The sequence below is a fragment of the Nyctereutes procyonoides genome, unplaced genomic scaffold, assembly GCF_905146905.1.
Source record: "Nyctereutes procyonoides isolate TBG_1078 unplaced genomic scaffold, NYPRO_anot_genome, whole genome shotgun sequence".
Lineage (NCBI taxonomy): Eukaryota > Metazoa > Chordata > Mammalia > Carnivora > Canidae > Nyctereutes > Nyctereutes procyonoides.
In genome coordinates this window covers 15519055-15798171 of record NW_026575052.1, presented here as the reverse complement: position 1 = coordinate 15798171, position 279117 = coordinate 15519055, and the positions used below count along the sequence as shown (strand labels likewise).

Genomic DNA, 279117 nt, shown 5'->3' with positions numbered 1-279117 from the left:
CAATCCCCTGGAGAGCTTTCTACCTATTTTTCTGATTAAGTGGATCATAAGTTTATGCTTCCAAATACCCTTTGCATCTCAACTCTGCCCTCTTCCTGACAGTTCAGTTCCTGACTTAGAATGAGCTGGCAGACAGTGCTTTAGATGCAGATTCCTGGGACATCCTGGATCTTTTCTGGCAATAACAGCCAGAATCAGTATTTTGGATATTCAAAATTTTGTTTACTTTTGTGACTGGGTCATATATATATATATATATATATGGTATGGGTCTGTATATGGTACAGAATTCAGAAAGTCCCAGGGGTTTATGTCTTATTACCTATTTTACCTATTTTTCATGTCTTTCCAAACATAGAGAATTCTCTGTTAGCTTACATAAATATTTTTCCCCTTTTCACACGAATGGCAACATGCTCTACTCAATCTTCAACTTCCTCCTTCTTCTTCTACCTAACTCTGAATCTTGGAAACCGTCCCCCAATAATAACCTGTGGAGCTACTTCCCATTCTTCCCTGGTGATTTGGTAGTATTAGGACTTGTGTTAAGATTTCCAGGTAATCCCAATGTGGCTAGCAGCTAAGAAGCAGAGGGTCTACGCAAGATGCCTCAGGTTCATTCCACAAACCTCTGTGGAGCCCTCCTGGTCATGGAGTTCAGAGGAAAGTAATCACAGACATCGCCTTCAGGGAGTTTATGGTTTAGTGGGGAGCCCATGGGTTGGGCCCACAGAAGGGTGAATGCTGCTGGCAGGTGGTCAGTGCTGAGGACAGGGTGGAGTGAAAGGCAGTTTTTAAAAAATATTTTATTTATTCATGAGAGAGAGGGGGGTGGGGGAGCAGAGACACAGGCAGAGGGAGGAGAAGCAGGCTCCATGCAGGGAGCCCAATGCAGGACTCGATCCAGGGACTCCAGGATCACGCCCTGGGCCAAAGGCAGGCGCCAAACTGCTAAGCCACCCAGGTGTCCCTGAAAGACAGTTGTCAATAAGAGCTCAGGTGAGAGGCCATCTGGACAGGGATGATAGCATGAGCAGAGATGTGGAGGGAGGAGAACACGTGGTGTTGGGGGGAGGAATAGCCAGGGACAAACTGGTTGGAGGAAGCTTTGATCTTTGATGGGAAATGTATTAGTTTCCTATTGCTGTCATAGATTACCACAACATTAGTGTCTTCAAACAATACAAATGTATTACCTTATGGTTCTGTAGAGGTTGGACATGAGTCTCACTGGGGTAAAATTAAGACGTTTGGGGGATCGCATTTCTTTCTGGAGGGTCTAGGGGAGAATCCACGTCCTCACCTTTTCTAGCTTCTTGAAGCTACCTGCATTTCTTGGCTCATGGCCCCTTCCTCCATCTTCAAAGCCAGCAATGTCATATCTCTCTGACTCTCCTTCTATCTCTACCCACCCCACATCTCCACCCACAACCATGAAAGGGTCTCCACTTTTATGGGCTCATGTCATTAGACTGGGCCCAACCAGATAATCTGGGATAACCTCCCCATCTGAAAGTCCCTTTAGCCATGTAACACATTCACGCATGCCAAGGGTTAGAATGTAGACACCTTTGGGAGCCATTATTCTACCTTCCAGACTAGGAGTTGTATCCAGGTCATAGCAGCCCTGATGTCAAATCAGAACGCATCGGCCTGAGTGATGTCAGTGGGAGCTACAGAAGGATTTTGAGCAGAAGCCATTCTGTTAGAGCTGTCTTTAGGGGAGAAGATATTTGCAAATGACATATCTGATAAAGGATTAGTATCCAAGGGGATCCCTGGGTGGCGCAGCGGTTTGGCGCCTGCCTTTGGCCCAGGGCGCGATCCTGGAGACCCGGGATCGAATCCCACGTCGGGCTCCCGGTGCATGGAGCCTGCTTCTCCCTCTGCCTATGTCTCTGCCTCTCTCTCTCTCTCTGACTATCATAAAAAAAAAAAAAAAGGATTAGTATCCAAGATACATAAAGAACTTACAGTTCTCAACACCCAAAAAAATAATTAATCTATTAAAAAATGGGCCGAAGACATGGGTAGACATTTTTCCAAAAAAGACATACAGACACATGAAACGATGCTCAACACCACTCATCATCAGGAAAATGCAAATCAAAACTACAATGAGCTATCACTTCACACCAATCAGAATGACTAAAATTAATAACACAGGAAGCACCTGTCGGTGAGGATGTGGAGAAGGGGAACTCTTTTTACATTGTTGGTGGGAATGCAAACTGGTGCAGCCACTCTGGAAAAGAGTATGGAGGTTCTTCAAAAAATTAAAAATAGAGCTATCCTACGACCTAGCAATTGCACTACTAGGTATTTATCCAAAGGATACAAAAATACTAATTTGAAGTTTTTAGCAGCATTATCAACATTAGGCAAATTATGGAAAGGGCCCAAATGTCCGTCAACTGATGAATGGATAAAGATGTGATATATATATGGTGAAATACTACTCAGCCATAAAAAAGAATGAAATCTTGCCACTTGCAATAACGTGGATAGATGTAGAGAGTATAATGCTGAGTGAAATGAGTCAGAAAAAGACAAATGCCATATGATTTCACTCATGTGGAATTTAAGAAACATTAGAGCTGTGCTTTAGCAAGAGCTGGCCAGGGCTGGAAGCATGGGGTAGAGGAGGAAAGCTGGAAGCAGTGTTTTGCTTGGAAGAGACCTCAGATTTCTCACAACCCTGTGTAGATGTGTGTTCTTGAGGATGCATGTGTGACCATGAACTCTGTGCAAACTTGGGTGAGCTAGAACAGTAGGGTAATGGTCAGCATGAACCGTGGGAGGCAGGCATACCTAGGACTCTGGAACCAGTTAATTCATGACTCTGGAACCAGTCATCAAGCTGGTCTGCCTACAAAGTCTGGTGAAGATCCCCCCAGCTCCTGTCATTCTGGGGCCACCTCCCAGAAATCTCCACACACTAGAATACTCCAGGTAGGACAGGCCATCTTCCAGTAACTGCTAAGAATGCTTCCAAAGCATTCTTTTTTTTTTTTTAAGATTTTATTTATTTATTCATGAGAGACACACACACACAGAAGCAGAGACACAGGCAGAGGGAGAAGCAGGCTCCATGCAAGAAGCCCAATGTGGGACTCGATCCCTGGTCCCCAGGATCACACCCTGGGCTGCAGGCGGCGCTAAACCGCTGCGCCACCGGGGCTGCACCCAAAGCATTCTTTAAAATGAAAATATGAAAAAAAAAAAAGAAAAAGAAAAAATGAATTTCCCCAGGCATAAGAGCCTACTGGGACTATAGACACACTAGTGTTCTCTTTATTTTTTTTATTTTTACTTTATTTTATTTTTTTAGTGTTCTCTTTAATATATTGGAATTGGATCTTGTGATTTCTCAACAGATGGTGGGGGGCAGGGGCTGACACCAAGGCCCCATTGCCTGACAGTATTCACTACTTCACAGGCTGCCAGCCCAGGACAGTGTTTCTCAAGTTTCCAGAGCATAAGAATCCCTTAACATCCAAATTCTTGATCCTGGGCCAAAATGTACTGAACCCAACATCTCCTAGGCAGTGACAGGAAAACTGCATTTTTTTTTTTTTCCCTTCAAGAGCCCCTGTGACCCTGTTTTGGGAAATCCTAGACCTGGGTAAAGGCATCCAGACATTTTTAGAAGTCCCCCTGTTCCAATGTCATGGAGGTCCCACCAAATTATACCTGCCAGCTTCCTCATACTAGAGCTAGACTTTAAATCTTTCTCCCACTGAGCTGGATTTTGTTACAATCTTACAGTGTGTGTGTGTGTGTGTGTGTGTGTGTGTGTGCACGCACATGGTTTAATGGGTCAGTCACTTTAAAGGCTGTGATCTACTCCTAAATTTAAATACCGACATAATTTCACCACTAGGTTAATTTGGACAAAGGCAGGCCCAAGCCCTTACCTTTCCCTCCCTCAGTTTCAGTCACCTGGAAGAGGCAAGGGCCCCTCCAAGTTGTCCCACTGCCATCTGAGCTGGGGGCCACACCCTGCCCTGAGTCTCCATTCCAGTGACTCAGCAGTTCTCTTCAGAGTCTGCCCTGGAATCAGACTGGGCAGGCCCAGGCAGGCTGGAGCTGCAGAAAGAACCCTGTGCTGGGCTTCCAGGACCTACATTCTAGTTCTTCCTGTCCTGCACCCACCCAGGGCCCCGGGGCAGCTTCTCTACCTCTGGCCTTCGTGACTTCATGGGTGAAATGAGAGAGCTGGACTTTGCACAATATTCCTGGGATGCTTCAAACTGCTGACATTCTGGAACAGGGCTTTTCAACCGTAACTGTACTCAGGATGCCTTTTTAAAATACAGATTTCTGGATTCCACTTGCATACCAGGTTCTAATTCCCTGGGACCCAAACATCTAAATTCATCCTTCAAATATTTATTGAGCACCTACTATGTACCAGGAATTGGGGCTATAGCAGTGAACAAAGCAAGAAGCAATCCCTGCTCTGGGGAGGAGGGGAACGACATAAATAAACCAGTAAACACATGGTATATCAGAGAAGTGTCACAGAGCAAAATGGTAGGGAAGAGAAATAAAAGACCCGAAGAAGGTTAGGTAGAAAGCAAAGGAACAGCAAATGCAAAGGCCTTGAGGTGGGAGCGTGCCTGAATATTGGAGGGAAGCAAGAAAGCCAGGGAGGTTCATAGCATGGAAAGGAGAAAATGATAGAAGATGAAGTCACAGGAGGGGGTAAGAGGTAGCTATCTCTGATACTATTGACCTTGAAGGATATCATAAGGGCTTCAGTATTTAATCTGAGTGAGATGGAAACCACTGGAGAACAGAGCACAGAGCTGAGAGGATCCCTTTGGATACTATGTGATAAAGAGACCGGGATGTCAGGAGCTAGAACAGGGAGACCGGGTCAGATGCCATCAGGTCATCCAGGTGAGAGATGCTGGGGGTTCAGTGAGGGTGGCAGCAGTAAAGAGGGTGAGAATCAACTGCATTTCAATACATTTTGGGGGTAGGACCAACAGGATTTGCTGATGGAGTGGATGGGGGAGGTGAGTGAAAGAGAGGGTTCAAACAGGACCACATGGTTAGCCTGCTGCTCTGAGCCTCAATATTTCTCTCTGTAAAACCACCCTAATAATGTGTGTCTTCAGGCCCTGGTGGGTAAGAGCAACTGTAAAAGCTGTCCACAGGGGAAGAACTCATTATATTTGGAGTGGCTGAGGCCTTTTTTTTTTTAATTTTTATTTTATTATTTATGATAGTCACACACACACACACACAGAGAGAGAGAGAGAGAGAGAGAGAGAGAGAGAGAGGCAGAGACACAGGCAGAGGGAGAAGCAGGCTCCATGCAGGGAGCCCGACGTGGGATTCGATCCCGGGTCTCCAGGATCGTGCCCTGGGCCAAAGGCAGGCGCCAAACCGCTGCGCCACCCAGGGATCCCTGGCTGAGGCCTTCTTGCCAGATCACCCCTGGAGCAGTCTTGAGGGACAGGACTCTCAGCTCCGCCTCCCAAGGGGGCTTACAGAGGCCTCCCTGGCCCAGGGCAGCTCTCAGAGCTGCTTAGACTTTCTCACCAGCCCCAGCCTTTCCCTCTCTTCCTCTGCAGTGATAGCAATGAGCAAAGGGCCTGTCTCACTGTCACAGAACTTGGCCCTGAGAACCAGCCACCACCTCCTTTTGCCTCTCTCCAGCCTGTGATCTGCTCACCTCCCTGCAGCCTTGCCCAGAAGCCCTGTGGCCCTGTGAAGTCTCTCCAAACCTCCACTGTAATAAGCAGTCCCACTGCCTAGAGGTGAAAACAGAGCCAGTGGAAGGGAGCAAATTGTTCCAGGCCCAGGATGATCATCTCCCCATCTCCTGTTGCCTGCAAGGACTGGCCATGCTGGACCTCCTGGGCATGCTACTGCTGGGGTCACACCTTAGGTATGGTCCTCGGCCTGGTCCTGTCAGCACTCAGTAGGTATTTGTCGAGTAAGTGAGGGAAGGAAGGAAAGAAGGGAGGAAGGGAGGGAGGAAGGAATAGCAGGGTAGATGCTGTGGTTATTCCCTTTTTTGCAAATAAGGAAATTGAGGCACGGTGAGGCAGAAGGCCATCTACCTCGCCAGGTCATTCTCCAACTTGAAAGTCCTTCTTCCCCCTGCGGAGATGTTTCTCTGCCTGCATCACGTGGCGTTCCATGCTCTCTATGGCATGGTAAGAACAGTTGGGCTGATTCCCTGGGTTTTAAGAGCCCTGGGCTCCCCACACCACCCAAACTCCTCTTTCTGGGCCAGGTATCCCGGCAGGGGGCGCCACAGCCCCTCCTCCAGGGTTAGTGCATGGGTGCTGGGTACCAGCACTCAGCAACCCCCCCCCAGGGGGGCTGTGGTCACCATCACCGTGATGTCTTCGAGGCCCCCTAACTCGAAGTTTTAGAGCTAGAGCCCAGACTCCAATCCCAGCACTGTTTCCCTCTCCAAAGCTGTTTTACATACTTGAAATGCAAAGCCAGCATTTGTGTGTGTGTGTGTGTCTCCCTCTCTTTTTCTCCTTCTCTGTCTCTGTCTCTCTCTGTCTCTCACTGTCTCTGGATTATGCTGGGTCTGTAAAAGCAACAACAACAACAACAACAACAGAACTATGCATCACTGTGCCTGGCACATATTAGGAACTCCATATAAGGATGCCCCTTCTGTCCTATGTCATCAGTGTGAGGTAAATCAACACCTCCATTGTGAGGCCGATGCCATGGACCACGAAGGACTCCCTCAGTGTGGGCCAGGGAGCGATGATGTGGCCAGTGACAGTCTAGACACAGCCTTGCCAGGGTGCACATGAAGCTCTCGGCGCTTTCCTTTTCCCACCAGAATCTCACTCACCTGCCCTCCTTAGTCCTGGTGGCTGCCTCGCCAGCATCCTTGGCCTGGCTCTGCAAGGGTCTTGTAATCTCTGTTCCAATTATCTATTGCTGCATAAAAAACCAGCCCCAAGCATGGTGGCTTAAAACATATCAATATATCTCACAGTTTTGTGGGGCAGGAATTTAGGCAGGGCTCAACTGGGTTATTCTGCTCCAGGTGGCATCAACTGGGGTCACTTGGCAATATTTAGTGGGTGGGTGGTTTGATCTGAGGGTCCAAGACACCCATGAGGCTTCACTTCCATGCCTGGTGCCTTGATGGCATCAGCAATAAAACAGAAGCCAGCTGGACATGCTTTGTGTAGCCTGAATCTTCCCTCATAGCCTCTCCAGCAGGATGGTTACAGTTTTGCATGGTGACTAAGAGCTCCAGGAGGACCAAAGAGGTCCTATTAAAAGCTAGGCACCTGGCTGGCTCAGTTGGCAGAGCATGCAACTCTTGATCTCGGGGTCATGAGTGGGAGCCCCATGTTGGGGCATAGAGATTATCTAAAAAAAAAAAAAAAAGACTAGGTTTGCAACTGACACAGTGTCACTTCTGCCACCATCCAATCCGTTAGTCAAAGCAGCCACCAGCCAGCTCAGATTCAAGAGAAAGAATCACTGGCCCTACCTTTTTTTTTCTCTCTTTAAGATTTTTTTATTCATGAGACACAGAGAGAGAGAGACAGAGACACAGGCAGAGAGAGAAGCAGGCTCCATCCAGGAAGCCCGATGTGGGACTCAATCCCAGGTTTCCAGGATCACGCCCTGGGCTGAAGGCGGCGCTAAACCACTGAGCCATTTGGGCTGCCCTGGCCTTACCTTTTGATAGGAAGCTTGGCAAAGAGTTTGTGACCACTTTCTTTGGCCCCACCACCTGAAGTCTCTCTCGAGGCAAGGCCCTCCATTTCCCTGAGTTTAATACAACACAGGCAGCCTCAGCTCCTCCTGTTCCAAGCCCTGTAGAGGGCACTAGTGATAAAATTGTCTTGGTGGAGGAAAGGGGACATTTACACCCAGAACTGCGTCCTAAGGAGTGGAGATTCCCTCCCATTAAAGGCCTCTGGTTTCTTCTGAACTCCTGTTAGAGTGCAGACAGGTTTGGAAGTAGGGGTTGGAGAGAATGGAATGTGTTCTGCATGACTGGGTGAGAATTTTGGAGGCCTTAGAAGGACAAACTGGTTCCAAATAAAAAAAAGTGAGAAAGAGGACAGGGAGAAGGCCCGAGAAACTTTGAGGGGCTTTCCCAGGGGAGGATGAACATTCAAGCCAGATGTCTGATTTCACAATGATTCCTTCCTTCCTTCCTTCCTTCCTTCCTTCCTTCCTTCCTTCCTCCCTCCCTCCCTCCCTCCCTCCCTCCCTCCCTTCCTTCCTTCCTTCCTTCCAACAGTTGCCGACCTTGCACCTACCAGCGCTAAGCTCTGCAAACATGAAGGCAGGCAAGATCAGCTCCTACTTTGTAACTAGTGGAGGGAGCAAATAAACCAAGAAAAAGTTAAAAGACATACTAATAAAATAATTGCAAATTCTGATAAGTTCTGTGGAGGAAACTCAAAAGTTGCTGAGAAAGAGAATAAAATAGGGATCAACTTTATGTGTTAAAACCCTCCCCCCACCTCCACCAAATCGTCCGTTAAGTCCGCTACCTATGGTAAGGCCTGTGTGAGGGGGATTTGTGGAAATCAGAGAAAGAGGTTGAATTCTAAATCTCGTTGGACAAAATCTTCTCCAGACACAGGAGAATAGGATGGGGATGCTTCCATGAACTGAACTCACTAAGAATAAACATTGGCTTAAGTTGTCAGCTGACCTCAAGAACCCAAAATCCACCCCCACCCTGGTATGTCCATCCAATGGTTTTGCAGACAAAGTGCAAGCACTATGGGCCTCCACAGAGTGTGAATGGAAGAATCAAATGATCCATTACAACCTGGGCTCAGAGTCCCTGGAGGGGGGTCCCAATCCAATGGGGGAGGCACTCAATACATCACCTGAGCACTTTGGAATCCGATGGGGCTGTTAACAGAAGCCTGTAAGAAGGATTTAGGAGTATAACCTTGAGACACAGGTTAAAAAAAATTCAGGGGCACCTGGCTGGCTCAGTCAGAAGAGCAGGAGACTCTTGATCTCTGGGGTCATAAGTTCAAGCCCCACTTTGGGTGTAAAGATTACTTAAATAAATAAATAAACTGAAAAAATTCAATCAAGTACATTTGAAGATCTAATCGGCTTTATTAAATGATTAATGAATCCGGCAACATTCCATCTCGCGAGTGGAAAGCAGCTCCAAGGTGTACAAAATGGAAGGTTTTTACAGGAAGGAGGGAGGGACAAGAAAGTTATGATCCAAAGAGAAGAAGGAATTGTTCACAAACCCTAAAAGACTCTTAACTCTGGGAAACAATGAGGGTGGCTGACGGTGAGGTGGGCGGGGCCCTGGGGTAACTGGGTGCTGGGTATTAAGAAGGGCATGCAATGTGATAATCACTGGGTGTTATACTATATGTTGGCAAATTGAATTTAAATTAAAAAAAAAAAAAAGAGGAACACCTGGGTGGCTCAGTGGTTGGGTGTCTGCCTTTGGCTCAGGTTGTGATCCCAGGATTCTGGGATGGAGTCCTGCATCAGGCTTCCCACAGAGCCTGCTTCTCTCTCTGTCTATGTGTCTGCCTCTCTCTGTGTGTCTCTCATGAATAGATAAAATCTTTTAAAAAAAAAAAAAAAGGAAAAAAGAAAGAAGGGATTGTTCTAGGCATGGTCACTTTCCCTTAGGGGGAAGGGCAAGGGGTCCTATCATGCAGATGATCTCATCCTGCCCTGGGGATGTGTGACAGATGACCTCGCTGGTGCTCATCAGTAAGTTCCTGATTGGCCAGTTAAGCCTTACATTTCTGGGGGAGGTTGAAACTGCAATTAGATTAGGTATTAAGTACTGGTTTGGTGACATCGTTTTGGGCCTGTGATTTTTTTTTTTAAGATTTTATTTATTTGGGATCCCTGGGTGGCGCAGCGGTTTGGCGCCCGCCTTTGGCCCAGAGCGCGATCCTGGAGACCGGGGATCGAATCCCACGTCAGGCTCCCGGTGCATGGAGCCTGCTTCTCCCTCTGCCTGTGTCTCTGCCTCTCTCTCTCTCTGTGTGACTATCATAAATAAATAAAAAAAATTAAAAGAAAAAGAACTGTTTAAAAAAAAAAGATTTTATTTATTTATTCATGAGAGATGTAGACAGAGAGGCAGAGACACAGGAAGAGAGAAAAGCAGCCTTATGAGGGACTCAATCCCAGACCCCAGCATCATGACCCCAACCGAAGGCAGACGCTCACCTGCTGAGCCACCCAGGCGTCCCTGTGATTTTCTTTTTAATGCACACGGCAAGGATAGTTCTTGTGGGTGAGTTCAGAGAGGACTTCACTGTGAGGGCACATTTGAGCTGAGCCTCAAAGGTGGTGGAGCTCCCGAGGCCTCAGGGAGACTGAATTAATTGGTGTAAGGCCAGATTGCTCCTACAGAGACCCCCAACAATGCAAGGGCTTAAAGAACAGGGAAGCTTCTGTCTTTCTCACAGAGTAGCCCTCATAAGAATAGTCCCTATGGGCAGGCGGCTCTACTCCTTGTAGTCATGCAGGGACCTGGGCCATTCTTGGTAAAATCATCATCATGAAAGGTCCCTGTAGTTGTAGGGACCCTCACACCTTGGCTGCTTGTTCCTCTCCTGTGTGCCCATGTCTCCCCCTCCATATGCCTGTCTTGTTAGGCTGGCTCTCAAGAGATGTCACCAGGGATCAGTGTCTATCTTCATCCCTCAGTGATAAGGCCTCTGGATTGGCTCAGTTCTCTGGTCCTCATGTGAATGGATGCTACGGCCTCCATCCTCCCTGGGCTGTCCTAATGTGTTTATTTGTTTCTTTATTAACTAATCTTTACACTCAACAGTGGGGCTCAAACTCAAAACCCCAAGATCAAGAGTTGCATATTCCAGAGACTGAGCCAGCCAGGCATGAGGAGGCTGGCTTCTTCTTCTTCTTTTTTTTTTTTTTAATTTTGTTTTATTTACTCATGAGAGATACAGAGCGAGTGAGAGAGAGAGGCAGAGACACAGGCAGAGGGAGAAGCAGGCTCCATGGAGGGAGCCTGATGCAGGACTCGATCCCAGGTCTCCAGGATCACGCCGTGGCCTGCAGGCAGTGATAAACCGCTGAGCCACCCGGGCTGCCCTAAAACACATTCTGATTGAACTGGTGTATGTCATGTGACCACGCATGCGCCAATCATCACAGCCAAGAGAATATGCTATAAAGATTGGCCAAGGGGCACCTGGGTGGCTCCCTTAAGTGTCTGCCTCAGGTGCAGGCCATGGTCTTGGGGTCCTGGGATACAGTCCATGTGTTGGGGTCCTGCTCAGTGGGTCTGCTTCTCCTTTACCCTGCTCATGCTCTCTCTCTCAAATAAATAAAGTCTTTAAAAATAAATAAATAAAAATGTTAGGTTTTTAAAAAAAATAATTTAAATAAATAACTATTGATACTTTAGATTGCACATCAAACATTCCTCTGAGGAGGTCTTCCCTTACCTTCCAAACCAGGCTGGGGCACCCGCTTGGAATCTTTTAGAGCACATTACCATTCTTTATAGCGCTACTCACAAGTACTATTATCTGCTCATTTGTGTTTAGCAGTCTCTCCACCAGACAGTAAACTCCCATGAGGGCAAGACTGGGGTCTGTTCTGCTTACCAGATGGTTTTATCTAGCACATCAAAATCTCAGCAAATGTTGGTTGAATGAATAAATTGGATATCCATGTACCTATTCCTCAATCCATGATGGAGAGGAGCCGTGTCAATACCTGTTAGTGTCACCATAACGCAGAATGTGACAAAGCAATGCTTAATTTGGAGCCAAATGGTACAGACACTAAGTTCAATGGCTGTAATAAAAGAAAAATAATGCTGTATCCTTAGACAGGAGACAGTGAGGCGTTCAGACAGACCTGGCTTTAGGATTCAGCTTTTGCAAGGTTTAGGACAACTTTAAGGAATTTAGGAAAAACAGTACCAAGATGGCTTTTCTTATGCTGAAGCCACTGGAAAGTATGCTTTCTCTTTTGGGACTGAGAGCTGTAAAGTCAATGAAAGCATAGAACTGTTTTGTAGGCGTCTTGCTTGGCTGCATGTAAAGAATGGGGGGATGCTGAAAAAGGGGGAGCCCCGAAAACTTCTCCTGAGCCTTCAGGATCCAGCCATACCCCAAACTTCTAGTTTGTCAGTAATTCTCTTCCCCCGACCCCCCTCTTTGCTTTAGTTTGTGGTAGGTTTCTGTCATTTGCCACTGCTAGAACTCTGCTTAACACAATGTTGAAATGAGTCTGATCGAGATCTTAAGTGGGCAGGAAACCCAAGTCAGATCATAAAGAGTTTAGGATAGAACCCGGCACATGATAGACACTCATCATTCAGGAAACACCGTCCTTGTAGATCCCTATACTTTTCCACTAAAGTAATATTGCAATTTTAAGTGAGTAATTATTGTCATCAATTATTCACTGTCTTCCAACTACGTTGTAAGCTTCATTTGTGTCGGGACTGTATCTTGTTCCCTATATTCCTTACACCCAACCGATGACCTAGCATAGGGGTGATCAGTAAATATCTTTGAATGAATGAATGAATGCTAGCTATGAGCATGCGCCTTAGGGTGGTAAAACTCCCAACATGCCAAGAGAGACCCAAGGTTTAAGTTCTGCTTCTTGCCACTTACTTGTCTTTTTTTCTTTTTTTAAGGTTTTATTTATTTATTCGTGAGAGACAAAGAGTCAGAGGGAGGCAGAGACACAGGCAGAGGGAGAAGCAGGCTCCCTGCAGGAAGGATCCAGGTCTCTAGGGTGATGCCCTTGGCTGAAGGCGGTGCTAAACCGCTGTGCCACCCAGGCTGCCCTCTTTTCTTTTTTAAAGAGTTTATTTGAGAGAGACAGCATGAGAGGGAGGGCAGATGGAGAAGAAGCCTCTCCGTTGAGCAAGGAGCCCCACAAGGGGCTCTATCCCAGGACTTGATCCCAGGACCTGAGATCATGCTCCCAGTGGAAGGCAGATGCTCAACCAACTGAGCCCCCAGGCGCCCCGCAATGCCCGCCACTTGTCTTATTTTTTATTTTATTTTTTGGCCACTTGTCTTAATGTGGGCATGCCACATAAGCTCTACTGAGCTTCAGTTTTCTCAGCTGTAAAACAGGGATGATAACATTACCTATCTCGTGGATTGTTTTGTACAATAAATGGAAATGTGTGAGTGAAGTGTTAGTACAGCTATTAAGACAGTTCTTCCTAGCAAGTGCAAACTAGACGTCTGCTAAGGAGATGTCTGTTAGGGAGACTCCCCCTGGCTTCCGTTCTCTCAACCCACTCTCCAACACCGGCAAAACAAGCCCCGTCACGTCAATTCACTGAAGAGGAAACAGGACCGTGCAGAAGGAGGCCTCGGTCCAGGAGCCAGCCGGCGCCGCAGAGCCTGGGGAATGCGGAAGCGCGCAATCGGGGCAGACGCGGCCGCGGAGTGAGCGGGGCGCGGAGGTCCGGAGCCCACCCGGGGGCCCCCTCGCGCTTTTCCCACCACTCTGCCCTCTCCAGCGGCGGGCTCCAGGGGGAGTCCCCGCCCCCCAGCCCGGGCCCCGCCCCCACGCTCTCCGGCTCAGGCCCCGCCCCACCCGCGCCGGCCCCGCCCCCGCTCAGGCCCCGCCCCCCTCCGCACGGGCCCCGCCCCCCTCCGGGAGCTAGGGCTCCGTCCCCCCGCCCCCCGCTCTCCGGCTGAGGCCCCGCCCCGCCCCCGGCCGCGCCCCCCCCGCCCGCAGCCCCAAGCGGACTCTCTTTGTTCCAGAGCCGCCCGCCCGGGCCCCGCAGCCGCTGACTCAGCGGAGTGCCGCCAGCCCTCGGCGCCCCGCCCCTCCCCTCCCCCTCTCCCCGGAGACCCGGAGGCCGGCGCCCGGGGAGGTGGGAGGGGCGGGCGCGCCGGCCCGGCCCCTCTTTTGTTCCCGAGGACATTCCCGTGCTCCGGCCGTCCCGACCCGGAGGGCTGCGGTGCGGTGTCAGGTTCTGTTTCGGGAAGCCGACACCGAGTAAGCGGCCCCGAAACCTGGCTCCCGCCACGTCCTCGTGGTTGGTCTTCGGTGGGTCCTTCGACCTCCGCGAACCTCCGTGTCCTCGCCGGTACAGCGGAGCCGGAGCGCCGACCCGAGGGTCCCCGTGGGGTGAAATGCGAAAGCACGAAGATAAGACCGGAGGCCCAAGGGGACGTCAGACACTTGGTCTTACAGGGTCTCCACCGACGCGAAGCCCACATTTCTCTGTTGAGGTCGCCCCTCCCTCATCCTGCTCCACCGGGACCGTTTGTCATCCCCCTGGAGGCTTTGAAACCTCGCTTGCTTAGCGAGGGCCTTCCCTGACCCCCCGGGTCCGCCCACACCCCATGGAGTGACCCTGCCCCACATTTCCTGGTCTACGGTAACTTCCCCTACTCAAACACTTTTTTTTTTTTAAAGAAGTTATAATTTACGTTTGATGAAGTGCACAGACAGGACTTACACATGCAGTTCCACTTTTGAGAAATGAAAACACCCCCTGTAACCCACATCCGTATCAAGACAGAACCTTTCCAGCCCCACAGAAAGTTCTCTGGAGTTCCTTCCCAATGAATCCCACACTCCACACCCCAGGCAACCACTGTACCCACGTCTCTGACCTTAGGTAAGTTTTTCCTGAACAATATAAATCGAAGCATACAATATGTTGCTTTCTTCTTCTTTTTTTAAGTGGACTCCCTGCGCAGCCTGGAGCCCCAAATGCAGTGCTTGAACTCACAACCCTGAGATCAAGATCTGAGATCCAGAGTCAGTGCTCACCTACCTGAGCCACCCAGGCGCCTCTATAGGATGTTGTTTTCAGTCTGGCTTCTTTCGTTCCGCATAATCTTCTTGAGATTCACCCATATTCTTTCTCCTCCTCCTTCTTTTTTTTTTAATTAATTAATTTATTTATTTATGATAGTCACACAGAGAGAGAGAGAGGCGCAGAGACATAGGCAGAGGGAGAAGCAGGCTCCATGCACCGGGAGCCCGACGTGGGACTCGATCCTGGGTCTCCAGGATCGCACCCTGGGCCAAAGGCAGGCGCCAAACCGCCGCGCCACCCAGGGATCTCTCTCCTCCTCCTTCTTTGAGAGTCATCCGTATGGGTGTGTGCATCAGTAATTTTTAAAAGTTGATTGAAATCGATGAGTAGTATTTCATTATATAACTATAGCATAATTTGTTTATCCATTTTTCTGTTGATGGACAGATGCATTGTTTTCAGTTTGTGGTTGTTAGGTTGTTATCAGCCCCAAATTTGCATGATACTCTTATACAAATCTTTTTGTGGACCTGAGTTTTTATTTATCTTGGATAAAGGAGTGGCATTGCTGGATCATAGATTTAATCTTGTAAGAAACTGCAAAATTGTCCTCTGAAGTGGTTGTAGCATTTTACATTCTCACCATCAGTACATGAGAAGTTCTGTTGTTCCATATTCTCCTGAGCATTTGGCATTGTCAATCTTTTTACTTTAACAATTTAAGGGATGTAGTGTATCTCTTTATGGTGTTACTTTTTTTTTTTAAGATTTTATTTATTTAATCATGAGAATCACAGAGAGAGTCAGAGACATAGGCAGAGGGAGGATAAGCAGGCTCCATGCGGGAGCCCGATGTGGGACTTGATCCCAGAAGTCCCGGATCGTTACTTTTAAAAAATAATAAATCAATGTTTTGGGGCACCTGGGTGGCTCAGTGGTTGAACATCTGTCTTTGATTCAGGTCATGATCCCAGGGTCCTGGGATCAGTCCCTCTTGGAGCTCCCAGCAGGGAGCCTGCTTCTGCCTATGCCTATGTCTCTGCCTCTCTGTATCTCTCATGAATAAATAAATAAAATCTTAAAATAATAATAATAATCAATGTTTTAAAAATGAGTAATTCATGGCAGCCCGGGTGGCTCAGCAGTTTAGCGCCGCCTTCAGCCCAGGGCGCGATCCTGTGTCTCTATGTCTATCATAAATAATCTTTAAAATTAAAAAAAATGACTTTGAATGTCTTTTGTCTCCATTCAAATTGTTCTTTTTGACTATCTTTTTTTCTGCTAGAATATACAAGCCCCAGGAAGAGAGGGATCATCTATGGTGTTCACAGCTGTGATCTGAGCTCCTCTCCAATGTTAATAAAAGCCCAATAAATATTGTTGAGTGAATGCTAGGCACTGGTCTAGACAAGATATATAACCTATTACATTATCCTATTTTGATTCAAGAGGGTAGCAGAGTTCCTGTGGAGGAAGCGTGGAGGGACGCCTGGGTGGCTCAGCGGTTGAGCATTTGCCTTTAGCCCAGGGCGTGATCCCGGAGTCTCAGGATCCAGTCCCAAATCAGGCCCCCTGCATGGAGCCTGCTTCTCCCTCTGCCTGTGTCTCTGCCTCATTCTCTGTCCATGTCTCCCATGAATAAACAAATTCTTAAAAAAAAATAAAAAATTAAAAAAATGGAGGAAGCGTGGAATTAAGTGATAGCAAAAAAATTGTGTTAAATGAATGAATGTTGATGAAGAAGACCCCTGGGGGTTCTTGAAGGCAGTGCAAGCTAGATCTTTCTTTTTCCTTTCTTTTGTTTTTTTCCCACTTTTTTTTTTTTTTAAGATTTTATTTATTTGAGAGAGAGAGTGAGTGAGAAAGAGAACATAAGCCGGAGGAACACCAGAAGTAGAGGGAGAAGCAGGCCCCACACTGAGCAGGGAGGCCAACATGGGGCTTGATCCCGGGATCCTGGGATCATGACCTGAGCCGAAGGCAGATGCTTAACCAACTGAGCCACCCAGGTGCCACTACAGGACTGTTTCTTTCTTTCTTTAAAGATTTTACTTATTCATGAGAGACAGAGAGAGAGAGAGAGGCAGAGACACAGGCAGAGGGAGAAGCAGGGTCCATGCAGGGAGCCCGATGCGGGACTTGATCCTGGGTCTCCAGGGTCACGCCCTGGGCGGAAGGCGGCGCTAAACCACTGAGCCACCCGAGCTGCCCTACATGGTTGTTTCTGATGACAATATTTGAGCCTCTAGATCCAGCTAAGCCTGAAGCGAGCTGTTCCTTCTGGACTTCTCAGTTATATGAGGCAATAAATTCTTTTTTTTACAATTAAAGATAGATTGATTTGGGATTCTATCATTTGGAAGTAAAATGAGTCATGGCTATGGGTATTATTTTATTAATTCTCAAAACAAATCTTTAGGACTGCCATAATTAGCCCAATTTTGCAGTTGAGAAAACTGGAGCTTAGAGAGGGAAAGTGAATTGCCCAGGACCATATACAGATTAAGTGATAGAGATGGGATTCAGACCAAGTCACTACCCCCAAAGCCTGTGCAATTAATTGGGCCACAGATGATAAACTGCACCCGCCTACTCCTGCCTAATGCCATCTTTCTGACTGGCACTCAGCTCCTTTTGCCCTACCCTAAAGGAGAACCCGAGGCCTTTTAGTTCCGTGGTGTGGCGTGAGACCTTGTGCTCCACAGGAGCCTTCAAAGGATCAGAATCCCACTCACCTCTTTACATGGTACTTATGTAAAATGAGCAGGATCTTAAAGTTCTCAAGCAAGTTCTTAGTATTGACCCTGAGCTATACATAGGGCATCTTCATGTATGTGAGAGAACTCAGAGCACATGTGTCAGTATTGGAGACTATGATATATGATAGGACTGATTCTCTTAAAACAGGCAGAAACTGAGATCAAATAAACTGAAGAAAAATGATACCAGGAAACGTAAAATATCACACTGCTGATTTCAGGTATGGCTGGGGATCCAGGAGCTCAAATGACATCTTCCATTCCTCTTGCTTCCCAGGTTCTCTGTGTGGGAAGTGTGATGTCCTCCAGCAGTCTAAGAGTTAGCTTAGCAACTTCAGGAGAAAAAGACAATTTTCTCCAAAAGCTATGAGAGAAAATATCTCAGAAGGACTCTAATAGCCTCAATTAGTGAAAGTACCCATTCTTTGATCTAATCCCTGAGATTAGGCAGGTAGGACACCCTACTGGGCAGGACATGATCATGCCCACCCCAACACCAGGAATAGGTACGCTACAATCAGTATCAGTCAGATCACGTAGAATGGTAACTTATTTAAAAAAAAAAAAAAAAAAGGAGGCTTTTCCCCACAAAAGGATAAAGAAGGAGTGCTGGACAGGCCAGAACAACAAATGTACTTCACAAAACGCGGGCCATTCTGTTATGATTTTATGCTCTTGAATCTGGGAATGTGTGCCTATGGTTTGTGCTGAAAAGAGGCCAAATTTTGGAGGCAAATAGGCCTGAGTTCAAGCCCACGGCCTGATGCTGAGCTCTTTGAATCTCCATATTAGCTTACAGCATTTTTTAAAAATATTTTATTTATTCATCAGACACACAGAGAAAGGCAGAGACATAGGCAGAGGGAGAAGCAGGCTCCCTGCAGGAGCCTATGTGGGACTCGATCCCATGACCCTGGGATCACACCCTGAGTCAAAGGCAGGCGCTCAACCATGGAGCCACCCAGGCGTCCCAATTCACAGCATTGTTATGTGGCAGTGATTCATTGTTGAACTTTTTGATAGCAACCTTGACAGGATTAAAAGAAGTAATTGTAGTGCAAGATGACCACACAACTTGGACATTGCATGATGTGTGCACAGTGCTCACAAGTATCCTGCTGGGCCAGGGCCTTTCGTACCATTTTACTGTTTGAGGACAGTTTCCTGCCTTCACCGTATTCTTTCATACTCAGAAGGCCACGGTCTTGCATATCACAGTCAGACACAGTCTCTTCCGGCCTCAGCTGAGGTTGCTGTATCTCTCAGCCATCAGTCTGCCAGACATCCTCATAACAGTATGTGTGCTCAGGTAAAGCACGATGAGTGCATTGCACGCATGATCCAGATTCAGCACCATACCCGTGAAGACCGCAGTGAGGGACAGTTGATGATGCCGGCATGAATCCCCTCCAACGTTTTCTGTAGCCCAGAATGGGAATCCCAGCTGAAACTGGTTTAAGCAATAAGGATGCTTATTATTTCACATCAAAGAAGGTCCAGGGATGCCTGAGTGGCTCAGGAGTTAGGTATCTGCCTTCGGCCCAGGGCGTGATCCTGGAGTCCTGGGATTGAGTCCCATGTCGGGCTCCCTGCATGGAGCCTGCTTCTCCCTCTGCCTGTGTCTCTGCCTCTCATTCTGTGTCTCTCATGAATAATAAATAAAATCTTAAAAAAAAAAAGAGAGATCCAGAGGTAGGGAGAGTTTCTGGGCTGGGCGATAATAATAACTCCATAGTGCTACCCAGGATGCAGGTTCTGGGCATTTCTCTGCCCTGCCCATCTCCATGTTGGCTTCATCCTCAGGCCAGGGAAGATAGAGCTGCAGTTCCTAGGGCACCACAGCATTTGGGGAAAGAGGAGAGTCCATGCCACTCTGTGGCTCTCTCTTAGGAGAAAACGTTTCCCAGAAGCTCTCGGGCAGAGCTTCTCAGGTCCCATCGGACAGAATTGGGTCCCACAACCAATCTTGAGCCACCACGGTCTAAGGGATGTGATTGCCACGATTAGCTGGGACACGTCATCTGGGTGTGGAATGGATGTGGGAGGAGGGGGGCTGAGTACACCACCAGGGAACAATTTAGATAACAGATGTCAAGGCCTGGTAGGCGCTCAGCTACAAGCAGCTCCCTTCTCTTTCTGTCTTGCAATGATACTGTGATCAGGTGATGTGTCTGAAGAAGGCCAATGTCAGATGGTCATCCCATTGAGGGACAGCAAGTCTTTGGTAGGGACCCGGTCATTGGAGGCTATTTGTTTATGAGAAACTGAGCTCCATTCAGCCTAGATCAAATAAAGGGTTTGCAAAAAGATTTAGAAGAACTGCAAGACCTCTCCAGCCATCTCCCAACTCAGCTCCAGCCCTGGTGGCTCTCTCAAGCCAATTACCACATTGCATTGGTCTTATTTTTTTGAAAAAATATGTTACTTCCTGTGAATCTTTTTTTTAAAAAGATTTTATTTATTTATTCATGAGAGACACAGAGAGAGGCAGAGACATAGGCAGACATAGGCATGTGGGGAGCCTGATGCAGGACTCCATCCCAGGACCCCAGGATAACGCCCTGAGCCGAAGGCAGATGCTCAACCACTGAGTCACCCAGGTCCCCCTCCTGTGAATCATCTTAGACCTAAAATTCTTTCTTTTCCTTTTCATAAGCTATAATCTGCTTTTGGATTCAATGCTTGGGAAGATAGAAGTACCAATCAAAGAGAGGTAAAAGACTTCTGCAGAAGATACTCTTACCTGAATTAAATAAGCTGCCAGGATTTTCATAATTTTTAGTTGGAGTATAACTCAGGTCTATGGAAGGCTATTGGCTAATAACTATTTAAAAATTTGGGGGTGGTGGTGGTGCCTAGCTGGCTTGGTCAGTAGAGTGTACAACTCTTGATGTCGTGGTTGTGAGTTCAAGCCCCACCTTGGGTGGAGAGATTACTTAAACATTTTTTTTTAAATCTTTAGAAAAAATGGATTGCCTGGGTGGCTCAGATGGCAAAAGTGTCTGCCTTTGGCTCAGGTCACAATCCCGGGGTCCTGGGATCAAGCCCCACATCGGGCTCCCTGCCTAGCAGGGAGTCTGCTTCCCCCTCTCTCTCTGCTTCTGTCCCCTCCTTCTGCTGCTCCCCTTGCTTGCGTGCTCTCTGTCTCTCTCTCTCAAATAAATAAAGTCTTTAAAAAAAATAAAATCTTTAGAAAAAAATTTATTTAACTGTGTATAACCTTGGATCAAACACTTCTATTATTTTTAAATAAGTGCTTTATTTATTTATTTTACAGATTTTACTTATTTTTTCATGAGAGACACAGAGAGAGAGGCAGAGACATAGGCAGAGGGAGAAGCAGGCTCCTTGGAGAGAGCCTGACGTGGGACTCGATCCCAGGACTCCAGGACTCCTGAGCCAAAGGCAGATGCTCAGCCACTGAGCCACTGAGGCATCCCAGTTTGTTTTGTTTTTTTTTATAAAGAGGGTTGGAAATTTATAAATATATTTGTATATATAAAATAATATATAAACACACACATATATATAAACACACATGATTGTACATGCACAGAATATCTCTGGTAACTCAGTTCTTCTGAAGCAAAGCAAAAATGGCTAGGGACAAGGTACATGCTTTTGCACCAAGTGAATTTTTTATTCATCCATGCACACATATTGGCCGTTGAAAACTTTTTATTTTTTATTTTATTTTTTTTCATTGAAAACTTTTAAAAATTAATGTTGTACTGGCCACTGTTATACTTAATCCAGAGTCCCTCGGATTCCAGCCGGGGTGGTGGGGTTGAGGGGGCCAAGGGAGCTGTCTGCAGCCTGGTCTCAGCTACTAGAGTCACTGTGTCCTCAGAAGAGCTGGAGGTACCAGGGAGTTTTAGTTCCTACCCTGGCCCCGTGCCCAGCCCACGCCCCGCAACAGCAGGCATGCTCTAGCCAGCTACAGATCAGAGTAGAAAGGAAGGCCCAGCTTCATGGCTTCGGGGCAAGACGTCACAGAGGTTGTATTTCCACGCCAGAACTCCCAGTTCCCACTGGATCAAGCAGAGGCTTCCCCACCCCCTTTGGGATTTTGTCTGAAACCACATCTTTGTTTACTCTCTTCCTCATTCCTGTCCTGCGTCCCACACTCCCTTATCAGTTTCTCCTGGGGGTCCTTTCTTAATATATCACCTGTACTAGAATCTTCATCTAAGGCTCTGCTACTGGAAAAAACAACCTCTTTGTTCCTTGGCTTCTTTTAGAATGACATTTATTTATTTATTTGGTCTTTAATTTAATTAAGTAATACAGACATTTACTATCCCTGTAAAGTTCAAATAAAACTGAGCCTAAAGCAATGTTTAATTTCCCAAGTCCCAAGTCCACGGCTCCCTGAGAAGGCAACTTATGCTATTGATTATATGTGTGTCCTTTCAGACCTTCGACTGCGTTTTCACTCAGACTTGTATTTTGTCTGCTTGTTTTCTCATAACTGGGATAGCTCTGTGTGTTGCATTTGGCAACCTGCCTTTTTTCTTTAAGAATCTGTCTCAAAAAAAAAAAAAAAAAAAAAAAAACGAATCTGTCTCAAATGTTTTTCCATGTCAGCACATCTAGTCCAGCTTCCAGGGTGACCTTCCCAAACTGCCCGTGACATGAAGTTGCTCCCCTGCTTCGAGCCCTTGAAGTAATGCTTCCCACAGCTCTTGGAATAAAATCCAAGTCCCTTAACAGCACAGCAGGCAGGCCTGACCTGGCCCTGCCCACCACCTTTGCCTCTTCTCCACGCTGGATTCCCCTGGTTTGCTTGAATGTGCCATATACTCTTTATTGCCTCAGGGCCTTTGCACAGCCCATTTCTTCTTTCTAGAATATTCTTCTCCCTTCGTCTCTGCCCAGCTAATTCCTACTTATCTTTGAGGTCCCAGCAAGAAAGCCTTCCCTGAGGCTCCAGGCAGGGGGACCTCTTACGCCATATGTCTTAATAATACACTGTATTTTACCTTTCGAGCCCTTGTAAATAATTAATTCATCTTGAATTATTAATTAAATTCACGTTGGTAATTATGCTGGTGATGAATGAATGAATGATCCCCATGACTCTGTTTCATGTTTTTCTCCCTGATGGAATGCAAGCTCCATAAGGGAAGACTCCCTTCTGTCTTGCTTGCCCACATCGCTAGTGACCGGCACAGCTCCAAACGAGGAAGGAAGGCTCAGGGGTGGCTGAGCGAGTGGAAGGAAAAGTGAAAGCTTCTTCCTGTCTCCCTCTCTCTGAGGCAGTTCTGTCTCTTGTCCTGTTGTGCTTTGGGGCCTCCTGGCTTCTCCTCTCCGTAGACCAAAGGCTACCACGCACAGCTACTCACTGTTCTTCCTCACATTAGCCTCTCCACAGCTTGCCCCTTGGCCAACGACAGTCCCACACTACACCAGGACCTTTCTACCCTGGAGTCCACACCAGCTGGCCATGGCCCTTGGGTCTCTGCTCAAGTTCTTGGAAAAAGAGTCTCCCTTAGCTCTACCCTAAGATCGGTTTCCCTCAGGCCAGGGATCCGTCCTTGCCATTCCTGGCTGGTCGGGACAGCTGGAGGGAGGACCATGGGAGCCAGGCCAGGTTAAGTCAGAAGGGAGAGTTGAATGTGGCAGGAAACTCAACTGGCATTTTTGCCACAAATGTAAAAGGGAACCAAAAATACAAAGCACTTTTTTGTTTTGTTTCTGGTTTAAGAAAGTGTAGATGTCAGCTACCACTTGTCTAGGTGAATTTTACGTTGCTTCTTCACATTCACAGAGCCATTTGGGACCATCTGGCCAGCTCTGATTCTCTGGGAACTGACCCTACCATGGAGAAGTGTGTGTGTGTGTGTGTGTGTGTGTGTGTGTGTGTGTGTGTGGACTCTATCCCAGGGGCCAGAGCTGATAGGTCCCAGGCTGAAAGCTTGGCTCAAACTAGGTCAGTCAGAGTCCTTGGGCTGAGATTTGGGAATTTATCACAAAGCTCTGGAAATGACCCAGCAATTTACCAGAAGATGCTGAGGAAAGCAAAGAGGAGGACGAAGACAAGAAGAAAGAGAAGGAGGAAGAAAAGAAGGAGGATAAAGAGGAGGAGGAGGAAGAGAAAGCAGACTACAGTGGGAAAAGAGAGACCAGACTTTCCTTCACTCGATGAATATTCACTGGATGGGTCACTTCCTGGCTCAGTCAGAAGAGCATGTGACTCTGGATCTTAGGGTCATGAGTTCGAGCCCTACATTGGGTGCAGAGAGTACTTAAAAATAAATAATTTAAATAAATACATAAATATTCACTCAGCAACAATCAGTGTGTCAGGCACTATTTTATACGCTCAGGATACATCTATGACACACGAAAGCGAAAATCGCTGCCCTCCTAGAGGGTACATTTCAGTAGGGAGGAGACCGTAAATGATACAAATAAGAAAAATAGTAAATGGTGGTAGGAGTTAAGGAGGAAAAAGAAAGAAAACTAGGCAGTGGGGTAGGAAGTGTAGGGGCAGGAGAGGGCAGGTAGTGACATGTTTGTTAAGGTGTCCGGGGAAGTCTTCACCCAGTCAGGGATGTTTGGGTAAAGGTCTGTAGGAAGATGGGGCTCCTGGGTGGCTCAGTTGGTTAAACATCCAACTCTGGATCTCAGCTCAGGTTTTGATCTCTGGGTTGTGAGTTCAAGCCCTGCCTTGGGCTCCAGGCTGGGTGTGGAGCCTACTTAAGACAAAAACAAAAACAAAAACAAAAACAACACATCTGAAGAGGAGGTGAGGAGGTTGCCATATGGCTCCGGGAGGAAGAACAATCTAGAGAGAGGGAATGGTAAGAGCCGAGGCCCCTCATGAGGGGCAGCGTGCTGGCTGAGTTCTGTGGCAGCCCCGACGTGGGGAAGGGGACATGAGTGGGAGGTGAAGGCGGAGAGACCACAGGGGCTGGGTTCGTAGGGCCTTGTGAAGGAGAAAAGCCACTGGGGAGTTTTGAGCAGGAGTGACATGGTCTGAATTGCAGAATCTGGGGGTCCACTTAGAAGGCCATAGCCAGGTTCCAGGCTGGAGGTGACAGTGGCTTGGATCTAAGGGGTAGCAGTGGAGCTGGTGGGAAGGGTCCGATTCTGGACTTATTTTGTGGGTAAAGCCAGTAGCACTTGCCAAGATTGCAGAGAGGTGTAGGAAACTAGGGCTAGGGCTGACTCCCAGGGGGGACAAGCACAGCCCACAGGTGACAGCGCAGGTGACTGGCCAAGGGCTGCTGCAAACAGGCCGCTTTGCTGGCTTCTGCGTCCAGGGCCTCCGGCCCGCAAATCTCGCTCTGGGAACCCATAACCTGCTCAAGTCATTTTATAAAACCCCCACTCCCTGCGATGCCCAGGTTGCTCAGAGTTTGAGCCTCTGCCTTTGGCCTAGGGTGTGACCCAGGGTCCTGGGATCGAGTCCACTTCAGGTTCCCTGCATGGAGCCTGCATCTCTCCCTCTCCCTCTGCCTGTGTCTCTGCCTCTCTCTCTGTGTTTCTCAGGAATAAATAAAATCTTAAAAAAAAAAAAAAGTAATCTCCAACGAGGGGCTCGAACTCACGATCCTGAGATTAAGAGTTGCGTGCTTCTTGGCTTGAGCCACCTGGGCTGCCCCCCAGTGGATTCTTGATACCTCTATACCATCAGGATAGATAGTCTATCCTGTCTATACCATTGGTACCCAGACTTACACAGTGTTTCCAAAATATCTCATGAGTTTCAAAGTATCCATTACCACTTTGAATGTTTCATCCCAGCAGATTGTCTTGGATGGTTGGAAGTTCTTCCAGATGTTTCCCTTTCCGGCTCCTAATTGGTACCACATAAATACAGCAGTTAGTAAGCTCTAGTCATCAGTCTATACAGCAAGCTTTACGGTCACTGTATCTACTGAAGTAACACCTTGCTTATTTCCAGTGCTTCCTTTTTTTTTTTTTTTTTAAGATTTTATTTATTCATGAGAGACACACAGAGAGAGAGAGAGAGAGAGTCAGAGAGATAGGCAGAGGGAGAGACAGGCTCCCTGCGGGGAGCCCGATATGGGACTCGATCCCAGGACCTTGGGATCAGGCCCTGAGCTGAAGGCAGATGCTCAACCACTGAGCCACCCAGACGTCCCTCATTTCCAGTGCTTCCAAATGTGATGTTTCCTTTGGTCCAGTGTTCCACGCAGCATTGTCATTGACTAGTTCCACGCGAGCCAGTAAAATCAGCACTTTGGCAATTGTACAGTCTTGGTTTTAGTTGCTAATTGTGTGGAGTTGAAACTACTTTCTTGAGTTGGACCTGATACTGTGAAAACCAGTCTCACAGAAGGAACTTGGTTCTGTGTTTTGCACGTGGAGATGCTTTTGGAAAAAAAAGCCCAAGCCTTTCTTCTGTGTCAAACGATATTTTATGCACAAATAACACAGCTCTTGGAGTTACAACTCTGATAGCACCCAGGAAGATGAGAACAGAAGATCTGTAAAGGCGGGTATGGGAGTGTCGCAGAAAGTAGAGCAAAACCACCAACATGGAAAATAACAGAGAGAAATTATCAGAAAATTAGAAGGCCAGTCTAGGAGGTCTATTATCTCAGTTTCAGGAGTTCCAGAAAGAACAGAGGAAACAGAGAGGAGGAAATACTCCAAGAAAACAATTCAAGAACTCCAAAGAACATTCGTTACCATAGTGAGGCCCACTAAGTTCCCAGAAAAGTAGATGAAAATTGGTCTATGCCAAGTTACACTGGCAGGAAATTTCAGAACAATAGGGACAAAGAGAAGATGATACGAGATTCCAGAGAGAAAAACAAGTTTTCCACAGGCATGCACACATGGAGAGTCTAGTGATGGTGTTAAAACTCGCTAAACAAAGGACATTGATTCTGTTACTATGCAAAAAGCCATATGTGCAAGGGTGTACTGTTTCTGGAAGTGAATGAAGAGAGAGCAAACTCAGTCATTTTGTCTGTCCAGAAGCACACGTCACTCTTTTGGGAAATGGTTCTGTCCCTCCCTCCTCCACATATACCATGTGTCTCGAGTGGGTGCTCCCCGGTCTTATCAGCCCCCTCCTCCGTGGCCGTGTTATATCAGGATCACCTCCAAAACTCTGAAAACCTGGAGCTAGAAAGTCATTACTGCTTTCCTGCTGGTAAAGCTGGTAGATTCCATAGCTGCTGGCCTGGCCACCGTGAGCCCAGGAGATGTTTGAGAGACTAGAGTCTGGGCAGAGAGAAGCAGAGGTGAGATTTAGCAGTGTCACAGCCTTCGGATGTAGCTGGTGTAAGCTAGACGCTTACACTTCCTGTGGCAGTGTGAGGTCCTCCAAAACAAAATAAAATACATTTGTCTGACCTGAGTTTCCATCACTTGAAACAAATTCTTGTGCCTAATAACAGAAACATAAAGGGCAACTATACTCACCTGTGTAATAATTAATAATTAGCACTGACATGTCTTGGGACTTAGGAGAGGTAGGTCCTTTTATCATCTCCATAAAACAGAGAAAGAAACAGAGGGACACTGGGTGGCTCAGTGGTTGCGTGTCTGCCTTCAGTTCAGGGCGTGATCCGGGGGCCCTGTGTCTTCTCTCTCTGCCTGTGTCTCTGCCTCTCTCTCTGTGTCTCTCATGAATAAATAAAATCTTAAAAAAAAAAAAGAAAAGAAAAGAAAAGAAAAAAGAAAAGGAGGACACAGCAGGCATGTTACTTCTTCACACTCTGAGATTAAAGCTCAGGAACCTAAGAGACCCTTGGAGACTCTTCCCTCTATGGGACTCCTCCTCCTCCTCCTCCTCCTCCTCCTCCTCCTCCTCCTCCTTCTTCTTCTTCTTCTTCTTCTTCTTCTTTTTTAAGGTTTTATTTATTTATTCATGAAAGACACACACAGAGAGAGGCAGAGACACAGGCAGAGGGAGAAGCAGGCTCCATGCAGGGAGCCTGATGTGGGACTCGATCTGGAGACTCCATGATCACGCCCTGGGCCGAAGGCTCAACCGCGGAGCCACCCAGGTGTCTTGGGACACCTCCTTCTTGCCCACACTGCCACTCCTCACACCGCCCGCTGCTCTTGCTTTGTCTTCTTCCAGGATGCCCTCCCTCCCAGCTCTCTCTAGCAAAATCCTAGTCACCTTTCAAGACCCACTCAAAAGTGCCCCTGTGGGACCTGGCGGGCTCAGTCGGTGAAGCATGCAACTCTTGATCTCAGGGTCATGAGTTCAAGCCCCACGTTGGGCATGGAGCTTACTTAAAAAAAACACACACTCACACACTAAGTGTCCTGCCCTGCTTCATCCTCAAATACAGATTACTTCCTAGCCTCTTCTCTCTCCTCACCCCATAGACAAAATATTATGAAATTAAGGGGATAAGCTCTGTTCAGATCAGCTCCTGCTGTGAGCACCTGACATTACCGTCAGCACACCGTGAACGGGAGCTGCTGCTGCCAGAAGCCGATGTCTCCATCTATTTCGTGTGCACAGTGTGCTTTTCCGTGGCTCTGTCTCCACCCTAGCACTGGCATCTCCAGGGCAGATACCCTCTGTGGTGATGCAAGTGGCTGCTCACCAAAGACCTCTCCCCGCCTTCCAACTGGTTGGCTTCCCAGTTAGAAACTCAACAGTTAAGTCTGGTTAGGTTCTTTCAAAAATAGTTCCTGACTGCATACAAAACACACAAATTCAATCTCCTTATTAAAAAATGTATGCATAGCCTTGGTGATAACTAAGGCTAAATTCCCAGTCATTTCACAGGTTCCCGCTGCTCTCAGTTTGAGGGCTGATTTTTATTGAAGCTGCTCAGTACTTGGGTACTTTCAACCTGAAGATCAATGTCTTTTTTCTATTCTGGAAATATCCTCACCTCTTACGTCTTTGAGTGCTGCCTCTTTGCCACTTGCCTCATTCTCCACTCCTGGAATGCTGGTTAGATGCTCTTAGTCTGGCCTCCAAATGTCTTAATTTCTCTGTCTTTTCCCTCCTCTCTTTTTCTTTTGGGTCACTTACTTCTCACTATTACCTTCATTCCCCCAGAAATTTGTGTTATAATAGGCAATAAAGAAAGCTTTAGACTCCAGTGAGGGTTCATATAAGTCTAACACTTCACAACAATTTTGAAAAGCACATAATACTAATATTAAAATGTAGCAATATAAAATAAAAACGTTTTCAAAAACTAATGTTAAAAGTAAAATGTAATTGTGCTTCTTTTTAAAGTCTTTTGCATTTTGAAAAGATGGATATTGAATTAAAAAATTTTAAATGTTGGGCAGCCCGAGTGGCTCAGCGGTTTAGCGCCGCCTTCAGCCCAGGGCCTGATCCTGGAGACCCAGGACAGAGTCCCATGTCAGGCTCCCTGCATGGAGCCTGCTTCTCCCCCTGTCTGTTTCTCTGCCTCTCTCTATGTCTCTCATAAATAAATAAAATCTTAAAAAAAAAAAGAATGCTTAAAAAAAAATTTTTTTTAATGTGGAGGAGCACCTGGATGGCTCAGTTAAGTGTCTGACTCTTGCTTTTGGCTCAAGTCATGATCTCAGGGTCATGAGATCGAACCTGGTGTCAGGCTCTGTGCTCAGTGTGGCATCTGCTTGAGATTCTCTCTCTCTCCCTTTCCCTCTACCCCTACCCTCAGCCCCTGCACTCTTTCTCTAAATAATAAATAATCTTTAAAAAATTGAAGTACAGAAATAATATTTTTCACCAAAAAACTTCAGGAGCCATTGGCTAACATTTGTGTTTTAAGTGTCTTGAGTAAAATGTGAGGAGATGGAACAATTTTTCAAAGGCCAGTAATGACATTCAGTTTGTGAATGTTAACTGGATTTAGCCCAAAGTGAAGTAAAGGTGAAATGTGCCATTTAGAAACAGCCAAGTTGGGGCACCTGGGTGGCTCAGTGGGTTAGGCTTCTGCCTTCGGCTCAGGTCATGATCTCAGGGTCCTGGGATCGAGCCCCACATCGGGCTCCCTGCTCAGCAGGAAGCCTGCTTCTCCCTCTCCACCCCTGCTTGTGCCCTCTCTCACTATCTCTCCCTCTCTCTCTGTGTCTCAAGTGAATAAATAAAATATTAAAAAAAAAAAAAAAAAGAAACAGCCAAGTCACCCCTTGGTCTCTGATACGCCGCCCAGCACCCAGCCCTGGGGCCTGGCCCAAGCACCCCCTTTGCCTCACTTGGGAATCCAGCACTGTAATGATTACAGAATGGCTGCTCAGATTACACCCGGTAGCCCCAAGGCTGGAGGGCCCTGAAAACTAGCCAGTGCCACCTGCTTCCAGCAGGAACGAAGATCCCCCTGCAGCTTTCCAAGACCTCCTTAACCTGTGACCCTAACCGTGTAAAGTCTTTTTATGCTGTTCCTGTTGACTAATTATGACTGCAATTTGTGTCAAGAGATTTCTTTTCCAGATATGCTTGCACGTATTTCTGCTTCCTGATGACAGAGAACACTGGCGGTACACGGGGCCATGAGCTATCTTCTTTCTCTCTTCTTAACCTTTGGTTTGGTCCCCTCATCAAGGCATTTTTGGGCAGAAAGAAAAACGGGGAATTCCATCACAACACACACATTTCTCAAGCTGAGTAGCCTCCGATAGCCCAAGATCTAATTTAGCTTGCCCCTGGAGAAAATTCAAGCAACTTTGGTACTTATTCAGGCATTGAGATCATGGTGTCAATTTCTAGCATAAATCACAGCTCTTGACACACATGTACTTTCAAAAGAAAAATAAAAGCAACCCACTTAAAAATAAAGTTTTCCTAAATGTCACTTGATGGATTTTTATAGCAGATTGAGCATCTAGAACTCAGTCCTGAGTTATTTTTGAAACAGATAAACTGAAATGTGTTCACCAATGAAATAAATTCAGTACACGTAGCCAACTTGTTTACAAGTTTCTTATTTAAAGGCAGTAGGGAATTTATATTCTGCGATATCCAATCTGCAAATCAGGTTATTTTTATTCAGAATTGCATTTTATAGATAACAGAGCATCACAGACTGTCCTAGAATAAGAAATGTGGTTTTTTGACATGAGTCCACACAAAAACTCTTGTTGAGATACTTTCCCAAATTAGTAGTATGTAATTTTTTTTTGTTACTTTCCCAGGAAAATACTATAAACACATTATTCTTACAGATAAAAAAGAGGTAACAACTGATTGCTCTATTACTCTTTACTGCAAACATTTTTTTATAAGTTTGGTATAATTAGATGTTTAGACGTTTCTATGTTAATTGTTCATTCCCAGGAGATAACTAAGTAAACCATATTAGACTCTTTTAAAAGTTAAATCTTAAAAAAAAATTTTATTGTTTTTTTTTTCATTTTAATTCCAGTAGAGTTAACATAGTGTTGTATTAGTTTCAGGTGTACAATATAGTAATTCACCAATTCTGTACATTACCCAGTGCTCATCATACTGAGTGTGCTCTTTAAAAGCTAAATCTTAAAAAAAATAAAAAATAAAATAAATAAAAATAAAATAAAAGCTAAATCTTAATATTGAACTCTTTTGCCTGTCTTGGTATCCAGATTAAAATCAGTGGAAATGAAATGGGAACACAATCGGAAAGAATTTATATCTGCTAGGGTCTTAGGCCAAGTGTCTCCTGAATGGCAGGAAGGGGAAGTTCTACTCATTTTACTAATTACTCATTTTTCATCTTGAAGTAACTGCTGCTTTCTACCCTACTCATGGCCCTTTTGTTTGCTTTTTTGTATGAAAGGATATGAATAAGGCCACATCTTATTGGTTTCTTATCAGGAGAGTGTTTTTCACATTTTTTTTTTCTGTTAATATTGCAGGACAGGTTTCCTTTGGGCTTTGTTAGCCTTTGGTTTCTTGGCAACGGTCTCTGGTCAGATCACAGATGCCAATGGGTTGGGGAGGGTTGGGATCAGCATGGGACTCAGGGCACTGGCTGGAGGAGCCCAGGAAGTAGGAAGGCATTGCTTCCTGGTCTTTCAAAGGCAATCTCAGGTTGATTACTATGTCTGTTGGATAAACTGGATCCAATAGCCAGCTCTATGGGGTGAGATTTTCAGCTGAGTCACACTGCCTGGGTTGAGCATCCCATGCACAATGAAAGTCTTGACTAAACGTTGACTTCTGGTTCCCTCAGTGTGTGGTCTCAGAGCAGTGACCTGATGGAGAGAGTGAGCTGGTGTTGTGGTGATGCTCTGCAACATAGCACCCCTGCCTAAACCCAGGGCCCTCCTGGACTCTGTGATCAACAGCTGTCTGACACCTCCACGCAGGAGAGAGAGATAAGGGTCACTTCTAGGCTGGGGAATGAGAGGAGGGTTTTGGCCTGGCCCAGTGAGGTTGCTCACCCAGCTCTTCCTCATGTCCATTTGTTTTGTTTTAATGATTTCATTTTTTATTCATGAGAGACACACAGAGAGAGGCAGAGATATAATCAGAGGAAGAAGTTCCCCATGGGGAGCCTGATGCAGGACTCTATCCCAGGACCCCAGGATCATGCCCTGAGCCAAAGGCAGACGCTCAGCCGCTGAGCCACCCAGGTGCCCCTCCACTTGTTAATTTGTATTATTTTGCAAGTCAGTTGTAGTCATAATCATGCCTCTGTCTCCACTTTTTTCCTTTTTTTTTTAATTTTAAGATTTTATTTATTTATTTGAAAGAGAGAGCAGGGGGAGGAGCAGAGGGAGAGGGACAAGCCAACTCCACGCTGAGCATAGAGCCAGACACAGGGCTCGATCTCACAGCCCCGAGATCATGACCTGAGCCGAAATTGAGAGTTGGACACTCAAGTGACCGAGCCACCCAGGCTCCCCTTCATTTCTTAATAGAGTTAAATTTCCATAGAATGAAATCCTCAGGTCTTAAGTATGCAGTTAGATGGGTTCTGACAAAGGCATACACCCCCAACCCACAGCCTTCTCAAGATAAAGAATATTTTCACCACCCTACAAAGGTCCCTCAGCTCTTCTCTGTTTACCACCCCCTACCCCCTTCATCCCAGGCATCCAGCGTATTCCTGATAATAAGGCACAGGAGGAGTTTGGTGTTCTGATTTTTGCAAATTGTGTTATAGCATAAGCAACTATTTGTGCTAATATATAAAAGGAAGTCAGATTGACTCATTGTCAAGTACTTCATGAATGTTATCTCATTTTGGTCTCACAACCACCTTGTCAAGTATCAATATCCCAATTTCACAGGTGAGGCAACTGTGCCCCAGATCAGTGAAGCTGCTTAATTAGCAGCACGGGTCACAAGTGGTGGGTGGGACCACTGTCCGGAAGTTAGGCTATGAGACTCCCAAGTTTCTGTCCCATTCTGCTCGTGCTGCCTCAATATAAAGCCTTACAAGTAACATTTTTTTTTTTTTAATAATAGGACCCTGTGGAGGTGGAACAGAGGCAAGACTTGACTTAGAAGACGCCAGGAGCCTGGGTTTGCAGGCCCTCAGGAAGGTACGCTGAAGTCTGCTCACCTGAGAGGAGACTGTTCAATAAAGCTGGTGCAGAGTTGGAAACCAGCTTGAAATGAGCCACAGTGAGAGGGTTCACACCGAGGAAGTCGGCAAACAATATAGACCTGAGCTGTCTTACCACTCCTGGGCCGGGTGGTGGACGCGAATGGCACACTGCTGGTGACACCTGTCATGTCAAATGCCCTTGCCTGTGCAGACTCATCCACTGTCAGATCAGCCCTCCTAAACAGCCGGGTGGAAAAGGCCCCAGGCAGCCAGTCTCTGAGCTGAGTTTGGCCAGCCATTAGGTGAGTGACCTTGAGCTCCTTGCTCACGCTTGTGTTTCAGACTGATCCTCTGAAAATACAGGGAGGAGCAAGCCAAGGCATATCGGGTTAGGGTCCTGATAGCGTATCAACCTGGGACTTTCTGAATCTTCCAGGCCAAAGGCCCAGGCAGAGATGGGCAGGACTGGGCAGGTTTTAATGGTCTCTTAGCCATGAATAATGTAGAAGGCTGCCTGGTGAGACAGGCTTTAATTTTTGGTTTGGCAAGAGAAGCTGCTATTTTAAAATGACTGCCTGCTTCTCACCCTGGGAGGACACGGAAAGTCACCTAGGGACTGAGCTGTCTAGGCAAGGATTCCTGGAGTGATGACCTCTATTAGGTAGGTAAATGTCAGGCTGGTTTGTTCCCTCTTTGTCTGTCATCTTTGTGCACACGTGTGACCCTTTATGGCCTGACAGGGGCTGCCTCTCCAACTGCAGTCTCCATGGAGACAGAGGAAGGACGGTGGCTCAGTTGGTTGAGTGTTTGCCTTTGGCTCAGCTCGTGATCCCAGGGTCCTGGGATCGAGTCCTGCATCAGGCTCCCTGCACAATGGGGAGCCTGCCTCTCCCTCTGCCTCCCTCTCTCTCCATCTGTCATGGGTAAATAAAATCTTTTAAAAAAAGGAAAAAAGGAGATTTGCATTCTGGAATGACCAGCTTGAGACCCCAAGAGACCCCTTCCATTTGAGGATCAGTATTTTTAGACTGTTTCTGAAGGACTAACATGTTTTCTCTCTTTCTATTTTGTTTTTGGAATTCCTTATAGTTAGGCACCGTTCTTCCAAACTCACTTCGCCTTATACCCCTCACATTTGAAGTTAATTTAGAAAAATTAGAAAATGCATATAAATGGAATTAAGGCCAGCTTGGGGAAAGGGGATGGTTGCCCCAGATCCCACACGTGCAGATACTGCCTGGAACTTTCTTGCCCATTTAGGCTTTGGTTTACATTCAAATACACACCTAGAACATATCTCACTATGGACGTGTAGCCTCTGTTTTCATTGGACATATTTGGCATAGAAACGTACAGGTGCAGCACTGCTGTCCAATGGTCCTCATATATTCTTCTAGAGGTATTTCTATCCCATTGTTAGTTTGACCAAACCCTTAAAGCAAATGAGATTTTTCCCTCTAATTTTTGCCACTAATGAATTTCTCATACTTCTTTAAGAATAACCATATTATTGTCCTTGTTTTACTGACTTAAAACTTTTTTTAATGTCTTCTCCTCCTATCCTCCCATAACCCCCGCCAAGTAATCAGTTTGAATCTTCTGAACATAATAATGTATATCCTTCCACATCTTTCCATGGGCTCATAGTTATTATATATACGCACACTTCATCATGGTTTTGTTTTTTTGTTTTCTTTTTTTAGATTTTTAAATTTATTTATTCATGAGAGACGCACAGAGAGAGAGGCAGAGGCAGAGGCAGAGGGAGAAGCAGGCTCCTTGCAGGGAGCCCGATGTGGGACTCAATCCCAGGTCTCCAGGATCACGCCCGGGCCGAAGGCGGCACTAAACCGCTGAACCACCTGGGCTGCCCATATGGTAGACATGTTTTTTGTCTACAATAGGATCATGTTATGCACGATTGTACTTCCATGCAATTTCTTTTCCTTTTTCCTTTTTAAGATTTTATTCATTTATTTGAGAGAAAGTGAGAGAGAGCATAGGGGGAAGGGGCAGAGGCAGAGGCAGAGGGAGAAGCAGACTCCCTACAGCATGGAGCCAAGGTGGGGCTTGATCCCAGGACCCTGAGATCATGGCCTGAGCTGAAGATGGACAACCGACTGACTGAGCCACCCAGGTGCCCTGCAATTTTTTTCCCACCTGACAATTCCACATGGTAGGGGAGGGTGGTCTTACCAGTCAATGAATGGAATTACCTCATTTTTTTCTTTTAATAACTGCAAGATATTCCATAGTGGTGATATGCCACCCTTACTCAACTGTTCTAACCATGGGCATTCAGGGTTGTTTGCAGATTGTGTTTTGTTTTTCTCTCCAGTCTTGTGATTAACATTCTTATATATCTGTCCTTTTACAATCCCTTCGATTCTATTGTACACCTTTCCAAATGGACAAATTTAAATTGTAAATTTAAATTTAAAATTCACATTCTCAGAGTCTCCTAGGAGCCAAGGTTATCACTCTCCTTAATTTTCACCAGTGAAAGGCAAAATATAATATTTTATTGTTATTTAGATTTTCATTTATTTGATTACTAAGGAAGATGAACATCTTTTTATGTACTTATTGGCCATTTAGAGTCCTTCTCTTGTAAATTGCTTATTCACATTCTCTGCCAACTTGTTTTAGAGAGTTTGCCTTTTTCTTATCAATTTATGAGAGCTCTTTATGTAATCAAACTATGGGAGCTCTTTTATCTGTCATCTGTGTTGCAGGTAATTTTATTGGTCAGACATTTGTCCTCTGGCTTTGCTTTCGCTTTCTTTTAAAAATTTTATGGGACAAATTTATCTCTCTTTTATTTAAAGCCTCTCTATTTCCTATCTTGCATAAAAGAATCTCCCTGAACTTGGAGTCATTCACATGTTCTTCTAAAAATTTTGTTTTATTTTCATATTTAAATCTCTAACCCATCTGGAATTCACTTTTTTAAAAATATTTTTTTTAATAGAGACACAGAGAGTGAGTGAGCAGGGTGAGAGAGGGGCAGAGGGAGAGAGAAAGGGAGAGAAAAATTTTTTTAATTTTTCAATTTTTTTTTTTAAAGATTTTATTTTTTATTCACGAGAGACACACAGAGAGAGAGGCAGAGGGAGAAGCAGACTCCCTGAAAGGAGCCTGATACAGGACTCGATTTCAGACCCCGGGATCATGCCCTGAGTCAAAGGCAGACACTCAACTGCTCAGCCACTCAGGGATCTCTGCATCCCTGAGATTTGTTTTTAAAGATTTTATTTTTGAGTAATCTCTATACCCAGCCTGGGGCTTGAATTTACAATCCTGAGATCAAGAATTACATGCTCTACTGACTGAGCCAGCCAGGCACCCTTGAATTCCATTTATTTCTTTTAATTTTATCATATTTAATATATTTATTGTTATTATAATATTTGCTCACTTCTTTAACTCCTATTAGCTGGTATGGCAAGAACCTATCTTTATTTTTCTCCTTTACAATTTTCTTGGCTGATCTCAAACATTATTCCTCACATGAAGTCTGAAATAATTGCATATTTCCCCCTGTGTTTAGCTTTTGTTTTATATCATTCTATAAGATTTTATACTTTTCTATAATTAGGTGCAGTAAATGTTTTTTTAATTGTGTGGCTCTCCTAAAATATTTTCTCTAATTATTTTTTTAAAAGATTTTATTTATTTATTCATGAGAGACACGGAGAGAGGCAGAGACAGAGGCAGAGGGAGAAGCAGGCTCCATGCGGGGAGGCTGATGTGGGACTCCATCCTGGGACTCCAGGATCAGGCCCTGGGCTGAAGGCGTTGCTAAGGTACTGAGCCACCCGGGCTGACCCCCTAATTGCTTATTGAGAGCACAAAGGAAAACTCATGAGTTACTCATATTTATCTTGTAGTCATCCTCCTTGCCAAATTAGTTTCCTAAAGCTGACAACAAATTATGGTAAACTTGAGGACTTAGAGCAACAGCAATTTTCTCACTCACAGTTCCAGAGGCCAGAAGTCCAAAATCAAGGTGGAAGGGTCATGCTCTGTAGGGAAGTGTCCCACCTTGTCTCTTCCAGCTTCTGATGGTTCCAGGTGTTCCTCGGTTTGTGGCTAAGTCTAGTCTCTGCCTCTGTATTCATATGGCCTTCTCTTCTGTGTCCATCTCTGTATCTCTGTTGTGTGTTTCTTTTATCAGGACATTTGGCATTGGATTTAGAGCCTATGTAGAAAATCCAGAATGATCTGGTCTGGTCTCTACATCTTTTTTTTTTTTTTTTTTTTTTTTTTTAAGTAATCTGTACACCCAACGTGGGGCTTGACCTCAAGATCAAGAGTCAACCCAAGATCAAGAGTCACATGCTTTATAGGCTGAGCCACCCAGGTGCCCCATCAACATCTGCAAAGACTCTTTCCAAATAAGGTCACATTCATGGGTCCCAGGAGGTAGACATATCTTCTTAAGGAGCCACCATTCAATATACTGCAGGTAGTTTGGTGTTTCTTTTTGTTTGTTTTTTTTTTAGTGTGTGTGTGTGTGTGTGTGTGTGTTTGTACCTGGAGTTTACTGGGTTTTCCCTAAGTGAATAAATGTATTATTCAGCATTCATTAATTCAACAAATATTTATTGAACAGCTACAGTGGGCCAAGGATTATAGGCACTGGGGCACCATTAGTCCTGCGGTACCTGGCTGCTCTGTTGGTGGAGCATATGACTCTTGATCTTGGGGTCGTGAGTTCAAGCCCTATATTGGGTGTAGTAGAGCTTACTAAAAAAAAAGTCCTTGTCTTACAGAGCTAACATTCTAGTGGAGAGAGGTACATAATCACACACAAATAAATATAAAATGTATCAGAGGATGATAACTCTTACAAGAAATGTCAAGCAGGCTTCGAGATAGAGAGTGACTAGAAGGGCTATTTATTTTCTTTTATTCTTAAAGATTTTATTTATTGACTTTAAATATTTTATTTTAATTATTTTTTTTATTTTAATTATTTAAAAAAGATTTTATCTGTTTATTTCAGAGAGAGAGCACGCATGAACAGGGTGAGGGGCAGAGGGAGAGGCAGACTTCTCGCTGAGCAGGGAGCCTGATGTGGACTTGATCCCAGGACTCCAGGATCATGACCTGAGCCGAAGGTAGATAGTTAACTGATTGAGCCACCCAGGAGCCCCAAATATTGTATTTTTTAAGTAATCTGTACATCCAACATGGGGCTTAAACTTACAACTTCAAGACTAACCGTGAGATCAAGAATTGCAGGCTCCATCAACTGAGCCAGCCAGGTGCCCCTAGAAGGGCTATTTTAGATACATTGATTATGGAAGACCACTCTGATTAGGTGACCTTTGAGCAGTGACTGGAATCAGGCAAATTACTGGAAGACTATTCTTGGCAGAGGTAAAGGTCCTGAGGTGAACATGTGCTTGGTGTATTTTGGGGATAATAGCTAAGTAGAGAAGTGACAAGTTTTAAAAGTATCACTCTGGCTGCTGAGTGGTGAGTAGACTACAGGGGGCAAGGGCTCATATTCAGTTAGGAGCCAAACTGAACAATCCAGGAGAGAGATGATGGTGGTTTGGATCAGTTTGGTGACTGTGGGATATAAGAAATGTCCAAATTAGAGATATATTTTGAAGACAGAGCTGACATCATTGCTGATGGATTGGAGAGGTGACTGACACATGAGAGGAGAAGAATCCAGAATAATATTTTTGGCCTGAACAACTAGATGAATGGAAGCTTTCCAGGGAAAATCAAGATTTTGATTAGGTTGCATTTGAGATGCCTATTTGAACCACCAAGTGAAAGATGTTAGCAGGCAGTGGATTTCCTTGTCTGGGATCAGGTGAAAAGTCAGAGCTGGTGATCCAAATCTGGGGTGGTCAGGATAGAAACAATTTAAAGCCATGGAATTGGATGAACTCACTGAGGAGGAGAACATAAATGAGAGAGGTCCAAGGACTCTGTCCTGGGGGACTCTAACATTTGGAGGTGGAAAAGTGAGAAGGATTCTGCAAAGAATACAGAGGAGGAGAAACCAGAGAGGTAGGAGGACCAAGAGACTGATGTTATAGAATTCAATTGAAGAAAAGGTTTCTGGGAGGAGGAGGTGGTCATCTGGATCAGGGGCTGCTATTCAGACAAGTAAAAGGGAGCTAAGATTGGTCATGGGACTTGGCTGCAGGAAGGTCCTCAAATGATCTTGATTCAGTGGAAGGGTGGGAACAAAAGCCTGACTAGAACAAATTTTTTTTTAAGATTTTATTTATCTATTCATGAGAAACAGAGAGAGAGAGACCTTCTGTCTATGCCTCTGTCTCTCTCTGTCTCTCATGAATAAATAAATAAAATCTTTTAAATTAAATGAATGAATGAATGAATACATTTTTAAAAAGAAAAAGTTAAAGAAGAAAATGTGGAGATGATAAGGCTGAATAATTATTTTGAGATATTTTGCTGCAACTGGACCAGAGAAGTGGGGTGAAAACCTTGTGGGATCTGGAGATAATAATTTTATCCTTTCTTTTTCAAGATTTATACTGGTTACTTCATTTTCTTGTCCAACTGAATGATAAAACCTCTGAAAACAATATTGAATAATAACATGCTAGCGGAAATCCATATCTTTTGTCAATTTTGATGGAAAGAATTTTAGAGTTCAACCACTTAGAATGATACTTGCTGTTGAACTTTGGTAAGGAAGTTGTGGGCTTTTAAAACATGATATTTAAGGAGTTTTAAAATCCATATTTAAAGGAATTAATGAGGGGGCACCTGGATAGCTCCGTCGGTTAAGCGTCTGACTCTTGATTTTGACTCAGATCATAATTTTAGGGTCCTGGGACTGAGCCCTGAGTGGGGCTTCATGTACTCAGTAGAGAGTCTGCTTCTCTCTTTCTCTCTCTCCTTCTGCCCTTTCCCTCCCATTCATGTGCACACTCTCTCTTTCTCAAATAATCTCTTAAAAACAAATAAAATAACATTAGATATAGTTGATTTTTAATGATTAGAGAAAATTCAACTATGAAAAGCATCTGATCTGGTATTCTTTAAATAATTTTTTACTTATTTTAATATAATCTTAGGCTTCCAGAAAAGTCATAAGAACTGTACAAGGATTTCAGATTCAATAAATATTTATATTTTGCCCTACATAATTCTCTCATCCTTCTCTTCCTCTCTCCCTTTCTCCCTTTCCTTCTGTGTATACAAAACAAGAACATTCTCTTATATAACCACAGTACAATTATAAAAAATCAGAACATTTAAAATTAGTGCCAATTATCACTTAATATGCAATCCATATTCAAACTTTATCAATTGTTGCAATAACGCCCCTTAGAGCTATCTTTGTCAGGTCCCGGATCTAATCCAAGATCACAAATTGCATTTAATTGTCCTGTCTTCAATTGCTTTTAATCTAGAGAATAGTTCCTCTGACTTGGCATTTTGAAAGTGTCCAGGTCAATTATCTCGTAGAACGCCCGTCAGATGGGTTTGTCTGATGTTTCCTCATGATTAGATCCAAGTCGTACATTTAGCAGAAATATTACAGAAGTGAGTGTGCCCTTCTCAGTGCATAGGACCCTGATCAACTGTCAGCTTGTCCCAGTCATGGAGATGCTAATTTTGACTATTTGGCTAGGTTGGTGTATCCTCAACCGTCTTCACAGCAAAGTCATCATTTTTCTCCTTGTAATTAATAAATATTTATGAGACATAACTTTGAGTCCACTTAAATATCCTGTTCCTCATCAAACATCTGGCCTCATACTTTTTAGAAAAATAATAGAGCTTTCATCACTTTTCTGATCTCTTCTTGATGATCAGTGTTCCAACTTTTCTATTTATTCTTGGGTTAGCTCTTAAATTTTCTGCCCATCTTCTCAGCTCTATATTCTGCAGAATTTCATCACCTTTTGTTTAAAATCTTTTAACTGCATTAAAAAAAGCTTAAGCAATCATATAATTAATTCTAAGTAGTCTTTTTTATCCTCTGTTCATTTTTTTAAAGTGTGCTGTTGTTTAAGGGATTACAATAACTTGAAATTTCTCTAAGGATACTTAACTAGGGTCCCCTAACATACCTTTGCTATCTATGAGAGCTTTTTTCCTCCTTATCTTGGTTTTCCTCTTTCACTCATTCCCATAGAGGCTTTCTTCAAATGCCTGGCAAGTCTTGTTTGGTGTGCATTTCTAAGAAAGAGGTAATGTGAAGGCTCTTGGAGGCCTTGTGTGAACTTGCTAGAAGCTTTCTAACTGATGGCTTCATTTTTGGAGGCGTGGGAGGGACCCATACAATGCTGGAGGACCTCAAGTTGAGATTTATTCAGACAGGAGCTCCCACTCCAGTTGTCTTCCTCATCCCCAGAGAGTTTAATTGTGCAGAGAAGAGCCTTCCCAACACTTCCTGCCATTCTGTGTGATGGAAGGGCATCTGGATGAGATGTGCAATCAGTACCTACAGTTACAGCCCTTTTCTGACTCCACCACTTTATCCTAATTCTCATTTCCCAGTTAGGAATCTCTCTAGAACTCTGTGGAAAAATAGATGCCCTCTTTTCTGGCAGCCCCCTCTCTGCATTCTCTAATTTCCTGTTTTCTCTGATATGTGCTGCCATTTTCCATCATCCTGAAACAGGTTGAAACCTCTAGTTTGCTGGTGGATCCATCCCCTTTTTAAGGTACAGATATACACAATTTAAAAATACTGTACTACCATTTCAGTTAGATCTCCAGACAGAGCATGATGGAAGGGTCAGGTTGCCATCTTGAACCACAGCCTCCCTAGTGACCTTGTAATAAAATCTCTTTTACTGAACTAGCTGAAATTTGCATCTGTTACTTCAAACATTCTGAAGATAGAAGGGCATGCTCATTTTTTATCTCTCTGCTCCAGGCTTAGGATCCCCCACTCACTCCTTTAGCCTTTCTGCAAATATCCTACAATGTGGCTAGGGACTTCCCTCCCAGGTCTCCTTGGTTCAGAGTTTTGGTTGCTCCCTAAATCCTCCATCACATTTAATTTACACTCTGATTCTCAAACCAAAATACCTGGAGGAGCCAGACAGATGTCACCAATGATTGAAGTGGGCTAGGGTAGGGACTGGGGCAAACCAAGGGTTTGTGCACCCTAGAGGGACAGCTGCCACCAGACAACTCAAGACCTCTGACATATGGACATGTGACCAAAGTTGCCAGGTCTTCTGATTTTTTTAGAGAAACTGGGAATCTAAAATTTATGTAAAAATTCCAGATTTTTAAATGTTGGTAACTAATTTTTAAAAGGATTTATTTATTTATTTATTTATTTATTTATTTATTTATTTAAGATAGAGCATGTGAGGCAGGGGCAGACAGAGAGGGAGAGAGAGAATCTCAAGGAGATGACATGGGGCTTGATCCTAGGACCCTGAGATCATAACCTGAGCCAAAATCAAGAATCAGATATTTAATGGACCCGAGATGCCAAGGGCATCAGCCAGGAGCAGATGAATGAATTTTGGGCCTCCTTCAACCACTTTGACCAGAAGAAGACAGGCATGATGGACACGGATGATTTCCACTCCTGCCTTATCTTCATTGGTTACAACATGGGAGAGGCAGAATTTGCCCGCATCATGAGCATCGTGGATCCCAACCACCTGGGGGTAGTGACGTTCCAGGCCTTCATCGACTTTATGTCTCGGGAGATGGCCAAGTGCCCACCTAAGTGCCCAGGCAACCAATTCTTAAAAATTTAAAACATTGTTTTAGCCAAAGAAAACCTACTTTAAGGCCACATTTGTTACTTCTGATTTAATCCCTTACGTGTTTAATCACATCTGATTTATGGGACACTTTCAATGCTTCTGCTGGTGACAGTTTTACTGTATATTTACTATTAGGCATTGTGCTAAGTAATTTATGAACACAATTATATTTCATTGATACTACTTTTCCATTTTATAGATGAGGGTGTCTGTGCAGCAAGAGTGATTCTTTTGAAATATAGCTCTGAAATCCTTAAATCTGTTCAAGGCCTCCTGTTACCCTTAGAATAAAAATTAGACTCAAGATCCCTTAGATTGGGGAGCCTGGCTGGCTCAGTTAGTGCAGTATGGGACTCTTGATCTCAGGGTTGTATGTCCCAGCCCCACACTGGGTGTAGAGATTACTTAAAAATAAATAAATCTTTTTAAAAAAGATTTTAGGGGATCCCTGGGTGGCGCAGTGGTTTGGCGCCTGCCTTTGGCCCAGGGCGCGATCCTGGAGACCCGGGATCGAGTCCCACGTCGGGCTCCCGGTGCATGGAGCCTGCTTCTCCCTCTGCCTGTGTCTCTGCCTCTCTCTCTCTCTGTGACTATCATAAATAAATAAAAATTAAAAAAAATAAAAAAATAAAAAAGATTTTATCTGAGAGAAAGAGAGAGAGAGAGAGCAGACTCCTCACTGAATGTGGAGGCAAACATGGGTGCTCAATCCTGGGACCCTGTGATCTTGACTTGAGCTGAAATCAAAAGTCAGCTGCTTAACCAACTGAGCCACCCAGCCATCTGAAAAACAAAATCTTAAAAAAAAAAAAATAGAGAAATGGAAAGTAAGGCTGCCCTTGAGAGTTAGCCTGGTCAATGGAGTAGAGTTTTAGGGGCACAGATTCTTGAGGCAGATAGACCTGGACTCAAATTGCCTCCTACCAACTTATAACTGCTTTGGCCCTCAATTTCCTCATTTATTCATTCATCTGACTATTGAACACTAACTCTGTGCTGGGCACTGCGCTAAATGTTCATAATACAAAGATGAACAGGGCAGTCAGAGCTGATGGGTACTTGCCTTCACAGAGCTTAAAGTCCACTGGGGGAGATAGACTATAAAACAAGCTATATTATTAGGATTGGGTTAGCTGCAAATGCATTTAAGCCCCAACCAACTGTGTCTGGATGGTGGCCCAGGGTTTTGATGTCATTCTATTATCAGGAAATAGGTTTTCTTTATTTTTGTGGCTCTACTATGCTCAGTCTTAACTTCATGTTGCAAAAAACCAGATCTATGCTCCAGAAAGGAATGAAGAAGTAAAAGGGGCATTAGTGATCACACACAGTCTCTCTCTCTTTTTAAAAAAATTTCTTTTAGAAACGCCTGTGTGGCTCAGTGGTTCAGTGTCTGTCTGGCTCAGGGAGTGATCCCAGAGTCCCGGGATTGAGTCCCACATCAGGCTCCCTGCATGGAACCTGCTTCTCCCTCTGTCTCTGCCTCTTTCTCTCTGTGTCTCTCATGAATAAATGAATAAAATCTTAAAAGAAAAAAAGGTTTTTTTTTTAGTAATTCCTACACCCAGTACAGGGCTCAAACTTACAACTCCAAGATCAAGAGTCTCAAGCTCTGCTGACTGAGCCAGCCAGGCAACCCCATGCACAGCCTCTTAAAGAGTTTGTATTTAAATACAAGAGACTTAAGACTCTTAAGATTCTCTGAAGGATAGAATACTTTTACCTCCATTTCATTGGCCAGAGCATTGCCATAAGGCCACACTGGGTGCAAGGAAATCTGGAAAATGAAGTCTTTATTCCAGGTGGCTTTGTGCCCAGTTGAATATTGGGAATTCTATAATAAGAGAAAGGCCACTGGTAGGCTTTGCCAAGCAAATGTACTAAGAAATTGTGCAGAATTTTTTCTGTCGTACCAGATATGGCGATTTGTCCTTAAAGTGGGACAAAGAGGTGGTAAGTGCCTCAAATTCTAAAAAGAACCACAGTAATTAGAGAACCTCCAGAATGGGCCAACTCCAGCTGTGTGAACTCTGCAGTGTCATGGGGCCCCAGACTTGGTTTAGTGCTCTGTTGTCACCATCTTGAAATTCTTAGGAACTTCATTTTTTTATTTTTTTAATATTTTATTTATTTATTCATGAGAGACACACACAGAGAAAGGCAGAGACATAGAGGGAGAAGCAGGCTCCCTGCATGGAGCCTGATGTGGGACTCGATCCCCGGTCCCAAGGATCATGCCCTGGGCTGAAAGTGGCGCTAAACTTTGGGCCACCAGGGCTGCCCGAAACTTCATCTTTCAACTTGCGTTTTGTATGAGAAATTTGAGGGGAGAGTGGAGCACCACAAGAGCAGAGCAGATAAACACAATATGTGTGTCTGCCATTCCTTGCCACCCCCATTTCTGTGTTCAGACCCACAAGCGCAGGATTCCAGTGGACTCATGATGGGTGGGAGTTCAGTGAGAGTCACAGCAAGTGCAAAATAAATGAGTCAGACCAACTTTTTTTTTTTTTAATTTATTTATTCATGAGAGACACAGAAAGAGACAGAGACACAGGCAGAGGGAGAAGCAGGCTCCATGCAGGGAGCCCGACATGGGACTCGATCCCAGGTCTCCAGGATCACACCCTGGGCTGCAGGCAGCACTAAACCGTTGCGCCACTGGGGCTGCCCATCAGACCAACTTTTGAGTAAGCAAGAGCCCTTTTAGTCCCAAGAGGCCATGGTTCCTATTCAGCCCAGAATGTGGTTGGGATGAAGAAGGAAGGCAATGACATTCAAAGAAAGTCAAATGACCAGGGGACTCTATCGTATCCTTTCTTATTCATGTTTCTCCCCTATATTAGCCAACCACTCACTCTGAAAATGATAACATAGAGAGGAAGAGAAAGATAGGGTAACCTCTTTGATTCTTTATTCCTCAGTAATTATTTCAAACGATTAATTATTATTAAGATTAATATTAGTGGGACACCTGGCTTGCCTGGCTCAGTTAGTAGAGTGTGCAATTTTTTTTTTTAAGATTTTATTTTTAGGGGATCCCTGGGTGGCGCAGCGGTTTGGCGCCTGCCTTTGGCCCAGGGCGCGATCCTGGAGACCTGGGATCGAATCCCACGTCGGGCTCCCAGTGCATGGAGCCTGCTTCTCCCTCTGCCTATGTCTCTGCCTCTCTCTCTCTCTCTCTCTCTGTGTGACTATCATAAATAAATAAAAAAAATTTAAAAAAAAAAGATTTTATTTTTAGGTAGTCTCTACACCCAATGTGAGGCTTGGAAATTACAACGCCGAGATCAAGAATCACATGCTCTACTGACTGAGCCATGCTGGTTCCTCGAACATGTGATCTTGATCTTGAGGTCATGAGTTTGAGCCCCACATTGTGGGTAGAGATTACTTAAAAATTTTTTTTGCAGGGGACACCTGGGTGGCTCAGCAGTTAAGCGCCTGCCTTTGGCTCAGGGCGTGATCCTGGGGTCCTGGGATTAAGTCCCACATTGGGCTCCCTGCATGGAGCCCGCTTCTCCCTCTGCCTCTGTCTCTGCCTCTCTCTGTGTGTGTCTCTCATGAATAAATAAATAAAATCTTTAAAAAAAATTTAAGATTAATATTGGGGTGCCTGGGTGGCTCAGTTAGTTAAGCAGCTACCTTCAGGTCACAATCTCAGGGTCCTGAATCAAGCCATGAGTTGGGCTTCCTGCTCCCTCTGCCTCTCCTCATTGCTCATATTCTCTCTCTCTCTCTCTCAAATAAATAAATAAATAAATAAATAAATAAATAAATAAATAAAATTTAAAAGATTAATATTATTATTAATAGTAGTAATTATTATTCTATTTCCTTCTTTACTTATTTTTCATGCTTTGAGATAAAACTACTGATCTGTTACCAATGTAATAAATAGTTAACATTCATTGATGTTAACATTCATAAGGGTGAGGAATTGTACTAAACCAGGAGTTGGCAAACTTTTTCTGTAAAGGGCCAGATAGTAAGTATTTTAAGATTTGTAGGCTCAGAGCTAAAATTGAGGTTATCATGTATATAAAATCTATTCCATGCCTCTCCCCTAGCTTTTGGTGGTTTGCAGGCAATCTTTGGTGGTACTTAGCTTGTAGAATCATCACCCCAAACTCTTCTTCATCTTCATATGTTCTTCTCCCTGTATCTGTCTCCAGATTTCCCCAGCTAGTCATATCAGATTAGAGCCCACACTAATGATATAATTTTAACTTGATTATTTTTGTAAAGATGCCATGTCCAAATAAAGACACATTTTGAGGCGCTGGGAGTTGGGCTTCCACATGAATTTTAGGGAGACACACCTTAGCCTGCAACAGTTTCTCAACTGCAAAACGAAAGCTTCAGCCTGGATAGTTGTTAAGCTTCTCCATAGCCAGGGACAGGAAGTGGCTGGCCCAAGGCCACAGAGATAGTGGCTGTAATTGGGATTAAAATCCAGGTTGGCCTGACTCCAAACCCTGAACTTTCAAACCAGTACAGATTTACAATGCCCAGTTCATAGGGAGAGAGCCTTCAATTTCATGGACACACAGACCTCTGTTCCAGGGTCAACATGCTGGCCATGTCTCTTGTCTCTGCAGCTCTGCTCAGCCTGCACCCTCACATCCTCCGGCAGAGCTTTCTGTCCCGTCCTGAGCTGCAGCAGTGAGGCCATGGGCAGGAGCTCACCAGCTATCTGGCTTTCCCACCCTCAGCCCCAGCAGGGAAATGGTGAAGCCCAGAGCTTCTCTATAAATATTTATTTTATGAATGTATGATGGGCAGATGGTGCTGGGGTTGCTAGACTGGTTGAAGAGAAATCCACAGTGAAGGGAATTTGTATCTAACCTCCTGAGCTGAGGCCAGAAAGCCCCTAGGTTTTTCCCCAACATGGTACCCAAGGAGCATGTGGTGTGGGTGAAGTGAAGAGACACCTGTATGGGTGGTCTCCCACACAGGGCGCCACTACAAAGTCTCAGACATCCCAGAACAATACTAAAGAATCACAAGAATGGCCAGTGTCACTTCTTTGCTTTGCTTTTCTGTCTCTCTGTCTCTCTCTCTTTCTTTCTTTTAGATTTTCTTTTTAAGTTATCTCCACACCCAAGATGGGGCTTGAACTCACTGGAGATCAAGAGTCACATGTTCCACTGACTGAGCCAGCCAGGCACCCCCCACTTCTCATTTCTGACTTTCACCATCTGTAAACATAGAGATAAAACTACTGATCTCTTACCATAGTAATACATAGTTAACGTTCATTGATGTTAACATTCATAAGGGTGAGGAATTGTACTAAACCAGGGGTTGGCAAACTTTTTCTGTAAAGGGTCAGATAGTAAGTATTTTAAGATTTGTAGGCTCAGAGCTAAAATTGAGGCTATCATGTATGTATGTGATGACAGAAAAAGAAATTCCCACTAATTTTTTTGGTGATTTAAAAATGTAAAACCCACTTTCAGCTCGCAAGTTGTATAAAAATAGGCAGCAGGCCACATTTGGCCCACGGGCCATGGTTTGCTAACCTCTATTCTCTGCATTAGGTGTAATGGCTCAATCTTTACATTAAGAAGATGAGGGATATGCTGTCCTTATCCTTGTTATATAGACAAAGAAACTAAGAGAATCCCAGAAAATTTAAATAACTTGCCCCCCCAAAATAAATAAATAAATAAATAAATAAATAAATAAATAAATAAATAAATAACTTGCCCAAAACCACATAATTTTTTTTAAAGATTCTATTTTTTTTTTTTAGGTAATCTCTACACCCGGTGTGGGACTCGAACTCACAAACCCGCAATCAAGAGTCACACACTCTAGCCAACCAGACCTGCCCCAGATTCACATAATTCTTAAGTGGTAGAGCTGGAATTTGAACTAAGGCAGTTCACTTCTGGAGTTTGTAAGTTTGACCACCTTGTTGTACAACAAACCCAGGGCACACATAGGACTTGCTCCTTATATACATTTATTTGTATATGATTGCTTCCCTTTTTCCTCTCAAGGGTACCAGATTGGGAAAAAGATATCTCCAATGCATAATGATAAGTAGAAAGAAAGAAGGAAGTGCAACGGGCTTTAGGAGCAAAAGATCCCCCCACCAACACTTCCAATTTCATGCCCATCACCCCTGATAACCCTGTGACTCAGTGAGGGCAGATTTAATTATCTCTATTTTAGGGCCACCTGGATGGCCCAGTGTTTGAGCATCTGCCTTTGGCTCAGGTCGTGATCCAGGGATCCGTGGGTCCTGGGATTGAGTCTCGCATCAGGCTTCTCTCGCAGGGAGCCTGCTTCTCCCTCTTTCTATGTCTATGTCTCTGTCTCTCTGTCTCTGTCCTTGTCTCTCTCTGTCTCCCATGAATAAATAAAATATTTTTAAAAATTATTTCTATTTTACAAACACAAAGGAGAAACTCAGAGAGGTCAAGTGACTTGCCCAAGTTCACACAGCAAGTATGTGGCAGAGACAGGATTAGGGCTCCAGGCTCCTGGAGCTTGTCTAGGTGCATCCCTACCATCACATTTTCTCTCAGACCCTGTCCACATCTGCAACCTCCTCTGTTGGTGAATGCGTTATCCAGGATCTGGTTCTTCCAGAGAGTACATGTGTGATCCTGGGTTATGCACCAAATCCCAGAATGTTAGAACCCCTGGAAGAGCAGAAGTGGCAAGTCCATGAAAGACTACCTGGGACTCTCCTACTTTTAGTAGTTGCCTGTGTACCAGGCATCACAAGCTGCTTCGCACCCATTATTCCATTCAGTCCCACAAGAGTCCCCGGGATCTTTCATTTGGCAATCTGTGGCTGCAACAGTAGGTCTCCGTGAAGGGACCGAAGGACCTGGGGCCCCTGCGGATCCTGTTCAACCATTTACCAGGTCTGCAACACCAGTTAGGCTGCTTTACCTCTCTGGGCCTCAGGTTCCTTGATTGGAAAATTGGGATAATAAAACCTATCTTGCACAGCTATTGTAAGAATTCAAATTAATATTTTGGGTTCTTTTAAAGATTTATTTTTAAATAGTCTCTACACCCAACATGGATTTTGAACTCAGAACCCTGAGATCAAAGGTCACACGCTCCACCAACTGAGCCAGCTGGGTGCCCCCAAATTAATATCTGTATGTTGGGACACCTGGGTGGCTCAGTGGTTAAGCATCTACCTTTGGCTCAGGTCATGATCCCAGAGTCCTGGGATTGAGTACTGCACTGGGCTCCCTGCAGGAAGCCTGCTTTTCCCTCTACCTCCCTCTCTGTGTCTCTCATGAATACATAAATAAAATCTTTTTGGGGATCCCTGGGTGGCGCAGCGGTTTGGCGCCTGCCTTTGGCCCAGGGCCCAATCCTGGAAACCCGGGATCGAATCCCACATCAGGCTCCTGGTGCATGGAGCCTGCTTCTCCCTCTGCCTGTGTCTCTGCCTCTCTCTCTCTCTCTTTGTGTGTGACTATCATAAATAAATAAAAAAAATTAAAAAAAAATTAAAAAAAAAAAAAAAAGCTATCCCTTCCATTTAAAAAAAAAAAAAAAATCTTTTTAAAATAATAAATTAAAATAAATAATTAAAAAATAATAATACTGGTATGTCAAATTGTTCTCAGTAGTTATCACTAAGGGGCAGGATTATGGGAGACATTTTGTAGGCTTCTATAATTATAAATATTTTATAATAATGTGTTATTTTGTAAGTGGAAAAGTATGTGTAGACAAATACGTCAGACATATATATATACAAGCTAAGTGTGTATAGTAAGCACTCAGTTCACTTGTTTGTGTGTGTATTTATTCAGCAAACATTTAGAGAGCGTCTACTATCTACCAGGTTCTGGCTATAGGAACTTGTATGTGGGATTTGAGACCTGAAGAAGTTCCCAGTGTGATTCACACTGGGTGAGGGTGGGAGGCATCTGCTGTGGTGGGAACAGAGTGCTGCGTGTAGGTGACAAGGCCAAGCGGGGAGTGTGAGCCTCTAATTGCCAGTTAGGGGTGATGGAGACACTGGGGGAGGCAGGCACACAGAACAAAGAGTAGGTTTTATAGATTAGTAGAGCTTGCCGGAGGGCAGACTGGGAAGGTACTTTCCCACAGCAGCAGTGATTTTTTTTTTTTTTTTTTTTGTGGGATTATAAGGAAAAGAGTTCTTTGTTTGAGGATGGCTCAGTATGTGTCAACTTCTGCAGCAGGGAAGACAGGGCCCTAAGATTTAAGGACCTACCAGGTCGCTCATGGTTGGGGAGGGAGAGTTCTGTGAGAGAGGCTGGATTGTCATTCAGGTGGAGCCCAGCTCCCTTGCAGATTTAAATGTTAAACCGACAACCATCAAAGTACAGTAAGAGGGGATGCCTGGGTAGCTCAGTGGTTTAGCGCTGCCTTCAGCCCAGGGCGTGATCCTGGAGACCCGGGATCGAGTCCCACGTCGGGCTCCCTGCATGGAGCCTGCTTCTCCCTCTGCCTGTGTCTCTGCCTCTCTCTCTCTCTCTCTGTGTGTCTCTTATGAATAAGTGTAAAAATCTTAAAAAAAAAAAGTACAGTAAAAAAACATGTGAATGAGTTTACAGTGTAGGGTTGGGAAAGGTGTTCCTCCTAAACACAGAACCAGAAGCCATGATGTAAATGATGGGGAAAAAATACATAAATGTAAGTACTGCAGAGATCCAAAACTAAATTAAAAGACAAATTACAGATCGGGGGTAAGTATAACAGATATAACATATGCATAGTATAAGCACAGAGCAACAGAAAGACAGTATGAACAGACAATTCACAAAAGAAATGGTTGAGGAACATAAGATTTTTTTTTGTTTTGTTTTTAAAGATTTTATTTATTTATTCATGAGAGGCACAGACACAGGCAGAGGGAGAAGCAGGCCCCATGCTGGCAGTCTGACGTGGGATTCGATCCCGGGTCCCCAGGATCACACCCTGGGCTGAAGGTGGCACTAAACCACTGAACCACTGGGGCTGCGCAAGGAACATAAGATGTTTAGAATTCCTACTATTAATGAAAAATCCAACAATGGAATAGTTTTTTATCTATCAGATTGACAAACTTAATGAAGGTTAATGATAGCCTGTGTTGGAAGTGGCGTGTCTGTGTGTATTTGTGTACCTTTTTTTTTTTTTAATGTAAACTCTGGGGGCACCTGGGTGGCTCGGTGGTTGAGCATCTGCCTTCAGCTCAGGTAGTGATCCCGGGGTCCTGGGATCGAGTCCCACGTTGGGCTCCCTGAGGGAAGCCTGCTTCTCCCTCTGCCTATGTCTCTGCCTTTCTCTGTGTCTCTCATGAATAAATAAATAAAATCATAAAAAAATAATGTAAACTCTACCCTTAATATGGGGCTTGAACTCATAACCCTAAGATCAAGAGTCACATGCTCCACCGAGCCAGCCAGGTGCCCCTGTGTACCCGTTTTATTAATGGATTTGAAATTGGGCAACTACTTCGGAGAGCAGTTTGACTGTATGTATTAACACTTAAAATGATTTGCTCTCTCCCTCTCCCCTCGCCCCCCACCCCCAAGAACAGAAGATCCACGAAGGGCCCAAGTACTTTACCTACCATCCCCACTGTTGTATTTCCAGCACCTGGAAAAATAGAGGCATGGCGCAATATTTGGTAAATATTTGACTTACTCAATGGAGGCATGAAATTTACACTCATGTTTCTCTAGGTGTGGAAATTCTATTCCAGAGAATCTATTGTTGAAAAATACTTTTACTCCAGAAGTCCCAATATTGCACTATATGTTAACTAACTAAAATTTTTTAAATAAGGGAAAAAGAAATACTTTCATGAAGGGATGAAGATATTCCTATAAAAATATTTGTTGAAGGAGCTCAGTCAGTAGAGCCTGTGACTCTTGATCTTGGGTTTGTGAGTTTGAGCCCCATGTTGGGAGCTTAAAATTAAGCCCTTAAAATTAAAATAAAGATTACTTAAAAATAGAATCTTCTAAAAAAATTTCATCGAAGTATTGTATGAAATGGTGAAAAGATGACAAAATAAATGTTCCTCAATAAGGAGGCTACATGAAAACAATTTTTCAGCACAGGATACTATGCAATGAGTGTGGATATCTCTTCGAAATCCTGATTTAATTTCCTTTGGATGTATACCCAGAAGTGGGATTGCTGGATCATAACAGCAGGTCTATTTTTAATTTTTTGAGGAATCTCCATACTGTTTTCCATAATGGCTGTGGGACTTTTTTGTTTTGTTTGAAATGTTTATCGTGAGCACATATTAGAATGATAACTTAAGAATAAAAGTTAATGGAACACAAATATTATTTTAGAACAAAAGCGCTAGGGAGAAAAATTCAGCAGTCTGCTGAAATCACCAGAGTCTGGATTTTTGGCTTTTGGTTTTTTTCCTCTTCTCCTTTCCCTCCTCCTTTACTGGTTCTTCTCCTCCTTCTTTTCTTACTCCTCTTTTATTATCTTTATTATTATTGTTGTTGTTGTTGCTGTTTAAGGATTTTATTTAATTATTCATGAGAGAGACAGAGGGAGAGAGAGAGACACACAGGCAGAGGCAGAAGCAGGCTCCCTGCAGGGAGCCTGATGTGGGATTCCATCCCAATTCCCCAAGATCACGCCCTGGGCCAAAGGCAGATGCTCCACTGCTGATCCATCCAGGTGTCCCACTTTTATTATTATTATTATTATTTTTAAAGATTTATTTATTTATTCATTCATGATAGAGAGAGAGAGAGAGAGGCAGAGACACAGGCAGAGGGAGAAGCAGGCTCCATGCAGAGAGCCTGATGTGGGACTCGATCCCGGGACCCCAGGATCACGCCCTAGGCCAAAGGCAGGCGCCAAACCGCTGAGCCACCCAGGGATCCCCCACTTTTATTATTTTTTAAAAAGATTTTTAAAAAGATTTTATTTATGTATTTGAGAGAGAGAGAACAAACTGGGAGACGGGGAGAGGGAGAAGCAGATTCCCCAGTGAGCAGGGAGCCCACCTCGGGATCGGGGTCCTGGGGATCATGACCTGAGCCGAAAGCAGCCGCCTAGCCGACTGAGCCACCCAGGTGCCCCAAAGGTGTTTATTTTTAAGTAATCTCTACACTCAATGTGGGGCTTGAACTCAAGGTCCTGAGATCAAGAGTCACTCACTTGCTCTTCCTCCTGAGCCAACGAGACACCCCTTCCTTCTCCTCTTAGATTCAGTATCTTGGTTTTTTGGGTGTTGTGTTGTGTTTGTTTGTTTGTTTGTTTGTTTGTTTGTTTTAAGCACAGAAAAGCTCTCATGTTTGTGCAGTCAGGGCCAAGGTTGGGCTGCTTCAGAATGCCACCCCACGTGATGGCTGGCGGTGGGCTGGTGGTTACTGGGGGGGGGGTGCTCATCAGGAGTGCTCCACATTGCCTGTCCTCTTTACCTCTAACACAGAGTCTCTGAGGCAGGTACTGGTGGGGGTGCCTCCTGCATATGGACAGGAGAGCTCAGGGGTGTCCCTTGGCCTTCTAGGCTCCCCTGTGCCTCCCACTAGTTGTGAGGCCTCAGTTACTTCCTTAACCTTGGGTTTCTCAGTAAAACGAAGACACTAATAGCACTTCCCTCATTAGCACTGTGGTCAGGATGAAGTGAGTTGATACGTATGAGACTTCTAGAGCGGTGCCTGGCACTATTTGACAGATCAGGACGTTGAGGTAAGCCAGCGGGGATTCGTGCCCACATCCCTTGGCCCGGCTCCAGAGCCTGAGCGCTCAGCGCCTGCTGGGCCCTTCCAGTCAGCCCTATTTTGGGAGCCAACCTTTCACTTGGACTCTGAGGCAGAACCGGGAGGTGGAGTTGGGAGAAGTTCCCTTCCTGCTCCTTCCTGTGTTTCTTCAGCTGCAGAGCACAGCAGTGATTTCCTTAATTAAGCAGGAGGCGGCCTTAGGAAAACCAGAAGCAGAAGTCCCCCGCACTCCAAAATCCTCAGAATTTTCATGCTGGTTGTAAAGTGAATTTGTGCAAGGCCCTGGGAGGATTTGGGGTCGTGCGTTTTGTGGAGGGGATGGGTTCCTTGTTGGCCTGTGGGAATTGCTCGCTGCTCCGTCCTGCCAGCATCACAGCCTGTGGAGGTAGGCCTGGCGGGATGGCCTTGCTTGCTGCCCCAACCCCAGTGACCTTGGGCGATGGCCGCACAGTGACATAAGCCAGAGAGAGCTCCATGCAAAAGGTTGCTTTGAAAACTATCTTTCGAAGCTATTTTGTTTTGCATCGGAAATTTTTAGATGTTTAGAGAGAAAGAACAGATGTGAAATAGTTTCTTTTTAAGAAAAGTGAGGTCACAGGGGGAATGTGGCAAAATCCAAGGCTTCCCCTGGGCTGCCTCCATGCATGCCCCCCCCCCCCCCCCCCGCCACTCCTGCGCCCCTCCCCATCTCCCCCTGCTAGGTGTGTGCATGAGGAGGGTAGACCCTGCAGTGGAGTAGCAGCCTGGCACCTGTTGAGTGGGTCTCTTCTTACCCAGCAGCCTTCCCACACTCTGACCCCTCCAGGACCTGGACTCCTCCCCCAGCCCCTTCTTCCTACTTATAATTTTGTATAATAATTTAATTCCTGGGGTTTGTATGTGTGCTAAGTCTGTGTGTGCCTTGTGGAAAGGAGTCTGGCTTCTATTCAACTGAAAAGAAAGAATAATAAACCACAAAATCAAAACACATACACAAAATGGCAACCTAGAAAGCAATATTTATCCTGGTTTTGCTCTTGCTTTGAAAGGTAATACATGTTCTCAGACAGTGCAAAATGGAAAACACAGAATGAAAACACAGCTACTCCCAACACCAAGAGCAAGCCAACCTTTTTGTTAACAGTTGTTTCTTCTCTTTGGGTTACAGGACACCTGTGATGTTTATTTACACCCCCCCCCCTGGGCTGGGGAAGACACAGCCACCTGTCACTGCTCCCCCATTCCCTGCATGGAGAGAGCAGAGTCAATGGCACAGCTTTGGGAAGTGGGTGGCTGGAGCTGAGGACTGGGCAGGAACCTGAGTCCATTTGTGCCTTTGCTGTTGTGGAAATGGGTTTGGGAAACAGTAAGCTGACCAGAGATTCCATCTGGGCCTCTTAACTCAGCAGAAGGGCTTCCAGAGGGTAGAGCGTAGACTCTTCTCTTCTCTCCTCCATCTTCCTTTATATTTTTTTAAAGATTTTAAAATTTATTTGACAGAGAGAGAGAGCAAGCACAAACAGAGCTGCAGAGGAAGAGGGAGAAGCAGGCTCCCCTCTGAGCAGGGAGCCCAACGGAATTTGACCCCAGGACCCTGGGATCAGGACCTAAGCTGAAGGCAGCTGCTCAACTGACTGAGCCACCCAGGCGCCCCCTCCATCTTCCTTGAAAAGTTAGGCATTCACTGACTCATTAAACATTAACTGACCCCCACCCTGCCAGGCTGTGAGGCCTCTGAGGTGAGAGGTGACCTTCCTGGCCTTCCAAGAGCTCTCCGCTTGCTGGGGACAGGGTGGGGTGGGGGAGTAAGAGACAATAAAGGTGACAAAGGGCACCCCAGGAATGTAGGGGGAGGGAGGGGGAGAGTGGAAAGAGGAGAAGGAAGGGCCTGTAGCAGAACCTGAGATGTGTGTGGACCATTTTAAAAAGAATATTATTATGCATTATAACTGCATTTTTATTTGGAAAATACAAAACAAAACTTTTTTTCTTAATGCAGACTAAGGAAAGTAAAGCAGGAGGAAATCTGGTCAAGAAATCTGGTCTTGGGGTTATTACAAGTCTTAGACAGTGATTCTCAAACCTAGTGGGAGTGGAGGAGGTACAGGGCCTTGCCCTCTTCCAGAAGCCTATGGGTAGGTGTGACCTGTTTTTATTTACCAGAATGAGGAGGACTTAAAAAGGTAGATTTCAGAAGGATGGGGGAGGACAGTCCTGACTGGGAAGCAGGGATCTGAGCCCTGGAGGTCAAAGGGAGAGTTTGGCAAATTCTGGGACACACCAGGAGCTGGAGGGGGAGGTGCTCAGAGGGGCAGTAGCAGGAGGTGACACTTAGGACAGAGTTTGTGCCCTGTGTCCCAGGGCAATAGGAAGCTACAAGGGGTGTTGACTAGAGTTCTTTGGTTAACAGGGACAAAATTCCACTGGAACTATGTTAAGAAAGAGGAACCTCTTTTTTTTTTTTTTTAATTATTATTTTTAAGTAGGCTCCATGCTGCAGGGCTTGAACTCAAGACCCTGAGATCAGGGCCCGAGCTGAGATCAAGAGTCAGATGTGGGACGCCTGGGTGGCTCAGCGGGTTAGCACCTGCCTTGAGCCCAGGGCGTGATCCGGGAGTCCCCTGATGGAGTCTTGCATCAGTCTCCCTGCATGGAGCCTGCTTCTCCCTCTGCCTGTGTCTCTGCCTCTCTTCTCTCTCTCTGTGTCTCTCATGAATAAATAAATAAATAAATAAATAAATAAATAAATCTTTAAAAAAAAAAAAGAGAGATGCTTAACCAACTGAGCCACTCAGATACCCTGATCCAACAAAAGGATCTCTGAAAGACAGCTGAAGAGCTAATAGTGACGTGGAGGGAAAAGAAAAGGATTGTCCCAGCCTCAGGAATCTGTGCACTCTCTAGGTAGTAGGGATAGCTCCTTTTACCAGGTTCCCACTGTATGCTAAGCATCCTTTCAGTCCTTTTCCTGTATGAACCTCATTAATCCTCAAGTGGTAAGGCACCAGTAAGTATGGCCTGTTGTTCTGATCCCCATAGCACAGGTGAAGACAGTAACATGACTTGCCCAAAGTCACAGTTTAGCGAGCAGTGGAGCTGCAATTCAAATCTAAGCAGTATGGATCCGAGTCCATACCCAAACCCCTACCCTATAAAGCTGCCTCTCATGTTGATTAATTCAGCATATCTAGGCATCTTCACTCAAGATGAAAATTCCTAGGAAAAGAGAACATGACTGGCCCAGGGTGGGACACACAGCCAGTCAGGGGGTGGCCCTTGGGGCCAGAGGCCAGGATTGTCAATCTCATCATGCCCACAGGGAAAGAGGTCCAAGGAAAGATGGAGCCATGACAGAAGAAATCATGAATGGACACGTGGTCTAGCTTTCCACCATGGATGGGCTGATGAGGTCAGATTTACAATAGGACCACTCTGGGTACCTGGTGGAGAATGGGTTTGAGGGTTCAAGAGTGGGGGCCAGGAGCCCCACCAAGGACACCAATCCAGCCATCCTTCAGAAAATGCTGATAACTTCAGCCATGGTGGTGGCAGGAGGTGCATGGAGAAGGGATGAATTTAGAAGATGCAAGAGATGATTAATAGAATAGAGGAGCAAGGAAGATCAAGTGGAGAATTAAGAATAATTCCAAATCTCTGGTTGAGCAACTGGGTTAATGAGGATGACAGAAGGAGCAAGTATGGGGCCACCCAAGTGAGATGCTCAGGTCGTGGCTACATGTTTGAGAGATCCAGAGGAACCTTTGCTTGGATTCAAGTTTCTGTGGGGTTGCACTAAGCCCATAGGGTGGATTTTTTAAATTTTTTAAAAAATTTATTCATGAGAGACACACAGAGAGAAGCAGAGACACAGGCAGAGGGAGAAGCAGGCTCCATGCCGGGAACCCGATGCGAGACTCGATCCCAAGACCCTGGGATCACGCCCTGAGCTGAGGGGAGACACTCAACTGCTGAGCCACCCAGGCATCCCCATAGGGTGGCTTTTATTGTTTTTTATTTTTAAAAAGATTTTATTTATTTATTCATGAGAGACACACACAGAGAGAGAGGGCCAGATGGTACATATTTTAGGCTTTGTAGGTCATATGGTCTCTCTCGAAACTACTCAGCTCTCCTGTTGGAGCATGAAAGCAGCCACAGACAATATTTAAACAAATGGACATGACTGTATTCCAACAAAATTCTATTTAGGGACACTGAAATGTGAATTTTGTGTCATCTTTACATGTCAAGAAATAGTATTCTTCTTTGGATTTTTTCCCCAACCATTTAAAAATATTAAAACCATTCTTAACTTAGGAGTATTGTATAAAAACAGGGAATGGGAGAATTTGACTCTCAGGCTGTACTTTACTGAACCCTGTGTGGAGAATTAGAAAAGTAGCCCCATCTTCCAATAAGACATTGTATGATTTAGTTAATTATTTCTCAATAATAACAATTATGACAAATATTAAATAATTCTGTATAAATTATGCAAATCAAATATTGCTGTAAAATAATAGGAAACTATCATTGTTGCAAATATACTGCAGTCTTTCAACAGTAATTATACTAGATTTTAGAGAAGAACAAGATTTTTCGTTCTTATACATTAATGTCCCATCAAAAACACTTCCTTCCTTCCTTCCTGGGTCACCTAGCTGGCTCAGTTGGTGGAGCATGCGACTCTTGATCTCGGGGTGTGAGTTTGAGCCCCACATTGGGTGCAGAGGTTACTTTAAAAAAATGAAATATTAAAAAAAATCACAGGCTGCCTGGATGGCTCAGTCGGTTAAGCATCTGCCTTCGGCTCCGGTCATGATCTCAGGGTCCTGGGATCGAGTCTCACATTGGGCTCACTGCTCAGTGTGGAGCCTGCTTCTCCTTCTTCTGCTTCCCCTGCTTGTGCTCTCTCTCTCTCTGTCAAATAATGAATAAAATCTTTAAAAAAATCACTTCCTTCTATGCATACAGTTTATTTCAATTGTAAACTTTTATAGACTGGCAATGGTCCATATTTATCATAATCCTTTCAATTGCATATGTTGTCTGGATTAGAATATGTTTAAAAGGCCATGATGTTCTTTTAGAATCACTGATTTCTCTTTTACGGATGTTACTAGTGGATCCCCTATAGCCAAATAAAATGAAAGAATTTTGAAATTTAATTTTGGATCTTGGAAATTGCAATAAAATGAGTCTTCGTCCCTTTTCTTAGCATTTTCTGCATGAGTAAGGGCACCATGATTGAAATTCTGTAATTTGGCATCAGTAACCTGTCTTGCTTCCTTGTGGGTTTTTTTTTTTTTTTTTGCTTTTTAAAACAAAGAACATCTTTTTATTTTCTTTTGAAGATCTAATTGGCTTTATGAAGTGATTCATGAATTGGGCAGCATCTCATCTAGCAAGCAGAGAGAAGCTCCTAAAGAGCATTTTAGTTCTTTTAATGCTTTCAAGGGCAGTGTGTGTGTTAAATTTTGGCTCCTGTATGATTGATTGATTTATAAGATTTCACTCTACTGCCATTTCATATTAGCTAATACATTTAAAAGTTGAAATTTGCTAGATTGCACTTTGCATTCTAGAATCTACCTCTTTATTATTATTGTTTTTTTAAAGATTTTATTTATTTATTCATAAGAGACACAGAGAGAGGGAGAGGCAGAGACACAGGCAGAGGGAGAAGCAGGCTCCATGCAGGGAGCCTGATGTGGGACCCAATCCCGGGACTCCAGGATCAGGCCCTGGGCTGAAGGCAGCGCTAAACCGCTGAGCCACCCAGGGATTCCCCTCTACCTCTTTATTAATAAAAATTAACCATTCCTGAAAGGTAGTTTACCTTTTAAGTTTTTAGTGACACAGTGGCATCCACTTGGCTTTCTCATTGTGGATTCAACATTGACATTCAACATTTGGAAATGTCTGTTTGAAAATACTTGTTCAAGGGGCACCTGGTGGCTCAGTCAGTTAAGCATCCACTCTTGATTTTGGCTCAGGCCATGATCTCCGGGTCCTAAGATCAAGCCCTGCATCGCACCCCGTTCTGAGCTCAGTGGGGGATCTGAGATTTTTTTCTCCCTCCCTAGCTCTCCCCCCTCTACCCTTCCCTCTCTGTCCCTCCCTCTCACTCTCTCTTGTGTGTGTGTACTCTCTCTCAAATAAATAAATAAATGAAATCTTAAAAAAAAAATGCTTGTTCAAAACACTCCAACATTTCATCAGAACTGAAATTCTGCTGTGGAGTTCCTAGGCACTCTTTAAAAATTCAGTGATGTCAAAGGAATTTTTCAACACATCATTTACTATCAAGTTTAAAGAATACCCAAGACACCACAAAATAGATTTCCCTCGAATTATTTTTCAAGTCTCTTCTGTTACAATCCATCATAGTTTTCCATGCGTTTTTGTTGCATTGTCATATTCCTGGTGCTTTAGGTTATTTTTGTCTTCCTCTCGATTCAGTTTTTCTAAGTCGTCTACTGAGAATATAAAACCTTTCCCTAGTCGAGTCATCTGCTAAACAAAATCCCCCAAGATGTTCACACATAGATATATTTGCATTTTGGAAATCAACAAATCTAAAATAATTGTTATGTATTCTACATGGCTTATTCCTGGAGTTGTACTTAAAATAATTGAGTAATGTCTAACATTTCTTTATTCAACATGATCTTATTCATTGCATCTCTCATTTTAATTATTTAGTTTTGTCTTTTATTCCCTAAACAATGTGTAATATTATTTTGTGTCAATGTTTACATTTTGCATAAATGTTCTGACATAATTGTATCAAATTTTGCTGTGATTCCTGCCAAATAAAGAACATTTCTCATTATCACACTCATTAACTTTCTTGGCTGAGCTTAGATATTCCCTCACCAAAGAGTGAATCATAAGTATCATATGCTCAAAAAACAGCACCCATTTTTTTTTCTCATTTGTCACATGGATATCATATATTTTTGGACTCTGATTTCAATTTGGTTAGTGTGCATTTCACTCTTCATGTTTATTAGGAATATGCAGTCAACGCTGCCAATCTTTGCTTTCATTCCCGTTCTCATGTTGATTTGATTTTTTCCATCCCCAAGGATTTTAAAATGTAGACAAAATATAGAATCCTTTGGTTTAGAATAAAGTACCGGGATTTAGTGATTTTTTTTTTCTAGAAGAACTGCAAGTATTTTTTTTCCAAAAATTTATTTTTAAGTAATCTCTACACCCAAAGTGGGGCTTGAACTTACAAACCCAAGATCAAGAGTCCCATGTTGCACCGAATGAGCCAGCCAGGTGCCCCAGAACTATGCATCAAGTTTCCCAAACTGGAATGCCTGGGTGGCTCAGGGGTTGAGCATCTGCCTTTGGCTCAGGGCGTGATCCCTGGTCCGGGATCGAGTCCCACATTGGGCTCCCTGTGAGGAGCCTGCTTCTCCCTCTGCCTGTGTCTCTGCCTCTCTCTGTGTATCTCTCATGAATAAATAAAATCTTAAAAATAAAGTTTCCAAAACTTTCTACCTGTGATATTGTCTAGAAACTTAACATTTATTACCTGAGAAGGATCATTTCAACCAGAGTTGCCTGGTTAATATGCGAAGTTATGTGGTCAGGTACCTGACCGGCAGAAAGTATATTTAGTTTAATGGATTCTTTGGGGGTTTTGTTTTGTTTGTTTTTGTTTGTCCTCTCTAACAGCGTTTCTCAAATTCCGTCTGTTACAGAGTGTTGAAGTCCAAGGTAAACTCACAACCTGTGAGTTGTGTTAGTGCTGTTTTGCTAAAACTGGTACCCTCTGAAGTGTTTCCTTCTCTTCTAGCAATCTTTCTAATTTTTCCAGAAATCTAGTCATCTAGAGGAGTCATTAAGTTTGGCCACTGGAACCTAAATGCATGAGAGTACCTAGGTCATTGTAAGGAAATATCTATATACCTATACCTAAATCTGTATATCTTTTTTAATTAAAAAAAATTTATGGTGCACTTGGCTGGCTCAGCTGATCTATCAGACTCAGGCTCGAGACTGTTGATCTCAGGATTGTAAATTCCAGCCCCACATTGGGTGTAGAGATTACTTCTAAAAAATTTTTGTTTTAAGTACAGTTGACACACAATATATTTTATTTATTTTATTTTTTCCAGGAAAAACAGCTTTATTTTATTTTTTAAAAATATTCTATTTGGGCAGCCCAGGTGGCTCAACAGTTTAGTGCTGCCTTCAGCCCAGGGCCTGATCCTGGGGACCCGGGATTGAGTCCCATGTCGGGCTCCCTGCGTGGAGCCTGCTTCTCCCTCTGCCTGTGTCTAAGCCTGTCTCTCATGAATAAATAAATAAAATCTTAAAAAAAAAAACTTTGCTTAAAAATAAAAAAGATTCTATTTATTTATGAGAGAGAGAGAGAGAGAGAGAGAGAGAGAGAGGCAGAGAGAGGCAGAGGGAGAAGCAGGCTCCATGCAGGGAGCCTGACGTGGGACTCGATCCTGGGACTCCAGGATTACACCCTGGGCCGAAGGCAGCGCTAAACCACTGAGCCACCCAGACGTCCCAAACAGCTTCATTTGGACTGATAGTTCAAGAAGGAGAGGAGAAAGACCGGAGCCAGCCTACTGAACCAAGGAGTGAGATTAGGTCCAAAGCGGTAGGCAGAGCTCATCAACCAAATGGACTCCACCTCCCAGCAGCCTTCCAGTTAGTACAATCAATAAAGGCTGCTGGGAAATGTATTTGGCACTAAATCACCAAAGAGTGTCAGGCACCACTACAAAAAAAAGATATAGTTTCTTTTGTCCATAATTAATTTTTCACATCTCCCAACCACAAGTATTACAAAAGAAAGTTTTTAAAAAATCACATTTTAGGAACTCCTTTAGTGTCTGCCTTCAGCTCAGGTCATAATCCCTAGGTCCTGGGATCGAGTCCCCCATCAGGCTCCTTAAGAGGAGCCTGCTTCTCCCTCTGCCTGTGTCTCTGCCTCTCTCTCTGTATCTCTCATGAATAAATAAATAAAATCTTAAAAAAAAAATGGAGAAGAAAGAAGGGGAAGATGGGGGCAGGGATACCCAGGCCTGACCTGGGGCAGGTCCACTCCATGGGCCTATAACCGAGATCTTGACCTGAGCCAAAACCAAGAGTCAGAGGCTTTAACCAACTGAACCACTGGGGTGCCCCTACTTTGTAGATTTTTAATGGTAGACTCATACTAGTTATTACATAAGTTTGTCACAATAGAAGTTCTAGGAAATTTAATTGGAAACTCAATAATAACCTCCCGGAATAGATACCCAATAGCAGATTGTGTGGACTGTAAGATAAAACACAGTTGGCCCTTGAATAACATGGGTTTGAACTGTATGGGTCCACTACTATGTGGATTTTAAAAAATAAATAGGGTGCTTAGCTGGCTTAGTTAGTGGGGCATGTGACTCTTGATCCTAGGGTCATGAGTTCGAGCCCCATGTTGGTGTAGAAATGACTTAAAAATAAAATCTTTAAAAAAATAACATTTTCATTTTTTTCTTTCCTTCAGCTTTTCATAGAAAACAGTCTATGAGGGGCACCTGGGTGGCTCTGTTGGTTAAGCAGCTGCCTTGAGCTGGGGCCATGATCCCAGAGTCCTAAGATTGAGCCCCAGTCTCCCCGCTGAGCAGAGAGCCTGCTTCTCCCACTCCCTCTGCCGTTCCCCCTGCTTGTGCTTGCTCTCTCAAATAAATAAATCTTAAAAACAAACAAACAGTATGTGATATATACAACATATAATGCTCCTTATGTTTTCAGTAAGTCTTTTGGTCAATATTAGGGCATTAGTGGTTATGTTTTGGGGGAGTCAAAAGTTACACATGGATTTTCAATTGTGCAGAGGAGTCGAGGACCTCTTGTTTATATTAGATGATATTAGATGGGACGCCTGGGTGGCTCAGTGGTTGAGCATCTGCCTTCGGCCCAGGGCGTGATCCTGGAGTCTTGGGATCGAGTCCCGCATTGGGCTCTCTGCATGGAGCCTGCTTCTCCCTCTGCCTATGTCTCTGTGTCTCTCATGAATAAATAAATAAAATCTTTTAAAAAAATGATATTAGAGCAACAAAGTTTTTGTGATTTTGTTCTTTTTGAGCAACAAGGTTTTTTTTATTACTGTCAAAATGGAATGATATATGGTGACTTTGTTACAAAAAATACATTTTAGTATATGTTTGAATATTGTCGCATTAAATTATGGTGAGGGTTTTGTTTTTTTTTTTAAGATTTTAAGTAATCTCTACACTTATCATGGGGCTCGAACTTACAACCCTGAGATCAAGAGTCACATGCTCTACTGACTGAGCCAGCCAGGCGCCCTTATAATGAATATTTTTTAAAATTCTAAATAGCAAAGCTATCTACCACTTGAATGACACGCTCTTAGAGATGGTGGTGTTGTGCAGTGTACAATCTTAACGATACCCAGAGGCTCTGCTATGGGAGTGATAAGATGAGAATGGTGATTAATGGGTAGGGAAGGGACACTAATCTCAGATGAGGGGCACTATTTTATCCTAACCTCATGACCACAACCACCAGGAGAGGGTGGAAGGGAGGAGATAAGGGGAAGGCTATAGATAGAACTTGAAATGACTCACTCTCTGTAAAGTTTACCCCCAATTATCCTACAGAGTGGCCTCTCTCCTCTTCTGTCTCTGACATGAAGAACTGGGCCCTATTAGCAACCTAGTCCTTACTCAAGCCTGCACTCACACTTGGCTTTCTGTGATGCAGTGCCATCTTGGTTCATGTATTTCCTCTCAAAGCTTTTGAATGGTTCCTCTTCCTGCCTTCCTTAAGATCAAGTGCTATTGGGATGCTTTGGTGGCTCAGCGGTTGAGCGTCTGCCTTTGGCTCAGGGTGTGATCCCAGAGTCGCAGGATTGAGTCCCACATCGGGCTTCCTGCATGAAGCCTGCTTCTCCCTCTGCCTGTGTCTCTCCCTCTCTCTCTCTCTCTCTCTCTCTCTCTCTCTCTGTGTGTGTGTCTCTCATGAATAAATAAAATCTTAAAAAAAAATCAAGTGGTATTCCCTTTGACTGTTTCTGTAGTCTTTATCCCTATACCATCTTGTCAATCATTCATTCATTCATTCGCTCATTCATTCATTCAATAAGCATATCAGGCCTCATATGAGACCCTGGAGGTTTGAAGATGGACCAGCCATAGTCCTTGGCCTCTGGGCCTAAAGGAAGACACAAACAGGTAGACTTTCTATGTTTCAGACCCTGCTGTCAATACTTTATGTATGTTGACTTTAATCCTTGCCACACTCTCAGTGGTGGATTGGAGCAAAGAATGTAGAGAAAAGCAGATGCAGTGACCTGAGGCCTCTGTACTGATTGGATAAAACAGAAGTCTAGTATAATTTTGGGGAGCAATTGAGTGAATAGTGATGTCACTTAGAGACATGGAGATAAATAGTAGGTTTGAAAAGGAGGAGTGAGATGATGTGTAACAGTCCAGACAAACTAGGTTTTCAATATCTGTGGGCTGTCCATGCAGGAGAATCTAATAAACAATTGGTGGCTATGAGAAAAGTCTGTACTAAACTCTTCAGATTGAGCACATTTAGTATATAAATTGTATCTGCATGGATAGAATCACTCAAGACTGATAAAGGAACAAGAATTCAGAGTCAGGGTGCTGATCTGGCTTAGTTGGTAGAGCGCCTGACTCTGGACCTCAGGGTTGCAGGTTTGAGCCCTATGTTGGGTGTAGAGATTACTTAAAATCTTTCAAAAAGAAAGGTCTAGTGGGATCCCGGGTGACTCAGCAGTTTAACGCCTGCCTTTGGCCTAGAGCGTGATCATGGAGTCCTAGGATCAAGTCCCACATCGGGCTCCCTGCATGGAGCCTACTTCTCCCTCTGCCTGTGTCTCTGCCTCTCTCTCTCTCTCTCTCTCTCTCTGTCTCTCATGAATAAATAAATTAAAATCTTACAAAAAAAAGAAAAGTCTAGCAAACAATAGAAATTTCTGAATCTGCACCCATACACATGCATATACATACCTTCCCACGGGCCTCAGTAGATGAGCTTTCTTTGTTCCTGTGTGATGTGGATCTCTCCTCAGAACCACCGGACAATGATAGCCATCTTCCTCTCTCCCCCACATCATCAATTTAACTTCTCTGCTGGCTCATTGCCACCAGCTTATAAACATTCCACCTGTTTCTCCCATCTTGGAAGAAACTCCTCTTCACTCTACCTCCCAACCAGTCCAAGCTTCTTTGAAACCAGCCTCCCACAAAGAGTTGGCCTACCCACTGTCTCTGACCTCCTTTCTCCCGTCTGGTTTTTGCCTCCAGCATTCCACTGACGCTGCTCTGGCCAAGGTCACCAGTCACCTCCCACTTCATGAAGTTGAGTGGTTAATTCTTCTTTCTTTGTCTGCTCACTCCTCCTTTATACACTTTTCTTGGTTCTAGGACCCTATGTCATTGACCTCCATCCCTTGTCTCTCAGTCGATTCCTGCCCTTCTCCCAGACCTCAATATAGGAGTGCCCCAGGGTCCCGGGCTTGACCTTTTTCTTTTCCACCTACTGTCACTACCCCCCACACTCCCCACCCCCCCGCCAGCCTCATCCATCCTCTTGGTTTGAATACTAGTTGTGTGCCAGCAACTTCCAAATGTGTTTTTCTAGCCCAGACCCCTTTCCTGAACTCCAGACTTCCTTATCTGTCTAGACAACAAACAATACTGATTGAATCTGCTTGAATGTTGAATAGCTATCGCAAATGTAAAATGTTCAAAACTGAACTCCTAATCTCTCCTCCACCCACTTCCTCATTCCGCAGCCTTCCCCAACAAAATTGAGGAGCCCTGTCTAGGACTTCAGCCTCCAATCCTTAAGTCATCTAAGTGACATGGCAAAGTTCGGGTCAGTGGTGAGACAGGCAGTGGCAGTGGCCTGCCAGTGGGAAGGGAGTATTTTATAACTTTTAATTTTTATTAGTTTTATTTATTTATTTTTATTTTTTTTTATAACTTTTTAGACAATGCTTAAAATTGGTGATGCATGGGGGCTGGCTCAGTCAGTGGGGCGAGGCACTCTTGATCTCGGGGTTCTGAGTTTGAGCCCCACGTGGGACGTAGAGATAAAAATAAAATCTTAAAAAGAATTAAAAAAACATAAAATAAAATCATTGATGCATGACGATAATGAACAGCAGAACAACATGTCCCATTTTATCATTATTTTAAACTTCTCTAGGGACAAAATACCCATTTAATCCTTCTTGACTAAACCCAGACGTTCTAGAACTATCTTATATCACCATGCATCCCACCCCTCCCTTGGTGGGCTACTGTCTTGATTCCTGCCTTTTCTTTCACCTTCTTCATTCTTCCATTTAGGAAATTTTATCAACTGTACCTTTAAAAATAATCCAGCATCCAGCTTCTTCTTTCACCTCCACTGAGGCCACTTAGTCTAAGCCACCATCATCCCTTGTTCACATCTATTATAAATAGCCTCCACCAAGGTCTGTGCCTCCACCCTTGCCCCTCTCAGTCATTCCTGACAAAACAGCCAGAGTGATTTTTTTTAGAAGCATGAGTCATGTTGTGTGGAGGCCCTGCTCAGTATCCTGCAGCGGCTCCTCATCTCAGTCTTTGCAATGGCCTTTGAGTCCCCACAGTCAGCCTGGCCCCTTAGGTCTCCTGTCCTTTTCTACTCTTTTGTCTCCCTCCTTTGCTCTTGCTGCTCCCACCCCAGTGCCTTTGCACAAGCTATCCTGGTTGCCTGGACTGCTCTTCCTCCAGATGTCAGCTTGACCAACTCCCTTACTTCCCTCAAATGTTTGTTCAGATGTCACCTTCTCCATGAGGCCCACCTACACTGATCACCCTCTTGCAAACCTGCCGTCCATGTTGCCTCAGCCACCCAGAACATGTGTGAATTCTCTTATCTTTTTTTTTAAAGATTTATTTATTTTTATTTATGATAGACACACACACACACACACAGAGAGAGAGAGAGAGAGAGAGAGAGAGAGAGAGGCAGAGACACAGGAGGAGAAGCAGGCTCCATGCCGGGAGCCCGATGTGGGACTCGATCCAGGGACTCCAGGATCGCGCCCTTGGCCAAAGGCAGGCGCCAAAACGCTGAGCCACCCAGGGATCCCCTCTTATCTTTTTTTTATTTGAAAATGATTCATGAATTAGGCAGCATTCTATCTAGCAAGTAGAGGGATGCTTCAAAGAGGAGGTGCACAAAAGAGAAGGTGTTTTGTTTTGTAAGTAGGCTCCACACCCAACTGGGGCTGGAACTCAAGACCCTGAGATCAAGAGCCACATGCTCTACTGACTGAGCCTGCTGGGAGCCCTTAAAATATAAGGTATTTATAGAAAGGAAGCTGGGGGGTTACTTGGGTGGCACATAAAGGTTAAAAATAAAAGGGTAGAGGGACTCCTGGGTGGCTCAGTGGTTGAGCATCTGTCTTTGATTGTGGTTGTGATCCCGGGGTCCTGGGATTGAATCCCTTGTGGGGCTCCTGGCAAGTAGCCTGCTTCTCCCTCTGCCTGTGTCTCTGCCTCTCTCTGTGTGTCTCTCATGGATAAATAAATAAAAATCTTAAAAAAAAAAGGGAAAGAAAAAGAAAAAAAGGTGGGACAAGAAGGGTATATGAAAAAAAAAAAAGAAAAAAGAAAGGATTGGGGTGCCTGGAGCCCCTGGCTCTTGATCTCAAGTCATGGGTTCAAGCCCCATGTTGGGCTTATAGCTGACTTTAAGAAAAGTTAGATTAGGGGCACCTGGGGCTCAGTCAGTTAAGCATCTTCCTTCCACTCGGGTCTTGATCCCAAGGTCCTGGGATCGAGTCCAGAATCCCTGCCAAGCAGGGAGCCTACTTCTCTCTCTCCCTCTGCCTGCTGCTCCCTCTGCTTGTGCTCTCTCTCTCTTCCTGTCAAATAAATAAATAAAATCTTAAAAAATATTAGAAAGAAAAAAAATAAAAGATTATTCCAGGCAAGATCATTTTTCCTATTTCCTTCAGGGGGAAGGGCAGGGGGTCTTATCATGCAGATGACCTCACCTTTGGGGGAATGAAGATGGCTGTGACAGACTCACTGGTGCTCAGTGGAAAATTTTTGATGGACTAGTTAAAGCCACATTTCTGTGTGTGTGTGTGTGGGGGGGGTGAGGTGGGGAGGTGGTGGAAGGCCCCTTACCTTAATCTCTGGTTTGTTTTTGCTTCAGCACTTTCCCTGTCTAATGCACTACATAATTTACTGTTTCTTGTCTTTCTTTCCAGACTAGAATATAAACTCCCTGAGGCCAAGATCTTTGTTTATTCACTGATGTTTCCAAAAGTATGATAACTATGACATTTGTCATTTTAACCTGGAGTGAAAGAAGGGACTTTTTCTGTGATTTCTTGGGTGTAGAGACTTTTCCCCCAGAAAACTGGCATATAGGGTCATCCTCCCCAAAGGCACAGAGACAGTCAACTTTTTCACCTACTTCTCTGAAAAACTTTGAAGTTGCTGTAGGCAGGCTGGTGGAGGACCCAGAGGAGGGTCCTTACCTTCCTGTAGGATAGAAATAAAATGAGAGCTGGAGAAAGTGAAAGCAGAATTTATTGAATCGTGTTGACAGGTAGAGAACAGCAGACGGACTGTCTGGGAGGCTCAGAAAGGAAAGTAAAATGAGTCTCTATGTCACTTCGCGTTAGGGCTTTATGTTGGAAAGGGGTCTAGGGTACGTGTTCCTTCAGGAATCCAGGGAGGGTCCAATCAAAGGAGAATGTTAATTGAAAACTAGGTGTTATTTTATAAATCATCGAAGGTAGGGGGTATTGATGCCAGCGTCAGTCGAGGTTTGTTTGAAGCTAATGCCCTGGAACATGTTTGGGATCTGGCTCCTCTTAGATACTATCAGGTGTTTGGGGCCCAGGACAAAACTCAGAGAATGATTAACTTTCTTGTCTCCCACTTGGAATGGGAACAGTTTCCTTGGCTTATTCAGAGGCAAATATGAACTGTGAGTAAATGGGGCCCAACAGAAAAACAGCAGAGATGGGGTCTTTCTAAAATGGAGCCCAGGGCATCTGTCTGGCTCAGTCTGTAGACCATGTGACTCTGATCTTGGGGTTGTAAGTTTGAACCCCACATTAGGCGTAGAGATTACTTTAAAAAATAAAAATAAATAAAAATAAGATGGGGCGCCTAGGTGGCTCAGTTGGTTAAGCATCCGACTCTTGGTTTTGGCTCAGGTCTTTTTTTTTTTTTTTTTTAAAGATTTATTTATTTATGATAGACACAGAGAGAGAGAGAGGGGCAGGGAGAAGCAGGCTCCACGCCGGGAGCCCGACGTGGGACTTGATCCCGGGACTCCAGGATTGTGCCCTGGGCCAAAGGCAGGCGCTAAACCGCTGAGCCACCCAGGCATCCCCTTGGCTCAGGTCTTGATCTCAGGGTCGTGAGTTTGAGACCCGCCTCGGGGTCCACACTCAGGGGTGAGTCTGCCTGAGATCTTTCCCTCTTCCCCCCCTGCTCACACGTTCTTTCTCTTTAAAATAAATAAATCTTTTTAAAAAATTAATTAAATAATAAAAAAGATAAAATGGAATTCTTTCATCTTCCCCACCTTGAAGGGATCCAGATACATAGTTGACACCAGAGCTTTCCTCATCTAGAATTTTCTATCACCTTCTCACCTCTTTGCTTTCATTCTGAATCCCTTATGATATAGTCTCTTCAATGCTGCCAGGATACATCTCTCTTTCCCTATTTCCATTCTCTTAACGCTCCTCTCCCCTCAAGGACAATCGTTTAATGTATATACTTAAATTTATAATGAAGTAATATTGTAAATTATATTTTAATACAAGTATTTTTGTGGGCTTCAATTTAATTTATGAGAATGGGACCGTGTTTCTTTAAAAATTTCCTTTTCTGTAACAATACAGTGTTGTTATTTTTCAAGTAAACTGTGCCCTCAATATGGGGCTCAAAGTCATGACTTGGAGATCAAGAGTCACATGCTCTACTGACTGAGGCAGCCAGGTGCCCCTGTAACAATATGCTTTAAAGATCCGTTCATGGGGGTGACTGGATGGCTTAGTTGGTTAAGCATCTGCCTTTGGCTCAGGTCATAACCTCAGGGTCCTGGGAGTCTGCTTCTCTCTCTCCTTCTGCCTTTGCTCATGCATGTGCTCCCTCTTTCTCTTCAAATAAATACATAAAATCTTGAAGATAAAAAAGATCCATTCATGGTGATATATGTACCAAAGCATAACACTGCACTGCAGTGAGTGCATCTACCTTATTCATTCTTCTAAGGCCCCAATGACGACTAGTAGGTACCTCATGGCACAAACAAGGTCTGGATGGACATCCTTATACAAGTTGCTGGTAGGACCCTTACAAACATTTCTTTTGAATGGAAGTTAGGAGGTGAATTGCTATGTCACAGGAGGTGTTCATCAATCTGATCAAGTTCAGATATATTAATCCCTAAATGGCTGCCAGGCCCAAGGGATCTTACATGTCTGTTTCTTTGACAAAATTCAGATTATCTAGCTTTTTACTTTTTGCTACTCTAATAGTATAAAGTAGTATCTCACCATGGTTGTAATTTGCATTTTTCTGATGACTAATAAGCCTGGGCATCTCTTCATATGCTTGTTAGTCTTTTGCTTTTCCTTTTCTGCAAATTATCTGCTCATATATCCTTTGCCAATATTGATTTGCAAGAATTCCTTGTTTTTTTTTTTATCATTGTTGGTTTTATTTTCTTAATTTTTAAAAAAGATTTTATTTATTTGAGAGAGAGTATGTAAGAGAGAATACATGTAAGAGCAGGGGGGAAAGGCAGAGAGAGAGGGAGAAGCAGACTCCCCACTGAGCAAGTAGCCTGATGTGGGACTCGATCCCAGGACCCTGGGATTATGACTTGAGCTGAAGGCAGACATTTAACAAGCTGAGCCACCCAGGCACCCTCATTGTTGGCTTTAATGATTGCAGATATCTTCTTCCACTCTGTCTTCTTTCTGGAACTTTGTCCATTGTATCATGCTTTGAATAGAAATCCTTAATGTTAAAGATTTGTTTACCTGGGGAGCCTGGGTGGTTCAATGGTTGAGTGTCTGCCTTCAGCTCAGGTCATGATCCCGGGGCCTGCCCACATCAGGCTCTCTGTGGTGAGCTTGCTTCTCCCTCTGCCTGTGTCTCTCCCACTCTCTGTGTCTCTCATGAATAGATGAATGAAATCTTTAAAAAAAAAAAGTGTATTTATTTTAGAAAGGGGGGAGGGGCAGAGGGAGATAAAGAATCTCACTCAGGCAGACTCCACACTGAGTGGGGAGCCTGATGCAGGGATCAATCTTAGGATGATGAGATCATGCCGGAATCAAGAGTGGGATGCTCAATTGACTGAGCCACTCAGGCTCCCCAAAAATTCTTAGTTGTAATGTGGTCAAAATGGTTTGTGCTTCAGATTTAAGGTTTTTTTTTTCCTTATTTTTTTAAAGATTTTATTTTTAAGTAATCTCTATATTCAACATGGGTCTTGAACTTATAGCCCTGAGATCAAGAGTCACATGCTCCATCGACTGAGCCAGCCAGGAGCCCCTTAGTTTTTTTTTATTTTTCTTTAAGTAAGCTCTATACCCAATATGGGGCTTGAACTCACAACCCTCAGGGCAAGAGTCACACGTTCTATTGACTAGCCAGATAGGAGCCCCCTGGATTAAGTTTACTTGAAGAATACTTACCACTCCTGGGTCACGAATATGATCTCCTATTAACTTGAGACTTTTGCTTTTCATGGTTAGGTCTTTATTTTATCTGGAGTCTATCTTTGTATATAGTGGTAAGGAGTCATTATGTTTATTATGAGCCAGTTTTCCCAATTGCACTTAGTAAATGAACTAGCCCTTCCATTGATTGTGGTGCTACCTTTCTTATATATTAAGTACTCATATCTACATGGGTTTGTCTCCAAGCTTTCTATTTTATTCCATTGGTCTATTTTGTTCATCAACAAAAATGTGTCCTTGAGCAATGCTGCAATATATTTTATTATGATGGTTTTGTAGTGTGTCTTAATATCTGGTAAAGCTGCTCCCCCTTCTTTACTCAGCATCTTTTTTAAAAGATTTCATTTATTTATTCATGAGAGACACACAGAGAGAGACACACACACACACACACACACACAGAGAAGCAGGCTTCATGCAGGGAGCTCGACGTGGGACTCGATCCCAGGACTCCAGGATCACACCCTGGGCCGAAGGCAGGCGCTAAACCACTGAGCCACCTGGGGATCCCCATTTACTCAGCATTTTCAAGGTAAATCTTAAATCTGGAATTAATGAGATTGCTATCAATTTACAGAATATTAGGGAGATTGACATCTATCTAATTAGGAGTTATTTCATCTAAGATATGTCTCTTCATTTATTTGTATTATCATCAATGTTCATTACTATAGTCTTAAAGTTTTCTTTTTCTTTTTTTAAGATTTTATTTATTTATTCACGAGAGACACACAGAGAAAGGCAGAGACATAGGCAAAGGGAGAAGCGGGCTCCCTGCAGGGAGCCCGATATGGAACTCTTCCCAGGACCCCGAGTTCATGACCCGAGCCAAAGGCAGATGCTCAATCACTGAGCCACCCAGGCATCCCTAGTCTCTCAAATAAATAAATAAAATCTTTAAATTTTATTTCTGTTATGTCCCCTTTTTAATTTGTAATATTGTGTTTCTTTTTTTGTTGTTGTTCTCATTAAATCTTACCAGAGATATGTCTATTCTGTTATCTTTTTTTTAAAATTTATTTATTTATGATAGTCACACACAGAGAGAGAGAGAGGCAGAGACACAGGCAGAGGGAGAAGCAGGTTCCATGCACCGGGAGCCCGATATGGGATTCGATCCCGGGTCTCCAGGATCGCGCCCTGAGCCAAAGGCAGGCGCCAAACCGCTGCGCCACCCAGGGATCCCTATTCTGTTATCTTTAAAAAAAAATTGTGGGGCACCTGGGTGACTCAGTTGGTTAAATGTCTGCCTTCAGCTCCAGGTGAGGTCCTGGGATCGAGCCCCGTGTCAGACTCCCTGCTCAGTGGGAGTCTGCTTCTTCCTGTTCCTCTGCCTCTGCCCCCCCACTCATGCTCTCTCTCTCTCTCTCTAAAATAAATAAAATCTTTTTTAAAAAAGTTTTTTTCCAAAAAAAAAAAAGTTTTTTTCCTTTTTATCAGCTAGAACCACAGAGGGTAAAGAATAAGAGAAAAAGAAGGTTCTTGCCATACCAGAAACCCTTAAGAAGGAGGGAAGGAATTTCGTCAAGCTTAAAATTAAGCATTTGAGAAAGAAATTTGACCAAAGAATGCTTTGAAAGACAAGGAGAAAGTTTCTCTCTACTCGATACAGCCTATTGGAAAATATAATTTATTTATGTATTTATTTTAAAAAAGATTTTATTTATTTATTCATGAGAGACACACACAGAGAGAGAAAGAGAGAGGCAGAGACACAGGCAGAGGGAGAAGCAGGCTCCATGCAGGGCGCCTGACGTGGGACTCGATCCCGGGTCTCCAGGATCATGCCCTGGACCGAAGGTGGTGCTAAACTGCTGAGCCACTGGGGCCACCCGGAAAATATAATCTAACGATTTTATTTTAGGGGCTCCTAAGTGGCTCAAGAGCTGGTTAAGCATTTGCCTTTGGCCCAGGTCATGATCCCAGGGTCCTGGGGAGTCTGTTTCTCCCTCTCTCTCTGCCTCTGCCCCCCAGGTCTTTTTTTTTTTGGCTCAGGTCTTTTTTTTTTTTAAAGATTTATTTATTTATGATAGACACTCAGAGAGAGAGAGAGGCAGGGAGAAGCAGGCTCCTGTGTCTGCTCTCACTCTCTCTCTTTCAAATAAATAAATAAAATCTTTTAAAAAATAAAGATTTTCTTTTCTTTCTTTCTTTTTTTTTTTTGAGAGAGAGATAGAGAGTGCATGCACATACATGTGTGCACTCAAGAGGGGAGGGAAGGGGAGAAGGAGAGGGAGAGAGACAATCAAGCAGACTCCCTACTGAATGTGGAACTGACTTGGAGCTTGGTCTCACAACCCTGAAATCATAACCTGAATTGAAATCAAGAGTCCAATGCTTAACCAACTGAGCCAACCCTGTGCCCCTATTTTATTTATTTATTTATTTAAAGATTTTATTTATTTATTCATGAGAGACACAGAGAGAGGCAGAGACATAGGCAGAGGGAGAAGCAGGCTCCATGCAAGGAGCTCGACATGGGACTTAATCCTGGGACTCCAGGATCACATTCTGGGCCAAAGGCAGGCACCAAATCACTGAGCCACCCAGGTGCTCCCAGTGCCCCTATTTAAAAAAAAAAAAAAAGAATTATATCATAGTGGCAACAAAACCCTAATGTATTTAAGAATTTAGAAAGAACACGCAGATATCTACAAAGAAAACTTTTTTTTTTTTTTTTTAAACTTCAATGCTATAGGAATGTCTGGGTGGCTCAGCAGTTGAGCATCTGCCTTCAGCTTAGGATGTGATCCTGGAGTCTGGGATCTAGTCCCATGTCGGGCTCACTGCGAGGAGCCTGCTTCTCTCTCTGCTCAAATCCATAATGCCGAGATCAAGAGTCCCTTGCTTCATCAATTGAGCCAGACAGGCACCCCTATAACATTCTTGAAATAGAAAGATTATAGCGATGAAGAGCAGATTTGTGGTTGATAAGAATTAGCAATGGGGGAAGGGATGGTTACAACTACAAAGGGGTAGTACGAGGGGTCCTTGTGATGATAGAACAATTCTATATCTTGATATGGTGGTGGTTACACAAATATACATGTGCAATAAAACTGCATAGAAGTGTGCACACACACATCCACATGCAAAACTGTTGAATGCTGCATAAGTTGTATGGGCTGTACCAAGGCCAATTTCTGGTTTTGATATTGTACTTTAGTTATGCAGGATAGTACCTTTGGGGAAAATTGGGTGAACCCTACAGTGGACATTCCAATATAATTCGGAACTTCTTATGAGACTATAATTACTTCATAATAAAAAGTTTTTAAACATTGAGGCAGTAAACAACTTTATTTTTTTATTTTTTTTTTAATTTTTATTTTTTTATTTATGATAGTCACACAGAGAGAGTGAGAGGCAGAGACACAGGCAGAGGGAGAAGCAGGCTCCATGCACCGGGAGCCCGACGTGGGATTCGATCCCGGGTTTCCAGGATCGCGCCCTGGGCCAAAGGCAGGCGCCAAACCGGTGCGCCACCCAGGGATCCCAGTAAACAACTTTAACAAAGAAAACACAAGGCCCTGATGGTTTTATAGGCAAATTCTGTCAGTTTTCAAGGCACAGATCATTCTAAACTTATACAAACAGTTCCATAGCATGGAAAAAGAGCATATCCCTCTCCTGCCAATTCCATGAAACTCATATAACTTCGATGCCAAATCCAGCTAAAGGAAGAACAGGGAAATGATATTATAGACTCTTTCATTTGTGAATATAGGTGCAAAGATCCTAAACAAAATATTAGTGATAATGAAATAAAGAAAAACAATATACCATGGCCAGTTTGGGATTATCCCAGGAATAATATGTCTCTAAATTAGAATATTTCTAGCTGTTACTCACTATAATAGGATATTAAGGAGAAAAAAAATCATATAAACATTGCAATGAATAAAAGAAATTATTTGACAAAATCCAATAGATAGAATGGTAACCCAAAGAGACCTACAAAAAAACTTACAATAATTGTTAGAGTTTGGAAACTTTAAAAGTATTCCCCTTGGGCCGCCTCGGTGGCTCAGTCAGTTAAGTATCTGCCTCCAGCTCAGGTCATGATCCTGAGGTCCTGGGAATTGAGCCTTGCGTCAGGCTCCCTGATTAGCAGGGAGTCTGGAATCTGTTTCTTCCTCTGTCTGCTGCCCCCTCTGCTTGTGCTCTCTCTCTGTCAAATAAATAAATAAAATCTGTACAGCCACTTTGGAAAACAGTTAACAAGTTAAATATACATATACTATGTGATCCAGTAATTCCTCACCTAGGTATCCACCTAAGAGAAAATATATATTCACACAAGGACTTGTATATGAATATTCATTGCAGCATTATTTGTTAAGGCCCCAAACTGGAAACAATCCAGATGTCCATCAACTGGCAAATGGATATACAAAATGTGATCTGTGCATATAATGGAATGCTACTCAGCCATAAAAAGGAACAAACTATTGCCACATGTTATAACACAGATGAACATCAAAAACATTATGCTAAGGGATGCCTGGGTAGCTCATAGGTTAAGTGTCTGCCTTCAGCCCAGGGCACGATCCTGGAGACCCGGGATCAAGTGCCACATCAGGCTCCCTACATGGAGCCTGCTTCTCCCTCTGCCTCTGCCTGTGTCTCTGCTTCTCTCTCTGTGTCTCTCATGAGTAAATAAATAAAATCTTTAAAAAAAAAAGAAAGTTATAAAACTGTATTAAAAGAAAATGAAAACAGGGGCTCCTGAGTGGCTCAGTCAGTTAAATGTCTGCCTTTGGCTCAGGTCATGATCCCAGGGCCCTAGGGACCAGCCCTCATGGGCTCCCTGCTCAAGAGGGAGTCTGCTTTTCCCTCTCTTTGCCTGCTGCTCTGCCAGCTTGTGCTCTCTCTCTGTCAAATAAATAAATACAATCTTTTAAAAAAAAGTCTTAAAAAAATAAAATGAAAACCTAAGAAAGTGAGAACTATTCCCTATTAACAGGAGGAAGAAGGAATCCCTGAGTGGCTCAGCGGTTGGGCTCTTTGGCCCAGGCCGTGATCCCTGGGTCCCGGGATCGGTTCCCACATCGGGCTTCCTGCATGGGGCTTGCTTCTCTCTCTGCCTCTCTCTCTGTGTTTCTCATTAATGAACAAATAAAATCTTAAAAAAAAAAAAACAGTAGGAAGACTTTATGGCAGGAAAAGACCATTCTCTGCAGGTTGATGTACAGATTTAATAGATTTAAAAAAAAGATTTTATTTATTTATTGACTGAAAGAGAGAGTATGAGCAGTGAGGAGGAGCAAGAGGAAAGGGAGAAGCAGGCTCCCCACTGAGGCAGGGGCACAATACAGGACTCCATCCCAGGACCCTGGGATTATGACCTGAGCCGAAGGCAGATGTTCAACCGACTGAGCCACCCACACACCCGATTCAATAGATTTTTATTCAAAATCAGTATTGGATTGATAAGCTGATTCTGAAATGTATATGTAAGAATAGACCAAGAATGGCCAAGACTAAATTTTATTTTTATTTTATTTTTTAAAGATTTTATTTATTTATTTGAAAGAGAGAGAGAGAGAGAGCATAAGCAGGGGGAGCAGCAGGAAGAGAGAGAGGAGAGAGAGAGAGAGAGAGAGAGAGAGAGAGAGAGAGAGAGAGAAATAGGCTCCCCACTGAACAGGGAGCAAGATACAGGGCTGGATCCCAGGTCCCTGAGATCATGGCCTGAGCTGAAGGCAGACGCTTAACCAACTGAGCCACCTGGGTACCCCTAGATTTTATTTTTAAACTTATTATATAAAAACAACTTATTCTAGATTTTTTTTTGGTGTAAGATTTTTATTTATTTATTCATGAGAGACACAGAGAGAGAGAAAGGCAGAGACCCAGGCAGAGGGAGAAGCCAGCTCCATGCAGGAAGCCTGACATGGGACTCGATCCTGGGACCCCAGGATCACGCCCTGGACTGAAGGCAGGTGCTAAACCCCTGAGCCACCCAGGCCACCCTTATTATAGATTTAAAGATTATATTATAGATTAAAAAAATCTTATCTGTCCTTGATCTTTTATTCTTCTTATACTGAAACTCTCATAAACTCATTGTTCAGTTTCAACAATTATTAGTTCCGGTATCATCTTGTTTCATTTATACTCTTTTATTTCCCCCACTCCAGATTATTTTGAAACAGATCCCAGACATTACATCATTTCATCCTAAATAGGGAAATCTCTTTAAATGTTTTGACAACATAGCTGCAAGAGGAATCTTTTCACTCTCCGCTTAAGTTATTTAAACATTCCAATAAAATAAAAGTGGAAGTTAGATTGTATTTCATTTAAATATATTTTCAAACATCTCTTTAATCTTGCCAGTTAAATAATACAACTAAAATTTACAAATAAATGCAAAAAAATACAGTTATTTACCTTTTCTTTTCAAACAATCCAGAAGTAAAGTGTTAATTGAAATACATCAGACAAATGGACTGTGGAATTGATTTATCTCAGCCATGACGGATTGAATTTTAGCCTCAAATTTGGCTAATCATGTATCATAATTATGGAAAGTTTTGGTCCATGACAAATTTTTATTTATTATTTTTTTAAGATTTATTTATTTATTTATTCATGAGAGACACAGAGAGAGTGAGAGAGAGGCAGAGACACAGGCAGAGGGAGAAACAGCTCCATGCAGGGAGCCCGACGTGGGACTCGATCCTGGGTCCCCGGGATCAGGCCCTGGGCCGAAGGCGGCACTAAACTGCTGAGCCACACAGGCTGCCCCATGATGAATTTTTAACTTCCAGACATGTTCAATTTTTTTTTTAATTTAAAAAAATTTTTTTTTCAATTTATTTATTTATGATAGTCACAGAGAGAGAGAGAGAGAGAGGCAGAGACACAGGCAGAGGGAGAAGCAGGCTCCATGCACCAGGAGCCCGATATGGGATTCGATCCCGGGTCTCCAGGATCGCGCCCTGGGCCAAAGGCAGGCGCCAAACCGCTGCGCCACCCAGGGATCCCAGACATGTTCAATTTTATTACGGTACATGTAGATTATTTTATTCCTTAAAAAAGTGATACATATACTCACATTCCAGATATAGTTTGGTATGCAAAGTGAGGTTTTCCCAAGAGCTATCTATAGGATATAGTCAGGAATGTGCCAGGTAAAATGATGCTGCGTGCTAGGTCAAATTAAAGATTTGAAAGTTCCGTTTACTTCCATAGTAGCAACTTTATTCCTGCCATGACCGCAATGAATACTAATCAGATACTGGGAGAATGGTAGCCACATGTTGGTGGTGATACCAGTTATATCCTTCCAAATTGACCACAAGAAAGCAGTGTGAGAGTGTTGACAAAGTTAAATGTTTCAGAAATGTGTCATCACATGTGTGATCAGGGGCGCCTGGCTGGCTCAGTCCCTAGAGCATATGACTTTTAATTTGAGGGCTGTGAGTTCTAGCTCCACATGGGGAGTGGAGAGTACTTAAAAAAAAAAAAGAGAGAGAGAGAAGAAGAAGAGGTGTGATCACATGGAGAAGTAACCCACTTTTTTTTTTTTATCATCTGAACAGATCTTAAAAGCCTACATAGGGCAGCCCGGGTGGCTCAGTGGTTTAACGCTGCCTTCAGCCCAGGGCCTGATCCTGGAGACCCAGGATCGAGTCCCACGTCAGCCTCTCTGCATGGAGCCTGCTTCTCCCTCTGCCTAGTGTCTCTGCCTCTCTCTCTCTCTCTCTCATAAATAAAAATAAATAAAATCTTTAAAAAAAGATATTGATTTTAAAAATAATAAAAAATAAAAGCCTACGTATTAGCAAATAAATGCCCAAAGCACTTCTTTCTTTTTTTTTTTATTTAAGATTTTATTTATTTATTCATGAGAGACACAAAGGGAGAGAGAGGCAGAGACACAGGCAGAGGGAAAGGCAGGCTCCATGTAGGAGCCCGATGTGGGACTCGATCCTGGGACTCCAGGATCAGCCCTGGGCCAAAGGCAGGTGCTAAACCACTGAGCCACCCAGGGATCCCCGCACTTATTTCTTTTTAAATTTTATTTTATTTTATTTTATTTTTTTAATTTTTATTTATTTATGATAGTCACACACATACAGAGAGAGAGAGAGAGAGAGAGAGTGGCAGAGACATAGGCAGAGGGAGAGGCAGGCTCCATGCACAGGGAGCCCAACGTGGGATTCGATCCCGGGTCTCCAGGATCGCACCCTGGGCCAAAGGCAGGCGCCAAACTGCTGTGCCACCCAGGGATCCCCAAATTTTATTTATTTTTTTAAGTAATCTTTACACCCAATGTGGGTTTCTAACTCATGACTACAAGGTCAAGAGCCGCACACACTTTACCTACTCAGCCAGCCGGGTACTCCATGATCAAAGCATTTCTAAACATTGGTATTCCCATACATTATTACATTCATTTAAAAAGTCAAGTAAGGGATCCCTGGGTGGCGCAGCGGTTTGGCGCCTGCCTTTGGCCCAGGGCGCGATCCTGGAGACCCAGGATCAAGTCCCACATCGGGCTCCCGGTGCATGGAGCCTGCTTCTCCCTCTGCCTGTGTCTCTGTCTCTCTCTCTCGCTCTCTCTCTGTGACTATCATAAATAAAAAAATAAAAAAAATAAAAAAAAATAAAAAAAATAAATAAATAAAAAATCAAGTAATGGGGTGCCTGGGTGGCCCAGTTGGTTGAGCATCCAACTCTTGGTTTTGTCTCAGGTTGCGATCTTGAGGTTGTGGGATCTAGCCTGGCGGCAGGTTCCACGCTGGGCACAGAGTCTGCTCAGGATTCTCTCCTCTCCTCTCCCTCTGCTCCTCCTGCTTATATGCTCTCTCTCTCTCTCCAATAAATAAATCTTAAAAAAATAAAAGTCAAGTACTTGGGTAATTTTTCAGTTTTTATTTCCTCACAATATTGTAATGCATTTTAGACACTATACCTTCAATGTCACAAGCAGAGTCACTGCTTGTGTCCATTGGCTAATTGTATTTATCTACATATTTGCCCATGAATAAAAAGTTTTGTCTAGTTATCTTCCATTAAGTTTTTAAAAGTCCTGAAAAATCATACAATTGACCATGGGCATCTCCACAGAGTATAAGAGCCAACAATTCTTTTGCAGTTGGATTTTTGTGTTAGTATATCCTTAGTTTTCTCTCATAGGACTGACATAGCTCTCCCTTCTTTTTCCTGTGGGTTTGTCCTATAACTTTTTCTGACTTCTTAAATCGGAGTGGTTGGCCTGTTTGTTTAGAGCAATTCTATCTCCAAAAAATACAGAATATCCTTGTATTCTTGTAAATAAAGTTTATTTAAAAGTATATACTTCCGGGGATCCCTGGGTGGTGCAGCGGTTTGGCGCCTGCCTTTGGCCCAGGGCGCGATCCTGGAGACCCGGGATCGAGTCCCACATCGGGCTCCCGGTGCATGGAGCCTGCTTCTCCCTCTGCCTATGTCTCTGCCTCTCTCTCTCTGTGACTATCATAAGTAAAAAAAAAATAAATAAATAAATATAAAAAAAGTATATACTTCCTCCAAATACTGTTTTTTTGCTCAGTTTCACAAATTTTGATGTGCAGTGTTTTCCTTATGATTCATTTCTAAGTGATTTCCTTTATGCATTGGGAGTGCAATGGTTACTTAACCATGTAGTTTAGTTTCCAAGTATACAGGATGTGTAATTTTCAATAATAAAAAAAAAAGGTTTCCAAATTTACAACTTATAGCTAGAGAACATGGTCTGTATGATATTGATTTTTTTGGAATTTGTTGCAACTTCCTTTATAGTATTATGCATGTTCTATTTTTGAACATGTACTATGAATGCTTAAAATGTCTATGATTTTCTGTTGGCTGGGAATAGAATTTTACACATAAACAGTAAGTTGAGCTTATTAATTGTGTTGTTCAGGTTTTTTTATATTTTTACTTACTTTTTGTTTGTGTTTTGAAAGATGTTATGTTAAAATCTCTCATTTTATTTATTTATTTATTTATTTATTATTTTAAAGATTTCATTTATTTATTAATGAGAGACATGGAGAGGAGAGAGAGCGGCAGAGACACAGGCTGAGGGAAAAGCAGGCTCCATGCAGGAAGCCTGACATGGCACTCTGTCCTGGGTCTCCAGGATCAGGCCCTGGGCCAAAGGTGGCACTAAACCACCAAGCCACCCGGGCTGCCCCAAGTCTCTCATTTTAATGATTGATTTATCTATTCTTCCTGTTGTTCTATCAGTTCTACCACTGTATTTGGAGGCTATGATGTTGATTTACAAAGGTCTGTGATATTTATAATTCATGATCTATTGATGTTTTTACCAATATGTAACATACTTCTTTACCATTTTGGTTCGTATTTAGCTGGCATTTATATTTAAGTTTGTCTCTTATAATTTCACCCATATCATAGAATTCTTGTCTTTTATTGGCAAGTTTAACCTTTTTAAATTTGTTGGAATTACTTTTTTTTTTTTTTAAAGTAATCCCTGCACCCAGTGTGGGGCTCCAACTCACTAACCTGAGATAAAGAGTTGTGTGCTCAATAAACTGCATCAGTCAGGTGCCCCTTTTCTTTTCTCTTCTTTTCTTTTTCTTTTTCTTTTCCCCTCACTTTTCAAGGCGAAGTTTTCTTCTGTTGGTTTTAGTGTTGTAAATGTTATTTTTATTTTTTGGTAATTGCCTTTATCCTAAAACCCATATTCATGTTTACTTAGTTCCTATCAATTCCTAAAATCTATCCATACCTGTATCTTCCCCTAACAAGTCCACACTTTTTTTTTTAAGATTATATTTATTTATTTGACAGAGAGAGAGAAAGCAAGAGAGTGAGCACAAGCAGGGGGAACAGCAGCAAGAGGGAAAGGAATAAGTAGACAGAGGGAGAGGGGACTCTGGGCTCATGACCTGAGCTGAAAGCAGATGCTTAACCGACTGAGCCACCCAGGTGCCCCAAGTTTGTATGTACTTGTATCCTTTTCATGTGCCATTGGATTCCTCTGTGAGATTATTTGTGGTCATATTGTCTAAAATTTTAGTTCTGGAATTAATAAACTTTATAATTCTGGGGCACTGGCTAGCTTAGTCAGTACAGTGTGCAACTCTTGATCTCAGGGTTGTGAGTTTGAGCCCCTCATTGGGTATAGAGATTACCTAAAATATTTTTAAAAAATCTTTTTTTTTCTTTAAAAAAAAAGATTTTACTTATTTATTCATGAGAGACACAGAATGAGAGAGAGAGAGAGGCAGAGACACAGGCAGAGGGAGAAGCAGGCTCCATGCAAGGAGTCCGATGCGGGACTAGATCCCAGGACTCCAGGATCACCCCCTGGGCTGAAGGTGGCACTAAACTGCTGAGCCACCCTGGGATCCCCGATTTTTAAAACATCTTTAAAAAAACCCAACTTTGTAATAATATTTTCCTTTGTTGCTATCTTTTTTCTTTCCTCTTTCTTCCTTCCCTTCTTTCTTTTGCCAAGACTATACTTCCTCCATTTCTAGCATGTTGATTTTGCTTCAGTTTTGTTTTCACTGAGGTTTTGGCATTGCCCTGATTCGACCTCATGTCTCTTGAAGGTGGGTGAAAGGACAGTCACCACCCCCTCAACTATCACCTCCACATCAGCCTTAATTTTCCTCAGGTTTCTTGTTTACAATTCATAGTGTTTCTTGAATCTGCACCTTTAGTTTTTCATAAATTTTGGTAAATTTTCTTTTCATGTCAAGTATTTCTTCTGCCCCTCTTTGCTTCCTGTTCTTCTGCTTTTCCAATTATCTGTACATGAGAGTCTCACTATTAACTCTGTAATTTTTTTTCTAAAGATTTTATTTATTTATTTTAGAGAGCAGCACAAACAGGGGGAGGGGTAGAGGGTGAGGGACTCTCAAGCAGTGGGAGCCTGACAAAGGGCTTGATCTCATGGCCCTGAAATCATGAACTGAGTGGAAATCAGGAGTTGGATCCTTAAACAACTGAACTACCCAAGTGTCTCTTACCTCTGTAACTCTTCTACTTTTTCTCTTTTCTGCTTTTTTTTGCCTCTTTATGTCTCATCTGTATATTGCTTCCCACCTCTAAACTGACTGCTTCTTTCTTTAGCAGTGTGTAATTTGCTGTTGGGTTATTAATTTCTCTATTATATTTTTTAGTTACAAAATTTCCACTTGGATGTTCATATATTTTCTGCTTTTTTAAAAAAACATTTTATTTATTTATTCATGAGAGAGAGAAAGAGAGAGAGAGGGAGAGAGAGGCAGAGACACAGGCAGAGCGAGAAGCAGGCTCCATGTGGGGAGCCCGATGCGGGACTCGATCCCAGGACTCCAGGATCAAGCTCTGGGCTGAAGGTGGCGCTAAACTGCTGAGCCACCCAGGCTGCCCTATTTTCTGCTAAAATGACCAATCTATTTGTTTCTGGAACATACTAAATAATTTGATGACCACAATAACTGGAGTTCTTTTGGGTCCATTGTTACTGGTGGTTTTTGTTTATGCTATCTTGTCTTCCAGTATGTGTGACAATTTTTGTTTGTGGATTGAATAGAATACATGTGTAATTTTTTATAGAAAGCACCTGAGGCTGAGTTTTGATCTCTGTGAGAGCTTGTCTGTTCTATCTGCTTTTGCCTTGATTTTTTTCTAAAGATTTATTTATTTATTTTAGAGGTTGCAAGGGGAAGGAAGAGAGAGTTCCAAGCAGCTCCATGTTGAGTGCGGAGCCTGACTTGGGGCTCAGTCTCATGACTGTGAGATCATGACCTGATTTAAAACCAAGAGGCAAAGCTTCACTGACTGAGCCATTCAGGAACCCCTAAAGTGGATTCCACTTTATTTTTTATTTTTTTTTAAAGATTTTATTTATTTATTCAAGAAAAACACAGAGAGAGGCAGAGGGAGAAGCAGGCTCCATGCAGGGAGCCCAATATGGGACTCAATCCTGGGTCTCCAGGATTAGGCCCTGGGCTGAAGGTGGCGCTAAACCGCTGAGCCACCTGGGCTGCCCTGAATTCCACTTTAAAAGAAAAGTGAGGGGTGCCTGGGTGGCATAGTTGGTTAAGTGTCTGCCTTCAGTCCAGGTCATGACCTTAGGGTTCTGAGATTGAACCCCATGTTGGGCTCCCTGTTCATCAGGGAGTCTGACTTTTCTCTTTTGCTCTACCCTTCCCCCTGGCTTGTACACACACACTCTTTCTTTCAAATAAACAAAATATTAATTTTTATTTTTTTTAATATTTTATTTGAGTGGAAGAGTGAGCGAGTGAGCAAGAGAAGGAGCGGGGAGAGGGGCAGAGGGAAAGGAGAAAGAGTAGGGACCATGATTTCAGGACCCCAAGATCATGACCTGAGCCAAAGGCAGACACTTAACTGAATGAGCCACGGGGAGACCGATGTGGGACGATCCCAGGACCGCAGGATCACACCCTGAGCAGAAGGCAGATGCTTAACCACTGAACCACCCAGGCATCCCCCCAATAAATAAATCTTAAAAAAAAAACCAGGGTGCCTGGGTGGCTCAGTTGGTTGAGTGGTGGGCTCTTGATTTTTGGCCCAGGTCATGATCTCAGGGCTGTGAGATGGAGCCCCCCCAAGGGGGCTCTGTGCTCAGTGGGGAATCTGCTTGAAATTCTCTCTCTCCCTCTCCTCCCAACATGCACGTCCTCTCTTTCAAATAAATAAATAAATAAATCTTTAGAGTCTGTTGGGATCCCAATCCAAAGAGAATTATTCACTAGACTCTCTCTCTCTCTCTCTCTCTCTCTCTCTCTCGTGTGTGTGTGTGTGTGTGTGTGTGTGTGTCTCTGTCTCGGTGGGTTCTGGACCCCAGTCTCTGCCCCTCTAACTCCCCAAGGCTGCTGAAAGCACCACTCAGTCTCTTAGCTACCGCTCAGGAAATGCCCCACATGGAAAAGTAGTCCTAAATATGGGGCTACATTCCTTAATTTCCCCTTTCCTAGTTCCTGGCTCAGTAATTCTTCAGTAACTTGTTTTAACTTTCCAATGATTTCAAGAAGAGATTTTTCAAGTTATCCAATTTTGCTAGTTGTCCTCCATAGGAGAGTTGGTCAGAATTACCTAGTCACTGATGCTGGAAGCCCAAACCAACCCTTCCTCTTACCTTCTTATGGAAAAAGTGCTGCAATAACCAAGATTTGCTAAGAAACAAAACGACAATGGAAATGTTAACATTGTAACAATCACCCAAGCCCCAGAACAATGAGAGGAAGTGCCACCTAAGGGAGATTCCACAAATATACAAAAACACAAGTGTAACACCGTTTAAAAAAGCAACTCAAGCCATCACTGCTAACAAATTTTGTTATCAGAAATTAGCGAGTATCCCAACCCTACTGGAGAATGTTTTCTGTTCAGTTTACAAAAACTATATTATAGCAACTTTTACTAGCCAATAGCACTTGGCCCTAAGACAGAATAAAGGTCTGTGGAACTGAAAAACATTTGTGCATTCTGGAATTTGTTCTCAGCTGTCAGCAAGGCCAGGTTGGCTGACTCACCAGTGAGCCTCAGCCCATACTTTGAGAACCACTACCACATATATGAAGGAAGAGGCAACTGTTTGAAATCCTTGAACCAAGGCTTTCTTTGTGTGTGTGTGTGTGTGTGTGTGTGTGTGTACTTGACTAATTTTTTTTTTTTTTAAATTTAAATTCAATTTGCCAAGAACCAAGGCTTTCTTGAATGGCCTTCACTAAATGTTTCTGTCTTGAGATCTCGGTCTTTCTCTGATTAGGTTACAATGGAATGGATTAGGTATCTTCTGATTAGACCAAAGTACCCTTCTCAAATCCACCCTAATCTTTAGCCTAGGCCAGCTTGATTAGACTTGGTGTTTGAAAACTTTCATAGATTGGTTAAATTACCTATTATATATGGTTTTAATCTGATGAGTTTTTGAGAGTCCCGAGTTTTGGGGATGATTGCAGCATCCTGCTGACCAGACAACACTCAGCAAATAGCCCTAGGTAACTTGTTTGGATAAATGCTAATCTGGTTTCTTAACCTCCTGGAGTCTCAATTTTCTCATTTTTAAAATGGGAATACTTTTTTTTTTTAAAGATTTTATTTATTCATGAGAGACACAGAGAAAGAGGCGGAGACATAGGCAGAGGGAGAAGGAGGCTCCCTGTGGTAAGCCTGATGCGGGACTCCATCCCAAGACCCTGGACCACGACCCAAGCCAAAGGCAGAAGCCCAACCACTGAGCCACCCAGGCATCCCTAAAATGGGAATAATTATGTTGTCCATGTCATAGGTATTTGGGGAGGTTTAAATGAAATAATGAATAAAAAGTCTTAGCACAGTACATGGCACACAGGTAAGCATTATCTCATGAGTTTGTTGGGAGGTGATGCTCTGCTAGGGCTGTTTTGGGGCTGGACAGGGGCCTCAGGTCCTCTGAGGGCGATTAAGGGAAACCAGGGATGGGTAGCTAGTGTTCTGTTGAGATTGCAACATTTGACTGAGCAGGGGCTGGGTGTGGCATGGTACCACATGGCAGTGGCTACACTGATACTAGAATCTTTACACCTGAGTAATAAAAGCTAAAGCTTAAAACTAAGGAATTAATCCTGGATCTTAGAATGAAATCATGGAGCGCAGAGCCTGGTAAGATTCTGGAAACTTTGTAGTTTTGTCATGTCTACTATGTTTCCTCCTTTAACATACTTTTCTATTATAGCTTCTCAGCACACAGGTGTCTTGGCCTCATAGGACTAAATGCTTTATCTGCTTTATTTCATTTAGTGCTGTTATATTAACCTCATGTTTCATGGGAGAAAATGGAGACTGAGAGAGGTTAAGTAATTTCTTGTCTGGCTTAAGAACTGGATCTCTGAACACAACATATTCCTTTTAGGGTTGTTTAATTTGAGAGTTGACACTACAAATGGCTGTTGAATTCATTCATTTAACAAATATTTTGTGAGCAATGACCATATGCCCTGCACTATGTTGGTCCCTGGGGATTCAGAAATGAATACAAGGCTACAACTGCAATAAAACAGCTACAATAAAAGAGTGTTGATTCTGTGTCAGGCACTTTGTATATGTCAGTTCATTAAACTGTTGTAACCACCCTGTGAGATGAGTATTGACAATCTTATTTTGTTGATGAGAGGGCTGAGACTCAGGGACTTGCCCAAGACCACACAGCCGGGAGGTGTCATAGCTCAGGACCTCTAACTTTAAAGTCTTGCCTTCTTTTTCAGAAACGAAAATCTCACTTTTTTTACTTTTAAAATAAAAATAACGTTCTTTAAAAAAATAAAAGTAATATATACTCAAAATAATATGAGTGCTGATTTTCTCACAAAACTTGCCACATCAGGGTGTTAATAATCATTTTAATTTTTGCCAATGTATTAATAGATGCAAATACTACAAAGTTGTGTGTATTATTTTCCCATTTTTTTTACAGCTTCATTGAGTTATGTTTCACATACCATAAACTTCGCCCATTGAAAGTACATAGTTCAGTGGTTTTTAGTACACAGTATTCTCAGAATTGCACAACCATCATTATAATCTAACTTTAAAACTTTAACACCCAGGAAAGAAACCGGTACCTATTAGCTATCTCTCCCCATTCCCTTACACCTATACCCCTCAGCCCCTGGCTAGTTATCTTTATGTGTTTATAGGCTAGTGATTTTATGTGTTTATTTTGGATTACTTTTTTTTTAAAAGATTTTATTTATTTATTCATGAGACACACACACACACACACACACACACACACACACAGAGGCAGAGACAGAGGCAGAGAGGAAGCAGGCTCCATGCAGGTAGCCCAATGTGGGATTTGATCCCAGGTCTCCAGGATCACGCCCTGGGCCTAAGGCAGGCGCTAAACCGCTGCACCACCCAGGGATCCCTGGATTACTTTTTTTAAAAAAATTGAGGGGATCCCTGGGTGGTGCAGCGGTTTGGCGCCTGCCTTTGGCCCAGGGCGTGATCCTGGAGACCCGGGATCGAATCCCACGTTGGGCTCCTGGTGCATGGAGCCTGCTTCTCCCTCTGCCTGTGTCTCTGCCTCTCTCTCTCTCTCTCTCTCTCTCTCTCTGTGTGACTATCATAAATAAATAACAATTAAAAAAAAATTGATCATGAAGATCAACCCTCTGTCTACCATGCATATTGCAACATTTTATTTTATTTTTGCAACATTTTAAAACTTACTTTCTCTGTTGTATTTGTTGGTGGCAGCTCTTCCTGACAGATGTTTAAATATATTTCAATTTTAAAAATAACTAATTGATTTTCATTCATTATAAACGTTTTTCCCTCCTCCAATTATTATAAAGATATCCCCATATCCGGTCTTTTGTAGTGTCGTGGCTTGCCTAAGTTTTCAACCCATCTTGGGCTTAGTTTGAGATAGAATAACAGTATCTTGCCAAATTACTACTGATTTGAAAAGTCACTTGCATCAAATGGCCAAATTTCTTTTCTTTCTTTTTAAATTATGATAGCTACAGAGAGAGAGAGAGAGAGAGAGAGAGAGAGAGAGAGAGAGAGAGGCAGAGACACAGGCAGAGGGAGAAGCAGGCTCCATGCAGGGAGCCCGACGTGGGATTCGATCCCGGGTCTCCAGGATCGCGCCCTGGGCCAAAGGCAGGCGCCAAACCGCTGCGCCATCCAGGGATCCCCTTTCTTTCTTCTTTCTTTCTTTCTTTTTCTTTTTTTTTTTTTTTAATCTTTTTTTTTTTAATTTTTATTTATTTATGATAGTCACAGAGAGAGAGAGAGAGAGAGAGGCAGAGACACAGGCAGAGGGAGAAGCAGGTTCCATGCACTGGGAGTCCGACGTGGGATTTGATCCTGGGTCTCCAGGATCGCGCCCTGGGCCAAAGGCAGGCGCTAAACCGCTGCGCCACCCAGGGATCCCAATATTTTATTATTATTTTTTTTAATTTATTTTTTTGATTTTTATTTATTTTATGATAGTCACACACAGAGAGAGAGAAAGAGGCAGAGACATAGGCAGAGGGAGAAGCAGGCTCCATGCACCGGGAGCCTGACGTGGGATTTGATCCCGGGTCTCCAGGATCGCGCCCTGGGCCAAAGGCAGGCGCCAAACCGCTGCGCCACCCAGGGATCCCTCTTTCTTTCTTTCTTTCTTTCTTTCTTTCTTTCTTTCTTTCTTTCTTTCTTTCTTTCTTTCTTTCTTTCTCTTTCTTTCTTTCTTCTTCTTTCTCTTTTTTAGAAATGTAACACTATTTTTTTAAAAAGATTTTATTTATTTATTCATTTATTCATGAGAGACACAGAGAGAGAGGCAGAGACCCAGGCAGAGGGATAAGCAGGCTGCATGCAGGGAGCTCAACATGGGACTCGATCCGGGTCTCCAGGATCACGCCCTGGGCCGAAGGCAGATAGATGCCCAACCGCTGAGCCACCCAGGCATCCCCCAAATGGCCAAATTTCTATTCCTCTTTTTTTAAAAAAATATTTTATTTATTTATGATAGACATAGAGAGAGAGAGAGAGAGAGGCAGAGACACAGGCAGAGGGAGAAGCAGGCTCCATGCCGGGAGCCCGATGCGGGATTCGATCCCGGACCTCCAGGATCACGCCCTGGGCTGACGGCAGCGCTAAACTGCTGAGCCACCCAGGGATCCCCTCCTTAACAACTTTGAACAAGGGGCCCCGCACTTTCATGTTGCTCGGGCCCCTGCAAATGATGCATTGGTCCCGTTTGCAGGTCCCAGACGCTGTATTTAGCACTGGGCATCTTCATTCAAAAATTTTTTTATTATTATTATTTTTTAGCACTGGGCATCTTTAAAAGGAATAGATAAGCCACATCGTTCCGCTTAATCCCCACGGCAGTTCCGCTGAGCAGCCCTTCCCATTTTCCTCTTCGTTCTCCAAACGGGGCGACGAGGGCAGGGAGATTCAATAGGCCCCGGAGCCAGAAAGTTGCAGCAGAGGGGCCGGGAGCCAGCACCTGTGCCGCCGGGGCGGCGAGTAAGCGAGCGCGTCTCCCCGCAGGCCGGCCTGGTGGAGCGCGGCGGGGAGGCGGGGAGCGCGCGGGGGCGGGCGGGGCGCCCCGGGCCGACCCCTCCCCCCAGCCCCCCCCCAACCCCCCCGGAGCCCGGCTCCCAGCCGCGCGTGGCCCGGCGCCCAGAGAGCCCCGCGGGCGCGCCGGGGCCGGCGCGGAGCCCGCCCCCTGCCCGCGACGGCGCGCGCGCTCGCCTGGCGGGCGGGCCCTCGCGCGCGCAGCGGTTGTGTTGCCTGCGAGTCTCCCAAGTTCACACAGGCCCCGGGTTGGCATGGCAACCAGGCAACCTGTTCCAGAGCCGCCTGCCTGCTCCGCACATGCCGCTGCCACCGCCGGAGCCGGGGCCAGCGCCTATCCCAGGATGCACCGCGCCAGCCCCGTCCCCAGTGGGCCGCCATGTTGTCGGAGTGAAAGGTAAGGGGGAGCGAGAGCGCCGGAGAGAGAAGATCGGGGGGCTGAAATCCATCTTCATCCTACCGCTCCGCCCGTGAGTATCCGCACCTCGCCGGCCCCAAACGCTGCTCCGGACCCCCAGCGAGCAGATTGTCCCTTTGTATTGGCGTTTGAGGGCGATTGTGGCGGTGAGAAGGGCTCCGGAAAAGCCGCCCGGGGCCCTGGCTGAGGCTCCTCACTCGCCGTTCCTCGTACATGTTTTGGAGTCAGCAGCAAGGCCCCTATTGTTATCAAAGGAGGGAGGGGGCGGGGAGCAGGGTCGAAGCGAGGGAAATGCCGGGGCTTTAGGCCCGGGCCCGGGGCACAGACGCGCCTGTACCTTTCTGCTCAGCCCCGTTTGGAGCCCACGAAGATCGACGTTGCCGTTCGGGTTGCTTTCTTTCTTTCTTTCTTTCTTTTCTTTCTTTTTCTTTTTGGACGGGTTTGCGAAGCCGCGAGTCTCCCGTGTGGCCACCAAGTGTGGTTCTGGGCCACCCCGGGCTCCCTGGACCCCGTGGGCTTCCGCGGCGGCGCCGGAGCGGGAGGAACAATGCCTCGCTCGGCGGAGCAGCCCTGGCCCTCGGTCTACGGCGAGACCCGCCGTGGGGGGGAACTTGGCGAGCCGCGGACGTGGAGAAGTGGCCTTCAGGAAGTTTCAGACCGCTTGGCAGCCTCCCGGGCGCTTGTGGCCTTGTGTTTTCGGGGGGCTCTCCCTCCCTGAGGCTCCCCGTGCGGGCTCGGGCTCGCCCTCGCCTCGCCCTCGCCCTCGGGGTCGGGGGGACGAGGGACGCGAGTGTGGGAGAGTTTGAGCCCTCGACTCGGCGGTCGTGGTAAACAGGCGCCGGGCGTGATGCTTGTCAGTACCACTCCCACGTCAAGTGAGGAAGAGGCTCCCGTAACTTTTTGCACCCCCTCCCCGGGGGCCCCCACCCCCCCACGGGCGCGTTTACACACACACACACACACACACAGACACCCCGGCTTCGGGGAGGGTTTCATCCCCCCCACCCCCACCCCCACCCCCCCAACCTGAAGAGTTGTTACTCTTCATTGTCTCATTGGGAAAACACTCTTCTTAGTTGTCGATGACCCAAACCATTCGCGTCCTCCTCTTCCTTGGGACAGAGAATGAGAGTTTACGGAAGGGCTTTTGTTTTTGTTTTGTTTTGTTTTGTTTTGGGATGGGGGGGGGGAGGTTTTCTGTTTTAAAACTCCGTGACTTCTGAAACAATGGGCTCGTGGCTTTAGCGTTTTTTTGTTGTTTGTTTGTTTTTTGGAAAAAAAAAAAAACCACACCACGCAAACTCAACCCAAACAAGCCAAGATAATGTGGCTCCCCAAAGCACTTTTTTTTTTTTTTTTTTTTTGGGTAAACAAACGTTTTGACTCCTTGCTAATTTTAACTTTGTAGAAACGCTCTTTTGGGGCTGTTGATTGTTTATCCGGGTCTTTGGGAAATACCCAGTGGATTTTGAACTTTGAATTAGTATTTCGCCTTAGCCGTAATTGAATTCATTCCGTCCAAGGCCGCAGCTTTTTGAAGTTGGGTTTGAAGTTTAGTTTGGGTTTGAGATGAACTGCTTTAAAGTCCATTTATGACCACAGAACTTTTTTTTTTTTTCCCCGAGTGGCAAAAAAATAAACACCTTTTAAACTAAGCGTTTTCGTTGAAAAGAAAAAAAAGAGTGGTGGGGAAATTAAATGTGTTCCTTTGCTTGGAATAAAATCTATTAGTGATATTACAAGAAAAAAAAAACTTTAATGTGAACAGTTTGAAAACTTTGTAAGAGTAACTAGAATCCGCCCTTGAGTTCTAGTTGCTTAAAGTATTTTTTATTATGTGCTATTTGAAAAAAAAAAGAATCACATTTCAGATGCTGCACATAACTTTTTAGTGTGCTTTGAGAGTTCTATAAAATGCATCAACAATTTAAATGTTTTCTGATATTTAAGTGACTGATTTCTTGATTTTTGTGCTGTAGTTGCCAAGATATTACACAACTACCCAAGACACATGTTAATTGCTTAGGTATTTGCTCACTTTCAAACTGTCCTTTCTGCCAGGTTTTCTCTTGTTTGAGAAACTGCCTTGCCTCATTAGGTAAAGCAGGAAGTCTTAGGGCATACAGATAGCTTTACAAAAGCCAATTGTTTTGTTTGAAGTTTTTTATGGAACTCCTCCCCCCTCCCCAACCTCTTGTTAGAAAGTAGTAGTGTTCTGCGCCTTTCAGAGGTAAACTTTTTTTTCGTACGGAAGATCTTTGTTAGATAAGTATTGTGGCAAGTCTTTTATTTCAGTAAAAATTGCATTTGCTATTTTAGGAATCCTCTTAAGGGGTTGGAGCTTCATTGCCTTAACTGGTGTAACTGAATTCCTGGGGTCTCAGCATGGTGACTTTACAGTTACCAAAAAGTTTTCATATCATTTGATTTTGATTTTGATTAAAAGAACTTGTGAGTCCTAGAGAAAGGATTTCTTCTGTTTTCTGGATGGGGAAACAGGCTCAGAGAGGTTGCTAGGTTAGAGGTAAAACTTAGGTTTTGGGATTCCTGACTTTGTAACAGACTGTTACATTGATACTCCCTTGTGGAAGAAAATGGGACTGGCTACTGTTGATAAAAGGGCAATGATTTTGTATGGTGATGGATGGTAACTAGATTTATTGTGATCATTTAAAGTGTATACAAATATCCATTTATTATGTTGTGCACAGGAAAACTAATACAATGTTATGTTAGTTATACTTGCATAAAAAAAGGGCAATTCTTTTGAAAATCAAATGAGAGGGTGTTAGGCTGGTTGGCGCTTTGCAAAGACCTGTGGTAAATACTGCTATGACTTTCTGGTTTTGGTACTTAAGCTTGAACATGATTGTATTCATAAAAGCAGAAACTGTAGTCTAGAAAGCTAGACTACCCACTACTCTAGTAAGATTCCGATGGATTGGAATTGTTAACTGAAACTAGGCATTTCCAAATTAGGCTTTGAATGAATTACAGATTCCATGGTGTCTTTTTCTGGCTTCAAAACATGGATTGTGAGAAGCAAATGCTTCTTTACCAGGAGGTTTAATTCTATAAAGAAATAATAGATTTCTCATAAATCTTGTGAATCTGTTTTTGAAATGTTTCAGTAGGCCTTGGTAGAGAAGGCATTTGTAGTAGTGGACTATTAAACTGATAGCCTTGAAATTAGACTCCAGTGACTATTGACAGGTATTGTCTAACAGATAACTGATTAATTTCTTTGTAGCAATTTTTAAAGCACCCACAGCCTGACAAATGTTCTATCTTATGTACAAATGTAGTTTTTGATTTTAAGAAATTTAAAGAGTCATGTTTCATAGTAACATTTTGGAGATTCTTTGTTCCAAAGAATAAGAGAAATATTATCTGTGTTGATTTACTGGGTAGTAGCAAGGGGTTGATAGAACTAAGCTTGGGTGCAAAAGATTGGTTATTTTTTAAAGTTTTTATTTCTAAGTAATCCTCACACCCATTGTGGGGCTCCAGCCCTCAATCCCAAGATCCCAAGATCAAGAGTTACAAGCTCCATAGACTGAGCCAGTCAGGCGCTCCTGAAACAGATTTAGGTTTTGCAACTCACTAGCTGGATGGCTGTGGGCACATCATATAACCTTAGTGTTTTTTTTTTTTTTTTAAGATTTTTAAAAAAATATTCATGAGAAACACACACACACACACACACACACACAGAGAGACAGAGAGAGAGAGAGAGAGAGAGAGACAGGCAGGCAGAGACACAGGCAGAGGGAGAACCAGGCTCCATGCAAGGAGCCTGATGTGGGACTTGATCCCGGGACTCCAGGACCACGCCCTGGGTGGAGGGGAGGTGCTAAACCGCTAAGCCACCCAGGGATCCCAACCTTAGTGTTTTCATTTGTAAAGTAAGTCTGATAAAATTGTCCTGCAGTATATTTGCCACACAATTGTTATTATTGAGGTATCTTTTTTAATAGTGAGATTTCTACATTAGTAAAATGTTTGAGTTTGATTTGATTTCATCCTGTTTATAGTGGAATAATGATTTGATTGCAATTGTAAATTATTGGTAAAAATTTTGACCCACCTCCACTCCCCCATCAACAGCATCCAGAAGGGTTCAGGCTAAGAACATTCTGTTGCTGTTCTTGGTCGGGGTGGGGTGGGGCCGCCTTTACTGTTTCTTCAAGGAGCATCCTATGAATATGTTGGACATTTTAAAGGATCTTTTCAAGTTTTAGATAGTCTGAGTCATTGCTAATTATATATGGGGTTTGGATTTTTGTTTGGTTTATTGGCTTAATGTCTGTTCCGACAGACATTAAAGTCATATTTTATAGAACTTTTGTTCATTTAAGAAGTATCTGCCAAAAAAAAAAAAGTATCTGCCAAAACTGGCTTAAAGTATAAAAAAGTCCAGTAGAGGAGCCACTGATTAAAGTCCAATTCTGTATCTATTGTTAGGTTTGGTAGCAATAAGCTTTCCTGAAGCTACTGTATTGAATTCTGATCTCAGTGTCTTTCATATTGTCTGCCACGAACCAGCTATACTTATTCCACACCTGCACGTATTCAGCAACTTTAAAATAGAGGTTTCAGTTTGGAAAGTCACGTATATATTATAAAACATTTAGCTGCTTCGTAGAAAATGGTTGTAGATGTGGTATTGCAAAGGACATGGGACTCATATTTTTGTCTTGGTATATAGCAAGTTATGTTTTAAAAAATGAGAATTTTAAACATTTGTAACTTCTTTGTCCTTAGGTGTTGGTGGAATGAGCGTTGCATGTGTCTTGAAGAGAAAAGCAGTGCTTTGGCAGGACTCTTTCAGCCCCCACCTGAAACATCACCCTCAAGAACCAGCTAATCCCAACATGCCTGTTGTTTTGACATCTGGAACAGGGTCGCAAGCGCAGCCACAACCAGCTGCAAATCAGGCTCTTGCAGCTGGGACACACTCCAGCCCTGTCCCAGGATCCATAGGAGTCGCAGGACGATCCCAAGACGACGCTATGGTGGACTACTTCTTTCAGAGGCAGCATGGTGAGCAGCTTGGGGGAGGAGGCAGTGGTGGAGGCGGCTATAATAATAGCAAACATCGATGGCCTACTGGGGATAACATTCATGCAGAACATCAGGTAAAAAAAAGTTCACTATTTCAGCTTTGAAACTCTTTTATAATCTCTGTTCACTTAGGATATCTGCTTGCAGTGAATGTCTTTAAAAGCTTAAATTGTTAATTTCATTTGGTCCAAATTTAAGAGTCATTTGTTTTAAAGGATGAATGTTGTAATATTGTTACTGGGTCATTTATCATTCTGGTGCTAAATAGTAAACAATTCATTTAAGACAAGATTGTTTTGATGTGCATGTGTTATGTTTTCGCACATACTTTTTTTTTGTTTAAAGACTTTATTCATGAGAGACAGAGAGAGAGAGAGAGAGAGAGACGAGAGACAGACAGACATAGGCTGAGGGAGAAGCAGGCTCCCTGCAAGGAGCCTGATGTGGGACTCCATCCTGGATCCTGGGATCACGCCCTGGGCGCAGCCCAGATCACAACCGTGGAGCCACCCAGGCGTCCCCGCATATACTTTTTAAACCAAGAATACATTTTTTCCTTTTACATATATTCTTTTAAGAACTGTTTGAGCTGTTTATAGTTTGCATCCATATTTTCAGAGCCTTTCCTGTTGGGCGTGGGCGACTTTTGTTTTTAAGATGTTATAGTTAAAAGTAGTAGGAAGTTGATAACAAATTAGCTGCTCATGTGAAGTTTATTTGAAATGGAACTGGTATATTTGATGTTTTGTGTCAGAGAGGAGCGGTTGTGGCTTTTAGGTTTCAACCATCTTTGTCCTCTTGTTCTAAGCACTTGTTTCATTTGGTTAGTTTTAACATGCTTACTTTACTAATCCCACACCATAGCTGGAATCACAAATATATTTTACTGAGAAGAGAGTGTTGTCTGAACTGTGTTTCCTAGCTTCCTGATAGTGATAAAAGGACTGGAATATTTTAATCAGGCTATTCTTTGAAATAGGGTATAGGTTGAATTTGCAGAGGGCTCATTTTATATTGTCAATGAGTACTGACTAGCAAAAAGAACGGACATCTTTCACCAAGTCTCTGGTGCTTCTGTTCTGCTTCAGAAATAAATCAGGTACGAGCACACTTTGCAAACCTGAATTCTCAGTTGTGCTTTTTCTGACCCTTCCAAAAAAGGCAGTGTGTGTGCGCCGTGGTTCTTTATTATAGTAGAGATAAAGAGATGGAATTTATCTTTTATATTCATGAGATTTATTGAGCACATTGGTTATATGTCTTTGGTTTATTGGAATAATCCTCAGTATCAGTGCTGCTTCATAAGCATTTACTATGTGTAGGTATGTGATTGGGCACTAAGAAGTTAAGACATACAGGGGGCTTTTATTATTTTTTAATTAATTTATTTTAGAGAGCAAGAGAGTGAGCTGGGGTGGGGAGTAGAGGCTGATGTGGGTGGCTTGATCTCAGGATCCCAAGATCATGACCTGAGCCAAACCAAGAGTTGGACACTCAACCAACTGCACCAAACAGGTACTCCTAAGGGAGTACCTGCACTCAGGGCACCTTTAATCTTTGTTGTTGTTGTTGTTTGTTTAAAGATGTTTGTTTATTATAGCACAGGCAGGGGGAGGGGCAGAGGGAGAGGGAAATAAAGAATCTCAAGCAGACTCCCTGCTGAGCACAGCGCTGGACATAGGCCTTGTTCTGAACCCTGAGATCATGATCTGAGCTGAAATCTGGAATCTGATTAACTGACAGAGCCACCTCCTGGGTGCTCTAGGGTGCTTTTTATCTTTAAGGCATTATATTTCTTTGCTATTTGCCTGGAGTCTTGGGGCTAGGAATCAGATTTTATTCACCTCAATATCCCATTCCCTACAATTTGGCGTATAATAGAACTTCAGAGGAAATCTGTTGAATGCATGGCTGCCTAATCATTTGGCTTTAAAATAAAATTGGAGAAAAAGGACATTGTCAAAAAAAGAAGGGCCTTGAATGCCAAGGCCAAAATTTATTCAGTAAGCCGCAGGATCTTTGAATGTATATGTATGGAATGGCTTTTATCCATTGGTGTTTGGGACGATTGAGTTGGCAGTGAGAGATTGGAGTGGGTGGTAAGGGTTGGTGTGAGCAATGGAAAAGAAGTTATGGTATTAAGAAATACAGAGTTTAATGGTTGAATTAGAAATCTTAGGTCCCTGGGATAATGAATAGAGGAAAAGGAATAGAAAGGGGTATCTGGTTTGGGGACAAGATAATTAAATTTGGTAGTATGTATGTTGAGTTTGAGATGTAGGCAGCTGTGCAGGTAGAGAGAGGGCCAAGTAGGAGGTGTTTGGTTTGGATGATATCTGTGTAGGGGCAAAAGTGGAATCTTTGCCTTATTTGGTAAACATTGTTTAGAAGTCATAAATATTGGTTTGAAAAATCTCTATCATAGATCTTGTGTTGGCTTTCCTAATGATAGGCTGTTAGGTAAAGCTTAAAGGAGAATCAGGGTGCTTGCCTGTCCTGTGTGAGGTGGGAAGATCAAATTCTGGGTCAGTTTTTGGCAGCGCTCTAAGATCTAAAATCTGGTTGTGCTGTGTAAGTCAACAAGTGTTTATAGAAGGCTTATTAGTCTGGGCTGTGTCTTATGCTGGGCCTTATCATAAGGAACCACATCTGACTTGTTGAGCAGTTTTATCTGGGTCAGTTAGCAAACTGAAGTTACTGTTAAATGGCAAAACCTGTTCCATACCCAGGGGGCCTAAACCAGTGAACCAACTTGGAATTGGCACTCATCACAACACAGTTCTGTTGGACCAGACACATGATATAATGAACAGTGTTAGAGAAACTTAGGGTAGTTGCTGTTTGCAGATGTGAGCCAAAAACAGATTACCTCTACTACAGTCATTATAATGTATTATAATTTACTGGTTTTGGTGTTTATCTGTTCCAGGGCAGAAACTTGTGTTTTTAAAGACTGTTTGTCAGGTGATGGCTGTAATTTTTGTGTTGATTGTTTTAGGGAGTTCTTCAGATTGGTACTCGGATAAAGCAGATCTTAGAGCTTAGCTGTCCTGCAGAGAAACACAAGGGCAAACAGGTGAGGCAGTGGTGAGTGTAGTAGAATTGAAGAGTGGAGGGGCTTATCTTTAGGTGGAGAATCACTGCCCTCCTCAGTCATTGTTACTGATTGGAGGAGTAAAAAAAAAAAAATTTGTCAGGTGGGAACCACTGATGGGGATAGAAACGTTTATATTTCAGGCACCGGACTGTATTTCCTGTCTTTTAAGTCTCAGAAAAGTGCCACGGGGGAGGTAGTATCCTTTTTGAGAGATGAGAAACTGAAGCTTAGTTACCAGATAGAATCTGGTTTTGAAATCAGGTCTTTGTGATTCCAGTTCCCATGCTCTCTTAAGTTTCTGCCTCTCCCCCCCCCAATGGTTCCTGCTTTAAAAACTAAACCAAAGCAAACAAAATGTTTGCAACAAAGTAGCGCATTCTGAGGTCAGAGAATTAGTTGCCATAATTTCTGCTTGAATTTTAGAGATGATAAACTTGATAATGAGAGGAATACAAATAATGTTGACTTTTCTTCTAGAATTACGAGTGCCTTTTTTCCACAGAAACAGTAATGCTAAAAGTCCATTTTTTTTTCTGATTTGTTTTTATTACATGTGTATTCTAAGTAGTAATTGTGGGAAACTTATCTATATCAAGACAGAATGACTCAATATATAGTGATCTATTTGCCAGCACAATCTGCCGTAACCCCTGGACTATTATTCCTGTTTGGTGGACCTATTTCATTAGCTTTTTTTTTTTTTTTAATGCCTTTTGGCATAATGGAACAAGATTTAAATCAAATTGGCAGAGTGGTTTTTAGCAGTGAGCTGGTGAAGTAGAGTATCACAGGCTGTGATGCCAGCCACTACTATTGGAGGGAAGGAAACTATTTATTGTGCCAGGTACTTTATAGGCATTTCTCTCATTGTTCGTTTGTGAACAGTTTTTTACACTTAAAAAACCTTTTTTTTTAACCCTTTGAAGTTAGGATTTTCCTTTTTTTTAAAAATATTTTATTTATTCATGAGAGACATGGGGGGGGCAGAGACACAGGCAGAGGGAGAAGCAGGCTCCATGCAGGGAGCCCAATGTGGGACTCGATCCCGGGTCTCCAGGATCACATCCTGGGCCAAAGGCAGGCGCTAAACCTCTGAGCCACCCAGGCATCCCAGTTAGGATTTTCCTGCGTGATGTAGAAATTCTCTTAGTATCTGGGTTTTCTCCTCTTTTAATAGTGAGCTCTTTAAGCTGTGCCTAAATATATGTATGTGACTTTTTAAAAATATTTTCTATATTTGAAATGTAAACTTTAACATAATCAGCGTGAGGCTCTCTAAAGGTTTAAACAACAGCTTGAGAACATGTCTTGTAATAGGCACTACTTAAAAAATCTTGCAAACTATTTTAAATAATTTAAAATTTATTGAAAACAAAAAATTTAAGTTTAAAAATTAAACTGTTTAAATATTTGAATAAATGTTTAAAACTAGATGAAACTTAAAGACGATAAAATAATTTTGAGGTGAGGAAGGTGTTCAAATTTGTGTTTTATTAAGATTTTTTTTAATTTTTTAAAATTTATTTATGATAGTCACGGGGGGGGGGGTGGTGCAGAGACCTAGGCAGAGGGAGAAGCAGGCTCCATGCACCGGGAGCCCGATGTGGGATTTGATCCCGGGTCTCCAGGATCGCGCCCTGGGCCAAAGGCAGGCGCCAAACTGCTGCTCCACCCAGGGATCCCAAGATTTTATTTATTAGAGAGAGAGAGAAAGAGGGCAAGCCCTTGAAAAAACATAAGCAGGAGGAAGGGCAGAGGAAGAGGGAGAAGTAGAGCCCCTGCTGAGTAGGGAGCTCTAAGCAGGGCTCCATGCAGCCCTCCTCCCCCCAGGCGCTTAACTGACTGAACCATGTGCAAACTCTTTTTGATTGGGCTCTTTCTGTATTGGTCTTTTTTTATACCTTAAGAATATAAATATATTGTCACTTCTTTTAAGACTTAAAATTATTGTATTTGGCATAGTTAGAAACTTCAGAGCCCCATTTTTGAGCCAAATTGAAGTCTTTGGAGGGGAATGATGGAAAGAAGTCTCATGGACTTTGTTTTTTTGGCTTGTAAAACTTACAGTAAACAAGACAATGGATGTGGGTCAGGATGTTATAAAATACTAGAAAACACATCTTCCTAAGTAAATAATATTATTTAAAAATCTTGCCTACAAAAAATTTGTGTATTTATTTCAACAGTAATTTTTATAACCTGAGAACTTCTATTTTCAATAGTATTGAAAGTTTCATCATGCAAAGCCAAGGTCAAGTCTTTGACTTGTGATTGTTTTATTCTCTTATTGTGAAATCTGTTTTCTCTGTAAACTGCTGTGAGATAAAGTGGGTGATGAAATAGGGGAAGATTTTTAGGGTCGACCAGTTGAACTGTGTGGCCTCTGTACTGGATTTTAAGGGGCAGAGGTAGGTAGCTCTACTTGAGTGAAAGGAAATTTTAGAGGACAACTAAACAGATCTTTACTTTTGCTAGTAGTCTGTTGGCACTAGGATAGATCAGTATCCTCCATAGGGTTGACAGCTGGTGGAGGATAATTCTGCATAGCCAGGCAGAAGTCAGTGGATTAACCTTCTTTTTGACTTTGTTTGTACCTCTGTTTTCTTTCACTTGGTCGTGTCACCTTCTAGTGGTATCTTGATTTCCACCCTCGGTATGAGTGTCCTTAACTCTTCAATGGCTGGGAGTTAATCCTTATATTTTTAATTAATAAATACTCCGTTAAACTAGGAGGGAGCTCAAGTATTTCCCATACTGAAAATCTTGTCATTCCCTGGAGATCCTTCCCCTCCCCTCCCCTCCCCTCCCCTCCCCTCCCCTCCCCTCCCCTCCCCTCCCCTCCCCTCCCCTCCCCTCCCCTCCCCTCCCCTCCTCTCCCCTTCCCTCCCCACCCTACCCCACCCCTTTTATTTATTTATTCATGAGAGAGACAGGCAAGGGCATAGGTAGTGGGAGAAGCAGGCTTCCTGTGGGGAGCCTGATGCGGGACTCGTTCCCAGGAGGACTCATTCCCTGGACGGTGGGATCACGACCTGAGCCAAAGGCAGACCTGAGCCAAAGGATCAGAGGGTCAACCACTGAGCAAGCCAGGTGCCCCTGGAGATCCTTTTCTGTTGTTCCTGCTGAATGATCATTTTAGACTATGGACTTCTTACTTTTCTGGGTAGATTGCTTAGATGTTTCAGCATTTGGGTCTTGCCATTTGGTTAACATCATACTTTAAAACTGAGTAGTCCATGCTTTCATATTTTGTTTTACATCTGTACTCCTTGAGCCTTTTTCATTGTATTTGGAGTTCACAAGGACTTAACGTTATGTACTTTGATCAAAAGGATCGTCAGTAGGTTTTCTTTGTAACTTTTAGAACTATTTTCCATTTTTAAGAATTAGTTCTGGTGAAAAAAAATAGCAATCAGTTGCTTTTCTCTGATATTGTGTGTGGTACTTGATTGTGCTCCTTAGATGGCAACTTGCAGAGGTTTATGATATATCTTTGTTTCAGAAGGTGTTTGTTGTGAAATTAGGAAAAAGAAATAGGATGGGTGGTAATGAGATGTAACAATGGGAAAATAAGGGTATGTCAGGGAAATGAAGGAAGTTAATTTAGAATTTATAAATATTTGCCAGAGGAGTGGGTTATAGAATTTGCTCTGGGGTGGTCCCTGTGGCCAAAGAAGAGAGGGAAATGTGATGAATTATAACATAGAATCTTTTTTTAAAAATTATTATGAGATTCTCAGTAAGAAAAATAGCAGTTATTTAGGAAGAGCTATGTTTTAGATTTCAGTTATGGATGTGTTTGAAATGCTTTTTGAATAAAGTAAATGATGCTGTTTCTTAGCACACTTCTCTGTACTTGCAGAAGAGACCTCTATTGTGTATGTGTCTGTTTTCTCTCAGGCAACAGCATTCGCTGAACACTTTGTACAGGCTGAGCCTGATTACAGAATTATGCTTCTGTGTATTGTGGAAAAGATAATTAAAAAAAAAGTTCTAGCACTGGCTTAGAATCTATCCACTCTTGGATAATGACATAACTTTCATAGAGAAACATAGGACTGACCACACACTGCCAAGAAGAGTAGTTAGTGCTGAAGATAGGGTGTAATAGTTTTTGTGTTTTTGTTGTTGTTGGTTGAAGGATTTGTGGCCCTCTTCCTCTCTTTTTTATATTCAGTTTCTTCATTTTCTGGATATAGTAAGGAGATGTAATGAGAGAGTGGCTTCTACTCAGTGGACTGCTCTAGTAGTTTGTGCCTTGCCTGTGACTATAATGAGGTGTGATGGGTTGTGGAGTTTATTTTATTTTTTTTAAATTTTTATTTATTTATGATAGTCACACACACAGAGAGAGAGAGAGAGAGGCAGAGACATAGGCAGAGGGAGAAGCAGGCTCCATGCACCGGGAGCCCGACGTGGGATTCGATCCCAGGTCTCCAGGATCGCGCCCTGGGCCAAAGGCAGGCGCCAAACCGCTGCGCCACCCAGGGATCCCGGTTGTGGAGTTTAATATTTGGAAACTTGACTAAAGAACTTGGGCCTGACGGGTGTACATAGATATCATTGGTGATAGAACCTGCAGTTGAAGAGTAATTGGACCTTTTTCAGAGGAATGCTCTTGTGTGTTTTTTTCATGTAATATTGTTGGAGAACTGTTGATTTTAAAGTGCCTTATTAATGGTTTCAGAAGATTTAGCAGATATGGATAGGTCTATTGCCTTTAGTAAGTGCTCTTTTATGGTTAAAGTACCCTTAGTGTTTTTATGAACCTCCTCAGGAAAATTCTTGGGTTTGTACAAATCGAGGGCCCTGAAGATTTTTTTTAACTGCTTTATTGATATATAATTGATCTATTTAAAGTGTACAATTCAGTGGTTTTTAGTGTCCACAGAGTTGTCCAGCCATCACCACAGTTTTAGAATATTTTCATCACCCCGTCCAAATATACCCGGTAGCATTCACATTTTTTAAAAAGGTTATTTATTTATTTTTGAGAGAGCGTATGTGAGAATGAGGAGAGGAGCAGAGGGAGAGGGAGAGAATCCCAAGCTGACTCCACACTCAGTGTGCTCTGACATGGGGATTGATCTCACAATCCTGAGATCTTGACCTGAGCCAAAATCAAGAGTTGGATGCTTAACAGACTGATGCACCCAGGCTCCCCAATAGCATTCACTTTCTAATCCTTGGCAACCACCTGTCAACTCTGTGGATTTGTCTATTCTGGACATTTCATAGAAATAGAGTCCTACAATATGTAGTATTTGTGATTAACTTCTTTCACTTAGCATCATGTTTTTTAAAAAATATTTTATTTATTTATTTATTCATGAGAGACACAGAAAGAGAGGCAGAGACACAGGCAGAGGGAGGAGAAGCAGGCTTCATGCAAGGAGCCTGATGCGGGACTTGATCCTGGGAATCGGGATCAGGCCTGAGCCAAAGGCAGATGCTCAACCGCTCAACCACAGGCATCCCAAGCATCAGGTTTTAAAGGTCCTTCCATGTTATAGCATGTACCAGTACCTCATTTTTTATTGTTATTAATAGTCCATTATATAGGTATATACCACATTTTGTTTATCCGTTTATCAATTGATGGACCTTTGGGTTGTTTATACTTTTGGTTCTTTTTTTTTTTTTTTTTTTTACTTTTGGTTCTTATGAACAATACTGCTATGTAGATTCATGTACAAGTTTTTGTTTTTTTAAAGATTGTATTTATTCATTCAGTGAGAGAGCACGAATATAGGGGAGAGGCAGAGAGGGTGAGGTAGAAGCAGATTCCTTGCTGATCAGGGAATCTGACACAGGGCTCCATCCCAGGACCCAGAGGTTATGACCTAACCATCTGAGTCACCCAGGTGCCTAACATGTACAAGTTTTCGTCTGGAGATACGCTTTCATCTCTTTTAGATACCTAAAGATTTTTGAAGGTTCAGAAGTCTCTAATGTAGAGATATAAACATAAAGAAAATAATTTCACTAGTGGCAGTGCTTTGTATTTTTTATTTTATCTTTACTTTTTTAAAATAAGATTTTATTTATTAATTCATGAGACAGAGAGAGAGGCAGAGACATAGGCAGAGGGAGAAGCAGGCTCCCTATAGGGAGTCTGATACAGGTCTCCATCCCAGGACCCCAGGATCATGACCTAAGCCAAGGCAAATGCTCAACCACTGAGCCACCCAGGCATCCCTATTTTTCACTTGTGTTTAAGGTGGTCTTACCTTTTTAATGATTGATTGAAACCCAGGATCTGAAGCACATATTCCAGATGTCTGGTGGCACTTTTCTGCAGGCTTAATTTTTTATTCTTTATGTAAGCTCTAAGCCTAACGTGGGGCTTGAATTGACAACCTTGAGATCAGGAGTCAAAGAGTTGCATGCTCTACCGACTGAGCCAGCCAGACTCTGGGTATTTTTTATTTTTTAATTTTTATTTTTTTATTATTTTTAAAGATTTTATTTATTTATTCATGATAGACACACACACACACACACACACACAGAGAGAGAGAGAGAGAGAGAGAGAGAGAGAGAGGCAGAGACACAGGCAGAGGGAGAAGCAGGCTCCATACAGGGAGCCCGACTTGGGACTTGATCTTGGGACTCCAGGATCACGCCCTGGGCCAAAGGCAGGCAGGCACCAAACCGCTGAGCCACCTAGGGATCCCCCATTTTTTAGTTTTTAAATTTTAGTTTTTTTAATTGAAGTATAGTTGACATATATTAGTTTCAGGTGTACAACAGAATGAGTTGACACATAGGTTATGAAATGATCACCATGATAAGTCTAGTTACCATTTGTTATCATACAAATTTATTACACTATTACTGGCTGTATTCTTTTTTTAAGATTTTATTTATTTATGCATGAGAGACGGGGGTGGGGGGTGGGCAGAGAGAGGTAGAGGCACAGGCAGAGGGAGAAGCAGGCCCCATGCAGGGAGCCCGATGTTGGGACTTGATCCAGGGACTCCAGGATCACATCCTGGGCCAAAGGCAGGCACTAAACCACTGAGCCACTCAGGGATCCCCCGTGGCTGTATTTTTTATATTGTAGTTTTTTATATCTCCATGACTTAATTATATTATAATTGGACATTTGTACTTTATTCCTTTTGTCTTTTTGCTCATTCCCCTGAGGCCCCCCCACTACCATTTTGTTCTATTTGAATCTGTTTTGTTTTGTTTGTTCAGTTTGTTTTGTTTTTTAGATTTCATATGCAAGTGAAGACATACTGTATATTTTTTTCTCTATGATTTCATTTAGCATACTATCCTATAGGATCATGTTGTCACACATGGAAAGATTTCATATTTTTTGTGGCTGAGTAATATTCCAGAGTGTGTGTGTGTGTGTGTGTGTGTGTGTGTGTATACCACATCCTTATTTGTTCATCTATCAGTGGACACTTAGACTGTTTCCATATCTTGGCTATTGTACATAATGCCATAGTGAACAATGGGGTGCATTATTTTTCTGAATTAGTGGTTTCATTTTATTTGGATAAATACCACAAGTGGAATTGCTGGATTGTATAGTATTTCTAGTTTTTTTTTTTTTTTTAAGTTCCTTTATTTAAGATTACTTAAGTAATCTCTATGCCCAACACACGGCTTGAACTCATGACCCTGAGATCAAGAATTCCATGCTTGGGCAGCCCCGGTGGCGCAGCGGTTTAGTGCCGCCTGCAGCCCAGGGCATGATCCTGGAGTCCTGGGATCGAGTCCCATGTCAGGCTCTCTGCATGGAGCCTGCTTCTCCCTCTGCCTCTCTCTCTCTCCCTCTCTCTGCATCTCTATGAATAAATAAATAAAATCTTAAAAAAAAAAAAAGAATTGCATGCTTTTCTTCCAACTGAGCCAGCCAGGCACTGCTCTAGTTTTGATTTTTTGAGGAACTTCCATACTGTTTTCCATTGTGGCTATACCAATTTACATTTCCAAGTGTGCACAAGGATTCCCTTTTCTCCACATCCTTGACAACACTTGTTATTCCATGTCTTTTTTTTTAATGGATTTTATTTATCTTTATTTTATGATTTTTAAAGATTTTATTTATTAGAGAGATTGAGAAGAGAAAGAGCATAAGGAGGGGCAGGGGCAGAGGGAGAAGCATGTAATCCACTGAGCAGGGATCCTGATGTGGGGCTTGATCCCAGGACCCGGGGATCATGACCTGAGCTGAAAGCAGATACTTAACTGACTCAGCCACCTAAGAACTTCTCTTTCTTGTCTTTCCGATACTGGTCATTCTGACAGGTGTGAGGGGGTATGTCGTTGTGGTTTTGATTTGCATTTGTGTGATGATTAGTTATGTTGAATATCTTTTCATGAGTCTTTTGGTCATCTGTCTTCTTTGGAAAATCTCTATCCAAGTCCTCTGTGCATTTTTAAATAGATTATTTGGTGTTTTGGTGTTGAGTTGTATATTATCTGCAGATATTTTGGGTATTAACCCCTTATTAGATATATAATTTGCCAATATCTCCTTCCATTCGGTTGGTTGCCTTTCCATTTTGTTATGGTTTCCTTCACTGTGAAAAAGTTTTTTAGTTTGATGTAGTCGTATTTATTTATATGGTCCTTGCCTGAGGAGACAGATCCAAAAATATATTGCTGAGACTCATGTCCAAGAGTTTACTGCTTCTGTTTTCCTTTGGGAGTTTTATGGTGTCAGGTTTTACACTTAGGTTTTTAATACATTTGAGTTTTTTTTAATGTATGGTGTAAGAAAGCATTCGAAGTTTCATGGTTTTGCATGTAGTTGTCCAGTTTTTTCAACACAGTTTATTAAAGAGAGTATTTTTCCCCATTGTATATTCTTTTCTCTATTGTATATTCTTGCCTCCTTTGTTGTAGATTAATTGACCAGTTTCTGGGCTTTGTATTCTCCATTGATCTGTGTGTCTTTTATGTGCCAGTGCCATGCTGTTCTGATTATTTTAGCTTTGTAGTATAGTTTGAAATCTGGGAGTATATCTCCAACTTCGTTTTCTTTCTCAAGATTGCTTGGGCAATTTGTTTTTTGTCTTTGTTTATTTGGTTCTATACAAACTTTAGGATCATTCTAGCTCTGAAAAATACTTTTTGATATTTTTGGGAATGCATTGACCATATAGATGCTTTGGGTAGTATGGACATTTTTAACAGTATTAATTCTTCCATTTTGTGAGCATGGTGTATACCTTTTTTTTTTATTTGTGTCATCGTCAATTTCTTTTATCATCTTACAAGTTTTCAGAGTATAGGTCTTTTACCTCCTTGGTTTAATTTATTTATGGATGTTTTATTCTTTTTGGTGCAATTATAAAACATTGTTATTTTTACATTTCTCATAGTTTTTTTCTTTTTTTTAAGATTTTATTTATTCATAAGAGGCAGAGACCTAGGCAGAGGGAGAAGCAGATTCCTCAGGGAGCCTGATGTGGGACTCAATCCCAGGACCCCAGGATCACTCCCTGAGCCAAAGGCAGACACTCAACCGCTGAGCCACGCAGGTGTCCCTCTCATAGTTCTTTATCAGTGAATAGAAATGTACCAAATTGCTGTATATTAATTTTATATTCTGCAATTTTACTAAATTCATTTTTTAAAAAGATTTTATCTATTTATTCATGAGAGATGAGAGAGAGAGAGGCAGAGACAGAGACATAGGCAGAGGGAGAAGCAGGCTCCCTGTGGGGAGCCTGATATGGGACTTGATCTCAGAACCCCAGGGTCATGACCTGAGCCAAAGGCAGACACTTGACCACTGAGCCACCCAGGCGTCCTTGAATTCATTTATTCTAATAGTTTTTTTTTGGTGGAGTGTTTACGGTCATTTTTGTAAGTATGTCATCTGCAAGTAGTGGTGATTTACTTCTTCCTTACCAATTTGGATGCCTTTTATTTCTTCTTTGCTGTGGCTAGAACTTCTAGTTCTGCATTGAATAAAAGTGAGAATGGGAGTCCTTTCAACTTTTCACTCTTGAATATAATGTTTGCTGTGGGTTTGTCATATATGGCCTTTATCATGTTGAGGTATATTTCTTCTATACCTATTTTGTTGAGAGTTTTTGTCATACATGTGCCAGGGCTTCTTAGAAATAAACTTGGGAGGGTAAGTTTATTTATAACTTCACACCATAGATTTGGAATTTTTCCAAGCAACAAGTTTTACTAGAACTAATGGTAACTTTTTTCTCTTATCTATGAAGTAAGTGTTTTCACATTAACAGCATAAATAAACTTGTTTACAACTCTGGGAACAGGAATGCTTAAATTCTAGAGAACAGGTGTTTTCAAGGAACTTTTCTCTTTAGATATCATATATATATATAGTCAGTTGATCCAGTAATGACAAATAATTTTTCTCTGCTAAAGGAAGTTCCCAAAGGATTTTAGCAAGGGAACAATTCATTAACCTAATTCTAGTTATTGTATGTATTTAAAAGCACCATACCTGCTGTTAATTAAAAAATGTTCTTTAATTTGCTAAGAGTTTGTTGGTTTAAATTGTTTTCTTTTTTTTCCCCAATTGGCCAAATTAAGGAGATATTACAAATAGTGATCAGAAGCCTGGTAAAATGCAAACCAATGGAATTAATGTATTTTTTCTACGAAGAAACTTAATTTCATGAAGTGAGGAGAGAATTATAAAGAATATTTTTTTTCCAGACAAGAATTTCAGTGAGTGTCTACATTGAAATGAGTGTAAGATGAAGCTGTGGTGTGTTTGAGTGACACAAATCAGATGATACTAATTTTATATTAAATACAGTTCCTTTGTTAATTTATTATCTAGAAAATGGGCTTTAAGTTCTATGTATTCATTAAGAGTCATGTACATGGGGAAAGGATTGGCAGGAAATATGACAAAATACTGCTTTTATTTGGGTGGGTGGGGAGATTATGGGTAATTTGGTTTTGTCTGTGTTTTTATTTCCCAAATTTCAAACCCTGAAATTTTTATAATTTTAAAAAGGAAAAAAAAGATAAACCTTTTTTGGTTAAAGATTTAATTTATTTGAGAGAGAGCAAGAGAGAAAGAGAGAGCACGAGTATGTGTACACAAGCTGGGAGGGGCAGAGGGAGAGGGAGAAACAGACTCCTGATCATGACCTGAACTGAAGGCAGATGCTTAACCGACTGAGCCACCCAGGCATTCCAACCTTATGTCTTTCTATTAAGAACTTATTGGTGTATGTGCTGCTGAACTGAGCACTATTAAGAACTTATTGGGGTACCTGCCTTGCTCATTCGGTGGAACATGTAGCTTTTTTTTTTTTAAAGATTTTATTTATTTATTCATGAGAGACATAGAGAGAGGCAGAGACACAGGCAGAGGAAGAAGCGGGCTCAGGGAGCCCGATATGGGACTTGATCCCAGGACTCTGGGATCACGACCTGAGCCAAAGGCCTATGCTCAACTGCTGAGCCAGCCACCTAGGTGTCCCAGAGCATGTGACTCTTTTCTTTTTTTTTAGCATGTGACTCTTGATCCATCCCTGGGTCTTGAGGGTACACCCTACACCACATTGGGTGTAGCGCTTACTTAAAAATAAATAAATAAAATCGTTAAAAAAATGATATATAAAAAAAAGAGCTTGATTTACTGTATCGAATGAGAGAGGTTATACATTTGTAGTGGAATTTTGGCATTGGAAAAGATCTTGGAAATTATTTAACTTCTTTTCCAATGTAGTGATCTCCTTTACATCAATTTTCTCTGTTTTAATAAAAAGTAGGTTAGTGTTTTGAGCAGAGGTTGCTAGGATAGGTTGAGTGTATCCAGTGAGATCTAGAGGTGATTTTTAGTATTGAGTACTGCCTTTCTGTATCTAGAAGTAATAACGGCACATACTTTATAAGCTATGTGCTGGAGACATTCTTGTCTGTCTTAAGTATGATTTGGATCCCCAGTAACTGTTGGTTTTTATCATTTCCATTTTATGAGTGAGGAAATACAGGGCCAGAAAAATGAGATGCCATATTTTATGGTTTCTGATGATACATGTTGAAGGTGATTACCTCATGGCCTTGTCACTGGACCAGTCTGGAGACCTACCATTCTTCATTATGGCATATTTGACTTTTCTCTAAAACACACACAACAGGCCTCCTATTTATTTATTTATTTGTTTGTTTATTTATTTATTTATTTATTTATTTATTTATTTATGACACAGAGAGAGAAGCAGAGACACAGGCAGAGGGAGAAGCAGGCTCCATGTAGGGAGCCAGATGCGGGACTCGATCCTGGGACTCCAGGATCACACCCTGGGTCGAAGGCCAGCTCTAAACCGTTGAGCCACCCAGGCGTCCCAACAGGTGTTTATGCATTACACGTTTTAAGCCCTACCTGCTGCGCATATATTAAAGTTTAGGGACAGCAATAAGAGTTTAGTTTGTGTGTCTAATTATAGTAGCCCAGTATGGATACATAATAGGTGCTCAGGGAGTGCTATAATTCTGTTCAAAACTGAACTCTAAATTAGTGCCCATCATTCACTCCATCATGTTTCCGTGGATGCCATCCCCATTAGGGGCAACCTTGAAATCTTAGATTCCTGCTTCCAGCCTCCAACAGGTCACAGGTTATATTCATATTGCTTTATTCAGTAGGCTCATATTTCTTGCTAGGACATTTACAGTAGTCTTCTAATTGGTTTTCTGTGGTGACACCCCCCCCCACCTTCCGCCCCCCCAGCCCCTGCTATTTTTTGTGTTGCTGTCAAATCAATATATCTGAAGAGAGGAATTTTCTTATGTCTCATACTTGGCTAATTTTTTTTTTCCTTTTCAGTTGGTTTTATTTTTTTATTTTTATTTTTTTTAAGATTTTATTTATTTATTCATGAGAGGCAGGTAGAGAGAGAGAGAGAGAGAGAGAGAGAGAGAGGCAGAGACACAGGCAGAGGGAGAAGCAGGCTCCATACAGGGAGCCTGATGTGGGACTTGATCCGGGATCTCCAGGATTACACCCTGGGCTGAAGGCAGGCACTAAACCGCTGAGCCACCAGGGCTGCCCTTTTCAGTTGCTTTTAGAATGACTTCCAAGCTCCTCAGTGTAGCATAATTTTGGCCCTTCATGTTTTGAACCAGCTTACCAGTTTTTATGGGTGCCTCACCTCAGCTATACTGAAGTATTTGTAATTTTTGGAACATAACAGGCTAATTTTATAGCATGTAATTCCTCATCGTGGTCGGGCAGTTTTTATTTACTTATTTTTCTCTGTTTGGAACACACTTCCCTTCTCTTCCACCTAGCCACTTTCTCATCTTTCAAGTTTCAACTAAAGTATCTTCATCTCTAGTAAACTTTCCTCTTTTTTTTAAGATTTATTTATTTTAGAGACAGCAAGTGAGCATAGGAAGGGGGAGAGGAAGAGGGAGAGAGAAACTTGAGCAGATTCCCTACTGAGCACAGAGCTATATCTCATGATACTGAGATCATGACTTGAGCCGAAACCAAGAGTCAGATGCTTAACCAACTGCACCACCCAGGGGCTCCCCCTCTTTTCTTGAAGGTTGGGTGTTCTTTTGGTGCTGCTGTCATACTTGATATTCAGCTCCCTGTAGTGGAGTTGAATATTTACTTTTCTTCCACCATTGAGTGGCTAGGAAGCTGTTTCAGTAAACACATTCTTGGGCTTAAGTCCAGACCTCCTGAATCAAAATCTCCAGTGATGAGATGTAGTTCATACTTTTTGTAAAAAGCACTCCCTGGTGATCTCATGTGCACTTTGGTTCAGAGCTACTGTGATGGTTCCTCATGAAGAATCTTTCAGGCCTTGTATCTCCAGCACCTGGCACATAGTGTATACCTCATAAATGATGAATGAATACATTATGTTATCAGGACATATTGAAGAGCTTTATTGAGTGGAGTGTTTTATTTTGAAAGGTATTAAGATGTCATTTCTCATTGATAAGGTGTAACAGAATGTGGAATCTTGAATACTGGGAGGCTTTGGGACCTGAAGATGAGGAGCCAGTTAGCATTTATTGAAGGGTTGCCTTAAAGAACTTTTAAATTAATTCTTTTTTAAAAAAGATTTTGTTTATTTGAGAGAGAGGGGGAGAGAATGAGCAGGGGAGAGAGGGAATGAGCAGGAGAAGAGCAGAGGGAGAAGGACAAACTGACTGCACTGAGCATGGAGACCAACTAGGGGCTTGATCCCACAACCTGAGCCCAGCTTAAGAGTCTGACACTTAACCAACTGAGCCACCCAGGCGCTACAAGAACTTTTATTTTTTATTATTTTTTAAAGATTTTATTTATATTCATGAGAGACACAGAAAGAGAGAGAGGCCGAGACATAGGTAGAGAGAGAAGCAGGGAGCCTGATGTGGGACTCCATCCTGGGACTCCAGGATCATGCCCTGGGCTGAAGGCAGGTGCTAAACTGCTGAGCCATCCAGGGATTCCTGCCACAAGAACCTTTAAATTAATTCTTATCTCTGCTTTTGTGGTTTTTGTTTTTTGTTTTGTTTTTGCTTTTTTCCTTGAGATTTCTTGAAACCATAAGGGTCTGGAGGAGCAAGGTTTGTAAAACATTGAAACTTTGTTTCCTAAATTTGTTAATCATTGAAACTTTGTTTCTGTTCACAATTATAACACATCTTGGAAAACAGTGCCAGTACTTTTTCAGTTTAATACATTTACAAGGTTCATTCCTGTTCTCTGGAGTGAATAGTATGTGCCAGCATAGTGTAAGAAGATAGTATCCTTATGAATATAGGATCAAGGTTGTAATTTAACCCTATGTTGTCAGTGGTTAACTGCTTTTTTTTTTAATTTTAATTTATTTATGATTGTCACACAGAGAGAGAGAGAGAGAGAGGCAGATACACAGGCAGAGGGAGACTCCATGCACCGGGAGCCCGACGTGGGATTCGATCCCGGGTCTCCAGGATCGCGCCCTGGGCCAAAGGCAGGCGCCAAACCACTGTGCCACCCAGGGATCCCTGGTTAACTGCTTTTAAGACTAGTGACTCATTTTTCCTATTTGAAGCTTTTTAAAGAAGTGCTGTTTGGGTTTGAGTTTTCTGTTGCAGCATGGTGTAAGGTACAAACTGTGAATTAAATTTTTATTTTATTTACTGTTTAAATCTTTTTTTTTTTTTTAAGATTTTATTTATTTGACAGAGACAGCACGCACACACAAGCACGGGGAACAGCAGGTAGAGGGAGAAGCAGACTCCCCACTGAGCAGGGAGCCCAGTGTGGAGTTCGATCCCAGAACCCTGGGATCATGACCCAAGCCAAAGGTGCATACTTAACTGACTGAGCCACCCAGGCACTCCTATTGTTTAAATATTTATTTATTTATTTTTAAAGTGCTCTCTACACCCATTGTGGGGTTCGAACTCATGACCCCCGAGATCAGGAGTTGCATGCTCTACTGACTGAGCCAGTCAGGTGCCTCCAGACTTGAATTTTAAAGTGCACAATTTTTATTCTGTATTATGGTTCTCTATTATGGATTTTGTTTTAAAGTGGAATCTTAAAAAAATTTGAGATATAAATCACATAACATACAATGCATCTATTTAAAAGATACTATTCAGTTTTAAGTGTATTCAGAGTTGTGCAACTGTCACCACGGTCAAATTTTAGAACATTTTCATTATGCCAAAAAGAAACTATGTACTCAATACTAGTCACTGCCTACTTGTGTATTCAGAGTTGTGCAACTGTCACCACAGTCAAATTTTAGAACATTTTCATTATGCTGAAAAGAAACTATGTACTCAATATACTAGTCACTGTCTACTTCCTCCAACTCCTTAGCCCTAAGCAGCCACTAATCTACTTTCTATCTAATATGGAAATTTTTTTTATGATCTAAAAATTTTCAGTAACCTTTTCAGGGTTAAATACTTAAGAGCACAGTTAATTTCCACTAGATATTTTCTAGTGTAATGTAAACACAGATTCATGAATTTGTTTTAGTTTTAAGCCAAGAGGGAACATTGTAAATATGTTACATTCTTACATATGTGCAAACACACTGTATGATAGTCTTTTTGCCCTTAATACATTGTGGCTATCCCTTCAGGTCAGTAAATAGCTTTGTGTCTTTAAGGGCCATCATGCTTGGAACTACAATAGTTTAATTTGACTGACTTATCCCAGATCAGTGAACTTTTGGGTTGTTTTTGGCTTTTGACTTTTTTTTTTTTTTTTTATTTATGATAGTCACAGAGAGAGAGAGGCAGAGACACAGGCAGAGGGAGAAGCAGGCTCCATGCACCGGGAGCCCGATGTGGGATTTGATCCCGGGTCTCCAGGATCCGCCCTGGGCCAAAGGCAGGCGCCAAACCGCTGCGCCACCCAGGGATCCCAGCTTTTGACTTTCTAAACAATGCTGTAGTAAACATATGGTAGTTTTATTTTTGTATTTTGCAATCATTTCTTTAGAATATATTTACAGAGGTAAAATTGATAGATCAAACAAAAGTGCATTTAAAAATTTGATACATATTAAAAAATTTGATACATATTTACACATTGTCTCCAGATTGCTACATTGTTCTACCAATTTAAAGTTCCACCCAGTCATAAGTATTGTTTATTTTTTCTGTTGGTATATATATTATTTTCCTAGATTTATAAGACTGCTTTTGTAAGTTTTTTAACTTTTTTGTATCTTTTGCAATGCAGAGCTTGAAAAGTATGTAATCAAAAGTGTTGGTCTTTTGCTTTTGACTTCTTTCACTCTATATGCTTAGGTCATCCCTCACCCAGTCTCCTTTGTTTCTTATAATATTTTTATTGTTCTCTTTTTATGTTTTACTTTGTAATTCACTTGGAGTTTATTTCTGTATATTGTATCGGGAGGAAGTAGTGATGTAATTTTATTTTTCTCACGCTGCTAACTAGTGATCCTGACACCATTTATGATTTGAAAGACCTTTGTAATAAGTTAGGTCTTTTTCTATATGTGGATCTGTTGTGACTCATTTGTTTTATTGATACATTTATTCTTACTCTAGGGCTAGAATTTTCTTTTTTATTTTTATTATTTTTAAAGATCCTGTTTATTTATTTGACAGAGAGAAAGAGAGCGTGCGTGCACACATGCACAAGCAGGGGGGTGACAGGCAAAGAGAGAAGGGGAAGCAGGTTCGATTCCGGGACCCTGGGACCATGACCTGAGCTGGAGGCAGATGCCTAAATGACTGAGCCACCCAGGTGCCCCTAGAATTTTGTTTTTTAAAAACAATTCTCTTTATTGAGGTACAATTGACTGTATAAATAAGGTACATTTATACACATAAAATGTATAATGTGAATTTTTCTGACATATCAGTATTCAGCTGTGAAATGATCACTGTAATCATAATGATAATTCCCATCTTTGGCAAATGTTTTGTGGGCCTCTTTTAATTCCCCCAGGAGCAACTGCTGATTTGCTTTCTGCCTAGGCCTAGACTTTAATTACTGTATTTTAATGGCGTTTGGAATGACATTAAAACAGCTCTTGGGGCAGCCCCGGTGGCTCAGCGGTTCGGCGCTGCTTTTGCCCGGGGTGTGATCCTGGAGACAGGGAAACGAGTCCCACGTCGGGCTCCTTGTATGGAACCTGCTTCTCCCTCTGCCTGTGTCTCTGCCTCTCTCTGTCTCTCATGAATAAATAAAATAAAATCTTAAAGCAAAAAACCCCCCAATTCTTGTTATTTTAGAATCACAGATATACCCTATCCCTGAAGGGATGAATGCTCCTCCACAGATATCTTAAAAGTTGCTCTCTCACCTCCTTCAAGTCCTTCGCTTAAATGTTACCTTCTCATTGAGGCCTTTATGAACATTATTGAATTGTACCTCTGCTTTAATTTTCTCAGTAGCCTTTAAACCATTTTATAGTTTTCTGTACTTTCCAGAATGTTTGCAGTGAGGGTTTATTATTTTTAGAATTCAAAATTACCTAAAAGAGATTAATTTTAAAGAGAGGAAAAAAAAATCTGTGTTTCTATTTTTAAATCCGATTTCAAACATAATTTCGTGGCACCCATGGCATGCATAGTCTTTAATTCTAAAACCTAATACATTGGCTATACCTTAAGTTTCTCTGAACCCCAGGAGGGAAAACTTCATGCATCAATGACCTCACAGTAATACAAACTGTTGAGTAAGGAACCAAAGATAGTAACTGCTCAAAAAAAGGAGCAAATGAAAGTTTATTATTTGCATCACATCAGGTGGAGTTCTCTCCCCCCCAACCCCCAGGTAGAATTCCATAAAGAGTTAAACCATATAAATTGATACATGCCAGTGCTTAGAAGATTGTTTTGATTAGTCCATCTCTCTCTTTTTTTTAATCAGAGGTGACAGGAAGTCTATTAAAATATATTCTCTCGGGATCTCTGGGTGGCGCAGCGGTTTGGCACCTGCCTTTGGCCCAGGGCGCGATCCTGGAGGCCCAGGATCGAATCCCACGTCGGGCTCCCGGTGCATGGAGCCTGCTTCTCCCTCTGCCTATGTCTCTGCCTCTCTCTGTGACTATCATAAATAAATAAAAAAATACCTTTAAAAATATATATTCTCTCATAGATATAATTTTGGATTTATGCATTATGTACTCTTTTTTAGGATCATAAAGTCCAGAATGAGCTATTTGATGTGGTTGGTAGCTGCCTTCGTAATTATGTTGTGGTGATTTATCTGGATAGATTTACTCAATGAGAAGGTGTAGTGAGGGTTTGTGTCAAGGCTGCTGAATGGAGGAAGACATTTTGTAGGTCTTTCTGCTGAAGACTTGATAGATACAGAAAGCTCCTCTTTCTTGTGCCAGCTGTTTGTACTGTAATAATAATAATGAAGTGTTCAACTCCAGAAACCTTCTGTTACCTCACCAGAGTTTATTATTCCCTTTACATCTAAAAATAAATGCAGAGGGGCACCTGGCTGGCTGTCTTTGGAACTTGTGACTCTTGATCATGAGTTGTGAGTTAAAGCTCCACGTTGGATGTAGAGATTATTTAAAAATAAATAAATAAGCAAATACAATAAATAAGTGTGTGTATATACACACACATACATATATATACACAGATTTTTTTAAAAAAATATTTATTTATTCGTGAGAGACACAGAGGGGCAGCAGAGACCTAGGCAGAGGGAGAAGCAGGCTCCCTGTGGGGAACCTAATGTGGAATTCAATTCCAGGACCCCAGGATCAGTACCTGAGCCAAAGGGAGATTCTCAAGCACTGAGCCACCCAGGTGCCCGTACAGATATGTCAAAACACAGATCATTTTATTGGCAATGAATGTAATTGTTTCTCAATATTCTAGATGAAGTAAGGACTTTTTCCATGGCCCAGTTTCATGCTCTGTATCTTTATGAACAGTGATTTAAAAATCAAATAAAATATATTCCCTTCCCATTTAAAATAATAACTTGTAGTTACTTTTGATTTCTAAAGTCCATAAATGCTTATTGTAAATATTTTGGAAAGTATATACAATTCAAATTTATAAAAACACCCAAGAAACAAACCCCAAACCCGGCCAGCCAACCACTAACTAATTGTAATCCAATTTTCTCTAAGGATCTTACTGTTAGTTTATCTTTTGTGATAGGTCCATCTGGTTTTTTATTCAAAACTTTAGATAGGAACATTTCTTTGGTGCTAATAACAAGAATGATTGCTTCTTGAACTTTTCCTTTTTTAAAAATCTGGTGAGCAGTGTGAATTTTTACTGATTATTTCTGTTTTGGTTAACCATTGGGGAGATTAGAGCTAAGTTTATGGCTCATTTCTAGCAAGTACATAAGACCCAGTTACATATATTTTATAAACTAGGTTCTTCTCATTTTTCCTTTGCTTTAATTTTCTCATCAGTTGAGTTTATTTGATTTTGTAAGTCACTCTGAATCCTTTTTGGAACAAGTTGAGATAAAAACATTTCTGTGATTTTGGTTTTCTATCTTTTTTTGGCCTAACATCAAAATATTTTATGACTGAGTATTTCCATAGATAAGTTTAAGGTTATGTAATATTCCTAAGGGTCTCATTCTTTTTTATAATATTTTATAATACTAATCATTTAGGCTTCTAAATTTTTACCATTGTAGGTGGTACTACAATCAATATTTTATCCTTACTGTTTGAATTATTTTCTTCGTTTAAGTCTTAGAATGGGAAAAATACTTTTAATCCTTTATAATGCTATTCTATCTCTTGTGTAATTATTTTTCTCATTTTTAAGATATACATATAGTAAATATTTTAGTATACGCTTTTGTAGGTTCTGACAAATGCACATATTCTTGTAACCACCACAATCAAGATATAAAACAGTTTCAACAGTTCTCCAAATTCCCTGGAGCCCCCTTCGTAGTTAGCTTTTAACTCCCATTTTCAGCCTCTGGTAACCATGAATCTATTTTTTTTCCCCCTCTAGTTTTGCCTTTTCCAAATGTCCTATACTGTAAATGTATTTAACTTTTGTTTTTTATTTTTTTTAAATATTTTGTTTATTTATTCATGAGAAACAGAGAGAGGGAGAGAGGCAGAGACACAGGCAGAGGGAGAACCAGGCTCCATGCAGGGAGCCTGACATGGGACTTGATCCTGGGCCTCCAGGATCAGGCCCCGGGCTGAAGGCGGCGCGGAACTGCTGAGCCACCTGGGCTGCCCTGTATTTAACTTTTGAATTTGTTTTTTTTTTTTTTTTTCCCACTTAGAATAATGCATTTGAGAATATTATATATAAAAATACGTTGGTCATCGTTATTGCTCACTATTTTTTCATTAAGTGGCTGTGTGACTGTTTATTTTGTGAGCTTAATTTTAATTCTCTCAGCTGGAATGCTTCATATATTAATTACTTGAAAGATGGCATGTGGGTGGCATTTTATTACTTTTCTATATTATATTTCTGTAGCCTTTATACATGAAAGGCAGTTGTGTCAGGACAAAATCTTTGGGCTATATATAGCATATTTCATTTTACTGTCTTTGGCATGTAGTATTTTAGAGAACCAAGGGTAAACTATTTTTTTCCCCCTGCTGGGATACTTAAGGAATACTCCAGCTTTAGGACAGTTTGTTAAGGATGCAATTTTTATGTGTTACATGAGTGAGAACTTTTGATCTGCATAGTTTTGTAGCTGGAGAAGTATCCTTTGGTTATATATTTGGTTATATTTGGTTGTTTTAGTTTTTTTTTTGCTCAGGAACCAGGAACTATCTTCTTTTTCTTTTTTGGAACTACCAAGTTGTGTCTGTCTTGTCTTTTCTTTTCTTTCCTTTCCTTTCTTCTTCTTTTTTTTAAAAGATTTTATTTATTTATTCATAGCGATGCAGAGAGAGAGAGAGAGAGGCAGAGACACAGGCAGAGGGAGAAGCAGGCTCCATGCAGAGAGCCTGACGTGGGACTGGATCCAGGGTCTCCAGGATCACGCCCTGGGCTGCAGGCGGCGCTAAACTGCTGCGCCACCGGGGGCTGCCCTTCTTTCTTTATAGCAATTGCTTTTTAAAAATTTCTTTCTTTTTCTTCTTTCTTTGTTTCTTTCTTTGTTTTCTTTCTCATTCATTCATTCATTCATTCATTCATTCATTTATAAAGATTTTATTTATTTATTCATGAAAGACACACACACACAGAGGCAGAGACACAGGCAGAGGGAGAAGTAGGCTCCATGCAGGAAGCCAATGTGGGACTCAATCCCAGGACCCCAGGATCATGCCCTGAGCCAAAGGCAGATGCTCAGCTGCTGAGCCACCCAGGCGTCCCTTATTTTTATTTTTTTAGAGATTTATTTATCTGTTCACAAGAGACACAGAGAAAGAGGCAGATACTCGGGCAGAGGGAGGAGAAGCAGGCTCTATGCAGGGAGCCTGATGCAAGACTCGATCCCGGGACTTCTGGGATCATGCCCTGAGCCGAAGGCAGATGTTTAACCACTGAGCCACCCAGGCGTCCTTTCTTTTTTTATTTAAATTTTTGATTTAGTTAATTGTTGATTCACATACTATTGTAAGAAATAATTCAGAGAAATCCGTTAAACACTTTGCCCAGTTCCCTTCCCCCTGCTTCCCCCCCCCCCCCCGATCTGGTAACATTTTACAGTATAACATTTGCCAGTAATATTTTGCAGGTACAATTGTGTAGTGTGACATCACAGCTAAGATATTGACCCAGTCTTAGATTTTTCCAGTTTTGGACTCATTTGTGTGTGTATTAAGTACCGTATAATGTTATCACCTGTGTAGGTTCGAATATTTACCACCATAAAAATACCAAATATTTCCAAAACCACAGAGACCTTTGAATAGCCCTTTTTATAGCCACAACACCTTCCCTTTCTTTGTGAGGTGGGGGGGGGGTAGGGGAGTTCCCCACAATCACTAATTTTATCATTGCAAAACTGTTACATGAATGGAATAATCTAGTATATTGGTTTTGGGGATCAGCCTTTTTAGCTCTGCAGAAGGTCCTGGAGACTTACCAAGTTTTTGGACGTAGTAGTTCATTCCTTCTGATTGCTGCCTACTGTGTCCTGGTATGGATTATGGATGTATCACCGTTTGTTTAAACAGTCGAAGGACATCTGGGCAGATTCTGGTTTTTAGTTGCTACAGATAAAGCTGCTATGAACATCCATGTTCAGGTGTTTCTGTGATTCTGTTTTCATTTTGCTGGGATAAAGGTCCAGGAGTGCAGTTGCTGGGTCATGTGATAGTTGCTTGTGTAGTTTTTTAAAGTGCTAAATTAAAAAAAAAACTGCTAAATTGTTTCTCAGAGTGGCTGTACCATTTTGCATTCTTACCAGCATGTATGAACAGTGCAGTTTTTCTGTACCCTTACTGGCATTTGGTGCTGTTAACTGTTTTTCTTAGTCATTCTGGTACATATGTAATGATACCTCACTGTGATTTGAATCTATTTCCCTGATGGCTCATGATGTTTAGCATCTTTTTATGTGAGCAGTTGTCTTTATTTTTTTATTTTTTCATTTTTATTTTTATTTATTCTTATTTTTTTAAAAAATATTTATTTATTCACAAGAGACACACAGAGAGAGAGAGAGAGGCAGAGACACAGGCAGAGGGAGAAGCAGGCTCCATGCAAGGATCCCGACTTGGGACTTGATCCCGGGACTCCAGGATCATGCCCTGGGCCAAAGGCAGGCACTAAACCGCTGAGCGGTTTATTAATTGGGATCCCCAATTTTTATTTTTTAAAAGATTTTATTTATTCACGAGAGACACAGAGAGAGGTAGAGATATAGGCAGAGGGAGAAGCAGGCTCCTCGCAGGGAGCCGGATCTGGGACTCAATCCCAGGACCTGGGATCACGTACTGGGCTGAAGGCAGGTGCTGAACCACTGAGCCACCCAGGTGTCCCTATCTTTATTATTTAATGTGAGTTTATTCTTGTTTTACTTTTATATGATCTTAATGATTAATAAAAATATTAAATTCTGTTTGATAAATTTTTCCTGTTTGTTTTTTCCTACTAACATTTGCAGAACTCCATTTATAAGTTTGATAAGAGATCTTTACTTAATTTATGGATCAATATTAATTTAGTATGCATTCACTTGGAAAATTTTTCAGTTTTTAAAAATGATTTTATTTATTTGACAGAGAGAACAGGCACATGCAAAGGGGGAATGGCAGGCAGAGGCAGAGGGAGAAGCAGACTCTCTGCTGAGCAGAGAGCCTGTCTGATGCAGGCTCATCCCGGGAGAAATAGGCTCCCTGCAGGGAGCCCGATATGGGACTTGATCCCAGGACTCTGGGATCACTACCTGAGTCAAAGACAGATGCTTAACCACCGAGCCACCCAGGTGCCTTGGTTCTTACATTTTTAAATAGTTGAAAGTTAAAAAAAAAACAAACAGAAAAATACATGATAAAGACTCTGTGTAGCCCACGAAGTCTATATTATTTGGCCTGTTACAGAAAAGTTTGCCAACTCCAATTTTTTTTTAGATGACAGCTTTTTTTTTTTTTAAGATTTATTTATTTATTCATTCAGAGAGAGCGAGAGAGAGGCAGAGACACAGGCAGAGGGAGAAGCAGGCCCCATGCAGGAAGCCTGATGCGGGACTCGATCCCGGGTCTCCAGGATCACACCCCAGGCTGGGTAACTTTGGGCAAATTTTTCACCTTTCTCTGCCTCAGTTTTCCCCTCCATTAAAAAAATGGGGAATGGAGGATAATTAGAAACTATTTCATTGTTGGAGAATTAAACAGTGTATATTGCTACCTAGAATATCGCCAGCAAGTGCTAGCTATTTTAACAGTTCTAAAAGGCCCTCTTGTTTCTTTTGTTTTTCACAGTGCTGTTCCTGTGGAAATCGCTTCTGGATATACCATAACTAACCTTTTTCTTTACTTTTGGCTATTCCTACCCCTAACTTTTTGTTGAAAGTATTTATTGTTTTTTATTATTTTATTTTATTTTATTTTATTTTATTTTATTTTATTTTATTTTATTTTATTTATTTTATTTTATTTTATTTTATTTTATTTTATTTTATTTTATTTTATTTTATTTTATTTTATTTTATTTTATTTTATTTATTTAGAAAAGTAACTGCACAATGAGTACCTTGGCTTATCAAGCTTATCCTCTTATTTTGGTTATTTAAGATGGTTTTAGAAGAGGATTATTGGTTTGAAAGGTGTTCATATTTTAAAGACATCGTAAATATTGTCAGATTTATTTTTAGAAGGTTCTTTCTAGTTTTTTTCCAGAGGTGTTATACAACATACAGAAACTACCAAAGAAATTCTAAGTTAACATTTGGGTTTATATCTTCTAGTCTTGTTTATATCTCTATATGGAAATACATATGTATCCTTTTATATATGCAGATTTGTAGAATCCTTACACATATACACATTTTCTTCTGTTCAGCAATTTAAAAAATGTTTTAAATAGCTGTACAAAAATTCTGTAAATGAATATATGCTATACTTAATGATTCCTGGTATATTTAAACTTTTTACCATTTTTAGAAAAAGATTTATCTATTTGAGAGGGAGAGAGTGTGCATGCATGTGTGTGGGAGAGGAGCAGAGAGAGAGAGTGAGAATCTTAAGCAGACTCCTGCTGAGTGCAAGCCCAATGTGGGACTCTGTCTCACGACTCTGAAATTATATCTGAGCCAAAAACAAGAGTTGGTCACTCTGCCTACTAAGCCACCCAGGCGCCCCATAAACTTTTTAGCACTTTTGCTGTCACAGTGCCAGGGTGAATATCTTTGTTAACAATTTTTTAATCATATTTCTGATTATTTGCTTTGGCTAAATTCCTAGAAGTGGAATTACTGAATCAGAGGGCATGAACATTTATAAAGCTTGGTGCGTATTGTCAAATTTCTTTCTTGAGAAGCTCTGAAAAGCATAACAAAGTATTATTTTAAGGAGGATAAGAACCATTTTAAAGAAGCTGGCACTAGAAGTCCTCTTTCTGCTATTTTTTTCTGCTATTTTTTTTTTTAAATATTCATGAGAGACACAGAGAGAGAGGCAGAAACATAGGCAGAAGATTCCATGAAGGAATCCCAGTGTGGGACTCCATCCCGGGACTCTGGGATCACACCCTGAGCCAAAGGCAGACGCTCAACCACTGAGCCACCCAGGCATCCCCCTTTCTGCTATTTTTATCACTCCTAAGACCAAGCATAATTTGTCATATTACAAATAATTGTGTGTCATGTTTTTCCTTTCATTTTTTAAAAGATTTTATTTATTCATGAAAGACATACAGAGAAAGGCAGAGACTTAGGGGAGAAGCAGGCTCCCTGTGGGGAGCCTGATGTGGGACTCGATCCCAGGACTGCAGGATCATGCCAAGTGGAAGGCAGCCACTCAACCACTGAGCCACCCAGGTGCCCCCAACCTGTCATGCTTTTAATACCATGAGAGTTATTTTTAGGGAGATTAGATGGACTACCATGGCACTATTGATAGAGTGCAGTTTTGCTACTTAGTGGTTGTTACTTCAGCAGTTACAAGAGCAGTAAGACACGTGTCCATGGTCTTTGAACTTTTGTCTACATCCAATTTCTAGTCTGTCGACAGGGAGAGCAGATTAACTAGAGAGGTAAGCTTTGTGTAAGTATCCCTCCAACTTCGAGACTGACACTGTAGGTGTATCCGGTAGCAGATAGCTTCTCCTCTGAATTTATTTTCCAAAATTGGTAGTTTTCACTGATGGTCTAAGTTGTACATGTGTTAAAAAGTAGTCACCATTTTATAATTTGTAGAGAATTTTTATTAAAAATTGTTTTTCTTTGACAAACTCTTCTTATGGTAGAAATTCTTCTAAACCTTTAATCCTACTGTTACATGTCCATTAGTAAGCACCAGGAATGACAAAGTGAATCTCAGAAAATTTGATGTTAGCAAAATTTTGGAAAAGCCAGTGTGTGCCTTTTATTGTGGACAAATATTTGGTGCTTTCACATTACACATTACTTTACACAGATTCCAGTACTATGCCAGTAAAATTGTTCCTGATTCCAGTGATGGCAAATACGTTAAACTTTCAAAAAATTTTTTATTTTTATTTTTATTTATTTATTTATTTTTTTAAATTTATTTATTTATGATAGTCACACACACACAGAGAGAGAGGCAGAGACACAGGCAGAGGGAGAAGCAGGCTCCATGCACCGGGAGCCCGACATGGGACTCGATCCCGGGTCTCCAGGATCGCGCCCTGAGCCAAAGGCAGGCGCCAAACCGCTGCGCCACCCAGGGAGCCCTCAAAAAAAATTTTTTAAATAAGAGTTTACTTATTTATTTGACAGCACAAGCAGGTGGAACAGCTGGCAGAGGGAGAGGGAGAAGCAGGTTTCCTGCTGAGCAGAGAGCTCTGATGTGGGGCTTGATTCCTGGGCCCTGGGATCATGACCTGAGCTGAAGGCAGACACTTAACTGACTGAGCTACCCAGAAGCCCCAAATTTTCATTTTTTGGAAAGCTCCTGATTCTTTCATATTTGCCACAACCCAATTTAAGAACTTTTGGACAGGTATTCTTCATGTATCTCTTTATTTTTTCCATACTTCCTCTTGAGATTGGTATTTTAGAAGGAAGCCTTTTACTACTAATGAACAATTTTTGGTGTGTTTTCCATTGCAAATACATTTTTTTTTTTAAGATTCTATTCATTTATTTGACAGAGCGAGCAATGGAGCACAGGCAAGGGGAGCACAGGCAAGGGGAGCAGGAGAAGGAGGCTCCTTGCTGTGCAGGGAACCCTATGCAGCAGTTGAACCCAGGATCATGAGCTGAACTGAAGTCAGGCACTTAACTGACTGAGCCATCCACGCACCCCACATATGAGCATTTTTTGATGTAATGTAATCTGTATAGTGGTATGGGAGTCTCTTTTATGTTTTTGAAATTTGTTCTTTTGATGGTCAGGATTATGCAATTCAAATATGTGGCTGTAGATAGTAGTTTATAGACAAGTAGAGATAAGATTGTTCATCATCTTAAGTTTTTAAGATTTTCTATTTTTTTTAAAAAGATTTTTATCTATTTGAGAGCAAGTGAGAGAATGTGGGCATGGTGGGGGGTTGAGGGAGAGGAAGAAGCAGACTCCCCCCACCCCCCAGTAGGGACCCTGCTGTGGGTCTCCATCATAGGATCCTGAGACTATGACCTGAGGGAAGGCAGATGCTTAACTGACCTAGCCACCAGGTGCCTCAAGATTTTCTTTTTTTTTTAAATTTTTATTTATTTATGATAGTCACACAGAGAGCGAGAGAGAGAGAGGCAGAGACACAGGCAGAGGGAGAAGCAGGCTCCATGCACCGGGAGCCCGACGTGGGACTCGATCCCGGGTCTCCAGGATCACGCCCTGGGCCAAAGGCAGGCGCCAAACCGCTGCGCCACCCAGGGATCCCCAAGATTTTCTATTTTTAAGTAATCTCTGCCCTGAAGTCAAGAGTTGCATGCTCTGACTGGGCTAGTTAGGCGCCCCTGATCATTATCTCAAGTTTTACACTTTATTAGGTTCTTCCATAACAATTTTTTTTCTTCATAACAATTTAACAGTTTCTTTCTGTAAAGTGGCCTAGTCCTCATATTGATTGCAGCCTGAACATGATTGGTGAAATTAAGACTGACAACCAGCACTTGTGAGGTTTTTGTGTTTAAAAGTCACTAGTATCCTGAAATGATTTTGAAAATATATGTTCATCTTTTCACTTTCTAAATTATTTTCTTTTATGTCTGGGAGGTGCTGACATTTACATGAGGTGTATATATTCTGGTAGTCTGGTAGCAAAACAGTTTTGGTAACTTAATTATAGTAGTTTATTATGTGGGTCTGTTAATCGTCTTAGCAGAAAGCCAATGGCACATTAGGTAATCTGTAACTGTAATATATTTACTTTAATTGCTAAAGTAGTAGCAATCTTTAATGATAGTGAAGAAATAGACGTTCAGTCTAACCCTGGCTGCTGTGGCGACTTCATTTTCCCCTTGTGTATCATGGAAGGCAGTATTAGAATAGTGTAGTAATTGGTTGCTGGAATAATAGCTGTTCAACCCACATGTGCTTTTGTGTTTGCCTCTGATAAGAACAGAGAAACAGAGAAGTTGTAAAGGGTAGAGAGACCAGAATTTGTTTTCTGTTTTTTTTTTTTTTTTTTTTTTTTTAAAGATTCCACTTATCCATTCATGAGAGACATAGAGAGAGGCAGAGGCAGAGGGAGAAGCAGGCTCCATGCAAGGAGCCCGATGCGGGACTCAATCCCAGGACTCCAGGATCACGCCCTGATCTGGAGGTAGACATTCAACCACTGAGCCACCCAGGTGTCCCTGGAATTTGAATTCCACTTCTGATCTTTTCTGCTGTAGGACTTTGCACGAGTTACTTCACCAAACCTTGGTTTTCTCATATAGAAAATGAAAGAATAGTGTCTGTTTTGCAGTACAGTGCCTTAAAAATCAGCAAATGCTAGTATTTAGTGTTGTTATTGACAGTGGAAAAATAAGAATGGAAACATTTATAAATAAGGTCATGTAGTAGGGTTTGCATCTACTTAGGTTGAAAGAGTAGGTTCCCCCTCCCCCAGTAATCAAGAAGAATGAGGATTTATTTATATTTTATTTGAGAAATCTAATTGCTTTTTGCTTTTTAAAAATTTATTTTTTACAAAGGCACGGTACCTTTGTTAGAGTACCTGCATTTCCTCCCTTCCTTCCTTCTTTGAGAAGGGTGGGGGAGGAGAGGGAGAGAGGAGAGAGAATCTTAAACAGGCTATACACCCAGCTTGGAGCCTGACACTATGCGTGGTCTTAGGACTTTGAGAACATGTCTTGAGCCAAAACCTATAGTCAGATGCTTAATTGACAGAAGCCACACAGGCGCCCCTTTCTCTTAATGGTTAAATTCAAATTAGGTTAATTCTTACATTCCATTAACATAGTCTATCACTCAAGTTTTTTCTGCCTTTTTGTTTTAAGATTTTATTTATTCATTTTTTAAAAGTAATCTCTACACCTAGCATGGGGCTCAAACATAAAACCCCAAGATCGAGAGTTGCATGCTCTACTGACTGAGCCAGCCAGGTGCTCCTCAGGTTTCTCCTGCTTTTGCTTGTTTTTTTTTTTTCTCACTGGTATCTTCTTCCAGTAATAGTTCTTGGCACCAGCTCTTCTGCATATATGTTTCTGGATTTGTGTTAGTGAAACAAAGCCATCACGATCTAGACTTACTTACCTGTGTAAAAAATCCTACAGGAAAACAAAGATAATTGTGGAGGAGAAAACACCCTGACAGCTTAGAGTCACTAGTTGAGGAAACAAATATTTGAGTAAAGGCAGTTTTAGTCTCAAGCTAGCTAAAATTCAGGGCATTAAATGAAAGAACACCAAGGATTCTCTCTGATGCCTTGAATAGGGAATATAAATGTGGGCCTCCTTATCACTGGGTGGCTTTCTGTTTCTATAGGGGTTCCATAGTCTCTTGTCTCTGCATTTTTCAACATTCTTTGTTTTCTCTTTCTCTTCTGCTTATTCACCAAGTTATACTTGAATCAAAATGACAGCCCCAACTGCCAGATCTTTAGGGAATTTCATTTTATCTCTCCATAGTTATCTGGCCCAAATGCTGAGAGAGGAACCTGAGTAGGTCAGTTTATCATTTCTCACTAGGTACTTGGGATTTGGCCATTTAGGGGAATGGTTTTAGGGTAATTGTTGGTGGCTGGAGGTGGTGGGATGGGAATCATGAACTTGTTCTTTGTAGGCAGGTGTCTTGAAACATGTCCATTACAGAGAATATTCAGAAAGTATTGATTTATTGAATTTTACTTTCTAAGTGCTCTATATGGTTCTCAGTTACTCTTTATTAAAATATAAACTTCCAGTGTGATTATATAAATATCAACTCAGTAATACTGTTGTGTCTGAGTTTGGTTCTTCTCTGCAGGCAACAGAGAACTGGTCAAGCTGGTTCAAGTAAAGGGCATTCATTGTAAAGACACTGAGCAGTTAAGGGACAAGAATGCTAGCTAGCTAAGTAAGGTCAAGAACCTAACCACAATGCTATCAAAATTGCTTCTTTTTTAGGTCTTTTATTCTGGATTGCATGGTCTACTATGGTATTTGCTTCATTCTGTTCTTTGATTTTTTTTAATGTTCAATAATATCTGCTTGAAAAACTGATAAATTGTAATTTATGAAGTATTTGGATCATGAACTCCTAATATTTGGATTTCTTTGTGCCTAAGTTTCTTTCTTCTTTTTCCCCCTTTGAATGCAATGTTGGCTGTCAAAAAAAGAGATAAGCATCTAAATGGTGAGGCAGGAGGATAATCAGGAGACTGTAGTGGCATGGGAAGTTCAGGAATGAAGGAATTGTAGAAGGGAATTTACTGAATTTTTTTTTTTTTTAAATGAGAGCGAAAAGAATGTGGACTTGAGCCAGTGGGTTTTTTTTTTTTTTTTGAAGTTTCTGAATGGATGAAAATGGAGAGTGGAAGTTCCTTGAATTGGTGCTTTAGCTGGGAATTGAGAAGAGAGAGAAATGGATGCACTTTGAAATGCTAAATTGCTGAGTTTAGAAAGTAATTTAGATGTTTGCATGATCTAGGTACTTTTTTTTTTAAAGGGGGAGTGAGGAGAGGGATGAGGGAGAGAATCTTCAAGTAGACTTCCTGCTGAGCCCGGAGCCTGATTTTGGATGGGTGGCCCTCAGACTCACCACCCTGAGATCTCAATATGAGCTAAAACCAAGAGTTGAATGCTCAACCCACTGCGCCACCCTGTTGTCCCAGATCTAGGTACTTCTAATACATTGATTATGGAAATGCTGAACTGGAGAGACAACTAGCTCTCCCATTCCCCAATAAGCAATGACTAAAATTTACCCTCTGGAGGTGGGAAAGAAAGGATGAATGTGTGGAAATGTTTCAGTAACTTAAAACAGAATAAGTGTGAGGTGGATAAGGTTGATTAAATGCCTACTAAGTATTGGACACTTTTGTCTCATTTAACCAGGAAAACAAACTGGTAAAATAGTTGATGTTATCTCAGTTTTATAGATGAGGAAACAGTGATGTGTGTATCATTCACTGATGATTCTGATAAGTGTAGAGGATTTTGGGTATGGTAAGTAGGGCTTCTCGGGGTGATGGAAGGGCAGGCATTTTACAATGAGATTATTTTATTTTTATTTTTATTTTTTTAATTCATTTATTTATGATAGTCACAGAGAGAGAGAGAGGCAGAGACATAGGCAGAGGGAGAAGCAGGCTCCATGCACCGGGAACCCGATATGGGATTCGATCCCGGGTCTCCAGGATCGCGCCCTGAGCCAAAGGCAGGCGCCAAACCGCTGCGCCACCCAGGGATCCCCAATGAGATTATTTTAAAATAAAGATTTGGGGCAGCTCTGGTGGCACAGTGGTTTGGCGCCGCCTGCAGCCGAGGGTGTGATCCTGGAGACCCGGGATCGAGTCCTGCATCGGGCTCCCTGCATGGAGCCTGCTTCTCCCTCTGCCTCTCTCTCTGTCTATGAATAAATAAATAAAATCTTAAAAAAATTCTTTAAAATAAAGATTCGTAAGGTGCTTAATTTTTAATTTTCCAAGTGTGATGTATAGTTCTGGGTTTATCTCTTTTGATCCTATAACTTATTGTGTGCTAAAACATGCAACTTAATTTGCTAAATTATAGCTCTAGTTAGGACAGGGTCCTTGTGAGGAGGAGGCAGGTGTTGAGGCTTTACAGAAGAAAGTTCTGGGATCTGGGGAATGTGTATGGATGATAGTCTGTGGTGGGTTGAAAGTAGGAATATAGAGGTAGATCAGGCACTAAAGTGCTTATCTCGCTTTGCCTCTTTAATAAAGGGAGCAGAAGATGCCTTTGTGGGGAGGGGCAGCAGTAGAGAAAGTCTTGGAAGGTTATGAGAAAGTTCCATGTTACTGGCAAATAGCCCAAAGAAGAAAAGTAGGAAATAGATTGGTGAAACCAGAGGAGATAGGGAAGATCAGTTAGTGGAATGAAGGGCATCTTACAGACATTTAGCAAAAGTGGAAAAGGAATTAAGTAAGTAGTGCTAGAAATTTTTTAAAATTTATTTTATTTTTATTTTTTAAAAAAGATTTGATTTATTCATGAGAGATAGAGAGAGAGGCAGGCTCCATGCAGGGAGCCCGACGTGGGACCCGATAGAGAGAGGCAGGCTCCATGCAGGGAGCCGACGTGGGACCGATCGGGGTCCCCAGGATCACGCCCTGGGCCGAAGGCGGGCGCCAAACTGCTGAGCTACCCAGGTGTCACAGTAGTGCTAGAAATTAACATTAACCTGGCACTCAAATTAAATTGTAGAGAATGGGCATGTAGAGCATGAGAACTGAAAAGATTATTCTGTTGTGATGGGAGCATTTACTGTGATGATAATTTATAGCCACCTTTTCTCTTTTATGATAGAAAGGGTTTCTTTATTACCTGCCTAAAATATTTCTTCATTCTTTGATTTCTCTGGATTCCTGAGCATCTTCTTCTGGTCATTAGTTTTGTTTCTTAGGAAGAATTTGTGTGGAGAGGCGGTCTGGTGTCGATGACCCCTCCTGTTATAAACAGTAAGTTCTTGACTAGTTAAAATGTTTTTGTGAGAATGATTTGGCTTATCTGGTCTAGTCATCTGGGGGCAATTGGTTTATAATGGAGTTTCTGGACTAGCACAACAAACTTTGGAAAGTGAGGCTCCTTCTCCAGTGTCTGTAGGAGTTAGAGTAGTACACAGGGAAGAGGAAGAGTGGTTCATCCTGTAGGGAAGGTAGAATGGGGAGACCCCCAGAAAGAGGGAGGGCTGGAGGAAGAGAAGAGAGGGTTTCAGAGAGGGAGAGAGAAGACTTGAGCAAGCTAGGAAATTAGGAAATGGGGGGGGGGGAGACAGAGAGAGAGAAATGATGGATGGACACACTTTGAAGTTGAGGAGAGGAGAGTGTGGAAAGTGAAGGCAAAAAGACCAAGAGAGCACACTCCTCAAAGCCCAGACAGAAACAAAAGGCAGTTTTATCTACTGATGGAAACTTCTTTGGCTGTCTTGGAGGCAGATTGGTGAAATAGGAAGGACGTTGCATTTTGAATTGGAAGACCTGGGTTTAGATTCTGGCAGTGCCTTTTTCTTTTTCTTTCCTTTTTTTTTTTTATTAAGATTTTACTTATTTGTTTAACAGAGAGAGAGAGAGCGAGAGAGCGCCAGAGAGCACGAGCAGGAGGCAGAGGGAGGAGAAGCAGGCTCCCCACTCAACAGGGAGCCCAATGCGGGGCTGGATCCCAGCATCCTGGGATTATGACTTGAGCTAAAGGCAGATAGATGCTTAACTGCTTGAGCCACCCAGGTGCCCCTGGCAGTGCCATGTAAATGCTCTTCCTCTTAAGAACAATAGTTGGGAAGGGCATTCCTTGGAGGCTTAAGTTTTCTCATTTTTTTTTTTTTTAAGATTTTATATCTTTTTAGAGGGAGAAAGAGAGTAAAGGGAGGGACAGAAGGAGAGGGAGAGAGAGAAAAAATCTTGAGCAGATTCCCCACTGAGCACGGAGCCTGATGCAGGGCTTGATCTCACAACCCTGAGATCATGACCTGAGCCAAAATCAAGAGTTGGCTGCATAACCAACTTTGCCACCCAGGCGCCCCTCTCATCTTTTAAATGGGGATAATCACAGTGACATGTTTATAATGATGACCTAAATATGCATATTGCGTGTTCTGTAACTTCCCTTATTACTACTCTTACTTTTTCCTTGGAAAATATGAATAGAATTTCCAACATTTGGTTAAAACTCTTTGTAGATTTTTGGATTTTCAAGAAATGCCTAGCTCTAGCTAAACATATGATTAGATTCCACAGAAAGAGCTAGATATAGAACTTTGTGCATTTGATTTACATGCTTTGTAAATGTTAACTCTGGCCTGAAGGTTCAAAATACTTCATCTGACATTTGTAGTTTTCCAGCTAACATCCTGTGCCTCATCCTCTCCTCCTTTTACCTTTACTACATGTAGTTTAGGAACTCACAGTGTGTTTACCTAAATAATGGAAACACCTTGTAATGTGTTCATAGCTTCTATTTCAAAGCCCTTTGAGGGACGCCTTGGTGGCTCAGCGGATAAGTGCCTGCCTTCAGCCCAGGGCATGATCCTGGAGACCTTGGATGAGTCTCAGATCAGGCTCCCTGCATGGAGCCTACTTCTCCCTCTGACTATGTCTCTCTCTCTTTTTCTCTCTATGTCTCTCATGAATAAATAAATAAAATCTTAAAACACTTTGAAACAGTTTTACCACAATAAAAAAGCTTTGTCTCTATGTCTCTTTGTTCCTATAGGGCTGAATTTTAGCTTCGTTTTGAATTTTATAAATTTACATTTTTAGCAGGCATTTTAAAGCTGTTTTGTCTTAGGGGGATCCCTGGGTGGCTCAGTGGTTTAGTGCCTGCCTTTGGCCCAGGGTGTGATCCTTGAGTCCTGGGATGGAGTCTCGCATCAGGCTCCCTGAATGGAGCCTGCTTCTTTCTCCCTCTGCCTGTGTCTGCCTCTCTCTTTCAGTCTGTGTCTCTCATGAATAAATAAATAAAATCTTAAAAAAAAAAAAAGCTGTTTTGTTTTAGTGACACAGTGTGTCATTTTGTGCATATATCAGCTCTGGGTTTGGAAACAGATGTGTTTTAAAACAACAGTGCAACTGTATTTTTATGTGGTGTCAGTTCAGTCAAATTAAAATTTTTGGGTGATAAACAGGTAACCTGTTCATGAAATTGAATTCGTTCTCCCACCCGTATTATGACTCATGCTGTCTGTACTTCTCCCTGTCCTTGCCTGGCTGTAGCCTCACCTGCTCTGTATGTACTCACAGCCTGCAGTTGTACACCAACTGTGGGGGGTAATGATGGTCAGATGAAGGGGTTTGGGAGATTCTTGCTTCAGGCACTTGGCCTCCTTCTTTCTCTGGTAAGCAGAGGTGCCTTCCTCTTGAATAAACAGGGACTGTCCTGTAGCCTTCAGGCAGCAGAAATGGCTCGCCTCTCATAACTGAGGGAACTAATAGAATATTGGACAACACAAGGCTTTCGAATTATGATTATTTATTTATTTATAAAAGATTTTATTTATTCATGAAAGACACACAGAAAGGCAGAGACGTAGGCAGAGGGAGAAGCAGGCTTCAGGCAGGAAGCCCGACGTTGGACTCCATCCTGAGACCACGGATCACGCCCTGAGCCAGGGGCAGGTTCTCAACCGCTGAGCCACCCAGGCATCCCAATTGTGATTTTTTAGAAAAAGATTTTATTTATTTGAGAGAGAGATAACAACAGAAATAGCAAGAGAGAACACGAGCGAGGAGGGGAGGGAAAAGCAGGCCCAATCCATGACGAGCTGAAGGCCGACGCTTAACTGACTGAGCCACCCACATACCAACTGAGCCACCCAGATGCCCTGAATTATGATTGTTTTGAATTAACTATTTATTTATTTATTTATTTATTTATTTATTTATTTTTTATTTATGATAGAGAGAGAGGGGGCAGAGACATAGAGGGAGAAGCAGGCTCCATGTACCGGGAGCCCGACGTGGGATTCGATCCCGGGTCTCCAGGATCGTGCCCTGGGCCAAAGGCAGGCGCTAAACCACTGTGCCACCCAGGGATCCCTTAACTATTTTTTTAAAGATTTTATTTATTTCTTCATAGAGACAGAGAGAGAGAGAGGGGCAGAGACACAGGCAGAAGGAGAAACAGGCACCATGCAGAGAGCCTTAGTGGGACTCGATCCAGGGTCTCCAGGATTACACCCTGGGCTGCAAGCGGCGCTAAACCTTGTGCCACCGGGGCTGCCCTGAATTAACTATTTCATACTACGTCCTTGATCTAACCTTACCTTGTGGAAATGACCTTAGAGATGAGTTAATATATAAGTTAATTGAAGGCTGGAAAGATTGTGATGATTTGGGTAGTACATTTAATGATGGGTGAAGTTTGAAGGGATTCTTGTAATATTTGCTGTTTTTTTTCTCCTGGAATTGAGATCCAGGGGCCCATAGACCTTCCAACATGGAGAAACGTTGGGGCACTCCATTGTATAGTTTGTAGCACCTTTCCCTGAGGTTTATCAAAGAAATACTGGGTTGGATCAAATAAATTCCTGATTTTTACTTGCTATATGCAGTTGGGGGCAAGTACTGTGGTCTTTTGAGTCTGTAGCCGTGTTCATGATATGTTATTACCCTTTAGCATTTGGTTTTTACTTATTAAAGTGTATGAGAAAGTTAATATAATTCTCTTGTGATGGAATATGCCTTTTCTTTTGGATTATGTGTTTTTCACATTTTGAAAAAAAGGAATGGGAGGGGAGAAAACAGGGGTCATTGGCTCTGAACTCTGATAATTAAAGGTAAGTGAACCATTTAATGATTATTGTTACCGTCTTTGTGAATATCTGAAAGCAAACATAGAAAAGCCTTTCAGTTGTGTTTACTGTGGATGTGAAATTCAAGATGCTAACTTGAAACTTTTCCCTTCTCTATTTTGAATGATAGGTACGTTCTATGGATGAGCTGAATCATGATTTTCAAGCACTTGCTCTGGAGGGAAGAGCGATGGGAGAGGTAAGTGAACCTGTGTGTCAGGAAAGTGGGACTGTTTTTAAGGGAAGTTTGGAGCTGTCTTTCATCAAATGTGTCTGAATCTAGTCTCCAGAAGTATGTGCTTGCTTTTCCTTGTTGCCATCCTCATGATAGGAATGGGTTATTGCAGAATTTTGCCAAATGATCTCATTAGCTTTACCCTAATGTCTTAAAGACAAAACAAAGCAACCAAACATGAACATAAATTGTTAATGATTATATTAACTAGTCACTTGTAATTTGAAGCTTTAAAATTCTACAAAATAATTTTATTTGCATAAGATGTCCTTACTTTTGCCTCATTATCCTATTGCTAGGTTCTTTTTACAGTGGAAGGGAGTCTTAGATTGGCCGCTAATCAGAACATGTTGATAACGTATTTTTAGAGTAGTGCCATTTTCTGAGGATGTTGTTTAGAGCTCCATTATGAAAAGGAAGTTAGATTTCTGGTGAAATAATTCCAGAAGGTGGAGGGCTCAGTCAATCCTTCCTTACCTACATAGAATTAAGGAACAAGAATTTTGGTTTGTTCATAATGTCTAACGTTTGCAAGAACAAAATTTATTGCTATCCAAACATGGATAAGGAATATTGCCATAATTCTAAAAGAAATGGGAGTATAAGTACAGATGACTTTTGGTGATTCTAGTTGTTGACCATAAGAATGTATTGGTGATATAGTTTGAATGAGTAGTCAGAGGTGTTCTAGGTTCTCAAGCTGGGGGCACTTGCTTGTGGTTCTCTTGTTTTGGAGATTAACTGTGGGTTTTCATCTGTTTTATTTTATGCATATCCAGTATTTAAAAGCTCCCACATCCATTTTAAAGTTTTTTAAAGGAGGGGAGAATAGCTGTATACTGGATTCTCTTTTATACCAATCATTAAATACATTTGTTCTTTGATTTAGCAAATATTCTTTGATCCAGGCACTGTGCTAGGTTCTGAGGATTCAAAGTTAAGATAATTCTTCTCCTGATTTGTAGCAAATATTCATTGACTACCTTTGTGGTCAGGCATTAGTTAAACTCTTTTGGTGTTTTGGTTATGAGATTCTTGTTTCCTGTGTTAGAATATTTTGTTTCCAACTTTCTGAATCATCTTGTAGTCAGGGTCCCAGTGTCCTGTCATCTTGAGTTCCTGGGTTTTGGGCCTGTTCTTATTTTTCCCCTAGAGCTTTAAGAGAAGATAGGTGGCTTTATGTCTCCTGTACCTGCCTAATATCATTGAAACAGTGCAAAACAATAAACCTTATGTGGTTATTGGGGAAGAGATTTTTCTCAATTAACTTTTGGAGCAAAAGTTTCTTTGGAACAGAAAGTTAATAGTTGAATCAGATATTAAGTATAGAGGGGAAACCATGTTTATCTTGTGGTTTTAGCCTGTTCCACTCTCCCAAGAACCTAATCCCAGATTTTTTTTAAAAAATATTTTATTTCATAAATAAATTAAAAAAATTAAAAAACCCATTCAATTATTAAAAAATAAATAAAAAAGATTTTATTTATTTATTCATGAGAGGCACACACACACACACAGAGGCAGAGGGAGAAGCAGGCTCCATGCAGGGAGCCCGACGTGGGACTCGATCCCGGGTCTCCAGGATCAGGCCCTGGGCTGAAGGTGGCGCTAAATCGCTGAGCCACCCGGGCTGCCCCCCTAATCCCAGATTTTAAAAATTAATTATACAAGGTATAGGAATGCCTTTTGCTGTTTTGTACACAATACTTTACAATCTCTAAAGGCTTAAGTCTAATTGAAAAATAGTGAAAAGAATTGAATAGAAAGTAAATTTTATTTAATTGAAGACAGTATTTTTTAATCATTTTTTCCTTCCAAAAATGCTTTTTCCTCCCACGGTTTCCAAACCTCACTTTTATTTTTGTTAGAAATACTATTTTTTTTTGGTATCCGAATATAATTCCTCAGACCTGGATGTAGACATATGTAGATGACCAAAGTATATTCCAGCAGTAATACAGTGTTATTGCTTCTTCATTCCTTATTATTTATTCATAGAGTAATGATAACCGCCATTTGCTGCCATTTGCTGACCATATATTCCCCAGTGCTGAGGGGTTTGCATGCATTGTCTCATCAATAACTATGAGGATGGGTCTGTTATCCAGATAAAGAGGCTGAGATTTATGAATTAATTTGCCCAAGATCACATATGATGGAGCTTGGGATTCTGACCTGGCTTCCTTTCCAAAGCATGTTCCCTTAGAGTAAGTGAAGCTACTACTTATAAAATAATTGATGGTAAAAATCCCATTTTGGTAAGCTGTATAAAAATTGATAGTCTGGAGGAGGATTTAAAAAAGATGTTTAATATGTGTCCCTCCCAAAATATACTAAAGTTGTTTTTTGTTGTTTTTTTAAAATATATTTTATTTATTTATTCATGAGAGACACAGAGAGAGAGGAGGACAGAGACACAGGCAGGGGGAGAAGCAGGCTCCATGCAGGGAGCCTGACATGGGACTCGATCCCGGGTCTCCAGGATCACGCCCTGGGCTGAAGGCGGTGCTAAACCGCTGAACCACCTAGGCTGCCCAATAGTAAAGTTATTATTTATTCTTTTAAAGCAAACTCTACCCCCGTTGTGGGGCTTGAGTACATGACTCCCAAGATCAAGAGTCACAAACTCTACTATCTGAGCCAGCCAGGTGCTCCTATTTTTGAATGTTATTTATTTTTAAAGATTTTATGCATGAGACACAGAGAAGCAGAGATGTATGCAGAGGGAGAAGCAGGCTCCTCGCAGGGAGTTCGATGCAGGACTCGATCCCAGAACCGGGATCATGCCCTGAGCTGAAGGCAGAGGCTCAACCGCTGAGCCACCCAGGCATCGCTTACTTACTTACTTGCTTATTTATTTATGTTTTAAAAAAGATTTTATTTATTTATTTATCAGAGAGATTGGGAGAGAGAGAGAGAGAGAGAGAGAGAGAGAGAGAGAGAGAGAGAGAGGCAGAGACACAGGCAGAGGGAGAAGCAGGCTCCATACAGCAAGCCTGATGTGGGACTCGATCCTGGGACTCCAGGAGCACGCTCTGGGCTGAAGACAGCGCTAAACCGCTGAGCCACTTGGGCTGCCCTATTTTGTTTTTTAGAAGATTTTATTCATTTATTTATTTTAGAGAGAGAGAGAGAGAGAGAGCGAGCGGGTATGCGAGCTAGGGGAATAGCAGGGAGGGAGGGACAGGCGGGCTCAGTGCTGAGCATGGATCCTGTCACAGGATCCTTGAGATCATGACCTGAAATCAATCAATAAATGATTGAGCCACCCAGGCACCCCATTGGTGCCCCTATTTTTTTTTTTTAAGCATAATCTACTGTTTAGGCACAAAGGAGAAAAACTTTGAGGCTTCTGTACTCAAGGAGCTCTGTAGGTAGTTAAGGAAGCAGTAAATACACATAGCAACAGAAAGAATGCAAGTGTTTTCTATGTATGGTTCATGTTTAGAGAAGGGAGTGATCAGTATTAACTGGACTAGTTTGTGATTACTTGAGTGGAAGAATGTAAGATTTGGGGAACATTTTCTGGTTTAGTTAGGGTCTGCAGGGGTCCAGGATGGGAGAAGTTTTTAAAGATTTATTTATTTGAGAAAGAGAAAGCAGGAGCTGGGGAAGGGGCAGAGGAGATGTTCTCTCCTTAAGTGGACTGCCCACTGAGCCTGGAGCAGGTTGCAGGTCTCTATCCCAGGACCCTGACACGATGACCTCAGCTGAAACCAGGAGTCAGATGTTTGAGAGCCACTCAGTGGTTTCCTGAGGTTTTTTTGTTTTTTTTTTTTTTTTTTTTTTGCAGTATTATAAGGGAGAATGTCAAAAGAGAAATGAAGAAATAAGATTTTATAATAAAGCACAGCTTCTTATTAGTTTAACTTCATTAAATTTCTTTCCCTCTCTGGGAGAGGGGTGGTGTATGAATATAGTCTACCCATATAAACACTAAAATTTGAAGTAAATTGTATTGACTTTTCAGCCAGGCATAGATTATTTTTGCTGCACTTACTACATGTGTATTGGTGTGGGTATGTATGTGTGCTCAAGCTTGTGTGAGTCCTCATGGTAAGTAATACCTGTGTCAAGAATGTGTGAATCTTTAGAATTGAAAGAGAATTGGCTCTATTCAGAGTAATTGATTTTTAGTGAAGTTAGTGCTAGTTGGCTTTTGTTAAACATTTTTTCATCAAAGCCAATACTAGACTCTTGGTGTCGCTTTGCAAAATTTAGAGCATTTCTTAGTTGAAATCTTGCTAAGAAATGGCTACTTAAGACATCACCTCCAACCTTGCTGGTTGTCTGAAGTACCATTGTTCTTAGCTGAGGGTTCACAACACAAGTGCTTTACTTGCCTTTTGTTCTAGAAAGTCAACATAAGAAGGAAGGTATTAAAATGTTTTAAGAGTAAGGCCAGAAATTATTTTCAAATATTTCAGCTACTATCTTGGCTGGCCACTCATTCAGCTTAAAGTTGTAGGACTGAAAAGTTTAAAGGCACATCTTGGAGCAGCTTTAAAAATTTACATATGAAAAGATGAGTCTGTTAGTTGAGTATTCAAGGGTGAATCTTTGTAGTACTGGGGAAGGCTCACTAACCTGGGGTTACTGGACTTGGTTTCTACATTGATTTGGTGTTTAGGATCTTGTTGGATTTATTTGCTGTTACCTATAGGAGGGCAGCAGTGTTATTACTTTCTGTGTCCTAAAAAAGGATGGATTTGCCAAGGGGAGAGCTGTTGACAGAAAAGGCACCTTACTCTGCATAATTGTTTTTTTTAAACTTAAAAGCTGAGGACTTTTTCTGTTTAAGATTCCTTAATGTTTTACATGTAGAAAATTTGATGACTTTCAGGGATATTAAGATAGTAGTGATTATTTCAGAAATAAATGGAATGTATTTAGATATGTGGCCTTCATCTTTGTTTTAGAAAACTGAAGCATAGAAAAACTTACAATAGACAAGTTTGTAAACCTGAGGAAGGAGATCTGGCAAATGCTCTTGTATGTGGTGGAGACATAATCCTATCACATTCCCTGGAAGTAGAATAAGGTGAGATATGTTTAAAATATAGCTGTAGATTCTCGTTAGACATTACATAGGATTCTATCGTAAGTTAAAATAGCAGAATGGCTAGTAGAGGGAGGGATTTGGTAGTGATTTGGAGAACTGGAGAGCTGTTCACCCAAAGAAGGATGTAACTTGGCCGGATAAAGCTGTCTCTGGACCAGATCCCTGAAGCCACAGTCCAGCCTTGGCTCAGATGTTCATCCTATTTGGATTTTGCTTTTTTCCATCTTTTTTCCATCTGTAAGACAGAGACTAGTTTCCCAGGACCCTTTCAAGTCTAAGATTTTGGAGTTAGCCCTTATTTCTATATCTTTAGAAAGATGGAAAAGGGGAATAGTTCCACTTTCTCTAGGATATGCTAGAGGGCATCTAAAAGGTGTCTTTTTAGAGTGACTTCGCCCTTGTGATATAGAGGTTCTGAAACTTTTCACTCGGTTTTCTAAGTGTCTCATTCACCAGTCTACAGCTATCTACGGCACTTCTGAAATGTCTGTCCCTAAGGGTTCACGGGTGTTAATTCTGAAATTAGGGCAAGTGGAAACCCGATGTGGATACCAAGTCTGTTAAAATCTTTTCCACATCTTACCATCATGGTAAACAGAATGGCTCATAAAATTGAAGGCTTTTTGGGTAACTAAAAGTACTTCTAGGATTTTAGCCCAGGAAGAGCTACCTTACAATGGCAGTTTTTTAGAACTAGAGTCCCATAAGAGTAACACATTCGACTCCAAAATGTATTGAATTTTGGAAAGGAGATATATTGTCTGCCAGCAAAATCTTGCACACATTCTTCCAGAAGAGAAGAAAAACTAATAAAGCATTTGATGTGTTAATATGCGAATTCCTGACCAAACAGTGTAATGAGTCCTTTCTGTCCCAAAATGTAGCTTTGAGTATGAATAGGAATGGTAAATCTGCCTAGTTCCTTTAACCGTGTATTAGTACCTTTTGGTTGTTGGGCATTTTGGGTATCTTGCTGTTGAAATGTTTACTTCAGAGAAAACATAGCTAGCCAGACCAAGTGACCTGGAGTAACGAGATCTTAGTGCATAACTTTCCTGTGCTAGATTAATGACATATGTGTTTGAGATGAAGTGACCTTTTTAAGAATATTGTTTGGGGGAAGTTTCTGGGATCCAGAATAATTTGGGGATTGGGCATTTTGAAGAACAAGAAAGAAGAAAGTATCTTCTAACCTTGAGAATGTAGATGCATCTGACATTTGGAACCTGGTTTTCAGTTGTCTCATGACTTTGAGACCTGTTTGGAACCCCACTCACTCTAATATCTGCCTTCTATCCTGTACTGCAGTGACTGGACAGACTTAGCATTGTTCTGTCTTGCAGTGTTTGAATGCAGTAAAACATGCTCCTTTGCAGCAGGACATAGTTTATTCCACATACTGCTTAGTCCATCTTCATTTTCCCCCCATTTATCCTCCTCTGGCTAAAATGTGCCTACTCTTTTCATCAACATCACTATGCTTAATTCGAAGGTAAGCCAACTAAAGAACTACATACAGTAATGCATTAGCACTTTTCAAGATACTTTGGCATTGATTTTATTGCCTATATGAATCTCCCAACAGATTTTTTGGAGATATTTCTACCTTTTTTTACATGAGAAAAATGAGTCCTAAGGTCAAGTGACTAAGTCATGAGTATCAAGATGTGGATTTGACTCCCAAGTGCTATTTTGTTAGGCTTGGGAATGATAGCTGCAATATATTGCACATTTATTTTCCAGGTACTATGCTAACCACTTCATATATATTACAATCTTCATGGTGGTCCTGCAATGTTTATGATGCCTTTTTATAGCCCAGGCAAAAAGGGATTAGAGAGGTTAACATGATCATGAACCATCTATTTTAATTCATATCTCTGTCACTTCAAATCTTGGGTTTTCTGTTATTTCTGCATGTCCACAGTCTGCCCATTATTTAAAATCTTAACTTCAGTGATCAGGTCTTCTATAAAATCTTTTTTTGCTCTAACCAGCCAGAAGTTATGGAGAGGAATTTAAGCAGCAAGTTTTTTTGTGTCAGTCTTATGGCTCTAGTTTATTTTATATGTAGTGATTAGTGTAAATGTGTTCTATTTCCTTGCACGTAAGTTTGTTTAGAGCAGGGGCTTCAGCCAGTTACTACTTTGTAAATATTGGGTGCTTAATATATTGTGTTGAATGAATCTTACAAATAAATACTTTTTTTTCTAAGCATGGATTCCTCCTTATTTTCTCATTTACTCCAGAAGTTGATATTGCCCTCCCTGCAAGGGACCTTACTTAGTTCAATTCAGTAAATATTTATTGCTTGTATTCTTTATTCAGATTACTTTTCCATCCTGAGGGATGTGGGGTTATGAAGGGGAGGATGAGGACCTGACAAAACTGAAAAGCCTCTATTCATTCACCCTTTTTTGCATATTTTTATATTTTCAAAACTATTTGATTATTTTGCAAAGAGTAGTACGTAAGATGAATAGTAAATCAGCAGTGCTGTTACCATCCAAGTTGAATCCGAGTTGATTTATTATAAAGGATCTTTTGTTTAATATAGTTGTAACTAGATCAATGGGATACTTTCTCTGGGCCATCTGCTGGGGCATGGAAATACCCTCATTATATGTACACAACCAGAGAGAATAGTGTTTAGCAAAGAGGAATTACTTTTGTGATTTTTCTTGGTCAAGTGTGTATTAAACAGTATTCTGTGTAATTCTCTCTTCTTTACTGTTATTTCGCTGATGAGGAACCAGAATTAACGAAAGTTAATCTGTTGTCTCTTAATTAATTAATTAATGCAATCTGTGATTCTCTTTAAAGCCAAGCATGTAGAGGAAGTAGTCTATTTTTTGTATTGGTCTTCATGGTATACATAGTAGCCATATCTATGAAGTTTTCATCTCCTGAAGTGCATGAAAAAGGGAACTTGTCCATATCTGGCACACTGAGATCTTTGTCTCGTCAATTTAATAATTAAAAATGCCCTGAAGCTGAATGGGTGTGTGGGTGGGTTTAATTATTTGCTCCCATCTTGAGGCAAAAGACTCTTTCTCCTCTCTTAGTTGAGCTGTTTCCTGCTTTGCGGATATGAGGTGGGTAGGTCATAAAGCAATGTTGAGGTTTTCATGGTTCATGAACTTTACAGGTTTCCTAAGTGCCGTAGAGGCTTACCTTTTGTACATTGGGCTCTTGGATATTCTTGCAGGAATCACTTACATAATTTAGACCTAGTATAACATGAATGTGGTTATGTTATAGGTCAAACCATATAGTTATATGTAGAAAAACAAATGACTTTTTTTTTTAACTTTATTATTTATTTATGAGAGACACACAGAGAGGCAGAGACATAGGCAGAAGGAGAAGCAGGCTCCCTCCAGGGAGCCTGTTGTGGAACTCGATCTCAGGACCCTGGGATCACGACCTGAGCCAAAGGCAAATGCTCAACTTCTGAGCCACCCAGGCGTCCCAAAAAAAAATGACCTTATTTGTAGGTAACCTGTAGGTAGCCAAGATAACATAGTCCTCTGCTCCTTTAGCATGCTCTTCCTTTTTCCTGCAGAAAAGCCTAGTTCACTCTGGCACTTCTTCATTTTCTGAACATAGTTTGTTGTCAGTTTATCAAGTTTTATAAGATGGCAGAGAAAAGAGGTCTCTTTTGGCCCTGTTCCAGTAACTTAAAGGGGAAAAGTATAAAGAATTTGACTTCAGTGGATTGGGAAAGGGATATGTGATGAGAAAGGACTGGTGTGGAGCTTACCCCAGGGTATCTGATCACAAAAGAACATAGAGATTGAGGTGCTAACAGTATCTCTGAATTTTTTTATGTAGCTGTTACCACTGTCTTGTGTGTCTCATGTCCTAGATGAAGTTGTTCACAGTGATTGTGTTTTCTATGTGGTCAAGAACCACTGAGCTCCTTTGAAGAGGGTACACTGTGGAGTTAGCAGTTGTCGGTGAACTGACTGCAAATCTGTCTAACCTGTAGTTGTCCTAAAATTTCAGATCTACCAAATTCTTCTTATGGCTACTTAATTGGTCTTTTTGTTCATACGGTTCCCCAGCAACCCACCATGGATCTTCAGGACAACCTTAAAATTAGTGCAAAATCTAGACTTTGTACTCAGTTGACTCTACAGAATAGATTACTGATTAAAAGAATTGCAGTGATAGACTTGCTTATGCATACTTAATGACTTCATTCTTGATTGTTAAAATGGGCTATGAATCCTCATTTTTGAAATTAGGTTTTTTTTTTTTTTATGCTTTGAAAGCTGAGAGAGACATCTAAGCAGACATTTGTACCTTCCTTGCCCATTTCCACAGGTCCCCTCTCTTAATGTTTCATGCCTAATTACTGCAGTAATTGCTTAGCCTTCCCATGTCCGTTTAACTTTCCCACACCCCATTTTACGGAGGAATGTCATATTAATTTTATTAACTAAATTTTTACAATGTTACTTCCTGTTGCTGCCTATTGGATTAAGAGTCCAACGTTTTGGTGCTCCAGGAATCCTCACTGGTCACTAGACTAGTTGCCTTTTCCACCTCTCCTTACTGCTTCCCTGTGTTATTGGCTAGACTCCTTTCTTCTTGGTGGGCACTGCCCCACTTGCTTTTCTTTCCTTCTTTCTGTCTAAGCTCTTTGTGGAGAGTCCTCAAGTACACTATCAGTGTGCTTATCTTAAAACGAATGCCTTCTAGCTATATCAGTTTCATTCCTGATAGGTTTTTCTTTTTAAGAAGTTTTTTTCTTTGGGCAGAGAGTGTCTTTTACTACTTTTATTTCTAATTTCTGGTAGTGCCTCTAAAGACTGTACATTTTCGGGGCCTGTTCAAGTAATACTTTACATTTTGATACCAGTACTTCACATGCTGAAACTCTTGAAATTTTTCAGTAGCCAGAAAAGCAGTAGCGATTTTCCAGATGTGGGAGAGAATGTCAAATTTTCCCTCATTGGCCAGGCTTAAGTGGTTTGTATCATTCCATCCTTAGCGGTGGAAGTGTTGCTAAAGACGTTAGATATAACTATTGACAGTGTTTATGAAAAGTGTTTAATAGCTGAAAAATATTTTTAAAAAAACCTGTTAATTTTATATACTGCATAATTATAATTATGCAAAGTATTAAACTTTTCTTTTTTAAAAGGAGTACATTAGATTTCAACTGAGGGAGATATTTACTTATGAGACCATTAATGTGGAAATTTGTTTTCAGTACTGAGCATCTTGACACCTAGATGAACAGCTTAAGCAATAATTACTAGGTGCCAGGTTCTGAATCTGCCAGTAGAAAAATGTGAAAAAATTGTAGCAAATATTGGTTCTTTGGGTTTATTTTATTTTAATTTATTTTAATTTAATTTAATTTAATTTTAATGAAATGAAGCAGAGTAAAGGTGTTTTAACATTTAAAAATAATCTTTATAAGTATTGCCTAGCTGTTTAAAAAAATGCAGGGCACGTCCTTAATTAATAGATATATAAACGGGAAGTGTGAATTGAGAAGATCCTATTCCTTAAACTTTGAAGAGAAAATAAAAATTCAAACACCACCTTCTTTATACTTACTTTTAATTAAGAAAGTAACTGGCTTATGATTAAGTCTTTGAACATGTTCAACATTCCTTACGTAGACTACAGTTTTCAGAGTGGATTAGATGTTATTATCTGCTTGCTTAGAAATATTTGAAACATATGGTCTGAGCTCTCTCCTTAAAATTGCCACTGATTTTGTTAATGTGAAATTAGGTTGAAGTGCAAGTGTGTCTGCTTAAGAGAAGGTGTCTTATTTGTAAGGAATTCCATACTACTATAATCTCAGTTTTATTTATTAGAAAATAAATTCTAAATCATAGAAGTATATTATGTTTTGTAACAAGTCATTCATAATGCCACCACACCAATAAGCATCTGTTTCAGTTTTTAGTTTTCTTTACAATTTTGATTCAAAAGGGAAGGGTGCACAAGGAGAAGCAGTCTTTTACACATGCAATTTTGTATTTTTCCTTTAAAAGTTAGTGTTCTTTTGTAAACATTCTGTATAGTCATTGTGGCTGTTTGGGTGAGCTTGCATTGTAGTACCACAGCTACCTAGGTGGACATTTACCTTCTCCCAATGTTTTTGCCCGTAGACTTTGAATGTGGAGTTTTTTTCCTTTTGAATTGTCTTTTTACTGTTGTGTTGAGATAAATTATCAGGAACGAATGTGACTCTTGATGTATGTGTTTTCTAAACTTTTTCCTAAAAGTGAATGGGTGTATACCTTAAAAAAAAAAAAGTCCTTAAAAAAAAAAGTCCTATAAAGTATATTGATGTATGCTTTTATATTTAAGCTGTTTCTTGTTAAAGCTTTTTAAATGACTTGTGAGTTCATAGTATTTATGAAAGCATTTTGTGTATTTGATATCACAGTAATCCTTTATGGTATGAGGGGGCTAAGTAGAACCCCTAGGGCATTAAGATTTTGAGAAGGGATTTCTGAAAATTACACAGTTGTCATATATCAGAACTTTGCCTAGAAGGTGTGATTGTCAGTGGTTACCAGCTATATATTTTATTTCAGGCAGTTCTGAGTTTCTTTCTTTGAGTTCATGTCAAATTTTTCTAATGCAGTAAGAATGTAATCAGAATATGTACTAAGAGATTCAGAAATTTGGGTGGGTGGGGGTGCTGTATCTTATCACCTGGGTAAAATAATACCAGGTATTTGCTGCATTGGTTACATTCCAGTGATGAAACTAAGCTTGCGTTGGAAGATTGCATTGCCAGGTAACATGATCAAACCTGATCATGCCTGCAGGGCTGTAGCATGCATCCCTGTGAATAGTACTCTTTAGGAAGCCTATATCTGCTCTGAGAGATAGCTCTATGCAGCCTATGTTGAGTGTGTGAGCAGTTACCTGCTATTTTATTCCTCTTGAATACAGTACTTGCTGTAGTGTGCATTTAGGATTGAGATCAGAAAACATCACTGGTACTTTCCTGTGCAAATATTAGTAGTGATGGTGTGGTCAGACAAGTCCAGGCCTTAATAATCCTCTTGCCTCTTTATTTCTGCAAAACTGTAATCATGGCTCTTCTTTTGTTATGGCTCTTAATTTTACAGGATTTATGCTAAAGTGGCCTGGGTGATGGTGTGCTCACATCTGCTAGCTGAGTATCTAGGAGCATTTCATTGGCTAGCCATTAGTAGTGCTCTTAAGTCATAGTAGCAGCTGGTTTTCTGAGTGATTGCTCAGAGCTCAGCATTCTACTGTTTTTTAACAGAGATTTCATTTAATGTTCACTATAGTTCATTTTATGGTAAGAAAACTGAGGCCGAGCGGGGTTAAATTCTGAGTTGGGATTTAAAATCAGTTTGGTTTTAAAAATGATTTCAGAGCACTGGCATATGTTTTACTGCTACTTTATTTCTTAAAATAAGAATCCCTTTATTGTCTCCACATCTGTTTAAAGGGCTCTTAGTGGGTGTTAATGTTGTGATTGATAGTGCAAGTGTGGCTTTGGGTATTGTCTCTTTTGTTAGATAATAAAAGAGAAAAGGTGTTTCCAAGCAAAATTTAGAGGTTTTCTCAGTGGCTAACATTGCTTGTAAACCAGTGCTTGGTTTCTCTCTTGTCCTCCAGAAGCCTCATGAATAAGCTTACTGATTACTTTACTTTCTATACCTCTTTTCAAGCTGAGATAAATAGTGTTGTGTCTTTTTCCCAGAGATTTGAGAACTGACACTATTGAGGGGTTGGGGCAATTAGGAATACCATTTAATGGAATAATACAGGGAGGAGTACAAGGTCTGTTGTATAGCTGGGGAGGATGCTGGGATTCCCCAAGTTCTGGTTCTCAGTTTGTTGGTCTTGCAAGGGATTTTGATCACTAATTAAGAGGTGGTTAGATTATGGGATTGATCTACACTAAACAGAACCACAAGAGACTTCTGTATGAAAACCAAAATGTAGTTTATTAATTTATGATGGGAAATAATAACTCAAGTGGACAGGGTAATTGTGTTCAGTGATCGGCATGCTTGGTAACAGGAGGAAGCCAAGTTCTCCTAAGAAGTTTGCTTGCTAAGCAGAATCTGAGCCAAGGAAGTTACTTGGATGTTTTTAGTGGTTAGTGTAATCAGGCTGCTATCTAGCTTGTGCATTAATTGCTTTCATAAGGATAGACTTGTTTGTGCATCATATGCCCTCTCCGTAAATATGCCAACTGGGTCATACTACCTCCATCTGACTCCCTGGGTCTCTTTTGCTTTTGTTGGACCCATTCCTAATTTCATTTATCTTCCTTTAGAATCTCATCAGTCGTTTAATCCTTTTATTGTCTAATCTTTCTTTAAAGTAAATTTTGTAAACTGCTGTGATCTGTTCTTTTTGGTCCTGTCAAAGAACAATTTTTTTTTCCAAGTTCTTGATGGGGTAAGCAGGAATTGTCTTTTCATACAATAGTTGGATTTACACTTTTGGTGATTGGATTTAGGTGTGGCTTGAGTGAAGATTTGGCAACTCCAGGTGTTGACTGATGCCAGTGGGTTGGAGAACCAGTATGTTTTAGCCAGTACTGTATAGAGATTTTACTTCCAGAGAGGTTGCTATTGAATTTGAAATAACAATTGGATACTCATCACCACTTTGCTTTATTTTGTAATTCAGTAGATTATAGCTTCTTTTACTATGATCAGATTTGAACAGTTAATGTCTTTATTTTAGTTGACTTGAATATGTGACTGCTACTAGTTTTTAGTAAGCTTATACTAGTTTTTGGTAAGCTTAACATGTCTAAGCTGGTCTGATTTTGCAGAAGTTAGCACATTTTTTAATACAGAAAAGGGTATAAGACAAAGGGGAGAACACGAAATGGAAAGCATATAATTTTTCCCAAATTCAAAAGCACTTGGATTTTAGATATAAGAAATAGAACAAGAAAAACAAACTCTTAAAGAACTGTGTAGACTATCAAAACAACCATATTCAAATGTATTCACAACTGTATTAGTTCCTATTGCTACCTAGCAGATTACATAAAAATTTAGTGCCTTAAAAAAAGAGTTGTTTGTGCCTCACAGTTCTGTAGGTCGTAACCCAGTCATGGCTTCAGAAGATCTCTGTTTCAGGGATAAGCTGCACTCAGGATTCCAGGTGGGGCTGCAGTCTTTCAAGAGTTCAGGTAGGGAAGGGTCAGCTTCCTGGCTCACTCAGGAAATTGATGTCAGGAGTAAGTTCCTCACAGGTTGTTGGATGGAGGATGGGGGTGGGGAAGGGGGCTCAGCTTGCTTATTTATTTATTTATTTATTTATCCTTACTTCCTTCCTATTTCATTCCTTCATTCTATCTATCCTTCCTTCCTTCCCTCCCTCCCTCCCTCCCTCCCTCCCTCCCTCCCTCCCTCCCTCCCTCCCTCCCATAGAGAGAGAGAGAGAGAGAGAGAGAGAGAGAGAGAGAGAGGCAGAGACAAAGGAGGAGGGAGAAGAAGGCTCCATGCTGGAAGCCCGATGCGGGACTTGATCCCGGGACTCCAGGATCGCGCCCTGGGTCGAAGGCAGGCGCCAAACCGCTGAGCCACCCATGGGTCCCTGGTGTTGGGGGGGGGGCGGCGGCTCAGTTCCTAATGAATTGATGACCCACGATCTCTCCTTATTTATTTATTTATTTATTTATTTATTTATTTATTTATTTATCTATCTATTATATTTATTTATTTATTTCTATGTAAACTTCTCTGTATGGCAGGTCACAACATAGCAGTGAGCTTTGTCAAAGTGAGCAAGGAAGAGGGCAAGTGAGATGAGAGCAAGAGGGCAAGGGAAAGAAACAAGATGGGTAGTCAATTTTTTGTATATCTTGAAAGTGGCATGCTATCACTCTTACCATGTGTTATTTCTTAGAGAATAAGGGATATAAAGGGATGGGGATTATATAAGGGCATGAGTACCAGGAGGCAGAGGTCATTAGGAGTCCCTTCTGATGCTGTTTACCACACAGATGAGGGGTGGAGATGGTTATGTTTTGGAGGAAAATGAGAAATACTAGGTTCTGTGAAAGATCCAGAGATTTGGAAGAGCTATGTTTGCTTCTATCTTTGCCCACATCCCTTGGGTCGGTATTAAATTTTCTTCCATTCGCAGAGCACTCTTGGCAGCCCATGGGTTCCACCTTTCCCCTTCCCAGAATTGGCATGCTAGCACCTTCCTCCCACCTCCTTTTCTTTATCTCGTACACACTTTGCCCTTTCAGTCCAAGCTGTTTTCATTGATAATAGCTAATTGACCGCCCAACATGTGGAGTTCTAGCACCTTTGGGGCTGCTCCTATAAATCTCTGTGTGGGGTTTATATTTATAGCAGTGGTTAATAATGGGAGACAAGGTTGCCTTTTTGTATCCTACTAGGGTCTTGGGGGTTTTGGTGTGTCTTTCTTTGAGACTTGTTACATCTGTTACTACTTTGAAGTAGAGTCTTCACTTTTTAGCACCTTTTACATGTTTGTTGTGTTGTTGTTTCCTTTTGAGATAATTTGGCCTGGAACCAGCCTTGTTTACATGTTTACCTGCTTTTGCTGGCTTTGCGTGTTAGACAGCCTGGCAAACTACAGTGAAAGATGACAGGATTCCAGAAGACATTTTTGAAGCCTTGAGTTAGTTAAAGGGCTGCTGCTTTCAGTCAGTAAGCCTGTATTTGCATCTGGAGGCTGTTCCCTGAAGCAGCCTTTCCTTGAACTTTCAGTGAAGATTTCCAAATCGGTGTGAAGAGGGATGAGCACCATACTGCATATATTTTGATCTCTTCTGCTCTCTTTCCATTATTATATGGAGAACATCCACTATTATATGAAAATTAACCAAGTGAGGTGTCTTTCTGCCGGCATTCTTTCTTGTACACACTCCCTACAAAATACAGGAGAAAAACTACAATTTTAATTGGAAAAGATAACAACCAATAGGGAGATATTCGTAATCGTGTGAGATGGCATTTTTGAGACCAAAAGAATAAAAAAAGTTTAAAAACAAGAATTCTTGAATTGTCTTTGAGTAATTCACATTAATTTTCAGTGTCCCTTCTCTGATTTACAGCAATTTTGCCTTGGTGTGATGCCACTGGATACATTTATTGAGAACCTTCTATATGGTGGGCATCATACTAGGTATTTATCAGCAATATTTCTAATCACCAGAACATGAAAATTATTTCTTTCATTAGTATGGAGAGGATGAGACCCAGGGCAGTTCGGCACTTCGTCCTAGGACACATCAAAGCTGTCTAGTCCTTCCTTCTTGACCCCACTGCTTAACTCTCCCTCTCTGCCACCTTTTCCCCTATCCTTGACTCTCTCATTCCCTCAAGTTAACAGACCAGCTCTGTTAACTGAGAATGAACCCAAGAGAGGCTTGGGTTGCTAGGAATTGATTGCTTATAACTTCATACTCATCTTCAAGTAGACCTATGTTTGCTAAAAGTCAGACCAGAATGTCAGACCAGGACATTTTAGTGAGTAAAGCTGATGATCAGAATGAAAAATGATGGAAGTCTAGTGGAATTTCGCTTTATAACCCTGGTCATTAATGCTTTGGTCTTGTGCAAGCTGTACTGGGTTTTACTTGACGATTACTTTGCATTTCTTTGGTCATAGCTTGTTTAAAGTTCACATATTGGTTTAGGGCTTGTTGTGTGTACATTTCTGTGAAGCATGGAATGTTTTGTGAAGTCACTTTAATGGTATTACTAAGTTTTGGTAAAATTAACTGAGGTTAGGAGATTTTATTTCCCTTCCAGTAATGGGGAAATAGCTCTTCTGTCTTTCCAAAATCTTGGAATAGGTTAGTGTTGTGGTTGAGAAGCTTTGTTTGTTTTTTCTTTCTGGTAATGAAAGTGGTTTTGGTGAACACAATCTCTGTGTGTAAAGGAGGTGAGTTTTGCCTCTAGTGTTCCATAGCTGGGGTCTGAATTCATGCCCCAGCTTGAGTAACTTTGTATGGCCAGTTAGTACACATGTAGGCAGAAGTAATGTTTTAGTAGTTGTAGGTACTTTCTTTTCAAAAGGAGTCTTCTTAGCAAGCATTTAGCTAATAACACTCCCCTTCCGCCCTACTCCCCCTTAAAAATCTTGGCATAGGTTAAGAGAATAATTCTAGATATTTAAGCCGAGTCTCTATTGTGGTGGGGTGATCTGTGGCCCCTCCTTGCCTTAGGCCTCTCTGTGACTTTTGCGAAATAAACAGTAGTGTTCTGACCACAGTCTGTGTAGTCAGAACACCGTGATTAAAGACCTTCAGGGCACATGAGCATCTGCAGTACCCTTGTCTAAAAGAAAGTGTTGACTGCTGTACTTTCATCCTTTATGAATTCTTTAAAAGCGTCTATTATTTTTAATTTGCAGCAGCTCTTGCCAGGTAAAAAGTTTTGGGAAACAGATGAATCCAGCAAAGATGGACCAAAAGGAATATTCCTGGGTGATCAATGGCGAGACAGTGCCTGGGGAACATCAGGTAATCTAGATCTAGCATCTGTACTGTGATTTATGCCTGTCTTAGAGCTCCTTTCCTCAGCAATTGGCAAGTCATGAATTTCACATCAGTGACATAAGCATGTCAAGCAGTGTCCTGTTCTGTAGTATAATTGCCGTGAAGGAGCTTATAATGATGTAATTTATTAAAACATAATTAACACAAAATCAAATCTTCAATATTTTATTGAAGTGTTAGCCACAGGGGAGTGGTCTTATTTGAAACGACCATAATTTCAGCTATAACTTCTTGTTCTGTACTGCTGTCAGCATACTTGGAATCAGAAAATCCATGCCTGCCATTTGAAGTCCATGTTTCTTTTTCCTCCCCTTGCCCCCCTGTGTACTGTGTATGGGATGATCTATTTGTAAATATGGTTGGGGCCAAATCAAGTCACCGGGCACGGATGCTTTTCTGACAGACTACCCCTGAAGAGGGATGGGGAGAACCTGAAAGGCACACACTGACAGCAGAAAGAAAGAATGGAGGCTAGGGAGGAAGGAGACAGAAAATCCAAAAGCTGATGTGCTGTGTTATGGCGCAATGTAAAAATGGAACCTCATATGACAGTGAGTCATCCAAAAATATCAAATTATGTTGTTGGTTTTAAAAAGGGCAGTAAAATCACATTTTGTTTTAGTAATAATACCAATAAAATATATTAAAAAGAAATTCTGCTACTTGAAAGGGTATCCACCGTAGCTAGATAAACCAGTTATGTGAACTGCTGTATTGCTCTGCTGTCCTGGATATATGAGGAGTGTGTTCCGTTTTCCTTAGTTTATGTAGAATTTTATACTTAGGGAAAAACACAACAGGAGGTTTTGGCACACCTGACCATGGCAGACTTCCTGATTCCCAGTCATTGGTTTATCCATGAGACATCACTCATAATTTGTTTGAGCCTCTGGCTGCACTGTATCATGCTTGTGTATCTTTTTTGTAGATCATTCAGTTTCCCAGCCAATCATGGTGCAGAGAAGACCTGGTCAGAGTTTCCATGTGAACAGTGAGGTCAATTCTGTACTGTCCCCACGATCGGAGAGTGGGGGACTAGGCGTTAGCATGGTGGAGTATGTGTTGAGCTCATCCCCGGGCGATTCCTGTCTAAGAAAAGGAGGATTTGTAAGTTGGCTTGAGGAACTTGTTCCTATATCTCTCTCTTTTTTTTACCTCCCCTAAAGCAAAACATGCCTGTTTAGTTTCCTTAGATATTCACAGCACTATTTACAGCGTATTTTAAAACACTTTTATTGCAGTTAGATGCCAGCAAACACAATAGGAAATACAAATTGAACTTTTAAAAACCAGAGACATGGTGTTTTGGGGGGGATACATCGATAATAATGTGAGGTAGAATTGAAATCTAGTTCTCAGTTCATCGGTCTATCAGAAGACATTTTTAGTTTAAAACAAAAAAAAAAAGAATTAAAATAAGAAAGCTGAAGTTGGGGTGTCAGTAGGCAATAGATCTTAAGAGTGGTGATTTGCCAATTCCCAAGAATCCTTAAAGTGGATCGGGTATGTAGGATCATTCTTACTTTGCTTTGTTTTATTGTGGGATGATCTGGCCCTCTTTGAACAGCTTTGCCTCGCATATACCTGGCTTGTCAGGAAACTCAAAGTTCTTTTAATTCTAGATCTGCAATTTTTTTTATTCATCTCCATTTTACCTCTCTGATGCTCGATTGTTGCCAAAGCAGTTTCTCTGTCCATAACTTCTTCCCTTTTAAGTCTTAAATCGTCTTCCTCAAGCATCTTCGATGGCCTTTCTTTCTCAAAACTACTTCTTTCTTCCCATCAACTCTCTAGACCTAGATGTCTTGTGATGCGTTTCCATGAGGCACCCTCATTCTGTGTTCTGTGCCTGATTTTATATTCCAGGTGATAGCCAGGAGGGCACGAGAGGCAGCCTGAATCTGTCTTCCCTCCTTTCCCCCTGACTTGGCTTGCTCTGTACCTTTTCACAGTCCTTTCTGTGAAATCTTTTTCAGCCAATACTGTTTGTTGGCAGTTATAAAAAGGCCTTCTTTCCCCCAAATCATATTAATCATTTTGCCTCCATAACTATCTTATCTTACCTTACAGCTTTTGTTGTCAGTATTTTTATCATCCTGTATCTGTTGCTAGGTATCAGAGGCATGGTCTTGTTTTCCTCATTCTACCTGAAACTTCTTTAGAGTAGCAAGAGTTCATTCTTGGTGCAGCTTCCTCAGGTGTCAAGTACAATTCCTTCATATGTTAGTGGACATTAAATGAATCTTGATTTGGTTTGCATGAGGGTAACAGGTGACATTTAAGGTAACCAGAATTCACATGGACTTAGCTTTTTTCTAGGCCTGCCAGAGATGATGCTTCAGCTGCCATTGACATTTTCCATGTGGCTGGAGCTTTTAATTGCACAAGAAAACAAAAAAAAAATATTAACTCTCTAATAACATGTTTTAGATTACTCCCAGCTTCATACCTAGAAATTTGGCGTGAGGAATTTAGCCAGAAGAGGATATTTTATTTTTATCATGACCCTTAGGATGATCAAGGGACTGAACTGGGGTTTTTTGTATTGAGTCTTGAGTACTAGTCATTCCAAAGCTGACCTGATTGCTTCTGAGTCTTTTGATCTGCAGATATATAGGTTAGGTTTAATGGCTTGGGATCAGGTAGGAAATGCCTTCTTTATTTGAACCTTCTCAAGAGACTTCTTGGGAAGAATAAGATCTACCTGTTGGAGGTGAGGAATGGATTCGGCAAAATTAGCATTTCCTTGTCCCAAGGGAAAGATAGTGTTACTTCTCTTTTTTTACCTTAACTCTGGTTCACCTTTTTTTCTGTCCTCACACTTTCCCCATCTCATGAGTTCAGATTTCTCAGAGGAACTGCTGCCTGCTAATTTCTGTGTATAACTTTTAGTTATTTACTGTGGGAGAAAAGTTGGTATTGTGGGTAGGTAAGTTGTCAGTGTGGTGAGCTGAAACCTATATGACTCTTGCCTTGAATTCTCTCTCATGCTTGTGACCAGTTTCTAATTCTTGGGTATTAGCCAGGAGGCACACGGGTTACTTACTGTAAAGTTTGTAAGCAAGCAGAAAAATAATTGGAATTAGGAGAAAGAGAAAATGCTGGGATGGAATTATTATTTTTACCTGCTTCCCTCTTTTAAGCAATTACTTCATCAGTTAATCTTATGACAGAACATTATCTTTTGCATTCATTGTCTTGTATTCAATTTTGTAAAGATGGCATTCATTCCCAGTTGTCCTGAGAGACTGGTAATTTTTAGCTTTTGTACAGTATTGTCACCAGAGGAATTTAAGATCTCAAAGTTAAGAGGTCAGAAAATTGAGCTCTCACAATCAGATAATTTATTGAGCTTCTGAGGTTTGCATAAAGATAAATGAAACTTCTCCAAATCTGTGTTCCAAATTCTCAGAAGGCAGATTGTGGGTAATGAAATACTATTGCATATTTTGACTTGAATTGTGTCTAATGGGTGATCCAGGAAGACTGGTGACATCAGGCTACCACATTGCATATGTAGTCTTTTGGTGGTTGGAGGCCTAAGGATTGGTGAACTACTTTTATCGGCTATTTTATCAGCCTGGCTTTGCTCTGCCTGTTGGTTTCGATGAATTTGACCGAAGCTCTGGTCATTGTAACCTGAGTCAACTTGTTGTTGGTTGTCATGGTATACATTCATTTTCTTGGAAAGGTGAACTGCCCCTCCCTCCTTTTTTTTTTTTTTTAAATCTAGTCTGTTACTGAAAGAGTTCAGAAGTCAGGGAAGAGAGAATATCTACTGCTTTTTAGATAATTGTTCTAAGAGTGGCATTTGGTGGTTTATGGGTCAGAGCACTCACATATTTTCACTTTGGGTAGTTCTACCCCCAGTAAACTGTGGAGAGGCTCCATTTTAATTCCAAGAGCTGAAAATATCATCTCTGATGGTATAATGAATGTAGACCTCAAAGCAAGCACTTAAGCGGCCATTCATTCTTGGATACTGATGACAGATAATTCAAACTCTAATAACCTTTCAGTTAAAGATATTTTAGAACTAAAGTAATGTACTCATTCTACAGTGATTTTCCACTTTCAGTAGGGTTGTGTCTTGGTTACAGCTTGAATGAAAGTATTTGTCTAGCTTTCCTGAGCTTTCTTAAGTTCATTTTGATTGTACAAATGGACTTGGTTGAGTACTTTTGGCTTCTGTGATGAGAGTACTTTCAAGCTGACAATAAGAATCTCAGAGTATTTTGTTCTTAGCACCCACTGTAAAATTTGGTACTTTTCTACATATGAATCAAAAACTTCAGAGTAGCAGTTTCAGAATAATGGGAAAACTCAGAATACCAGTTCAGTCAGAGTCAAGTCTTTAAAATTTTCTTTTCATATCCTTTATTTATTCCTGGAATAAATAAAATCCCCCCTCAACAAAGCATGGTTCAGAATGGTTACAAAACCACCTGTGACTACTGTATTGTGAGGCCACTGAGTGAAATATCCTGTCGAAGAACCCTACTGTTTATATTTTGGAATACCAACCAATCTTCAAATAGATGGAAGCCTACCCAGTCAGAAGAGTGGATTGTAATGTCTACTTTCCAGGTTTATGATGCCTAGGGAAATAAGAAGACCACTTAAACTTCATAGTTAGGTGAAGATCACCTTAACCTTGCAGAGGAGAGATTTTTACCTTTTTTTTTTTTTTTTTATATTAAGATTTTTACCTTTGACAGGCCTTTCTACTTGTGTGTAGAGACTGGCTGCTTTCTGACCTAGAGGAGGCTTGCATACTTCTAGCAATTTGTTTGGGTCACAAAATTTGATAACTGGGTTTTCTAATCTTCACTGTATTTGTTTTAGGTAACCAGTGCTACTTAATTAATTTTGTTTAAAAACTTTGTGCAGGAAACAAAAAACATAAAACAACTTTGTGCAGTGTAATGCAGTTAGAAGTCAGGGGTTTGAATTTCAACTGAACCTTAATGTTCTCCTCTGTGAAATGGAATAATTAAAAACCCACAAAGTCTAACTCATATGGATGTGTAATATATATGAAAATGCTTTGTAAACCTCACAGAATCTTGCTCCACAAAGTCTCTGGGACAATAGCATTATCACTACCTGGGAGCTTATTATATATTATCAGTTCAGAATTTCAGACTCTACCCCAGATCTATTTAATCAAAACCTGCATATTCCCAAGACCCTCAGGTGATTTGCATACACACTGAAGTTTGATAAATACATAATTTTCTTGGGAAGATTAAATTGCCAGGAGGCCATGGATCACATTCAGAAACTTCATCTATAGGATAGAGCCCCTTCAGATTTGAGCTTCCTTTGAACAAGAATTCTACATGCTCTACTTTGTAGTATCAAGCTTTTAACTATTGATTAAATAAAAAGTTAAAGCAACAACGAACTTTCAGAAAGCTTGTTTTGTTTTCATCTCTGTAATAACAGATGCCATTCTGCATGGTCAAGATAGTTTTTTGTGGGACACCCCCCCTCCCCCCAGTCTGGTGGTTATCACAGCAGAGGGGACACTCTTCTTTTCTCTATACCAGGAATTAGTTTATCCATGTACTCAGTACCTGGTATATTCTGTGTTCCACTGTTTCTAAAGTGTACACCTACCTCCCCACTTTGTTCATTGGGATTCATCTTTCAAATGGTAATATATAATAGTTTAATTGCCAGTATTTCCATTTTAGCAGTATATAAAATGATATGTTTTATAAATTGATTTGATGAAATGTAGTAATTGATGGTGGCTCAATTCTGCACATCTCAGGAAAATCACTGGTACAAGTGGCCTAATGATCAGAGCCAGAAGGATTTTTTGCAGGGGGAGAGATATAAGAAATCTAGCAATTTTGAGGCTTTGGGAGAGTGAAGGGTGAATATGTCTGAAAAAGGCAGTGGGGGAAAAATGTGAAATGGAATAAAGTACTTTTAAAAATTTTTTAAGAAAAATTTTCACTTTATGAATTGCCTTATTGAATCCTTGAAACAACCCTTTGTGGTAGATACTGTTGTCCCTATGAGTTTATAGATGCAAAAAATTAGACTTAGAAGGGAAATGGTAGGTCCCAATTCAAACCTTGTTCTCATTTCAAATATGCAAAATACTCCTTTTTAGAAAGAAGGGAGGAAAATTACTAATCTCATTGAATATGACTTGTTCCATGGAGCTTTGTGGTAAGATCACTGCAGTAAGAGGAGAAATTCTCATTTCTCTAACTCATTCAGAATTTTAATTTTTTTTTTTTTTAAATTTATGATAGTCACAGAGAGAGAGAGAGGCAGAGACACAGGCAGAGGGAGAAGCAGGCTCCATGCACCGGGAGCCCGATGTGGGATTCGATCCAGGGTCTCCAGGATCGCGCCCCGGGCCAAAGGCAGGCGCCAAACCACTGCGCCACCCAGGGATCCCTCATTCAGAATTTTAATAGATATTCTCTGAAATATTCCTCCTGTTGTGTGAGGCTTTTGAGGAAGCTGAGCCAGAAATGGATGGACTCTGATTTCCACAATATAATGTTCTTGTCTCTGTCTGCTCTCTAATTCTTTGGTATCTCGCAGTGGAGCATAGTTTTGCATGTCTGTGTAGACAGGATATCTCAGAATCCTTCTTGGCCCCTATCGAGATTTTGCTTGGGCTGGGCTACGTGCATTTTGAGTACTCATTGGAGCTTATATTTGACTGCAGGTTTGGGTTAACATTCATTTAAAGGAAGCCCACAATAAAAAGATGCTGCTATTAATCCTTCTTTGTTTTTTCTTTTATTTAGATAATAGACTTTTCAGTACTATTATGTATTAGGTAATGTGTGACAAAAAAGCCAAACAAAAACCCTGTCTTTATGATGCTTATGTTGGACTTAATTACAGTGGTTCTCATTTTGAGTGCTTATTAGAGTTGCTGGAGGAGAAGCTTTTTATAACACTTGGGGGAGCTTCTACAGACCAATTAAATCAGAATCTCTGGGTGTGAGCCCAGACACTTGTAAATTTTAAAGATAGTGATGTTCAACACTAATCATACAGCCACTGCACTGTGAAAATGAGTGTCCCTGGGAGGGCCAGATTGGCTGTATACTTATATTAGAGTTAAACCACTTAATTGGGGGCATGTAAGAGTTTTAATCTTGATATCTTGGATAATATTATACAAGAAATACCATCCCAGTGCCTAGCTTTTGCTAATTATCATATTACTTTTGTATAAAGTGATTTATACTTCATAAATCCTTTGCATATGCATCATTTCATAACTATTCTGCTTTAAATAAAATTATGCCTGTGCTATAGATGAGAAAACTAAGACTCAGGTTTATTGACCTGTCCAAAGTCCTCTGACCAGTTAGTGTTAGCAGTTGAGATAGAATTTAGGTTCTGTGCAATCTGGATTAGTTCTTTCTGAAAGACCACATAGCTATGAATACCTACCCTTATCTTAAATATTAAAAGCATCTGTAAAAATCCCATAAAATGTACCCCTGTTCTTTTCTTTCTAGGTGTTCACATTTCTAAGAGACCAGTTTTATAATCCTGAACCCTGCATTCTCTCTCTCTCTCTCTCTCTCTCTCTCTCTCTCTCTCTTTTGTAAAGATTTTATTTATTCATGAGAGGCACACAGAAAGAGGCAGAGACATAAGAGGGAGGAGAAACAGGCTCCATGCAGAGAGCCCCATGCGGCACTCCATCCTGGGATTCCAGGATCATGCCCTGAACCAAAGACAGATGCTCAACCGTTGAGCCACCCAGGTGCCCCTGCATTCTCTTTTATTTTTTTTTTTTTTTTTTTTTTTTTTTTAAATCTTTTTTTTTTTTTTTATTTTATGATAGTCACACACAGAGAGAGAGAGAAAGAGGCAGAGACATAGGCAGAGGGAGAAGCAGGCTCCATGCACTGGGAGCCCGACGTGGGATTCGATCCGGGGTCTCCAGAATCGCGCCCTGGGCCAAAGGCAGGCGCCAAACCGCTGCGCCACCCAGGGATCCCTGCATTCTCTTTTAATAGCAGACTTTTGAGAAGAAGTCTTCCCACTTGTACTCTGGGTATAGCTAAAAAATCAGACGTGTCAACCGGTTTTATTTTGGGCTGCTGTTAACTTACTGAACTTTTTCCTCTTAAGTAAACTTATTATTGAAATGTGACCTGTTTGCTGAAAAGTGTTTAAGTCATAAATGTTCATCTGCATGTATTTCTACAAAATGAATACACAGTGACCATCCAAATCAAGGAATGGAAGCTTCTCGTGGGCCCCCCCGCCTTCAAATCAAAGGAGCCTATGGTTCTGAGGAATTTATAGCCTACTCAGAGCAGAAAGCTCAGGGAGCTATATTTTATATGAGTAGACTGTACAATATGGGTGAAAAACAGCCCATCCTAGGGATTCCTTTGAAAATCTTCCACTGGCAGTATAACTAAGAAAGTTAAGTATTAGTGACTGTTTTCAGGCCATGGTAGTCAGCTTAGAGACAGGCCCAGCAGCTTCTCAGGAAGCCTTCTAAAGGGTCACCAAGGAGAGATACTACTGTGTTGATTTGGTGAGTAAATCTCCCCTGTCACCAGCTTTCTTGCTTGTTGGTGACATTTCCTACTGCTTCTTTGTCCCATTTCCTTCCTATTTTTGCCTGCAAACCTTTGGTACTGCTTATGAGAAATTGGAGCTGGACTGTTCCTTCTGAGCCAGTGACTTGATTTATAGATTGATGGAAGGTTACTTCGGTGTGTTAGTGGGATGAGCTTTCTAATACTCTTGTTACTGACATTAATAGTGGCCCATTCAGGCTGAGTTGTTTGTTATCTAGACTGTATCACTATTTCCTAGAGTCCTGTGATAAAGACAATGGGAGGATCCTTCTTATTTTAGTAGTTCGGTTTTACAGGATTTTTTGGTCATATCAGTTTACTTTCTCATATTTTTTTTTGAACTTCTGCCAAGCACTGTATTCAGTGCTGGGGATATGAAAATGAATACATGGTTTCTGTCAATTTTACCTTTGCAGTAGGAGGGAGTTATTGTTTCTGGATGTTTTGAAAGATCTTTCTGTCTTTAGAATCTTATTATATTCCCATCTGTGCTTTGGGATCTCACTGTGGTGCTTAATTGGCTGTTATTCACTCCTTTTGAACCAATATTAGTCTTACACTTTGAAGATTCTACTGTGAAGGTCATATCTCAGTGGCTGCCCGAACTGTAGTTTACCATCTTGGATGTCACATGAAATGAAGTTGTATGTCCTTTCTGTGTTCCTTCTTGTACGTATTCTTTGGTTCATATTAGCCATGAAATCTTTTTTCTGTGTCTTGAACAGAGAATGATTTAGAAAGGAAAATGGACTCTCAGCTGGCAGGTGAAAGAAAGCTCTAAGAGCTCTTTCTGTCAAGATTCATGAGTTACCTGTTCTGGGCCAGAGATCACCAGGAATTACTCTGAAAACATCCATTTATTTTGCATTCATGGGCCTGCCTGATCAAAATGAGCATCACTGCCCCAGCCTCCATTACTGGTCCTCCCCTATCCCAGTGAAATTTGGTTATAGTGACTGGAAATGCTGGGACATAGCTCTCATCCTTTTCTCTCATTGGTTCTTTTTTGACAGGAGCTTTAATTTAGTCCAGGTCTATTTGTTTCTTCCTTTGCCTAGAAGTCAGTGGTGAGGACAAGCAAGGTTGCTTCTCTCCCGTTTTATAAAAGCAAAGATTACTTACCATTTGGTAGGATTCTGCAAAGTTCTGTGAACTGTGTCAAGTCACTCTACCAAATCTTCTTTTCCTTTTGGAGATCAAGGCACATTTGCTTTATATGTACAGGTCTTAACTTAGGACCATATATATATTGTTTAACCATATATGTTGGTTATGAGGGGATAGACTTCATTTCCTTAGAAGAAAAGGCATCAGTGTGCTTAGCACTAAAACCGTTCTTTTAGGTCTAGTCTTTCAGTCTTTGTAGTTTGAAACACTTGAGAGAGAAAGTCTGCTGCAGCAACGATCCCGCTGAAGGGGCTTCCTCGTAATCTCAAAATGATCTGGTATGGGAACTGGCAGAGAGTGAAAGATAAGCACATCTTAGAGTATCTTGGTGAAAGAAGTTCACAGTTAGATTTAACATGTTTTGAGGCTTAAAAAAAAAGCCTGATGATGGGTGAATTATTGATGCAGTAAGCCTGAGATAGAGAGCGGAGCTGGGGTGGTGCAAATTGGCAGGGCATGTGTTCCAGGGCCAAGTGGAAGATAACTGAACTGGAATGATGTCAGACTGCACTTAGCTCAGTACTTAGAAGTAAGGGAGTTTACACAGGCAATGGCAAAGTAGGAAATTCTTTTCCTAGGCTACCACTTTCCAACTATACTGTTAGCTGCCATACCTGGGGCTTACTAGGAGTCGTGCTATCATATAGAGTTAGATTTGGAAGTAGAGAAGTGGGACCAAGGGATGTAAAGTTGTGGCTGGGCTTTGGGTAGAGAGGAAAAAATGGGATGGTGGGACGTTGGGCATGGTAAGACTGTCCTAAACTCTGTAACATAATTGTATGTCTGTCTCCCCCATTTGGCAAGACTCTCTGCAGTGTTCCTGCCTCTGTGTTGTCTGTTAATTAGATTGTAATGTCTTGAAAGGGCATGGACACTATCCTGTTCTAATTAGCATCTAGTGTAGTCTGGTGTCCACAGTGGTTGCCCGCTATTGTTAGTTGATGATGATTAGTGAAGCTGAAGCTATTTTTTAAACAGGGCCCAAGGGATGCAGACAGTGATGAAAACGACAAAGGTGACAAGAAGAACAAGGGTGCGTTTGATGGAGATAAGCTAGGAGATTTGAAGGAGGAGGGTGATGTGATGGACAAGACGAATGGTTTGCCAGTGCAGAATGGGATTGATGCAGACGTCAAAGATTTTAGGTTTGTATGTTTTACACTTCTGACTTTTGAATGGGGGCTATGGGTTTTTGTTTTTGTTTAGCTTTATTTGGATTTTAGTTTTATTTTTTTTTCCTTTTTCTTTTTCTTTTTCCCTTCCTTATCTATCTTTTTTACCAATTGGGTCCAGTGCAGGCCATACCACAAAAACTGTAAATTTACTGGTAAGGTGGAACTTTTTAAGAGCTGTCAGTGCCTGGTACTTTGCCAAAACAATAGCTTTTGCATTTGCATAGGGCTCTATTATTTGCAGAATGATTCTATAAATATTCTTTCAGTGATTTTCAAATATTAAAATCACCTGAGATGGATGCCTTGGGACTTTCCCTAAGTTTCTCCCAAATCACTAGCTTAAGAGTAACCATGTCACTAATGGAAGTATGTCCTCTCTCTCTGGCTTGTTAGTGTGGAGAGAAACAGTTGAGAACTTACACATTATTTTATTCCAGACTCCTAAGCTCCCTAGGGAAGTGGGTGGGTCAGTGTCTTTTTCCTCAATTTGAAGAACCAGAGATGCAGCTTACATGACTTGTTTAGTCGTCTCCCTTCCATGGATGCTTCTCATTCCATCTCTGGTCATGATTGATTTGCAGGTTTTACCCTATAATTTAATATACACACTATTCAAATGACATTGTATATTTGTCTTCCACACTTGGCAATATTCTTCACTTATATAGGTAACTCTTAGTGATCATGTATAATTTTAAATATATAAAGATCCTTGGTCAGTGATACACAGGTAGAGAATTTAATTTTGAATAATTTTAATGTTAGTCTAAAGCTAATATATGTGTGTCTAAAACACACATCTGTCTTTGATCCTGATACCTACCAAAGCCAAAATTAAAAATTCATTTTGGATCATCGTTTGCAGAATAACATTCATTTGTTTAGTATTCCTAATTTAGTTTTTTAATCATGTGAGTATAAAGAATTATAGTCTTTAGAGTAAATTTGAGGCACAGAGTAATAACCACTTACCTAAGGTCTTTCAGATAAAGTGGATAACCTTTCCATCATGAACTTCAGGCAGCCTGTAGCAGGGTTTGGTAGTATTTGACTTCTGGCTGGGTGGTGGTGGTAGGGCATGCGTGTGAGAAGGAATAGGGCAGTAGCTTTAATTTGTGCCAGTGTAGGGTTTCTTTGAGGGCTGAAGGTCACAGAATGTAGTCACAGGCTCCACTCCCCTTACTAGAATGTAACAGTGTTCTATGTTAGTCTGATTTGGAATTACATTGTCCTGCAGTTCTTTTACATAGGGTGATTAGGTCCTGGTCTCCCAAGACAGTGCTCTTTTCTGCCATGTCCTAGGATATTTATTAATAGTGCCCCCTTTTTGCTCTTAGAGGAGTATCCTGGTTTGGATGATAAATTATACCTTCACAGTACTTTTAATTCTTAGAGTTGTTTCTTCATCAGGGGCATATCCTAGATAATGAGTTTATTTTATAATTTTGTAAGGTTTGCTTCTGGTTTCTTAGAAGGGAAGACAGGCTTAGCACTGACCAGTACTACCAAGATAATACTTCAAACTTTTTTCGCCTAGAAAAAAAATTTTTTTAATAGAATCATTCTCATATATGGAATTTTCGCCTAGAAACTACTTTTTCCATCAGCTCTTTGAAGAGTAGGTGTTACTTTTGAGGGGGCTTAGTTTACTACCTGCCTTTTAGAATCTTTCCGTGGTTGCCACAGGAAGTTTTTTTCCAGTTCATTCATTGTTCTTCAAATCTGGGCCCTTTGGTTAAAGGGATTGTAAATTAATACTAGCTAATGTAAATTTACAAGGTGGGTTGTGGTGGGAAGGCAAGTAATAGAAGAATTGTTTTTACAGGATATAACATGTATGCTCTGTAAAGTGTCTCTGGTTGTTTGTAGAAATAGTTTTAAGTACTGTTGATGATAAATTATGTTCAAGGACACTGTCCTTAAACTTGGGTTGCTGTAGTGTCCCTCCCCGCTCAAAATAAGGTTTAATGCCCTTTACTTTCTCTGTTTAGCCGTACCCCTGGTAATTGCCAGAACTCTGCTAATGAAGTGGATCTTCTGGGTCCAAACCAGAATGGTTCTGAGGGCTTAGCCCAGCTGACCAGCACCAATGGTGCCAAGCCTGTGGAGGATTTCTCCAACATGGAGTCCCAGAGTGTCCCCTTGGACCCCATGGAACATGTGGGCATGGAGCCTCTTCAGTTTGATTATTCAGGCACGCAGGTACCTGTGGACTCAGCAGCAGCAACTGTGGGACTTTTTGACTACAATTCTCAACAACAGGTACTGTGTGTGTCTCTCTGTCACTCTCTTTACTCTGTACCTCCAGCCAGCACATTATTCAAGTGACTAAGAATGGAAGGGATGGGAGGAGGGTGGCATTATTTTAGGCTACCGATAGCCTACCCTTCTTGACCTGATAGTGATGTGGGCATCCAAAGCCTCTGTATCTTCCCCCTCAAGAGGCTGATTCCCATGCTGAGATTATTGGCAAGAGCTTACTTTGCTCTACATGTACTTCCTTTGGCTCCTTTGTCACCCCAGAGCCTGGGGAGTGGGTGAGATAGTGTTACCTCTTGTAACACAATCCTCTTGGATGCTAAATTAATCTCTCTAAAGATTAATATGATTGTGATGCTGTTGGTTCGTTTTATTTTTAAAATAGTAAACTCTGTTACCTACTGCTGGCAGGAGTCCGGTGTGAGGTTGTCTTATTAGTCCTGTCTTTTAATTGAGTAACTATAGATCACAAACATATCTGCTGCCTTTTAAGAGTTAAAATATGATTCGGGGGAAAAACACAAATCAGTGTAAAAATCTACAGTGAAATTACGTGGATCTGTTTTCTCTGTAAATCCTTGGAAAACATGTATGTGCCTTCTGATTTTAAAGGCATGGTACAACTATCTCTGGGGTATACTGATCATTCTTTAAAAAAATTTTTTTTTTAAGTAAAAAGCCAGTTGCTGAATTATAAAAGGGCGCAGGTAGCTTCCCCATCTTGTTGGTACTACAAGCTCTCTCTTGTGGCTGGAAGCACTTTGATGGGCCATGAATGTCTGATACTCATTAATTTTAGACTTTAACATAAATACAAACCTCTAGGCTTCAAAGTTTAAAATCTCATTTTGAAGTTCAGAAATTCTACATCCATGGGGGAAATTGGCTTATGGTCTGTTCCTTTGTTGTCATAAATAGCTGATCTTAAATGAATTTTGTTGATAATAAAGCTAACCTCTTAATATTAGTAACAGTAATTATAACATTAATTATAAACAAAAGGAAATCCCTTAAGGGATGATGTGATATGTGTGCTCTGGTCATATCATATCTATTAGTTTTAATTAACAAACTCTTTTTCCAGAGAGAGTAAACTGTAAGTGTCCACTACTCTCCCTGTGGTTCCCATTAGAAATGCCACCTCTACGAAAGAACATTTTTTTTTAAGATTTTATTTATTTATCTAGGATAGAGTGTTGTGTGCACAAGCAGAACGGAGGGGCAGAGGGAAAGGAAGAAACAGGCTCCCGCTGAGCCTTGACACAGGACTCCAACCCAGGATCCCGAGATCATGACCTGAGCTGAAGGCAGACACTTAACGAAGCCACCCAGATGCCCCTGAAGAGTGATTTTTTGTGCCTTTTCTCTTCACTGTTTTGCCGCCTTTCACAGTGACTCCTCAAAACGGCAGTTTTGAGTGAAGCCAGAAATTATCTCAGGACTTCATGCTGCATCAGCAAATGTAGGGGACACTGTTACCACACAGACTTCAGCTTGCTCAGCTTAGGATAGGAGGATGGTAATTCTCTATCTAAATTGTGCGTGTAGGCTACTATTTTTTTTTTTTTAAGTAGGCTCTGCACTCATTGTGGAGCCCAATGCAGGGCTTGAACTCATGACCCTGAGATCAAGAGTCTGACACTTGACTGACTGAGTCGCCCAAGCAGCCTGAGTGTAGGCTACTTCTAATCAGGATTCTTTAACCTGGTTATATCAAGAAGTTTTGCCTGAATTCTTTCTTTTACTTTGTCTTCTGTGGTCTGAACTCTGGCTATTTTTGGTGCTTAGCTTCCCATTCCCCATCTAATCCAGTCTAATCTTTTGCTTGTTATTGAAGCAGTACTTGTCTTCAACCTCTTGTGAAGAAAAACCTAATGCTTTTTCATTGAATTGTTCTTTACTTCATAATTGGAGTTGGGATTCTCTTTTGATGTATTGATCTCTGGTTTCAAACTAATTTTACGAATGTTTTGGGAGGCTGGATAATTATTAGAACTTGAGCAGATATGTCCTTTTACAAACTCACAAGCAGTTAACATGATTATGTCAAAGGTAGCACCCGCTTAGATTTATGAAGCCTGGGATGCCTTCACCACATATCCAATTTCAGCAATTTTTGAAACTGAACATTATTATTTTGACAAACTGTTGTTGGTTTTTGGCTTCCCATGTGTGTCTTGGTTGTGGCAACATAAGGGCATGGTTACCACCATCACGTGATGTGATCTTTGTTGTTTTATCCCAAGAGCCCATAATTCTTGCTTTTCTAAGTAGATTGTTTTAAAAATGGTCACAGAGTGGGCACTTTAATAACATGCCCAGGAACTACTGGGCCAAGACTTCTAAGTATTTTCAAGATCTTCAACCTCCCCGTGTCTCTTGCATAGAGGCCGGAGTAGCTGTTAATGAAGGTAGGATCCTTTTTCTACTGGAAATTGGCGTTTGACCTTATATTTTTTGCCTCCAATATTCCTTACTCTTTTGCTTTCCATTATATTTTATTCCTTTTCCCCTTTCTACTATTTTAATTGGTCATTCTTGAAGATCCAGTGCTTGTTAGCTTTCTTGATCCCATATCAGGGAGTTGTATTGTCTGTCTCCTCTGAACTCTGTAGTGCTTTGTGCTTGCCTTTGTCCCACCTTGTGTTATAATTTCTTGTTTTAATAGTCCTTGCTAGATTGTAAGCTCCTTAGGGTGAGCCCTGGGTCTGGTTCTTCTGTGTCTTCTGCTTTTGCTTCAGCAGACCAAGTTTTCAGGAAACTTTTTTCCTATCCCCCTTTATAATATCTCAATATTCCCCATATTAAATACACTTCCCCAAACTAAAATTTGGAACTAGCCTTCTAAGAGTTCTGGAGGCCACTCTTTAAGGCCTAGCTTGTATTCTAATATGCAAGTCTTTTAGTTCTAGCCCACTAAGCTTGTGCCTCTTGTTCATACACTGTATCCAGGAAATTACCTCCTTTATAGAGTCATAGTCTTCTGTTGCCGTCTAATCAGAAAACTTATGTAATTCTTTTGAAATCTAATTTTGTTGATAACTTCAAGGAGATCACAGATTTGTAGGCTGTGGATTATAATTTTCTGTTTGCATTTTTTGTGCTCATCTGTAGCCAGGGAAATTTTTCATGATGAAATGGGTTCCCCCCCACCCATAGCTCTCAGTTTAGTTATTGTGACTCATTTGGTTATTTAAATAGTGCAGGGAAGTACTCAAAGACAAGTTTAGGACATGCCCATGTGCTAGAACCTCAGACAAGGGAGAGCATACTCTATTCTGGGAAAGGAAGGACTTTGGAAGAGTTACATCTCAAACTGTTCCTTGTGAGACTTGTTTATATCAGGAGAAGAGTGAAAATTCCACTGCAGGAAGTAGGAAAACGTAAAGGCTTACTATGAGAACTTAGCAGGGCATGTTCAGTAGATAATGTAGTAGACATCCTCGGTGATGGGCGAGACTGGGAAACAGCGACTTGTGAGGTCACACAGGCAGGGTTATGGATCTTAGCAACTTTGCCGTGCTGCCCTATTGACAGTGACAAGACAATTCTAAGAAGGAATGACTTAATTACCATGGTTTAGTTTTTTGTGCTTTTAATTTTAGTAGCCATTTAGACATTACTTACCCATATCAATCAGTTAATTATTGATGATTGTGTCCTTGTTACTTGCTACAGTTAATGAGGTAGCTTTATTTGTGATTTTATGATGGGATCTAGTTTGGAATTTTTTTTTTCTAGTTTGGAATTTGACAAAAGAAATAATTCCTTCTTAAGTCCTATTTCTTTTTTTTTTTTTAAATTTTATTTATTTATGATAGTCACACGGAGAGAGAGAGAGAGAGAGAGAGAGAGGCAGAGACACAGGCAGAGGGAGAAGCAGGCTCCATGCACCGGGAGCCCGACGTGGGATTCGATCCCGGGTCTCCAGGATCGTGCCCTGGGCCAAAGGCAGGCGCCAAACCTCTGCGCCACCCAGGGATCCCAAGTCCTATTTCTTTTTAATCAGGATTTTGATTTGGTTTCATAAAGCTGTTAGTATCAACTTCTTTTGAGATACATAGTATAGCACAGCCTACGAATAAATGCAAGAAAGGTAATTTTCATTTAGTTCATTACAAACTTAATGGTACTTAGGCATACTTTGGGTTTTGGATAGTTAAATTACTTGTCTAGTCACTGTTTATGATAGACTTTACCTAAGATTTATTTAAAGCAAGGATTCCTTTTTTTGTGCCATGAACCCCTTAGCAGTTTGATGAGATCTGTGGGCTGAATTGTGTGAATGATGTATAGTATAAGTAGGTTTACAAAAGAACCAGTTATGTAGAAATAGTTACAGAAATATTTAATGACAAATTCAAGATGTATCTGCATTATCATACTATGCATGCTGCAGAAGTAGGCATACAAGTGATCATGATGGCTTTGGGATGTCTAGTTAGTTCTAAAGGAACATGAAAATGTATGTGACTTTCCCCCCGCTTTATTGAGAGGGGCTGGGAGGAGCCGAAGGAGATGGAGAGAGAGAATTTATTTTTTTTTTTAAAGATTTATTTATCTATTCATGATAGAGAGAGAGAGGGAGAGAGAGAGAGAGAGAGGCAGAGACACAGGCAGAAGGAGAAGCAGGCTCCTTGCCAGGAGCCCGACGCGGGACTCGATCCCGGGACCCCAGGATCGCGCCCTGGGCCAAAGGCAGGCGCCAAACCGCTGAGCCACCCAGGGATCCCCGGAGAGAGAGAATCTTAAGCAGGCTCCATGCCCAGCGCCGGAGCCAGACATGGGGCTGGATCTCACAACTCTGAGATCACAACCTGAACTGAAATCAAGAGTTGGACACTTAACTGACTGAGCCACCCTGGCACCCTATATGTGATTTCTATTGATGATTAAGTCACAGGTGTATAGCTAATGTTAATGTGGTGTGTTGCCTATAATCATAATTGAAGGACATGCTAAATTTCATGAAAATAAGGATAATTTTACCTATCCCAAGTACAAAGATCTGGGGTTTAAGTATACCTAATTTAGTGTGCTTTGAAATGCTTGTTGATATCTTTGGAGTATCATCCCTTTTCCCCTCATTTTTCCCATATTGTCTTCTCCTTATCCCTGGATGGTGAATAGTGAGCATTTTGAACAGTGAACAGTTCATAATAATATGTTTGTACCATTTTGTGTTATGGTACATGAGCACTCTTCTTATTTTAATGAAGAACCGTACAATTACTTTTATTTCCTTAAGTATATTTTATAAAGGTACTGCTAGATTTCATTATATTGCAATTATATGTAGCAGAAAGCAAAGCTGGGATTACATCATTACAGATGAATCAGATTAATTGTTGATGTTCTTTATTTAGAATTCAGTTAATCAAAAAATAGCCTAATGTAGCATGTTGTACAAAATTACATACTGATGTACTAAAACTCACCTCTTAAGCATGAAACAATACTCTGAAAATTATAATTGAAGTACAGATACATTCCCTCATTCCCTCATAGTCATGGGCATAGATGGGAGAGGAAGTGGCAAACATTGCTTTTAAGAGTGTGGTAGTGAATAGATGTCATTCTTCTGAAGCCCAGTTTGTGCACAGTTTTAATATAGGTCTTTAATATTCTTGACTTTCTTCTCAATTGACCAGTGAGAGGAAGATTATTTTATCAGTGTCATGTATTGTCACTGTTAAAATGCTGACTTTAGCAGTTTGGTCACTTGAAACTTACCTTTATTGTTCTTTGACTTTGCTGAAAATTTAAATGATTTTCCTCAAAAAATACGTATTTAATTGATGGAAGGACATATTTTGTTTTTCCCACCTTGTTCAGAGATTATTTTGGAATCAGATTGTTCATCTAAGGAAATGTGAAGTTTTCTTTTTAAAAAAATTCAGCACAGTTTATATATGTACCTGTTTATCCAGAAATCATTGTTTATCATAGTAGTTCAGATAACCTGGTCAAACATGGACTTTTATCTGGAATCCTCAGACAGTAGCAGATTTCACATATTTTGTGTACTGCCTGCCATGATAAACTTTTTTTTTCTTAAAAGATTGATGTTATAGTCCCACCATTGATGTTATAGTACGAAGGTCTTTTCTCTGTGAATCCTTACAACATCCCCATGGGAAGGGCAGGAACTACATTTTTATAGGTAAGAAAATTAAGACCTCATGAAGCTAAGAGAATTACTGAAAGTCATCTACTATAAGTGGTGGGAACGTCTGTGTTCCAGTGTGTCTAGCTCTCGGCTGTGTCCTTTGGACCCAGTACTTGAAACACAAAGCCTTTTGATATATGGGGTTGTCTCACCTGCAAATTCAGTTGCATTTGTGGCTTTCTCTGCATGGAGTATATAGTAAAACGTATTTTTCCACTATAAAATAAAGAAGGTTTTTCTTCCTTGCCTGTTATATTTGTGACCTGTTGACACCAGTTGGTGCTCATGAACTCAGTGGGATTTTTGACTTTAACATTCACTCCCAGGAATTTTGCCCTCTGCTTTCCTCATCCTGAGCTGCCTTGTTGGGGGAGGATCTGTCAGAGGTACTCACAGAAGAGCCATGCCTATATGGGGGTACTCCCCCCCCCCCATTCATCAGAAAGAACACACATAAAGGACTGTTCCTAGCGCTTTTACATGTGTTAATTTTAATGCTTCCAGCAACCTTATGAGTTAGCCATGTCTTTATCCTCCCTTTTCTTTTTCTTTTTTTTTTTTAATTTTTATTTATTTATGATAGCCACAGAGAGAGAGAGAGAGAGGCAGAGACACAGGCAGAGGGAGAAGCAGGCTCCATGCACTGGGAGCCCGATGTGGGATTCGATCCCGGGTCTCCAGGATCGCGCCCTGGGCCAAAGGCAGGCGCCAAACCGCTGTGCCACCCAGGGATCCCTATCCCTTTTCAAGAGAGGAGGAGAGTGAGAGAGGTTCACTTTACTCCGTGTCATGTAGTCTGCATCAGAGCTGAGATATGAATCCAGGCTTTCTGGCCCCAGAGTCTGCACACTTATCCCCTGTGTATACAGCCTTCAACTGGTCAAAATCCAGGGCTCGCCAGACATTTTATTTTGGTGAGGAAGGAGGGTAGTCTTTCACATATATCAGCTCCGTATTTAGGTATTCCTCCACATTCTGAAGGCCGTTTTTATGCCAAGAAGTATTGTTGATAACGTAATCATAGTAGTAGCTATCTTTTATCACTTAGCACTATGCTGGGTGTTTTTGACTGCCCCTTTCTGCAATAAAAACTGCAGGGTATCTTTTCTAAAGTCATGTAGTGACAGAGAAGGGAGTCAAATCAGCTTGCTTGTGTAGTTCCCAAATTATGCCTTCAGTGTTTTTTTATTAGGAACCTTCATGAGCTTGAAATAGTTGAAATAGTTTCCCTTGTATTCAGTTTCTTGAACAACTTAAGAATTCTAACTGAGGACATTGTAATCAGTAGTAGCACATTTATCATTATACCAACCTTAAAACAAGCATTCTCTCCAAATCTCACAGTATTGTGTTCCTCAGTTATCATTGGCTTGCTTTCTGAAAATGATGAAAATGTTAACAGAGCTCAGTGCTTTTGCCAGCAGATGGCATTTGTATGAGTTTTTCAGGATCCTTTGGAATCCATTACTTGCCAATTATCCAATTTTGTTTTGAATACCCTGTATTTCCAGTTAATATTGAGCCATTTACATAAAGAGAATGTGCCAGAATTGCTGTAATCTATGCTATAATCAAATCTGCTTGCTGTAGATGATAATTTACTTTTGTTAATTGTTTACTGCAAAAAGCATTCAAGAAAACAATTCCTTCTCTCTTCACCATAATCACTGAGCTATCAATCAACTCAAACACAGAATATGTGGGAGCTCTTGTAGGACCTGTATGTTTTTAGTTAAAAGTAATGGTTTCCACTTCTCAAAGTGTAAGTGGTGGTGAGAACCACAAACATGTTATGCAGAATGGCTAGTATTTGCACACACTGGATATTTATGGGTATAGCACACATAACATTTAATGAGTTAAAAACCTATGAAGTGAGGATGAGTCAGATAGCATGGCAGTGACCACTCTTTTGGTGAATAAGATCATTTCAAGAGTTCTATTCTGGACACACCATCTTTATTTCCCTAGCTCCATGTCACAGTGCCTCGCTAAGTAACAGGTGCTCAAAATATGTTTGTTGAATGAATTATTTTCTTTGCAGCATGGCAAAGAAGTGTAGAGGGAAGAGGCCAGCATGAGCAGTGTCTGCGATGTTAAATATTTCAAAGGGTTTGAGACTAGAAAAATTCCAGAGACCCGTTGAAGACACAGTAGATATCTAAGTGAAACTATGAGGTATTTTTACAACCTTGGAAAAAACTTAGAAACAGCTTTTCACTATTTTACTGTAATGTTTTCTTCCTCGTGGCTGCCCCTGTTGGGTGAACTGCTTCTTGTTGGTAGGAATACTATGGGATACTGTCCTTTAGATAAGACAGACATATGAAAAACAACTTAGAAAAATCACAGGATCGCAGTTAGCTGATAGTACTGATTGGCTGTTGTCCTTCAGCGAATAGTTGTTTTGGTAGGTTTGTCTATAAATCCCAGTATTGCTTTTAAACACTTGATATTTAATCATTGAATGTAAAGGAGTGCTTGTCTTTTTACCAGCATCATAATGAAGTTTCTTTTTTGTTTAACCTTTGAAAATAAAACTCAAAAGTATTTTTGAAATCTTTACAGTTACTTTTGATTTACTTTCATTCTCTAAAGGCAAAGGCCAATTTTACTCTGGTTTTTAGAAAGAGGAATACTTCCTCTTCAAAGAGAGGTAACAGATGAAGTTGGTCAGTATGTCTGAAATATTCACCTTTTGTTTTCTTTATATTTAAAATCCACCTACTTATATAAAATCTTTCCACCACCTAAGATACCATTGCAGCCCAGCTCTGATGATAATGAAGCTGACTTGGTGGGATGACATTATCTTTTAATGTCTAAAACAGGTCTCTTTATGAGGAAACCTATTATTTAAGATCTGTAGTGTCCATTATTGATCATGCAATGATGTTGGCTGAGCTGTTAAGAACTGTAGAAAGAGCAGGTTGGGATGTTGAAGGTCCTTTGCAGAGAGGTGCCTCTTCAGTAAATATGCTATCTGACATCAGATGAAGACGTTTTCAGTATGACTCTCTGGAAGGTGGCATGTCAAGGCAATCAAGAACCCTTTGCATCAGTACTATTTATGCTAAAATGTGTCGCCGCCTTACTCAGTGTTGCATCCCTAGTCCTAGCACAGTGCCTAGCAGGTATTGATTTTGTAATATTTGTTGGATGAATGAGTGAATGATTGACCTTGTATTAAGATAGAATTTTGGCATATTCTTAGTGTCAGGACCTTTGCATTCCTTTCCTGTTCTTGTGAACTAAGAAGTGTGCTAGGTGTGAGCTCATAATCCAGGTTTTGTTAGGAGCAGCTGTATTTCTGTTGTTTGTTTCCTACAGATAAAGAATAGGTATCCTAGGAAACCAGAGGGCCCCCCAAAGTTGGCAGCTGTCTAATTTATGCATTATGATAAGCCACTATTTGAGGAAGGTATCCACTGTCATTTCCCTGGGAAGAGCAGCCACAGGGCAAAATGAACACTTTTCATTTTCTTTGCCAAAATGTGAGTAGGTGAGGATTAATTCAAAGTTTGTGGGGTTCTCAAAAGAGCTGAAGAGTAGTTACAGCACTAGGGTGTAAGTCATTTTTTAGATTTAATTTTGAATGTGCCTTGGATTAGGTAGGCCCCTGTTTATAGCCATTATGGCATTTTGTATGACTGTGGTTCAGGAGACATCTAACCTGTGAGATAGTGGGCAGCACATGGGAACTGGGTGCACCAAATTGAGGTAAAGGAGGAGAGGGAAAACAGAACTGTGAAGCATCATGATACCATCGAAACAGGAATGGAGTAGAGCGGGAGAACATTTTTGTTTAAAAATGTCATTTTTGAACAAGGGTTTATAGAAATTTCTCTGCAGAGTTTTAAAAATTATTCCATGAAAAAAAAAACCAAAAAAAAATTATTCCATGAGACAGTTTCTCTAACCTCATCACATCTTTTTCTTACTTCAGCTATTCCAAAGACCTAATGCACTTGCTGTCCAGCAGTTGACAGCTGCTCAGCAGCAGCAGTATGCACTGGCAGCGGCTCATCAACCTCACATCGGTAAGTCTTTGAGTGTGTGGTGCCCATGCTGTAGGTGTGGCCTCCCTTGTTAAGAGCGTGAGCTGCTGTGAAACTCCTAGTGTAGAGTGATTATAATAATATCCAGACAGATCCCTCAGAGTAGATGGCCTCTTCCTCTTGTCCAGTTGTCTTTTGCCACATTCTTTATGTTTGGCAACCTTCTAGACTTCAGTTCATAAGATTTCTTAGTGTCCAGGTATTGGTCTGCCTTCGCTGTCTTAGGGTTTAAAGTACTTAACTACAGTAGTGACTAGCATCAACTCTGTTGGGAAGATTGGATGAAATTGATGGCATAAGAATAGTTTTGCTCTTGTTAGGGTTGCCTAGATTGAATATGTTAACTTCTCATTAAGTAGCAGGTAGTACCTATAAATTCAAGCAGCATGTATTGAAGATCTGAAAACATACTCTCTTTTAATTATTGGCTTTTAAAGTAGCTTTGCCTTTTTCCTATAGCATGTGTTAGTGTTTTGGTATACATATTTTGTCTTATTGCCTAGACCATCCCCTCCCTGTCCTGGACCTTTTTTTAAGTTCTCTTTGAAACAAAGCGCTATGTGTTTAAACAAGTATGTGTAGATTTTTTTTTTTAATGTGTCAAAATGATATGGATGACTAGAAAGGAGATCACTAATCAAGATTATGGTATGCTGTGGAAGAAAAGACTTGCTTCCAACCTAAATGTATTAAGGCAAGGCATGATGGCCTTTGCCTGGGTCTGGTTTAATTTATAATTGAAGATGCTAGTCTTTATAAATACCATACATTTTGAGAAAAATGGTTTGGAAAATTGCTGCTTATTATTATTATTATTATTATTTTAAAGATTTTATTTATTTATTCATGAGAGATGCAGAGACATAGGCAGAGGGAGAAGCAGGCTCCCTGCAAGGAGCCGGATGTGGAACTTGATCCCGGGACCCTGGGATCACATACTGAACCAAAGGCAGTCGCTGAACCACTGAGCCACCCCAGGTGTCCCAGGAAAATTGTTTTAAGTGGAGATAAATTCTTCCCTCCATCCCATTACAAAGTCTTTTAAATGGCTTTATTTTAGCCTGCTATAATTTTAATAGTCTTTGAGAAATTGTGCTAAATTTAAAACTGCCTAACAGTTTAAATTGTTAGCAAAGGTAAACAAAAGAAAAATGAAAAAAAAAAAAGCAAAACAATAGATAAATATCACCCTGATCTTTAGTATAGGGATTATTTTATCTTTTTAGAAGTCCTCTTTCTTCTCAACCTATCTTTGTCTTGTCTTTTTTCTTTTTTTCCTCACCTGCAGCCTGGAGTGTGTAGACAAACTGTGTAGGTATTTGGTAGGGCTGAAGTCCTAGTTGGGTGTGTTTTTACTGACAGGTGTGTTTTCAGCAGGTTTAGCGCCCGCTGCGTTTGTCCCCAATCCATACATCATCAGTGCTGCTCCCCCGGGGACGGACCCCTACACAGCTGGACTGGCTGCAGCGGCGACACTAGGTGAGGTGTTCTTCTGCATGCGGGATTTTGTCCCCTGCTATAAAGTCATGGTGGCTGGCATGCGTTCTTTGTACTCTGTCCTGAATCCAAGTCTCCGGTTGGAGATTTTTCTCCTGATTTCTGCTGTCTTCTCCCTGCCAGCTAGATAGTTCTCCTTCACTGTCCTCAGGCTTGAACATATCCAAAGTCAAATTCATGAGCTGCTTCCAGTATGGGTGTTTATGATCCATGGAACCACCAGTTGCTCATAGATAGTAGATAGTTTGGGGGAATTTCCCCTTTTCTGTGTCTTCCTACTTCCTGTGGTCTGCCATGGTCCAGATTCTTAGGCTCTTTGCGTAGACTTTGGCAGCTGTTCTCACTTACACGATCCTAATTTCCTTACCCCCTACCACTTCCACCCCCCGAAGGGTTCTCAAAACTGTTTTAAACACAGATCTTACCTTTTCACCTTTCTGCTTTAAATTCCTCACTAGTTTCTTTTCTTTCTTTTTTTCCTCATACTGTATTATCTTTAATAAACCTGCAGTACTCAGTGTCATCTGCCATTTGGTGTTTTCTCAGAGAAGAAGCCTGTCACTGATTTCTGTCTCATCTACCCACAAATAGCACTCCAAGTTATCTGACATGACTGATTATTCCATCCTAATTGGGTGATGGTGTGTTGTTCCCTGGAATCGCTATTTTCAAGGAGCTGCCTTGGCATTCTTAGGATTAGTGAGGATTGGGACCCATTACGTATAGGGATTGATCTCTCTTTGACTTGTATGTGAATGTCACAACATGTATGCCACTTTCTCCCCTTCCAGATTGGCTCTCACTGACTCACACCATACATTCTAGTAGTGCTAAACTGATTTTAGCATACTGCAGACACCACGCTGGCTTAGGCCTCTGTGTCTTTGGACACTGTCTCCTTAGTCCTCTGTAGTAAACTCTTCCCAGTCTTTGCCTGGGAATCTCCTTAGCTGGCATTGTCACCACCTAGAAATCCTTCCCTTGCTGACCCCCAATTCCTTCTCTATTACTACTATTATTTTGCATTTATTTGCTCATGGGTATATACAGGAGTGGTTTTGTTTTCCTTGAGATTGAACTCTTTCAAAAGCAGGCTTTCCTGTTACGTGACTCTGGAGCACAGTTGCCATTGTGAACGCAGACACAATATAGAATTTCTTACTATTTTCTTTGGAATTGTTCACATTTTGGTGTGTATTGTGGTGGGAGCATATGTAGTATGGTTCCTGTATGCCTCTTTTTTCTAGAAATAGAAAGCTTTTCCTAGCAGAATGATCTTTGCTATCTACCATTAGTATTTATTTGGCTGTTATTAACTATCTGCCAAGCATTGTGCTGAGTGCTTTTCTTTCGTATGAGTTGTTGGATGATGGGTTGTGGTTTTTGTGGTTTGTTTTTGTTTTTGTTTTTAGATTTTATTTAATTTTAGAAAGAAAGGACTCATGCATGAGCGGGGGTAGGGGCAGAGAGAGAGAGAAAATCTCAAGCAGACTCTACTCTGAGCATAGAGCCTGACCCATGACCCGAGCTGAAACAGAGTCAGATGCTTAAGCAGCTCATTCATCCACGTACCCCAGATGATGGTTTTATAGATTAGGAATTTGGGTCACAGAGAACTTTTTTTTTTAAGTTTTTTAAAAATTTATTTATTCATGAGAGAGAGAGAGAGAGAGAGAGAGAGAGAGGAGCAGAGACACAGGTAGCGGGAGAAGCAGGCTCCACTCAGGGAGCCTACGTGGGACTCGATCCTGGGTCTTCAGGATCAGGCCCTGGGCTGAAGGCAGTGCTAAACCGCTGAGCCACCCGGGCTGCCCGAGAACGGTCTTTTTTTTTTTTTTTTTTTTAAATTTTTATTTATTTATGATAGTTACAGAGAGAGAGAGAGGCAGAGACACAGGCAGAGGGAGAAGCAGGCTCCATGCACCGGGAACCCGACGTGGGATTCGATCCCGGGTCTCCAGGATCGCGCCCTGGGCCAAAGGCAGGCGCCAAACCGCTGCGCCACCCAGGGATCCCAGAACTGTCTTTTTTTGAGTTCACACTACTTAAATATTACAGAGTTGGAGTTTGAACCAGGCCTAACTCAAGTCCATTCACGCACGTCACTACAGTGTACGATGCCCATACTATATTGAATTGTCTTTTCTCTACTTTCTTTCCTCTGCTGACATATTATGTTATTTAAAACAAAGAACTGTTTTAGGAATGACACACTTGTCCTCCCTGAGATCATAGTTTGAAGATAAGAGTCTTGCTCTTTATATCCATCCATCTGCTGAGCCAAACTGAAAAAGACTTCAGTGCTTTCACATAGAACCAGAAATGTTAACCACCCAAACTGTGAAACTGCATATGCTTATGGGGTGTTCATCACAGAAGAATTGAAGCAGGCATCCTGATGAGTCAAGCTCAATTGACAATGCACCCTGGGGGTATTTTCCTAAATGTAGTCAGAGGCCATGTGACCAGGGAAAGTAGTAGAAATACTAGTTGAGAAAATTTAGAGGATTATATAAATATTTATGGTAGCAACAGTCTGTGCACAGTTGAAGGTGGTTTTGTGAACTTGTGGCAGAGCCTTGGGTCTGTCTTTGCAGGTTGCTGCCCAGGCTTTCCCCATGGATGTGGCAACACCCTCACCCCTATCATACCCATTTATTTGCAGGTGAAGAAACTAGGGCATAGGTTAGGTCTCCATTGTGTTGTTTTCTCTTCCATTCTCTTCTGTAAATGCCCAAGACCACCCCACTTTGTAAACACCAATCAGGTGGGTTTAGAGGCTCCCCACTCTAATTTGGAGATAACAATTCTTAGACTCCTCAGGGTCTGAGGAGTTAAAAAAATTTTTACCCCTTTGCTTATTATAAAAAAAAATTAGCTTCTACTGTAACCTAGCTTCCCTAAACAGCATGTTTATTTTGCATCCACATGGTATTTCACTGTGGGAAAACTTAACGAACAGAGCTGCTTGATTTTGGCTAATAGGCCCACAGGTACAGAAAATGCCTAATCAGATATGTCAGAACAGTATTGGGCAGTGATGTAGTTTGACTTGTTTGTATCTTAGAAGCTTGAAACTGGAAACAAAATACATGTTCCAATTTATTTTGACTTAATGAAACCTGTGTTTCTGCAGGATTAGCTACCGTGTCAGAAAAGACACATTTGAAATAGGTCTTTGGAGCTCCATATAAAGGCAATATTATTATTCAGTCAAATTGTAGATATTTTAAACTCTGTTTTAAGAAACTTCTCATTGGAGATGTGTTTCAGCAGATATGAAGGGCTGGCTTTGGGCCCTTGTCTTGGTTGGCAGAATGAAGCCTTGATGTTTGTTGCTGCTATCTTCAGAGAGTTCTGTGGGGTAGATTCTGCTGCACCCAGGCTGCCATCTGCATGGCTATGTTACCTCTGTGTTGTCTACTGTGTATGGCAGAGACTGTAGCGAGAGCTTGTTGCCAAAGAAGGTGAACAGATCATTGAGACTGAAGCAGAATGCTTGGTTTTGTTTAGGATACTCAGCAGGTCTATAAAATTTTGCTTCTGTTTCTTTTCAGCATTGACTTAAACTCAAAATTTCATATATCAGTGTCTGAATGTAGTGTTGAATGACTTCCAACACAGAGATAAGAAGACCAAGCCTCTTAGAAATTGAGCAGTGGAGGTTCAGTGGAGTCCCTGGGTTATGTTGTGGAAGACTGATGGATTTTCCTGCTTCCAGAGTTAATGAAGCATCAGGGCCCCTGTCCCCATCAATCACCTCCGGTAATATCCTTACCATTGAGAGGAGGGCACAGCTTAATCTTTTGTTCTCTTCCTTCACTTGATGCACACAGACCCTCCATTTACTTCCCTCCAGACAGCAAACTTTGTCCCATATCCTTTCTTAGGGGAAGCATAGGCCTTTGCCTTCTTCCTGACCAAGGCCAATTCCTCCGTCTGTTCTCAAGTTCATCACCTTACAACTTCCATAAGTTGTGATATCTTTAATGTTTTGTCCTTTACTGGCTTCTTCACTTAGGCCTGGAGTAAATTACTGACTTCAGAAGACATAAAAATATAAAAATATTTTCTATTTTTCAAAAACAGAATTCACGATCAGCTAGAATGAATCAGTATATTCTTACTGTTTTACTGTAGGATCTGCTGAGTCTGTTGTAGTCTTCAAAAACCCTAAGATGATTCTGACTTGTCTAAACTTGCCTTACCTTTCTCTTGCTATTTTTAGGCCCGGCTGTGGTCCCTCACCAGTATTATGGAGTCACTCCCTGGGGAGTCTACCCAGCCAGTCTTTTCCAGCAGCAAGCAGCTGCTGCTGCGGCAGCAACTAATTCTGCAAATCAGCAGACTACCCCACAGGCTCAGCAAGGGCAGCAGCAGGTAAATGTAAACAGAATTTACCGTAAGTGAATTTTAGTTATCATGTATGATTAAAAGGTAATGTTGCTCCTGATAGAGAAATGGCTGTGGATCTGTGAGGTCCAAACCTCTGGTGTGTGTTACCTGAGTCCAGGCTCAGACTTAATGGGGCTTACCGACTGTCTTTTATGATCAGGTTCTTGTTCTGTGTAACTAGGTAAGATCATGAGATCAGGAGAAAAGTGCATAGAGGATGGTCCGTCTGGTTAAGGGTACATGGTTAACAAGTGGTAAAGTGAGTACTCATTCTGCTAATAAAAGCTACTTTTCTGCCATAACTATGGAATGCCATTGCCGCCTTCCGAGCACTGTTCTCAGGTCACCTCTACCTCTCCTGCAGGCTGCTTGCCATGGAAGCAGAGGCTCATTTTCTATACTGCTTATTGAGAACATCAACTGAACTGGATATAAATCTTTAAACCTATTTGGGCTATTTTAATTTAGAGTAATAAGAGCTTTTTAAAGAGTTGGGAAAGAATAACTGAAAACTAAGTATGCCCTTTTATTTTGAATAGACCATTTTCTCCTGCTTGGTAGAAAAACACCTGTTTATTGCTGAAAATTGTGGTGAATTGGAAAACTCAAAGGAAAAAAATCCTCATGTCAGGATAAAACAACATTAATGGGTGGTATTGTCATTCTAGCTTTATTATTCAGTTTCTGATAAAATTGGGGTTATGCTGTCCACATAGTTTTGAGTTTCTATGATTTTTACAGTTTTCCATGTTATTTAGTGCTTTAAAAAAAAAGATTTATTTATTCATGAGAGAGACAGAGAGGCAGAAGCATAGGCAAAGGGAGAAGCAGGCTCCTTGTAAGGATCCCAATGTGGGACTCCATTCTAGGACCCCAGGATCACACCCTGAGCCCAAGGCAGATGTTCAAACCACTGAACCACGCAGGTGTCCTTATTTAGTGTCTTTTTTTTTTTTTTTTTAAATAAAATGACCTCCATCCCTTTTTTTGTTTTTGTTTTTTTTTAAAAGATTTTATTTATTCATGAGAGAGAGAGAGAGAGAGAGGCAGGCAGAGACATATGCAGAGAGAGAAAAGCAGGTTCCATGAAGGGAACCTGATGTGGGCCTGGATCCCAGGACTCCAGGATCACGCCCTGGGCGGAAGGCGGGCACTGAACTGCTGAGCCACCCACACGTCCTTATTTATTGCTTTTTAGAAATAGTTACTATCTATCTTTAAATCTGTCAGAGAGCATCCCATACTTTATTTTCACCAGTTTACCATTATTTGATATTTAATTTAGCAATATTTTGATGTTACAAAGTAGACTGAAACCCTTTGCATAAATGTATGATTATTTCCATGGAATAAATTCTGAGAAATGGTGTCTTTTTCCAGCAAATACAATGAACATTTAGGCTTTGATACACATTGACACATTAAAGCTGTCTTTGAGGCAACACACCATGCTCGTATATGTACATGTGACAGGATGCAAATAAGAATGCTTTGGTTTTTACTAGTCCCGCTAAGAAAATATATGTTTAATTTTTAGATTCTGCTAAATTAGAGAAAAAACACAGGTTTTGAAATTTTAGTCAACTGATTATCCTGGGTCAGCAATTTTAGAATAAGAGAAATTTTTGAAGCTAATGCACGATTTTCTTTGCAGTAAATATAATTCTTATACCAGACATGTGAGAGAATTTAGCAGATAATTTGTTGACATAGAGTGATCCCTATTAATACATTTAATAGCTTACTGTTTGTGGATAGTCAGTATTTATTTGTGTGACACTCTTTGTGTTTAAATGGCTGCCAAATAATTGTGGATTTGGTAGACAGATGTAATTGCTGTGTTTTTAAAATTAGTTCTATTAGAGTGCACAGGAAAAATAGTAAGTAATTATTGAAAGCTTTTTGTTTAAAGCTAAGTGCTCTACCTATAATTACTTTTATTTTTTCTAATTCTGATAAATTATGTGACTTCCCTTCATAAGATTGAGGAAATGGAATTTCTGTGCCCAGCAACACAAAGATATTAAGTTGTTAAGATTTGAACAGAAATCTATAATTTGACAACTTGTATTATTTTCTGACCATATTGTGGTGTTTGGAGTTAGAGAAAACCCGAGGTCTGATCTTTGTTCTAACCACTGACTGATTGCACCTAAGGGCAAATTGAATGAATATAGAAAATATAGAGAAACTCTATCCTTAGCCATAAAATGGGCATTGTAATCATTTACATTTCAGAGTTTTCTGTCATCCGCAATTATAAACTCTATTGAGGAAAGGTTACTGGCATTCCTTTGTAATAAGCAGCCATATTTTAGTTCCAGTGTTGTTTTTATCAGTTTTTGGTTTCATTTGTTTTAGGAAAATATGATTTTCTTGGTGAGCTGCTTTGTCATAGTCAGGAAACGAGAGGCACTTTTTAAAGTTTGCTTTTGACCTTTTGGCTTTGACATTTTATCAGAAAACAGAACATTTGTTATGTGTTAGGCATGGTAACTGTTTAACACCTAATTACTGGAACTTTGAGCACAGTCAGTGACATACCAGCCGCTCCATCTTACTTGTGATTCATTTTCATCCTTTTTGGAGGTTCCTTTGACATCTGACAAAAATTTTGTTCTTTTCTATTTCAAAATGTTTGCTAAAGAAAAACTTCCTGGGTGTTGGGTTGAAGCCCAGTACCTGTTGGCAGACTTGGTGGTGATTTGGTGTTAGATATGGCATTTTGATAGGGAAGCATTTAGAATGACTTCTGAACTTTCCAGACCGGGGGAGATTGTGTAGATGATAATTTTCATCAAGCATGATGAACTATAGAAGGATGAATGGTTATTAATTAAAATATCCCCACTGAGCCATCTACTTGCATGTTAAGTATTGGTAGATCTCAAATGCTGTATTCAAAACAATGCCTTTGAAAATAAATTGGAATTTAACAGCTTTTGCCTCGTAAAGTTAAATAGTAAGCAGACTCTGAGAATAGGGTTTTACAAACAGATATTCAGACTGTTACTTGTAAGATTCTACATATTTGTTTCCACAAAATCCAGACTTGATAGCCATTGATGAAATTAAAATACATGAATATTGGCAGCTGACTTAAGAACTTTGATTAATTGTCAGGGTCCCACACAGATTTCTAGACCATGGACAAGAAGGAAACCATTGCTCTTCTCATTAAACCTGGGCCTAGTAGTCTGGCCTGGCTCGCTCTTCAGGCACCTTCTCCTTCCCCTGACCTTGTACACAGCTCCTAACCACACACATACCTGGTTCATATGCCCTGTGGAAATGATGTTTGCATACATGTTTTATTTGTTCTTAAACATGCTGTTTACTTCTCCTAGAATAAGAGCTCTTCTGGGTCATTGGTTAGACATCTTCTAAGTCTTGGTGTAAAAACACTCACTTTGGCAGCCTCCCCAGACTCTTCTGTCTACGTGGATTGAGGCACTTCTCTTCTTGTAAAGTCCATTAGATTCTTTAAGTCACAAACAAATAAATATTTTGATAGTAATTAGTAGTGGGTTATTGATTGCCTCCTGGGTACTAGGTATTGTGCCTTGCAGACATCAATACTCCCAACAGATCTGCAAGGTCAGCTGTTTCCCCACTACTTTTACAGATAAGGAAATAAGAAACTTGGAGTCAACTAAGTGTCTACACATCTCTTCTTGCCAGTGTGGACAGTGTTGTTTCCCTTATTCTCATTTAATAAATAGTTGATTGTTAGTGGTGTTTCTCTTTTACATTTTTTTTACCAGATAGTACCAAGAATAATCTGTACCCAGGTTCCTGACCATATGTCTAACTTTTATAAAGAGCAGAGTGATAGTAAAAGTGATCTGATGAGAACTTTCTTGGCATTTTTACTTGCTGGAGTATATAGATCGTGTGGATTAGATTATTCAGAGCATTCAGAATAAGAATGATTACCAGCATTTGGATACCCATGTTTCCTTAATAAACGTAGATCCTGGGATCCCTGGGTGGCGCAGTGGTTTAGCGCCTGCCTTTGGCCCAGGGTGCGATCCTGGAGACCTGGAATCGAATCCTATGTCGGGCTCCCGGTGCATGGAGCCTGCTTCTCCCTCTGCCTGTGTCTCTGCCTGTCTGTCTCTCTCTCTCTCTCTCTCTCTCTCTCTGACTATCATAAATAAATAAAAATAAAAGTAGATCCTTCAGCACAGTGATAGAAATGGTATTCTGTACCGAAAAGGCAGTGTTCCTGACACTCATCTCCATTTAGATTGCTGTCTATTCTGGAATTTATGAGAGGAGAAATAGAAACAGGTCAGAAGCCTCCTAAATCAAATCTTGTGAGCTCATCTGGGGCCAATCGGGCCTTGTTGAATGGGAGTAGTGTTAGAGGGTAGAGAAGGTGTTCTTATATTCCATTAAAAAAATATAGACTCAGGTGGGTTTGTCCCCCCTTTAGACACAGATATTTTAATCTAACTATGTGGGTAAATTGCTCATGTTTATCCTAATCTCCCCTCTCTATTCCGTCAGAATCCTCCATCACCCACCTTTTGTCAGAGCACTGACATTTTATAGAGTTACCTTTTATTTTCTGCCTCATTGACTAGAACAAAAGCTTCAAGAGGGCAGGGGCTTTGTCTCTTTTATTCATTGCTTTATCTCTAGTACCTGCCAAATGGTATTCATTATGCATTTGATTAATGAAATATATTTTTTATGCTTTTGGCTGCTTTACAGGTAGTAATGTGTAAGAATGGTAGAATTAAACTTCACTAAATGAAATGTTACTGATTGAACTTTAATCCTAATAGCCATGCCATATAAAATTGTAGGAAAAATGGTTTACAACTATGAGTTTTTAAAGTTGGCCAAGCTTTAGCACACAGTGGGTCTTAGGTATTTTCAGTGAGAAGAAAGCAGTTGATTTATTTCTGTCTCCCAGGTTCTCCGTGGAGGAGCCAGCCAGCGTCCTTTGACCCCAAATCAGAACCAGCAGGGACAGCAAACAGATCCTCTGGTGGCAGCTGCAGCAGTGAATTCTGCCCTTGCTTTTGGACAAGGACTGGCTGCAGGCATGCCAGGTGAGGCTGCACTGTTGTTCCTACTCCTTGGAGGGAAAAACACAGTCTACTTGTTGGGGGAGATTGTGAGGAGAACAGGCAGTTCTTTGAGCTTGTAATTATATTTGGGGACTGGCAAGGATGACATACACTTGCCCTCACTTAGACCATAGTTCGTTGATGAGAGCACCTAATTGTTCTGAGCCAGTCTTCATCTTACATGTATCTCTCTACACATTGCTTAGAATATGTCATTTTTTCCTTTGGTGATGATCTGTTTTCTCTCCTAGGATTAGAAATGATAGGAAGAGTGGCCAGGCTACTTTAGCATCCCTCAAAGGCCTTAGTCTTTATGCTCCTGTCTTTGAACAATATTATTAGGAAGTTCTAGTGTTCCTTGATGGGGCCATCCCTTATGCTGCCAACAGCAGAGGTGCTTTGTGGCTGCCTGCCTGTGATTGTTATTTATCTTGAATATACATTATTCTTGGCTCACTGTCACCTGGTCCTATTCTTTGCATGGGTTGGAAGTAATTTGTACTTCTTCCTTTGAAACAGGTCCTTAAAAAAAAAAAAAAAAAAGAAACAGGTCCTTATGAGATCTCAGCATAAATGTATGGGTTCTTACTGATTGTGGAGCAAAGCCAAATTAATTGATCTATTTAATGAATTTTCACTGAGTAACTTTACCATGCGTCGTTTGTTGTATTAGTTACTAAGCATTCAGGTTTTATTGGGAAGTCACCTGTAATTTATCCTATTGCTTAATAGGGTTTGGAGATTCCATCTTATATGGTGATGAAAGATCCTATTATTTGAAGTGTGTCTAGGTTTTACGTGCTAACTTGCAGGATATCTGTGCTGAGGCTATCTGTGCTGAGGCTGTTATGAGGTGTGAAAGTACTATGATTGTTGTAATCATTTGTACCCTCTGTTACTTTTGTAGTCAAGTTTTCTTGACTATAAAAAATTGTCAATGTATGATTTCTGGTGATACCCTTGGTTAGCACTTTGAAGAGCATGGGTGTTCCTGTCTCACTGAGTTCAGTTCCCTAACACTTAGCAGATGGTAAATAATACTACGCCCTATTGTGCCAGATACCATCCTAGATCTGTCTCATTCATCCTTTGTCACAAGAACTTTATGAGGCAGATATTATTATTATCTTCATTGAAGAAATGGATGCTCAGCGATGCAGAGTCATACAGCTATCTAGGTGGTGAAGCCAGGAGAGAAATCTACATCTTGTCTGTCCCCACAGTTGAGTCGGTGACTATTGATAATAGGCAACTGTTTAGGAGATACTGTTTTCACATATACTTGTATGTGGCTTAATATTCCCAGGTTACCCGGTCTTGGCTCCTGCTGCTTACTATGACCAAACCGGCGCCCTTGTGGTGAATGCAGGAGCGAGAAATGGTCTTGGCGCTCCTGTTCGGCTGGTAGCTCCCGCCCCAGTCATTATCAGTTCCTCGGCTGCACAAGCAGGTGAGCTTCCCCGAGCTTCTGTCTTTGCGAACTCCTGTCAGTGATCCAAAGGCGGCGACAGATGATGTTCTTACAATATGTTGAAATGTACTTTATTTGACAGTTCTCAATATAGCAATTCTGCCCTGTAATATTTCAAAGAGAAAATCAGAAGCAGCAAGTGACCTCAATAGATTCTGTTGACAGCCATGTACCAGCTGGTTAGCAGCAAGGACCTGCTCCACCGTGAACATAGGAAGTTGGATTATTCACACAAAATGGCATCGTTGGCAGAAGTCCAAGGCTAATGTCACAGAAATCCATGTCATTATTTTAAGATAATATTGTTTTTGTTGTTTTTGTTTTTTGTCCTTTTTGATGTTGGTTTTTGTTTTTTGCTTTACGGAGGGGTTGGGATGGAGGGAGTAGTGAGAAGTGGCAGAGCAATATGTTTTGATGCAAGGGTGGAATAGGTTTTTCTTTTAAGCTTTATATATGTGCGTGTGTAGTGATATATATATATATATATATATATATATGGAATATAAATTAGGAACAATAGCGGGAATATCTAAAAGAGCAACATGTTCAGGAATTCTAGGGGCTTGAGTACATTGCTGACAGTGGTTCTGGAAAAGTCCTCAACGTTGTTATTTGTGGAACTTCAGATTTTAGGAAGTACTCTTATTTAAAATGGCTACATTTGACATCTGTACCTATTTTAAACCTCAGACTCTTTAAAGCTACCACTGTAGTGAATTTGGCTTCCATAGTATTTTGACTTCAAATTGGAAGCAGAAGTAGAAAATAGAAGCCTCAGATGGAGGGCTCAAAGGCAGATTCGTGTAGTTCTTTACAAGGCTCGTGTCTGCTTTGCGAAGCTAGGAGCGTGTGACAGTGTTTCTGGAAGGCTAGCGTGGAGGCTGGGGGATGTGGCCAGCACTTTTCCCAGCCCAATGCTTTGCTTTCTTCTTTGTAGCTGTTGCGGCGGCCGCAGCTTCAGCAAATGGAGCAGCCGGTGGTCTTGCTGGAACAACAAATGGACCATTTCGCCCTTTAGGAACCCAGCAGCCCCAGCCCCAGCCCCAGCAGCAGCCCAGTAACAGCCTGGCATCCAGCTCTTTCTATGGCAACAACTCTCTGAGCAGCAATTCACAGAGCAGCTCCCTCTTCTCCCAGGGCTCTGCCCAGCCTGCCAACACATCCTTGGGATTTGGAAGTAGCAGTTCTCTCGGCGCCACCCTGGGATCAGCTCTCGGAGGGTTTGGAACAGCAGGTAGAAATCAGACTGTTAAGACTGAATTTTTGTTATTTTTGCAATCTTTATGGAACACTGACGATGCATGGAACCCTGGACAGTTACCCTAGGCAGATCTGGACCGAGCCCCGTGGGAATCCGGCCGTCCCACATATATATCTTTGAGATGACGGACTGTTAAAATCAAGTTTTACAGTTGGGGCTGATTTCAGGTTTATGCTCATACTGCTACTTATTTATACTCTCATAGTTGATTTGTTTCAGGGATCAGAAAACCAGGGGAGATTTTTTTGAAGGCATTGGGAAGAATGTGGAGGGAAGTGTAGAAATGTGGATGTTAAAAACTGAGGGAGGAGGACTTAACCGAAGACCACAGGGTAGTGTATCCCACAATCTGCAGGCCTTAAAGAGTCGTGAGTTTGCTCTAGTCTTTTGAGAAGAATTAAGGTGGATATTATGGAAAAGTGGAAAGAAGGACATTAGACCAAGATATTTTTAATGTTCCGATGGGAGGAAAAAGCACGAAAGTAGGAAGGAAAATGGTGGGATAATTGCAGCGTTTGTAAAACAACATGATCTCAGAACAGAAGGGCATGTTTGAGAGAATCTTAAATTGGAATCGGGGGCTAGCAATAACTCTTGATTGAACCCATTGAGAAAACAGGCTTTCATATATAAGTCTTGTGCAGTGGGGAAATACCCCATTTACAAATCTTTTTTCTGTACTCCATTTTTCTCCTGGAACCTTTGGGTTGATGAAAGGCATTCTTTCTAGCCCATTTTCTTTCACCTTTTCCATAGCTTATGTGGCCGTCCGAGCTTTTTAACCCATCCCCACCCCATAATATGTGACACCAAAGGAAGGTAAATTTAGCATTCGTGTGATGGTTTGAACAAAAGTTTCATGTTAACCTGAGCCATGTCCTCTTTATTACTTTACCTGCCCTAGAACTGCCACATGAACAGTTAGGCTGTCTCTGCTGACAAATTTGCGGTGGTAAGGAGTCTGGATCAAAGTGTTAGGAACAGGTCACTGGGCTTGTTCTTCAAAGAACAGGCCTTTTCTTATCTGCATTGTTTTAATTCCATTTTAGTTGCAAACTCCAACACTGGCAGTGGCTCCCGCCGTGACTCCCTGACTGGCAGCAGTGACCTTTATAAGAGGACATCGAGCAGCTTGACCCCCATTGGACACAGTTTTTATAACGGCCTTAGCTTTTCCTCCTCTCCTGGACCCGTGGGCATGCCTCTCCCTAGTCAGGGACCAGGACATTCACAGACACCACCTCCTTCCCTCTCTTCACATGGATCCTCTTCAAGCTTAAACCTGGGTAAGAACCATTACTCTAACACCACCTTGAACTCTAGAAATCTCTTGCCACTGATGACATTACAAGTACTTTGCATAAGCAAAGGACAACCCCTTTATCCCAGGAGTGTCCTGGGTGTTCTGTGCCTTCCTTAAGTGCCTCATGTTATTTAGGCTGTACCTAGAGAGCATAGCAGTTTTGGATTTAATCAAGTTTGGGTGCATCCCCTGTATATTCACTTCAGCTTCAGTCTGAACATCTTGTTCTTTGGCTACACGTGGGAGTCTTTCATTATAAACTCAGTACAGATTCATTTTCAGGAAAGTTGGAAAACACAGAGACATAGACAAAGAATGTGTTCACCTAGTGTCACCACTGAAATACCACAATTAATACTTTACCGTATTTTTCAGACTCCCTCTCCCTATATATGCTTAAGATCTTACTTTTCCACATAAAACGTTTTATTTAAAAAATTTGCCAGATTCTTAAAAAAAAATTTTTTTTTGGGTATAAACTACCTAGTGTGCTAATGAGCATAGATGTTTATTTCTCAGCTATATGTTTAGGTGGTTATTATGTATGGAGATTTAAAAATGTTACCATCTAGATCCTAAAATGAGGAAGGAAAAGAGAATTATAAATAGCAGGCTATAAGAATGAGAGGAGACTGACAACCTTTGGGTGGCGGATTCCTAAGTCTTTTAAGAGTTGGAAGGTGGTCCATACTTCCTTCCCTCAGTTATTTATCAAGTTTGCATTTTGAAATACTTATATATTTCTTAGATTAGGAAAATTGAGGCATTGTAGTAGAGTGACCATATGATTTATGGTGCAACCAAGGACACATTTGCAAGTGGGTGGGGGTGCTGTTCACAGTGACCTCTGTGATGACAGACTGAATCTGGCAGTGTCCTAGAAATCATCATGTATGGCCACTTTCCCCAGAAGGTTGTTTGGTTTTTATTTTTAATTCTCCATTATTATTGTTTTTTAAATTAAAGGCATTATTATATTTTTTAAGAGCAGTTTTAGATTTATAGCAAATTTGAGGAGACAGCAGAGATTACCTGTACCCTCTGGCTGCACATGCGCAGGTTCTTCCACTAGCAACACCCTCACTGGAGTGGTACCTTTGGTAGAGTTGATGAACCTGCAGTGGTACCTTTGGTACAGTTGATGAACTTACAATGACGGCATCATTGTCTTTCAAGGCTCATAGTATACGTGGACTGTTTTCAGTTTTTAACCAGGAAGATTAAAAGTGGCTTTTTGGGTTCTGAAATAAGGACTGACTAAACATGAATAGTGTGCTTTCATTTAGAAAGACAAAGACTGGGAAGTGATTTATAAAAATCAAAGAAATTTTGAAGGGGATAGCATAGATAGTAGAGGTATTATTTTAGGACTAAGAGTGCTGTCTCTGAGTTGGAGAGATGGCTTTAAGGCAACACTGTGTATCTACATATGTACATACACATTCGCGTGAGTGTGTGTGTATTCTGAAATCTTAAAAGGTCAGAGCTGTCTTTGTGGAACTCATTGTCTCAGTTTATAGATAGATGTTACTTTAGAGAAGTTGTCAGGCCACTCCAGATTGGTAAACCCATGTTGGACAGATAAGGCAATGGGGTACATTGCACAGCATTGTTTTTAAGTGACAGAATGCTTGGCTTTTAAAGACAGGGTTAATGTAAATTGTTAGGGGTAAATGAAAGTCTCAGTTTAGTATGTTGATAGAAGGAGCTAACGCTTACGGAGTAGTTATTGCCAGCTATTAATAATGGTTTTGGGTGCTGTACATACAACTGGCATGTGTAGGTATTTTGCCCATGATACAGAAGTGAGGAAATTGCCTAAAACCCTGCTGTGAGGCCTAATTATTATCTGAAAAGATTTAACATCAAACATCTTTGGCTCCAAAGCCCACACCTTCGGTGTACATCCTGTCACATGATATGCCCAGGGTATCTTTTAAACCGGTGCATTGTCAGATTCAGAACTCTTAACCATTTTAATTCCTGTATTTAAACTTTGGAACTGTGTCAGCTCATACTGACATTCATAGTAAACCAACTAAATCTTGGTATCTTTTTTTGGGGGGGTGGGGGGTGGGATATGGTCAAGAGCCAAGTAATAAATATTTTAGGCTTGCAAGTCAGATGGTCTCTGTAGTAAGTATTCAGTTCTGCTGTGAAGTACAAAAGTGGCCGCAGACAAAATGTAAATGAATGTGTAGCCATCATGTGGTCAAACCTTATTTAGAAAAATAGGTGGCAGGCCAGATTTGTCTGTGGGCTGTAGTTTGTCAACCCCTAAACTAGATGCTGGAAACAATACTTGCATGCATGGTGCCTTTCTTCTTTCCAGTGTATCAGCAATGCAGTGAAATAGACTTCCTTCTTAATTCATGTTTCCCCTGTGAAGGAGGAAATAATGGTTGGTGCAGATTATTTCTCATTTTAATGACTCTTGCTCTCTCCCTGGTTTTCTTTTTAACATATCTTCCCTTTTAAAAACAATTTACCTCAGCGGTGCCTGGGTGGCTCAGTGGTTGAGCATCTGCCTTCAGCTCAGGGCATGATCCCGGCATCCTGGGATGGAGTCCCACATTGGGACTTCCCTGTAGGGAGCCTGCTTCTCCCTCTGCCTATGTCTCTTTGTCTCTTGTGAATTTAAAAAAAGAAAAAACAACAATCTGCCCCATTTAAGCAGTTTAGTTGCATTTGTTTGCATTGGACTTCCATTGCTGAGTGTACTGTGTAAGTCATACATGTCATTCCTGAGGAACTTTACCTCTGCTCAGTCTGTTTCCTTGACAGAAGGGTTCTTGTGTGCTTTAATACTATCTTAGAGAAAATATAGGTAGGGGATTTGGTTTCTAACCGTGTCAGTACAGAGGCCCTAAGGACATTTTTGGTGCACAAAACTGAATATTTCTCTACCAAATGTATATTGGACCATACCCAATATAGTTTCTGCTAGTAATACTGCTGCACTGCCGACACCGGCCATTAGTTCTCAGATCACTAACAGCCATGCTGTGCATGCATTCATTGTGTTAAATTCTCTCATAATTCTCTCATTCTATGGGAAGAACTCTGTTCTCAGGGAAGCTTAAACTCCGCATGCTCTCATGCCTTTTGCAATAGCCACATAGCTAGCAAGTATATAAATGCACATACAGCTTATATACTCTCTTGTTTTCCCAGTGTGGAGCTTTTTCCCCTTATATCTTTATCATACTTCTTCCCCGAAGTCACATGTATGTTAGTATACTCTCAAAATGATCAGTGACCTGCTTAGTTAGCTTATTTTTTTTTCTTATTATTAAGAATCACTTGTCGGTACCTACTTAAGACTCCTAAATGCTTTTTCTATTACTTATTGTTTAAGGACCAAAACTTTTTTTTTTAAGAAAAATTCTATTGAGTTATATTTTACATATTATAAAATTTACCTGCTTCAGGCTTACAATTCAGTGATTTTTAGTAACTTTCTGAATTGTGCGACCATCACCATAAATCGGCTTTAGAATATTTTCATTCTGTCAGTGAGATTTCTCAAGACCGGTTACAGTTAATCTGCATTTAGGCTTTTAGCCCCAGTCAGCCACTCATCTACTTCCTGTTTTTAAATATACCTTTTTTTTCTGAACATTTCATTTAAGTGGAACCATACATACATTATGAGATCTCTTTTGTTTGGCTTCTTTCCCTTCTCATAATATGGTCTCCTTCCACCCTCACTGTATTCTCATCTTTTTGAGATTTCATTCATGATCTTACATGTGTCAGCAGTTTGTTTCATTTTATTGCTGAATTGTTGTCTTTATGGATATATACCACATTTTGGGTAACCATTGATATTTGAAGGATTTTTGTTGGTTATAGGTTTTGACTATTAGAAATAAGGCTGCTATGAACATTTCATGCAAGTCTTTCTTTGGACACACGTTTTTATTTCTCTAGTAGTAAAATTGATGAATTGTGTTTCAGTTTTATGTTAAACTTTTTGAGAAAATGCCATTGTTTTCCATGTGGTGCACCATTTTATATTCCCATCAGAAGTATGTGAGGTCTCCAACTTGTGCATCTTCACCAACATTGTTCTTTTCTTATTTAATATAGCTAGTGGACTTGAAATGGTATGTCATTGTGGTTTTAGTTTCCATTTCCCTCATGACTAATGATGTTTAGTATCATTTTCAAGAGATTATTAATTATATATCTTTGGCAAAATGTCTGCTCATAATTTTTTTGCCCATTCAAAAGTTTGGGTTATCTTATTATTGAGTTGTAGGAGTTCTTCTTAAATTCCTGGCTACAAGTCCTTCATTAGATACTTGCTTTGCATGTATTTTCCTCTGTTTTTTGCGTGTCTTTTCATTTTTTAAATACTGTCTTTTGAAGCCCAGTAGTTTTTAATTTTGATAGGGTCCAGTGTATCATGTTTTCTAGTATAGAATCTTTCCCCAACTCAGGCTCTTAGAGATTTTCTCATGAGTTTTATTCTAAAAATTCTACTGTTTTACATTTAAATTTATCGTCTATTTTGAGTTAATTTTGTGTTGTTGCCCGAGGTGGAAGTTCATCTTTTTAAGCAGGCACCACTTTCCCCAGCAAAGTGTCGAGTTTTTCAGTGTATAGGTCCTACACATCTTTTGTTAAATTTGTTCTTACATATCTTAGTTTTCTTGTGCTGTATTCAATTATGGAATTGTACTATAGGTTTGGTTTTAGATGTTTATTACTCGTTCATAGAAATGCGGTTGATTTTTGTGTATTGATCTTATATTCTGCAAATTCACCAGACTTACTTGTAGGTTTGGGTAGATTCCTTAGAGGGTGTTCTATATATAGGATCATGTCACTTGTGAATAAAGGATTTTTCAGTCTGGATGCCTTTTATTTCTTTTTCTTGTTTTTAATTGTCTAGAACCTCCAGTACAGTGTTAAATACAATAGACAAGAGCACACATCCTTGCCTTGTTCCTGATCTTGAGGATAAAGTGTTACTCTTTTACACTGTAGGTTTTTCATAGATGTCCTTTATCAGATTGACTTCTATTCTAAGTTTAAGAGTTTTGCCATGAATGGGTTTTTTTCTGTGTTTATTGATGATTGTGTGGTTTTTATCTTTCATTCCCGAATGTGGTATGTTACATGAATTATTTTTTGGTTGTTTATCCACCCTTGCATTCTAGGAATAAACTTTACTTTATCCTCTTGGAGTTGGTTAATATTTTTGTTGAGTTTTGCATCTATGTTCATGAAGGATTCTGTCATTTTCCTTTTTTTGTCTGACTTGTTATCATGGTGACATTGACCTTATAACATAGGCTGGGAAATGTACCCCCCCCCCCCCCCCGTTTTATGGAAGAGTTTGTGGAGTATTGGTATTATTTCTTTACACATGTATAAAATTCAACAGTGAAACCATCCTGGCCGGGGTGTTTGTTTGTGGGAAGATTTTTCATTCCCAGCTCAATTTCTATTTAACATCTTATGGGGTCAGGTTTTCCATTTCTTCTTGAGTCTGTTTTGGTAATTTGTGACTTTGTAGGAATTTGTTCCATTTAAGTTGTCACATTTGTTGGCATAGGGTGGAAATGTCTTAAGTTAAATTCTCCCACTTTCTCTTTCAATCTCTCCCTCCTGTCTCTCCTATGCATATGTGTGTTTAGTAATGCAAGTAAGTTTTTTACGACCCTGAACAAGTCAGATGTTGAAATATTTAGTTTGTCTTCAGTATATGTTATACTCTTCAATTTAAAAGTATTGCTTTTGTAATTATTAATATTACTATTGATAATATTAATAACTAGGCTTACAATCCCTGTTTGTGGCTTATATGTGGGTGAGATGAAGCCTTTAGGCCCTTACCTGTACATAAAGCATTCGTCTCCAATAAGTTCCACCTGTTACCTCAGCAGGAAATGTAAGGGATATGGAGATGAGTGTCTCAAAGGTCTGATTCTTACCTAGTTTCATGTCCTGCCTCCCTGTTGATGTCTCCATTCCACACCCATCTCCTCCTCATTTCCTGAAATGCTTCTTCATGGTTACGGCTTTCTCCATAATCGTCAGATTGTGCTATTTTTAAACTCTAAGCCTCAGGAAGGTAGCAGATGTAATTTATTATAATGTGTGTAGTTGACAACTCCTAGCCTTTTCATTTGCCCTGGAAGAAGAGTACTGTGCTTGTTAATTCCTACAGTGTTGAAATATAGTAAAAATGAGCTCAAAAGTTCATAATCTGTCCAGGGCAAAAAAGTGTAATAAGCACTTAGTTTTTATATTATGATAGAATTCCTGTCGTCATAAAATTAGTTCTTGATGTTCTTATAATATATCTTTAGTCCTTTAAGAAAAGCAAAGTTCAAACACAAAAAAGCTTTCTCTGTCCCTGCCTGAACTGCAAGAGATGTTTCTAATTTATTGTTCAGTAACTTCAGTACTAATTTCAGATTGTTTACTAGTTATGTGTTTGCCTTTCACACTTCTCCATTCTAAGAGGTAATGTAGTATTTTGTGATTGTTCACCTGGTTCTCTGAAAGTGACTTGTCATCTGTAAAATTAACCATGTGAATATTAACTTATATTTTGGACCCAATAGTGTGCACTGAAGACAATTCATTTTGGACTTATTTTAATTTAGGGCTACCTGGCTCTGGTATTAGTTTTAGGGAGTAGATTGGGGGGAGAACTCGCTGTAAACATTTTGATGAGTGGGGTGGCCTCTGCCTATATTAATACAGAGTCAGATGTTGATGGCCTTGGGAATTATTTCTTCAAAGGTGAAGAAGGCAGGAGTTTGCCTCGTAGGTACCTATTAGATCTATGAGTACAAAAAAACAAATGAACGAGAACATTCCACATAGTAAGAGGATGGAATACTAGATGGCTGCTGGCAAAAAAATTTTAGTGCACTTGTATAAAACAACTGAAGTACATACTGATTTAGCAGTCAAATTTTTCTATCCATTTACTTTTTATATGTGTCTTTAAAGTGGATTTCTGGTAGACAACATATAGTTGGGTCATGCTTTTTTGTTGTTTTTTTAAAGATTTTATTCATTCATAAGAGACATAGGGAGAGAGGCAGAGACATAGGCAGAGTGAGAAGCAGGCTCCCTGCAGGGAGCCTGATGCAGGACTAGATCCCAGGATCCCAGGTTTATAACCTGAGCCCAAAGGCAGACACTCAAAAACTGAGCCCCTGGGTCATGCTTTTTGATCTACTCTGACAATCTTTTTTAACTGGTGCATTTAGACCACTGACATTCAAAGTGATTATTGATTGTATTGATACAGTTGATACAGTTGGATTTCACATATTTCTTTTCTGTTTGTTGCCTTAGTTCTTTGTTCCTCTGTTTGTCTTCCCACTTTTTCTGTCATTTACAACTAGTCCAGGTTCACTTTCAACTAAGGCTTAATGTGTAGTGTGAGTAATTTATAATAATGAAATAATCCTAATTCCCTTCTTCTGTCTTCTGTATCATTGCTGCCACTCATTTCACTTACATATAAGCATACATGAGCATATCATTTAAGCATAAGCATTTACTAAATGCATTGTTGCTATTATTATTTGAAAAAACTGTTACCTGTCAGATCAATTAAGACTAGAAATGAAAGTTTTTGTTACCTTCGCTTGTTCCTTTTTTGATGGTCTTCCTTTCTTTATGTAGATCGGTTTCTGACTTGTATTATTTTTAAACATTTCTTGCAAGGTAGATCTACTAGCAGCCAGTTTCCTCATTATTTGTTTGCCTGAGAAAGTCCCCTTCACTCTTGTGAAGGACAGTTTCGCAGGATAGAGTTCTAAGTTGATGGGCTTTGTTTCTCTGAAAACCTTAAATATTTTACTCCACTCTCTTGTCTGCATTCTTTTTGAGGAGAAGTCAGATGTAATTCTTATCTTTGTTCCTCTAAATATAAGGTGTTTTTTTACCCCACTCTGGCTTCTTTCACTGTTTTTTTCTTTATCTTTGATTTTCTGTAATTTGAAGATGATATACAGAGGTGTCGTTTTTTGGTCATTTAACCTGCTTGTTTCTCTCAGAGTTCTGAGATCTGTGGCTTGGTGTCTGGTGGTCATTGTTGTTTCAGATGTTTCTTCTGTTCCCTTTTCTTTTCCTTCTGGTCTTCCCATTCTGTGTATGTCGTACCTTTCATTGTTGTCCCACAGTCTGGGCATTCAATTTGGTTTTTCTGAGTCTTTGTTCTCTTTCCTTTTTGGTTTTTGGGGATTCCATTGATACATTCTCCAGCCCTGAGGTTCTTCCCTTATCTGAGTCACGTCCACCAAGAAGCTCATCAAAGAATTCTTCACTTTGGTTTTTTTATCACTAGCATTTTTTTTCAGTTCTTAGGATTTCCATCTCTGCTTACATTGTCTGCCTGTTCTTGGATACTGTCTCCTTTATCTGTTTGAGCCTGTAGCATATTCATCATAGCTGCTTCCAATTCCCAGTCTGATAACTTGAATATCCCTGCCCTGTGTATCTCCGATGCTTGCTCTTTCTCTTCACATTGTAGTGTTTGACTGTTGGTATGCCTTGTCATTATTTCGTGAGAGCTGGTTATGATGTGCTGGGTAAAAAAGAACTGCTGTAAGGAAGCTTTCAGTGACATGGTGGTGAGGTTTGTGGGGAGGCGCAGCACTCTGTAGTTTTATGGTTGAGGCTCCGTCTTTTAGTGAGCCGGTGCTTCCGAACCTCCAGCTTCACAAGTGCTCTTTTGTTTTCTCTCCCTTTTGGTGGGACAGGATGGGTTGAATAGGTTGGAGTTGTGTATTTCCCTTGTGAGGATCAGTCAGTCTTTGATGATAACCCAGCAAGTTATGCTCTGGTTAACTAGTTTCCCCAGAGGGTGGGTTTGGTGAAGAACAGAGTGCTCTGGCCTATTTCAGAATGGTTTCTTTTCCCTTCACTTACTTAAGCCAGAGATAAATTTTCTCATTTATTGTGGAACCTGGTGGCCATCTCAGAGGTAAGTCCCTCAGTATTGTGAGGTTTCTCCTGTGACTGGGTCTTCCTACAGTTTTAACTCTCAGGGCTTTCCATTCTGAGTTAATAGCAATTTGTCAGTTACATTTCAGGTTTTCTTATGTTTGTCATCCATATTAGGATGTTTTTTTAGGACTCTGGTTTTGTTTCTCTGTTGATTTGTTACTTTTCCCTGAGTGCCTTTATTAGTGACCAGGTTCCTAAAATATCTTTAAATAATTTCCAAAACTTTGTGTGTTGATGCCATTCCTTCTTCTTTAGCACATGTCTTGCTGTTCCCACACTGCAGGACCTGCTGACTTACTTGATTTTCACCTCTTTGCCCATTTCTCCCCATTCTCAGGTCAGGGAAGAGTTGTTTCTGAAATGGTTTAATAAAGAACATCCAGTTACTGTTCTCTATTCTTATAAACCTCCTCTCTTTGTTGATGTAACTGAGTCTGAAAATGAGTCTCATGTGATTGCAAGGGCACTCACTCTGGAGTTCTGTCACAGATTCTAGCCATGATCATCTTGGATTTTATATCTTTGGATGAATATTTCACCTCTTTGGGCCTTAATTATTTATTACATAAAACTTCTTTTCCAAAATACCAATGAGAATTCAGTAAAAAGTATATATGGAATACCTCTAGCATAGTGCCTGGCATAGGACAAGTGCTCACTAAATATTTCACACATTTTAACATTGATACATTTCCTTTTGGTTCCATCACTTTCATTGAGTTCCAGACCTTTGAAGATGGGCCCTGGAATTCTGTGGAGAAAACTAAGCTGGGTATCTTTTTGTAGCTACCATTAAACTCCAGAGCAGGCATTTATTACATCTCATGAAGAAATTAACAGACAGTTCATGCTGGGTGACTTTTCTCATGGACCCAGAGTTGTTACTCATCTGGCTCCTTGTGGTTTATATGGTGTTTTTTACCTACTTTGCCTTTTTGTGTAAAAGGTATGGGGTGAAATAAGACACAAAAAGGGTATCTGTATTACTTATTTTTTTTTATAGTGTAAAGTTAAGAAAAAAACCACCATTGTAAAAAAGTGAGAATACTAAAAATATATTCTCATAATAATTTTTTATACTACTTTACATTTTGATAAGCTTTTTGGTCTTACCTCTATTTTATCCGTCTAGAGATTCACAATTACCACTTCCTTGTCATCAGTTCAAACTGCAGTATCAGTGGCATGAAAATTGCTGCTACTGTAATCATTTCAGGCTCTGTCCCGAAGGTGTTAAAAGAGCTGCCCATTCCGGATGCAGAACTTGAAAACCTTCCGTTGCAAAGCATATGTCCTCTTTTCTACTCCTTATGTCTCCTTATCGTGTCTCTTCCTCGGCCTAGGGTGCCTTAGTGATTTTCATATTTCTGTTTTGTGGCAGAACCATTCCCTTAAAACTTTTTTGGGAGGCTCTTTATATAAAACAGACCAATCTGAGTACTCTTGAATTTTTTTTTCCTTTTTTTTAAGGAAGGGTTTCGAATAGGAATGGGATTATCCTACCCCTGGCAGAAATCTCACCAGAGCTCAGAGCAGAAAACCACTTGAGGTCTCTGTGCATTGTGTGTTTTTGGATTCCTGGTGCTCAGGTGCTGGGTCACAGGGCAGGCCCTTTCCCTGTCATTTTCCTTAGTAAGGGCTATAATAACTATTGTTCCATTATTGCTAGCAGTCTCCTGTCAGTGGGTCCAAGCATTTCCCCTCTCAGTCTTTGTGTAGAAGTTTCTTTCCATCTTGGTGAGTTGGCCTTATAAAAACTGTGGCACTGATAGAATTGAATCTTAACACAAAAGCAACAAAATTGAAACAAAATCCGAAACCATGCACGCTTTCGTATGTGGGATGCCTTTTCCCCTCTTTTGAACAGAATTCCTTAAGATTAAGTCTTGAGTTGTCCTGTTCTGTAACCAACAGGAGGCCTCACCAATGGCAGTGGGAGATACATCTCTGCCGCGCCAGGCGCTGAAGCCAAGTACCGCAGCGCGAGCAGTGCCTCCAGCCTCTTCAGCCCCAGCAGCACCCTGTTTTCTTCTTCTCGGTTGCGATATGGAATGTCTGATGTCATGCCCTCTGGCAGGAGCAGGCTTCTGGAAGATTTCCGAAATAACCGGTACCCCAATTTACAACTGCGGGAGATTGCTGGGCATATAATGGAGTTTTCCCAAGACCAGCATGGGTCCAGGTGAGGACTTGGCTTTGACACTTAAGGTAACTGAAATATTAATGCTTTAAATTCCATGCCTCAGATAAGGTATACACTATATAATAAATTGCCATAAAGTGATCAAAACAGAGTTTGCCTCTTAGTATCCTTCCCATTGTTTATTTCAGAGGGATGCAGGGATATGAGAGTCATCAGATACTCAGGTGATTGAAAAGAGCCGTTTAGTCTAGATCATATGCTTCAGACAAACCTTTTACCATATTGTGGTGTTCCTAGTTCATGGGAACCTCACAGAATGTCTATAATTTAAGGAACAAAAATAACCAACACAAAGATACAAGCACACTTTTGCTGCTTTAATCACTATGAAGAGTCTTGCTGTTAAAGAGGCATTCACATGTAAGTATGGATCTCTGCTGCTCCACCACTTTTCTGTGTTGTTCCACCATGTAGAGGTGAGAGAGAAGAAGTTGCTGTAAAGCACAGAATTTGCTTTGACTTATCCCTCCCTGTTCGGCTGTTCCAGTGGGCTTTGCAAAAAGGGACCACCCTGGTCCTGGGGGGAAAAAGCCTAATTATGGTGCCGTCACCCATCCTTTCATATTTGTCTGCATTTCTCTTTCTTGCTCTCTGTGCCCACTGAAACAGTTTCTAAAGAACCCATCTCCTCTTTGAGTCTCCCATCTTGCTACCGGGCAAGGCTCCTATTTGAATCCTATAGACCAGATTGAGGGACAGCATGTTTTTGCTTTTATAGTTTCTTGAACTGAAAAATGCAAACTGAGTACTACTTTAGAAGACACTGCAAGTGTAAATCACAACTCTTCCATATCATGAATGTGTATTGCTTCATACTAGCATGAGTTAAAGAAGAAACTAAGGACTGAGTTTATTGATATGGGATTGGTTTCTGAAGAAAAAAGTCAAGTAGAATTCTCCTGTGTTATGCCCATATTCACCGCCTCTTTCCTGCCCTCCTCCTCGTCTCCCCCTCACCCACACACATACAATTTCGTATGTATGTAATGAAATGTACTAAATTTAAATATACTTTTAAAAACTCAATGAAGTTAGGAGTAGGTTACACTATAGTTTTTTTCATTTTCAGAGATTTCAATAAAGTGAGTTCAAGTAATTTGTTTAAATAACACTACTGTGTGTGTGTGTGTGTGTGTGTGTGCGCGTGTGCGCGCGCGTGCCCATGTATATGGGTGGGTACGCACAATTTCAGAACGGATATATTATATAAATTGAACTAATAATTATTGATTTCCAAGTCTTCATGAGATGCTAGGATTGCCATTTTTACTTTGTACTTCAGATTCATTCAGCTGAAACTAGAACGAGCCACACCAGCTGAACGCCAGCTTGTCTTCAATGAAATCCTCCAGGCCGCTTACCAGCTAATGGTGGATGTATTTGGAAATTACGTCATTCAGAAGTTCTTTGAAGTAAGCCTTTGTTCTTTCTATTCTTTAACGTTAGAGAATCTCCAGAGCGTTTTGCTTTTCATTAGCTGTTTTTAGAATGGCAATCTCATTCCAGTCCTCAAAATGAAGTGTGTGTGGTCTTTTTGAAGAGCTTTTAAATGTTTATCCAAGTTATTAGCAGCAGTTTATCGTTGAAGTATCCAAGCAGATGTGCCAGTCTATTTTAGGAATGTGTTTGGAGAACTGCTGTCCCCATTTAGGATCCAGCACATTACTTCTGATTGTTAGGATAGATTCACTAAACATGTCATTTTTAGAGGAAATAATCTTTGTAAGATAATTTTAGGAGGATCACAATAAAGTGTTCTAAAAACAGAATTTTTAGGCTTCCTAGAGAGTTATTTTTGAATATCAACTATAGTGTTGTTCATCATAAACTACAGTCACGAGGATTAAGTCCCTCTTTTTAGGTGATCTTTCAGCCTTGGTTTCTCATTTCTCTTATTATGAATAACATCCACCCTTTTAACATTGCTTTCGGGAAGGACTTTAAAATATATATATTTATTTATTTATTTGACAGAGCGTGCGTGTGCGCGTAAGCGCACAAATGGGGAGTAGCAGAGGGAGAAGCAGACTGCCCACTGAGCAGGGAGCCCTATAAAGGGCTTGATCCCAGGACCCTTGGGGTCCTGACTTGAGCCAAAGACAGATATTTAACCAACAGAGCCACCCAGGTGCCCCTGCTTTGGGAAAGGATTAATGATATTGTTGGATTAATATCGTTTCCCCTACTAAACTAAAATGTCAGAAAGGCAGGGATTTTCTGCATGCTGTTGTAACCCTGGTGTGTCAGTATCAGCAATTCCAAGTCCTAAATCCAGAAAGGAATGAGACATTGAGATAAGAACCTGGTAACAAGGTTAACAAGGGAAAATGCTGGAACTGCACATTACCTGTTTGAAACAGAAGAAATTTGTCAGTTTTATACATCTTACTTTGTTTAGTTTGTGTAAGATTTTTTTTGAAAAAAGCCTTTGTGTTATAACCTTTCTCAAGAAGACTGAAGTTCTTTGACTCTCTTAACTCTTCAGTGATACACTAAGAAACAACATACAGTGACTTATATTTTTTATTTTAGAATGTCTTTTTACCACTATCTTGTCACAGATAAAAGAATGTAGAGCTCTCCAGATCTAAAGGTTCATGTGCAGGTAGAGGTGGCTGAATGAGCAGTGGCCTATAGCTGCATGATTTGGGACAAGCTAGAGAACTTCCATGGCTCACATAGCACCCCGGTCCATAGTTCTCTTGTGTGGAAACTGAGTGGGTTTGGGAAGCTGACTATATGTAAAATCTCCTCCAGTCTCATGCTTATGTCATTCAAATGAAAATAAAAAGCTGGGGTTGGGAAACCCTTCTAGGAAGAGTCTTAACATTTGTGTAGCCTTACCTCTTAATTACTTTACTAACTTGCCCCCCGACTCTGTTGCCTCGTATAAAGGGAAAATTTCAATTCTTAAAGTATTGTAGAACACTGATTCAAAACAATGTCCATATGTTAAATTTCATGTAGATGAAGAGGTACTTTGTAACCAACCCATGGGCTTCAGACACCTGAGTGCTATAGATTTGCTCCAGGAAGTCCTTGGATCTTTCCCATACACTGTTTCTAATAAACAGTGTCTTCCAAATGTAATGCTATTTTTTAGAAAAAATATAAATGCTCTTATAGTAAATAGGAGTATAGATTCATAGTATTAGTGAATTAATGACAGCTTTGAGGAATTAACATATTTGTTTAGCAGGTAGTAGTGAAACTGCTGTCGTTGGATACATGAGACGTTTTTCAATATTGAAATGGATTCCTCGCAATCAGAGGCTGAGAACTCTTGGCTTGAAAAAAAAGGGGGGGGGTTTGACCAAAAAGGTTTAGTTAATTAATCATAGGGTGACACTGCTAAAAGAGGTTATGCCAGTGGTTGATACAGAATAATGGATCCTTTGATTTCTCTAGTTTCTTTCCTTCTACCTAAGTAATGGTGTTCACCCACACGTTATGTCTAGTTTGGCAGCCTAGAACAGAAGCTGGCTTTGGCAGAACGGATTCGAGGCCACGTCCTATCATTGGCACTGCAGATGTATGGCTGCCGTGTTATCCAGAAAGCTCTTGAATTTATTCCCTCAGACCAGCAGGTAATTGTAAGTTTCCCCTTTAACTTTTCTCTTGGTGTTCAGTGTTTCTCCATGGTACATGTAGTAAACCCTGTAAATTTGTCAGTCTTTAGTTTACTTGTACAGTTGTTTTGTTTGTTTGTTTGTTGGTTGGTTGGTTGGTTTGGTTTTTTTTTGGTGCTTGTGGCTGCCTTTCTGTGCGTGGCAGGCATGAACTGTGCAGTTAATTGTGTAAACTTACAGTAGATCAAGTGTCTGTTAAAGCCATTGGTTTCAAACACTCTTCTTATTGACCAGTCCTTAGTAGGTGCAATTTTACAGGTGAGTGTTTTGGCAGGAATTAAAGCAGGTAAAATGCTCGAACTGACCACTCCAATAAATCAAACTTAGATGACGTAGCCCACCTACAATTTTCCCTCACTTCTTCCTTATTCATTCCACGACATTTTCCCAAGAGAGTGCCTGCCCAGTGCCTGGTCTGGCATATCCACCTTATGCCTACTCTGTGCCAGGCATCAGCACGGAAATGACAGAGCCTGGTCCCAGCCCACAAAGCACAGTATGGGGAAGAGTGGTGGTGAGCACATGAGCACACGTGCATGAGGCTTCGAGGGAGGGAAAGTCCAGGCTGAGGAGGAGTGAAGAGAAAAGGGACAGAAGTCTGAACTGTTAGGTGTTGGGGGTGGGGGTGGGGTGGAGTGGGGGGTGGGGTCAGGGTGCTGAGCTGAAAGCACCTGAAGCAGCCCATGGGTTCTGGAACAGTCGCAGAGTTGGTCCAGCCAGCCCCACACAGCCCCCATAGCTTGGGAGGCAAAACACACCCACAGGCAGGCATGCTGCAGCTGTGTTCATGCCTCTAACCTGAACCCTCGGCCTTTGGGCTCTGGACTCACCCTGCCCTTCTCAGCGGAGGTGTTGGCCACCGTCTGGCAATGATGAGCCACTTGCCCTCACTGAGAACAAAGTTCGGTAATGAGAATCTTTGTTATGGACTCAAAAAGTTCTGAGCCAGACAAGGTACCCGCCATCTCCAGTTCAAAACACAGCCTTGACACAGTGAAGCACCTCAGTGGTGTTGGCAATGGCGACTGAAGGCGGGGGAGTCCAGAGGCCCAGAGGCCTTCCGGCTGTCAGACTCTTGGATATGTGCATCAGGGTGCTGGTAAAGGTGGAGATGTTGGGGACACATAGGCAGGTGTGGAGTTCATTTAGTGCTCAGCACTGGAGGCACAGTGGCTGTGACATACTCTTGTCTCTGAGGAAATAGAGTCGGGGCAGAGCTACTACTCTTTTTCTTTGAATGTTCCGATCATTATCAGTTTTAATTTTCCTGATGGAAATTTCATGGTTGAATTTTTCCTCTTAAATTTTCTCATTTCTTTTGAACATGGAGTTTCTTACTTCTTTTTGACTGAAAGGCTCACTTGCTCAGAAAAAGCAGGAGGAATATTGTAATTTCCCAGGTGTTTCCCCATTTCCTCATCTTTGTCCTCCCCTGACCATGATAAATTGTTGATTTAGTTTCCATCTTCTCAGATTTTTACTGTTTTCTCTGTTCTGATTGGATGGCTACACTGTAGTAGGCTTTTTTTCTATTCTTTTTCTTTCCTTTTTTTTTTTTAAGAGATTTTATTTATTTACTTAAAATGAGGGGGGGGGAAGGGTAGAGGAAGAGACAGAAACAGACTCCCTGTTGAGCAGGAAGCCTGATGTGCTGCTCCATCTCATGACCCTGAGAGCATGACCTGAGCCGAAGGCAGACACTTAATGGACTAAACCACCCAGGCACCCCTGTTAGTTAAGTTTTTCACTTCCTTGCTCTCCCCGTTGAGTTATGTTTTCTATCCTATATTTCTTTGTATTTTTTTCTTGTCTGGCTTCTTTGCCTACCTTGTTCCGGGCCTAGTATGATTCTTCCTGGTTTGAATAGTTGACTGTTTTCTGGAGACAAGTTTATTATTTTAAGTGAAATTAACTCCTCACCGGTCAAGTTTTTGGGCTCCAGAACATATGCAAGGAAGCCACCTCCCATTCATTCATTCATTCATTCATTCATTTATTTTTAAAGAAGATTTTATTTATTTTATCCATGAGAGACACAGGGAAAGCCAGAGACACAGGTAGAGGGAGAAGCAGGCTCCATGCAGGGAGCCCGATGTGAGACTCGATCCCGGGTCTCCAGGATCACGCCCTGGGCTGAAGGCGGTGCTAAACCACTGAGCTACCCAGGCTGCCCACCTCCCCTTTATTTTGATTAAAAGTGTTCGTATCTTTCTCCTTATATATAGCTATCATTCTTAACTTATGATTTCCATAATTATATTTCCAGAGTAAATGTGTTTTGTTTTTTGTTTTGTTTTGTTTTTGTTTTGTTCGTTTTTTTGTTTGTTTGTTTTGTTTTGTTTTGTTTTTTTGACATTTGATTAATTGCTTTAGGAAACTTTCCTGACTCTGTTGCCTTTGGCTTGTTTAGTCCCTGGCATTGTAATCTTGAATTCCTTTAATGGGATAATCTCTTAATTGCTTTGACATATTTCACATCCCAGACATTGTTTTCATAAATGTCACCTTTGTGGACTGGCTTGTAGTTTCTGCCGTAAATACATACTCAGCACAGAAGATCAGATAGAGTTTGGATACAGCAAGGAGATTGGGCAGCAGGTGCCAGGGCCCAGTCATAGTGCAGGTATTAGGTGTAAGAAAGGAATCAGTGAAACTCTTAACATCTCTCTTTCTATACCCTTGTCATCTCCACTCATTTCTTACATATACATACTTGCTCACATGCTCAATCACACACTCTCACAACTCCAGTGTCTGGTCTTTTCCAGTATTCCCAGTTTTTCTTACACACTCACACAACTCCACATCTGGTCTTCTGTATTTCCTGAGAGTACTGTTCCTGCCGTGCTTGTTGTTGCTGGCCTGGTTGAAAGATCACAGTGGAGTTACCGACCTGGGTTAGAATTCTGGGTTAGTCGCTCTCTATATTCTTGACTCCCTTGGTTCCTTAACCTCCCTCTCAGTCACCTGCCTCATATGTGGGTGGAGAGTATGTTCAGGATCATATATAGCTGACTGACAAGTGCTTCACTGACCCACACTGTTTTACCACGCAGGGACCAGATTACTTGGGTTTGAATCTTGGGCAGTGTAGGTCTATGATTTTAATAACTCAAATACTTTGTCTCTTCCTAGTTTTTCTCATCTATAATAGTATCCTGTGTATAGGATTGTTAATGAGGATTCATTGAGTCATTATAGGTTAAGCACTTAGAGATACATGTAGCCTACACCGTAAGCTGTGGATTGACTCTTCTTATTAACGCTTACCTTACAGAATTGTCATGTTAAGAACATGATAAATTATAATTGGAAATTCTCTAGTACAGTATACTTTATACAGGTTCCTTTCTATAGATGTCTCCATTTTTAAAAAGTCTCCGAGGTCTTTTGTAAGTTGGAGAACTTTTTTTTAAAGACAAATTATTGTTATAGGAAATTTGCTGATACATGGAAACACTGCAGTCCTCCTCATTTGGCTCTGCTGTGTTGTCACAGTGCCACAGCTGGGTGGTTGCACTTCATTATCATAGATTCCCTGCCTAGTGCTTTGTGTTTGGTAAGGAGACTGTTGACTGTCCAGGTGTTTGGCTTGCTGTGATTCTGGTGGTGCTTTCTTTCCTTGCCTCCTAATAGAATGAGATGGTTCGGGAGCTAGACGGCCACGTCCTGAAGTGTGTGAAAGACCAGAATGGTAATCACGTGGTTCAGAAGTGCATCGAATGTGTGCAGCCCCAGTCTTTGCAGTTTATTATTGATGCGTTTAAGGGGCAGGTAAGTGAATTAAGAAAGAAACAAAGGAAACAAGTTTTTGGGTGTTTTCTACTGTGAGCAGAGAATAGGGTAGCATTTGTGGGGTGTCCCCAAGTGACCACACCTATTAGAGATAGCTTCTAGTTAGTTTCTTCTGTTTACTTGTATGTCATAAGAGCCCCTATGCTCTTAGCACCAGCTTCCAAGCAGAGCTGATATTTTCTTATACCATGATTTTTCCAGAATTGCCTGTAATTGGGTATTGTCATTAACTTCTCTTTCCCCAAACATTGTCCTCACACCCTCCTAAGCAACATGGAACAGAAAATAAAATACACACCTTCTTGGTTTCAAAAACCTTCTTGGGTCTTTGAAATTGTTTCTTGTTTTTGTTTTTAAAAGGGAAAAAGTGATAAATACTAAGTAGATTTTCAGGTGTGGTCATGTGTACTGCTAAGCCTAGATTGAAAGGGGATTTTAGAGTTGTTTAGCTTTTGGGGTTTGCTCAATTTTTAACAGTGGTAAGGAGATTGCAGGTGTTAACCTAGAGGGTAGTTTGGGTTTTCTGAATTAATGAGAAGAGTTGATCTGTTTACTTTAAAGTTAAAATCTTACATTTATCAAAATAGATAACAAGGAAAGTAAAAGGACTACACCACCAAAAAGGGAGAGAATATCTTTAAGACAAAACTGCTACTAAAGAATTAATAACAAATAGGTAAAGAATTCCTGTAATCAAAGAGTATAGTATAAATTAGTGCTAAAATGGATCATAAGCACTAACAGACAAAAGATGCACCAATTGGCAGGAGACATACAAAAGAATAATTCTGTCAGTAATCAGGAAGATGGAAAATAAGGGCACAGATGATAGATCCCTGTTCACCCACTGGTTACTGTGCCCTGGCAGGAATGTGGGATCTGATCACTGGTGGTGGGAAGAGATGTTAGCACAACTGTTTGAAAAATCATTCTGCATCCACTTTTGAAGTTCAACATTTATATTTCCTGTGACCTGGCATTCCTAGCCTAGGTGTGTACCTGATGGAAGACCGGCCTACATGTGGATACTAGGAGACTATTTAGATATGTTGAAAGCAGCCTTATTCTCCTAAGAAAGACTAAATAATCTAGATATCTTTCAGCAGAGGGTTAGACAGAAATTACAGTAACAGGCTCAAGCACTTGCCCAGCAGAAGCTCCATGGTAGAAGTAAATGTTTTTGTTTTGTTTTATTTTTAAAGATTTTATTTATTTATTCATGAGAGAGGCAGAGACATAGGCAGAGGGAGAAACAGGCTCCCTGCAAGGAGCCCGATGGGGGACTTGATCCCTGGACCCAGGATCATGCCCTGAGCTGAAAGCAGACACTCAACTGCTGAGCCATCCAGGCATCCCAGAAGTAAATACTTGAAACATAATAATGTTGAGTGAAATAAGTTAATTAGTTACAGACTGTGAGTTTTTAGCATTTTTATAAAATTGAGCAGAACCATACTTTATACTGTGGAAGTACACAGTTACACAACTACATATTAAAAACCATATAGAAAGCACTTAGTGTGCTGACACTTGGTTAATATCTAGTGTGGGCTGCTGTTACTATTATTTCTGTGATTCTCCCCCCCTTTTTTTGGTTAAGATTTATTTATTTATTTGAGAGAGAGTGCACTTGAGTCAGCACACAGGGGAGGGCCAGAGAGACTCTTCAAGCAGACCCAGACCTGAGCCAAAACCAAGAGTCAGATGCGCAACCAGATGAGCCACCCAGGCACCCCCTATGATTATTCTTGATAACAGACTTGAGGTGCAGGTTGCTCCATATCATACTTCCTAGGAAGGCCAGAATTGGGATTGAGTGGCCCAGAGCAGAAGCCCATGTGCTTATCTTCCAGACTCAACAAACGAGGAACCTTTTCTTGCTTATTGCTGTAAACCACCCTAATTAAATTTAGCAGACTGCAATGTGGTTAGGTGAAAACATTTGATCCTAACCCTTTGTTTTTCTGTTTTTAACACTGTCCTTGGACACTGTGGCCTCTTAACTATGGTTTTTTATGACCTTGACTAATTCTGTGTTCATTCTAGGCTTCATGGAAAAGTCCTTTTTACCTCTGAGTTTATGTACATCGGTGCATTCCTAGGATAGTCATGAAAGGGGTTTACACACATGCATACATACACTTCTTATTATTTGCAGAACGAACTCAAATGTGCCATATTTATAATTTGGGCTTTTGAGTCAGACTAAGACATAATATCCTGGCTTTGTCAGTAACTATCTGTATGACTGGAAGGACACTGTAGAAACTTCCTGGGAGCTTCAGTTTTCTCTTCCATATGCTGAGAATAATCCTCACTCTCTCTCACTCTTGCTCTCTGAGTCTTTGGAAAGATTTAATGGAACAATGTATATGAACAACACCATGGCATTGAAAGTGACAACTGTCATTTTTGGCTTTGTTATTTGTGTTCATCTGCCCTAGGTATTTGCTTTGTCCACGCATCCTTATGGCTGCCGAGTGATTCAGAGGATCCTGGAGCACTGTCTCCCTGACCAGACACTCCCTATTTTAGAGGAGCTTCACCAGCACACAGAGCAACTTGTACAGGTAGTGGAGTTGCTAGTAGAGTAACTGCAAACACCTGTGGGCTTATGCAGGCCCAGAGCTTGTGTGTTTTCTCAGCACAGGTATCCATCTGTTCCAGAAGAGTTAATACTAATGTGTTTAAAATGCCCATTGAAGCTTTGGGGCAAGTTTTTGTTTATCATCCTGGTTTGTGCTTTATTAATACGGGTGATGAAGAGAGACTGGGGCCTTGGAGTGAAGAGCACTGCTTGCCAGCTCTTTGTTGACTGGCTAGTGGTGTCACCTTAGGTGTAGGCCATTTTATCTCTGGGTCTTAACTTCATCATTTCAGATGAACTAAGTGGGTAAGGTTGACATCTTTTTAGCTAATACTTTCTTTTGCTTCTGCCTCTAAAAATTTCTTCCAACATCACAGTAACCAATAGAACACTTTCTACATGTAGTATTATTGTACTGAAGCAGCATTTTTGTTAGAATTTATTGTATGTTTTAGTGGAAGATGTGAGGTTATAAATGTATTAAATCTCATTGGAGAAAAATATTGGAAGTACAGAAATTAGCAACAAAAGAAATCATCCATAATCCTCTCATCCAGAAGCAAACACATTTGGCCTTTGCACTTGTGTTTTTTTTTTTTTTAATTTTTTTTAATTTTTTTTTAATTTTTATTTATTTATGATAGAGAGAGAGAGAGAGAGAGAGGCAGAGGGAGAAGCAGGCTCCATGCACCGGGAGCCTGACGTGGGATTCGATCCCGGGTCTCCAGGATCGCGCCCTGGGCCAAAGGCAGGCGCCAAACCGCTGCGCCACCCACGGATCCCTGCACTTGTGTTTAATAGTATTATTTGAACATTCTTAATTTTTTCAATCTTACAAATAAATATTTTTGCCTCCTTATACACATGTATTCTCTCAAAGTACCTTTCTTTTCTTTTTTTTTTAAGATTTGTTTATTTATTCATGAGAAAGAGAGGCAGAGACATAAGCAGAGAGAGAAGCAGGCTTCCTGCAGGGACCCCGATGTGGGACTCAATCCCAGGACCCAGGATCTCATGTCCTGAGCGGAAGGCCGATGCTCAACACTGAGCCACATAGGCATCCCTCTCTCAAAGTACCTTTAACTTTAGATGAGTTAGTGTATCTATTGAATGCTTGTGATGTTATTTAATGTATTGTCTGTTTTGCTGGACATAAACATTGTTTCACATTTTTCTTAGAGATTACATTTCTGTTTGAGAGAAGAATAGCTCTTTATTTGTACCTATTTCCTCCTGTTTCTTTTTATTTTTTTATTTATTTTATTTTATTTATTTTATTTTTTGTTTCTTTTTTTTTTAAAGCGAGAGGAGGCCTACTCTTTTGTGTCTAATAGTTTATGAAGAAACCAACTAGGAACCTTTGGGCATAAATATGTACAGAAATGTTCCATCATCTAGTAATATGTTCCTCTTTTGTAATGATAAGGGAAAAAATTGTCACTCCCTATCTGTTTTTAAAATTCCTAGGTATTCATTAGTATTCAGGTAAGTTGACGTGGTGTACTAGGAAGGTAGGTAGGTTTTGATTAGATATAAGATTTAGATAATCCACAGAACTCATTTTTACATAAAGTTTATTTCTGTTGTTTCTCAAACAGGATCAGTATGGAAATTATGTGATTCAGCACGTATTGGAGCATGGCCGTCCTGAGGACAAAAGTAAAATTGTAGCAGAAATCCGAGGCAATGTGCTTGTATTGAGTCAGCACAAATTTGCAAGGTGTGTGCTTTCAATCACATGGACTCCATTTTCCAGAAGAGACGATAAAATAGTATTTCAGGTCTTGAGAGAAAGAATGAGTTTTCATTCTCCTCTTTTTTTAAATGTTTATTTTTCTCAAAGTATACACAGCTTAAAAAGTCAAATGGTTCTACTATAAAGTATCTAACAAGGCAGGTCCCTTAAATGCCTCCTCACTCCACTTTGTAATCTGGGAAGTATGTTGTTGCTAAAGAACTTAAATCTTGTACTTTGGTGAACTGGACACAACTTACTTGTTTGGAATTATGAAATGTTCTTTACTCAGTTTCCACTCCAGTGCCAGAATTAAGAGACTGTGTGCCATATCTACGTATATAGTAATCTTTCTTGGAGTCTCTTTTCTAGTCTTCATATTGTGCTAGGTCAAGAATAAAATGAACCAGTTATCCCAGATTGTGAAAGATGTTTTTGGTGACTTATGATTAGCAATGGTTGGAGAAGAAATTGGCCTTTCCAAGGCATTAGCAATATGGCCTTTCTAAGTGGGATGTGTGTACCCTACAGCATACAATATAGTAATTTGCATTGTGGGGACTATTTGGGGGATATTGGGAATATCTCTGGTTTTTTGGATAGATTACAAAGCAGGCATGACTACCTTGATATTTTTAAATTGTTCATCTCTAAGTTTTGAAATTTTGTAACATTGCAGCATGACAAAGAGAGAAAAGAAATAAAAACACTCATATCATAGGTCCAGTGTCTCAGCAGCCTGACTGTATCAGGATCTCTGTGACCTTGTCTTGCCTTTTTTTTGACATTTGGCAGGACTAGGGAAGTCGGGGCAGAATCTCTTTGAATTCTTCCTTGGGTCACTGTCCTCTGTTTACTTTTTTCTTTCTTTCTAGTGTATTTACTGTCTCACTCTCGGGTGTAAGTATTAATATTACAACAGACTTGCAATCTGGAAATGAACGAGTAGCTGCTTTGGGCCTAATCCTCACACAGATAACAACTAAAAATTGTGGACAAAATGCCAAAAACCTTCCTGAAGGCATTAAGTTACTAGAGAGTGGCCAGGCATAGGTAGATACCAGAAGGGGTTGGAGGAGGGGGGAAGACTTGTTGATACTTGGAAGGGGTAATTGCACTGACTGGGGGACTCTTCACTTCTCACCCTCCTCCATCCCTTTTGATTTTTCTTTTTGTATTAAGTTGTATCGAGATATAATTGACAAATACCATTGTGTAAGTTTGAGGTGTGTAACATTTTGGTTTTATATATTGCAATATGATTACTACAGTAGTGCTAGCTAAATACCCTTATCATCTTCTATAATTACCATTTCTTGTTTGTCTTAGAACACCTAAGATCAAGTGTCTTAACTTTTTATAATATAGTATTGTTGACTGTAATCAGGAAATTTCCGAGTTTTTTTTTTTTAATTTTTTATTTATTTATGATAGTCGCAGAGAGAGAGAGGCAGAGACACAGGCAGAGGGAGAAGCAGGCTCCATGCACCGGAAGCCCGATGTGGGATTCAATCCTGGGTCTCCAGGATCGCGCCCTGGGCCAAAGGCAGGCGCCAAACCGCTGCGCCACCCAGGGATCCCGAAATTTCCGAGTTTTAATTGGCTTTTTGCCTATAGGCAGTTCCCATTCTGTTCCATGCTGGGCTTCTAAAGTTCGGATGGATAAAAATTTCCAGTGTTTCCAGAAGGCAGTTAGGGACAACCATGGCAGTGAGAGTGACAGAGTGATGGTAGAAATCCTGGAAAGGAAGAGAACCAGGGAAGGAGAGGCCCACATGTAAACTTCCCAAATGCCTGCTTGGCTCTTAAACTATGTTTGCATGGGAAGAATTTGAGGCAGCCCAGCTGAGGGTGAGAGAAATGAATCCTCTCACATAGGAGAAGCTTACAGTTTGAGTTCAGCCAAGTCATCTGCGCTAAATGAAGGAGTTGGGGAAGTAATATCTTTGGGGGAATGTAATAAAACTCACGCTCTACTGTGTGTCATTTATTATATCTAGAAAGCAGGAAGATGTGATATGGCCTATAGTCAAGAAAAAACAGAGGGATCCCTGGGTGGCGCAGCGGTTTGGCACCTGCCTTTGGCTCAGGGCGCGATCCTGGAGACCCGGGATCGAATCCCATATCGGGCTCCTGGTGCATGGAGCCTGCTTCTCCCTCTGCCTATGTCTCTGCCTCTCTCTCTCTCTCTCTCTGTGTGACTATCATAAATAAATAAATTAAAAAAAAAATTAAAAAAAAAAAAAGAAAAAAACAGAACAAGAAAGAAAAAAGTCCAGCTAGTTCCAGACCACCCAGATATTGGCATTAGCAGAGAAGGTTTATAAAGCCCCTATTTTAATTACAATCAAAGATGTAAAGGAAGATATCCTAATGAATGAAAAGATAAGTTAGTAGAGAATTAGCTTTATTATAAAAAGAACAAAATGGAAATTTTAGAATAGAAAAATAAATCCTCTGAAGTAGAATTCACTGTGTGGCCATAGCAAAAGCCGATTAGAGATAACAGAAGAGCTGACACACTTGGAAATAGATCAATAGAAATAAAACAATAAAATAGAGTAGTAATTTTCTAACAGTTTTAATGGTGACCCCACCCCCCAAAGTAAAACTGTTATTGACTTTGCATGCACAGGCCCACGCATGCATACATGTGTAAATGAAATGGCATTGTCCATGATTAATTGTGATACTGTTCTGTTTCTTTTCTTTTTTTTTTTTTTTTTAAAGAGAAAGCTGGTCACAAATCACTAAATTGATCTCACCACCCACAAATGGGCTGGGAACTATAGTTTCAGAATGCCTAGAATAAACTTTAAAGACTGCAACACTATCGATCATGTGTTAAGGTGGAGGTCTTTGGCCAAGTGGGATCCCATGGTGTAGCTGATTTACCTGCTTGCTTTCTTGGAAGGCAGGTCAGTGTTGAGGATTGAGTCCTGTACCCAGAAGAATGAGTGTCCTGTCCCCAATCCAGTTTAGTAGGAAGTCCTATTTTAATCCTGACCAGTTTGTGGGGGGAAGCAGGCCTGAAATGGATGAAGATACAGTCCAACCAAGTAGTCCTGAAAAGTGATGAGTCCTTTGCCAGAATATTTGGAGATCATGACTGGCTTTGTAAAGCTCTCTGAACGGGATTAGTAATCTTAACTCCCTTTTTTTTTTGTTAAGGGAGAAGCCAATGGCTATTAGGAGATTCACTTCCAGAGTGCCATACTTTGAGATCACACTAGAGTAGTACTGTATAGTAGTTGCATAGTGCTGTAGAAGGAAGGTGGATAAAAAAAAAATTTTCTGTGATGATGTGTCAGAGGGAGAGGCTGTTGTCTTAATTAGACTTGATTGGTTAGCTCACTAGACTTGACAGATATTGTGTATTTTAAGAAAGGTTGAAGAAATGACGAATAGGATGGGAGTTCTTGACATTTTAGCTTGAGAATTTTGTTTCCTTTTTCTTTTTAAAGATTTTATTTGAGAGAAACAGAAAGTGTGCATCCATAGGGATGGGGAGGGGCAAAGGAATAGAGAGAATCCCAAGCTGACTTTGAGTTGAGTACAAGGCCTGATCCCATGACCCCAAGATCGCAGCCTGAGCCAAAACCAAGAGCCACCCAGGTGCCCTTGGAATTTTGTTTTCTAAATAAAAGCATATATATAAACTCAGTGTGCAAAATGAGATACCACTGAGAACTCCATGGAACAGCACCCCCTTATGGTGTAAGGACTTGTGGAATGGGGAATTTTTCTGGTGATAGTTACTGGACTATTCAGATATCCAGAGGGCTGGCCCCTCGAAGGAGTAAGACCGAGTCCCCCTGCCTTAAGGGACTTTGGAAGTAGGTATACATCTCCTTTTTCAGTCTCTGAAGGCAAAATTAAGACAAATAAGTGATATTTTAGGGGAGAGCACTTTTGCTTCAGTATGTAAAGAGGACTTTATAGAGCCATTCGCCCATGTGGTAGGTTGCCCTAGAATTATTACTTCCAGCTTATGAGAAATTCCCAAGCAGAGACCAAGTGGCCATCTTTCAGGACTGTCACAGAAGAACTTCCTGCATTAGCTAGATCTGGACTCTTTTAAGTTGCTTTTCAGTGTTAGTATTCTGTGATCCAGAGCAGCTCTTCCTCTAACCATGAACTCTCTGCAAAACCTTCAGTTGCACACTGACCCACCAGATGTCCTCTTTGCCATGTATTGGCTCCAGCAGTACAAATATGAATAATACCTATTGTCTTTGACATCACACAACTTCCTCATACCCAGAGAGCCACAGATGCATAGTAGTGTTGGTTTTTAAAAACAAACATTAATGAGATCAGGCCTCAATGGTAAGTACCCATTCGCACATCTGTGTGTAATTTTATCACTCTCTCTGGCCCCTCTAGATTTAGTGTAGGCACATTCCTGTTTTCCTTTCCCAAGACGATGTGTTTGTGAAATGTTTAGAAATGCCGGCAAACTGATAGGGTCGTTCTTAGACTCTGAAGAGGCAGCATGAGGCTGTTGGATGAGTGCTATGGTTCCCACTTATGCCGTCCTTGACTAAGTCTTCAGGGCCTTCTCTCTCAGTTGCCATGCTCTGTGGTTAACACTAGACATAGAGACATAAGGAAGACTTGTTCTTGACATCAGTACACTCAGAAAGGAGAGAATTCATGGATTTTGGTTGTGTTGAAATTATAATTGTTAACAAGTGCAGCTTTGAAGCAGTCATGTGAGCCTTGTATGTGAGTCCCTTCACTTACCTGGGCTTGTTCCCCTCACCTGTGAGAGGGTTGGTCCTGGCATTCTTCCAAGACCTGGTCTCAGCCATGGCTCACATTGGCAGCCATGGGTGGCAAAGGGAGACTCTCATAGAGCCAGGTAGTTGGTGAATCGATCTTCCAAAAGTGTCCAGCTCTCTTTCACTTCTGACTGTGAGGTCAGGGCAGAAGCCAGGCAAGCACAGCCTACCAACCAAGGTCTTTGTTCTAAGAGTTGTCTCTGAATTTGTCTCATTACAGCAACGTTGTGGAGAAGTGTGTCACTCATGCGTCCCGCACAGAGCGTGCTGTGCTTATCGACGAGGTATGCACCATGAATGACGGTCCCCACAGTGCCTTATACACCATGATGAAGGACCAGTATGCCAACTATGTGGTCCAGAAGATGATCGATGTGGCGGAGCCAGCCCAGCGCAAGATCGTCATGCATAAGGTGGGCTGGCCAGGGTGGGCAGATATCGCTTAGAGTTTGAGGCCTGACGTTCTTAACATTTCTGAAAGGCAAATGAAGGTAGACATCTTCTTTTTGTAGAGTTTGTCACTGGACAGTGTCTCATACTGTACTCCTATTTCCTTTTATCTAGAGTGACCATTGTCTCCATGTTTCAGTAGCTCACTGGTGCGAAAGAGTCTTAAACTCCATTTTTGTGAGGGATTTCCCTCTGTGATCCTCAGGGTATGCTTCTACTCCTCTGCTCCTAGGAGTCCAGCTTTTCAGTCCAACAGATCAGCCTGCTTCCCTTGTTTCCTTTTCTCACTCTTTCCTCTTATTTACTCCACCACCTTTCACTGATATATCCACCCGGTGCCCACTCTGTGCCAGGCATCAGCACGGAAATGACAGAGCCTGGTCCCAGCCCAGAGCACAGTATGGGGAAGAGCGGTGGTGAGCACATGAGCTCATGTGCACAAGGCTTCGAGGGAGGGAAAGTCCAGGCTGAGGAGGAGTGAAGAGAAAAGGGACAGAAGTCTGAACTGTTAGGTGTCGGGGGTGGGGGTGGGGTGGAGTGGGGGGTGGGGTCAGGGTGCTGAGGTGAAAGCACCTGAAGCAGCCCATGGGTTCTGGAACAGTCGCAGAGTTGGTCCAGCCAGCCCACACAGCCCCCATGGCTTGGGAGGCAAAACACACCCACAGGCAGGCATGCTGCAGCTGTGTTCATGCCTCTAACCTGAACCCTCGGCCTTTGGGCTCTGGACTCACCCTGCCCTTCTCAGCGGAGGTGTTGGCCACCGTCTGGCAATGATGAGCCACTTGCCCTCACTGAGAACAAAGTTCGGTAATGAGAATCTTTGTTATGGACTCAAAAAGTTCTGAGCCAGACAAGGTACCCGCCGTCTCCAGTTCAAAACACAGCCTTGACACAGTGAAGCACCTCAGTGGTGTTGGCAATGGCGACTGAAGGCGGGGGAGTCCAGAGGCCCAGAGGCCTTCCGGCTGTCAGGCTTCTGGATATGCGCATCAGGCAGCAACCATATTGGAAACATACAGAAGTTTTAAGTATGTCCATTCATTCATTCATTCATTCATTCATTCACTTGACAGATACTGGTGTGTGTACTTAGATAAGCCCTCCTATCAGCAGGGTGCTGGTACTTGTGAATATGACAGTACTGTGTATAGATCGTGGCAGTGATATTGAGGAAATATTGGGGAGGACCGTGTGAAAATGTGTCAGGGACTCTTCTGATGTGGGGGTACAGAGAAGGCTCCCCAAGAGAGTGACATTTGAATAAAGCTCTGCACCTCTCCAGGCAGAGGGAACCTGGTATACAAAGGCTTGGAAGCAGGAGACAAGACTGTGTGTTTGAAGAAGTAAAATATGTACAGTAGGGCAGGCCTGTGGTGCACATAATTGTCCTGGCTGGTGAGTAATTTAGAGGAGAGGAAGCAGTGAGGAGGCTGGATGGTAAAGCCAAGAGGTGTGACGGCTTTGGGGTTGAAGACAAGTAGATAGAATGGGGGTTGGCAAGTTGGGTGATGGAGGGAGTTGAAAGAAGAAGAGTCCCATGGATCCAGAAAACTAAAGAGTTTTCTAGCTTTCGCCGCTAGGGAGTGTCCTTTTTTAACAAGAGGTGACAGTGGAGCAGGTTGATTACTTTCCACCTCCTACCAAATCAAGTAAAAAATGGTCGACCACAGTGTACACATATGTGCACAAGAGTCATTAGTTTCTTGGAAAGTAGAAGGATAAAAGTTCTGTGGCCGGACTTAGCAGCCAACCAGTCCCAGGGACAGAGAGATGAAAGAATTGAATGTGAATGTCATTAATGTTTCTAAAAGGAGAGCCACCAAAAAGCAAGGAGGTCCTGAAACTCATGTCCTACTGTCAGAAAAACAGCCATGTCTATAGTTATCACTACAGCCAAATGAAAGTGTAGCAGTATCTCATGCTCTTTTTACAGAGGCAGTGAGGCGAGTGCTCTGGGTCACACAGCTCAGAATTGGACCCAGGGCTGTAAATGGTTCCCCACATGGGCTTGAAGGTGAGAACGCAGTAGCTGCTGTGGGTCCATGTCCTGTGGCACAGCAAATGGTGTCTGGAGCTACTCGACACTTCCTTGCTTTGACGACCTAGCCAACCAGACAGAAGTGGTGGCCTGCATGCAGCTGTCAATGTGGAGAGTGTCCATCTGCCCTGGTGTAGGTGTCCAGTGTGTTTGAGTGTGCAAGTGCACATCAGGATGGAGTAGCAGGCTGGTAAAGGATGGTCCTTCACTGTTTGTGGAACCGTCGGTGGCTAAGCCAGTGATTGTAAAGGTGGCATACTCCATGCTGTAACCAGGGCACATAGAAAACTCCATGAGCTCCCGGCAGAGGAAGGCTGGCTCCAGCGAGGAAGCACCTCTCGTGTCCAGGGTGTGAGACGGTGAGGGGCCAGACTGGCACCGTGGGCAGAACAATCACTGTTGCAGGGCCAGACACCTGTGCCTTATTAGCCATCTGGCCTGGGATGTGCCACTTAAGCAGTGTACCTTTGGATTTCATCAATAAAATGGGGACAATTAACATCTGTCGTATGAGGCTTAAATGATCAGTGCCTGGCCCACACTAGTAGTGTTTATAGTTGTCATTAGTAGTTTTCTGGGATCCTCTGTGTCAGGTGGTATACTCAGGGTTCATGTTGCCCAGAAGAGAACACACACCACCCCCTGCTGCTAAAGGGAGCCAGGTGCCTTGAGTGGGGCCAGAGGAGCTGGAAGCAGGCCTCAGAGGGTGCCATGCAGCAGTGGTGTAGTTGTCAGGATGCATATGTTCTGGATTCTGACCTGGAAGTAGTCTGTGGCCAGCTGCCTCCAGAGCCCTCGTGTCCCCGGTCAGTACTCAGGAGCTCCTCCCTCCCCCGCTCAGATGGGTCACTGTAGTACTAGAGTTGTGGTGCTTTGACAGAACCAGGGGAAGATGTTGCCTCATGGACTCAGACGCACAGTTCGGTGCCTGGGAGCATAGCAGGAGCCCACAAGTGGTTTGCAGGCCAGAGTAACACCAGCTTTGCTTCCTCCCCAGATCCGGCCCCACATCGCGACTCTCCGCAAATACACCTATGGCAAGCACATTTTGGCCAAGCTGGAGAAATACTACATGAAGAATGGCGTTGACTTAGGGCCCATCTGTGGCCCCCCTAATGGTATTATCTGAGGCAGTGTCACCCTGTCCCCTCATTCCCACTGACCTCACTGGCCCACTGGCAAATCCAACCAGCAACCAGAAATGTTCTAGTATAGAAGATGAAATGGGTAAATGGTTGCTCCAGGATTACCTGCTCCTCCAAAAAAAGGAATCAAATCCACAAGTGGAAAAGCCTTTGTAAATTTGTTTAATTTTATTACGCATAACATGTACTAATTATTTTTTTTAATTGACTAATTGCCCTGTTGTTTTACTGGTGTATAGGATACTTGTACATAGGTAACCAATGTACATGGGAGGCCACATATTTTGTTCAATGTTGTATCTATATTACACACGTGTGGAAACTTTCAGGGTGGTTGGTTTAACAAAAAAAGTTAAAAAAAAAGAAAAAAAAGGTTTTTAACCCATTTTGCCTTGCTGGCAAGTTTTGCAAATAGCTCTTCCCCACCTCCTCATTTTAGTAAAAAACAAAAACAAACAAAAAAACCTGAGAAATTTGAATTTTGTTAAATGACCCCAAACTGGCATTTAACACTGTTTATAAAACATATATATATATACATATATATATATATATAATGAAAATTGTTTTAGAGTTGCTAAAGCTTCAGTTTATGACATTAAGTTTATGAAACTTCGAAAAATTGCCTTTTTTGGAGACAATATATTATGCTGAAGAAGATGTGTAGTCTGTTTTGTGAGGAGGAGATGTGAGCTCCTAGGATGTCTTTCAAGGCCGGGCGGGTGTATTTGTTTACTGCCTACTGGATTTTTTTCTGTTAACATTGAAAGGCAAAATCTGATTATTTAGCATGAGAAAAAAAAAATCCAACTCTGCTTTTGGTCTTGCTTCTATAAATATATAGTGTATACTTGGTGTAGACTTTGCATATATACAAATTTGTAGTATTTTCTTGTTTTGATGTCTAATCTGTATCTATAATGTACCCTAGTAGTCGAACATACTTTTGATTGTACAATTGTACATTTGTATACCTGTAATGTAAATGTGGAGAAGTTTGAATCAACATAAACACGTTTTTTGGTAAGAAAAGAGAATTAGCCAGCCCTGTGCATTCAGTGTATATTCACACCTTTTATGGTCGTAGCATATAGTGTTGTATATTGTAAATTGTAATTTCAACCAGAAGTAAATTTTTTTTCTTTTGAAGGAATAAATGTTCTTTATACAGCCTAGTTAAATGTTTAAAAAGGAAAAAAATAGCTTGGTTTTATTTGTCACCTAGTCCCACAGTAGCAAGATCCTTTCTAAATGTTATTCAAGATGATTCAGTTCACACTAGTGTTTTTTTTTTTTTAATCCTAAAAAAGTAATGTTTTGCTTATTTTGTGACAGTCACAAGGACGTGCAAAGTTCAGCCCCGCCCTAGCTTTCCTTACAATCAGAGCCCCTCTCACCTTGTAAAGTGTGAATTGCCCTTCCTTTTTGTACAGAAGATGAACTGTATTTTGCATTTTGTCTACTTGTAAGTGAATGTAACATACTGTCAATTTTCCTTGTTTGAATATAGAATTGTAACACTACACGGTGTACATTTCCAGAGCCTTGTGTATATTTCCAATGAACTTTTTTGCAAGCACACTTGTAACCATATGTGTATAATTAACAAACCTGTGTATGCTTATGCCTGGGCAACTATTTTTTGTAACTCTTGTGTAGATTGTCTCTAAACAATGTGTGATCTTTATTTTGAAAAATACAGAACTTTGGAATCTGAGTCTGTGCCTCTATTTTCACTCCCCCTCCCCCTGAATATTAGCGCTCCAGTGTAGCCCTTTCCTTCTTTGTACCCTTTTTCCTGCTTGCTGGGGTTTCTGTTTACAGGAGGGTGGGGATGCAATTGGAATATGGCCAGTGTGGCAAACCCATAGCTCTGGAGTCCATTTTGACCCAAAGACATTGGATTTAGCCTGCCTAGTGCTTTCAGAAGCAAGATCGTTCGTCCAGATTTCCAACTTCTATTGAAAAATCAGGGTATCCGCCTCCCTGGGCCCAGAGCCTGCCTATCAGTCACAGGGAACATCCTGGAAAAGTTGGTACCCTGCGGTGGGACCCAGTCACGATGCTCTTCATTCACTCTTTCTGGCCTTTTCCACATCATGAGCCTGGGGTCTAGATTCGAATCCAGTGGGCAGCTAACTTTTTGAGGTGGGCGGCAGCTAAGGCCTCTCTGGCCGTCTGCTCTGTTTTAGCCTCCCCTTCTCGAGGCCTCTTCCCTTTCCTCCTCTGGCACATCCATGTTCACTCACGGAGGCTGGTCCGGGAGCCTAGCTTGCTCATCTGGCTCATCCTCCTCAGACTGGGGACCCCTTCCAGCTTGTGGTTACCGGAGGCTCTTGCTCACAGAGGTGGGCCTGCCACCTGTGCCTGAGGATGCGCACCCTCCTTTCACCACCTTTGCGCCATTAAGACTGGTTGGTATTGGCAGCTACGGGACAGGCTTGGCCAGGGAGGCCAGGTGGGAACCTGTACTACCTAATGTCTGCAGGTGGAGCCCTGGGCCGGTCGCAGAAAGAACTTGGCATCATCTCCCTCTCAAAGGTAAGGGCCTGTCGCCAGGGAAAAGGAAGCTGAGCTCAGGTTTTGAGTCCAGGACCTGATTGTGCAGCAGTGGCTGAAATCAGAACCTTCCTGAGGCTTCTGATAGTCCACATGGGCCCACCAGAGCTGAGCACTAGAGGGGCATCACCATCTGTCACTGCCTGGGCAACTCTGGAATCAAGTTCAAATAGGAGTCCCTGCACTCTCTGTGCCTGTGGGTCACCTCATCTTTAACCAAATTCCTCCCTGGGAATGGAAGGTGCTAGTACGTATGTGTGTAGTAGTCTCCGTGCCTTGGAAGGTGAGGGCTATGACATGGTCGCGTTTACTGGACCCTCGCAGGGTGGTGTGCAAAGCAGGTGAAGCGAGAGGCCTGAATTTCTTTCCCCTGTCTGTCTCTGTGACCTTGGGTGAGCAGCATGACGTGTTCGAGCCCCCATCTTCCTCTTTCATAAGATTGGAGGAACACCTGGAGCGGTGTGAGCGGGAACTGTTAGACGTATGTCCGGGGCCTGGCTCGTCCGGGGCATTTGCTCCCGTGTGGCTTTTCTTCTTTCCACCTGGACCACTTAGGTCCGTACTCTGCGTTTTTTCCCCTCTCCTTTTCATTCTTAGCATTTAGTGACATGTTTTATCTTGGTGGGTGTTTTTTTAGTGGCAGCAAGCACAGTGCTAGGTTGGAAGTGTGATAGCCGCCCCCTTCCCACCACCTCTTGTTCAAGCCCGTGTCTTTGAGGCCTGGGGAGGTGTTTCAGACAAACAGGAGGTGTAATCGCCTTTATCCCGGGTCATCTCCTGAGGTTGGTTGTGAGAATTAAGTGAAATTACACCGTTGAGCATCGTGCCCGGCACATGGGTATAATGAATGGCTGCTATGGATCATGTTTGACCTTTGCGCCTGGGTTTGGGGAAGCCGACAACCCCTGTCCTCACGTAAAGAAGCTTACGTAAAGTCCTTTGCTGTGAACCAGCTCTGTTAGTTGCTCACACCAGTCCTGTGAGGAATGGGGTTGCTCCATCTCAGGGGAGCAGCTCTGGGATCTGAGGCAAGTGTGTCTGGATCGGACCAACTGGGGCCTGACGAGGGGGTGGGGCAGGACAGGGTTGGGGTTCAATCCAGTTCCCCACCGCAGTTCACCACTGACCAGTTCTGCTCCAGGATATGGTATCCTGGGCCTCCGCCAGCCAGCTAGAGACCTATGTTCTTGGGTTTCTCTACCAGAGTCCCTCCAACACACAGTTTATGTAATGAATGGTCTTTTTACCTGGTTGCGGGGCTTTACAGTTTCCAGAGGGCATTCATATTTGTGATTCCTGATCCTCATGGAAGCCTTGGGGGGTAAAGGCTGCGTATAGACTTAGCCCATTTTACAGATGAAGAATTTGAGATTCCAGCCGTACAATGAATGAGTCAATAACCAAGTAAGGATTTTATCTGAAGTTTCCTGACCCCAAGTCCAGGGCTCCATCCGTGCTATCTCGCTCCTGCCACCTCCCCTTAGCTCCAGGAATAGCTGTCTCTCTCTTTCCCTGGCTCGCAGTTGTCTTTCAGAAGGGCGAGGTGCTGGAGAAGGAAACATTTTGGGAGAGGAAAACCGGGGACTTCGTGTAGTTACCAGCTCTGGCCACACGAGGGTGCTGTTGCCTAAAGAAAGAATTATAGAGGTCAAAGGGCTCTGGGCTCCAAGGTCAGGGCTGGGTTTCCCCTGGCTTGAGGGCCTCGGAGTGGGGTACCCCCCCCACCCCCCACCCCCACCCCCACCCCCGCCGCCAGGGACCAGAGGTCTGGCATCTGTCCTAAGATTGAGCTTCCCCTCATCTTGCCTCCGTCCCAGCTTCTCCTGGGTGTAGAGCTAGTCCCTCACTCTGGCTTGGGGCGGCAGGGTTGGGTCATGAGAATCTGGCTCATGGGCCCCCGGGTCGGTCGCCTGTCACTCCCTGGGCTACCTCTGCCAAATCATGCCCTCCCTGAGCCAACTGTCACTGGAGCGGTCACCCAGCCCAGCCGCCCTCAAGGGGATGGAATGAGGTCAGGTGGGTGGAGCTGACGGCAAGGGCAGCCCCATGCCCCTGCTAATATGACCAGAGGCCTTGGCGCCTCTTTCTGGGGCCACATGCCTGGCTCATGCTCCAAACTTTCTTTTCTTTTTTTTTAAGGTTTTATTTATTCATGATAGACAGAGAGAGAGAGAAGCGGAGACACAGGCAGAGGGAGAAGCAGGCTCTATGTGGGGAGCCCGACAAGGGAGGACTCGTTCCACTCCAGGATCAAGCCCTGGGCCAAAGGGAGGGGCTAAACGGCCGAGCCACTCCGGGATCCCTCCAAACTTTAAAACAACTAAAACCTCTAAGTCTTTTTATAACCTGTAGGTACGTAGCTTCAAATCCCAGCTCCACTGCCCCCCCCCCGGCCCCCCACCCCCCGCGACCTCTGTGACTCTTATTTGATCTTTGGGCGCCTGGCACAGGGCTGGGCACACCAGGAATAGGAGTTGCTGTTAAGTATTATTGCCTCCAGGCTCCCCCGCCCCGTTGGGACCCTCCAGTCTTCCCTGGAGCGACTGTGTCATTTAGCTCCCCCGCGGGACGCTCTGAAGCCTGAATGGCCGTGCCCGGGCGCCTCCCGCTGCTCTCCTCCTCGTGCCTTCTCCCAGCAACCAGGGCTGCGTGGACACGCGAGGACGTGGTGGAGAAGTGGGCCATTCCAGGCCAGCTCGCTCGCTCCACCATTGCCTGCTCACGTCCAGGACCCTGCGGTGAGGTCCCCGTGGTGAGGTGCTGGGGTCTCCTCTGGTAGCGGGCGCACCGGCCACCGGCACACAGGGCCTCCAGCCCTCACTGCACCTGCCAGGACGGGGGGCTCATGAGAGACCGGGGGCCGGACCCACGCAGCTCAGCTGCCCCCGAACTCCTGACCCACGGAAACCGGGTGAGACCATCAGCACCGGTTGCCGTTTTACGCTGCTGTGGTTGGGGGCCATTTGATACGCAGCAGCGGGTAACTAGTAACCACCCCCCCAAAACTCCTGGAGCCCCGGATGGTGCCTGGTGAATCAGGGGGCCCGCTTCTCACTTCTCCCGGGAGGCACACGCTGTCCTTGGTCTGTAGTGGCCCCCAAGAGCCTGCTCCCGCCCCTGCTCCCCCACCCCGCACCCCTCCCCGCAACTCCAGGACACGGCCGGTGCTTCTCAGCGCCCAGGGTGAAGACATGTCTTTGGCTGGGGACGGCCCAGGGATTGTCAGGAGGCCACAGCTGTCCTGTTCCAGAGGTGGCTCAGCTTCCATCTCCCAATCCCAGCGGAGGGTCCCCCAACCCAGCAGCCTCAGGCTTGGAGCGCCCCATGCTGGGAATGACTGGGGGGCCCCGCTCCGAGCTGGGTGCTATTCACCTCCCTCAAGCTCCGGAGCAGGACAGTCACTCGCTCTAACTTCCATGGTAGGAAAGTGGTGGCCCGAGGTCACCGGGCAGGGGGTGGCCGACCCAGGGATTTGACCCCAGAATCCCCAGGCCTCCTGGTCCCTGCCCACTCCTGCCCTCTGACAGGCCCTGACAGGCCCTGTCGCACCCCCCCACCCCCCCACCCCCCGCCCAGGGCACTGGGGAGGAAGTTTGGCCTCCAGACCTGATCCACTGAGGAGTGAGGAGCCTGCGGCCCGGGGTGGCCACGCAGAGCAGACCCAGAGCAGACCTGTCCCACGGTTACTTGTTTGTGTCCCAGGCTGGTGCCCCGGATGCCCCGGATGCCAGCTCTCGCCGCGCCCCCTCTGTGCCCGCCCAGCCCGGAGCAGGGGCTCCAGAAGCGGAGGCTGAGGTTTGGACGCAGGTCTCTACGGATCTCAAAATCCTCAATGAAATGCAAGACACATCAACTATCTCAATGACAGTCAGCTGAGCTGCTGGCTCAGCTTCCACGGGCTCAGGGGGTCTCCTTGCCCCGACCCCCAAGTCCTCCTTCTCTCGCCCAGCTCCAGGTCACTGTCCTGCACCCCCTGCTCTGGCTGTCACCCAGCTGGGCTGCTCTAGCCTCAGGATGAGGCGAGAAAGAAACAGTATTTTTAGAGAGGCTTTTTTTTTTTCTTCCAGGAAAATGACTCCAAATGTGCAATTTATTCCCAGGCACGGGGGTGTGTTAGTGGGATGGCTTCTGGAACGACAGGGCCCTCCTCCCTTCCCACGCCTCCCCTCCCATGCTCTCCTCCCTCCCCTTCCTCTGCAGCCCTGCAGCTCCCCCCCCCCGGAGCAGGTGCTTGAACACCCACCCATGGGCCTACTCCCCCCACCCCGACCTGCCCCCAGGCAGCTCCTAGCCCTGTGACCTTACTTTTGGCCTGGCAGGAGCTGCCCCCCTATGGAAGGAAGGGCCTTGGTTGTGGGGTAGGTGTTACCCCACGAATGTTTGCAAATGGGGCATCTGGTCAAGGAGAAGGGAGTGGGTGAGAGAGCCCCCAGGGCGGGGAATGAAGCAGCCTGGGGTTGTGCCTCTGTGACCCACGGCCAGTCACTTCCTCTTTTTTTTTTTTTTTTTTAGAATTTAGTTCCTGCTTTTTAATTTTATTTATTTATTTATTTATTTATTTATTTATTTATTTATTTATTTATATTTTTTTAAGATTTTATTTATTTATTCATGAGATACACGCACAGAGAGAGGCAGAGACACAGGCAGAGGGAGAAGCAGGCTCCATGCAGGGAGCCCGACGTGGGACTCGATCCCGGGACTCCAAGATCACGCCCTGGGGCCAAAGGCATGGGCTAAACCACTGAGCCACCCAGGGATCCCCTAATTTTATTTATTTATTCATAGACACAGAGAGGCAGAGACACAGGCCGAGGGAGAGGGAGAAGCAGGCTCCATGCAGGGAGCCCGATGTGGGACTCGATCCCAGGTCTCCAGGATCACACCCGAGGCTGGAGGCGGCACCAAACCGCTGAACCACCAGGGGTGCCCTCACTTCCTCTTTTTGGGCCTCGGTTTCTCCCTTATAAAATGGGCAGATGAGGGGGGTGCAGTAGGGAGAGCAACACGAGGCCCCCCACCCCCTGTTCTTTCTAGGCTACAGTGAACAAGCCCCTAGAATGTTCTTGGCCTTATGCACACACACTGGGAGCTGGAGTTCAAGGCGTCAGGGGCCATCCTCCGGGGCAGGGGCTCAGCCTCTGTGTGACCTGCCTGCCATGGATCAGTGGAGATGTTGCCACCCCGCCACCCCCCTGCAGCCACCACGGTGAAGCCTTCCTGGATTCCTCCGTGACTCCCAAACCCTCAGAGTGGTGTAAACCCCTCCTCGCCCAGTGCCCTGCTCATCCATGCAAATTTACAGAGGCCAAGCTGAAAACTCGGGGGAGCTGAAGCCTCAGGGCCCCTGGCCTGCAGAGGCCCTTCCCGAAGCCTCGTTCCTAATTTTGTGTTTGTGGTCTCCTCACACTGTGCAAGCTTCAGGCCCACAGAGCTGGGACCCACCCTGTCTTTATCCCTACCCAGCGTGGGGTCCCAGAGGCCTCTTTGACCCTCAAGCAGCACCTCCTGAGCCCCGCCACCACCCCATGGCCTGGCACCCGGGCCAGACCTGGCCAGGTTTCTGCTCAGGGACTCGACCTCCACTCACTTCACCTGCAAGACCAGCCCCAGCCTTGCTCTGGGGCCCACAGGTCACTCAGCTCAAACCTCACTGCTTCCCTCTCCCCCGAGCCCTCTGGACTCCAGTTTGTGAACCCCCAGCTCACAGACTTAGAAGAGGCCTGGGTTCAAATCCTTCCCCCTTCCTGGCAGCCGTGTGCCCAGGGGGTGTCACCCACCCCTCACCTTGAAAGGACTGGCCTAGCACCTAACACATAGGACTCAGGTGAGCTCAGGGCACGGGCCTGTCCATCACACAGCCAGGTCCCCTGGATGGGCAGGGGCTCCCCCCACCCAGATGAAGACCCCTGTGGAAGGAGGCCAAGCCAGGTACCTGCTTGTTCTGGCCCCTTCCCAGGCCCCGAGGCCTCCCTCAGAAGCTGAGGCTCACCCCCGTAGGCCTCTTACTTGCTGGGGCAGCAGACTGTGAGTCTCCCCAGCTCTCTCTGTGGGCTCTTGCCAGAATCTGGCCTCAGTTCCCGAATTTTGGAGTCACTCACCTCAGGACTGCAATCACTCAGACTTCCTCAGAAGCAAGCCGGGGTTCCGGCCTCCATCCTGAGTGCAGCCAACATTGGAAGATGTGATGAGAAGGTGGGTGGGGAGGGAGCAGGAGAGGAAGGGGGGTCTGGGGGGCACAGGGACTCCTCTCCCACGGCCTGGGACTACCTGGAGCGGGGATGGCACAGTGAGGAGCCGTCAGCATGCCCGCCTCCGCCATGTGGGGCCTGTCACAAGCTTCTCAGCCCGTCTCCCCAGGTGTGAAATGGGGGCAAAGTGAACAGCCAGTGACCGCACTGTCTTCACCGGGTGCCAGGCTTTGTTGGAAGGGCTCCCAAGCGTTAGCTCATTTGGTCCTCGTGGTGACCGCCCCGGAGGCAAGTGTATTGTCCCCACATCACAGGACGTGGGGACACCTCAATGACACTGTTGCCCGCAGGCGCTCATAACAGTGCCTGGTGAACAGAAAGCCCTTAGTGGATCACGGTTCTCTCTCTCTCTTTTTTAAGATTTTATTTATTTATTCATGACAAAGAGAGAGAGAGAGAGAGAGAGAGAGAGGCAGAGACACAGGCAGAGGGAGAAGCAGCCTCCATGCAGGGAGTCCAACGTGGGACTCGATCCCGGGTCCCCAGGATCACACCCCAGGCTGAAGGTGGCACCAACCACTGGGCCATCGGGCTGCTCCATAGTTTCTTTTTATATGGTCATGTGGGGTGACAAAGAGCCAGTCTGTGTAGCCAAATGCTGGGGGCAGGTAGAGTCACACAACAATTATTGAGCACCTACTGTATGCCAGGCTCGGAGATGCAGCTGTCAATGGGGTGGCTCAGAGCTCAAGGATGTTGGCTGAGGCCTCCCACTTCCCCTTGCTGTCTTGTTAGAGCCCGGAGTCCAGGCCGAGAGCAGAGGAAGGTCTGACCGGTTGGGGTGCTGAAGCCTGGCTGTTAGGCGTGGGGGGTTATCCGGGTTCCAGGCTCACCCGAGTCTGCCCACAAGTCGGTTGTGTTCATGCGGCAGTAGGGATCCCCTCGCTGGCTCTTTCATTCACCAAATCTCCCAGCCCTACCTCTGGACTCAGCATTACCGTGTGATTGTTAAGAGCCTGGGTCGGGAGCTCAGCTCTCATTCAGCAGCTGTGTGACCTGGGGCAGGTCTCCTAGCTTCTCTGTGGGGATGACAGGGTGGCTCGGGCCGCGCCTGGCCTACAGTCAGCTCTGCTGTGGCTCTGCGATTACTATCCCCTGGGGATACTAAGGTGCTCCCACTCCTGGGGGAGACAGTAGAACAAGGTGAGGGGCGCAGACCCCGGCCCTGTCCAGCCCTGCCCAGGAAGGTCAGCGAGGCTCCCCAGAGGGGCGGGGTGGGCCAGAAGCCTGTGTGCATCCTGATGGGGGGGGTGACCCCCAGGTGCTGGGACGGAGCTCGAATGCACAGGCAGGCACGGGGCAGGTAATTGTGCACGGTGGGCCAGCGGGCAGGTGAACGTGAACATCTGTGGACCCCGAGGAGAGCAGGAGCAGGTGGGTGAGGGGCAGGAGGAGACCCTGGGGTTCCGGACAATCCCCCCTGCCCCCGCCCTTCACTGCGAGCAGTGTCTCTGAGGAGCAGCAGGTGGCGCTCCAGGCCTGCCCAGCCCAAAGATCTCCCTCTCCCCACCTCCTGGGCTGTCCTGGAAGAGGGGCTGGGGCTCCTGGACGGCTCAGAACACGAGCCAGGCTCACTCCCCACCCTGTGCACGGAGAGTGTCCTAATGGCCTCCCTGATAGCTACTTTTCAGAGCCTTGCATGCCTCCCAAGACGGAGGATCACTACCTCTCCGAGTAGCCATGTGTGACCAGCTCCAACTGTTCACGGGTCCCTGCTTACTCGCAGCTGCCTCCGCCTACGCTCACCCTAGCCTCGCTGGCCCTAACTCTGCCCTTCGGAAGCTCCTCAGATCCAGTCCGTCCCCTGGCCTGTGGCAGCCCTTCTGGGAGGTGACTAGCCCTATAACCAGGTCCCTTACTGTGTAAGTGTCGTCCCACTCACCTTTACTGAACGCGGAGCGCGGTGGCAGGGGAGAGCTCCTGTAATCACCACCTGGCGCCTGGCCCTGTGCCTGACACACAGAGGCACTATATTTGGAAAATGAATGAATGAGTGCACGAACCCTGTGTGGTCATTATTTCCATATTCCAGCTGGGAAGCTAAGGCTCAGAAAAGTAAAGCGTTCAGTGTCACACATGTCATTAACTGGCGGGGGTGGGATCGCCCACCCCAGAGCCAGCATGCTTCACCTCCAAGCTGTGCTGGCTCAGCCGGCACCCCTCCTCCTCTCCTGGGCCCCGTAGGCCCCTGTGGACTCATCTCCCCAAGGTGCCGATGGGCCCTAATTCCGAAAGACTCCAGCAATCAGATTCCCAGAAGCTGGGAATTGAGAATTCCTAGGGATTTTTGCATCTCAGAGTTGGAAAGTCTCCCTCCCTTTCCTCTCCAGGATCTCTGCCAGAGGGCAGCTAGCCTGGTCTTACATACCCTCTAGGGACTGGGCTCTCACTCCCTCCAAAGGAACATCTAATTCAGCTCAACCTTATGCCGTGCTGACGTTTGTCCTCTGGACCTCCTCGCCAGGGCCCTGCAGGACAGGTCCCGGTCCCCCCGACACCCCAAATTATGGCTGGCATCCCAGAGTCTTTTCTTCCAGACCCAACCCTAGCCCTCTCCCTATTGGCTCCGCCTGTCCCGGTTTCAGTTCTTTTTTCCTTGGGGGAACTGTCCCAGTTTCTGCCCAATTCGGTTCCTATTTCCTGGTAGCAGGCCTGGCACAGGGTGGCTGCCGGACACAGGGGCGGACTTCCAGCTGCCACCATCAGCAAATAACCTTCCCTCTCTGGGCCTCAGTTTCCTACCCAGGTGGTGGAGATCCTGACTTCATGGCAAAGCTCTAGAGGGCCAAGCTGAATATTCATGAATATTCACCTTGCCTGCCACCCCCACCCCCATCCAGCACCCGGGGCCAGGTGAGCTCAGGTGAATCTGTGAAACCCACACATTTGTTCTGTGCTCCCACTATGTGCCAGGCCCTGTGCTAGCCCTGGGGACACAGCGGTGAACCAGAACACCCGGCCCCTGCCCTCCTGGAGCTCATGCGGTTGGGGACTTGGATAAAAAGTAAGGTGCACAGGCTGTCGGGTGGGGCACAAAGCAGTCGAGACGGGCCAGGCAGGGCTCGCCACACCGCTTCTCACACCACCCAGGCCCAGACGGCAGGTGAGGAGGGCTCCCCTTCCCAGGTGATTGCGTGTGTGTGTGGGGGGGGGGGGGCACAGGGCACCCCGCAGGCCTGCGGTCGGGCACAGGGACCGCAGTCTACAGCCTTTGCGTGGGGGGCACTGAGGCCCAGGGAGGCCCAGGCCCGGGCGGAGGCGTCCAGAACAAACCACCGCCCCGGGCCTGGGTGGCCGCGGCCGCAGCGCGGACTGGCTTGGGGGGCGGTGGCGGTGGGTCCCCGAGGGGCCGCGCGAACGGGCCGCGGGGGCGGGGGGGGCCGGAGCTCCCGCGAGTCGGCCTGGACCCTGCGGCGCGCCCGCCCCCTGCACCCCCGCGCGGGGTCCCCGCCCCGGACACGCGCTCTGCGGGCGCCGTCCCCGCGCTCGGGGGGCGGGGGCGGGGGGCGCGGCGCGGCGGCGGGGGGGGGCGCGCGGGTCCGCCCGGGTCCGCCCGCCCGCCCCGCCCCGCCCCTCCCGGCCCCTCCTCCCGCTCCGCCCGCGCTGGGGGCGGCCCGGCGGCGGCTGGCGGCGGCGGCGGCGGCGGCGGCGGCGCAGGCTTCCTGCGGGCGCGGCTGCTGTGGGCGCGGAGCCGCGAGGCGGAGCCGGGCCGCCGAGCCGGAGCCCCGAGCCGGGAGCGCGTCGGGCCAGCCTCGGGCCGCGCCGCCGCCCAGCAGCCGCCCCGCGCGCCGCGCTCGGGAACAAAGGCGCCCGCCGCCGCCGCCATGAAGCCGGGGCCGCCGCACCGCGCCGGGGCCGCCCACGGGGCAGCAGCGGGGATCGGGGCCGCGGCCGGGCACGGCGCCCGCGGGCTGCTCCTGCCGCCGCTGCTGCTGCTGCTGCTGGCCGGCCGCGCCGCGGGGGTGAGTCCTGACGCGCGCCGGCACCCCCACCCCGGGACCCCTGGGCCCCAGCCCCCCGCGCCTCGCCTCCCCCCTGGGCACCCTCCGGCCCCCGCGCCTCCCCTCCCCCTGGACACCCTCCGGCCCCCGCGCCTCCCCTCCCCCTGGACACCCCCCCAGCCCCCCGCGCCTCCCCTCCCCCCTGGGCACCCTCGGGCCCCCCGCGCCTCCCCCCTCCCCCCGGACACCCCCAGCCCCCCGCGCCTCCCCCCTCCCTCCTAGGCACCCTCGGGCCCCCCGCGCACCTCCCCTCTCCCCTAGACACCCCCAGCCGCCCGCGCCTCTCCCTTCCCCCCTGGACACCCCCAGCCCCCCGCGCCTCTCCCTTCCCCCCTGGACACCCGCAGCCCCCCGCGCACCTCCCCTCTCCCCTAGACACCCCCAGCCCCCCGCGCCTCTCCCTTCCCCCCCCCCGGACACCCCCAGCCCCCCGCGCCCCTCCCCTACCCCCTGGACACCCCCCCAGCCCCCTGCGCCTCTCCCCTCCCCCCTGGGCCCCCGCAGCCCCCCGCGCCCCTCCCCTCCCTCCACCCCCCTCGGGGCTCGCTTCCCCTTGCTCCGGGGACCCCCCTCCCCGGCGGCCCTGGGCGGAGCAGGGTTCCCTGCCCCGGGTCAGGGGCGCGGGGCGCGGGCGCGGGCCGGGCTGGGTGTGTCGCGGGTCTGGAGCGAACGTGGCCTTGGCCTCGGGGGTGTGCCCGGCCGCGGCCGCTCGCGGGGAGTTGGGTGGGCTCCCCTGGGGCTCCCCTGGGGCGGGAGCGGTTCGCTGCCTCCGAGGGTCGCTGCGGGGAGGGGAGGGCGGGGGCCGGGGAGGGGCAGGGTGGCGGTGACCGGCGTGAAGGTGACCCGAGGGGGTGAGTGAGGGTGACCCTGTGTCTAATCCCCTCCGCCCGGCGGTGGGACCTGTGGGCTGTGCAGGCGGGAGGATGAGGGATGGAACCGCGCATGGCTGGGGGCCGCATGGCTGGGGCCGCCCCTTACCTGTGTGTGGACCCTGTGGGGGTGACCTATTGTGCTTGCGGAGGGTCAGTGGCGGGGCTGGGCAGCCCTTGGCCATGGCTGTGTGCCCCCCGGGAGGGGGTGCGTGTGTGGGGGAGACACCTCCGTGGTGGGTGTGTGCTTGGGCCCATGGGAATGTGTGTGTGCATGTGTGTGCATGCATGTGCTGTGGATGCATCGGTGACCCTGTGGCTGGGGCACGTACCTGGGGCGCAGGGGGGTGCAGAATGTGTGCAGGTGAAGGTGAGTGTGTATGTATGCCGTGACCCCGTGAGCGTCTCTTTGAAGGACCACACAGCTGTGGGGTTGAGCTCAGTCCTGGCTCGGTTGGGGGGAGCAAGAGGAGGTAGAGAAAGGAAGGGCCACCTCCCCACTTGGAGGGACCCCGATCCCAAGTGAGTTCCCCCATGGACGCATGTCTGGAGCCTCGACAGCCTCCTTGGTGGGTTCTGGGAGCTGTGCCTGGCCTTCATTCCCCAGGCCGAGAAGCACCCAGGTCTCTCAGGCAGCCCCCAGGTGCCAGCCCTGTCCCCGCGTGTCTCCGTGGGCTTCGGTGGGCCAGTCTGTAAAATGGGAGGACAGGCACGGATTTAGAGGTCGCTTCTTGGACAGACAAGCTGCTCGTCAGCCTTCCCCGTCTGGGGGCTGAACGAAGGGTACAGGGAGTACTGAAGGCAAAGTCCAGTCCAGTGCCCGGCGGGCTGGCGGCCTCATCCCCAGTCCTCCCCCAGGTGGGGTGAGAAGAGGTCCCTGTGAGGACCTGGGACCCAGCCCCGCCTGGCATATGAGTCGCTTTCTCAGCCAAGCTTCTGAAAGATCGTTTATGAATCAAAAGCTGGGAAATAACACAGCCCTGGGTTCAAATCCTGCTACCCCCCTGACTCCTGCTGTAACCTTGGGCACGTTGTCTCATCTCCCCGGGCCTCTCTTTTCCCGTCTGTGAAATGAAGCCGGTAACACGGTCTTCAGAAATGAGCTGAGCTGAGCTGTGTGCTCATCCACAGAAGTAAACGTTTGATGTAGGGATGGATGAAGGGGGCGTAGGCCAGAATGCTTTAACCTGGGCGCCCGGCAGGAATCCTGAGCTGTAGGATCTGGGCAGGTCTCCTTTGCTGAACCACTGTTTCTCACTCACAGAACGAGGCTGATGTAATTCATGCCCCATGGGGTGGTGGAAGGAACTGGGCGCCTGCGAGATGGAAGACCACTAGGAGGGCCTGGGTGAGAGGCTGTCCCTGCACCTGAGGGTGAGGGAGAGTGGGTGTGGTTCAGAGCCAGAGCCCAGTAGCAGGGGCAGCAACACCGCCTCCCAGGCCAGGATGGTGGGCTTGACTGGGAGGGGCTCCAGGGGAGATGGGGAGCCCCCAGGGTTAGGCTGTCCAGGAGGAGCATCATCTCATCTGGCCCAGCAGCCATAAGGGTGAAGGGTGGTGCCAGCGGCCAGGGGTGCCACCCTACGGGAAGAGGGTAATGCCTGTGGCAGGAGGGACTGAGGTTAGGCCAGGAGAGCCCCACCCAGGATGGCTCCAGGAGTGGCCTCCATGGTGGGGTCCCCTAAGGACATCGCTCAACGGGCAGTGGCTGGCTCTGAGCAGGGGAGGGTCAAGATGACCCCTAGGGCTGCCTACCAGCTTGAGAGGGAGTTTGTGTGGGGTGGGGTGGGGTGGGGTGAGGGGGGCGCTTTCAGGGTGGCCTCTGGGGATAGCAGGTCTCATTCATGCTGCAGATGGTGAGTGAGTGAGTGTGTGTGTGTGTGTGTGTGTGTGTGTGTCTGTCTGTCTGTCTCCTGGCGTCTGCTTTGGGGAGTCCTCTCTCCTGAAAGACCAGGTGACTGGGACTCTCAGGGACATCTGGCTTCAGGGCCACCTCAGTCACCACCCAGAGAGGCTTGGAGTGTGGGGATTCTGGAACCTTTAGCTTGGAGACATGTTCATTTAGAGGCTCAGGGCCGGAAGGGGTTTTCTGTGTCATCTAGTCTCGTTTGAACATTCCCAGTGATGACATTTCACTACTTTGTGGCTGTGTGACCTTGTGAAAGTTAGTTAACCTCTCTGTGCCTTGTTTCGTGTCTGTGAAACAACAACAACGGAAGAGGTTAATGTGGGAAGTTCCCAGCGCAGCGGCTGGTGCTTAGTAAACACTCAACAAATGCTGCTTTCTTGTTGTTCTTCTGGGGCTCCGGGGCCTGGAGCGTGGTGGGGGGGAGGTAGGGGTGGGACCTTGGGGAGGAGAAATCAATCTAGGAATTTTGCTGAAGGCCCACCCCCGGGCCTGGTGGTTCCTGCCCCCTTCCACCCTCACTACTTCCCCTGCCCTAGAGCGCCCTGCTCTTCCAGGACCCGAGTTGACTGTGGATGCGGAGTTGTCAGAGCAAGATCGTCCTCACTGCAGAAATTTGAAAGTTGGGGACCCCGGGGCTGTTTGAGTCCAGGCCCTGACACAAGGACACCACAGGGGCCTGCTGTCTGTTAACCCCCAAGGTGGGAGGGGCTCCAGGCATAGACACCTGCTGTGTGACTGAGCAAGGGGTTTCTCTGCTTCAACGTCCTCGTCTGTAGAGTAGGGACTGTAACAGCGCCAACCTCACAGGGGTGTTGCCATGAGAAAATGAGCTCCGTGGGTAGAATGAGCACAGCCTGCCATGTAGTGAGCTCTCAGGAGATAGAGCCTTTCCAGGAGGGAGCCTGGAGAGGTCAGAGAGGGCTTCCTGGAGGAGGAGGTTTTGAGCTGTGCAAGCAAACTGGTCCCCACGTGGCAGGGAGCAAGCTGTAGCCCGCCCTGACCCTAGGCTTTCTTACTTGTCAACTGAGGACAAATGCTTGACTTTCAGGACTGCTGTTGGGGGTTACAGTACCCTCATGGCAGAGTTGGGATGGGGACCCGGTGCCTTCTACTCCTTGGGGAGCAACACAGTGCCTCCAGCTGCAAATTCAGTACGTTTCTTCTTCCCTCGTGTTGGGGGTTGGTTGGGGGTGAGCTCTGCTGAAGAAAGGAGCTGAGGGGCACCTGGGTGGCTCAGTGGGCTAGGCATCTGCCTTCAGCTCAGGTCGTGACCTCGGGGTCCTGGGATCGAGCCCTTCGTTGGGCTTCCCGCTCAGTGGGGGTCTCCTTCTCCCTCTGCCCCTCCCTCCCACTTGCTTGCCCTCTCTGTCTCAATTAAGTAAATTAAGTACATAAAATCGAAAAAAAGAAAGAAAGAAAAGAAAAAGAAAAAAAAAGCAGTTTGGTCTTTTGAAAACAGGTGGCTCCTCCCCACTCCTGGACTGGGACATGGGGTCCCTGGGGGCCCCAGGGCAGTGCTGGGGTACGGCAGTTCTGGGCCTAGGCTCTGGAAAATGCTGGGGCACCGGTGGGGTGGGTGGGGGAGGTGGAGACAGAGCTCCCCTCAGAAGCCGGGCCTTGCCGCAGGCGTCCCTCCAAATCCTCCCGTTGGAGCTGTGGCCCCCCTGCCCCCAGGCCCGGGCTGCTTCTTGGGGAGAGGGGTGGGTCCTTCTAGAAGAGGCTGCAGGAGGATTGCTGAGGCTGGAGCCGACGGAAGCAGCTGGCACAGGAAGGGTAAAGCCTCCGTCTGTCTCTGCCCCCCCACCCCCGGCTGTGGGCATGATCTGGGGAGGCCTTAATGACCCAAGCAGCAAACTAATGCTCCCCGAAAGCCCCGCCCACTAAGCGCTTGCTGTGTATTGGCTCATTTAATCCTCAGGGTAATCTTTGCGGGTGGGAACACCCAGAACCTCGGCTCAGAGAGATTAAATGACTTGCCCACGGTCACACAGCTGCAAAGTAGCAGAGCTGGATGGAGCCAGGGCCTGCCAGGCTGGGACAGCTGGGCTGCCTCTCGATTTCACCCCTTCTTGCTCTGTGACCTTGGGCGACTTGCTTCTCACTGGGGGCTCCTTCCCTCACAAGGCCTTGTCCTGTGGGAAATGGGCTGCTCTGAGGGTCACAGGTTTGGGGGGAGGGAGAGCACTGCGGTCCCGAAGGTTCCCTGTGGCCTGAGTGACTTGGTGGAGCTCGCGCAGCCCGAGTCAGGAGAAGCATCAGGATGCTTCCCGATGGACCGTGAGCCCCCGCGGGCAGGCTCTGTGGATGTTTCTTCTCTGCCGAGTCCCTGGGCCAACTTTGCGCCTGGCCCAGAATCGAACAGTTTGAGTGAGTGAATGAATGAATGAGTGAGTGAAGGAAGCCAGGACCGTGAGCTCTGGGGCCCAGGCTGGGGCTTTGTGTGCTCTCCTCTGGAGCGGGGTGTGTGGACGGTGAGACTGGCAGAGGTCTGCTGGGTCTAGGCGGGGGCCCGTGGGCTGGGGGTGGCCACACGGGGTGGGCCTGCCGTCCCCGTGCCAAGCCGCCGCCACCACATCTGGGCGGGACAGAGGCGCTGTGGCTCTGGGCTCCGGCTCAGCTGCCTGGAAGCCTGTGATTTTGTGTCTGGGGGGTCAGGGTGCCAGGAGCTGCCCTAGGGCCCAGCCCCCAGTCCGGCAGGGGACCACCTGGCTTGTCCTGCTGTCCCTGCTAACGGTCCACCACAGCCCACCACAGCCCGGGAACATCAGGCCAGCGCCTGGTAAATATTTGTTGACTGGCTTCCTTGGGGGGGGGGGGCAACCCTGCCTTGGCTCCCAGGCACCCAGATTCCTGGAGGCTGGGTAGCCTCTACTTCCGGCCTGCTCCCTCCAGAGCAGGCCCTGGCCAGAGGGGGTGGCTGCTTCCCTCCCGCCGCTTAGTCTCCATGGCCAAACAGGAAGCTGTGATTATAGGGGGGAGTCTGGGCAGTGATGGCTGAGGGCCCAGCTGCAGGGTGGGGGTGGGGGTGGCCCCTGACAAACGATCTGGCCTCTTCCCTACCTGGCTGCTGACGGTGGAGGGCAGGGACCGCCTGTGCTGGCTGTCACACCAGGTGGAGAGGGCTGTACTGCAGTACCCTGTGACCCAGCTGGCCAAGGTCGGCCTTCTTTCCACCCTGGGGCCCCACCTGTGCCTTGGTGCTGTGTGTTTTGGGGTCTCCAAACCTGAGGGTGTATCTTGAGCTAGTAGGAGGAGCAGGGGTCCCAGAGACAACTGGACCAGGGTCGAAATCCTGGTTCTCCCGATCCTTGGCTGTGTGATCTTGGCAAGCTCACTTAACCTCTCTGAGCCTCATTCTCTTGCTTAAAATGGGCTAAAAGCACCTCTTGTCTTTCTCAGGAGTTGCTAGAGGGGCCCCTGGGTGGCTCAGTGGTTGAGTGTCTGCCTCCAGCTCAGGTTGTGATCCCGAGGGCCTGGGATCGAGTCCCATATCGGGCTCCCCGCAGGGAGCCTGCTTCTCCCTCTGCCTATGTCTGCCTCTCTCTGTGTGTCTCTCATGAATAAATAAGTAAAATATTTAAAAAAAAGTTGCGTGAGAATGAACACCATGAAATAACACAGAGCCTGATAAGGAGGGCTCCTGTACATACTGATTTTTTTCTGTTTACTTGCTTTGGTTTTGCTCTTTTCCTGTCCCTCTCTTGGTCTCCCTGAGTAGCTGCTTGTGGGGCTGGGAGTAAGCCTTTCCCTTGGAGAGTGGGAACCAGGCTTGCATGGTCATGGATGCCCCAAGTCGAACCCTGGAGGTGGGGCTACCGCCAAAGGGAGAGCCTGCCGTCTCACAGGTGGGAGTCCCGAAGCCCAGGGACGGCCTGGGGGCCTGGCCCAGGGTCGGCGCTTGTTATCCATCCAGCCTTAGGTGTGCCCACGGAGCCTTCGAGGCCTCGCAGAGGCTGTGGCCTTCCCCCCATTTAGAAGGCTCAGAGATGTCGAGCCGCTTGCCAAGGCTCACACAGCCAGGTCCTGCTGGAGCCAGCTGTCCACTTGCCCCGCCGCGACTCTGGAGTTCCATCTGTCCCATCACTGACCTTGTCACACACACCCCCCCTTCAGGGCCAGGGTTTTCTGAGATGGGATGGGGAGGGGAGTCACGGGGCGGGACGGGGTGGGGGATCTTGCTAGTTAGGGTCTTCATCCTGCTTCTGGGATTGGCAGTGAGCTCGCTTCACCCTGGGATCGGCGTCAGCCCAAGCTCTCCTGGGGCTCACTGTACCCCCTGCACTGCCAGCCAGCACCCCCATCCTGCACCCCCTGCCCCAGCCCTGCTCACCAGCCCAGACTTTAATAAGGATAATGGGGGATCTGGGAAATCGAATTGTAGCAAACCAATTGCCAATGTGATTGTGGGCATCAGGGGCCTGTGGGGCTCACTGTGCCCCTCCTTGGGCTGGGGTTTGGGAGCAGCCGTGTGGGGGCCGAGGGGGCTGTGCACACAAGGTTCCTGGAGCACTGGGGGGTTGTGTTGGGAGCAGGGGAAGGATAGTCTGGCTTGGCAGGGTGCTTGGCAGGACCCATGTACTGCTGTCCTCTGCAGGCTCCACAGCGATGGGGAGGGCGCCCATGGTCCCAGCTGCCCTTCAGTGGGCTGCCACTTGCTGCTGACTGCCACCTTCTTAGGGTCACGCTGCCATGGAGGTGGAGCTCGGGGTGTCCTGCCCTCAAGATGCGCCCTGTGTTGGGGGGCACCTGGGTGGCTCAGTTGGTTGAGCGTCTGCCTTTGGCTCATGATCCCAAGGTCCTGATCCCAGGGTCCTGGGATTGAGGTCTGTGTTAGGTTCCCTGCTCAGCGGGGAGTCTGCTGCTCTCTCTCCCTCTGTGTTCTCTGTCTCTCTCAAGTAAATAAATAAAATCTTAAAAAAAAAAAATGCTCCCTGTGTTGGGAAGGCAGGCACAGATGGTGACAACACAAGGACAGTGATCATGGCCAGTACTTATGGGGTGCATGCTGCACGCCAGGCATGGCCCCGTGCTTTATGTCAGTTCTTACCATGACCCTGTGAAGCGGGTGTTGTTACCCCACTTTACAGATGGGGACCCAGAGGCCCGAGAGGTTGAGCAGTGAGCCCAAGGTGAGGCAGTTAGCAGGCGGCTGGAGTCCGTGGTCCTGAGATGCCGTGATGTCAGGGGCGTGGGGCTGGTCAAACAGGCGTGTGGCATGGTGCGTGCTCATACGTGGGGCCGTCTTTTGCTTGGTTAATTTGTTCTTTCTGCAACCATTTTTGAGCACCTGCCGCGTGCCGGAGCCTATGCTAGGGGCTGTGGGTGTGCAGGTGTATCTCGTGTGTGTCGGGAGTCTTGTCGGCGAGCTTTGCTCGAATGAGATGTGTGTTGGTGGTGGGTGTGTATGGTGCCTGTGTGAGGCTTCAGGGGCAGGTGTGCAAGAGCATCCGGGAGGGGAACCCCGCCTCCCCCACCGAGGCCTGTTCGAATCCCAGAAGCCAAGCGGACTTGGGCAAGCCTTGGTCTTCCCCGCTGTCCAGTGGGCCTGTGAGATGTCACTCGCTAGGCCGGGCCGCGGATGACGTTGGGGGAGGTGCAGCTCGTGACCTGGTTGGCAGCCAGTTAAAGGACACTGGGGCCGGGTAGCTACCTTGATTTTAATTATTTTAATTCTGCTTTCTCTAAGATCGTTGTGTTTCAGAGGTGAGTCTGCTGCTGGCTTGTCAAGTGACGGTGGGCAGCTTCCACCCCCCCTCCCCGAGCCTCTACTTTCCACATCTGTGAAGTGGGGAAGTTGCACTGGGTGTTCCAGGGACCCTTCTAGTCTTCACATTTGAGAAACTGTTGGAGAGACACGGGGCCGGGGCCTGGCCTGGAATGTCCCCTTCGGGAAGGGAGAGCTGGGCTTGGTAGGGGCAGGAGGGTCGGGGGGATAGGAGGCTTGGTTCCTTCACATGGCCTGTCTGTGGTTCCTCCTGGGCCAGGCTGGGGCGGGCCCCTTTCCTCACCTATCACCCTGAACGCCACCTCTCTTCCCAGCCTCTGGGACGTGATCTGTCAAATCCAGGCCCCCCAGCTGAGTCTGGTTTCCTGGACAGGGGAGGAGAACTGGGCAGGGAGTCCAGTAACCAGGTCCTTGCCCCTACTTTGCTGCTGACCTGCCAGTCACTGCAGCCACTATTTACTGATCCCTCTGTGTCTGGCCTACGCTGAGCACTCGGATGGGTTCCGCGGGGGCTCAGCCTGGTCTCTGACCTCAGGAAGCTCCCAGTTAGGGGAGGGAGAGCCAGCACATGTGAGGAGCTGAGGGTAGCGAGTCAGGGGAATGAGAGGTTTTGGCTCTGGAATATCAGGGAGGGCTCCATGAGGGAGGTGTCCTTTGTAGCAGGCCTTGCAGGATGGCCGCGCAATGATAGAGAACCAGGGTGGAGAAGGCTCAGAGGTAGGAAAGGTCATGGCAGTTGAGGGTGTGGCTAAAAGCAGCGGTTCCCTACTGGGGAGGAGAGCCTTCTGTGGAGGTGGGGATGGACCTGCCCCGGGGCTCAGGAGCCTTTGCTGCAGGGGGTTGCTGTTGCTAATGAGAGTGTGTTGTTTCTGGCCTTTACTACATTCACTGGGCACCTCCTGGGTCCCTGGCTCTGTGCCATGGGGTGATCTGGGGCTGAATGGTTGAACCCCACAGGGCCTTGGCTTGCAGGACTCCAGTGGTGGGCCCTGAGTCCAAACCAGGGCACTGGGGTTCCATCCTGCATGTAGGGGGTGTTGGTATTGAAGTGGGTGCAGCCCCCCTGCCCCGAGGGCCTGGCACGGTGTGCCATCCAGGGCACAGATGTGATAGTATTAATATTGAATTATGCTTGTTGAGTGCCTGCCCTGTGCAGGATACTCTGCCAAATGTCTTAAATATCAAAGCTCACTGAATCCTCATAACAACCTTGTGAAGCGGGTACCGTTATTACGTTGATTTTACAAAAGAGGAAACTGAGGCAGAGAGGTTACGCAATTTGTCTGAGTTCACAGAGAGGTTAAGTAACTTGTCCAGGGTCACAGAGTGGCATAGTTACTAGGATTTGAACCCAAGCAGTCTAGAGTGCTCCCTGGTGTGCAAGCACTGCTCCATGGTCCGTGCATTGCAAACTGTAAAGCGTGGTGCCCCGAGAGGATGAATTTAGGGCGGGACACATCTTGCTGGGAGCCTGAACCTGTGTGGCTTCTGTGGGAGAGGCCCTGATCCGGGCCCGGGGACTCTGGGCTTCCACATGGGTCTTTTTTCCTGCTGCTTGTTTTCTGTCTAGGTTGGGCCATGAGCTGCAGCCCTTCAGCTGGAAGGGCTTTTGGAAACACTCTTGTCCAACTTATTCGTTGTCCTGAAGGGGAAACTGAGGCCAAAGTGATTTCTAGTCAGAGCAAGGATCTTCCAAGACCTGATGGTCTGGCCTTCTTATTTTACATCTGGGGAGCCGGAGGCCGAGAGAGGTACAGTGGCTGGTCGCAGTAACCCAGCAAGTTGGTCGCTGAGCTGAGACTGAGAGCTGTGTCTCCTGCCTCCCAGGCAGGGCACGGTCCCTTGTTCCTGTTTCTGCTCTCTGCGTGTCTCTCTCCTGCTCGGCCTGCAGGCCCAGCTCCCATCCTTCTCTCCCTAACCCCAGCCCAGCTGCCCTCAGCCCAAGACTCGATGCCAGATTGATTCCTATCAGTGCATCACTGCAGTCCTCCAGCTCCGTCTCTTTGCCCTGCACACCCCTCACGGCTACCACCTGCGACTCCCGGCAGCTCCCCGACGCAGAGTACAACGTCATCTCTCTCGTCTTCGTGTGGACCCGGGCGCTGTTCGCTCTCTGTGGACTGTTCCCTCCCCTGGCGAACTCCTACTCATCATCCAAAACCCAGCACTGATGTCCCCTCCCCTGGGAATGCTTTATCCTTTACCGAATCTCCAGCTCTCAAGCACTGCGACCCCTTCTTTGGGCCCTTCTCGCCTCGCTCCTAGATTTCTGGGCAGTGCCCCTCTTCTCCATGTTAGGACTCCGTGCTGAGCCCCAGCTCTGTTGCGTTTTTCCCTAGCTTTTGGCTCCCCACGGGGTCACAGCCTCACCTCCTCAGAGCTCTCACGGGGATGCTCTGTGGCAGCCCCTTCCCTGCCATCCCATCATCTCCCGCTCCGCCCACACACGGGCTACCTGGCTTCTGCTCCCCAAGTCCTGACATTGCTGCCTCGTTTCCGTTCCAGGCTTTCACAGGTCCTCCGGCTTTTACTTCCAGCACTCCCCTGTCCTCATGCCTTGTCCTTGACCCCAGCCCCCTGCTCCTGGGATCCCCAGGCCTGGACCCTGGCAGCAGGGAGCAGTGGCTGCAGAGATGCAGCCTTCCTGCCTCATTTGTGTGGGAGAGAGGGGGACAGGCCAGGTGCTTCTGGCCTCCACCTTTCTGGAAGGTGGACATATGATGGGCTTCCGGAGGCTCGGACTTGGTTACCAGAGATCTCCCCCTCTTTCTGCCCTCCCCCAGCAGCCCTCCCACCCACCACCTCCTCCTCTGCCCACTCTCCTCTTCTCCTTCTCTCTCTGCCTCCCACCGTCCTCCAGTTCTCTTTCCTCCTGCTCTGCTTCCTTGCAGGCCCCTGCCCCACCCCCTCCCTTGCTGCTTGGAGCCTCTCATCTCCCCGCTACCACTGGGGGGGGGGCAGGACCTGAGGAGTCCCCTGGGGGACATGGGTCTTGAAGGCTGAAGGGGTGGTTAGGGTCAGAGCTGGAGGGACTCTTCCTTCCTCTTCCCTCCTCCTGGACCCAGATTCCGCACCCCCCCCCAATGCCTTCATCGACCCCTCCAGAAGTGCAGTTTAAAGGGCCCGAGGGCTACAGGAGATCAGCCTCCCACCTTGCTGTTCACATAAGTTCACGGGACCCAGAGATAGTGCCAGACTGTCCAGGGCCACCCAACGGTGAAGGTAGCACAGTGACCCCCGGGGCAGTGGCTCCTTGGGAGCCTCTGGGAGCTGAGCGCGGGCTTGTCCTGTTCTCGTGTGAGAGGCAGGGGAGCTGCGAGACCTGTTGGGGACAATCTCAGATCCAGAACAAGGGGTTCAGGCTCTGTGTTCGAGGGATGGTCTGTAAGATGGTGATGGAGCCCACAGTGATCTTTTTCCCTGTGGGGCTAAGGCCATGGTTCAGTTTAGATTTGGGCAAGGGGTTGGGTTGTCATATACGTGTGCATGTGTGACAGTGTGTCACCATGGGTTGGTGTCGATGCGAGGGGCCCTCCTGTCCCTGCGGGGAAGGATGCTGTGGCCCACTCCCCTGTTTCAGCAGCTCAGGCGTGGCCAGGCCTGGTGAGTCAGGAGAACCCAGATTGCTGCCTCTCCCCTTCTCAGCTGTGGGGAACTTGCCCCCCGCGCCTTGGATGGCCGTGGCCATTACCGGCTCCTGGTGAGGAGGAGGACAAGTTAGGAGATGCCCTCCCTACCTCAGGCCTACCTCAGGAGGTCGATGCACACGTAGAGCTGTGCACAAACACGGACTCTGGGCCTGTGAGGGAGAATGCTGATCCAGGCAGGCCCAGCACCCCTTTGTCCTGTGCACACATGTGGAGACACAGACCCACGTCCATACCTGAACACACAGAGGCACACACAGACAGGGACACACACACACTCCCCGCCCCGTGCACATGTACCTCTCACGCAAACACAGCCAGACCCACGGGCATCTAAGCCCTCTTAGAACAACAGCGGGTGTACACATGTGAATGCGCCTGCAGCATGCCCAGAAAGACTCCCCAAGTGTGCTTGCACGTGTGCACCTGCATGCCTGCATGTCCACACGCGCACACGCGCATTGCTGGGGCTCTGAGCTACCAGGAGTGTGTCTGTGCTTAATCCCAGCCCTTAATCCCACAGTCTAGGGAGCCAGGCCAGAGGGGCAGCTGGTCATCTGGCCTCCTTAGCAGTGATTAAGGCAAGGGCAGGGGCGGGAGGCAGAGGGACCCAGAGCTTTGCCTTCTGCCTGACTCCAGGGACGCCACAAACTCAAAACTTGGGTGCCTTCAGGGATTTGCAGAGCATGGAGAGCTCGTGGGCTCCGACTGTGACCTCTGCTTGTCGGCTGGGTGCTGGGGTGCTCACTGTACCCCTTCTGTGAAGCTGGGTGCTGACTGTCACCCTGCAGGGCAGCTGCAGGGACGGGGGTTTAACTTAGCCCAGAGCGTGGCATGTGGTGGTGCCCAGAGCTGTCACCAGGACCGGTAATCCTGGGGGCAGGGGCTGAGACCCCTGTCCTTGTCCCGGGGTTTGGGGAACAGGACGGGGTCCCAGTCACAGCCCAGCTTCGAGCCCTGCTTGTCCAGTCCACGGCCTTCTCCACAGGTGCTGTTCTGCTCCGGTCCCAGGGCCTGAACTCTGGGCTCCTTCATCCAGCCTCCGCGGGGCCTGCTCGGGGCTGGGGCTGGGCTGGGCTGGCCCTGCTGGGGGCCGGCGGGGAGCGGGCCGAGCTGGCGTGACTGCGGCTGATGCCAGGGGCTCCGCCTGGAGCCTCTGACCTGCCTGCGGGGGGCCAGGTGATGGGACGGGGGGACCCGAAGGAGCTCTGGTCCGGGAAGCCATGTTCAAGTGACGTGAGGAGAGGAGGGCCTGTCTCCTCCTTGGGCTGCAGGGCCTGTGGGCCAGGACACTCAGGTCCTTACATCCCTAGCGGGCACTTGGACTCCATCTGAGCCCAGGGGACAGAGGGCGGCGGGCTGCACACGAGGGCGGGCTGGGCCCACGGGAGGCAGGGGCGGGTGGATGTCAGGGGAGGGGTGGCCATGGCTGGGGCACTGCGGTTTTCTCTGGCACCTTCCACTCCATGGTTGGGACTGAGGGCTGGGGGGTCCGGCTTCCCCTCCTTGAAGTCTCTCGCGCCCCCTGCCCCACGGTCTGCACTGTGAGGCTCCATGAGGTCACCCCTTCCCCCTCAGTGATCAGGTGGGGGGCCAGAGCCAGGGCCAGGGGAGGTGCCGAGTGGTGGACTAGAGGCAGGAGAGTAAGCGGATGCAAGCTGCACCCCCAGTTCAGCCTGGTAGGGGTATGTGGGGGATACTGAGCACCTGTCAGACCCAGGCCCAGCCCTCCGCTATGTGGAGAACAGTGGAAACCAGTGAGGGGGAGGTGGTTGGTGGCTGTCAACTGAGATGGGCAGGGGTGGGTGCCTGGGAGCCAGGGGAGGGCGGTGTGGCTGAGGGGTGAGCCCCAGAGACGTGTCTGTCCCCAGGATCGCTTTTTTTTTTTTTAAGATTTTATTTATTTATTCATGAGAGACACACAGAGAGAGGCAGAGACACAGGCAGAGGGAGAAGCAGGCTCCATGCAGGGAGCTTGATGCGGGTCTCAATCCTGGGTCCCCAGGATCACACCCTGGGCCGTAGGCAGGCGCTAAACCACTGAGCCACCCAGGGATCCCCCCAGGATCGCTTTAGACAGTCACAGGGAGCAGGGGACAGACAGACCTGTCTTCAGATTCAGATGTGCTTTACCAGGGGGCCCTGCCCCTACTGCTGCCCCCTTTCCTGGCAGGACCACATACTCCTGCCCCTCGCTGAGGGCAGCCAGGGGCCAGCTGCGTGGACGGAGGGTGCCCCAGAACCACTGAGGGCTGGAGCTGGGGCGCTGGCGTATAGGGGTGGACAGAGCAGCCAGCCTGAGTTTGGAGCTGCCTCCCTTCTCCTGGGTCACTCTGCGCCAGGCCCGCCTCCTCCCAGTGGTCCCAGCAGACCGAGTGGCCTTTGCCATGCTGGGCCTCTCCCACTTGCAGTCTACAGAGTCAGCGTTTGCCCTCTGGAGCGGGGGGCTGGGGAGGCTTCCCCTGGGTCGTGGTTGGGAAAGGATGTGAGTGAACAGAGGGAAAGCTTACCTCCTCTTGCATCTGAATGTCTGAGTTGGGGCTCTGCTGTGTGACCCTGGGCAAGTTTCTTACCCTCTCTGAGCATCAGTTGACATTCATTCTTCTGTGTCCCTCCCCGCCCCGCACACAACAGCTTTATTGAGATTTGACTCACCTACCATATAATCCACCTATCTAAAGCATCTAATTCAGTGATATTTAATGTATTTATGGGGTTGTACCATTACCACCAATTTTATATATTTTTGTCACCCCTGGAAGAGAGTCTCTCCCTTTTAGCAGTCCCTCCCCATTTCTCCCCAGCCGCCCAGCCCTAGGCAGCGTCTTGTCCTCTCCGTGTCTGTGGCCCTGCCTCACATGTTTCGTGTGCGTGGCGTCGTATACCGTGTGGTCCCTCTGCGACTGACTTCTCTCACTCCGTGTAATGTGTCCAAGCTTCATCTGAGTGGCAGTGGGTGCCAGGCCCTCACCGCTTGCTTTGTTGAGTAATATTCCATTGTGTGGATGTGCCAGCTTTTATTTCTCTGTCCGGATGGACGCCTGGCTTGTTTCTACTTTTTGCCTATTATGAATAATGTGGCTATTTTTTTTTAAACCTACATGGACGTATGTTTTCCTTGGATGCACCCTCCCCACACGTAGAATTCCTGGCTCATACACAAGTCTCCATTTAACCTTTGGAGGAGCTGCTGGACCCTTTGCCAAAGTGGCCACATTACTTTTCATCCCCGTCACTACGTGAGGCTCCCACGGCTCCATCTTCTCACCGACACCTGTTCTTTTCTGACTCTCTGGTCACCTTCCTTCTAGCATCCATCCATCCCACAGGTATTTATAGAGCATCTATATTTGACAAGGCAGGGTGCTCACTGCAAAATTAGGGGAGAATTTGTCCCTTGAGGAGCTGTTTAGATTCAGTGGCACAATATCTATAAAAGTCTCTGTGTGCTTAGTGACAGGAGATAAAGATTCCCAAGGGTAGAAGCTGGGGGCGGTCAGGAATCATGGGGCCCCCTGAGAGCGAAAGGAAAGAGAAAGGAATCTGTGTCTGGCGACCACCAGTGTGTCAGAGCTGTCGCTTCAGTCCTCAGGACCCTCTGGGGCACATTGTCCATCCTATTTGCAGATGGGGAAACTGAGGTTCAGGCCAGGCACCTTGCCTCAGGGTCACCCAGCTGAGAAGTAGCTGGGCTTTGGGCCAGGCACCTGTTTGGATAAGCTCATTTCACCCTCCCAACCCTTTGAGGTTGGTACTATTAATTATGTCCATTTTGGAGGAGAAGAAACAAGCTCAGAGAGGTGGACTTACTCGTCCGGGATCACACAGCTCCCGAGGACCCCTGCTGGGATTTAGACCCAAGCAGTCTTGCTCCCAGGTCTCAGGAGATGAGGGTGAGAGCCCGGGCGTCAGTCTGTCCCTTCCCTTTCTTTCTTTCTTTTTTTTTTTTTTAAAGATTTTAATTTTTTTAAAATTTATTTATGATAGTCATACAGTGAGAGAGAGAGAGGCAGAGACACAGGCAGAGGGAGAAGCAGGCTCCGTGTACCGGGAGCCCAACGTGGGATTCGATCTCGGGTCTCCAGGATCGCGCCCTGGGCCAAAGGCAGGCGCCAAACTGCTGCACCACCCAGGGATCCCTCCCTTCCCTTTCTTGGTCAAATCTGCAGTGTCGTCCTGGGCTGGAGGCGTGTGTGGCCCTACGCAGGCCTCCAGGGGCTCTATCAGGATCTCCCCCAGTTTTTCGGTCTGATTCCTTGCTCTGTGCCTCACTTTTCCATCTGGGCAGTGGTAGTGGGCCCCCATGGCTCACTCACTACCCGAGTCTGGCTCGTTCCATCCGTTCCATCCCTTCCATCCCTTCGGAGAAGCTCAGAAGCTGCAGGATGGCTTAGGGCTGGGGGTGGGGAGCCGCATCTCCACCACGTGTGATTCCTGCTGGGTTATAAATAACCTAGCAAATGGGATGGTGAGGGGGACCACAGCGCAATTCCTCAAGGAGGCTGGGCTTGGACCCGCACACAGATGGGGACACTTTAGGGGTGTGTGTGTGTGCGTGTTGTGTGTCCTCGGGTGTGTGCTGGCACGTGCCTGGGAAGCTTTGGTGGAGGCTGCGAGAGCTGTGAGGCTGCCCAGGACAGCGGGAGGGCTGGGCCTGCCTTGGGCTCATTCCAGGGTCTGTTCAGTTTCCTGGGGGAGGGCTGGGGGTCACCTGGCTTCAGGTGGACCCCAAGATCAAGCCAAGGATCCCTCTGCTTTTGGGCCAGCCTTCCTTCAGGTGCTGTGAGCCTGAGAACCAGATGCGTGGCCTTGGGTGCTGTGTGCGGGCCCAGCCCTTTCCCCACCACCAGGCCTCACTTCCACCTGCCTCACCATCCCCCAGCTCCCTCATTCTTACTCTCCCCCTGAGCTGTCTGTGACCTCTCACAGGTCGCCTGGCCTGTCTGTGGAATAAGGAGGATCATCTCACCCGGCAAGGAGCCCGGCATTCAGCAGGTGCTCAGTAAATGCTATCTCTCCCCCGCCAGCCAGCCGGGGCCTGGTTGTAAAGTGGCTAGCATTGTAGGCTCCACTGGGAGCCTGCTAATCTGCAGTCTTTTGCATGTAATTTGCATAGTCATTTTATAAAAAAAAAAATACGCTGGAATCCGGCTCAGTTTCTCTTCTCTCCTCTCTCAGCTCAGTTGGAGTCCTCTCAATTGGATTTTGGAGGGACCAGAGAGAAGCTTTGTCCAGCCCCCTGGTTTTATACATGGGGAGACCAGAGCCTCCTGCAGGATCACATAGTGATTGGGGCCAGGGAGGGGGTACCATGGGTCTGTTGGGGATGATCCCATTCACAGGCTTCATCGAACAAGTATTCGTGGAGGCTGTGTCCCACAAACACTCTGGGCCCAGGGAACACAGGAGTGGCCATTGGAACTTCCTCATGGGGCAGGCTAGTGAGGACTGGGATAGGTGTGCACTCTGGTACAAAAAGCATGGCCTTTGGGGTTCAGCTATCCCGGGGTTTGTAACTGGTCCCACTGCTGTGTGACTTTGAGCCAGTCGCTTCCCCTCTCTGCACTTTGGTATGCCCATCTGTGAAATGGGAATGATAATCCCTCGCTGGGAAGAGGTCTGTGAAGAGAACTGAGGCAAGGTGCATATGGAGAGTCTGGCACATAGCGAGTGCTCCCTCCAGGGCGATTACCTATTGTTGGGGATAAGGGATGGAATGGCCCCAGGCCTCTTCTGGAACAACACCCAGTGAAATGAGTCTCACATCACAAACTGGGATCTCTGCGTGTAGTCCAGGGTTCAGGAACCCCTGAGCACGGGAGCTGGTGTCAGTGAGGCCAGGGTTCAAGTCTTGTTAACGCCCCAACTGGTAGCTTAACAGCCCTGTTCCCATCCATAGACGGGACGGTAGTCTCTGCTTCCCAGGGCGGCTGAGCAGCTTCAGTGAGATTTGATAGAAGGTGTGTGTGTGGGGGGGCATTCAGGGGGGAGCATTCAGGTGGGAGCATGGTTGGTGGCCCCTCCTCCCCCTCCTCCCTGGTAAATGCCAAAATGGTGGAGGTCGTCCCCAGAAAAGACTTCCTCCTTTGGACCAGTACGGTGGTTGGTGCGAGGAGGCCTCGCAGAGGAGGCATGCTTTGAGCTAACTGAGCTTCGTGAGGACATGGTTGTTGTGCTAATTGTGGGACCCTAAGTGCCTAGAACAGTGCCTGGCACACAGTAGGTGCTTCCTAAACCCTGCTTGTCGATCGAGTAGGTGCTGACCAGGTGGAGGAGGGGAAGAGGGTTCCCCTCCGAGGCAGGGACAGCATGGGGTGGGCCTGAGAGTGCCCCCCCCATTGCAGGCACTGTGAAGGGTTTAGTTGTTGGGGGTGGGGAGTGGAGGGGGTGGGTAGCTGAGTCTGGAAATGGTGCCTCAGTGGGTGGGCCTGCTTTGAGGCACCAGCTTGGGGATAGGAATAAATGAGCAGTGTGAGTCAGGATGGTCAAGAGGGTGACGCTAGAAGGCAGGTGGCTGGGGTTGACAGAGTGGTGACAGGGGCATCCCAGCCCTGCGTTGAGGAAGGGGCTGTTTTTCCCAGGGTCTTGGCCTAGGCCACATGGTGGGCAGCTGTTCAGGGGCAGCCTGTACCCCCAACTGGGACGGGGGTGGGAGGAGTGTCAGGGCCAGGAACTGGGCTAGCAGGAGAAGACAGGGTGGGGTGGGGTGCGGGGGAGTGTCTGGGCTAGCATGCCGCCAGACCTTTCCATGCCTGGGGAGAGGGCTGGGCCTGCCAGGCCATCCCCTTCGTGTGAGGCGTGCTGCTCAGGCCTTGCCAGCTCCCCCGGGCTTTTGTGTTGTTCCTTTCTGTCCTTCTGGCTGCCCATGAGCGTTCTCTGGGACAAGCTTTCTGCGGGGCTCTCTGCAGAATGAAGGGCCAAGGGGTTTCACAGACCAGAGGGTGACAGGGATCGGGGTTCAGAAAGAACGTGCTACTTCTACTAATAAAAGTACTCTGGAGGTGCCTGGGTGGCTCAGTCGGTTGAGCGTCTGACCCTTGGTTTCCCCTCAGGGCCGTGGGATAGAGCCCCCATGAGAGGCCCATGCTCAGTGGGGAGTGGGTAGTCATTTTGGGATTCTCTCTGCGCCCTCCCCTCAAATAAATACATCGTAAAAAAAAAAAAGGTACTCTTGAGTTCATCATAGAACACTTGGAAAATGCAGAAATGCAGACAGGTCCTGAGAAAAAGATGAAAGACTGTCTGTCATCCCACCACCCAGAGAGCCTCTGGAAAGCTTTAGTAGGATTCAGTGTTAAGAAATTCACTTTGGTAGGGAGCTCATTAAAGCAGGATCATGGTCTCTGTTTTCTCGTAACCTATTTTCTAAACCTGACAAGGATAATAGCATTAATAGCCAGCATTTATTGAGCACTTGGTTAATGTGTGAGAGTCTCCTGTGAACCCACGAGGTGGGTATTATCTTTGTTTACCAGGAGAACCAGGCTGAGAGAGTTAAGCACCTGCCCAAGGTCACCCAGGTTTTGGGAGAACCATCTGTACGATCCTCTCAGCAGCCGTGGTGTATGGCCTCCTGACAACCAGTGCGTGCATTTCCCCTGTCCTGAAATATTCTTTGAAACAAGTAAAAAGTGAAAGCCACCTGTGATCCATTCGTGCTTTTTTTTTTTTTTAAGATTTTATTTATTTATTTATTTATTTATTCAGAGAGAGAGAGAGAGAGGCAGAGAGAGAAGCAGGCTCTGTGCAGGGAGCCCAATGCGGGACTTGATCCCGGGTCTCCAGGATCACATTGGGCCAAAGGCAGGCACTAAACCGCTGAGCCACCCGGGGATCCCCCATTCGTACCTTTTAATGGTGGGATAAAAGAGAGTGTGGGTTTGTGGAAGCACAAATGTTGTTGGCTGCATAATATTCCACGTTACGGTTATTCCTTAACTTATTTAACTAGTCCTCTGCTGTGGGGGATGTCGGGTATCTCTGCTTTTACTCTCATAAATAACCCCGCCCTGGATCTCCTCGACCCGAGGGCCGGAGGGATGCCTGGCTGCCCAGGGCGTGGGAATCAGAAAGGCCCTTAGAGCACCAGGCTCGACTGTTGGTTTGTGAATGAGGGAGAAGGGAGAAGGCGGCTTGCCTGGCTCGGGGAAGCGGCGGGCTCTCTCCCTGGGCCCCGGTGGCTGTGGCGGGGCGGTGCTGCCCGGGGAGGGGGCTCGGGGGCAGCGAGGGGGTGTGTAGCGGAGTTTGGCCGCGGGTGGGGAGCCTCTGCGGCTGGGATGCCCTTTGCAGAGCGCTCGGCCGGGCCCCAGGCTGGGCCCACGGGGTGGGGGGGGGCTTCCTGCCCTCTGAGCTGCCCTGGTGGGGCCCTGGAGGCAGCGACTGGGAGAAGGGCGGTGGCAGGGTGGCAGGGTGTCGGTGACAGCGTGTGCCCCTGGGCTGTGCTGATCTTGTGGCGGGAGGCCTGTGGGGGTCAGGGGGGCCTTCTCTGCCCCTCCTCCCCCGGCCGGTGGCCCCTTCCCCAGCGGCTGCGGCGGGTGCTGGCTTCCCAGCCAGGGCAGCTGTGGCCCGGTGGGGGGTGGGGACCGATGCGTCCCCCTTCCCAGTCCCCACTCTCCATTGTGTCGCCCCCTGGGCTGTCCTGCTGCCCAGAGCCTGGCCCCGGCCCACATTCCTGCGGTGACGCTCTGAGTCTCCGGGTTGGAGCTGGTGAGCGTGAGGGGCACCGAGTTCTCACAGGCCTGAGGGCCTTCTGGGGACACAGACGGGTGGGGACGGAGCCCGTGGGTGTCCAGAGGGCTCTGCTGAGACCACCCTGCTTCCACGAGCTAGTGGTTACGTCACTGTGTGTCTCGGGACAAATCACTTTACTTCCCTGGTGCTGCTGGGCAGGCTCGTTCCCGGGACTGGGACGATGCAGGTCTTGCCCCTCTCTGAGCCTCAGTTTTCACATCTGTGAGAAGGAGGAGCGGAACTCGGTGATCGCTCGGGCCGAGGTTAGCCTTGCGGTGAGGACTGAGCCAGAAGCGTGCCGGCGTAAGGCCGACGGATGAGTACTGTACACCACCTGTGTAATTAGTGTCCTCATCTAACCAGAGAGAGGCTCAGAGAGGTTAAGGAACTTGCCCAGAGTCACCCAGCAAGTAAGCCGAGCCGAGCTGAACTTGAACCCAGGACAGTGAATCTGGGCTCCCAACCCCTGCGCACATGGCCTCTGGTCACCGAGAGTAGTGCCGGCGTCTGGCTCACGCAGGGAAGGAAGCTTGGGCAGAATTAATTATACTTGGTTTTATTCTTAGCTTTTGCAGCATGATTAGCAGTGCAGGGGAGCTGGGCTCCTGGCCCCCTGCCAGCTGACCTAATTTGTGTGTCTGTGTCTGTTTCTGTAACCCGCCCTTTCTCCCCACTCATCCAACCTCTTTTTCTCTCTGCACTCTCCCCTGCTGTGTGGCCTTGGCAGTGCCTCTTAACCTCTCTGGGCATTAGTAGCCTTGTCTGCAGCATGAGTGTAATCATCCTGATTCTATTTCCCACCATGAGGACGGTAAGGATTAAATGAGATAAAATCTTCAGAAAGGGTAATAGATTAGCAAAGAATTTACAATAATTGAAGCTGTGTTGATTTACTCAGCTCTGTAGTTGGTCCTGTGCGCAGCCCGGTACCTATATGATACTATCTGATGCTCATAGCAACCGCAGGAGCTTCCCACTGTCCTCAGCAGCCCCATTGTACAGATGAGAAAGCTGAGGGGAGAGATTCTGAGGCTTGTCTGATGTCCCACGGGGAGTAATGGAGCTGCTCCATGCTGGCTTGACGTCCGTGCTATCCTGTTTCTCAGGGCAAGCTCGTGGTGGGGGAGGGCAGGTGATAGGAGCTGAGCATGAGAGACCCCAGACTTCTCCCAGTCTGGGTAGGAGGCCAGGGGCAGAGGGAGGCTCCCTGGCTTTCTCCCTGAATGCACTCCCTGCACTCAGAGGAGATGCCCTCAAGTCCACCTGACTTGGGTCCCTCACCCTGCCTTACTGGTCTAAGACTCTGGAGGGGATCAGGTGCAGGTGAGTGGTGGTAAGGGGGGCCATGTGATCACTGTGGGAGCCTGCGGTGCCTCTTTGGGGTGAAGCTATGGGTCAAGATGGGGTCGTAGCAGGCAGTGAGGAGAGATGACAAGGATATGGCACTCCTGGGAAGGGGGCTGTGTCTCACCCCGGTGTTGCGTCTGCTTGCTTGTGCCCCCGAGGAAAGCATGTGTGATGTGTGCTTGTGTGCGTGTGTGTGCGTGTGTGTGTAGGGAACGGAGGGGTGCAGGTATAGGGGCCTGCTGGTGGGCATCTGGGAGCGGGGCATAGGATGATGCAGTGGGTCGTATTTGGGACACATGGCTGGAGTGGGTGTCTGGAAGCACAATGTGTGTCTGATGTGTGCTAGGATGTGTGGACCGTGTGCAAGGATATTGGTGTGTGTGGAGGGCTGGGTGGGTGGTTCTGGACAGTGGTGGGTGGTTCTGAGCTGAGGCCACATGGCAGAGGGGGGCTGTGGGGCACAGGTGTAGGATGAGCAGTGGGGTGGGGAGCCCAGACCTTCCCCAGCTGCTTGGGGAGCCTCCAGTTGGGCTTCTGGGATTGGGGTGGCAGGAAGCAGAAGAGTCAGGGGCTTCTGAAGCTGACGTGCTTGCTGTCCGTGTGGTGGGTGTGGGGCACACAAGTGAGAGCCGAGGCTGTTTACAGCCTGTGAGGTTTGTGTCCCTACCGTGGGGAAGGTGTGCAGTGATGTGTGATTTAGGGAACATGCTTGGACTTGGGCATGGGTTAGCATGTGTCCTGGGTGCGGTGTGTGCCACCCTATGGTCATGAGATTTTGCCAAAGCTTGTGTGGGGTGTATTGTCTCTGAGCTGAGGTGGTATGCGGGTTGGGGTCAGTGAACGTTGCTCATAATTGTGTGTTTCTGTAGGGCCCAGCGCTGTGTGTGCTGGGATGTGCAGTGTGCGCGTCAGGATGCGGCCTGGATTGCCTGCTAGCTGCAGTGTGTGGGGGTGTCAGGCATGTGGATGCGTTTATCAAACACGGGGGTGTGAGCTTACGTGGAGGTGGGATGCAGTGAGGGGCGGGGGGGGGCAAGCCACAGGGCAGGGGGGGGGGGGGCTTTGGATTCAGTTTTCCTTTAAGGGAATGGCTTGGATAATTATGCTAATGATGCACGGAATTATGCAAACGGAGAGGTCGTTTGGGGGTCAGAGGCTGTTGTCACCGTCCTCCTCTTTGCTACTTCTTAGGCTTTCCCGGTTGCCTTCAGGCTCAGTTCCCTGTCCCCATGTCTCCTCTTGCTCCTGGTCCCCTGGAGCTGCTGCCACCAGCACCCCTGCGGGGCTCCTGGGAGGGCCCCCCCCAGCCGCTGCCTCCCCCAGCTGGCCCAGGGAGGGGTCAAGCTGGCACTCAGCTGGCTTTGGGGGGGGTGCTGGGGAAGATGGCATCCTTTACCCCACCCCCACCCCACAGGTGTCGCCTGCATTGAGCTTCCCCAGGTGCTTCCAGGGGTGACTGTGCTGTTGGCCAGCTCTCCTTCCGTCTCCTCTGGGGGTCGCTTATTATTCAGAAAGGATGTTCTCTTGGAGGCAGGTTTGGAAAATCACTGAGGTGGCCCCTTCCCCAGCTTTGTCTGATGCGTGTGAGGCTAAATTAAGATGTGCGAGTTCTCTCCCTCTGCCTCCCACTCTCATCTTCCCTCATCTTCCCTGCTTTCTCTTGCTCACTGAGTCCTCCCTTGCGCTGCCCTCGCCCCCCCCCCCCCCCCCCCCGTGCCCCTCTGATCCCTGGCTTCCCTCTGCCCTCGTCCCCCCCTCCCCACTGCCCGGCATCCTCTCTGTTCTTCCGTGATCTTTCCCTCTCCTGCCCCCACCGCATCTCTGTGGGGAGCTGGAGCTCCCGGTCCTTAGCATGGAGGAGATGGTCGCCATGGCAACGGTTGTCATGTCGATGGCTACTGAGCTAGGGATGAATAGTATCTAGGTGAGAGCTACCTGAGCGGAGGCTGATGGGTTCACAGGAGGCTCCACGCTTGTCTCGGAGCCTCAGAGCTGCACAGCGTGCACCCCCCCCTCCACGCACGCACCTGTTTCTACCCAAAGGCACGCCAACACGAGATGCCTCTCTGGCTGCCTTTGGGTGAGTGTGTCAGGGTGTGTCTGGATGCGATCTCTGTCTCCAGGTGTGTCGTTCAAGTCTGTGTGGCTTTGGGGGCAGTCCTTGGATTCGTGCAGGCCCTTCCAGGAGCAGACTGTTAGATTGTTAGGGGCTGTTGTGTGGCACTGGTCACAGAGGAGTCCTGTGGACTCCCTGGTTTGGTGCCCACATTTACCCCAGTTTGGGGATCCCCAGGGACCCCAGACTTCTTAGAACCCCTCCTCCCAGCTAGAGGTCTCTCAGCTCCTCCCTGGCCTTTCTGGAAGGATGGAAGGTCAGTGAAGATGGCTCCGCCCACAAGTGGGAATCTGATATCCCCCCCCCTCCCCCCGTCTTCCCCATCCTCTTGCGTGGCCCTGAGCAGGAATTGCACATCTCTGGCTTCTGGCTGCTTGCCTAAGAATTGCGCAGAACGTCTCCAAGGGCCTCCAGCTTGGCTGGCCCAGCGTGAAGAGGCTGGGAGTGCAGGGAGCCTTCCGTCTCCCTCATCTGGGGTCCTGGGATTTGTTCTTCCGGGCAGTGGGGGCAGAGATGGGGGCTGGGATAAGTTGGATGAGAGCTCTCTGAGCTCCTGGAATGTCTAAAACTGAGAAAGACCCAGCAATTAGTCACGGGAGCAATCACACTAATTGTTCCGCTCCATGACTCACTGGTAGCAAGTAAATACTGATTAATTCATTACTTTGCGTGTGTGTGTGTGTGTATGTGTGTGTGTGTGTGTGTGTGTGTGGTGTAACAGGGGTGGGGTGGAGGGACGGAGGGAATCTCCTGGCTCGCCGCCCTGGCCTCTTGCCCTGGCTGGCCTGGGTAGGGCCATGAAGCAGGTGGTCGGGGCTGAGGCAGGAAGCCAGGATGGCGGGCCTCTCCCTAGCTGTGTGCGAACCCCAGAAGGGGGCCCGTGGAGCGGGGGTGTGTGAGGCTGAGCATGGCCTGCAGCACCGACCCAGTCGCCCTCCTGCTCACACACCTTTCGTGTTCCCCACGTGGGCTGGACAGTGCAGATGCTTGGACTGTACCTCAGATCTGCTGAACCACTGAGTTCAGCGCTCACAACATTCTGACCTGAGGTCAGGACGAGAAGTAACTGGATTCCAGGAGGAAGTTGTGGCTGGTCACTGAAAGCCTCCCGTGAGGGGGCTTCCCTGGCTGCAGCTCCAGCCTGCCCCTACTCCGCCCCTGCCCCAGGAATCATTCCCATCTTCCAGCTCAACTGTCCCTTAACAGATACTTCCTGAATGCCTCCTGTACGCCAGGCAACGTCCTGCCTCCATCCAACAAGGAATAGTTCGGGGGGTTGGGCAGCCACAGCTCACAAGCGGTGATGGACGTGAATTCAGAACCACGAGACACTCTGAAAGATCAGGGTAGGGGGGCTTCTTGACAGAAGTGAGAGGGCAGTAGAGGTTAGCTGGCCAAGAGTTGGAGGACGAGGGGCTGGGGAGGAAGTGTTCTGCGTGGAGGGGACAGCATGAGTGACAGGCAGGAGAGCACAGGCATGTACCAGGAATGGGGAGCTGCCGGCGGTGGGGCTGGAATCCAGCAAGTGGAGGGGTGCAGGGGGACCCGGGGTGAGGTTGGAGGGCAGGGGGGCCAGCCCTGAGAGCCCAGGCTACGCTTCCCCACCTTGCAGCTGTGCTGATTCTCTTCCCTCTGCTGGAGATGCCTTTCTAATCCTCTAGATCCTCTAGATCCGGGCCCTTGGGGGCAATCTCACTTTCTGGGGAAAGCTCTCAGGAGCAGGGCCTGGCCAGGCAGAGCCAGGGTCAAAGGTGTGGCAGCAGGTGGGGTCCTCCTGCCTTGCCCGGCCACTGTGTTGGCTCTCACTGCAGGGTTGCAGTGGGGAGGGACGGCCCCAGCTCCGGGCCTCCCCAGGTTCTGAGCCGGGAGGACTCTTAGGCCAGGTGAGCGGGACCCTTTGAGAAGCCCCTCTTACACTCGACCCCCTTGAAGTGGAAGCGGTTTCCAGCCCTGAGCTAACTTAGGCACTGAGATCCTTTGCGGGGAGGTGGGCCAACTTCCTGTTTTGGGGAAGACCCAGGGCCAGGGCTGGAGCCTGCACCCACTCTTACCCAAGGTACTTCCTTCTGGAAGCCCCAATCTCCCCAGGCCCCTTGTCTATCTGACTAATGGAGCTAATCACGCTGCCTTTGGGATTGCAAGGTCTGAAACTTGGGGTCCCTGACGGGGTCTGAGTCTCACTGCGTCCTGTGCTGTCTGGTGACCCAGGGCAGCTGGGTGGGCCCCAGCACCCTCCTCCATGGAATCAGCCCCGCCTCTCTTTCCTTGAGGACCGGGGGCTTTTGTCTGTGAAAGGCACTTGGAGTGTGGGTCTGAGGACCGGGCCACGCTGAGAGTCACGCTAACGTATGCCGAGTGCCTGTGGCATACAGGTGTGCTCAGCACTGCACACGTTAGCACACTGCATGCTCACAGCACCCCAAGAAGGCAGGCACGGTTTGCTTCTAGGTAATGAGTAAACCGAGGCAGGAAGAGACTAAGTAACTTGTTAGCCCCAGGTCACACGTTTAATAAGTGCTAGAGTCTGGACTCAATGCCAGCATTCTGGCTCTAAACCCGCTTCTGCCCCCAGCAGTCCCCTGTGGTGGCCGTCAGGCGGGCAGATGGCGCTGCTGCCCTGGCCCCTGCGTGGGTGGGAAGTGGTCATCAGGCCGGCCCTGGCTCTGTGGCTCTGTTTGCCTACAGGGTGGCCACATCTAATGCTGTCCCTCATTGTCACTTGGCCTGTGAGCGTGTCTGTTGTCCCTCTGGGCGTGTCCAGGCTGCTGGCCTCAGGTCCTGAGCTCTGTGCCCAACTCTGCCCTCCCCAGGCTCAGCGCTGGCGCAACGAGAACTTTGAGAGGCCCGTGGACCTCGAGGGCTCTGGGGATGACGACTCCTTCCCTGATGATGAGCTGGATGACCTCTACTCAGGGTCGGGCTCAGGCTGTAAGTACCTCCCCCTCCTCTTCCCTGTGGGTGGGCAATGCTATTTGCCTCCAGGGCCCCCCCACGAGGCTCTGATCGCTGGGAACAGGGGCCCATGCAGGCTGGCCTCCACGTGGGGATGGGGAGGTCAGGCCGGGGACCACAAGCACCAGAAGGGCAGACCATCCTCCTGGGGCTGGAACCGGGGCCTCGAGACCTCAGAGCTCAGGACTCCCCGCTCCCCATGGTTCTATCTCTACAAGCTCTGCTGGAGCCCCCTGCAGACTTCCCACACCTGTCAGGGAACACAGACTCCCCTCTCCAACCCAGGTGGCAGCACTGCCACGACCTCTTGTGTGAACTTAGTAGCCACCCCTCAGTGGCAGTGGCAAGATCAGCAAGATCATTTGGCTCACTCGACCTGGGTCAGGTGGTGGCCTCCCGTCCGATCAGCTGCAGCCCGGGGCAGGTTCGGGGAGCCATGGAAAGGGGCAGATGCCTCCACCGTGCCTGGAACAGGCCTGGTTCCGTGGCCTGGCTCCCAGGAAAGGCCAGCAGAGTGGCGTGAAGAGAGGGAGGCGCCCCAAGTTTGAATTCCAGCTTTGCCACCTAACGGCCATACCACCTTCGGCCACTGTCCCTCCCTGAGGGCCTGTGTTCTTCCTTGGGCATGGTGAGAATAAATATGCCTTCTTCTCAGAGCCTCTGGAAGGTTTTAGCATGAGACATCACAGTCTGGAATAGAGAAGGAGCTCGAACACCAGTAGTAAATAAGCCTGTGTGCTCGGGGCGCTGGGCTGGCTTGGTCAGAGGAGCGTGTGACTCTTCATCTAGGGGTTGTGAGCTTGAGCCCCACGTTGGGTTTAGAGATCACTTTAAAAAAAAAAAGGAGTACATGCGGAGATTGGGCGGGGGGGGGGGCGGGGAGGACGAGTCAGTCTGACGGATGGGAGGAGGTCTGCGTGCCAGGGACCCAGCCTCCCACGGACCCTGGCCTCCAGTCTCCCTGCTTTAGCTTACTGCGTGTAAGCCTCTTGCAAGTTAATCTTCGTAAAATCCATCTCTGCTGGGTCATGCCTCTCCTGCTGAACCTCTCTGGCTGTTCTCCACCCCTCCTCTCTCCGCCTGGTCAGGTGCCCCGGGACCTGGCTGTGCCTTCTCTCTCTCTCTCTCTCCCTCTCATTCTCTCTCTCTCTCTCTCTCTCTCCCTCCCTCTCCTTTCCTCTGGGGCCTCCGTACGTGTCCTGGCTCAGAGGCAGCCAGGTTGCTCAAGTATCCCCTGTAGGAAGGGCTCCTTCCCCTCCTTGCTGTCTGCCTGTAGCCTGGGCCTCCGGGGGAGCCCTGAGGATGCCCACCACCACGTGCTCATGGTAGGGTGTACCCAGGTCTGACTTCTCCCAGAATGCCACTCCCCTACTTGTCCCCCAGCCTTTGCAAGGGCTAAAGACCCAATAGGGCTTTAGTTGCCACTGCCTGGATTCAACGTGCCAGAAGGTCCAGGCTGGGTGGTCTGGAATAATCAGAGAAGACTTCCTGGAAGAGGTGCTCTCCCTAGAAGTTTTGGCCAGGCAGAGAGGACTTAGGGAACATTCACCAGCCACCAGCCAACTGGCAACTTTTGGCCAGGCTGTGCCTGCCTCTTTTCTCTTGCCTCGTCCTGGAAAAATTGTGCCAAGATGAGGATGGGAGCGGCCCCCAGTCTTGATGGCCATTGCTTACCTGGGACCCTCACACCCCTCACAATCCCCCAGCTCCCTAGCTCTCTCCTCTCCCCCGCCCCCCCAGACTTCGAGCAGGAGTCGGGCATTGAGACAGCCATGCGGTTCAGCCCGGATGTGGCCATGGCAGTGTCTACTACAGCTGCAGTGCTGCCCACCGTGGACATCCAGCCCGTGGGCACCCCGTTTGAAGAGCTCCCATCTGAGCACCCCACCCCGGAACCAGCCACCAGCCCCCCAGTGGTGACAGAGGTCCCAGAAGAGCCCAGTCAGAGAGCCACCACCATCTCTACTCCCACGGCTCCCACGGCCGCCACGACGGCGGGGGCCCTGACCATGGCCACGGTGCCCGCCACGGTGGCCACTGCCGTCCCCAGCATCCCTGCGGCACCCCCTTCCACGGCCACCACCTCTGTCATAAGGACCACCGGCGTACGGAGGCTCCTGCCTCTCCCATTGACCACGGCAGCCACGGCCCGGGCCACCACCCCAGCGGTGCCTTCCCCTCCCACCACGGTGGCTGTCTTGGACACAGAGGCCCCAACACCCAGGATGGTCAGCACAGCTACCTCCAGGCCGAGGGCCCTTCCCAGGCCGGCTACCACCCAGGAGCCTGACCTCCCCGAGAAGAGCACCTTGCCCTTGGGGACCACGGCCCCTGGCCCCACGGAGGTGGCTCAGGTGAGCAGCTGGGGAGAGGGCGGGGAATGGGAGCAGAGGAGCGTGGGTCAGGGCCTGGGGGTGAGCCGCACACGGATGGAGAGGGTGAGAGAGGCGTGGGGCTGGGGGGCCGAGGCTGGGAGGGAGTCCTGGGATGTGCACAGAGGTCAGTGGTGTGGGAGGGAGACCAGGCCCTGGGCTTCCCACGTGGGACAAGCTTCACAAGGAGGTGGGTGAAGCCGGCTGTGGGGGGTGAAGTTCTCCCACCGCCCATGGTGGCCTCGTGACGCCAGGAGGTCAGTGGTGTCCTCTGGCTGGCCCTGAGTCTGTGAGAAGAGGAACTAATAGGATGCGACCCATAGCATGGTGGGGGTTGTCCAGGGCCGGGAACAGTGCCTGGCAGGGTAAACCAACCAGGGGTTTCCCTGTCGTTGTCGTCGTCGTTGTCGTCGTCGTCAGCACCATCGCCATCGTTAGCCTGAGGGTGACGGAGAGGAGAACCTGCAGCTCACGCTGTGGCCCTGTGCCCAGGCCGCCCTCAGGCGAAGGCAGGGTCAGGGTTCGAGCCCCTCCAAGGACTGGGTGCACATGTGTGTGTGGGGGGGGGTCGGGCTGAGGTTGAAGGGAAAGGGTGGAGATATCAGGAAGGCAGGGGATGTGAGGGATCCAGGAAATGGGAGAAGTAGCCTGGTGCCTGCTGGGGATGTGGGGACCAGCACTGACCGGGATCCAGAAGCCCTTTGCAGCCCGCCTCGTGGAGCGGGGTCCTCGGGTGGTGGCGCACCGTCAGGTCAGTGCCAGCCTCGGCGGGATGCCGGCCTTGCCCTCAGCTCCTCTGAGCACTGGGCCTGTCCGGTGTCTCAAGGATGTGGGCCAAGTGGGGAGGGGGAAACAGTGACAGGGCGTGGAGAGCAGGATGCCAGGCTGGGTCTCTGTGCACGTCCATGAGGCATCTGAGTCCTGGTCCTGCTTCCCCCAGGGGGTTTCCTGGACACACCTCCAGGGGGCATCATGCTCTGCAGTTGTACCTTTGGTCTGACCCCCAGGCTAAGGGACGCCCCTCTGCCTCAGGTACGTGGCCTGGGGACCAGGCTGCATCTAGCAGACCCCAAACAGCAGTTCGACAGCAGTCTCCCAAGAATCATCACTCAGGCAGCTAGAGGGAGAGGTGACGGAGGCGGGTTGGGGACAGGACATGGCCAGGTGTAGTGTGCTGGTTACAAGCACAAGCCGCTGGAGCTGGAGAGATCTGGATTTTAGTTCTGCTTCCACCACGTACTAGCTGTGTGTCCTTGGCAAGTCACTTAACTTCTCTGGACCTGCTCTAAAGTAGGGGTGATAATACCTCCTTCGTGGGGATGTCGTGAGGGTAAAATGTCCATCACCTGTTTTAGCACAGTGCCTGGCACATAGTGAGTGCTTAGTAAATGTCAGACCCACCGGGGAGGTGGGGTGGTGTAGGGGGATGGGGTCGGCTGCCGCACAGCAAGAGGTGTGGGGAGACCTGGCTCCCGGGCTCATGCCACCCTCCCCACAGACCCCAACTCCGGAGTCCGTCCTGACCACGATCCGGGATGAGCCCGAGGTGCCAGTGAGCGGGGGGCCCAGCGGGGACTTTGAGCTGCCGGAGGAGGAGACCACACAGCCAGACACAGCCAATGAGGTGGTGGCCGTGGGCGGGGCTGCAGCCAAGCCGTCACCTCCGCCGGGGACACTGCCCAAGGGTGCGCGCCCTGGCCCGGGCCTCCTGGACAATGCCATCGACTCCGGCAGCTCAGCTGCTCAGCTGCCTCAGAAAAGCATCCTGGAGCGGAAGGAGGTGCTCGTAGGTGAGGCTCGGGGCCTGGGAGGAGCTAAAATATCGGAGCATCTTCTGGCTGATTCAACGAGGACTGTGGCACCTCCCTGAGAGCGTGTGTGGGGATTCTGTGAGGTAGTGTGGGTCAGGCACCCAGGGTGGAGCCAGGCCATGGTGAGGGGCTGCGAATGCCGCCCAGCGCTGGCAGAGTTAGCATTGACTTCACCCCACCCCCAGTCTCAGATTCAAGACTCTCAGCCGCTTCCCTACCCAGGTTCCTCTGCCCTCCCCCCAGGCCCCAAGCCTATTCTGCCCTGTCCTAGCCCTTGACCTCTGCCTTCTTCCTCCACAGCTGTGATTGTAGGTGGGGTGGTGGGCGCCCTGTTCGCTGCCTTCCTAGTCACGTTACTCATCTACCGCATGAAGAAGAAGGATGAAGGAAGCTACACCCTGGAGGAGCCCAAGCAGGCGAGCGTCACGTACCAGAAGCCCGATAAGCAGGAGGAATTCTACGCCTAGCGGAGCCACAGTGCCTCCCGTAGCTCAGCATCACCCCTCTGCCTAGCCCCCAGCCTGGCCCCACCAGCCCTGGCCTGGGACTGGGCCCGGAAGGGAGCCTGGCCCTGCTCATCTCTGCCCGCCCTCCCAAGGTCTGCCCAGACTGCCAGCCTCTCACAGATCTTGCCTGAGGGCCTGTGGGTACTGCCATCTGCCCTAGACTGTGCCCTTACGAGCTCATCTCGGCCTCCCTGCTCTCCCCGCAATCAGCCAGCTTCGGGACCTCGTGTCAGCTGGACAGGAGGAAGGAAGCTCTGGATTGGCTGCTGGGAGGAGGGGTGGGGCTTGAGATGGGCTTGGGCCCTGACCTGTCCCCACAGGGCCGGCTGAGGTCTCCTTCCGGAGGTCGAGAGGCACTCAGGCTGGCTCCCAGGACTAGTGTTTGGCAGGCTCAGCCCCTGAAATCACTGAAGACACTGCAGCCTCTCACTACTGTCCCAGGGCTCCTCTGCCCAGGAGAGTGGGGACTTCATGCTGCCAGCCTGGTTTTGTCCTGGTCTTTCTGGGGTTGTGGGGTCCTCTCCCCCTCATCCCTGCCCTGTGCACATGTTCCACAGGCCTCACCTTCATCCCCGTCCGCCCCTAAGGAACTGACTTCCTGACAGTGCCCTGGCCACCACTGGCGAGAGGGGCTGGGACTTCCCTCTTGTGAGTGGGCTCTGCATAGACCCCATGTCCCACACGGTCACACGTAATGTCACACACAAAGACAGAAGCAGGCGATGACCAAATCATATGCAGTCCTGACCACCGAACCCATGTAGACCCGTCACAGACAGACATTCTTCCAAAGATGCTGATTCTCACGTGTTTCTCACGCCCCCTCCCCTCCTAATGCTCATGACAATGCAAGTCACCAGACATCCCCACCTGCTGGTGCGGCCTGCCCTTCTCTCGGCCTCCCCCCACGTACACTGTGGCACCACGCATGTTGTCTCCAGCTTTCCGGCTCACTGGGGAGGGTGGAGTCAGGCTGGAGCAATCAGCCCATATTGGGTTCCCTGAACTGCCCTGTCACACTCGGTCCCTCGCCACGATGCCAACACCAACCACATTGCCACCAACCCTGGCCTGTCAGATACAATCCCGCGTGGATGCACAATCTTCCCCCACACAGCCCTGCGCTCGCACTGGAGGAGAATGCTGGGCACATACTGCCTTTCCCAGAATCCCAGAATACAGGTGTGGCACGGAGGGGATGGGCTACACGCCCTCTGGGGCACTGCACATCGTTGAGGCCTGCTTCCCTCCCCTCTGCAGCCCCCCAGGGCGGTAGTCCAGGGCCCTGGACTCTCTGGGAGCCTTGCTGAGAAAGGCAGGCTGCTTCCTGGAATGCGGCCCCGGGCTGGGGAGGGGGCTGGGGTCTCCCAGGACCGTTAAGCCCTGGGCGGGGAGGGCGTGTGGCCTGGCTCCTGGTCTCCCTGTGTCCCCCTTCTGCTCTGAGCTAGGGGCCGACTCTGCCTCCCAGGACACAAGTCCCCAAAGTGCCTGCGAGGGTGGGCCCTGCCGCCCGGGCCTCCTGCACCCTCTCCTCCGGGCCTGCGAGGCCCATCTCGGTCCCACCCTGGGGCCTTTCCCGTGGACACTCACCCACTCATTGGCCAAACCACCTGCTGGTTCTCCCGGGTGCAGCTGGAAGCAGCCCTTGCAGACACACTGCCCCAGGCCCGGAGCAGAGAGCAGGTGGGGGCGGGGGTGCCGCAGGCCTCAGCCTGCCTCCCCCTTCTTTGTCACCTTTGCAGGGGGCGCCGCTTCTGTAGATATTTTAAACTTGGGGCTGCAAATCTCCTTTGGGGCGGGTGTGCTTGGTGGAGGCTCCTGAAGCCCCGGGATGTGGCCTGAGTTGTGGTTGGCTGGTGCTCACTCCCCCACCCCTCTCCTTCAACCCAGATTAAAGTCAGGAACCCAGCTTTTATTTCTGTTCCCTTTTCAAGACTCCCTGGCAGCAGACTTCTGCAGGGTGAGGGGTAGGGGTGCCTGAGGTGTTGAGGGCGAGCTTCCAGGGAACTTGCACACCCTGTCTTTTCCACCATCCTACTTCCAGCCCGGGGCTCTGTCCTTTAGACTCTGTGTCCCCCTGGGTAGGGCCTCAAAGCTTGCAAGGAGCCCAGCCTTTGAAGGGGGCAGGAGTGAGGGGAGGCACTCTGGGCCTGCAATCTATTGAAGGTGAGGTGACCTGGCCTCAGTCATCCCTGGAGCAGCAGGGCTGGGGAGGGGGAGACCAAAGCACTGGCCTCCCTCTACCCTGCTCCCTGGCTGGCTGCTGTCTTGGGGCTAGTGGCTCTGGTGACGAGGCCTGGGCAGGCCAAGGCTGAAAAGCCAGGGAGCATGGAGGAGAGAGGACGTGAACCCAGGGAGAGTGGGCCTGGGGTAGGAGACCCCTTCAGGGGCTGGAGCCCACCCTGGGGGTGGGGGGCCAGCAAGGATGGATGAGCTGGGCTGGGTCTGGCTGGAATGGGCTCGGAGTGGTCTGTGTGGGTCTAGCCGGGCCCAGGGGGCCTGACTCCCCATATCCCAAGGCCTGGCTTCTAACTTGGGGCTTTGCCTCCTGGCACGGACCCCTTCTCTCTGTCCTTAGCATTTGAGAGAAGAGGCCAAGGGCCTTGTTTTTGGAGTCCTGGACCTGAGACAAAGACCCAGGCTTGATCCCCTGGAAACTGAACACAGTCTGACTAGCCCAAATCCACTCTGGCCAGCCTAGTTCGGGCAGGGTGGTCCAGGAGAGAGGTCGGTTAAAGGATGAGCTGGAGCTCTCCTAGGTGCAATGTGTGTGCGGGGCTCTCACCCAGCCTGGGCACGAGGTGTGATGCGTGCAGGGCCTGCCCAGATAGGTCCCAGGGTGTCCTGCAGGGCCCTGGCATTTCCTGGAAGCAGGGCAAATTCCAAAGGGGAGGGAGTTTATGCGGCTTGAGAATGTCTCTGGGGCCTCAGCTGCCAGGGAGGGCGGCTGGGGCCTCTGGAGGTGGGGTTTGAGCACACCCTCCAGCTGTGACTTTTAGAACCCAGACTCTGTCTCCCTAGGAGGTCAGAGGGGGTTCCTCTCCTGAAAGGTTTGTCCCCTTGAACCTTGGACGTGGATGGCTGGTAACCAGGGCTGGATGGGGTTGGGTGGGTCAGCGGGCAGTGGCTTGGGGTGCTTGGGCCAGACGCCGCCCTGGGGTTGGCAAAGCCACCTGTCCAGGCTTCCGGGCGGGGGTCCTGGGCGCAGGAAGGAGGCCCACCTCTGCCTCTTGGGCAGGGCAGGAGTGGCCACCACTTCCTCGGCTCTCTTGCATTTCTCCTGACAGCCACCACCCCGGACTCGCTTCCTCAGGCCGCCTGCCTGTAAATAGAAGCCCACAAACTGTACAGATTTACAGAGATGCCAAGCCCGGGTCCTGGGATTGCCGTCTAAGGGCTGATGGTTCCAGCATCCCCCAGGTGCCCACCTGGCAGCTCAGCGCGCCCAGCCCCAGCGTGGCAAATACATGTAAATATTTTTCGTAGGCAGTGTGGCTCCAGAGAGCCCCCTGAAGACAGTGTCCCTCCTGTGCGTCCTTTCCCCTGTACAGAGCCCTCCAAGAACCCGGCCTGGGCCGAACGGGCGCTTGTCCTTTCCTCCCCCGGGCCTTTCCTGCCCTTTCCCCCATAACCCGTTTATTAACCACACCCGTCCTGAGTTCATGGCCAAATCTCTAAGGAAAAGTGGAGGGGAAAGACTGGAAAAAGAGGCCCAGGTGCCTGCCCCGCCATGGGTACTCACCTGTCCCAGCCTTGTGAAGGAGCTGTTTGGGTTTTTTTTGTTTGTTTGTTTCTGTTTTTTGTTTGGTTGTGTTTTGTTTTGTTTTTTTAACACTTCCCGTGCTGTGCCCATTTATAAGAGGAAATAAAATTAAGCTGAAATGATACTGTGTGGCCTGAGTGTGAGATAGACATGGAGGCTTTGTAGGGAGGGGTGGCTTGGCCTGCCCTCCCCATCCCGCCGGGCCTCAGCTACTTTACCCTTCGTGAGAATTTGAGAACCAAGCAAGGAAAATTGACCAGCAACCCTCGTGGGAACCATTATGGTCAAAGCTGCTGGTGGTTGAGAGTGTTGGGGAAACCACAGAGCTGACAGTGGGAAGGCCGGGTGGGGGCTGTGGTTGGGCGGGGCCCGGTCTGTGGTGGCACTGGGGGCCCTGTGGTCCACCCCCAGGGGAAGGACTGGTTTCAGGCCACAAAGAGATAATGTTGGGACCACAGGGTATTGGAATCAGATGGACCAAGGCCAGGTGGCTTTGGGGTCGGTAGGCCTGGTTTCAAGCTCAGGTGACATTTCCTAGCTCTGATGCTGGAGCAGCTACTTCTGAGCTCTCTGAGCCTCCGTTTTTTTATCTGTGGAAGGAGATAACAGTTACCATCCCCTAAATGGAAGGGGGTAAGGATTACGTGAGGAAGAACACTCTGCACGGTGTGGGAACAGCACAGAATGTCGGAGGGGAGGAACTCCCTGACCTGGAACCAGACTGACCCCTAGGCTCACAGGGCCTGTGGGGCAGGGGGCAGCTGCTGTGAGGCTGTGGGTCCTTATTGTTCCCGGGGCTGTCCCTAGTCTTGGGGTCAGGATTTGCAGGGCCCAACACGCTGCCTGCTGAATGAGGAAAGGACTCCGGCCGGGCTAGAAATCCCAGGGTCGGTGTCGGCTCTGGTGTGAACGAGGTCTCCGGTTCCGGGGCCCACAAGGGCCGACCTCGGCACCCGGGAATTGGATGCGTGGGCCGCGCAGATGGGAGTGGGGGCGCGCCGGGCCGGGGCTCAGGGATGGGCAAGGAGAGGGCGGAGGGGCAGGGAGGAAGACGATGACCCGAGAGGTCACAGCGCCGTGGGCCGCTGTCAGAGCCACGAGCCCTCTGGCCTCAGGGAGGCTGGGGGCGCGGGGCCCGGGGCAGACGAGGGCTGCCAGAGCCCTGGGGTGAGGGGCCGACTGTGCCCAGCGCCCCAATGGGGCTCTGCTCACCCCCGTCACTGCAGCCTCGGGCGGGGCTGGCCTCCTGGCCGGTGGAAACTGAGGCTCAGGGAGATTGGGAACCTGCGGCCAGAAAGCTGTTGAAGAACGGAGTGGGATTCCAGCCTGTGTCTCTGCCCGAAGTCACAATTCTTTTAGTTTCAGCCTCCCATTTCCTTCCTCTGCTGTGAGCCCAGCAGGTTACTATGTGTCTCTGAACCTCAATGATGTCATCAGAGAAACAGAGGCAACAGGGTATTGAAAAACTCAAAAGATAGATTTTTTAAAAAAAGATTTTACTTATTCATGAGAGACCCAGAGAGAGAGAGGCAGAGACACAAGCAGAGGGAGGGTCAGGCTCCATGCAGGGAGCCTGATGTGGGACTCGATCCCATGACCCTAGGATCATGCCCTGAGCCAAAGGCAGACGCTAAACCACTGAGCCACCCAAGTACCCTCAAAAGATAGATGAACACATGACACATCTGTGGGGTGCCTGCTGGTTGTCAGTGTCCATTCCCAGATACTCTCTCCTTTCCTTCTTGGAGAGAACCACTGCCCCCACTCTTTCACAGACAGGGACTGTGACAGTGCCCACACTGGGGGGCACTTCTAAAGGACAAATGCCCTATTTTCTTCAGTTAATAAAGTCTTAGATATGCTTACAAGATGAAGGAGGAATTTACAGGGAAGCTTAAAAGGCTTGTTAACTAATCAAGGTGGGAACTTGATTCACATCCTGATTCAAACAACTTCTTAAAAAAAAGAAAATCTAAGCTACTTATGAGGCAGATGGAAATTTGAACTTTGAATGAATATTTGTTGTAAGCAGATCATTGTCAACGTTCTCAGACATGTTACTGGTATCATGCTTATGTTTTTTAAAAAAGCATCCTTATCCTTCCGCAGACAAATAGCTGCACATCAAGTGATAGGATGCTTGCGATGCGTTCACAGCAAGCACTGGGAGGAGGGCCCGGGTGGGAGAGCAGAGGGAGGGAGGGGACATTTGGCTTGGTCATTGGAGGAGCTGAGTCATGGGCACATGGGGGCTCATTATATTATTCTATCTACTTAAAGCTTAAATTGTAAATTCTTCATAATAAAATGTTAAAAAAAATTGATTACCAGGGGCAGAAGGACTTGCCAGGGGTCATACCACCAGCAAATACAAAGCTGAGTCTTCTGACTTGGGGCCCTGGCCCCTGCCTGCCCTACACCCCCTGCCCACCACCCATCTCCCCTGCTCCCCACACTGTCTCCTGACCCACAATGGCACATCCCCCCTCGCCGTGTGCGGTCCACCTCAGACCACCTGCTCCTGCATGGACCTCATCCCCTCCCCTTCTACAAACACTAACGCAGCTGAATGGCTCTGGCAAAAGAATCCAATTATGAGGGCTGATGTGGTGGGGGACTACCAGGCCTCCTGCGGAGAGAGGGGCCAGCACGGGCCTCTGGCTTTCTGGAGCATTCTCCTCCTTGCTCACTGTTCACCTGGGGCACCACCTGGGCTGGTTGGGGATTGCTCCTCCCACGTGGAAGGACATCGATGGGGTCTGGTCATTTCCTTCCATTTTCAAGGCTCTGGCCGAGTCTGGACCTTTATCTTGTCTCGCTGGGAATCCTGAGAGACTCTTACCGCCAGAGCGGGCTGCGAGGGGAGGGCACGGGCTTTGGCATGTGGGTTAGAACAGACGTGGGTTATCACCCAGCCTCAGCCAGTGCCTCCCGGGCTGTCCCAGGGAAGCCACTTTGTCCCCTCTGTATAATGGGCACAGCAGGGACCACTAACGGGGTTCGTGGGGATCCAAGTGCCCACCACAGTGCCTGCCACGCAGCAGGTGCACAACAGCACAACCGTAAGACGCATGGACTGCAATCAGCCTGTGCCCGGCATGTCTTAAATGCCTTTTAATATGTGTGGCATTTAGAACAGGAGCTGGCACGTGGTAAGTAGTATCTAAGTATTTATTAAAATAGAATGCTTTTTCACATATTAACTTATTTTATGCCGTGGACTGAATTGTCTCCCCCACGAATCCATATTTTGAAGCCTTAACCCACTAGTGTGACTGGATTTAGAGATGGGGCTTCTAAGGAAGTCATAAAAGTTAAATGAGGTCATAAGAGTGGGGCCCGGGGACGCTAAACCAATAGGATTGGTGTCTTTACCTTCTAAGAGAAAGCAGAGCGCTGAGCACTCTCTCTGCATGAGCACAGAGGAAGGCCGCGTGAGGACACAGCAAATGGACATCCTGATCTCAGACTTCCGGGCCCAGGGACTGGAAGGAAACAAATGCCTCTTGTTGAAGTCAGTAAACCCAGCCTGTGGGAGTTAGTGATGGCAGCCCAAGCTGACTGATACGTTTAATCTTTATAAAAACGCTGACGGGTCGTAGCGTTATTACTCTAATGTTTACAGATGAGGAGACTGAGGCCTGTGGTCTTCAAGAAGGCTGGAGGAGGTCATACAACTCTAAGGTCAACCTTGACTCCCCTCCCCCCTTCTCCTGGCAAACTCCTATGCGTCCTCCAAAGCCCTGCTCTGACCACACCTCCTTGGGAACTCCCTGGCAGCGTTAGCAGTCATTGCCTTTGGTAAGAGAAGGAAGGGAGGCCAGGGGGAAGACCTGAAAGAGTAGAGGATGGAGAGGAGGGAGCCTGATGGAGGCCTCCTCCTCCCGATGGAGGCTGTTGGGTGAGCCAGGTGGGGAGCCAGAGAACTGAGGGAGGGATAGAGAGCCCGTGGGATGGCTGTTGGGAAGGGCTTGAACAGAAGAGTTCTTGGTCTTTCTTCCCACCGTAGGTGGCTGGCTCTGTCTCCTGGCTGGTCTGCCAAGGCCCAGCTCAGCTTTCTCAATCTATAAACCACACAATTTAACACAACAGTTGAGATAAAAATGAACCCGGGGCACCTGGGTGGCTCAGTTGGCTAAGCCTCTGACTCTTGGTTTCAGCTCGGGTCATGATCTCAGAGTCATGAGATCAAGCCCTGCATGGGGCTCTGCACTCAGCTCAGAGTCTGCTTAGGATCCTCCCTTCTCCCTCTCCTTCAGCCCCTCTCCCACCTCTCTCTAAGTAAAACAAAACAAAGAACCCCAACGAACCTTTACTGGACATTTACTATTGGGCCAGGCTCTCTGCCTGTTCTTTTATACAGCATTCCATTTAGATGTTGCGAGAACCCCACGAGGTAGGTACTATTAGTATGCCCATTTTACAGATGAGAAAACTGAGACCTCTTTAAAACGTGTCTAAAATTACAGAGCTAATACATGGTGGAATGAAGATTTGAACCCAGGCGATCTGACCTGGAGCCCACTTGATTCGTTCCCATCTGTTAATCGTTCACCCGATGTTGGTAGATGCCTACCGTGTGCCAGCCACTGTGCTGGGGACCAGGGGTATGGAATTGAAAGACACACAGTCCTGAACCTCAGGGGAGTCACAGGCTGAGGCAGGGAAGGTAGACCTGGACTCAGATACCTGAGAATGCTCCTGATGTGGAAGGAACAGGACTGAGCCTCCCGTCTGCGTCAGACCCATTAGAGGCTATGTTTTATTTAACCGTATCCTACCAGTTATTTGGCATATGGCTATATAATAATTAATGCTCTCTCTTCCCAAAGACAAAGCAGGCAGGTTTCTAGAGTGAAAGTGATGGAAAAAGCACAGCTTTGACATTATTTTTAGGCTTCCAACTAAATCTGAAGTTGTCAAATCTAAGCAGTGCTGGGGCCGTGGTGGATCAGCTGTAGTTCTTAGAAAGCCTCTGCCCTTCTGGCAACCGTCACTCCTTTCCTAACTGGCCCGGAAAAACTAGCTGGCTTCTGTGTGACACGAGGGGTACACGGTAAGTCAGAATTCAATGATGCCTGGTGACCCAGGTATGTACAAAGCTCTGGGAGTATAGACGAGGGCACAATGAATTTGGGGGCTTCCAGGAGGAGAAAATATTTGAGTTTTGAAGTCTACGTAGCAGTTCCCTGGGAAACGAAGAGGGGAAACAAGCCTTAAATGAGGGGGAAAGCAAGCAAAAAGCACCCCAGGATGTTTGGGGAGAGGCCAAAGGCAAACGAGGCTGGAGCACTCGGTTCATGGGGGTGGTGAGGGCTTACCTGATAAGCAGCGGGAGGGAGGGTTGCTATGGAACTT

The 279117-nt window shown here is 44.6% G+C and overlaps 2 protein-coding genes and 3 non-coding genes across 14 annotated transcripts; all 5 read left to right on the top strand.

Moving 5' to 3' along the window:
* Positions 1-92371: 92371 nt before the first annotated feature.
* On the top strand, positions 92372-226918 carry PUM1 (pumilio RNA binding family member 1). 10 transcript variants are annotated; one of them, XM_055332902.1, is made up of 22 exons: positions 92373-92604; positions 97317-97690; positions 137737-137805; positions 155285-155390; positions 156355-156533; positions 166160-166326; positions 168348-168618; positions 178731-178824; positions 180217-180321; positions 184568-184719; positions 189659-189797; positions 191122-191265; positions 192224-192520; positions 193597-193833; positions 204750-205017; positions 206321-206450; positions 208497-208631; positions 212304-212441; positions 214907-215032; positions 216648-216769; positions 221789-221981; positions 225054-226918. In XM_055332902.1, the coding sequence occupies exons 2-22, from the start codon at positions 97328-97330 to the stop codon at positions 225183-225185; spliced, it is 3567 nt and encodes a 1188-aa protein (XP_055188877.1). In that variant the 5' UTR covers positions 92373-92604; positions 97317-97327; the 3' UTR covers positions 225186-226918. The 10 variants fall into 10 exon arrangements, with proteins under 10 accessions (XP_055188881.1, XP_055188885.1, XP_055188877.1 ...); XM_055332904.1 differs by having other exon boundaries at positions 155282-155390; positions 180220-180321; positions 208497-208625; XM_055332901.1 differs by having other exon boundaries at positions 155282-155390; positions 180220-180321.
* Positions 189908-189985, top strand: LOC129514316 (small nucleolar RNA SNORD103/SNORD85). Its single transcript, XR_008665388.1, has one exon. It is a non-coding gene; the product is annotated as a small nucleolar RNA SNORD103/SNORD85 (small nucleolar RNA).
* LOC129514315 (small nucleolar RNA SNORD103/SNORD85) lies at positions 209530-209617 on the top strand. The gene has a single exon (XR_008665387.1). It is a non-coding gene; the product is annotated as a small nucleolar RNA SNORD103/SNORD85 (small nucleolar RNA).
* On the top strand, positions 222782-222869 carry LOC129514314 (small nucleolar RNA SNORD103/SNORD85). The gene has a single exon (XR_008665386.1). It is a non-coding gene; the product is annotated as a small nucleolar RNA SNORD103/SNORD85 (small nucleolar RNA).
* A 3426-nt stretch (positions 226919-230344) lies between the features above and the next one.
* On the top strand, positions 230345-273881 carry SDC3 (syndecan 3). Its single transcript, XM_055332640.1, has 6 exons — positions 230345-230498; positions 237669-237973; positions 265166-265283; positions 267048-267661; positions 269178-269469; positions 269791-273881. Exons 1-6 carry the CDS (start codon positions 230345-230347, stop codon positions 269955-269957), a joined length of 1650 nt encoding a protein of 549 aa, XP_055188615.1. The 3' UTR covers positions 269958-273881.
* Positions 273882-279117: the final 5236 nt, after the last annotated feature.

Bases quoted from the DNA above. Each gene is read 5' to 3' on its own strand.
- PUM1 (XM_055332900.1), top strand. From the start codon at position 97,328: ATGAGCGTTGCATGTGTCTTGAAGAGAAAAGCAGTGCTTTGGCAGGAC. The intron at 193,834-204,749 runs GTAAGAACCATT...TGTAACCAACAG, and splicing joins CTCTTCAAGCTTAAACCTGG to GAGGCCTCACCAATGGCAGT. The intron at 208,632-212,303 runs GTAAGTTTCCCC...GCCTCCTAATAG, and splicing joins CCTCAGACCAGCAGGTAATT to AATGAGATGGTTCGGGAGCT.
- SDC3 (XM_055332640.1), top strand. From the start codon at position 230,345: ATGGCCGTGCCCGGGCGCCTCCCGCTGCTCTCCTCCTCGTGCCTTCTC. The intron at 237,974-265,165 runs GTGAGTCCTGAC...TGCCCTCCCCAG, and splicing joins TGGCCGGCCGCGCCGCGGGG to GCTCAGCGCTGGCGCAACGA. The intron at 265,284-267,047 runs GTAAGTACCTCC...CCGCCCCCCCAG, and splicing joins CTCAGGGTCGGGCTCAGGCT to ACTTCGAGCAGGAGTCGGGC.